The sequence below is a fragment of the Balaenoptera musculus genome, chromosome 20 (assembly GCF_009873245.2).
Source record: "Balaenoptera musculus isolate JJ_BM4_2016_0621 chromosome 20, mBalMus1.pri.v3, whole genome shotgun sequence".
In the NCBI taxonomy this organism is placed as follows: domain Eukaryota; kingdom Metazoa; phylum Chordata; class Mammalia; order Artiodactyla; family Balaenopteridae; genus Balaenoptera; species Balaenoptera musculus.
The window spans coordinates 16,928,453-17,216,810 of NC_045804.1; the positions used below are offsets into that span (position 1 = coordinate 16,928,453).

The following is a 288,358-nucleotide window of genomic DNA, read 5'->3' on the forward strand; positions in this document are numbered from 1 at the left end:
GTCTCTCCCCCGAGCCCCCACTCTCTCAAGTTTAGGTTGCCTCTTCCACGGCAACTTAGAAGTTCACACGAACACAAAGTAGGAGAGCGGGGGGTGCATCAGGGCAGAAATCACTTGAAGGAAAATGAATTCAAATGAATCACTAAACCATCCCAGAGCCTCCTCTCCCACTTAAACATCACTAACACCTTCAAACTTTCCCCTGGATCCAAAGTCCATCCCTTTGATCATCTCAGGCTCCTTTCTCAGGATTTCCCTCAGTTTCCCACATCTTTTTTAAGAACCAGTGACCCAGATTAGAAAGATCGCTCTGATTAGAAGAGACTCCGTAACATATTTGGTATAGAATACAGGAGACCTCCTCTTGTTTTTCCTTATGTCTATAGCTGCAAAAACACAATATAGCATGAAAAATCTTTAATCCCACAGGTTAAACCTGGCAAATCAAGCACATGGATTTATCATTGTTTCTTTCTGAAACTCCACTAATATGTGAGTCAAGGTATAAAAAAGGTATAAGCCCACAAGAATGAAAAGAATAAGAGAAAAAAACACTAGCAGAAGACAAAAGATGTCAACAGATTTTTGGAAGATGGAAAGCAGGTGGAGGAATTATCAGAGCTGAGAAATCTGAATACCATGTGCCTACACAGGGGGGATGCTAATGAGAATGGAGCCAGTTCAAGCTGTGGAATCTTGGCAAGACACAGGGATTGCAGGTACCGATCGGGGACCACAAAAGACAAGGATGAGCTGTAGAAATGGAAACTGGACAAGTTCAGCCCAACTGGAAACTGGGGGATCAGTAGAAAGATGCCCAAGGTCCCCACACCCATTTGGTGCCACTAGGTGATCACCTTTCCCTACCCCAGCAGGGGCTTTATTCAGTGGAGAAATTGAGAGTCTAAAGCTCAAATTGGGACTTCCCTGGTGCCACAGTTGTTAAGAATCCACCTGCCAATTCAGGGGGACACGGGTTTGATCCCTGGTCCAGGAAGATTCCCACATGCCGCGGAGCAACTAAGCCTGTGCGCCACAACTACTGAGCCTGAGTTCTAGAGCCCGTGAGCCACAACTACTGAGCCTGTCTGCCGCAACTACTGAAGCTCACATGCCTAGAGCCCATGCTCTGCAACAAGAGAAGCCACCACAGTGGGAAGCCCGCGCACCTCAATGAAGAGTAGCCCCCGCTCGCTGCAGCTAGAGAAAGCCTGCACGCAGCAACGAAGACCCAACACAGCCAAAAATAAGTTAATTAATTAATTAATTTTAAAAAATTAAATGCCTCTTTAAAAATAAAAGTATGGAAAATAAGAGAGAGAAAAAATAGAGAAAGTAGAAGATCTACCTGGGAGGCCCAACAAAAGAAAGAGAATAGAGAAAATGCAAGGGAATGTATTATCAAAGAAATAACACTAAAAAATTTCCCAGGACAGAAGGACCTGCATTTCCAGATTTTGAAAGTCCATTGAGCATCCAACACATGAATGAATGGAGGCCCAGACTTCTTTCATGGTGATGCATATGAAGATAAAAGAAGATATTAAGTTTCCAGAGGGGGGGATAATATCAGATTGTAAAAAAAAGAGATCAATACTAAGAATGGCATCAGACTTCTCATCGGCAACTTTTCATTCTAGAGGTCAGAAAACAACAGAGGAATATGTCCAAAATTGCCCCCTTCAATGGTAAAAACAACAAATAAAACTAATCTTAGAAAGTAAGTCTTGGATGAGATCAAACGTGTGTGTGTTTGTGTGTATGTGTCTGTGTGTCTATGTGTGTGTCTGTGTGTCTATTTGTGTGCATGTGTGACTGTGTCTGTGTGTGTTTGTGTGTCTGTGTGTGTTTGTGTGTGTCTGTGTGTATGAGTCTGTGTCTGTGTGTCTGTGGGGATGCGTGTTTCTATGTTCATCTCTTCTGGCTTTCTCAAAGATCCTCTCTCTCAGGGTCTCTCTCTTCTTTCACGTCATTTCTTCTGCACACTGCCCTCCTTCCTTTCCCTTTCCTGTTCTCTCTTCCTCCTTGTCTTTCTTCCTTAACTGACCATCACAAAGAATGGGAGGAATTTTTTTCCTAATTGCTTCCTGCATTTGTCATTTTCTGTTCTCTCTTCTCCATCTTAAGATCAAACATACAGAACACTTTGTTTCTGATTACAAAATTGAAATAAAACTGCTTTTTGTTTTTTCCCTCCGTGGTCTGTGGGAGGACTCTCCCTGGGTTTCTGCCTGGGAAATCTTGTCTCACTTCCACCTTTGGTGAGCGCAGTTCACGTTTTGTGCATCACCTCAGATGGGAATAAGAGCCTTAGCTAGCTCTGAGCTCAAATCCATCGAGTACATTTGGAGACAATTCCAAACGGGTCTCTCCTAGTTCATTAGGAAAAAAGAGCTTAAATTTGGTCCTCAATAGGAAAAGATCCCCTTGTTCTAGATCCTTCTATCCAGCTGGCCTTCCAAACCCCAACCCCTCACTAAAGCGGTTCTGTGGCTCTCGGCCAGGCATCAGGCAGGGATTGGATCCTGCTTAGTGCCGAGACTGTGCAGGGTGGATGGTGGCAGCAGTAACACTCCACTCCTCAGCACACATTTGTGGAGTGCCAACTATGTGCTCGGCCCTGGGATACAGAGAAACCTGAGACTTGGCCTTTATTCTCAGGAACTCACTGTGTGTGGCGGGGGAGCAAACACCTAAACAAATAACCATCACTCACCGTGACCACTGTGGATGCCAGAGCAGCGCGGAGAAGGTAGGGATTCCTTCCATCCTGGTGCAATGAAGAAGGCTTCCTGGAGGAGGTGATCCGGGAACCGAGTCTTGAAGGACACGTGAGTCACCATCTGATAGAGAAGGCCCGAGGTAGGGGAGGGCAGGCTTGGCAGAGTGAACGGCCTGTGCAAAGGCACTGAGGTGTGTAAGGACATTTCTGTGTGACCCGACTGGGGGAAGGGTATCCCAACTCTCCCCTCGGAGCTCCCCAGGCCCCCGTGGCATGTGTCACCCTGTCAGGGGAGAGACAGCCGTGTCTGGTCCTGCATGATTCCATGGTGCCCTGTGAGTGACAGCTCTGTCATTAGCAGGGCAGAGGCACGCTGTCCCTGGACGAGGAGCTCCGGATCTGACGGCCGTGCTGTCAGCCACCAGCCCCATTCATTCCCAGCCAGACGCTTCCCTCTGCTGCCCCCTCCCCCTCCGCAGAATCGCCAGCTCTCCCGGGAGGCTAAGGGCTGGGGCAGTCCTGTCTCTGTGGGGGCTGGGCTGGACCAGTCTTCAGGGCCCGGGCGACCGGCTCCATGGTAGCAATGGTAAAAACAGCAGCAGGGCGGACAGATCACAGCTTTGGAGAGTCCTGTCCAGGGCTCACTGTATATTCCACCTCTGTGGCCCCAAACCCTCCCCTCCCCAGTGCCTGGCATGTGGCAGGCCCTTCATACGTGTTTGTTGAATGAAAACTGTGCTAGGGAAGGGAAGAGGAAAGTAAGAGAGAGAGAGAGACAGAAAGACTGATTTTCAAATGGGAGAGAATGAGATGAGGTGTTGGAGCACCGAGGACCCCGGGCACACAGTGGTTCCGGATCACACGTACGGGGCACGTGTTAAACTCCAGGCCCCATTGCAACACCTTACATGAATTAACTCCATAGACCCTCACAACAGTTCCATTTTGCAGTTGAGGAAATTGAGGCCAAAAGGGGCTAAGTAACTTGCTCAAGGTCAACTTGCTAAGGCACGGGGGAGCCGGCAGTGAACCCGGGCTGCCTGGCCTCGGAACCCGCTCTTCTAACCGTGCAGTGTGAGAAGTGCTGCAGCCGGGGAAGGGAAGGATCTTCGTGGGACACAGAGGAGATGGCGCCCCTGGGGGACGGGGTCACTGACCAGGAGGGTGAGACAGTGCCCTCATGATTTGCTCAGCGCAGGCTCTGGCCCTCAGGCCTCTGCACAGGCTTCCTGCAGACCCGATCCTGCGCCCACTGGCGCCTGCAGTTTGCTGGCCTGAGAGTTCCTGATCAGGAGTGTGGTGGTCTCCAGGGGGCCTTGGCCTCCACTGCCAGTTGTGGGTCAAAGGAGCTCAGCTCTCAAAGCCTCTGACACCATCTCTTCACAAAAACAGCTGGCCAGACGGTCAGCTCACTTAGCCCGGTGTCCAGATCCCAGCCAGCCGGGCTGTCCCCAGGGGGTCAGCTGAGTGAGGGCGGGTTCCCACAGTGGCTTTCAAAGGCCACCAAGAAACCCTCCTCTCCAGAACCCACTATCACTTCCCTCCCTCACTCCCTGGTCTGATGTCCCAAGCCATCACCTCTACTCCTCATTGAATAGTAATCACCCTCATTTGAATATCACCTTGTGCCTGGCACTCTGTCAAGCCCACTGCGTGACTCACCTCGTTGAGTCTTTGTTACTGCATCCTAGAGGGCAGGGATCATTCTCTTCTCCGTGCAGGAGGGAAGGGAGGTGTAGGGCATCCCCTGGTGGGCTGGGATTCCACCCTAACCTGCCTGTTGGAGCCCAGCCATGCCCTTTAGCCTTTGTCTTCTTAGTGACACCAGGGGTCCGGGGGCCCCTCTCCTTTAGCGCTGGCTTAGGTACTCTCTCAGACTACATGGCTTCATCTCAGATGAGAAATGAAGTCCGAACAAGGGTGTTTCCAAGAGCAGAGATGGCAGCCTCTGTCACAGGGGAAGGAAGCCCACGGGAGTCATCTAAGAGCTAAGATGCCCCAAAGGGATCGAAGGAGCTGCAGACACATCACCTGCTGCAGGGGTTCACAGGGGTCAAAGGGCATGGCCAGGTAGGAGAGGCCTGGGCAGAGGAGGCCGGGGACACCCACTGCTCCATCCACTGGAGAGGGCAGAAAATGAGAAATAGAGGACTGCTGATTTTAGCAGATAACTGGCCCTACAAGAAACCAAAGGTGGCAGTGGGAGACATTTTGTGCGGGCACAGATTCAGGGCGTACAGGAAGTGGAAACCCAGGCTGGACTCACGGATTGCCAAACTCCCGGGTGTGATCCCACCTGCCCTGGTTTATCGCTAGCACCACTCTCCGGGCCACAGCGCCATCTACAGGGAACCCTGCACCAACACGGAGGCTACTGGGGCTGATCTTAAGGGCTGCTGATCATCAGTCAGTGTCTGGTAATGACTGTGGGCTACAAACCAGCACCCAGGCAGCTCTCTAAAGCTTAGGGCAGTCACATAGTCACCACCCCTTTCCAGCAACCTTCTGAGTGATTCGGGAGGATATTATTGTACCCATTTTATGGATGGAGAAACTGAGCCTCAGAAAGCTAGAACCTAACTAGTTGGCAGTGGAGCCAGGCAGGGATTCCAGCTCAGACCCTTTGACAAAAAACTCTGTGCACTACACCTGTCTCTCTTGTCACAGAAGAAAGAGAAGAAGTGTGGTGGATGAGATGGGATGAATGAAGTGAAAATCTGCTGGTTGGAGGGGTCAGAGAGCAAGAATTGGTGGCTTGGTTCTGTCACAGGCAGAGAGGACCCTGAACCTGCCAAACCATACCCACCCCAGCCAGGGAGACCAGACATCCCCAGACAGCCCATTCTCCTGGGTCTGTCAGCAGATTATAACACATGAAATTGAGCTGTTTAAGTGGGATTGTTGAGGGGGGTGAGGTGGATATTTTAAATATGTCAATAAACAATAAACAAGCCAATAAACAAGATAATTGAGAGCACTCTTTTTTACTCACTTTGGTGACTGTCTTCACAGCAAGTCCTCGTCAGCCAGAACTTGGAGGCTGAGGCTGTCTGCCCTAATGAGGAGAAAATACTCAAGTTGTCTAAACTCATTGATTTTTCTGAAATTTGAAACTTCTAATTTCCTGAGCCATGTTCTGTTAATTGGCCATCCAGAGTCTCGAGCTTGTGTTTAAGTGTCACTGATACAAAACAAAGCAACGCAGTCAAGTTTACAATGATGGTTGAGCATCCATTAGCCACATGGGGAGGGTTGACTCAGAAGTGGTTCACAATGAATTTATTTATTCCTGGGACAACCTGCTTTTACCACCCAGCTTAAATCCCCCAGGAGTTTGTCCCAAGACTAGAAGGTAGCTGCTATAATATCCCAGGCTAATTGCAATATTATCCTAATGGAAACCAATTACAAGGAAGATCGGCCTTGCCAGCCAACGCTTCCTCTCCTACACCCAGAGCTCACAGAGGTAGATTCTACTGTTCTGGATAACTTTGTTATTTGATTATCTATAATGCAGCTCTTTTTCTTTCTAATTTCCACTGTTGCATATTTATACTCCCTAATTAGTCACCAAGTATTTATTGGTTGCCTTCTGCCTGCTCATCCCTATGATCTTTGCTTTGGAACGGGAAGCCCTAAAAGAGAAATATTTGCTCCTTTAGGGTGTTAGCCTCTTCTGGGGTCTTTAGTTAGACGAACAAGTAACACATATTGAGCAGTCTCTGTGTGCAAATCACTTGCCTGGAAATCCTCACATCTGAGAATGGATGCGTTGTGGAGAATTTCTAAGGTCGTTAAAGGAGAAAGACTAGAAATGATATTGCCCTGGGACTTTTCTCTACACGACCCAGCCAGAAGAGCATAAGCAGAGCACTTTGATTTCATTCACTAAAACTCACCAAATATTTGTTAAACACCTACCCAGTGCCAGGTCCTAGGAGGCAATTTCGCAAACACGAAGGGATTGCAAAAAACAAGCCCTTATCTCCAAGAGTTGACAGCACAGCGAGGAGGCTATATCTTTAGTTTTTTTTTTTAATGCAAATCACAGCATGGAACAGAGTCAAGATTCAGGAGTGGTGAGGAAAGTCGGCTCTCGGGAAGTCATAAGAAAGACTCATTCTGCTAAAAGTACAGTGTCCTGTAAGGTTCTACCTGTTTATGGCCGGCCTCAGTCCTCAGCAAGTTGAGAAAATAGTAGAGAGAGCCACTCCTCTGGACTCATTTCTGACCCTCATTGTTGAAAAGAAGAAATGACGGCGCAGTGGGGTTCTCCAAAGAAATAGAACCAGTAGGATATAGAGTGATATATGAGAGGAAATTTATTATGGGAATTGGCTTACACAATTATGGAGGCTGAGATGTGCTGTGATCTGCTGTCTGCAAGCTGGAGGACCAAGAAAGCTGGTGGCATAAAGAAGGCCAAAGGAGGGTCAGCCTGGTGTAAGTCCTGGAGTCCAAGGCCAAGAACCAGGACCTCCAATTCCGATGTCCGAGGGCAGGAGAGATGGATGTCTCAGCTCAAGAAGAGAAAGAATTCGCCTTTCCTCCACTTTTTTGTTCTGTTCTAGCCCTCAATGGAATGGATGATGCCAGCCCACACCGGTGAGGATGAATCTTTTTCACTCAGTCTACTGAGTCAAATGCTAATCCCTTCTGGAAGTACCCTCAACAGACATACCCAGAAATACCGTTTTACCAGCCAGCTGGGCATCCCCTAGCCCAGTCAAGCTGACTAGTAAAATGAACTTTCACAGATGGGCTCACAGCGGTACAGCCCCCATCTGGAATGATGTCCCTCCACTTCCTGACCATGCCCAGCTTCCCAAACTTTAACCTTTGGACTCCTTTTCCCTGCATCCTAGGGCCTAGGTCCCGGTGCTCAACCTACCTCTCCATCTTCTGCATCCTTCCTTGGTTAATTTTTAGCTTCTCCCTTCCCTTACAAAGCCAACATTTAGCCTGAGTCATGACCTTGCATCATCCCTTCAGCCCCAGGGAACCACCCCTCCTGCAGGTCTTGGAAGGCAGGACTCCTCCCAAACCCGGATCATCCTGGCTTCAGAGGCAGGACCCACCCATCCATGAGAGAGTAATGAGACGCAGCATTTTTAAGAAATGCAAGTGGGGAATTCCTTGGTGGTCTAGTGGTTAGGACTCCGCACTCTCACTGCCAAGGGCCTGGGTTCGATCCCTGGTTGAGGCACTAAAATCCCACAACCTGTGCAGTGTGGCCAAAATAAATAAGTGAAAAAAAAAAAAAGAAAAAGAAAAGAAACACAAGTGGTTGCACCAGGAGCTCACGGCTAAACTCAGATTTTAAGAGGCTGCGAATGAGAAAAACTAAAGGACAAATTATAAGAATGGATAGTTTCAGAAATGTTTACTAATGAGATGAATATGCGTAAGTCATTTAGCACAGTGCCTAGAATGCAGTAAGTATTCAATAAATATTAAGTGGTATTCATATTAGTAGTAGTAGTAGTGAATCTCAGAATGATGAGAGCTTATAATAAAATGTAAATGTAACAAAAGCAGCCTTTAAAAGCTAAATTTTTTTTCAGAGCAAGAATAATAGTCCAAGGAAGATGATGTGATGTTAATAAAACACTGAAATAAGTTAAAGCCTTATTTCTCCTAATTTTCTTCCATTTCCTTTGTTAAAGAAAATAATATTCAACCTGGAAAGGTTAACAAACATGATTATGGAATAATGGGGACCCAAGATAGACGATGCAGCACTCAAGGAGAGCCCTGCTGCTTTGCACGAGCTCTTGATTCCAACTAAATACATCTGAAAATTTTCCAGTATGATGTAGAACCCCTACTGGTAAATCTTGAGAAATCAGGAGGCTGAGAGAGGTGGGGAAAAACTGGAGATGCCCAGATTTGACAGAGAAAATGGATTCCAGAAATTACAGATTGGTATGTCTGCTGTTGATCTGTAGTCAGCTAGGTTTTGAGCCCTTATCAAAGATGGCAGGTGTTACTGGTGGCCAATGTGGCTTATTAAGAGTAATTGGTCAAACTGACCTTATTTCCGTTATTAATAGATTGGTACATGGAGGCATCGCTATACAAATTGTATACTTAATTTTAGCAAAGCACCTGACAGAATTTTTCAGGATTTCTCATGGGCAAGATGAAGAATAAGGGCTAGGTTTAAAGTATGACTACCAAATTGTAGGTGGCTGAATATCCACATCTAAAGAATTAAACAGGGACTTCCCTGGTGACGCAGTGGTTAAGAATCCGCCTGCCAATGCAGGGGACACAGGTTCGAGCCCTGGTTCGGAAAGATCCCACATGCCACAGAGTAACTAAGCCTGTGTGCCACAACTACTGATCCTGCACTCTAGAGAACATGTGCTGCAACTACTGAGCCCACGCGCCACAACTACTGAAGCCCTCGCACCTAGAGCCCGTGCTCCGCAACGAGAAGCCACCGCAATGAGAAGCCTGCACACTGCAACGAAGAGTAGCTCCAGCTCGCCACAACTAGAGAAAGCCCACGCGCAGCAGTGAAGACCCAACACAGCCAAAAAATAAATTAAAAAAAAAAAAAATAATCACACAGTGCCCACTCCAGAGCACATTCTAGGTGCTCAGTAAATATTTGTTTATTTATTTATTTATACAAATACACGAATGAATCAAGCTGGAGGGAGGTTTCTGATGGCATGCCCTAGTCTCGTTCAATATGTCTTATCAGTGATTGAGATGATGACTTATGAGTCATGATATCAAATTTGCAGAAAGCCAAACTTGGAGGGAGAACTGATACACTCAATGACAAAATCCAAGATTCAAAATGAAGCCAACATACTCCCTCTCGTGAGAGCACCGGAATCACAACTAGCTGCTGAACAATCATCGAAAGGAAGACACTGGAACTCACCAAGAAAGATACCCCACATCCAAAGACAAAGGAGAAGCCACATGAGACGGTAGGAGGGACGCAATCACAATAAAATCAAATTCCATAACCGCTGGGTGGGTGACTCACAAACTGGAGAACACTTATGCCACAGAAGTCCACCCACTGGAGTGAAGGTTCTGAGCCACACATCAGGCTTCCCAACCTGGGGGTCCAGCAACGGGAGGAGGAATTCCTAGAGAATCAGACTTTGAAGGCTAGTGGGATTTAATTGCAGGACTTCGACAGGACTGGGGGAAACATAGACTCCACTCTTGGAGGACACACACAAAGTAGTGTGCACATCAGGACCCAGGGGAAGGAGCAGTGACCCCATAGGAGACAGAACCAGACCTACCTGCTAGTGTTGGAGGGTCTCCTGCAGAGGCAGGGGTGGCTGTGGCTCACCGTGAGGACAAGGACACTGGCAGCAGAAGTTCTGGGAAGTACTCCTTGACGTGAGCCCTCCCAGAGTCCACCATTAGCCCCACCAAAGAGTCAGGTAGGCTCCAGTGTTGGGTTGCCTCAGCCAAACAACCAAAAGGGAGGGAACCCAGCCCCATCCATCAGCAGACAAGCGGATTAAAGTTTTACTGAGCTCTGCCCACCAGAGCAACACCCAGCTCTGCCCACCACCAGTCCCTCCCATCAGGAAACTTCCACAAGCCTCTTAGATAGCCTCATCCACCAGAGGGCAGACAGCAGAAGCAAGAACTACAATCCTGAAGGCTGTGGAACAAAAACCACATTCACAGAAAGACAGACAAGATGAAAAGGCAGAGGGCTATGTACCTGATGAAGGAACAAGATAAAACCCCAGACAAACAACTAAATGAAGTGGAGATAGGCAACCTTCCAGAAAAAGAATTCAGAATAATGATAGTGAAGATGATCCAGGACTTTGGAAAAAGAATGGAGGCAAAGATAGAGAAGATGCAAGAAATGTTTAACAAAGACCTAGAAGAAGTAAAGAACAAACAAACAGAGATGAACAATACAATAACTGAAATGAAAACTACGCTAGAAGGAATCAATAGCAGAATAACTGAGGCAGAAGAACGGATAAGTGACCTGGAAGACAGAATGGTGGAATTCACTGCTGCGGAACAGAATAAAGAAAAAAGAATGAAAAGAAATAAAGACAGCCTAAGAGACCTCTGGGACAACATTAAACGCAACAACATTCGCATTATAGGGGTCCCAGAAGGAGAAGAGAGAGAGAAAGGACCAGAGAAAATATTTGAAGAGATTATAGTCGAAAACTTCCCTAACATGGGAAAGGAAATAGCCACCCAAGTCCAGGAAGCACAGAGAGTCCCAGGCAGGATAAACCCAAGGAGAAACACGCTGAGACACATAGTAATCAAATTGACAAAAATTAAAGGCAAAGAAAAATTATTGAAAGCAACAAGGGAAAAACGACAAATAACATACAAGGGACTCCCCATAAGGTTAACAGCAGATTTCCCAGCAGAAACTCTACAAGCCAGAAGGGAATGGCATGAAAAACTGAAAGCATTTCCTCTAAGATCAGGAACAAGACAAGGATGCCCACTCTCGCCACTATTATTCAACATAGTTTTGGAAGTCTTAGCCACAGCAATCAGAGAAGAAAAAGAAATAAAAGGAATACAAATTGGAAAAGAAGAAGTGAAACTGTCACTGTGTGCAGATGACATGATACTATACATAGAGAATCCTAAAGATGCCACCAGAAAACTACTAGAGCTAATCAATGGATTTGGTAAAGTTGCAGGATACAAAATTAATGCACAGAAATCTCTTGCATTCCTATACACTAATTATGAAAAATCTGAAAGAGAAATTAAGGAAACCCTCCCATTTACCACTGCAGCAAAAAAAATAAAATACCTAGGGAGACAAAAGACCTGTATGCAGAAAACTATAAGACACTGATGAAAGAAATTAAAGATGATACCAACAGATGGAGAGATATACCATGTTCTTGGATTGGAAGAATCAATATTGTGAAAATGACTATACTACCCAAAGCAATCTACAGATTCAATGCAATCCCTATCAAATTACCAGTGGCATCTTTTACAGAACTAGAACAAAAAATCTTAAAATTTGTATGGGGACACAAAAGACCCCGAATAGCCAAAGCAGTCTTGAGGGGAAAAAACGGAGCTGGAGGAATCAGACTCCCTGACTTCAGACTATACTACAAAGCTACAGTAATCAAGACAATATGGTACTGGCACAAAAACAGAAATGCAGATCAATGGAACAGGATAGAAAGCCCAGAGATAAACCCATGCACGTATGGTCAACTAATCTATGACAAAGGAGGCAAGGATATACAATGGAGAAAAGACAGTCTCTTCAATAAGTGGTGCTGGGAAAACTGGACAGCTACATATAAAAGAATGAAATTAGAACACTCCCTAACACCATACACAAAAATAAACTCAAAATGGATTAGACACCAAAATGTAAGACTGGACAGTATAAAACTCTTAGAGGAAAACATAGGAAGAACACTCTTTGACATAAATCACAGCAAGATCTTTTTTGATCCACCTCCTAGAGTAATGGAAATAAAAACAAAAATAAACAAATGGGACCTAATGAAACTTAAAATCTTTTGCACAGCAAAGGAAACCATAAACAAGACGAAAAGACAACGCTCAGAATGGGAGAAAATATTTTCAAACGAATCAACAGACAAAGGATTAATCTCCAAAATATATAAACAGCTCATGCAGCTCAATGTTAAAAAAACGAACAACCCAATCCAAAAATGAGAAGACCTAAATAGACATTTCTCCAAAGAAGACATACAGACGGCCAAGAAGCACATGAAAAGCTGCTCAACATCACTAATTATTAGAGAAATGCAAATCAAAACTACAATGAGGTATCACCTCACACCAGTTAGAATGGGCATCATCAGAAAATCTACAAACAACAAATGCTGGAGAGGGTGTGGAGAAAAGGGAACCCTCTTGCACTGTTGGTGGGAATGTCAATTGATACAGCCACTATGGAGAACAGTATGGAGGTTCCTTAAAAAACTAAAAATAGAATTACCATATGACCCAGCAATCCCACTACTGGGCATATACCCAGAGAAAACCATAATTCAAAAAGACACATGCACCCCAATGTTCATTGCAGCACTATTTACAATAGCCAGGTCATGGAAGCAACCTAAATGCCCATCGACAGATGAATGGATAAAGAAGAAGTGGTACATATATACAACGGAATATTACTCAGCCATAAAAAGGAATGAAATTGGGTCATGTGTAGAGATGTGGATGGATCTAGAGACTGTCCTACAGAGTGAAGTAAGTCAGAAAGAGAAAAACAAATATCGTATATTAACGCATATATGTGGAACCTAGAAAAATGGTACAGATGAACTGGTTTGCAGGGCAGAAATAGAGACGCAGATGTAGAGAACAAACGTAGGGACACCAAGGGGGAAAAGTGGCGGGGTGGTGGTGGTGTGATGAATTGGGAGATTGGGATTGATATATACTATACTAATATGTATAAAATGGATAACTAATAAGAACCTGCTGTATAAAAAAATAAATAAAATAATATTCAAAAATTCCAAAAAAAAAAAAAATGAAGCCGACAGATTGGGATGATGGGCCAGGGCCTAGAAGAAATGAAAAGAGACAAATGTCGTTAATGAGGTTCCCAAAAGCAGCTGAACAAACGTAGAAGAGGGATGTGGCTTCACTGCAGTTCATGGAAGAGATCTGACAAAGAGATTGGAAATGATCAGAAGCTAATGTGTTAACTTTAGCATGAAGTAGCTGCCAAAGCACAATGGCAACCTTCGGCTATACAGGAGATTAGAGGAAGAACGGTCCCAGTGCACACTGCTCCAGCAACAACAGCTCATATTTATTGAGTGCTTACTGTATGCCAGTACTGTGTTGTGCTTACATGAGTGATTTCTTGATACTTCTTGTGCCGTTTTGATCAAAAAGGATGGCTATCATACTGGCAGAGGGAAAAGTCTGTTTGTATGTAAGACTGAGCAGAAATATAACGTGTGGAGTCAGTGAATTGAGGGCAACATCACAAGAGACAAACAGTGTTGGTGGGAGAATCTGCAGGGTGTTTACATTCCTGGGACCCTCAGTGGGAAGTGAGCAGTGAATTGAGTTAGATTTCAACCAAACGGAGCCATTGACCTGACTAAGGCTGAATTATGCAGACCCAGCCTAGGGGGGTCTCAGTGTGGTGTCCTCTTCCTCAAGTGAATGCACTGCAAAGAGAAAGGGCTGGAATAACAATAAATTGTGGAGCAACACATTGTCCAGTGAGCCCCACCCTGGGGGTTGTTTGGGAGAGGGGTTTGTGCAGTGGATAAAGGGTGAGATTAAGAAGACACTCTCTTGAAAAAAATGCCACGGGGACTTCCCTGGCGGTCCAGTGGTTAGAACTCCATGCTTCCACTGCAGGGGGCATAGGTTCGATCCCTAGTTGGGGAACTAAGATCCTGCAGGTCGCACGGCATAGCCAAAAAAAAAAGCCAACAACAACAACAAAAAAAGGTGGACAGACTGCTCCAGCTTAAAAGAGATTAAAGAAACATAAACAGGGACTTCCCTAGTGGCTCAGTGGTTAAGAATCCGCCTGCCAATGCAGGGGACACGGGTTCGAGCCCTGGTCCGGGAAGATCCCACTTGCCGCGAAGCAACTAAGCCCATGCGCCACAACTACTGAAGCTCATGTGCCTATAGCCTGTGCTCTGCAACGAGAAGCCACCGCAGTGAGAAGCCCACGCACCACAACGAAGAATAGCCCCCGCTCACGACAACTAGAGAAAGCCCGCATGCAGCAACGAAGACCCAGTGCAGCCAAAAATAAATAAATAAATAAAAATTAAAAAAAAACATAAACAAATGTAATGGATAAAACTTGACTGGATTCTAGTTTGAAAAAAAAAACCTGCTATAAATGACAACTGGTAGACAAGTGAGGAAAATTAAATATGAACTGGAAATGAGATATTAGGAAATGAGTACAGCTTTTCTCAGGTGTGATAATTGTCTTGTGTTTATGTTCAGAATATCTTCACACTTAGGAGATCTGGGCTGAAATTTTTAGGGGTAAAGAGTCGTGGTGTTTGCATGTTATTTTCAAATGAATCAGCAAAAGAAGTGTATATAAACAGAGATCTAAAGAACCAATGGAACAAAGTGAATTGTTGCATCTAGGTGAAGATTTTCTAAATCCTGCTTTCCACTGTATGTTTGAAAATTTTCAAATAAAAATGTTGAGGAAAGAAAAAGAAGGGAGTTACAAATATGTAAGGAAGTAACTCCTTGAGCATCTGAGTCAGGCCCATCGGCTGATGTTGGCTGCCACTTCCTCCCCATCGCCACACCCCCTCTACCAGGGACCAAAGCTCCTTGGGAGGAAAGCCCTGTAGGCAGAGATGGCAGATCCCCTTCCCCTATTGGTTTGTGTGTATCCACTGGGCTGATTCGCAGCTGTGACAGCTTGCTATTTTGGATTGCTGTCCTTTACTCTAGCCATCACCAAGCCAGGCCAAGCCCACCTAAAGGGGTTGGACTGCAGAACCCCTCAGAAAATGAGAGTCAGCACCACCCTAACAATAACTCAGACGGAGGCACTGAGGCTCAGAGAAGTCTGTACTTTTAACCATGGTCATACAGCTGGCCTGTAGTGGAGAGAGGATCTGAATCCAGAGAGCCTTAACTCTAGGATCCAATCTGTTAACCATAGTACCGGGCTGGCATCTGCAGAATATCGGGCCCACCACTGGCCCCGCATTTTAGGAAGGAAGCTGACAGATCAAAGCAACTATGGCAGACAGAGCCACCAGGAGAACAGGAGAAGCTGGAAATCTCGTCCTGTGAAAAACCTTGCGGAATTCTATACAGGATAAAAACGACTGTGGGGGGAATGCAACGACTGTCCTCAAGCGCTGAAAGAGATGGTATATGGCAAAGCAAAGAGGTTTATTCTGCACAACAGGCTAAGAGATAGATTTCAACTTTCTAAGGATTAGAGAGAGTTATCTCAAACTAGAATGGGCTGCTTTATGAGGTACTGAGCTCCCTGACACTGAAAGCGTTCAAGCAGATGCTGGACAGCCATTGGGCAGGCTTTCTACTCCGAGATGCTACTCTCCCTCTCTTCTCAAAGTGCCTACAGCACTGCTGAGACCTACCGAGTTGGCACCCTCATCGTTATTGGTTTCATGATTATAAACTTCATACAGCTTTATTGAATATTCATGTATCATACAATTCACCCACGGTAAGCAAACAATTTGATGGTTCTTAGTAAATTTATAGTTATACAACCATCGCCACAATCCAGTTTTAGAACACTGTGATTATCACTTTTGCTTCCCAAGAACATTATCAGCAGCCAGGGTAGGTCCAGGTCTCCACTGGCCTCAGCGCATCTCTGTGCCCTGGCTCTTCCCCTTCATCCACTGCTCATTCCCCTGGCTTGTCAGCGGACACAGTTCTGCATGTGCTGCTCTGTGTCCCTCCCCAGACGTCTCCACTGGGCACTTTTGCTGCCTTCCCTCCACCTCTGGCAACCTCTGGAGGCCAGAGCCCATGGCAGTAGTATGTACTGGAAGGACATGGGCCCTGGTGCCCCAGACCTGCATTTGAATCATGATCACGTGGCCACCAGCAAATCACTTTGTATCCTTGAACCTTGGTTTTCCCCTTTGCAAAGCAGATATAATAGAAGTGCCTTGCTGGGTGTGACGATTAGACATGATGTGTGCAAAGTGCCTAGAAGAGTACCCAGTATGCTCAGTGAATAGCAGAGATTACTGCTTCACGATTACAATTGTCGGGGCCACCTTTGTAATTATTGGCAGTCAATTCCTGGGTGCTCTGGGTGCCTACTTTGTCTTTCTCTTCCAGGCATATCCCTGGCTGTAGTTTTCTGGGTCACTCTTGGTGTCCAGGCAAGAGGATGGATTCTCCCACACTTGGGAACGCCGGTGACCCACCCCAGCAAGGGCTGCGTGTCAGTGGGGTGGGGCAGCAGCACCACCTAGTGGCAGTGAGCAGCAGCAAGCTATTTACTGACCAAATTAGTAGCTGGTCGAAGGATTTGGACACACCTTGGAAGTCACCTAGTTCAGTGGTCCCTCCAAGGCTTGCGTGTTGGTCACAGCACCCTCCTAGAAGCCTTCCCATGCTGTGCATTAGAGTAAAGGAATGAAAATCAAAATAGGAGAAAAGTTTTTAGCGTGGTACTCCTCAAAGCCCACCTGGTGGTAAAAACCTAAGTTTAAAAAGTGTCCCCACCAAATCTAGATAGAACGGAGACCAGTGGTTAGTAATGGCCTAGGGCCGGGAGGTATGAAAGAAATGGGGAGTGACTGCTACAGGCTGCAGGGTTTCGTTTCAGGGTGATGAAAATGTTCTAAAATTGATTGCAGTTGTGGTTGTACAAATCTGGGAGGATACTATCGAATAAAACCAGCGAAGTGTAATGGGGGAACTTTATGGAAATGTATCTCAGTAAGGTTGCTGCCAGAAAGGGTGAAAAGAATATCAAAAATTGCGAAAGAAAAAAGGGTCTTCAGAGCATATTGTCAGATTTTCTGTGTACTGTTTGACAACCTCCAGATACCCGTGGACAAAGGACTCAGGTCACTTCAAGGTGTCATGCTTCCTTTCACTTGAAATCTAATAGATTAAATTACATGACCCACAATATATAGAATTGACTCATGGACCTCCCCGCCATTACCCCCATATTCTTGGCATTCACACAGAGCTGTACCCCAGGTAAGCCTGGGAACTTCCTTTCCAGACAAGGAAATTGGGAGTCAGAGGTTGAGTCCAGTTGAATCCAGCTAGTGAATGAGCAGAGCTCGAATTTCAGCCTTGGCCTTTGATTCCAGATTCAGAGCTCTGGCCATTCTGATTGATAGGGCAACCATACATCCCCTTTTATGCCCCATGTCCCTGCATAATTATTAGAAGCACCTCTTTCCCTCTCAAGGTAATAAATTCCAGTCACCTAACTCTGGGGCAGTCTTCCCTGGGGCTCTGCCTCCTCTGTCATCAGGCTGATGCCTCCGGACTGAAGCTGTGTTCAGGCCAACAGCACCTCAGCACTTCCCAAGCACCCACCAGCTCCCCAGGCCCCTCACCTTAACAGAATAGGTGAATCCATACAAATAGGAAGTAAATTAGTGGTGGCCAGGGGGGCCATGGGGAAGGGAGGAATAGGGATTGGATGCTCATGGACCCGGGGTTTCTTTTGGGGGTGATGAACATAGTCTAAAATTAGTAGGGTGGTCGCACAACTCTGTGAATATGCTAAAAATCACACTTTAAAAAAAAAAAAAGAAAAGAAAAACAGTGAGTGTGGGACACAGCAATCTGTTTTTTTAAACAAGCATCCCAAATGGTCTTATTAGCACTTCCCATGGTTAGAAAAGGACAGAGGATTCAGCAGGATTAGGTGAATAGAGTGGGAAAGATTAAACATAGCCCCCCATCCCATCCCACCTCACTGCTCCTGTAAATAATACGGATCAGTTTGTGGCCAGCACTGCAATTCACACCTTGGACATCAAGATATCCCCAGGGAAAACACCAGGCAAGGCATACAAAGGTCTCACAACCCTATGAGGTAGGTATTATCCTCATTTAACAGTTAAGCAAACTGAGGCTCAGAGATATGGAGTCAAAGAGTAACAGGCCTGAGGCCAAGCAGCTAGTGAGGACACAGCTGGGATGTGAAATCGGCTTTCAGGGACCCAAGTCTTTGCTCAAAGCCACTACACTGAAGTGCCCCCCCCCATAAACCCCAAATGACCAGCTCCAAATTCACAGAAAGAGAAAGACAGCAGTTGAAAGTGTCATGTAAGGTAAGAATGAGGAGCACTGCTGAAAGCAGAGGGGCCGGGACAGCACCTCCGCAGGTTCTGCCTTTTGTGCAAGTGCCCTGGGAGTTTTCAACAGCAAGTCTGCTAAGACGGAGAGGGAAAGGGATTTTAAAGTAGTAGCTCGAGACATCCAGAAGCACATGGCTGTCCTCTCCTCCTCCAGAGCAAGTTCTTTACCGTCCAACCAATCAACAAGTGTTTAATGGGACACAGCACTGTACCACGTACACGGCACTAAGCATAAACACAAAAGCCTAAGACACAGTCCCTGCCAATCTGAGGCGTACAATCTAAATCTTTCTCAGGACTTAACTCCATGGTTAAAAATCAAATCTGGACTTCACTGCCAGTATTGCAAGGAACATTCTTCAAAGTCAATGTTTTAAAGAAAAAAACTCCACATTTATCATGGCATGAAATTTCTTCCTAGTAACAGCAACTTCATTGTTATCAGCAAACAAGGTTTACTTTTGTTAAAATTCATCTTACATTCTCCTCCTCTGTAATCTGAAATGAAGATTTTTTTTGAAAAAGGAATTTTGAAAGGTAGTAGTGGAACAGCTTAGGTACAAATGTGGCCAACAGCTGTCTGGGCAAAAGAGCTCTAGACTATTGAGTGAATCCAGCTCATTTCCAGGCCACTGTTACTACTATTTTGAGGACAACATAAAGCACGTTTCCACGGAAGACAGTATTGCCAACCAGAAGAGGGAGTCAGTGTCACGGAGAGTGGTCTGGACGAGACATTCTTCACAGCAAAATTTAGCACCAACCAACTCGGCTGCTGGGAGTCTCGTTCCCCGAATGAACCTCTTGATTCTCTCACAAACGCTCAGAACTCACAGGTGTGTGGTTCTGGGAACACAGCTAAGCTAAACTGCAAGTTGGGCTAAGACACTGTACACGGTGACGATTCCATCCTGGGAGCGAAGCTCCTGCTTCGAACGGAGAACATTCAGCGCCGAGGGGTCGGAGTGGCAGCCTCAGGAGACAGTGACGTAGGGACACAAACACGGCGGCGCCTCTCCTCCTTAACCCGGCCCTGTGAGCGGCGGCGTGGCTTCAGTAAAGAGCCTCGGCCATGCGCTGGGTTCCTACCCCAGAGGGTCTCCATGTGGCAAATACGAGGCAAGGAAGCGAAGGACTAGATGATTTCTACTGTTACGGGGTCTAGCGTTACGGGGTTTTTTTCTAATGAAAAAGGATCACTGATTCCTCCCAATGAAGTCCATTCAACCAGGATGTCTGGGCTAGAAAATAACTTAAGCTCAGATCTTAACATCTTAACAACTTAACATCTGCAGTAAGCAAGGGCCTTTTTGTCTTTGAGGATCATTTGCTTTAAAGCACTGAAAAGTGAGCTGCTAGCTCTGGCAGTGATGGGAAAGAATGACAGTTCCTTCCTTTTTACGAAAGGATGCCAAGTCTAACAGAATCCCCAGGTGTGCAGAGACCCCCCCCCACCCCAGACCTGGGCTAGAACCACACAAAGGAAGTCAGTCCACGGCCCACCCTCCCCCTTCCTCCCACCACGAAGACCACTCTGGCTATCGGGCACCAGGGAACCCTCGGGACTCCTCCGTCGACTGCAAAACTGGTCACCAAAGCTATTGAAACGGAAGGTAGCATATAAAATGTAACACTGGTTGTTTGTAACATGTAAGACTGGTTCCCTTAGAGGGCGTATAAGGCACCATGTGAGAAAGCTGCTCCCACGTCCGGCCACGCACCCACACTCGGCTCCTCACACGCACACACGCACACTGAAGAGGCCAGCTGGCTTTGCCACGACGCACAGGGAACGCAGCGCTTCCCATCACTTCTGGTTTTTGAGCTGGTTGGAGAGCCAGTCCAGGCCTTCGTAAAGCCCATCTCCACTGGTGGCACAAGTAGCCTGAATGTACCAGTTTCTCTGGCGGAGGGAATGTAAGCCAAGCTTGTCTGTTATCTCTGCTGCGTTCATAGCATTGGGAAGATCCTTGAGAGAGAATATTCAAGAGTCAGTCCATAAATGTTATATCCTCATAACGGAATATTATATTCTTCCCCCAACATCTGCCCTTAACCCACAGTCTTCTCTCTAGCCTCCCAGTGGCTCAGGCTCCAAACCTTGAAATCATCCTTAATTTTTTTTCTCTCTCTCTCTCTCTCCTCTCACAAACTCCACACGAGGAAATCCCACCAGCTCTACCCTCAAAATATATCCAGAATCTGACCACTTCTCACCACCTGCACAGCTATACCCTGATCCCACCACCATCACTTCTCACTCAGGTGCTGAAATTACTTCCAAACTGGTCTCCAAGCTTCTGCTCTTGCTCCCAAAGAGTCTAAACACAACCCGGCAGTCAGTGAAAGTCAGATCAAGGCATTCTTCTATCAAAGCCCTGTGACCTCTCCGCCTCTCTCAGGGTAACAGCCCAAGTCCTCAGGATGCTCTGCAAGGCCTTCGTGACCTGAGCCCCCGTGACCCCTCCTAACTGTCCTGCTCTGCCTACAGCCCTCACCACAAGTTACTATATTATAACATTGACTTACTTAGTGTGTTTATTATCTGCCTCTCGTAACTAGAATGCAAACTTTACCAGGGCAGGAATCTCTATCTTGTTCTCTGATGTATTCCAAGTGCCTAGCACTAGTAAGCTCAAACCAAATTTGAATAAATTAGCATTAAAGAACAAGGTAGATCTAGACGCAATGATTTGGAAGGACGTCAAAGATATGCTAAGTGAAGAAGCAGGTTCCAAAACAGAATGCTGAATATGATCTCCAGAATTTAGATATGAATACAATCATATAACTGCTCATATAGGCACAGAAAGTTTTATCTCTGGAAAGAAATATAAGACATTTAACAATGCTTTACCCTGAAGAGTGGGGCTAGAATGTTTCACTTGATATTGTGAACTGTCTGCATATTTATACCACGAGCATATTCTGTTTTTACAATTAAAAAGAACAAATGTCATTTTCTTTTATGAAAGTCCATTGTGCTCACTAGTGAACTTCAAACTGACATCGAATCTAATGGCAGGGTAACGGCTGAGTGAATGATGACCCACCCACCATTTAAAATCATGTTTACAAAGGGCTAGATGACAAGAGAAAATGCCTTCAATAAAGTGACAAAACAGGATGCAACACTGTCAAAACAGTACGATCTCGATTACATAACGAATGTACTCATGGAGGAGAAAGTGTGGGGACACACGTCAAAACGTGACCCTGGTTTATCTCAGGCTGGTACATTCCAGAGGATTCTGCCTTCTTTTCCACGCTTAGTTCAGCTTCCTGAGGCTGGATGGTTCTACACCCTCCTCCTACTCCTCTTTTATTGCTCTTGGTTATATTTACACAGAAGCCGAGTTTCCCCAAGGATAGGCCCCATATGATCCAATCTCATCTCCTCCTTTGCTTCCCCCGACCCCCAATCCCGTCCCAGCCACACTGGCTGCCTTCCTGCTGGCCTTCAGGTGTCATCTTATCAGGTGTCATCTTATCAGAGAGGCATTCTAGTCCTTCCCCACATCTGCCCCCTCCTCCACGACACTCCCCCCAGACATATTACATGTGGTTTATTGACGGACTCTCCTCCCACTGGAACATAAACTCCATGAACACAGGGATTTTTGTCTGTCTGGTTTACGGCTATATCTATATCACCAATACCTAAAACAATGCCTAGATCTTAGTAAATGCTCAGTTGATATTTGTTGAGCGAGTGAATGAATATAAGACATATGCTAACAAAGCGGTGGAGAGAAAGGCTAGGGACAGGAGAGAGGAAGGCAGGCAGCTAATTAGATATCGCTATTTTTAAGCGAGCAGCGGGCAGTACTTTTCAGTCCCAGGATCCAGAAAGCCAGCGACATACCTGTTTATTTACAAACACCAATAAAACTGCATCTCTGAGCTCATCTTCGGCTAACATTCTGGTTAGTTCTTCTCGGGCTTCATTGACCCGCTCTCTGTCATTACTGTCGACCACAAAAATCAGACCTAGAAAGAAAGCACAAGTGTGTTAGTAATCTGAACCTGGGAAGGCAGCTGTTTATACGTGCTTACAGCTTCTCCCTGCTTACACGTGTGGTTTCACTGAAAGCAATCAATACGGAAGGATATATAGTCTTCAGAGTTGGGAAGCCTCCTGTACACCCAGCTAGCCTTTTTCAGAGGCATCTAGCCCTTCACCAGATTAACAATAACAAGAATAGAGAGAGAAAAGGTTAGGCTTATTTTTCATCACTTCATTTCTACATCATGCCTACATGATGAAGACCCAATAAAAATCTGTGGACATCCAAGTTCAGATAAGCTTCCCTGGTTGGCAATGCTCTGCGTACGTCACACAGCGATGTGCCAGAAGGGTAATGCATTCTGACCCCGTGGGAAGAGGACGAGGCAAGCTTTGTGTGTGGTACCTCCCAGATCTTGCCCTACGCATCTCTTCCTTTGGCTGGTTCATTTGTATACTTTTGCTATAACAGAACTGTAAGTATAGCGTTCCCCTGAGTCCTGTGAGTTGTTTTAATGAATATTGAACCTGAGGGGATATTTGGAACTGCCAAATTTGCAGACAGCTGGAAAAAAGTGAGGGTGGTCTGGGGAGCCCCGAATTTGCACCTGGTGTCTGAAGTGAGGGAGTCTTGTGCCCTTAACCTGTGACGTGCGGCCCAACCCCAGGTAGTTGGTGTCAGAAGTCTTTGCAGCATTCCACACTATACAGCGGCAGAGAAATCCCAGGAAGCAAAAGACAGGTCAGAGAAAGGGACCACCACACTGTATGTGAGCAAAGGTGGCTGAAACCTGCACAGATCTGGTCACTGCCACATTGGCTGGAGGCAGAGGCGGGGCCGACAGGATCTCAGAGGAGGTGCCCAGGAGGGATCCGGCACACATTCCAGACACAGGATGCAAAAGACTCTCTTAGCAGTAGTCCACGTGACATTAATGGTAATAACAACTGGATGGTTAGCTGACAATAAGCCTTCTGTGAGACAAAAATGGGAAGTGGCTGCCAAAAGAACTAACTTGATCCTAGGCTGTATCAACAGTAGTGACAGCAGCTCAGTTTCTAAAACACGGGCAACAAAAAGCCGATGCTACAGTGCGTCAGTCAGAACATCCTGGGAATGTTACGTGGTTGGTGCTGGACCCCACACTCTAAGACACAGGCGAACTGGAGGGACAAAGAATGACTGGGACGGCAAAGGAATTAGATACCATGTCATATGAAAAACAAATTTATATAACTGGAAATATTTCGCCTAGAGAAAAGATTCACTGAGGGGACTGACAGCTGTCTTCAAATATCTAGAAGCTGTGACATAAAGAGAGGTTCGACTTGTTCTAAGTAGATGGAAGATCAGTGGGTAAAACTACAGGAGGTCAAGGTGATAAAAAGAGTCAAGAGAAATGCAGGGGCAATGGGCTGCCTCAGGAGGCGTGCCTGTCACTGAAGATGCTTGTGCCCAGCTTCAGCGGCAACTTCTGGGGACACTGCAGAAGGGATTCTGCTGACGGGAAGGGCAGTGGAATGAGATGACCTCTGGGTTCCTTCTGACACTGAGATCGCACCACCATGTCTAGGAGGGAAAATCTGTGCTGGCCCTCGGCCCTTTCCCTCTGTGCTTCCCAGGCCCACCCAACAGCTGCCTGACCAGCTGTCTGGAGCAGCCCACTCTGGCAGACGGGAGTGTCCACAGCTTCTGAATGCCTGGGGCTTACATGAGACTCAAAGTCATGTCTGTTACATCACATCAGACCAGAAAAATGAAGAACATTCAAACGCCCCCACCAAAGATTTGATAGGCTGCCAGTAAGTTCTGGACTCTTATCATAACTAAGCAAACGAGGTTATCCTGAAATGTGAGGAGATCCTTAGTCTCCAATGCGAAACTGACAGGGTGGAAGCTGACGTATTATCCCTTTGCCGTTCCTAATAGAAAGAAAGGTTTATAAATATTAGGTCCCATTTTATACTGTTTTTCTTTAGATCCTTAGGTGAGAAACAAAAGAACCTAGCCATCAGACTGACTACACTTCAGAACTAAGAAAACCTAGAAAAGGTAAATTTACAAATGAATAGTACGCTGTAATTTGTTTTTAGAAGTGGGGAGAAGAAAATTTAAATTAAAAAAGACAGCCTGACTGTTGGGAAGCTGGCAGGAAAAATAGGGGCAACATCCAAGATTACTAATGGCTGAAATGTTTGGACCCACCAGACAGCAAATCCATTCTTCAAAAGTCCCCATTTGCTAATTTCATGAAGAGTCTAAACCACCCACCACAAGGTCCTAGAATATAGCCAGTTAGTTCCCCACCATCACAGCAGTAGTTACTGAAACTCAATGAAATTAGGCTTGTTATAAATAGAAGACTGAAAACAAACAGGCATTTCTACTTGGTGACTGAGTGTGACAACTCTTAATAAGGTGGGTAAAGGGAACCCTGCCTGAGAATGAGGACAAAAAACCTCTAGTAATTTGGACTCCGTGACAGTTAATTTTATGTGTCAACTTGACTGGGCCACAGGGTGCCCAGACATTTGGTCAAACAGTATTCTGGGTGTGTCTGTGAGGGTGTTTCCGGATGAGATTAACATTTGAATCAGGACACTGAGTATGGCAGATTGAGCTCCTCAGTGTGCTCTAGTCCAATCCAATGAAGGCCCGATTAGAACAAAAGAGAGGACGAGAAAGAATTCACTCCTCTTGGAGCTGGGATATGTGTCTTCTGCCTTTGGACTGGAACTTAATCATCAGCTCTCCCGGGTCTCCAGCCTGCCAACTGCAGGTCCCGGGACTCCTCAGCCTCCACAACCATGTAAGCCAATTCCTTATAATAAATCACATATACACACACATATATACACACAAAAACATATGTGCATACATGTATGGAGAGCCAGCCATCATACTGGTTCTGTTTTTCTGGAGAACCCAGACTAATACAGGCTCCAGACTGCCCACTACCTTCCAACCACAGAACTAAGCATTTTATAAAATTAATCTCATTCAAGCCAAATGATCCGGCACAGTAGGTATTCACCTCCATTTTATAGATGAGGAAATCGAGACAGGAAAGATTACCTAACTTTCCCAAGGTTTCAGAGCAGAGCTGTGGTTCAAACCCACATTTTCTACTTTTATCATTGGTGAGGAATTACAACAGTTTGACCAATATGGCAAGTGCCAATCCAGGTTAAATGGACACTCTGAGTATCAAAAAGCGTATTGTCTGCAACGGATTGAAACACAAAGACATAAAAATCTAAGAGTCAGGGCTTCCCTGGTGGCACAGTGGTTAAGAATCTGCCTGCCAATGCAGGGGACACGGGTTCGAGCCCTGGTCTGGGAAGATCCCACATGCCGCGGAGCAATTAAGCCCGTGAGGCACAACTACTGAGCCTGCGCGTCTAGAGCCTGTGCTCCGCAACAAGAGAGGCCGCGATAATGAGAGGCCCGCGCACCGCGATGAAGAGTGGCCCCCGCTTGCCACAACTAGAGGAAGCCCTTGCACAGAAACGAAAACCCAACACAGCCAAAAATAAATAAATAAATAAATAAATTTATTTTAAAAAATCTACGAGTCATCATGGAAGGTTGCTAGGGTATCGAGTTGTTTCTCTAAAAATCAATAAAGGGAAAGAATTAAATATTTTTCCTGCCTTTCTTATATAAACTATATTTCAGAGAAACCAAATATTTGATGAAGGGATTCTTTGTTTAGAAGGATTTCAGCTTAATAGACTCAGATGGAATGACAGAAAAAAAATGGAGGGATAAACTGTTGGAGTAGAAGACGACTAAAGAGACATAACAATGAAAGGCAACGTGTAAACTTTGATTCCTTTGCAAACAAATCAAATGTGAAAAGGACGTATTTGATATAACTGGAAAAATCTGAATAAGGACTGGGTACCAGATATTAAAGAAAGAATGTTAATTTTGGAAGTGTGATAATGCATGGAGATTATGTTTTAAGAAAGTCTTTATCAGTTTGAAATAAACACTGAAGGATGTATGAGTAAAAGGCATCATTTCTGGCATTTGCTGTAACACACTCTGGGCAAAACGCTGATAACTGCTGAAGCTGGGTGATGAGTTCGTGGGGATTTGTTATGTATCCTTTTCCTCTTTTGCTTTAAATTTTCCACTAACAAAACTGAAAAAAGAAAAGATAAATGCACTATTTTGAGGAAACACATTCTAAATCTATAGGCTAAGGAAATAACTACAAATAGAGTTAAGTGTTAAAGGTAATAGCTAAAATAATGATACAAAATATAAAGGGACAGTCGACTCGGGTATTTGGTCTGAAAAGATCAACAAATATGGGTCTTTACTATGAAACACATGCAATGAAAACACCATAGGTAGTAGAATCTTCAAAATTAAAAAAGTCCAAATAAATTCTAAAATGAGTATGTAGATGCCTGGTGGTTATGATTCTACATGAGAATCAGGGCATAAAAACTATACGAACAGCTTACGGATATCTTGACAGGTGATACTCCGTAAGGTATCATTTATCCAAAATATAATCAATGAAAAAAACTCAAATAGATTGATGGGGGACTGGGACACGTTAAAACCCCAAATTTTAAGAAACCAGTGATAAGGAAATAAGGTAATGATCTGGGATATTCATGCTTATTCAAGCACTTGCAGAATAACAGCGCAGTAGGGAGGCACTGTGGCCACATAGGATGCTGGGATTTGGGATTCCAGCCATCCCTGTTCATTTCTTTCTCTCCATGGGCATGATTTTCAAATATTCTCCACAGGTTTAAAAGAGTGTACTGAATTCAAGTTCTTCAAAAATTGGTACTTCATCTAAGGCACATACAACTTTCAATTAACCAAAAGATGAAATTCATTAGAACAACCATTTTCTAACTGTTCTGGGTTAAGAGGATATTCCTATATAAGGCATTAAAGCCCAAGTACTTTTTCAAGGAAGGTTTCTCAAAAAGAAACCTCCCCAGTAAGTGTAAGTGGGTCAGCAGAAAAGAAAGAATGACTGACAGTCCAAATAAAGCAGCGCACCACAAGGTTTTGCTTCAAGCATCGACCTTTAGGTGCGTTTAACAGAAATGGTTGCAAGGCTAGAACTGGATAATCTTTACCTTGTGTGTTCTGGAAATAATGTCGCCACAAAGGTCTGATTTTGTCCTGGCCACCAACATCCCAGACTGTGAAGCTGATGTTTTTATATTCTACCGTCTCCACGTTGAAACCTAAATTGGGAAGATGGAGAAAGTGTTTAATGAAGACTTTTGCTGGTTCAACAATTCAAAATAATTTCAGCTAACATTTGGACAGTACTTTTCATTTACGAAGCAGCTTGCCAGTCAAAGATCCATAGCTTACAAAACAGAATGTGTTAGTCAGCTTTCTCCCCCGTGCATTGTGACAGGTGTCTCCAACCTTCTCCGCTCCCTCCGGTCTCCCTCCTCACGCCTCCCCTCCCTCTCCCAGCAGCTCTTCCTGCATACTTCAGAGCAAACAGAAGCCACCAATGGGACTGCTTCCGCTTCCCACCACCACACACTGTAGAAACTCATCTACATCTTCACCCACACTTTTCTCCCTCCCTCTTGGAGCAATGGAAGGGGGCAACTAGCTAATGCCAATCCCATCCCCCCATGTGCTGGATCCAATTCACCCACGCTGTCTGGAACCTTCAAAATCTCCAACCTGTTTAAGTCTTTTGCATCTTTCAAAAAAGATGACTCCGGGCTTCCCTGGTGGCGCAGTGGTTGAGAATCTGCCTGCTAATGCAGGGGACATGGGTTCGCGCCCTGGTCTGGAAAGATCCCACATGCCGCGGAGCAACTAGGCCCGTGAGCCACAACTACTGAGCCTGCGCGTCTGGAGCCTGTGCTCCGCGACAAGAGAGGCCGCGATAGTGAGAGGCCCCGTGCACCGCGATGAAGAGTGGCCCCCGCTTGCCACAACTAGAGAAAGCCCTAGCACAGAAACGAAGACCCAACATAGCAATCAATCAATCAATCAATCAATCAATCTAAAAAAAAAAAATTAAAAAAAAAAAAAAAGATGACTCCACACCTTCACGCGCTACCACCCTCTATTTTCCCTTTTAAAGTCAAACTTCTCTAAGATGTTTAGCTACCTTCACTGTGCCAACTTTGTCACCTCTCACCCAATACACCTTAGTTCTACTTTACCATGTTTTGCTGGTTTCGCCAAGGTCAGCAAGGTCACCACGTCAATAAATCTGACGAATGCTTTCCAGTTCTGATGTGATTTGATTTTATATCTGACACTACTGCTCACCCCCTCCTTGAAACTCCTCCCTGGCTTCCCATTTTCCTTCTGTCTCTATGGCTGTACCTTCTCAGTCTCTTTAGTGAGCTCAGCCACATCTGATTGATCTTTAAATGATGCTGAGTTCAAAATCATTTACACAGAACTGTTGCACATAACCTAACCATCCATCACTGGAAATTTGTTAAACATATAGCCACATAACGGAATACTATCTAGTTACTAAAATTTGATGTTGATCTGTACTGATTATTATTTAAGCTCCCAAACATAGTGGCTTAGAACAATGATTTTCCCCCCTACCCAATTCTGTGGGTTGCCTGGGCTTCTTCCTCTTGTAGATGCATTCAACTATTGAGTCCTTTGGGGGCTAGGCTGGACTTCCCTCTCTCCAGGTGGCCTTTTTATTCCCAAGGAGCACTGAGCAACGTCACGTGCTCGTGGTAGTGTTCCGAAAGAACAAACCCCAAGACACAGCACTTATCAAATCTTTGTGTGAATCACATTTGCTGATGTGCCCTTGGCCAAAGCAAGTCACATGGCCAAGCTCAGCACCACTGTGGAAGGGGACTGCACAGGGGTATGGCTACTGAGGGGCATGATTCATTGGGGCCATTAGTTTAACAATCTACCACAAAATCAGTATTCAATTCATTCACCAAATATTTCCTGGACATCTATTATGTGCCACGCATTTTGCTAGGCGCCTGGGGACAGTGGTGAACAAGGCAGACATGATTCTTGCTCTTATTCACACTTTTGGAAGAGAGACAGTGAGCAAGCAATGACAAATGTGCTCAGAGTTACTAAGAAGTTCAGGTTGCTGGGGAAACTTACAACAGGGGAAAACCCATCCAAGGGATCAGGAAAGGCGACCCTGAGAAATGATGCTTAAACTGAGACGGAAAGAATGAGCTGGCATTAGCTACATAAAGCGGGGAGGGGGGTAAAAAAGAAGGCAGGAAACACATTGTTTAACGCAGAGTAAGTTGGAAGACAGCATGCATATGACTTCACAAAGATACTCACCAAAGTCACAGTGTTTTTTAACACTTGTTTAGATTTTTTTTGTATGTATGACATTATGGAAGCATGAATTATTTTTATAATTGGAGAAAACCAAGTAATTATGCTATTTTCATTTTGGACTAATAACATTTTTAAAATTATGGGTATGAACACTTTCTCCATCTGGTTTCCTCTTCCTTTAAGTGCTGCAATCTCTGAAGCTACTGCCCAAGTTGGAAGTTGATCGGTTGGTTCCTGTGCCTAATCCAACATTCAGAACACTACTGACATTCACATGCCATCCTGGGGAGGCTATTCTCGCTCAGGAGTTTGGACCTGGAGGCAGCTGATGAGGCACAGACTAAGTTCTGTCAAAACTGCCTTTGAGGGGCTTCCCTGGTGGCGCAGCAGTTAAGAGTCCGCCTGCCAATTCAGGGGACACGGGTTCGAGCCCTGGTCCGGGAAGATCCCACATGCCACAGAGCAAGTAAGCCCATGCGCCACAACTACTGAGCCTGCGCTCTAGAGCCCGCGAGCCACAATTACTGAAGCCTGAGTGCCTAGTGCTCTACAACAAAAGAAGCCACCGCAATGATAAGGCTGTGCCCCACAATGAAGAGTAGCCCCCGCTCACTGTAACTAGAGAAAGCCCACGCACAGCAACGAAGACCCAATGCAGCCAAAAATAAATAAATAAAATAAATAAATTTGTAAAAAACAAAAAACACAAAAAAACCCTGCCTTTGCAAAAGTCTTAAATAGCTGACAAAACACAGTGCGGGTTCGCAGGAATAACTACACCGCCAGATAGTCCTCCAGCATCTGAACAAATCAGATTCCTCACTTGACCACCAGCTCAAAAAAAAAATCATACTACATCTTTAAACACTAGGAACATACTTGGTATGGAGAGATGCTTCCACTTAGAAAGGCCAGCTGGAAGAAAGATGGATTTATTATCTTTTTCTTTTTTTGCCAAGCAGATACGGTTAAACTTGTTCCACCTAAATGTGTTCGTATGACTCCCCTGTAAACATAGCGATGTGCCACAGATGACAGGGAGCAATTAGGAAATTGTATATTACCTGGTTTTGGCCTCAAAACTGCTCTCGGGGCGGACAAGGTTTTCCAAAAAAAATTCAATAATGCAAGAAGTATGTAAAAGTATAACATACTAAAGTGTAAACTGGTCTTGTCATAGGTCGTTAACATACCTATCGTAGGGATGGTAGTCACAATCTCTCCCAGCTTCAATTTATACAAGATGGTGGTTTTTCCAGCGGCATCCAAACCCACCATAAGAATCCGCATCTCTTTTTTCCCAAATAGACTTTTAAACAGTTTTTCAAAAACGTTCCCCATTGTAACTGAATTCTGTGACCTGAAGGAAAAGAAAGGCAAGTCAAGTAATTGTTCTTTGCAGAGATATAGAAACATAAATATAAGAGATATACATGAAATACAAGTCTCCATTAGAGGTGGCTCCTAGTAAATACTGAACAATTTTAAGTATAGTTTGGCCAGTAAGGAGTAGAGTATCTTGTTTTCAAAGGGAAACTCAACTAAGCCTTTTGATGCCTTGCCAAAAAATTCTCTTTTCCACTGCAGCATCCAAGTGGGATATGTGAAGCACAGTCTCAATGGTGGCAGGCTTTAGTCATCTTAAGTATGAAAGCAATGTCACAACAGACACAACTCACACTTCTGAAATGAGAACTCAGGAAGCGGAGAACCAGTTTATTTTACACAGATGTGAAGCAAAGTCTTTAAGGCAGGTTAAATATCAGCACCTTTTAGAAATTCAGTAGTTGCCTTTGGCTAGCAGACAGTATCAAGACCCAGAAAAGAATCTAAAAAACTTCAGAGGTGAGGAAATACAGCACTGGGAAACTGCACTGCTAACAGAGAAATTAACTAGGCAAAGAGTAGAGGAGACACCATAGCATCCAGTGTCGACCATCACCTTACTCTTAATTATTTTTAGCTTTTTTGGAAACAATTCACACACATAAAAACATAAATGATAATGTACAGTTCAGTGAAATGTCATGAACCAAATCAAAAAAAGATGATTACCAGCGACCCAGATCTCCTTGTGCCCCTTCCCAATCATTACTCTTCAAAAGGTAATCACTATATTGACGTCTAACTGCATAAATATTCAATATTTTTCAGTAGAGTGCATGATAGATTCTATAAAGGAAGGCAATAGTAAAGACAGATTAGGGACTTCCCTGGTGGCACACTGGTTAAGAATGCACTTGCCAATGCAGGGGACACGGGTTCGAGCCCTGGTGTGGGAAGATCCCACATGCCGACGAGCAACTAAGCCCATGTGCCACAACTACTGAGCTTGCGCTCTAGAGCCCACGAGCCACAACCACTGAGCCCGCGTGCCACAACTACTGAAACCCGCACACCTAGAGCCCATGCTCTGCAACAAGAGAAACCACCACAGTGAGAAGCCCGAGCACCACAACGAAGAGTAGCCCCCGCTCGCTGCAACTAGCGAAAAGCCTGCACACAGCAATGAAGACCCAACACAGCCAAAAATAAATAAAAAATTTAAAAAAAAGACAGATTAGCTCTGCAGAAATTTATTCTACATCTTTAATTTTAACAGATCAGCCTATTTGAAGTGTGAGCTTGACATTCTAATTAAAGACTTAAAAGTAGTACTGTCTACAACCCTAACCTTGTTCCTGGAAGTCTACAAAGATTCTTCAAAGAGAAATAAAAAATCCTTGTTTCCCTTTAAACTGCTAACCATAGGAAAACTTTATTCCTGGGCAGAGCAGGGTTAAGACAGAACAAGGACAGCCCATCTCCCATTCATCGGGACCCTAGGGACCTCAGAGGGGAGGTCACCAAGTTCCAGAGGCCCACCTCTGAAACTCAACTGTGTCCTACAGTAGCTTAACTTCATGGATGAGGTCCAAGCACACACCATTTTATTCTACGACCCGAGAAAAGGAGCAGAGCATTTATCCTGTACATAAATTAGGTACAGGGGAACTGCTACAACCAAAGAATAATGATGAATGTTTTAATCATTCATAGAAGGGCCATATAGAAAGTATATAGAAGTCAAATGCACTATGGCACTCAAAATCTTGTTGGGCGACAAAACTAAAGATTCCTTATCTTCGTTTCCGAAAAAAAGATACATCTCACAGATGAGAAAAAAAAGTGAGAAACATTCTGGGGGAGGGAAGGTACTTCCCACTTAGATGTCCTATGAAGCAAATACTCGATTCCTCCTCCCAACTACAGTACACCTCCAAGGTTCTCCCTCCTGCTTCTCTTTTCCTCTTTTTCCTACTCATCTGCCAGAGGCGCCCAGAGCCCGCTGCGCTGCTAGAGACCCTCTGGAAGACGCCGGCGACCCTGGCGCCTCTTTGACACGCTCACCCTCCCCTACCACAAGCACCAACTGTCCATCAGGGAGAACTGCGTGGAGATCTCCAGGACACGAACCAGAACGGGTGGCCAAGTGGGCGTGCGCAGCGGGCAGGCACGCGCGCTGGGTCCCCGGGGAAGGCGTCCGAGTGTCCTTTCTGCCCAGCCGCCAGGCCGCTTCCTCTCGACCTCCGGGCCCCCGGGAGAGCGGAGGGCCCAGCGACGGACGAGCCAAGCCTCTCTCGATCCCCGCAGCCCCTGGCCTACACGAGGGCGGAGAAGGGACAAGACCCCTTTCTGCAAGCCACCCGCTGCTCTCTAGCTTCCCGACCTCTGAAGGTGCGGAAATCCAGCTAGGCCTTGAGTGCCGCAACCCTCTCTCCCCAGTCCGCGACTCACCGGTCCCCAAACTGACCACGGGTACGAATACCACTGCCTTTAGGATTTCTGATCTTCTCTGCGAAATGGCGACAGGCTTGGGGCGGGAACAGTAACCAACCAATCACCCGTCGCCTCTTGGAGCTTTTGTACCAGTGAGTGCGAGGTTCCGTGAGTGACAACAAATCTGGCCAATGTAAAGGACAATAGTAGCCGGGGAGTGAGGAGACCCGCCCCTCGCGACCTAGGCGACGGCACGAAGCTCTGGAAATGCCGGCTTCATCTTCCAATGACAGCTCACCGGGTCCTGGCGAGACACGCCCATATGCCCCGCCCCTAGGCTGTGCGCGACCAATCAAAAAAGTAAAAAGATTTCCGGTTTGCTCCGCCAATCAACTCGGAAAAATTCAAAGGATTGAACTAACCCCATTCGGACCAACTGGGTAGGGGCATGTGGGCGGGGCCAAGTTCATAGTGATATTTAAGGAAATTTGCTGCGGTTGAGCTAAAAGTAGAAATTAGTTTGGGGCGTTGTTTTGTGTGGGAAACATCCAGATACCTACACCGAAATTAGGCATAAGGAAGGTTTCCTGTTCAGTCTGAAGCTAGACAGCCTCCCTGCTTTTGAAGAGATTTTCAACAGTTGGGGAAAATACTAGCCACCTGCACCTGCGATCAGGCGCACAGAACCACAGTCCTCACTTTCTGAGAAATACTCTCAATAACTCAGCCCCCTAATGCCAACTTGGTTCACTAAAAAGTTTACAAACGTCCGTAAATGGTACATAACTGTTCCTAATGGTACATAAACAGAGAAACTAACATCCATTGAACGTGGTATGTGCCAGGAAATATGTTAAGGACTTAACCTGCATGACCATAAAACCCCGTTAGTTGGAATCTACTATTATTCCCATTTTACAAAGGGGAAAATAAAGTAGCCGGGCAGAGTTTTAAGCCTAGGTCTGTCTGACAGCTTAATCTTTTCAATCAAATGCTTTCCTGATCACAATGACTGTATATATGAGGGTAAATACAAGTACATATGAGAGGTTTTTCTACATGACTCCTTTAAAATTATAATATTTTTCCCTAACTATAAAAAAAGTCATTTTTTAAAGTATAATGGAAAAAAAAAAAAGACACTTCCCACCAGAGAGAGAGAGGAAAAAGAGGAGGAGGAGAAAAAAAAAATCACCCATCATCCTATCATCCAGAGGCAATCACTGCTACCATTTTGGTTTATTCCTTTTCAATCATTTTTCCTTGAAATTTTTACATAGTTCAGATTATGAATATGTAAAATTTTGTCTTTTTCACTTAATATTTTAATTTGAGCATTTTCCAGATTGTTTAACATTTTTCTTACAAACATTTTTGATAGCTGTGTGATATCCCATCATATGGATATACCGAGTTATTTAATCATTTTCATGTAGTTGTCGACGAAAAAAATTAATCAGTTGATCTAAGAAAGACATGGACAGTTTTATTCAAGCCAAACTGAGGATCACAACCCAGGAACAGCCCCTCAGAAAGCTCCAAGAACTGTTCTGCCCGTTAAAGGTCAAAGCACAGTTATATAAATTTTTTGAGACAGAGGGGGCTGTACATTAAATGACGTATTATTTTTTATAGGTTTTTAAAATAAATTTATTTATTTAATTTATTTATTTTTGGCTGCGTTAGGTCTTTGTTGCTGCGTGCAGCCTTTCTCTAGTTGCAGGGATTGGGGGCTACTCTTCGTTGCGGTGCCGGGGCTTCTCATTGCGGTGGCTTCTCTTGCTGCTGAATGCAGGCTCTAGGCACGCGGGCTTCAGTAGTTGCAGCACGAGGGCTCAATAGTTGTGGCTTGCGGCCTCTAGAGCGCAAGCTCAGTAGCTGTGGCGCCAGGACTCAGTTGCTCCGAGGCATGTGGGATCTTCCCGGACCAGGGATGGAACCCGTGTCCCCTGAATTGGCAGGTGGATTCTTAACCACTGCGCCACCAGGGAAGTCCCTAAATGACATATTATTGACAGTTTACGCAATCCAGATCTACATGGACAAAGCGAGTAGTGGGTCATGGGTCACGGTGGCCCCTTGTGAAATTAAGCAGAGAGGGGAGTTGTCTTGGTGATGCTAGGAGAATGTTGCTATTTATGGTTGAGCAGGTATTTCTGCTGATAAGGAGGTTTGGTGAATGTGTAACACAGATACACAATCCCTAGTAGAGGGGAGAGAGGAGGCCCAAGGGCAGAGAAAAAGAAATTTTTTTTTGGCCGCGCCACGCGGGTTGTGGGATCGCAGTCCCCCAACCAGGGATCAAACCTGGGACCTCGGCAGTGAAAGCTCGGAGTCCTAACCGCTGGACCGCTAGGGAACTCCTGAGAAAATACTTTGTTTAAATTTTCCTTGACTTGCCTTAGAGTACGAATTTGTATTTCATCATAGTTCAATATTTAGATTTAAAATTTTTTTTTCTCTTATGAATTATACTGCAGCTAACATTTTTTTCCCTTCCTGCATTCCTTGCTAATTAGACAAAAAGAATTCCAAAAGTTCAATCACTGAGTCAAAACATTAAAATTGTTAGGGCTCTTGATACATATTACGTGCCAAACTATTTTCTGAGTATATTATAAAAATCTCCATTCCCATCAACCAAGTGAAAGCCAAACTTACTTACTTCATCATTAGGTAAGCTCTTTTTAAAAAGAGGGTTTTTAGTGTTTTTGTTTTACTAACTTGATAACCAAAAAAAAAAAAAAAGTATCTTATGTTGGTTTAATTTTCAATTCTTTGATTACTTGGTTTATTTTTCCCCAAATGTTTACTAGTATTTTTATTTCCTGTACTATGAATGATCTATTTGTGTCCTGATGACTTGCAAGAAAAGATGTAGTTTTGCCAGCAACTATGAAGTTTGTTTGTTCGAATGGAGTCATCATAACCTGAAAAAAAGGTGAAACAGCAAAGATAAGATTTTTTTTTTACCTACCATTGTTTGTGCCTACAGAAGCAACGTTTAGGCTGATAACAATAGAGCTTTTTGCCTCCAACCCTCACAACCTGAGAATATGCATTATTTGCACATGAGCTGCATCAAGCCTGTGAATAAAACAGTCCCAGTCCATATGGCACTCAATGGCTAAAGGATTACAACTATATAGGTACATACATACACACATATATGTTTCATACATACATATATGTTTCATATATATAAACAGATGGTCCCCAACTTACAATTTTTTAAAAAATATATAGGGTTTATTTATTTATTTTTGGCTGCGTCGGGTCTTTGTTGCTGCGCGCGGGCTTTCTCCAGTTGCTGCGAGTAGGGGCTACTCTTCGTTGGGGTGCGCGAGCTTCTTATTGCGGTGGCTTCTCTTGTTCCGGAGCACGAGCTCTAGGCGCGCGGGCTTCAGTAGCTGTGGCTCGCGGGCTCTAGAGTGCAGGCTCAGAAGTTGTGGCGCCAGGGCTTAGTTGCTCCACGGCATGTGGGATCTTCCCGGACCAGGGATCAAACCCGTGTCCCCTGCATTGGCAGGTGAATTCTTAACCACTGCGCCACCAGGGAAGTCCCCCAACTTACAGTTTTGACTTACGATTTTTCGACTTTACAATGGTGGGGAAGCAGTACACATTCAGCAGAAACCATAGTTCAAATTTTGGATTTTGATCTTTTTCTGGGCCAGTGATATGCCATACATTTGGGCAAAATCATCTAACATGAAGCCACACAGCTTCCACAAGGTCTGTGGGTCAGGCACACGTTCACAAGGGTAAACAACTGATATACTTAAAACCATTCTGTACCCTTACAACCATTCTGTTTTTCACTTCCAGAACAGTATCCAATAAATTACATGAGATGTTTAACACCTTATTTCAAAATAGGCTTCGTGTCAGGTGATTTTGCCCAAATGTAGGCTAATGTAAGTGTTCTGAGCATGTTTAAAATGGGCTAGGCTCAGCTATGATGTTTGGTAGGTAAGGTGTGTTAAATGCATTTTCGACATAACGATATTTTCAACTTATGATGGTTTTTAGGGACATAACCACATTGTTAGCCGAGGAAGAGCTGTCTTTTTTTATAATATGCATGGGGGGAGTTCCATGGTGGTCTAGTGGTTAGGATTCAGCACTTTCATTGCCAGGGGCCCGGGTTCAATCCCTGGTTAGGGAACTGAGATCTCGCAAGCTGCTGGTTTGGCCAAAAAAAAAAAAAAAGAATATCCATGGGGAATGCATGGGAGGAGGCTAGAAGAAAAAGAGACCTAACTTACTAGTGATTGTATTCAGGAGTTGAGGTTGTGATTTTTTTTTTTTTAAGTGATTGTGAGAAAACGTTGTACTAACTTTATAAGGCAAAACAACTTATTTTTTTAAAAATAAAAGATGTTGATAATTAGGAAGGAAGTGTAATAGAATAATAGAAATCATGATTGGTGCTCAGGGGAAATTTAACAAGCTCAAACTCTGGCAACTCTATAAATACAAATTGCTTATGGTGATGTTGATTGAGTGGGGGTTTTTTTTCTTAATAGAAAACACTTCTCATCAATATAATGTTATTTGTACAGCACGGAAAGTACAAAGTGCTCTTGGGAGAAGCAGAGAGATAATTTCATCCTGAGAAGCATCTTATTTGGAGATAGCTCCCCGCCTCTGAGTTCGACTTTAAAATTGGTTAATAGTGTTATTAGTATTAGTTTTAGCACTCTTGGTAGTGGTAGTTAGTATCTGCCTTATAATTGCTGGGTCAGGTGCTTAATGTATTAGGTACTGTATGATAATTACTTCATCCAATTCTCACATGAATACATTTAAGTTTAGAGAGTTTAAATGTAACACAGTATACTGGGTCCACCTCCCCTCAAGTATCACTAAACTTATCCTTCTATTCTGGTCATGCTCCTGCTGGAGAGATGTATTTTCCCTCCCTTGGAAAGTCCTGCTGTACATATTCCTTGCCCTAGAAACAAACCTCTCCAGTAAATTTGCCCTTGGGAGAAACCTTAAGACACCCTTCACTTTTTCTCAGGAGTCCTCTGGAGAAAATACAGTCACCCCCAATGTGGTTTGTGGGCCTCTGGTGTCTTGAAGTTCTAGGCAACTCAGCCCCTCCCAGGAGACTGTGACTTCCTTCTCTCGAGATGCATAAAAGCTCATCAGACCAGTATCTGAATGATTCTTTTTCAAAGAGATGCAGGCAGCTCTCTGGACCCACGATGTTTATTATGCAGGGTTATGCAGCCTGGCAAGTGCATTGGGGCTTGCACTAAAGGATCAGCTGGTTTCCATAGCAACATGCATTCCTTTCCATGGAGGATTCTATCATCTCTCCTGCCCACTCAGACTTTCCAGAATGAATTGATTTTTGTGACTATAGGTGTTTGTCCTTGATCCTCCAAAGAGAAAAGGCATACTCATCAAAAAATAAATAAATAAATAACCCAACAATAAAATACCTGACTGCAGCTAAAAGGCTGCATTGCATCAGCTGGTCTTCCTTCTTTTAAAAAAAACTCTATATTCTTTCTCCATTTTGCTCTGTTCTCTAGCCTTATCCATCCTTCTGGGAAATAGTTTTCTCTGACAGAAAGCAAACAGATGGCAGCTTCATCTTCCTAAAACTGGCTATGATGGGACCATAATATCAAGTTTTCAACAGGGCTCTCTGAAAGCCTGGGCTGAGGACACGGGTGGCCGACCTGTGGGTTATGATTGGAAGGGCAAGAATAGGGATCGCTGTCCACATAGAGACGTCCCCGTCGCTGCAATTTTACCCTTAGAGATTTGTTTTTTTATTGCTCCCCAGCAATATTCTCTTAAATTGCATACACTCCTGGAAAGAGTAATATATTAGGTTATTAATGCTGAAAGAACTTGGGAAAGAGGAGGAGGTGCAGAGGGAAGGGTATCAAAGGATTTATTAAGACCACCTTTGTCTGCTTCACAAGGATATCTTCTGTGAGGGGTCAGTGCAGGTCCTTGTCACACACGCACTTGCACACGCGCACACACACACCCCCTGGAGGGTACCCTCTGACAGTCACAATGCAGTGGTGAATTCAATGCACAGCGCTGTTCCCCGAAACTCCTGCATGCAGTCCTGTTGGAAGATCTTTGAAACCTACACCTTGAAGTGATTAAAACTCCTTTCTGTCCCCAGTGCCACTTGTTTAACCCTAGGCTTCCACAGACTAAAGTTAGTTTTCCTTTGACTACTGTGGAAATCAGCAAAACATCACATTGCTTTGTTAAATAAACTGGATAACAGTGAATCAGTTCAGTTTTATGTAGCTTACTATTGCTCTAACTCCTCAAAACACAGAAGAAATCTATTTCCCCCTAGTTAAGCATCACTGTTACAACCAGAATGTCCCAAAGTTACTCAGCTCCATTCTAATGGAGCACTTGTCAAGTGATGTTTAACTGGAGGTAATTTGAACATATCAATAGAATTATATCCATGGGGTTTCCAAGACTTTGAATTGGGCCTCCACCTATAGATGCTCGTTACCTAACAGGGAGCAACAGGTGATACCAAGTTTCACCACATAAAAGCCTGGAATCACTTCCTTGTCACTGACAGGAAACATGGTGTATTAGTCAGGGTTCTCCAGAGAAACAGAACCGACAGGATGTGTATATATAGAGAGATTTATTTTAAGAAATTGACTCATGTGATCGTGGAGGCTTGGCAAGTCCAAAAATCTGATGGGGGACACTGGCAAGCTGGAGATTCAGGAAAGAGCTGCAGTTCAAGACCAAAGGCAGTCTGCTGGAGAATTCTCTCTTGCTCTGGGGAGATGAGCCTTTTGTTCAATTCAGGCCTTCAGTGGATTAGATGAGGCCCACCCACATTATGGAGAGCAATCTGCTTTACTCAAAGTCCACTGATTTAAATGTAAATCTCATCCCAAAATACCCTCATGGAAACATGCAGAATAACATTTGACCAAGTATCTGGGCACCGTGGCCCAGCCAAGTTAAAACATAAAATTAACCATCACAATGGGTCACAGAGTAGCTGTAATCAGCAAGAGCTGACCTTGGTCAAACCCTTACCCCTCTCCCCACGTGCCTCACTGTTCTTTATCCTGGGCACTGTTACCTCCATTTCATCATGTCGCCATCTTCTCTCCTCACCTTTCAGGTACCTAGTTCCCTTTTCCTCTTTTAGCCTATCCCTAGTCCCACCTCACCAACCTCCTCTACCCTGAAAAATCCCTCCAGACCTTAGAAAATGACCTTAGACATCTGCACTTTAGGTTAAATTTAAATCATTGTAAGCTGTCTTACCTATTTTCTCACCGTGAGAGGAAAGTATATTAAGGATTTCAGGGATCAATGACAAACTGAGGGAGTTTTGTTTAGTTTTGCTTTTTGTTTTTTGAGGAAAGGAAAGACTGATTAAGTCACAGAAATCAAGACAAAGAGAGACAACCAGATTTTGCCAAAGACAGAAATCAGGTAAATTCCAGGTCTAGATAATTAGTGGATGGTCTTTTCAGAATATCACCATTGGGGTAAATCAGCTCTTGCTATTTTCTGTCTTTCTTCCTCAGGATGGTCCAGATTGTAGTTGCTTGGGAGAGACAGCATCTGATTGACTGAGCCTGGGTTCTGTGCTCCCTCCTAGGCCAGGGGAGGGCAGGGGGCATTGTCTGACAATGCTTTCAAGGCTGCATGAACCAGGGTAGCTGTGACCAGAAAAAAAGGGGAATGAATTTGGGGCAGCAAAAATATTTGTTGTCTATCAACCATAACTACAAGGATTGCTCAGAAGGTGATGCAGAATCAGTTCCACTCTCTTTCTAAGACAACCTTGAATATTAGAGCAAGGCACAGACGGGATGCACAGACATGTGACAACCTGGAGTAATGTCTCCCCTCCAGCTGGATGCTAAGCACCTCAAGGGCAGGAGCTCATGTCTGCTTATGATTTCTTTGGTAGACCCTGCAGAGGGCTGTGCACATGATTCTAATGAACTTATACCACTTGTGAGAGGATACAGAGTCCCTTATCCTGCAGAGATATGCTTGTAAGCTGACACAGTGGAACCTCTCCAGCATCCAGCAAACCTGTCTTTCCTAGATGATAAACACTCCTCCTTGGTGGAGAGATTGAAGACATTTTCACCTGCAATCTAGTTTACCTAGCAAAGCAAGACAACACAGCAGTGGTATAGATAAATACATTTGCTTATTTTCTGGCCTTGGAAATAATGTCAGATCATTGTACCGAGAGCCAATGTCATCTTCTGGATCTGGTAATTATTTGGGCAAAATCGCTTTGATTTATAGATTCAAAGTATCAAAAAATGTAAGACAACCTGTTAAGCTCATCGAATTACACCTCTCACTTTCCAAGTAAGAAAACTGGGGCTCAGAGAGGTGAAGGGAGGTGGGGAGTGAGTGGCAGAGCAAGGAAAAGGACGAGAATCTAAGCCTTCCAACTCCCCAGTCTATTTTAATTATTTTTATAGCTTTTCCAAGTTAATAGATCAGAGTTCAACTAGTTCCCTGTCCTTCCTGATAAACTCTGATCCGTCGATGATTTAGTTAACATCTGATTTGTCCAACAGCACACTCTGGTTCTCAGGTACAGTGTGAGAGTTTACAAAACTTACCTGACTTTTTTTCTTCTGTCCCCTGCCCATCTTCAGGTCACTTATTGTTATTAGTTTTCCATTTTAAATCGCTAAAGCCTGCCCAGCTCTTCTAAGTCTTTCTTTCCTTTCCTCATATTGGAAAGAACTATTTTTTTCTAATTAACTGTTGAAAAGGTAACACGTCTTATCATTTTTTATTGTCTTGTGTAAATATAAAGAGAAATATAAGATAGTAGAGGCAATAAGATCATCAGAGACCCTGTTTGGGAGAACCTCTCTTCTTGTAGAGAGCTGTTATTATTATCTATTCTGAGGAAATGGTATGGTAGAAAGGAAACATCAAGGTCAAAAAAAAAAAAAAAAAGGCCGAATTTAGGGCATAGTTTATTCAAATTCCACCGTGTATATATTGTCTAAAATGAACACTGGGAATTGACAAAAGTTGTTAGAGATACAAATTACCTTTATTAATAAATATATTTAATAATAAACTAATATATAAAGATATACAAACAGTCACAATTCACTTACACATTTGAAGAAAATCTTAACCTGAGTTTTCCAGGCTACACATAAGCTAAATGTAAATGCCAAGGCTGATTACTTCCAGGAGCTAGGAAACACGTCCGCCTACAAACAAAAGCCTGAATTCACGCAGAATTTGAATTCAGAACCAACTACACATTACTGATCTTCCCAGGGGGGAAGGCCAGTAACCGCGCTGGGTGCTTTTACGTACATTTTCACACTTAAGTGGGTCTGGAAGCATAAAGTTAAAAGGCCATTAAAGGGCAGAGATAAGCAAGGGCTCAGTGATTAAAAGCATCAACGTCCTTCCTATACTTCCTATAAAGTCCGGCGCAAACGGCCAGTTGTGATGAGATTCGCAAAAGGAGCCCTGAAGAAAGTCGCCAGCAGACACTTACATGAAAGACCCACAAGCCCCACCGCCTCCGGCAGCTCGCGTTCAAAATGGCGCCACCGCCCCGCCCACCCCGGGCTGCCGTCGAGCCCGCGCGTGCACTGCAGGGCGGGGGTATCGGAGACGCGGCGAAGCGCGTGCGCGGCGTGTAGACGGCTGCGCGCCTGCGCGAGGGCGGGCAGCGGGCGCGCGCGCGGCGGGGGCGGGCTCTTCCGAGCGCAGAGCGCCGAGCTGCAGCGGCGGAGCCGGACGTGTCCGCGAAGATGGCGGGCCGGGTGAGTGCAGTTCGCGGAGCCGCGGGGGTGCCGAGGCGGGGGTGCCGGGCTCACGGACAACTGGAGGTCCAGACGGCCCCAGGGAAGGGGAATGAGCCTGAGCAAACGGGGCGGTGGAGGGGGTGGCAGGCCAGAGAAGCTGGGAAGAGGGAGCGGTGGCAGGGGATTAGCCCTCCTCAGAAACTCCATCCCCCTTAGAAGCTCGAGGGAGGAGACCCCCTCGCTACCCGGGTCTCCTAGGTCTCCCTTAATCCTCCCTTTCCATCCCTTGGGGCTTGTCCCGCTCTCTTCTCAAGCTAGCGGCAGGCTCGTGGCCGTCCCAGGCCGGTCTGAGGGCTCTAGGGGTTTCTCCGCACCCTCTTGCGAGGGCTTATTAGGTGCCGCCTCTGGAATAACTGCGGGGGATCCGTCCGCTGCTTTGGGGCGAGGGCTGTGACAGGGACCAGAAGGAACCCAATTCTGGTTCTTCACAATAAAAGGTCTTGAGAAAGGAGGAGGGGGTGCAAATGACTTTTAATGTAGAACCCCGGCCATCTGGGGGACGTGTCACTGCCGGCTCAGGCAGAAATGCCTTGAGCTTGGAGTGGGGATGGATTTGGAGTGTCGCGTTTTCCTTTTATGAATGACAGCCGTTTCGAATGCAGCAGGATATGTTGTAGTTTCAGGGTTTTAAATTTTACTTCCTCCTTTAGCCTCTGAGATCGCGGGGTAGTATGGGTTTGGCGAGGGGAGATAAGGCTGGTTCTGGGGTGTACTGCAGTGTGCGTTGAGCAAAAACCTGAGGGATGGATCCTGCCCAGAGATTACACTGGTCATAAACCTGGGGACGTTAACTGCGTCATTAGGGGATAAGGATGTGCTTGACTGATTTATTTCTACTGGAATATTTGAATAAATTTGCATAGATTATGCATACACGCAAATGTTCTCCCTAAAGGAAATTGTTAAGTCAGGAGATTCTAGAGTGAGAAGAGACCTTAAAGGTCATATAATTAGGCTCTTTCTCATCTTTTCCCCGCAGTGTCTCCTTTTATCTACAGCTACTCCATCCAGCTGTGCTTCAGATTCTCTCCCCCGCTTCTAAGGAGCCCCATTCCTCCATATTCACCTGCTCCCTCTTAACAAACTCAGGCTTCTCCCATCGTAAACCCTCCCTCCACTCCCACAGCTGTCACCTTTTCTCTTCCCACTTTACAGCCAGAAATCTTGTCTCCATTTATTTGTCTCCCATTTGCTTGCCACCTACTCACGCCTCAACCCACTGCAGCCTGATTTCTGGCCCTATCATCCCACTGAAACGCGCCCCTAAACTTAACTGACATTTTTCATTCCTTGTCTTATTGATGTCTCAGCAGCGTTTGACATTGTTGCCCGTTGCCTCCTTCATGGAAAATGCTCTTCCCTTGGCATCAGCCTCCCTCCTGTTTTTAGTCAGGCTGCTCTTTTGCAGACTCACCCTCCTCTACTCTGTTATTCAATGCAGATATTCCTCAAGGCTGTCTCCTCACTCTCTGTTTTCTCCCCAGGCAATCTCTTCTAAGCCCAGCTTCAACTACTATCTAGATGCCAACGATTCTCAGTATCTTACTCCCAGTGCAGACCTGTCATTTAAGTTTCAGATCAGTATGTCAAACTGACTATTTAAAACCAAGGCACCTCAAACTCAACTTGTTCAAATTCAAACCCATGGTCTTAGCCCACCTAATTAGTATTTTTACAGGGTTTCTTATTTCAGTGAATGGCATCACAATGCATTCCACTTATATAAGCTGGAAACCTGAGGGGGGGGAGTGGGTCATTCTTTATACTTCTGTCTCTTACCATATCCTCTGCCCTCAAGGAAAATTCATCACTGAGTTCTGTTTCCCCCCTCAGAAAAGGGTATTATTAATTATTAGGGCCAAAGAATCTGGGTTGGGCATTACTGCTTTAAACTATATCCAAAACACCCACTGGACTAGTCACATGGGTTCTGTCATTTTAACATCCTAAAAATCTCTCCAGTCTGTCAACCTCTCTACATCTTCATTTCCACCCCCTTTTCCCAAACTACTATCATTTCTGGCCTGGACTACTGCGGGAAGCTCCCGAGTGGCCTCCTTATGCCATTCACCACGTTGATGATTCCCTCCCATGCCCATTGCTACTTAAACCCCTCCCTCAGTAACAGCTCATTACTTTTGGGAGAAGACTGAATCCTTAACTGGGCCTTTAAGGCCCTTTGTGGTTCTGCTCCTGCATCTCTACTCACCGCCTTACTCTCTGTGCTCAGGTTATATAAGCCTTTCAATTCCTTGAACCTCTTACCACAGGGTCTTTGCATGTGCATTTCCTTTCTTTGTGATGTTCTGCTCACAGCCATTTACCTCCTACTCATAGATCACTCAGCTACTCAAGGGAGGCCTGTTCTGATCCCCCACTAAGTCAGGATCCTTTGTTAATATGCTCTTGAAGAACTGTATTCCTTTCCTTAGATATTTATCTGTCTGTCTTTTAAAATTTATTAGTGTGATTGCCTCTACCACTAGACTTTGCTTTCCATGAAAGCAGAGACCATGTTAGTTTTTTACTTACTATCATCAGTGCTTTGCACCTGCCTGGGGCCTAGGTGCTCAATACATTTTTGTTGAAAATGAATCTAATCTCTGTTTTAATACTCTAGTGATAGAGGGTGCATCGCTGTAAGGCTAACCCATTTTAGTGTCATTTTAGAAAGGTCTTTTTTATATGGGGTTCCATGTAATTTTTATACATATTATTTCCGCTGTTTAGAACTGCGTAGAACTAAACAAAATTCCTTTTCCATATGATAGCTCCTTAGCTGTCTGAAAACAGGTTACATATTCCCTCGGATTTTCTCTTTTGCAAGTTAAACATCCCCAATTCCTCAAATATCCTATATCCCAAACCATTCATCATTTAGGTTATCTTCCTTTGGAGATGTTCTGTTTTGTCAGCGTTTCTTCTAAAATGTGCTCAAGAGACTAACACAGTGATCAGTGAAGAATATCCTTGAACTATTATCTTAACTATTGTCTTAAGCTGGACACTACCATTATTAATAGAGGCTAAAATTGTATTTGCTTTTTTCTGCAGTAAATCACACTCTTGGCCCATACTGAGCTTACAGTCAGTTACAACTCTCATGTTCTTTTAAAATCAGCCCCCCTCCTCTGCATGCTAGGTATTGTGCAGTTGTTTTATTGAACCTAAGTGTAAGACCTTATATTTATCCCCTTTACAATTCACCTTTTTTCGGTCCATTTCTGCTACCTGTTGAAGGTTTCCTTGATTCTTTCATGTTACACAACATAGTAGTGCTCTCGTCCAGTTTTGTTTCATCTGTAGGTTTAATAATCATGACTTCTGTGTCTCCACTCTAGTCATTGAGAAAAGGTAGGATAAGACAGGGTCAGAAATAGCCCTTGAGCATGCTGCTAGAGACTCTCCTTTACGCTGGCACACATCAGTATGCTTTGGGTACCATTGCTTAACTACAAATGTATCTCATTTAATCCTGACAAAACCACCCTGCAAGGTAGGTAGTATTAACTTTGTTTTACTCAGAGAGAGGGACTTAGTAACTTGCCAGGTTCACAGCCAGCAAGAAGCAGGGTTAGCATTTGAATTCAGGTCAGTTCATCAACTTAGTTGCAAGGGTATAAAGAAGAGTAGATTTACCTTACCTAGAACTTATTAGAGCCTGCTGTCAGAGTTTAATTTTCAAAACCTACCTTCTATCTTTCGGAAAATTTAAGCACCTTTGGCCCATCTCGAGTGGTCTTATCTTTTCTTCCTATAGCCATAATTGTCTAACAACTACCTATCCAGGTTTAACAAATACAGTCAGCCTTGTCGTAATTCTCTTTTTATGGGAGAAAAGCTATTTTGAGTTTTTACTGCTTTTGATTGGTTTAGTTAATTTTGGCATTCTGACATCATCTTGTAAACGGTATTTATGTTCACTCTGTAATTGAAGATTTGTATCAGTGTTGCTGATGATAGCATTAGTAACCTGTGTATCTTGGCCTTTGCTTTTCCTGACCGTAAAAGAAAGCATCATATTTAGTCCATCTGGGAAACTGAAGAATAAACTGTGTGATGTTATTCAATATAGCATCTAGGTCATCAGAACTTGGTTAATCCCTAAAATACTTTGAAGCCCCTAATCTTAAAACTAAAGAACCTAAAAGGAAATAATTTTTGTCATTATTGTTTTAGTGTATTTATTATATGAGAAAAATATGGAATGACAAGTTGGATACATTTTATAACACGATCAATTAATTTAAACATATCTGGTTCCTTTTGGCCTTTCAAAAGATTCAATTAGGTAATAGGTTTTTCTCAGCTGTTTTAAATTTTTGCTAGTAATAAATCAGATTCTAAAGTTGTAATTCTTATTACTTACATTGAATATAGACTCTTATTTATAAATGACCTCCACGTACAGATGGCTGCCCCTGCCCCAGGCCTCCTCACCGTCTTTCAGAACTCTCTTCGTGCTGCAGCTGCTCTGGAATCAGGGAATCAGAAGCAGAGGAAAGAATCTGAAATGTAGCCTTAATAGCTGAGGAGAGCTGACTCTAGGCAGGGAGAAGCTCCTTAGTAAAGCTTCTCTGTTTGGTGTTGCTTTCCAGACCCCTTAGACTACCACTGTCACCCCACTCCTGAAGAAAAAGGAAAGAGAAGAAGATAGGCTTTCCACAATGCCTGAACTTTTTTGTACTCTCTCTTTTAAAATTGCCAGAAATCTCTCTTACTGGAGATTTAGCAGTCCCTTTCTGAAAATACACATACATTAATGAAAATAAAACCAAGGGATTGTTTTCTTCATAAATTCTTACATCTAGTGGAGGTAATTTGTTTTAAGAAATAGGAGTAAGATGATCTTAAATAGGAATCTAAGAGAGAGAACTCTCTTAGGTGTTGAAAGGGGTTTAGAAGGATGTTAGAGGTAAGTTTTACCTAATCTGGCTGTTTGTCTAGGTCAGGCTAGTATATTTAGTATCAGTATATTGAAAAAGCTTTTGTAACCTAGTCCAGAAACCTAACCGTTTATAACATTTTTACGGGTGAATGACATCTTTACCAAATAACCAACCTTCAGATTGGAACACAAGTCCTAGATTGGGGACAGCTCATGGGCAGTACCACAAGACAAAACAAATAATATAAAATGTTTTATAGTCCCATTTCCTAAATCAGAGTTTTACTGTCCGGAACATATCAGCTGTCTGCAATCTTGTATGCAGTAGTTATTGCTTTTGTGTATCACTCTAGTGGAGATTTTATAAAGTATGTTCAAATGCAATACATTTTAGAAAATAAAATTGAACTCTTTAAGCACTATCAACTAGCTGCTTCTTTCTGAAACCCAGAGGAATTTATGCTTAAGATGGATATATTCTTTTTTCAGGTATTTAAGTCAGGGTGCAAAGGTGTAAGGTGAAAGTATATTATTTTACTATGGAAAATTCTTGAATTGTTAGAGCGGTGAATCCTTGGAAACAGCTGCATTAGCAATACACTAGTCACTTGCTATAAGGCTGTTCTTAAGGGTCCCTACTCTGGGTATAGTGTATTAGGTAAAAATCTCTTAATGAGGTCCTTTATCCTACTTCAGTATTAATGCCCTTGAATGGGCTCTGAGACCTACCTTACACTGCCTTCAATTTCCTAGTGATTTAAACTCATAATTTTCGGGCTTCCCTGGTGGCGCAGTGGTTGGGAGTCCGCCTGCCAATGCAGGGGACACTGGTTCGAGCCCTGGTCTGGGAGGATCCCACATGCCGCGGAGCAACTGGGCCCGTGAGCCACAATTACTGAGCCTGTGCGTCTGGAGCCTGTGCTCCGCAACAGGAGAGGCCGCGATAGTGAGAGGTCCGCGCACCGCGATGAAGAGTGGCACCCGCTTGCCGCAACTGGAGAAAGCCCTCGCACAGAAACGAAGACCCAACACACCCAAAAAGAAATGAAGAAATAAGTTTAAACTCATAATTTTCAACTTATTTTTTTATGATGCAAACTAAATATTCATTGTGTGACTATAACTATTTCTAGCTCTATGCACTTTAAACAAGAATAATTCATATGCTCCTTAAGAGATTTCAAGCATGCTGAAAAGTACAGAAAATAGTATAACATATACATATATCCATGTGCCCATGATCCAGATTGTGTTTACATATTGTGATATTTTCTTTGTATCTTTTAACTTTTAGAAATAAAACCTTATAGATCCAGTTGAATCCCCTTTGTATCCCTTCTTTTAATAAAAAATTTATTTATTTAATTTATTTATTTTTGGCTACGTTGGGTCTTCGTTGCTGTGCGCGGGCTTTCTCTAGTTGCGGCCAGCAGGGGCTACTCTTCGTTGCGGTGCACGTGCTTCTCATTGCGGTGGCTTCTCTTGTTGCACAGCACAGACTTTAGGCGCATGGGCTTCCGTAGTTGTGGCACGAGGGCTCAGTAGTTGTGGCTTGCGGGCTCTAGAGCACAGGCTCAGTAGTTGTGGCGCCTGGGCTTAGTTGCTCCATGGCATGTGGGATCTTCCCGGACCAGGGATTGAACCCATGTTCGCTGCATTGGCAGGCGGATTCTTAACCACTGCACCACCAGGGAAGTTTACATACTGTGATATATGCTCTATATCTTTTAACTTTTAGAAATAAAACCTTATAGATCCAATTGAATCCCCTTTGTATCCCTTCTTGATTCCACTGACCTTTTCCAGAAATAACCACTACCTTAAAGTTGGTATAAATCCTTTCTGTTCACATCTACGTATGTTTGTGCCCATAACTAATATATTGTTTTGTGTGTTTTAAAAATGTATATAGTGGTGTCATACTGTATATTTCCTTCTACAGCGTGCATTTTTTCATTTAAAATTGTGATTGAGATTTAGTCATGTTGAAATTACATAGAGCTAGTTAATTCTGTTTATTGTGTAGTATTCTATTTTGTAAATATACCACAATTATCTGTTTTCTTATCAGAGGACAATTTAGGTGGTTTTCAATTTTATTTCTCCCAGTGCACACATTCTTGTATATGTCTCCTTACATATGTGTGTAACAGTTTCTTTAAGATATATGTCTAGAGACATGGACATATACCCTACGTAGAATAGCTACATAGAATTGCTGGGTGATCAGTGACCTTTATCTTTACCTAGTTATAACAGTTTGCAGTCTTACCAGCAGTATATGAATACCTGATACTCATGTCCTCTCCAGCACTTAATATTGCAGACATTTTAATTTTTACAATATGATAGGGGTAAAATAATATTATTGTTTAAATTTGCATTTTTTTCCTGATTACTAGTGAGATTGAGCATTCTTCATATTGGTCTTCGGAGTTTCCTCTTCTGTGAATTACGTTTGCATATCCTTTGCCCATTTTTTTTCTTTTGGGCTGTTCAGTGGTGATCTTTTCATGTTTGCAGAGTTTTAGATTTAAATTTTATTGTAGTTATAACTACCCATTTTTTTTAAACCTCTATAATTAGTGTACTTGTATGTTTTAAAAGAGATCGTTTCCCACTTTGAAGTTAGAAAGATTTTCTTTTAAAAGGTTTTGGTGTTTGATTCATCTGGAATTTATTTTTGCGTTTGGTGTGAATTAGGAAGCTAATTTTATCTTTTCCATATGTATAACCAGTTGTCCCAATATCATGTATTGATTCCATCCTTTTTCCCACTGATTTGTAATGCTACCTCTGTTTTATATCCACTGTAAGTCTGGACTCTATTCTGTTTCATTATTCTGTTTGTCTATATGTGCACCAATACCACTGTTTTAATTACCATAGCTTTAAAATTATTCTTGCTATCTGGTAGTGTTAGCCCCCCTCATTTTTCTTCATTTGGCATTTCTTGGCCCTTTTCCATATGAAGTTTACGAGCAACTTAATCCCTCCTTTAAAAAATTTTTTTATATTTAAATCTATCTTTTGCCGTTGATTTACATTTTTTCCTTATAGTATTTTATAAGGGCAGATACAAAGATCATTTCAATAAAATTTGTCTGAATTACTCTAGGAAGCTGATAAGCTGATTTTCTTCCCTCCCTCCCTCCCCATCCTTCCCTCCCTCCTTTCTTTCCTGTTTTTTTTGCCATTAAGCCAAAAAGTGCTAATAATTTATCGCAACTTTGTGCCCTATAGATTTGCAATCAAATGAATTAGCATTAGCTGTTTATGAGTAATGCAGGGTGTTTTGGTCCTTTGCTAAATTCGGAATGAAGTGCTAAAATTCTGATGTATTTTGCACTAGCTATGTAGATCTTTGGTAATGGAGAAAATAGGAAAATTATTAAAGTAAGAAATAAGTTGTCATTTTTGAAATCCAGCATTCACTTCTTTATAAAATCACTAAATATTAAAGAGAATTTTAGGATTTCACTGATGGATTTTTTTTTTTAATTTGTTATTAATTTATTTATTTTTGGCCGAGTGGCTTATGGGATCTTAGTTCCCCCATCAGGGATTGAACCCGGGTCCTCGGCAGTGAAAGCGCAGTCCTAACCACTGGAGCGCCAGGGAATTCCCATCGCTGGTGGATTTTTTAAAAGTGTAAAGTGTTTTTAGTGTTATGTGCATATGAACAAACATTTTCTTACTTGGTTTGACGAGCAATGAAAATAAAACTAATCACTAATTCTGAGTCTTCCAAAAAAACATCTGAGTGGGGAGATTAAAACAATTTAGTTATCCTAGTTACTTTTCTCCTAGAGAATAATATTGACAAAATTTTTTGAGATGATAGCAGACTTAGATCCCACTGTTTAGAACAAAGCCTGGCATGAAAGTGTTATTTAGTAAATGATTGTTGAATGGGTGAATGACTGTTTATTTCTGTATACCTTAGTAAATTATCATTTTGGACAGTGTCTGTAGTTGGATTTTAATGTTATGTTCTCTGCCAACTATTGAATACTCTACTGTTGTTTATTCTGTTATCCAAGTCATTAATATAGCATAGATCTAACTTTAAATAGCTGCTGGCCTCCGAGACAGTCCTTTTCTCGATCTGCAGATATTGAGTCTGATAACTTTTTTGTTTATATAGACTTCCAATCAATTTACTACTTATAAAGCATCAAAATAAACTTAACTATAAAGTTTTACCAAGGTAAAGGATGAAATGGACCAAGAGCATTTTTGAAGTCTCTTTTCCATATTTTCTTCTCTTCTATTGTAGAAGGAAATGAACCTGCCATTATTTCTGTTTTTATGAAGTTTATTTCTCTCAGTGCAATGATTCTCAAAGTGGAATCTGCAGACCAGCTAATCAGCACCACCTGAGAACTTGTTAGAAGTGCAGATTCTCTCACCCCACAGAGGTTGATTAAATTAGAAATTCTGGAGGTGGGGCCCCTGCAATCCCTTAACAGTTCTGAGGGTGATTCTGGTGTATGCTAAAGTTGAGGACCATTGACTTAGGATTTTGAGCTCTCCAATTTACTTTAACAAATTGTTCAAGATTTTTTTCTCCAGATTTCCTTCCAAATGTATACTCAACCTTGTTATTTCTAGATTTCAGCGTTATTGTCTTACCTTTCCTTTAATACCTTCACCTATATCCAATTTTCAGACATTTAAGAAAGCATAAGTTATTTCCTGCAGTATGGAGAATTAGGTACCTTGACTGACCTTTCCATGGAAAATACTTGCAATGCTAGATAGCATGGTAATTATAGTTAATTAAAAAATGTTGTATTCTTGAAATTTGCTAAGACAGCAGATCTTTCTTTTTCTTTCTTTTTTTTTTTGGCCGCGCTGGGTGGCTTGTGGGGTCTTAGTTCCTGACAAGGGATCGAACCTGCGCCGCCTGCGTTGGAAGCGCGGAGTCTTAACCACTGGACCGCCAAAGAAGTGTGCTAAGACAGTAGATCTTAAGTGTTCTTACCACACACACACACACACATATACACACACACACACACACACACAGAAGTAACTTTGTGAGGTGATGGATATGTTTATTAGCTTGTTGTGGTAATCATTATACAAGGTATACTTATATCAAAACATCACTTTGTATACCTTAGACAAAATTCCCTAAGGCTGAACGTGTGCATGTATGCTTGCGATCCAGCAGCTCTTCTGGAGGGGGTGTATGTAGGGGTGGGGGGGTGGGAGTATAGCTATCCAATTGAAATGCATACATTATTATTCAAAAGGCATGTAATGTTATTAGCAACAGTATTCATAATTAAAAACTGGAAACAACTCATGGATAAATAATGGTGGTATATTCATATAATTTTATACTATAAAAAGCAAGGAAAGTGAACTACTGCTACATGCAACAACATGCATGAGTGTTAACAATCATAACATTGATGGGTAGAAGTCACACACAAAATAATACAAGCTATATGTTTCCATTTATATAAAGTTTTCAAGAGGCTAAACTCTGATTTCTATCTCTGGTGGTAGAAACAAGATAGCAGTTATCTGTGGTTGGGGGTGAAGGGCTAGTGATTAGGAGGGGGCAGTATGGGATGTTGGTAATGTTCTCTTTCTTTAACTGGGTGTTGGTTACCCTGGGTGTGTTCACTTTGCAGAAATTCTTTGAGCCAAACACAATGTGTGTACTTTTCTGTATGTATGTTTTCTTTAATAAAAAGTTGATTTAAAGAAGTGGTAATGTTCTTTTTCTTAAACTAGGTGGTAGGAACATGGTGATTGTTTCTCGGTATTTTATATCTTACGTTTTTAATAAGTATTTTATTTTTATTCAGTATTCAAAAAATATAAAAAGTAGTCACTACTTCATTGTTAATTGAGCATCTCCTGCACAGAGCACAGTGCCTGGAACATTGTAGGTATTCATTAAGTATTTGTTCCATTGAACAAAAGTAAGGTAGTAATTCCTTTTTGCCTTCCGACAGCCAATCTTTTACTCAATTATTTATAAATAATTATTTCTAAATAACCAAAAAATATAAATAATACCATTATATTATTCTTATACTATCAAGCTGAGTTTATTAAACAGAGAAACCTCTCAATATTACAGGCACTTGCATCATGAATTATTAGCATGTTTAATTATAGTGACTCAGATTAACATCAGCAATTTAGATTAATATGGATGTAAATCAATAGATTTTGCAGCTTTGAAGATGTGAAATTTATTAGACTTTCTAATATTTTCAGGTGTCTCACTTTTTTTTCTTTTTTTCTTTTTTTTTCTGAACAACTGAAATCACAGCTAACTTTTTGTACTGAAACTCGTGTTCCACCTTCTGTACCATGCTGCCTCTTGCTTCTTGCCTGTCTTGCATCTCTAACTTTCTGCTTTCCTGAATGCCCTCTGTCTCGCTAAGGGAAGAGCCCAGAGCTATGGGACTTAGGGGTTGGGACTGGGGAGAGGCTCTAAGGCCTGGGATCCTTGTTCTGATTCCTTCTCCAAAAATTCTTCTCTCCTTCTTCACTCTTCAAAAGAACGTAGGTGCCAAACTTTCATCAGGATGTTGGAATTAAAAAAAAAAAAAAGCTTCACAAACATTGTTTTGATTTCTTTAAGAACATTTGGAGTAAACTTTTCAGAGTAAGAACACTCAGTTACTAAATAAGAATATCTTAAATTGAATGAATGGTATTTTACAGTTTTGAAAACACCTTCACAGATCTTTTCTTGTTAGACTCTCAGAGCAACCTTATGAGGTGGCACTCTGAAAATTCAGTTCAACAAATATATTTCAACTAACACAAAAACCCTCTGCTAACATCATACTTACTGGTGAACACTGAAAGCTTTCCCCTTTAAGATCGGGAACAAGATAAGGATGTCTGCTGTCTTACCACTTCTATTCAACACTATTTTGGAGGTTCTAGGTAGGGCAGTTAAGCAAGTAAAAGAGTAAAAAAGGCATTCAAATTAGAAAGAAAGAAAATTATATCTATGTACAGATGAAAGAATTTACAAGAAAAAAACATAGAGCTAAAAAATGAATCCCATAAAGTTGCAGGATACAAGATCAATATACAAAAATCATTTGCACTTCTATACACTAGCAATGAACAATTTGAAAATAAAATTAAGAAAACAGTTCCATTTACCATAGCATCAAAAAGAACAAAATACCTATGACTAAGTTTAACCAAAGAATTGTAAGATTTGTACACTGAAAACTATAAAACACATTGAAAGAAATTAAAGATCTAAATACATGGAAAGACATCTTCTTAGAAGGAAACGTAGATGAAAATCTGTTCATGGATCGGAAGACTTAATATTGTTAATATGGCAGTACTCCCCAGATTGATCTATAAATTCAGTGCAGCCCCTTTCAAAATTCCAACTGCTTTGTTCCCAGAAGTGGACAAGCTGATCCTAAAATTCATATGGAGTTGCAAAGCCATTTTAGCCACAACAATTTGAAAAAGAAAAAGAAGAGTAAAGTTGGAGGACACACTTCCTGATTTCAAAACTTATTATAAAGTACAGTGATCAAGATGATATGGCAGTGGCCTAAGGATAGTCACATAGTCATGTAAACCAGTGGAATAGAATTGAGAGTCCAGAAGAAAACCATCCATTTATGGTTAATTGATTTTCAACAGAGGGCCAAGACCATTCAGTGGGGAAAGAATAGTCTTTTTAACAAATGATGCTGAGACAACCGGATATCTACATGCAAAAGAATGAACCTGGACCCTTACCTCACACCAAATACAAACATGAACTCAGAATGGGTCAAAGATCTAAATCTATAAAATTCTTAGAAGGAAACAAAGGTGAAAATCTGCATGACCTTGGATTAAACAATCTTTTTAAAGATATGACACAAAAAGCACAAGCACCAAAGGGAAAAATAGATAAATTAGACTTCATCAAAATTAAAAATTTTCATGCATCAAGAAAGTGAAGAGACAACCCACAGAATGGGAGAAAATATTTATAAATCATATGTCTGATAATGGTCTAGTATCCAGAATGTATGAAGAACCCTTACAACTCAACAATAAAAAGAAACTCTATTTTAAAATGGGCAGAGGATTTGAATAGATACTTCTCCAAAAAAGATGTGAAAATGACCAATAAGCACATGAAAAGATGTTCAGCATCATAATCATTAGAGAAATATAAATCAAATCCCACAATGGGATACTACTTCATACCCACTGGGATGGCTATAGTTTAAACAAAAAAAGTTTGTTGATGACAGTGTAGAGAATTTGGGACCCTCATACACTGCTGGTAGGAATGTAAAATGGAGCAGCCATTGTGGGAAACAGTTTGGCAGTTCTTCAAAAAGTTAAGCATAGAATGATCCAGCAATTCTCCTAGCTATATAACCAAGTGAGTTGAAAGTATATGTTCGTACATAAACTTGTACGTGAATGTTCATAGCAGCATTATTCATAATAGCCAAAACGTGGAAACAACCCAATGTCCATCAGCTAATGAACAGATAAAACAAATGTGGATTATCCATACAGTGGAATATGATCACAAAAAAGGAATGGCGTGCTGTCACTTGCTACAACATAGATGATCTTGAAAATATTATGCTAATTGAAAGAAGCAGTCATAAAGATGACAGATTGTATGATTCTGTTTATATGAAATGTTCAGAATAGGCAAATCCATAGAGAGAGAATGTAGATTAGTGGTTGCCAAGGGATGAGGGAGGGGAGAATTGGGATTAAATAGCTAATAGGTACAGGATTTCTTTCTGGAGTGCTAGAAATGTTCTGGAATTAGATAGTGGTGATAATTGCACAATGTAGTGAATATACTAAAAACCACTGAAGTGTACACTTTAAAGTGATGAATTTTATGTTATATGAACTTGTCTTAGTCTATTTGGGCTGCTGTAACAAAATACCAGAGACTGGGTAGCTTATAAACAACAGAAATTTATTTCTCACAGTTTTAGAGACTGGAAGTCCAAGATCAGGGTGCCAGCATGGTTGAGTGAGGGCCCTCTTCTGGGTCACAGACTTCTCATGGTATCCTCACCTGCTGGATGGGACAAGCTAGCTCTCTGGGCCCTCTTTTATAAAGGTACTAGTTCCATTCATGAGGGTTCTGCCCTCTTGACCTACTCACCTCCCAAAGGCCTCACCTTCTAATACCATAGCCTTGGGCATTAGGTTTTCAACATATGGATTTTGGGAAGACAAACATCAAACCATACCAGAAGTGTATCTCAAAAAACGCTAATAAACACTTCACCTAACGTTGCATATACTGGGTGGCACAGGCCTGCCGGAACTTAGAATAGTGGTACTCAACTAAGTAGTTTAAGGCAGCTGGTGATAAGTAGTGATAAGACTGTTGGAGAAGCACAAAAAATAGAGATATGGGAGATACCCAGTCTTACTAGGAACCAAACAAAGAGTTTTATAAACTTGGCTTTGTAAGATGGGTAAGATTTCCATAGGTGGAAGGGGTTTGGAATAGGGAATTCAGGCAAAAGGGGTAGTGTAAAACAAAGGTATGGCGTTAGGAATATGAAGTATCAATACATGGGCTTTATTATTTAGGAATCACATTTTTAGTTTTAGGTCATGTCTGGTGGCAGACAGAAGATTGAATTGGAGAAGAGAAATTAGAGTCAGGGAAACCAATTAGGTTATCGCAGTTTTTTTAGGAGAGAGGTGATGTTGGCTGAATTAGATCAAAAGTTGTGAGGATGGAAGGGAGGAATCAAATGCAAGTTACAGTGCAGAAGTAGAATTAATAGGTCTTGGCCCCAATTTGTGTGTGTGTGTGCACGTGCGTGTGTGTATTGGATGGTGAAGGGAAGGATGACCTTGAAATTGTGAATTTGAGTGAACTGAAAAGATAATGATGATGTTAGGACAGCCAGAGAAACAAATTAAAATGAATACTGAAGAGAGGGAGATACCACTGAATTTCGCAGTTAGAAAGGCATTGGTGACTTGGAAGAGCCATTGCAGGAAAGTAGTTGCTGTAGAGGATTTCAAAGAAGATTGCCAGAGGATGAGAAGATGGGAGGCAAGGAAGGGAGACTTGAGAAATTTGGTTGTAAAGTGAAGAGAGAAAGGTTGATAATTTGAGGTAAGAGAATTAAGGGACTTTTGCTTTTTAAGTCACTATGAGGGGTGTGGACCTGCCTCTGGAACGAGAGAGGTTTACTGACAGTGACCCAAGAGGCGAAAGACCAAAGGCTGGATAGGCAGGTTGCCATCAAACCTACAGATGAGGGATTCTACCTCCTTATACATTTGAGGTATGTGCCTTAAGATGCTTCTGTAAGGTTAAGAATAGAATGCTGTGATCCTTGAATGTGACCAAATGGAGCTACAGTACGTGCTTGAATCAAATTAGAGGTAGCTATAGGATTAAAACACACAATCTTTAGTTAATTCACTTTAAAATTAGATTTTTTTATCTTCTAAGTATATAAAATTCAGAATGAGTCATATTTTAAAAATCATTTAGAGGGCTTCCCTGGTGGCGCAGTGGTTGAGACTCTGCCTGCCAATGCAGGGGACACGGGTTCGAGCCCTGGTCTGGGAAGATCCCACATGCCGCGGAGCGACTAGGCCCGTGAGCCACAATTGCTGAGCCTGCGTGTCTGGAGCCTGTGCTCTGCAACAAGAGAGGCCTCGGTAGTGAGAGGCCCGCGCACCGCGATGAAGAGTGACCCCCACTTGCCGCAACTAGAGAAAGCCCTCGCACAGAAACGAAGACCCAACACAGCCATAAATAAATAAATAAATAAATAATTAAAAATAAAATCATTTAGAGAGAAGTAATTTTCTTATGAGAAAACAAAAATGTTAGCTGGAGTGAGGGCTGGGGTGTTTGCAGGCGTGTAAAGCTTTTAAAATAGCGCCTGGCGTGTAATAAGCTCTCAAACACATTAGCTATTATTATTGACACTCCTCCAGTCTAGCCACCAAGTGGATAATCATTCGTCTCAGTGCCATTTATTGAATAGTTAAGCTTTCCTCTACTGATTCTAAATCTCACATATCAAGTTCTCACCTGGTTCTGTTTCTGGATTGTTTGTTCTACTCCATTGAACTGTCTGTTTCTGTACTAATACTACAATACATTGGTTTATTTTATTTATTTTTATTTTATTTTTAGTTTTTTTTGGCCATGGGAGCTTAGTTCCCCAACCAGGGATTGAACCCCGGCCCTCGGCAGTGAAAGCGTGGAGTCCTAACCACTGGACTACCAGGGAATTCCACTAAATTGTTTTAATTACTGTGTACGGCATGTTTTGATGTCTAGTAGGGCCAGTCTCATTCTTTCTGAAATTTTTCTTGGCTACTTTCACAAATTAAAAAAAATTTTGTTCCCTTCTCATTTTGCCTACTACATTTATAATACTTTGCCAATTACAGTTTAGATTGAATTTGCTTAAGTCCCATTGGGATTTTCTTATAATTACATTAAGTTTATAGGTTAATTTGGAGTTGATGATATCCTTACAGTATTGAGTCATTGCATAGAATGACATCATATATCTCTACATTTACTTGGATATTCTTTTATGTGCTTCTGTTAGTTTTCTTCATACGGGTCTTATCACTCTCTAGATATATTTCTTCCCCAATTTTTTAATTCCACAAATATTTATTGAGTGCCTATTATGTGCTAAATATTGTACCAGGTACTTCTCCAAATTTTAAAGTAATGTATTTTGAGGCATTAATGAACTTTCCCAAATTAATGCAGTCTTGGAGAGGAAATTATTTATTCACAGAGCCAAGGATTTAGTTAACTGGCTTATGATTTGGTGTTCATTTTGATGCTCAGTCATTGGTTAATCTGCCCAGTATAAATAAAATTTTAACTCTTTGTATATCTATCAAAAGATTTCTGTGTTTCAGACCATATTTTGTAATTTCTTACAGTTCATTAAAAAGTATGTTTTCTTAATTTATATACAACAATCTTTGCCACACTGTAGTCAAAGAGAATTAGATTTAACCTACATGGTTTAATTATGAAGAAAAAACACACATAAGCAAATTATTAGACCATGTCTTATATTTCATGAATAATGACAGTGTCCTTTTATTAAGCATGTCCTTCCAGTTATTTTCCTAATGTGTGAGGTCATCACTGTCTATGCAGAAACAGAGGTCCGAAATGAAATATACCATCAATTAACTTTAATACAAAAATTTTAATTTGGGTAGTAAAATAGCAGCTATCTATATTTTTTAACTTGGAAAGTGCAGAAAGGAAGAAAATAAATCACTCATAGTCCCATTGTCCAATCACAATTGTTTTTTACATTTTGGTGTGTTTTTATTTAATTGCTTTGCTATACTTAAAAAAATAAAACTATAAAGTAAAATTTATATTTATATATGTATATATATACATGTATACATATACTATCCTGTGATTTGAATATTATGAGGATATGATATTCAATTAAGTGGATATGTTTTAGTTTTCGTAACCATCACTTTGAAATAGGACTTTTAGTTTGCTTGTAATTCATCACCGGTAAAGTAATCCTGTAGAGGACAACTTTGTACATAAAAGTTCTCTATATTTAAAATTATTTTCCTAAGATAAGGGTTATTTATTGTAAAAAACAGTTCCAACCATTCAGAATTGTGAAAAGCGAAGGTGTTTCACGTATACCTTCTTTTTTCACCTCAGTGGTAACTACTATTAATTTAGTGTGTATCTTTTTTATTAAAAACTTACTCTACATGCTATTTTATTTCTTTTTTAAAACTTAGTTCTATGTTGTGGACATTTCCCTTGTCAGTACAAACAGAGGTACCTTGACCTTTCAAATGGCTGCATAGTTGTGATACTTTTAACCATGCTCCTATTCACGGCATTTATTTAGCTTTAGATTGTGATTTTTTTTTCTATTACAAATAATTCTTTACTGAATATCTCTATGATGGTCTTAATAATAGCTGACATTTATTATTTACTCTATATCAAGTAAATGAGAATACTTCATTTAATTCTCTTGTGTATGTTTGGGTGGTTGTGCATTTATTCCTATGTCCTCCTGTTTCCATTCCTGCCCATAGGGAGAGTAGAACTTTAGATCAAATTCCCTTGCGTCTTAGTGGAAAAATTATTACAGGGAAAACAAACAATCTTACTTTTCTCAGGAGGAAGAATTGCCAATCTGATGGTTAGTATGGGACATTCATGCCAGGAGTTGTAGGTTTTATACTTCCTCTTTTCACATCCTGTGCCCAGGACTAGCAGGCCAATATGGTCAGCAACCTTAGACTGGCCTTTAGAGGTAGACCTGGCCATTCTCCTAGTTCTGTTTATTCCTATAGCTGGGATGAGGACTGGTTGGGGAGAGAACCGAATCTATTCTGCAGACCTAGTTAGCTCTCTTTTCCAGTAGGCCTACCTGAGTACAGATGTACTAAGGTCTAGGTCCTTGTTGCATGAGTGTATGTACCCTGTACCTAAACTATGTTTTCTAGTTTGAACATTTATACTGTCTTTACATGGGAATTGTTGGTGATTGCCCAGCCATTAAAAAATCAGACCATCACTTCTCCACTTATTGAGGTATAACCTATATACAATAAAATACAATCCAGATATAGAACATTTCTGTTATCTCAAAAAATTACTTCATGTTTTTCTGCTGTTCATTTCACCACAGCCCCAGGCAATCACTGATTTTGTGTGTGTGTGTGGTGGTTACTCTAGATTAATTTTGCCTTTTCTAGGATTTCATCTAATTACAAGGTGATGCAAAAAAGAGTTCATCCTATATTATATAAGCATCTGGCTTTACTTGGCATTATGTTTTTGAGGTTTACTCATGTTGTTGCATATATCAGTAGGTAGTTTCTTTTTAATTGATGGGTAGTGTTCCATTGTATGGCTCTACCACAATTTGTTTATCCATTCAACTGTTGGTAGATCTTCGTGTTATTTCAGTTTTTGACTATTATGAATAAAGTTGCTATGACCGTTTGTGTACCAGTCGTCATGTGGCTGTATGTTTTCATTTCTCTTTACTTAAAACCTAGGGGTAGATCTGCTGGGTCACGTTAACCTTATAAGAAACTGCATCACTTTTTTGCCACCATTTAGTGCTGTCAGCCTTTTATATTTTCCTTTGTGTTTTTTTTTTCCCCTCAAAAAACCAAAATGGGAGCTCAGTTTTTTTTTCTTTTTCAATATGTTTGTAAGGGAATTTTAAGGCCCTAAGGGATGTATGTCACCTATGTGAATAGTTACTGATTTGAGATGGATAATGTGAAGGGTATCCCTACATGCTCTTTGCAAGATTACTATAGGACATACAAATTTAGCTTATTTCTATCCATCACTTCTAGTCCCACAGGACTTCACAATTTTAATAGAAATTATTATTTCAGGAGTTTATAGCAGAGTGGTTCCATAGGCCTGAAGACATGGATTACTGATGGCCTTTCTCACACTGCTCTAGACGAGCACCATCTAATGAAACTTTCTTCAGTGACAGCTGATAGCCACATGTGGCACTCAAAATGTGACTAGTGCACCTGAAGAACTGAATTTTAAAATTTTAATTAGTTTTAATTTTAATAACCATATGTGTCTAGTGGTTACTTTATTGAATAGTGCAGTTCTAAAATGTTATTTTTCAGGAAGCACAAAATTGAGTGAGACTTGTTAGCTGAGCTGGCTCTGGGGCAAGTTTGTATATTCTGTCCTACTTCCCTTTCCTGTGGGGGAATTTGTGTCTCTAGAGAGATGTAACCTAGGCCTGAAGCACCACAGAGAAGACCAATGGATTCATGAGTGTTGCAGTTATCTGTAATGAGGTCTTATAATCAGGTACTACACACTTTGGTTTTTTCTATTTATTTTGCCCTACTGAGTTCTTTGGTAAACAATAAAGCATATATTTTAAAAATCCAATTTTTAAAGTGGACCTTTGGATGAAAGTATGTTATTTAAATTTGAAAACTATGCAGTGATGCCCAGAGGAGTCATGGTTACCTGCCCCCCCCACCGCCCAATTTTTTTTTTTTTTTGATGGGAAGAAGCCAGTTCTCTTTCTGCACTTTAAAGGCTCTCACATAAGTAATGATATAACTTTTTATTTTCCTTTGGCATAAGGATTATATATTTAAAAAAATTTTTAATATTTGTTGATTGAATCATTTAAAAACAACATTAAAGCCCATTACAGGTTATCATAAAGAACGTATCTTTAAGCAGAGGCTGACACACCATTGTAAAGCAATTATACTCCAATAAAGATGTAAAAAAAAAAAAGAACCTATCTTTATGAAAAGATAACTATAGTTTCCAAGGCAAAAAAAAAAAAATAGTGAGTGGCACTGTTTTACATTTTTGCAAATCTCTGACTTAGAAGACAGCTGTATTCTCACACATCTGCATCTTCATTCAATCTGTTGTCTCATGCAGATATGTAGTTGGAAAAGAAAGGAGTATTTTTAAAATTTTCACTGGAGTATAGTTGCTTTACAATGTTTTAGTTTCTGCTGTACAGCAAAGTGAATCAGCTATACGTACACATATATCCCCTCTTTTTTGGATTTCCTTCCCATTTAGGTCACCAAAGAGCATTGAGTAGAGTTCCCTGTGCTAAACAGTAGTTTCTCATTAGTTATCTATTTTATATATAGTATTAATAGTGTATATATGTCAATCCTAATCTCCCAATTCATCCCACCCAACCCCCCTACCCCCTTGGTATCCATATGTTTGTTCTCTATGTCTGTGTCTCTGTTTCTACTTTGCAAATAAGATCGTCTATATCGGGCTTCCCTGGTGGTGCAGTGGTTAAGAGTCCGCCTGCCAGTACAGGGGACATGGGTTCAAGCCCTGGTCTGGGAAGATCCCGTATGCCGTGGAGTAAGTAAGCCCGTGCGCCACAACTACTGAACCTGCACTCTAGAGCCCGTGAGCCACAACTACGGAGCCCACGTGCCACAACTACTGAAGCCTGTGCACCTAAAGCCTGTGCTCCGCAACAAGAGAAGCCACTGCAATGAGCAGCCTGCGCACCGCAATGGAGAGTAACCCCTGCTCCCTGCAGCTAGAGACAGCCGCACACAGCAACGAAGAACCAAAGCAGCCAAAAATAAATAAATAAATTTACTTAAAAAAAAAAAAAAAAAGATCATCTATACCATTTTTCTAGATTCCACATATATGTGTTAATACGATATTTGTTTTTCTCTTTGTGACTTACTTCACTCTGTATGACACTCTTTAGGTCCATCCATGTCTCTACAGATGATCCAATTTCGTTCCTTTTTATGGTTGAGTAATATTCCATTGTATATATGTACCACATCTTCTTTATCCATTCCTCTGTTGATGGACATTTAGGTTGCTTCCATGTCCTGGCTATCGTAAATAGTGCTGTAATGAACATTGGGGTGCATGTGTCTTTTGAATTATGGTTTTCTCTGGGTATATGCCCAGTAGTGGGATTGCTGGGTCATATGGTAGTTCTATTTTTAGTGTTTTAAGGAACCTGCATAGTGGCTGTATCAATTTACATTCCCACCAACAGTGCAAGAGGGTTCATAGTAATGGTATAATTACTTCTGCTGAAGTTTCCATTAAAGATTTGTTGAGATTTTCATTCTTTTGCGTAGCAATGAGTTAATAATTTTTTACATTTCAAGTTGTTAATGAAAATATTTTATAGCCTTCAGACAGTTAAATATTCTAGTACCTCAGATAACTAAACTTATATAAATTTGCCTGTCATTTTGTATTTTCATTTCATAATAGCTATGTGGCTGTTGTGGCTGGGCTTTTATCATTGTTTCCTAGAGGCAAGGTCAGTGTTAGAAAAACTGTGGAATTTTCCCTTGGCATTATTGTGATAAGTAAACAGCTACTATTTATAGGGTCTTATATTTTGATGAGAAAATGAGATACCCTGCTTGGCTTACCATAAAAACACAGATGCTTCTAGATTCCAGTAGGGAGGCCTTTTGCTCACAGCATCTGTTTTAGTTGGCCCGCCAGATGACTTTTACAGATTTTTTTCACTCTTTTTTTAAAGGACACCAACTCTTTGACAAGTAAACAAGTTTACAAATGAAAAGGTTAACTTAGCATTTTGTAAATTTTTAAATAACTTTGGCTATATCAATTCTGTGTAATTTTGAACTATTAGATAATTTTATTTAAATTATATCACTTCCTAAATAACCTTGAAATGTCCTTTGTGTCCATGTTCTTTGAATTGTTTATTCTGCAGTTGGGATAGATTGTATTGACCTGTAAGTTCATTTATTCAACAAATGTTTAATGAGCACTGGCTGTGTGCCATGCCCTGTCTTAGCCCTGGGAACCATAGGTCCGAGCAAGATGTAGTCTCAGTCCTTGAGAACCTTATGTCTTTTACGCAGTGTAAACAGACAATAAAAATACAGTTAAGTTCTTCCATTTGACCTTTATCTTACAGGAGGAGAAGATATCTAGGAAGGTCTTCTAGAAAATGTAATGTCTGAGCTGAGAAATTGTAGAATAAGTAGGAGTTGGCTGGACAAGGGGCTCAGAGTTAGGGAAGAGAGGAATATAAGAGAAAGAAGTGGGACTTCCCTGGTGGTGCAGTGGTTAAGAATCCGCCTGCCAATGCAGGGCACACGGGTTCGAGCCCTGGTCCAGGAAGATCCCACATGCCGTGGAGCAACTAAGCCCGTGTGCCACAACTACTGAGCCTGTGCTCTAGAGCCTGCGAGCCGCAACTACTGAAGCCCACACACCTAGAGGCTGTGCTCTGCAACAAGAGAAGCCACAGCAATGAGAAGCCCGCGCACCACAACGAAGAGTAGCCCCCGCTCGCCACAATTAGAGAAAACCCGAGCACAGCAACGAAGACCCAATGCAGCCCAAAATAAATAAATTTATAGGATTAAAAAAAAAAGAACTTGAATGTCGTAGAAAGCAGTTCTGGATTTTGCAGGGCCTCAGGGTTAAAATATTGAAAAAAAAAAAAAAAAAAGAGAGAAAGAAGCTTGTAGGTGAGAGAGACCCCAGGGTAAGAGGGAAACAAAGTTCTGCACATTTTGGTCAGGTGGCTGGTCAAACAGTGACCATGGGCAAAAATACTGTCCCATTCGGAAAGCAAACTTATGACCTAGACCTTATTTGTGTCATGTTCTAAATTAGTGATTTCATAGATCTCATACACAAAAAATGGTTTGATCCTATATCCCCAGTATATATACCTATTTATTTTTAAGTGATACACTAATAGTTTATATACATAGTAAAACATACACAAAAAAGAAAAAGGATGAGCTAAAGATGAACTGTAGAAAATTCTCTTAATTTTATTTATTAATAATGCAGAAAGCAAAGTGATGCTTTACTGTTCTTTAAAATCTTGGTTTAATATTTTGTGATATAACTGTTCAGAGGTCTATTTCTAAATTCAGGTTTTTGTTTTTGTTTTTATAAGCAGATATTCATTTTTAATTATTATTTATTTATTTTATTTATTTTTTGGCTGTGTTGGGTTTTCGTTTCTGTGCGAGGGCTTTCTCCAGTTGCGGCAAGCGGGGGCCACTCTTCATCGCGGTGCGTGGGCCTCTCACTATCGTGGCCTCTCTTGTTGCGGAGCACAGACTCCAGACGCGCAGGCTCAGTAGTTGTGGCTCACGGGCCTAGTTGCTCCGTGGCATGTGGGATTTTCCCAGACCAGGACTCGAACCCGTGTCCCCTGCATCGGCAGGCAGATTCTCAACCACTGCGCCACCAGGGAAGCCCTAAATTCAGGGTTTTTAAAAAAAAAATTTTTATTTATTTATTTTTGGCTGTGTTGGGTGTTCGTTGCTGCGCGCAGGCTTTCTCTAGTTGCGTCGAGCGGGGATACTCTTCATCGCAGTGTGCAGGCTTCTCATTGCGGTGTCTTCTCTTGTTGCGGAGCATGGGCTCTAGGCGCATGGGCTTCAGTAGTTGTGCCACGCGGGCTCAGTAGTTGTGGCTCGTGGACTCTAGAGCACAGGCTCAGTAATGGTGGCTCATGGGCTTAGTTGCTCTGTGGCATGTGGGATCTTCTCAGAGCAGGGCTCGAACCCATGCCCCCTGCATTGGCAGACGTATTCCTAACCACTGTGCCACCAGGGAAGCCCTAAATTTAGGATTTTTTTGTTACTTGATTTTAATGGCCATCAAAGCATAGATAAGAATGGAGGGAATTTAGCTGTACTTTTGAAATTCCCCCAGATTATCTACCATTTATGGAAATGTTTTATTGAAATGTGTGAAATGTGGTTGGTAAATTTCCATCTATTAGTTTTTCTTGCAGACTAATCAGAATGTATTGTACTTTTATAGTACTAATAAACGGGTTCAAAAATCATTGAAAAATCATTTGGATGATTTTTTTAAAGATTAGAAAATTTTGTTTCGAACTTTTTAAAGCATGCAGATATGAGAGTTTTTATTTTTTGCTTGTTTTTAGGTAATATACATTGTTTTCAATAGCAGAATCGCTTAGCAATGGAAATGTTTCTAAGTAACCATTTTTGAAATGCTCTATTCATTAGCACAAGGTATTTTTTACTTTTTGTTTTTGTTCATTTTTATCTTGTAGGAGCAAAGTGAATTTTTCTTTTCTTTTTCTTTCTTCTTTTTTTTCTTTTTTTAATATCTTCTTGGTAGCACTTTACCTTTTGGTAACCAGTGAATCCCTATATGGTTTACAAAAAAAAAAAAAAAAGATTTGACACTGCTTCCTGGCTTTTTACAGAGTGTAGGAAAGATTCTATATTGTAAGGATCTTGTTTTGATAAAGTTGACCTCTGACATCCTGAAGGACATGTGCACACCTTTGGCTCTGACTTATATGCAGCAACAGTTTACCTGTGAATGAAACAGTGAACAACTTTCACTTAATGTGCTGTCTTTGTAACTTTATTCTGGAATTATTCTTTTTATTCCAGTCAAAACAGCCATTCCATCAGTGGTTACAGTTTTCCCATAAAGCATATTGTTTCATTTATAGTTTAGGCTGTATCTTTTTCAGTACATCTTTCCTTTAGTGACTCGCAAAATTGTAGTTCTTGGTGTGTTTTGCAATTACCTAGCAAATCTTCTAAGATGAAAGAAATAACTATATTTTGATTCAACTATATAGCAGACCTCCTACACTCTATAATATGTACTGATATCTTCAGCTCTTTAGAGTTTTCTAAGAGATTTTGGCTATATTTACCAATAAAAGAATACTAGTTTGTCACCATTTTATTTTCCGTGTATCATTTTAGTCATTTTTACTGTGGGTCACAGCTTCTTGTCTTTTCTCTCAGGAAACCTTAGCAGTTTCAACAGTTATTTAACTTTAATACAATGTTGTGAATTGCTAGATTCAATAGGATGTGACTTTAAACATAGGTGGAAAAATTAGAGAAGTTTATCTCTTGCTGTGAATACTGAATTTTTAAAGGCCTGGCAGATTATGAAGTCTTTATTAGTGTCATTAGGTTACATCTTAAGGCAGAATATACACTTAGCATGGGGTTCATCTTTAATAAAAATGGGTATAAATAAATATAAATAGAAGAACTGATATTTTCTTCTTATACCCCAAAGGATTATCGTGCAAACCCTTCAGGTGCACATATCCCACTTTAGAGACCACTGCTCTGAACAACTGGGGTAGCTGTATTGAAACTAACCTTTTATTAAAAACAAAAGCAAGGCAAAGAGTAATTTATTTTCCTCTATAAATTTGTATTTGGGAGACAAATTTAGGAAGAATAAGCTTTGGCTTTAGGTTCGAAGAGTGAGTATGTTAGTCATAAACAGACTATGAGTGTCATATTTCAATAACTAGGAAACCCTAGAGGATGGTGGAAGGATTATTGGTTACATACATTATATGAAGGAATGTTTTACTAGTAGCTGTTGATCAATGTTGATCAAAAGGACTGTTAATTGCTATTTTATTTTAAATATACCTGTAATTATTTTTGTTGGGAGGTATTTGGAAGATAGCTTTTCTTAGTCTGTAGGAGAAATGGTTCATAGCCACTTGAAATCTCTTATGAGGAGATACTTTTTCACGATATACTTTATCAAATGTATTGAATTTACATCATTGCATTTTTATGTCAAAATCTTTTTTTTTTTTTGAAGAAATGGAAAACTAACTCAAATAAGCTTGAGCAAAAAAGAGTTTATTGACTCAGCCAACTTTCAGAACTGGTCTCAAGGGTTTTAACTTCGTTGTCGGGTCTGAGTCTCAAGGTGTCTGTTTGTCTGTGTCTCTGTCACCTTTGCTTTCTCTGCGATAGTTTTCTTCTTTTAGAGCAGAAAGGCTTCCTTCGTGTGGTGGTGATGCGAGGGAGAGTTCCTTTCTTCTATCGCCTGTTTATATAAAGTCCCGTGGATGGGATAGTACTCTGTGTGATTGCACGTGTGCTGTGATTGGCAGGCCCACAAAAGCACATGGAATGGGGAGGGAGCAGTTTCCGAAAGGCGGGGTTTACTGTTACCACAGAGTAAGGGGTGCTGGGGGTCAAAAACAGTAAGCGTTTACTATAGGTGATGGGGAATAGAGGACAGGGAAGCATAAAATATTCTTTAAGAAAATAAAAGGTGACTTAATTTTATTTTCCTAATCATTGATTCTTACAGAGTATGCAAGCTGCAAGATGTCCTACAGATGAATTATCTTTAACTAACTGTGCAGTTGTGAATGAAAAGGATTTCCAGTCTGGCCAGTGAGTATCTGACTTTGTTTTCTTCTAACCTGCTAAATGGTATTTTAGAAACTTCTGGAGAGTCCTTATTTAATTAATTAATTAATTTTTGGAAACGTTTGAGTATAATTTTTTAATTCCTCTTGCTGAATTGGAAAATGGGAGATGAGAAAGAGTCATGTATTTACTGTATCAAATTTTGATAAATATATTGTTTTCTAAATGATACATAGTTTTTTATATATAACTTTATTTTTCCACTGGTTTTCTTAGCAGAACTAAACATACTGGATATATGAATCATATATAGCATAGTCATTAGGTTTTTGGCTTTGGGTCAGATTGTCTGAGTTTGGATCCTGGTTCTGCCAATTATAAACTGGGTGACCATGGGTAAGTTATTTACCCTGACTGTGCCTCAGTGTCCTAATCTGTAAAATGGGGATGATGGTACTATCTTCCTCAGGGTGTTTGTGAATATTGAGTTACACAAATAAAGCACTTAGAACAGAGTCTACCACATTAATAAGTCCTCAATAAATATTAGCTGTTTTGATCATTATTACTATGATAATCCAAGAGACATGAAAATTGGAAGATGCACAATTGTAGAATCTTTACAAGCATTTTTCACTGTCATTTATTTTAACTGATTCACATCACCCATTGGCAAAACTTCTAAATACCCTGCTACCAAGTTCATTGCCATCCATGTGCTTCTAAGGTTGGTGGAGATAAGGACATGAAGGGGCTGTTCCAGAAGGCAGACTAGTGAAATGAGGAAGGAAGTGGGATTTTAACTAAGCCTTTTTCTGTTTCTAAAGCTATCTGAGAAATACATGAGTTTCACAGGGTTAGAATTGCTAATCATCTGTGGTTTTCCGCTTCAGAGTAAAGGGCTATACTACATAATTGTATTAACATTGTTTCCAGTCCTAAAAATTCCGTGATTCTAAGTTGAACATAGAACTTTCTACATATAAACTGGACTACAGACAATCAGTGTGAGAATTTGCTTATGGAATTCTTTTACGTGTTAGATGTTCACTGTACACATGAGGGGGTTACTTAAAGTATAGTAGATATAAGGAACTTGTATCCTACTGACAAAATGATATGTATAGAAACATTAACCATTAATATTTTAAAAATTATAGCACTCTAAAAGATAATTTTTAAAAAGATAGTGCTATTGTAGCAGAGTTTGAAGCTTCTATCTCACACACAGTCCTTGGTAGTTTCTTGGTATAGGAGATGATCATGAGATAACTATAGTTCATCTGTTTACAGGTAACTTCTGAGCAGGGTGAATTAGCACAAAATGCTTTGAAATAGTAAATATTGATATCTATATGGAAGCTGATATATTTTGGGAAAATTTTTTCATTTTTACCACCTTTTTTTTTTTTTTTTTTTTTAATTTATTTACTTATGGCTGTGTTGGGTCTTCATTTCTGTGTGAGGGCTTTCTCTAGTTGCGGCAAGCGGGGGCCACTGGGGCCACTCTTCATCGCGATGCGCGGGCCTCTCATTATCGCGGCCTCTCTTGTTGCGGAGCACAGGCTCCAGACACATACGCTCAGTAGTTGTGGCTCACGGGCCTAGTTGCTCCGCGGCATGTGGGATCTTCCCAGACCAGGGCTCGAACCCGTGTCCCCTGCATTGGCAGGCAGATTCGCAACCACTGCGCCACCAGGGAAGCCCAACCACCTTTTTAATTTTACAGGCTGTTTCTATTTCAACCTGTTGTGGGAATCTGCAAAGAGATGTAATGAATAGTCCTAAAAACTAACTTTTTTTTTGACTGCTATATCCTGGCTTTATTCTATCTTTGGTTCTCCTTCCTTTAGTCTAGTTAGGATGTGAAATAAGTCTCAGGAGAGGAAATTCATCTAATTTTTACTTACTATCAAGTAAATCACTGTCTTCAGTTTTATGTAAACTGGAAATGTAATGACATTGATGTTTTGGATGGTATGTACTCTCTTGAAATTGGTCCTGATTCTGCTTGATGTCTGTTTGGCCTGAGGTGGTCCTTATTCCTGGAAAACATTTTGAATTGCGGACAGTTTTTGGAAATGAAATTTGTGGTCCTGTTTCTTCAAGACTCATATAATGCCATGTTTCCACCCAGTACTCATCAAGCATTGTTTGTTGAAAATGAGCACATTTGGAATTGATGTTCTTTATTTCCTTTGACGTGGAGTATTGACTGTGTTTCTGTCTTTTAGGCACGTGATGGTGAGGACCTCCCCCAACCACAGGTACACATTTACACTGAGGACCCACCCATCTGTGGTTCCAGGGAGCATTGCATTCAGCTTACCTCAGGTAACTCAGGAATTTATTCTCTTCTATTCTTGAAAGTCGTAAAAGAATCAATTCATTTAAAGCAAGCTGTGTCACGCTGTAACTGTATTGATTCATATTGAGGAAAACCATCTAGGTATTATGTAAGGAATTTAAAGATATATTCTTAATTGCCAGTTTTTACTATGTCTGCCTTTTATTGCCTTGACTTTTTCCCCCTAATTTAAAAGAATTCTGCAGTGATATCAGCTATCAAAGTGTCAAGTTATTTTAATGTTAGCTCACAGGGTAACGGAAAATGTATAAAATATATAAAAATGGCATTTACTTCTAAAATTGACATCTAATAGTGATTTTAAAATGCAATGATGTTAGACTAAAGAATATGATATGAGTAGCTGTTATCTCAAATTACAACCTAACTTGCTGGGCTTCTGTAATAAGTGAAAGGATTATGATTACATTTATAACTGTTGGTGGATTCTGTGGAGGGGAAATTGCCTAGCACTATTGCAGGCACATAATACATAATGTAGGAGCATCGCCAGTAGGAGTCTGTATCCTTTCCTCCCTTGTCACCTGACTCATGCTGCTGGTCCCCAGTCCTAAACAATGCAAATGCAACCTTTACCTCCTTGTAGTATGCTAATAAGCATTGATTTCTGCCCTCCCACATCTGGAGGTTTAAGGAAGGAGATCAAACACTTGTTAGGGAACTATTAAAGATCTCTTGAATCCCTCAAAAATTATGGGAAATGTTCACTCACTGTTCCCTTTTTCTCTGTTCAGATGCCTCTCCAATATCAGGACTACCTTTCTCATTTGCTTCTTATAGATCAAAGGTTTGGAGTATTCTAGTGTTAACCAGCTTTTACAGAGCTGCATTTGAGATTCTGCTGGCCAGAAATGGGGTTTCTAACTATTTTTCCTTGTCTCTGCTTTAAAAAAATTTTCCCAACATTTACTATAGGCCAAGTGCTATTCTAAGTGCTTTTGCCTGTGTTCACTCATTTAATTCTCTTAACAACCCCAAATGATAGATGCCGTTATTATCGTCCTTGAGGCTGTCTCTGGGTATAGAACCTAAATGTGGCTGCTTTGTGACCCAAAGTCTGGGCTTAACCAGTATGCTACTAAATTTCCAGTTGGCCAGAAGTGGGATGGGGTACTACAGAAAAGAGAGGTGAAGGGTGGAGAGGTGGTGAGAAAACTGGAAGGTAGAGCACTTGTTCCACATATTCAAAACACAGCATCTTCTTAACTACCCACCACAAAATCCACAAAGTTCAGATGAGTAGACAAACTTTTGATTTCCAGTCAAAAATTATTTTTCTCACTGTTCTTTGGAGTTTTGTCAGTAACTGCTAATTTTGAATCTATACCAAGCCAGTCTTGAATTCCTGCCTGAACACAATCTGTCCTGCCTCCGTACATTCTTGCCAGTCGGTACTGGGGAGAAGCTAAAGCCAAATGCCTGACACTCTTTTGGCTAGTACACAAAGAATAGTCATGACCATCTAATGATTTGAATCCCTGCTTGGGTTTCAGTATAGATTATCTGATAAGTTTTAATTTAGTTTTCATGAATTGAACGTCTTTCTTTTTGTGCTACTGTATCAAACACTATAACTATCCACAGTACATTTAGAACACTGGAATATCTGATACTACGAAGTCTTTCAGGAGCATTATATTATGCAAAGGAGCATCCTATTCAGTGGTGCCAGCTTTACTGTAAAAAGGCAAGCTTTATATGTTTTGAGGATAGATGTTCAGGCATAAATAAACTATAGCATATGTTTCCTAGGGCAGCTGTAACAAAGTACCAAAAACTGGGTGGCTTAAAACAGCAGAAATGTATTCTCTCACAGTTCTGAAGGCTGGAAGTCTGAAGTCAAGGTGTCAGCAGGGCCAGGCTCTCTCTGAAGGCACTAGGGAAAAATCTGTTCCGTGCTTAGCTTCTGGTGTTGTGGACAATCCTTGATGTTCATTGACTGGTAGATATATCACTTCAGTCTCTGCCTTCATTGCCACATGACTTTCTCCCTGTGTGCTGTGTGTCCTTTTCTTATAAGGAAGCCATATTGGCTTAGGGTCTACCTTAATTCGATATGACCTCATCTTACCTTGATATCATCTGCAAAGACCCTATTTCCAAATATGGTCACATTCACAGGTGTTGGGGGCTAAGACTTCAACATATCTTTTTGTGGGACACAATTCAACACTTAACTACCATGTTTTGGTCTTGGAATGTGTTAATGAAATTCAAAGAAATCCTCTTTTCCTCATTTCTCTAATTTTGATTGATTTGGTGTTAAGTGTCTTTTTTTCTCTCTTTTTTATTTTACAGCGAAAATGGGCTGGACTTTCTATTGGGCAAGAAATAGAAGGTAAGTATATTTTTTAGCTACCTGAGGTAGATTTTCTTTATGATTTTCTCATAGTTATGGAGATCTGTACAATTTTCTGTTACTTGTTGTCAGGCCATTACACTTTCATCCATATTACAGTTAGGTCTATGAGAATGGAAAGTAAATAGTTATGAAACCTACCTCTTTATCTACTTCTTATTCTATCTGGAAATTACAATCTAGTAGGGAAAGGAATATCCACATGTTCATAGCTCACAGAAGATGTACAAGGTAAATTTGTGCACAAATATTACCTTTAGGAGCTCTGTGTAGAAGTGCTAAGACGGAACAGAAGTGGATGAATTGATTGGAAAATTAGCCAGAGAAATCTTTCTAGGCACTGGAATTTTGAGCATGATTATGAAGTAGGGGAAAAGCATGACATGATAGAGACAAGGAAGAAAGACTCTTAAGATGAGACATAATATAAATAAAAGGCATTGAGTTGGAAGCAAGCAAATCATAGGCAGTGCTCATAAGTATGTTTGGCTGAAAGGATTTGCCTGAATGGATTGTATTAAGTGATGAGAGTAGAGTATGAAGTTAGTGGAGGGCCTAGAAGTACATACTGAGATCTTTGGATTTTACACAAAGACACTTAGAGCTCCTGAGAATTTCTGAACGAGCCCAACAAAATCCTACCTTTAGAAAAGAATTCTAATATCATTGTGGAGTCTAGTGAGGAGTGAGGAGAACTCAGGAGTGAAGGAAAATAGCTGGGAGGTTATTTGACTTACCTAGAATTAAGCTGGATAGGACTTTGTGAAATTATGGCTATGGAAAATTTTTTTAAAAGTCGAAGTTATGTTGAAGAGGAATAATTGGTATTACATGGTGATTCCATTTTACTGTATACTGAGATGTTTCCTAATGTCTTTGTTTGGAAAGATAAATCTGATTTAGGGTAAGGAGAAGAAAGGGTGACAGTACTTAAGAAAACAATGTACTTTTTAAAATGAAATGTGTTATAAAGTCATCATAGTTCATTAGGGAAGGGCATGGAAGGCAATTTATGACTTCAGGGGGAAAAAAGACTAAACCACTTGTGGTTTATAAACTAAGGAGTAATAAGTAAAACCTGGAATTGTTTCTTAGTCATTGTGGCAAAGTTGGGAAAATGGAGTATGAGTCTTTTTGTCAGGTAATTTCATGTCAACTTAATGGTTCAGTAGGGGGAGAAAAGAAAATGCAAGTGTAATTAAGTCAGCTTTTTTTTCTGCTAGCTTCTAAGACCTAAAAAAAAAATCATATTTATGGAAATGTTACAAAAATAATACAGAGAATTCCTATGTACTACTTTTACCCAGATTCACTAATTGTCATTTTTTAAAATCATTTTTTCTCTCTCTCCTTACTCTCTCTCTCTCTACACACACACACACACACACACACACACACACACACACATGCACCTGCAGACACCCATTTTTTTCCTGAACATTTGAGATTATGTTGCAGAAATCATTCCTCTTTACCTCTAATACTTTAGTGTATGTTTCTTAAGAACAAAGATGTACTCGTAATAGTGATCAAATTCGGGAAATTAAACATTGAAACTTTAATCTACAGTTCATATTCCAATTTTGTTAATTGTCCCAATTATCTCCTTTATAGTATTTTTCCCCTTCAGTGTGGGATCCAGTTCAGGATCGTGTATTGCATTTAGTTGTCATTTCTCTAATCTTCAGGGTTTTCTTTCCTTTCACGATGGTGACATTTTTGAAGAATACATTTATATAATGGGGAGTTGTTGGTCACAGGGTACAACGTTTCAGTTTTGCAAGATAAATTAGTTCTGGAGATCTAGTTACAGCGTGATGACAACAGTTAACAATACTGTGTTGGATACTTAAAACTTGCTAAGAGGGTAGATCTTAAGTGTTCTCATTACACACACACACACACGCACGCACGCACATGGAAAGAAGATGGTTCATGTACACTGAGAAGGAGATATATTCTCTGTTATCAGGGTGTGGTGTTTGCTGTGTATCCATAAGCTCTACTTTATTGATCATGCTGTTTAGATCTTCTATATTCTTATTTTTGGTCACTTGACCTGTCTTGCACTGAGAATGGTGTGTTAAAATCGACTGTTATTAGTGTTTTTCTACTTTTCCTTGCATCTCCTGTAGTTTCTACTTTACACAGTACTTTCTGTGTTATTTGGTATGTAGATATTCATAACTGTTACATTTTTATTGTGAATTATGCCTTTTTGCATTATAAAGTATCCTGTTTAATCTTGTTTAATGTGTTTTGAATTATATTTTGATATTAGGATCATAATCCCTGCTTTTTTATTGTTTTTAATTTGCTCAAAATATCTTTCCCCATCTCTTGACTTTTAGCCTTTTTGAGTCACTGTTTTAGATGTGTCTGTTGTATACAACGTAGAGTTGGATTTTGCTTTATGAACTAATTTGAATATCTTTTTCTTTTAATAGGTTTCTTAAGCCCGTTCACAGTTATTGATGTGACTGCTATGTTTGATCTCAATTCCTTCATTTTATGCTTTAGTTGTATTTATGTGGTGTGTCCTCTTTGCTATTTTTTTTTATGTTTATTGTTTATTTTTTCTTATTAGTCATCCATTTTATACACATCAGTGTATACATGTCAATCCCAGTCTCCCAATTCATCACACCACAACCCTCACCCCCCCGCCGCTTTCCCCCCTTGGTGTCCATATGTTTGTTCTCTACATCTGTGTCTCAATTTCTGCTCTGCAAACTGGTTCATCTGTACCATTTTCTAGGTTCCACATATATGCGTTAATATACGATATTTGTTTTGCTCTTTCTGACTTACTTCACTCTGTATGACAGTCTCCAGATGCATCCACGTCTCTACACATGACCCAATTTCGTTCCTTTTTATGGCTGAGTAATATTCCATTGTATATATGTACCACATCTTTATCCATTCATCTGTCAGTGGGCATTTAGGTTGCTTCCATGACCTGGCTATTGTAGATAGTGCTGCAATGAACATTGGGGTGCATGTGTGTTTTTGAATTATGGTTTTCTCTGGGTATATGCCCAGTAGTGGGATTGCTGGGTCATATGGTAATTCTATTTTTAGTTTTTTAAGGAACCTCCATACTGTTCTCCATAGTGGCTGTATCAATTTACATTCCCACCAATAGTGCAAGAGGGTTGCCTTTTCTCCACACCCTCTCCAGCATTTGTTGTTTGCAGATTTTCTGATGATGCCCATTCTAGCTGGTGAGAGGTGATACCTCATTGTAGTTTTGATTTGCATTTCTCTAATAATTAGTGATGTGCTTCTTGGCCATCTGTATGTCTTCTTTGGAGAAATGTCTATTTAGGTCTTCTGCCCATCTTTGGATTGGGTTGTTTGTTTTTTTAATAGTGAGCTGCATGAGGTGTTTATATATTTTGGAGATTAATCCTCTGTCCGATGATTCATTTGCAAATATTTTCTCCCATTCTGAGGGTTGTCTTTTTGTCTTGTATATGGTTTCCTTTGCTGTGCAAAAGCTTTTAAGTTTCATTAGGTCCCATTTGTTTATTTTTGTTTTTATTTCCATTACTCTAGGAGGTGGATCAAAAAAGATCTTGCTGTGATTTATGTCAAAGAGTGTTCTTCCTATGTTTTCCTCTAAGAGTTTTATACTGTCCAGTCTTACATTTAGGTCTTTAATCCATTTTGAGTTTATTTTTGTGTATGGTGTTACAGAGTGTTCTAATTTCATTCTTTTACATGTAGCTGTCCAGTTTTCCCAGCACCACTTATTGAAAAGACTGTCTTTTCTCCATTGTATATCCTTGCCTCCTTTGTCATAGATTAGTTGACCATAGGTGCGTGGGTTTATCTCTGGGCTTTCTATCCTGTTCCATTGATCTGTATTTCTGTTTTTGTGCCAGTACCATATTGTCTTGATTACTGTAGCTTTGTAGTATAGTCTGAAGTCAGGGAGTCTGATTCCTCCAGCTCCGTTTTTTTCCCTCAAGACTGCTTTGGCTATTCAGGATCTTTTGTGTCTCCATACAGATTTTAAGATTTTTTGTTCTAGTTCTGTAAAAGATGCCACTGGTAATTTGATAGGGATTGCATTGAATCTGTAGATTGCTTTGGGTAGTATAGTCATTTTCACAATATTGATTCTTCCAATCCAAGAACATGGTATATCTCTCCATCTGTTGGTATCATCTTTAATTTCTTTCATCAGTGTCGTATAGTTTTCTGCATTACAGGTCTTCTGTCTCCCTAGGTAGGTTTATTCCTAGGTATTTTATTGTTTTTGTTGCAGTGGTAAATGGGAGGGTTTCCTTAATTTCTCTTTCAGATTTTTCATCATTAGTGTATAGGAATGCAAGAGATTTCTGTGCATTAATTTTGTATCCTGCAACTTTACCAAATTCATTGATTAGCTCTAGTAGTTTTCTGGTGGCATCTTTAGGATTCTCTATGTATAGTATCATGTCATCTGCACACAGTGACAGTTTTACTTCTTCTTTTCCAATTTGTATTCCTTTTATTTCTTTTTCTTCTCTGATTGCTGTGGCTAAGACTTCCAAAACTATGTTGAATAATAGTGGCGAGAGTGGGCATCCTTGTCTTGTTCCTGATCTTAGAGGAAATGCTTTCAGTTTTTCACCATTGAGACTGATGTTTGCTGTGGGTTTGTCATATATGGCCTCTATTATGTTGAGGTAGTTTCCCTCTATGCCCACTTTCTGAAGAGTTTTTATCATAAATGGGCGTTGAATTTTGTCAGAAGCTTTTTCTGCACCAATTGGGATGATCATATGGTTTTTATTCTTGAATTTGTTAATATGGTGTATCACATTGATTGATTTGCGTATATTGAAGAATCCTTGCATCACTGGGATAAATCCCACTTGATCATGGTGTATGATCCTTTTAATGTGTTGTTGGATTCTGTTTGCTAGTATTTTGTTGAGGATTTTTGCATCTATATTCATCAGTGATATTGGTCTGTAATTTTCTTTTTTAGTAGTATCTTTACCTGGTTTTGGTAACAGGGTGATGGTGGCCTCATAGAATGAGTTTGGGAGTGTTCCTTCCTCTGCAATGTTTTGGAAGAGTTTGAGAAGGATGGGTGTTAGCTCTTCTCTAAATATTTGTTAGAATTCACCTGTGAAGCCATCTGGTCCTGGACTTCTGTTTGTTGGAAGATTTTTAATCACAGTTTCAATTTCATTACTTGTGATTGGTCTGTTCATATTTTCTATTTCTTCCTGTTCAGTCTTGGAAGGTTGTACCTTTCTAAGAATTTGTCCATTTCTTCCAGGTTGTCCATTTTATTGGCATAGAGTTGCTTGTAGTAGTCTCTTAGGATGCTTTGTATTTCTGCAGTGTCTGTTATGAGTTCTCCGTTTTCATTTCTAATTTTATTGATTTGAGTCCTCTCCCTCTTTTTCTTGGTGAGTCTGGCAAATTGTTTATCAGTTTTGTTTATCTTCTCAAAGAACCAGCTTTTAGTTTTATTGATCTTTGCTGTTGTTTTCTTTGTTTCTATTTCATTTATTTCTCTTCTGATCTTTATGATTTCTTTCCTTCTGCTAACTTTGGGTTTTGTTTGTTCTTTCTCTAGTTCCTTGTGGTGTAAGGTTAGACTGTTTATTTGAGATTTTTCTTGTTTCTTGAGGTAGGCTTGTATAGCTATAAACTTCCCTCTTAGAACTGCTTTTGCTGCATCCTATAGGTTTTGGATTGTTGTGTTTTCATTGTAATTTGTCTCTAGGTATTTTTTGATTTCTCTTTGATTTCTTCAGTGATCTCTTGGTTATTTAGTAACGTATTGTTTAGCCACCTTGTGTTTGTGTTTTTTACGTTTTTTTCCCTGTAATTGATTTCTAATCTCATAGCATTGTGGTCAGAAAGGATGCTTGATATGATTTCAGTTTTCTTAAATTTACTGAGACTTGATTTTTGACCCAAGTTGTGATCTATCTTGGAGAATGTTCCATGTGCACTTGAGAAGAAAGTGTAATCTGCTGTTTTGGATGGAATGTCCTATAAATATTAAGTAAATCTATCTGGTCTATTGTGTCATTTAAAGCTTGTGTTTCCTTATTAATTTTCTGTTTGGATGATCTGTCCATTGGTGTAAGTGAGGTGTTAAAGTCCCCCACTATTACTGTGTTACTGTCGATTTCCTCTTTTAGATCTGTTAGCAGTTGCCTTATGTATTGAGGTTCTCCTATGTTGGGTGCATATGTATTTATAATTGTTACATCTTCTTCTTGGATTGATCCCTTGATCATTAAATAGTGTCCTTGCCTCTTGTAACATTCTTTATTTTAAAGTCTATTTTATCTGATATGAGTATTGCTACTCCAGCTTTCTTTTGATTTCCATTTGCATGGAATATCTTTTTCCATCCCCTCACTTTCAGTCTGTGTATGTCCCTAGGTTTGAAGTGGGTCTCTTGTAGACAGCATATATATGGGTCTTGTTTTTGTATCCATTCAGCAAGCCTTTGTCTTTTGGTTGGAGCATTTAATCCATTCACGTTTAAGGTAATTATCGATATGTATGTTCCTATGATCATTTTCTTAATTGTTTTGGGTTTGTTTTTGTAGGTCCTTTTCTTCTCTTGTGTTTCCCACTTAGAGAAGTTCCTTTAGCATTTGTTGTAGAGCTGGTTTGGTGGTGCTGAATTCTCTTAGCTTTTGCTTGTCTGTAAAGCTTTTGATTTCTCCATCGAATCTGAATGAGATCCTTGCTGGGTAGAGTAATCTTGGTTGTAGGTTCTTCCCTTTCATCACTTTAAGTATATCATGCCACTCCCTTCTGGCTTGTAGAGTTTATGCTGAGAAATCAGCTGTTAACCTTATGGGAGTTCCCTTGTATGTTATTTGTCATTTTTCCCTTGTTGCTTTCAATAATTTTTCTTTGTCTTTAATTTTTGCCAGTTTGATTACTATGTGTCTCAGCATGTTTCTCCTTGGGTTTATCCTGTATGGGACTCTCTGCACTTCCTGGACTTGGGTGGGTATTTCCTTTCCCACGTTAGGGAAGTTTTCGACTATAATCTCTTCAAATATTTTCTTTGGTCCTTTCTCTCTCTCTTCTCCTTCTGGGACCCCTATAATGAGAATGTTTTTGCATTTAATGTTTTCCCAGAGGTCTCTTAGGCTGTCTTTATTTCTTTTCATTCTTTTTTCTTTATTCTATTCCGCAGCAGTGAATTCCACCATTCTGTCTTCCAGGTCACATATCCGTTCTTCTGCCTCAGTTATTCTGCTATTGATTCCTTCTAGTGTAGTTTTCATTTCAGTTATTGTATTGTTCATCTCTGTTTGTTTGTTCTTTAATTCTTCTATATCTTTGCTAAACATTCCTTGCATCTTCTCGATCTTTGCCTCCATTCTTTTTCTGAGGTCCTGGATCATCTTCACTATCATTATTCTGAATTCTTTTTCTGGAAGATTGCCTATCTCCATTTCATTTAGTTGTTTTTCTGGGGTTTTATCTTGTTCCTTCATCTGCTACATAGCCCTCTGCCTTTTCATCTTGTCTGTCTTTCTGTGAATGTGGTTTTTGTTCCACAGCCTGCAGGATTGTAGTTTTTCTTGCTTCTGCTGTCTGCCCTCTGGTGGATGAGGCTATCTAAGAGGCTTGTGGAAGTTTCCTGATGGGAGGGACTGGTGGTGGGTAGAGCTGGGTGTTACTCTGGTGGGCAGAGCTCAGTAAAACTTTAATCTGCTTGTCTGCTGATGGGTGGAGCTGGGTTCCCTCCCTGTTGGTTGTTTGGCCTGAGGTGACCCAAGACTGGAGCCTACCCGCGCTCTTTGGTGGGGCTAATAGCAGACTCTGGGAGGGCTCACGTTAAGGAGTACTTCCCAGAACTTCTGCTGCCAGTGTCCTTGTCCCTTGGTGAGCCACAGCTGCTCCCGCCTCTGCAGGAGACCCTCCAACACTAGCAGGTAGGTCTGGTTCAGTCTCCTATGGGGTCACTGCTCCTTCCCCTGGGTCCCGATGTGCACACTCATTTGTGTGTGCCCTCCAAGAGTGGAGTCTGTTTCCCCTAGTCCTGCCGAAGTCCTGCAATCAAATCCCACTAGCCTTCAAAGTTTGATTCTCTAGGAATTCCTCCTCCTGTTGCCAGATGCCCAGGTTGGGAAACCTGTTGTGTGGCTCAGAATCTTCAGTCCAGTGGGTGGACTTCTGTGGTGTAAGTGTTCTCCAGTTTGTGAGTCACCCACCCAGCAGTTATGGGATTTGATTTTATTGTGATAACGCCCCTCCTACCGTCTCATTGCGGCTTCTCCTTTGTCTTTACATGCAGAGTATCTTTTTTGGTGAGTTCTAGTGTCTTCCTGTCGATGATTGTTCAGCAGTTAGTTGTGATTCCGGTGTTCTCAGAAGAGGGAGTGAGAGCATATTCTTCTACTTTGCCATCTTGAACCAACCTCTTTGCTATTTTTTAAAATTTATTTTGGTATTTAGGAACGTTTACATTTTTGTTTTAGTGATTACTTCTGCATTTATACCTCTCATAGTGCCCTTAGTACTTCCTCTTTTTTTTCCTTACTTAACCTTTTCAAAAAACTGTTCTGTCTGTTCTAAATGATATCCTTTGACTCTCATCTATTACCTATACAACATTTAACCGTAATAGTCTGCCTTCCCCTTTCTCCTCCCATTTTGTTAATTGTTTTCTTTTTTTCAAGTTTTAAGTCTTTTTTTTTTTTTTAGTGGAAGAAGCAAATTTTTAAAAATTGAAATATAATTGACATATAACATTATATTAGTTCAGGTATACAACATAATGATTCGATATTTTGTATACATTGCGAAATGCTCACCACAATAAGTGTAGTTAACATCTGTTACCTTACATAGTTACAGCTTTTTTTTTCTTGTGATGAGAACTTGTAAGGTCTACTCTTTTAGCAACATTCAAATATGCAATACGGTATCACTAATTATAGTCACCATGCTAGTTGATTTCTGTCTACGTTATAAGAGCATGGTATTTACACTCTATTCTTCCACGTACAACCCCACACTTGTTTTAGCCTTAACTCTACAATTAAATCTCTCAAATGATCATGATCAGTCCTTTTGCCAGTTTCTGCTTAGTTGGATAAATTGAGTAGATTCCTCCAGGAAGTATAAATGTGTACAGTGTTTCCTAAGTTCTTGAATATTCAAACTAATTTTTTTATACCTTTGATATCTTAAGGACAGCTTGGCTGGATATAAAATTCTTGGCTTGTTTTCTTCCCTTGAATTTCTTGAAAATAGTGCATTGCATTGCTTTGCTTTGTATGAAACTCTTGAGAAGGCTGATGCCGGTCTAAGTTTCTTATCTTTTTAAGGAATTTGATTTTTCTGCCTGGGAACGCTGAGGATTTTTCTGTCTTTAAATTCTAATATCCTTATTAGGATATTTCTTGGAATTGGTCATTTTGGGTCAACAACCCAGGTATACAATGCTTTGTTTCAATATGTAGATTTAAATTTTCTCTATTTCCAGAAAGTTTTCTTAGATTATGGTTTTAAGTATTAGTTCTGGCCCAATTGTTTTGATTTTCTTCTCAGGAGCTCCAATTATAAATGTATTTTAGGCCTTATCTGCCTGTCTTCTATTTCAACTACTTTCTCTCTGTTCTTTGCAAATTCTTTCTTTGCCTTATTTTTACTACCTTGGTTGTTTTCCTGTCTTTATTCACTGCCTCTTACTAAATATTAATTTGAATCTATTCTCCCATGGGCACTTTGTAATTTATTATTCACTTCTGAGTAGTTTGTCTTTTTCCTCAATTTCTTTCCTGTGTTTGATAAACTGTGATTGCATTTCTTTTATTTGTCTATTTCTGGTCTTAGTTTTTAATCTTCTGATTTTAGGTGTTTTGTTATATGTCTGAATACTTGTTTGAGGATACTTAATTTAGTTTAAAATGTTATATATATTTTCTATTTCATAGTTGATCTTTTTAGGGAAGATGCTTCATCAGCTGAAATGCTGCAATATTTTGTTGTTATATTTTCTTTACAGTAGCTTTGTGGACTTATTTTTTTCTGTTTCACATGATTTGTAGACACAATTATTAGTGCAAGAGCATTCTTTTCTGTTAGTGTAGAGAAGGGCAGTTTCTTTAATAAGTAATAATGGTGAGGTAGAGGGGGAGGTAGAGAGATTGGTTGGCATAGCTTATTTCTGTTTGGTTTCTGCATGATCCTTAATTTTCCTCTCTTACTGCCTTCTTCCCTTCATTGCCACATCTCAAAGGGCACCATCCCTTCTCTATTTATCTGATTCTTTCCAGTGATTCTTTGATGCTGCCACTTCCAGTCCTACCTACTTTCAGGTCCTTTCCCTGTACCTGGAGTCATGGACTACCAAGTCCCAAACCTGTGTGTAGTGTTTTGGCTTTTGGTGTTGGACTTTCTCTTTCGAGGGGTGATTTTGTCTATATTTTCTCTATGTAGTGCTCTCCCTTCTCCTTTTTTTCCGCAACGCGAGCTCTGTCTAATTTTGTTACATATTTCTCTACTTTCAAGTAATTTGAGTTTCATGGTATTCTCTGTCTCCAAGTAATGCTGAAGGTGTGGACGTATGTAGCATTATTTGTTCTCCTTTTTGTTTCCACGGGGTTTTAGGAGGATGTGTGGGAATGTTCAGATTCACATTCAGAACTTCTAGATCCAATGCTTTTGAAGATATTCAAAGATATATTTACTTTAAACTGGTTGAAAGAAAACAAATACTTAAAGCAGTTGCTGGGAACACATTACGAGGTTAGTCTGTAGTCTAGATGCCTGAAAAGAGAAGTTGGTAAAGTGGAAGGAGAGAATATCCTGTTCCTCATTTAGGAACATGGCAACTTATACTTTTTTTTTTTTTCTGAGTTAGAGGGAACTTAAATATTGGGATTATCTTTATTTGGCCTTTTCTTTGTGGAAGTAGGATGAGAGAAAATTTTTTGACTTGGGGTGAAAATAAAGGAAATTACTTTAGATATAGGTAGCTGGTAGTTGCATAATTAGTGCTTTCTAAACTTACCTCAAAGAAACACCTGGGGAGTTTGTTTTTTAAAAAAGAAAAAGATTCCCAGGCCCCTCCCTTGGGAAGTCTGATTCATGAATCTGTGTTTTTAACAATCACCCTTAAGTAGCTCTTATCAGCTACATTTTTGGAAACACTGACATAAGTGATTCCCTTAACTATCACCTCCTCACCTGAAGCATAGTGTGAAGCTGAGACAGTAAAGGAGTTTGGCGCCAAAGGGAAGTAGGTCAGTGCATGAAGCCAGGGTTCCCTATTTGTGGACAGTGGCAGAAATAAACATGAACACTTGTTAAATCTAATGAGAAAATGGGTGTGTATGTAGCTTAGGTTTCTAATTTCCTTAAACTTACTTTTCTAAATATAGGGTAGAATGTGTGTAAATTTAACTTTTAATGCAGATAAATTCTGTTGTGGAGAAGTGAAAATTCAAGATGAAATGAGAAATAATGTTTTGTGGCCTGAATTGTGTTTAAAGCATTCTCCTGCTACCAGAAATGCTTATCTTGAATGTAAAGTCAGTTCTTTAAAAGGCAACTCAAACAGACCTAATGGGCAAAGTTATAAAACTAAGTGTTCAGGTGGGACTAAGGTGGAATAAGCATGAGGCAAGGAAGGGTTTCGGGCCCTGAGTGATGTCATGATGTAGCATAAAGATAGAAAGCTGCTTCCGTGTAAGTAGAGATGTAGGCAAAGAAAGGGTAAGAAGTTTGGTATGAAGGGGAGTGCTAATTCAAAGATTCTGAACAGGAGTTCTGTCTGCAAGGAGACATTTTTTCACTCAAGTCAATGATTTTAGTCCTCAGACTAAATCTTCTTAGAAGAATCATTTAGTCTTCTTTCCATCTGGAAATGCCATATTTTAAGTACTGCAGACTGATGTTCAATTAACACATGTTTCTGACCATTACCTGTCTTTGTAATGCCTATTTATTCAAAGCATTGGCTATAATTTTTTTTGTTTATAAAAATATTTTTTATTAGTCTTTGACATTAAAATGCTATTAATCATAAAATAAGAAAACATTCTCAACCTTCTGGCCCTTTGCTTCTGGTTGAAACCTTCAGGGCATCTGTCCCTTTGGGGCTGATGATGGTGCTGGCCATGGTGCTGCCTATGAAACTGTCCATGGTACTGTTCTAGCATTTGAGATTATAACAGCTTGGTCTTTTCTGTTTAGGAACATTGACCTTAAATTAAAATGCATTTGAAAACTATAGTCAGTAATGATGATATTTTAATACACTTATTCAAAGTTCTTGATATAAGGATGATGCACACATGTATATATACACATGTGTAAATGCATATGTGTATATATATGCATACATATATATGCATTATGATATTATGGAATTGTTTTGGAGTCTTTAATGCACAAAATGGTATTATATTGTGCACATCTTTCTGAAGTGTACTTTTTTCACTCGCTATTATATTTTAATGGACCATCTATCTTTATTAAATATACATCAAGTTTTAATTTTAATTGCTATACATTATTCCACATTATGAATATGCCACATTTTATTAATCATTTCCCTACTGATCAGCATTTTTTAAGTGTTTGACTATTAGAAATAATGCTGCAATGAACCTCCCTATAAATCTCTTTTTAGGCAAACGTTCAAGAGTCTTTCTGGGACAGACACCCGGAAATGGAATTGCTGAATCAACTTATTCCTTTTCACATTAATATTTCATCCCATAAATATCTTCATTATTTGGGAAACAACTAAGCTCTCTTGCGTATGAAAGTTACTCGAAATGTAACCTGTACTTTCTAGGAAATGTTAAAGAACAAAACACCCAGAAGTGGAGGTCAGAGAGTATTCTGAAACTTTCAGCTGAGATTTGAACTTATTCTTCAATCTTCAGTGAATTTCCCAACCCTCACCCTGGCTTTCTTTGTTATTTTGCTTTTGAAAATGTTTATCTTTAAAATATGTGTGTCCCCTTTATTATGGCAAACCAAAGTATAAAAATATGATGACTCAAGCAATTTCATTCAGAGGATTTACAGAAACTCCTTGGACATTCTTCAAGTGGCTAGACTATAAGAGATAAGTTTAGAACAGAAATTGAGTATGAAAGGACCATAAAGATTTATCTAGGCAGTCTTATTTTACCGACAAATCAAGGCACAGAGAGTCTTCTGGTTACTAACAGACTCTGTTGAAACACACAGACTCCAAAGTCCCTTTGTCTTGCCTCCTGTGTTATTAGCATGGAGACGATAGGTATTTTGCTGCTGTTGTTTCATTTAAACAGTTCGTGAATATATTAAGCATCCTACAGACACTGTTGGGTGCTGTTAATACAAAGAAGAGCTAAAAACCTGGCCTTTGTCCTGTTATACATGTAGAACTTACTGTAGTTCCCTGCATATCATAGGTGCTCAGTAAATATTCCTGTAGTATTAAAAAAAGAGATGTCACACTCTGTGTTGCTCTGGAGGAAATCCCTCTAGTAAACATTTTTTTTTTTTCTCAAGGTTTTTGTGTCTGTGTGTGTGTGTCCTACATTCTAATTTGTTAGGGCAAAAGAGCCCACACACCTCTCACCTTAGCTCTTTCTTGTGTCAAACAAAAATCTTGTTTGGAAACAGTATGTTATGCCAACTCCACTGGGACTTCCCATTGTCATTTTGTCCTCTGTTTAATGAGAAGGAGGAAGATGCAGAGGCTGTGTAGGGAGGGCTGTGATTTCCCTAGAAGAGTCGGGTGAGGGGTGAAAGTACAGGAGAGTGCTGTTCAGTATGTTCTAATTAAGTCAGAGGGAAGCACATCTCTAGTGGTTATTATTATTTTTAAAAATCTGTGCCTATGTGTCCCTCCAATGAAGGCCATGTAAAATCCCCTTTTGGTCAAGTTCTGTTATAATTCATTTATATGAAACTTTTAGTTACTTGAAGCACAGCAAGTATTTGGTGTCTCTGTGATTTAAAAAATGCTTCTTTTTTTCTCTAGTGTCCTTATATACATTTGACAAAGCCAAACAATGTATTGGCACAATGACCGTCGAGATTGATTTCCTGCAGAAAAAAAGTATCGACTCTAACCCTTATGATACTGACAAGATGGCCGCAGAATTCATTCAGCAGTTCAACAACCAGGCATTCTCAGTGGGACAACAGGTAGTTTTAAATTTTCTTTCATTTCTTTCATTTATAGACATTCTAATCTCTGCAGTTGTGGAAAATTAATTCTGTTTTTTAAAAACTGAGAGGCGCTTTGCATGTGAACAGCTATATCTAAGATGAGTGATAAAAAGTGAGGGAAATATGTTTGCTGAACCTCTAGCAGTCTGTTCAGAAAAATTCTAAAGTAGCTTTTAGGTTACAGCGTCATATATAATTACAGCAGCTTTTCTTTCTGTAAATTTGGAAATACTATAGACATACATGTCTCAGATTTCTTCTTTTCTTATTGTGGGACATTTGTCTCTGGATGTCTTTCTCTTTTACTGATATATTTCTGTAGAAAAGTAATTCTTAACTTTTTTGGTTATGAACTTCTTTGAGAATCTTAAGAAAATTGTGTGTGTGTGTGTGTACGTATATGTGTGTGTGTGTGTGTATATATATATATATATATATATATATATTTAGTTTTTTTCATGGAGCTTTTGAAACCCAGATTTTCTTTTCTTGAAAATGATATTTACATTGCTCCCTTTTTTTTGACTTCAGTTAATATCATATTGTTTAACCTCCTAGGAAGAAAATCTGTTCTTTTAAAATTTTAGTTAAAAAATGTATGAGTTCATAAATTGCTGTTTGTACACATAAATAATCACTGCTCTTTTGACCTCACCATTACATTTGTCTCGTTCTCTATGACTTTTCTTAATCATTCCTAATTCCTTCCTCCTGCCATAGCTCCATAGCAGCTGTTCTCAAACTGTGGTCCAGAGACCTGTGGGGGTCCCTGAGGCCCTTTCAAGGGGTTTGTGAAGTCAAAACTATTTTCATAATAATATCAAGACATTATGTGCCCTTTTCCTCTTATTGTCTCACAAGTCTACAGGGGAGTCTTGTAGACTGTGTGACGGGTATAGCATAGCACACTGACTGCTAAAGCAGACACGGGCGTCCAGCAGTCTTCCATTGAGCAAGAAATTAAAGAGGTTTGCGAAAATGTCACAGTGCCACTCTTCCCATTTATATTTTTTTATTTTGGAAAATGGAGGGATTTTTTTAACAAATTAAAAATATGTTATTAACACATAATGTACTTAATTGTTTTTTGAAAAATAAGTTTCTTGTTCTAATTTCTAATACAGTGACTATCAAGAGATATAATCCATATAAACAAAATTTGGGGGGTCCTCAAAAATGTTTAGGCTTATATATAAAGGGATCCTGAGATCAGAAAGTTTGAGAATCCCACCTTATAGAATTCTGATCTGTAATGAGTTACATAGACTGTCTTTGCGTCTCTCACATGGGAAGGTCTGTAAGATGGGGAATGGGAGAAGTGGTAGAAGGAAAGACCTGTGGGAGTGAATGGAGTGTCATTATCTGGAGAAATGAGACTCTAAGGATTTGGATAAACCATACATCATAATATCAAACTTTCACAAGTGGAAACTCAATTACTGGTAGACAGGAAAAGGATATTATTGTTTTTAAAAGTACTAGAATTGTAATGAACCTCAGAGGTTATCTTGTCTAACCTCATTTTGCAAATGAGGAATTTTATTTAGGTCCAGCGAAGGTCCATGACCTTCTCAGCCAGGGGTGTAGCTGAGACAAGAACCTATTAGTCAGTGGATCAATTAATTAATTAAATGCTTATTGAACACCTAGTATGTGTTCAATAAATACTATTTTAGTATCCCTGTGAATCTGCAGTGAACAAAATAAACAGAATTCCTACCCTCATAGAGCTTACTTTCTAGTTGGGAAAGACAGAAAATAAGAAATGCCACGTACTGTTTAGTACTTTGATGTCAGTAAAATGGGATGATGCACTAGAGAGCCACTGGACTGCTACTTTGGATTAGATGGATTGAGGAGGCTCCCCAGGATGGCAGAGATTAGCTGATAATTTGTTGACTTACCTGTGCATTGCTTTGCTTTACCATAGTCCTCCTGGATGCCTACACTTTCTGACTGATAGTTGTGCTCAGATTGCCTGACTAAACTTCATTGTTTTTACCTTCTCCATTAGCTTTTGTATTTTAATAGAAAACGCTTTGGTATTTGTAATAATTTAAAACCCAGTAACATGCAGATGTCTATAAACCCATGAAACAAAATCCTCCATAATACAGAGAAGAAATAAATATCTTACTTCAAATCATTTTTCTTAGTATTTATTCTCATTCGTAGTAATTAGTAGTGGCAGGACTGACAGTCAGTTTTGTTTATTATATTTTTGTTATACCCCAGTACCTAGAAGAGGGCCTAGCTTGTAGAAGGTACTCAATAAATATTTGGTGAATGAATGACCATTCAGAAGCTGTCTCTGCACTTGAATGACAGGCACTTTGTATTGGTTGTAGAAAAGCATTATTTTAGAGTCACACACCCAGGCTTGCATCCTGGCACTGTCGTTTACTGTGACTCTAGGTCCCATTGTTAGCCCCTCTCTGGATCTCAGCTTCCTTCCTAGTAAAACTGAGGAATACTTTCTGTTTGCAAGAGAGTTTGTGAGTATTAATTACAGAACCTCCTGTAATGTTTGTTTGGCACACAGCAGGTACTCAATAAATGTTAGTTGGTTATGGTAACCAATGGTTACCTCTCATTGGTTATGTGGGTAGTTTGCTCGTGGTGATACACAAGAGAAAGCTGCTTGCCTGCATTTGGAAAACATTGATGATGATGTGAGAATCAAGCCATTGAATCATGAAGTGATTTTTCTCCCCTTACTTCTTTTCTACATAGCTTGTGTTTAGCTTCAATGAAAAGCTTTTTGGCTTACTGGTAAAAGACATTGAAGCCATGGATCCTAGCATCCTGAAGGGAGAGCCTGCGGCGGGTAAAAGACAAAAGGTATGTTTTATTTTTAATAATCTTTATGATGTGCATTATGCAAATTAATATAATTTTCCTAGCCATTCTCTCCCTCAGTGATTTCTTTTATATTATGTGCTCTTTCTTTTTTATTTATTTATTTATTTATGTATATATGTATGTATGTATTTATTTATGGCTGTGTTGGGTCTTCGTTTCTGTGCAAGGGCTTTCTCCAGTTGCGGCGAGCAGGGGCCACTCTTCATCGCGGTGCGCGGGCCTTTCACTGTCGCGGCCTCTCCCGTTGCGGAGCACAGGCTCCAGACGCGCAGGCTCGGTAGTTGTGGCTCACGGGCCTAGCCACTCCGGAGTATGTGGGATCTTCCCAGACCGGGGCACGAACCTGTGTCCCCTGCATTGGCAGGCAGATTCTTAACCACTGCGCCACCAGGGAAGCCCCTATGTGCTCTTTTTTTTAAGATAGTAGGGGAAAAAATTGCTTTTCTAGCCAGCATATTTATTAAAATATAGTGTAAAATATACTTATTTGCAGATCTAATAGTAATTTGAAATTTGTATACGTACTTGTAATTCTGGTTGAATGCAAGTGATATTTATTGTAAATAAATAATAAGACAGGTGTTATCAAAAATATATGTGTTGAAATAAAATAGGAATAATAGAAGGTAATTATGACTGAAGTAAATGTAACTTAGCTGATAGTTTGGAAGATTTACTTTGCTCAGAGAGACCTCATTTCCCCTTTGTTTTCTGCCTTGCTTTGAGAAGTCCAGAAGTCTGCTATTAGACTAACTACTAATTACTGTCTTTCTATACAGATTGAAGTAGGACTGGTTGTTGGAAACAGTCAAGTTGCATTTGAAAAAGCAGAAAATTCATCACTCAATCTTATTGGTAAGATTTACAGTTTTTAGAAGATTCTGAGTAAAGTGGGACTATCTCTATTATAACATGTGACTCAACTTCAGTGATTTTTAAGCGGGGAAGGAGAATAGGGACACCTCCCTTGAGGAGGCTTATCGCAGAATCATGGAGTGTTTCATATCTGTCAAATGTGATGATGTAGAAAAGAATTTAAAACCTTCACTATGTCAGTGTTGTCCAATAGAAATATAATGTGAGCCATGTATGTCATTTTTAATTTCCTAGTAACTACATTAAAAATAAGGGAAAAGATACAGATAAAATTAATTTTTAAACTTTTAATATTGAGATAAGTTCAGGCTTACAGAGGTTCCATAAAAAATAGTTCAGAAAGTTCCTGTATACCCTTCACCAGCTTCCTCTGATGTTAGATCTTAAATAACCATAGTACAGCCACCAAAACTAAATTAACGTGGTTCCATTGCTACTAACTAAACTACAGACTTTATTTGGATTTCACCAGTTTTTTCATCATGTCCTTTTTCTGTTCCAGGATCTAACTCGGGATTCCACATTGCATTTAGTGGGTTAGTTTCCATAGTCTTCTCCAGTCTCTGACAGTTCCTCAGATTTTCATTGTCTTTCACGACCTTGAGAGCTGGTCACTTATTTTGTAGGATGTCCCTCAGCCGGTTGTGTGTTAAATGTGATACTAGCATCACATCCATTACTGATTGAGTTAAATGATGAATGTGCAGGTAAAGAGCGTCTTTCCAACAGATTCATAGTTCAGTCCTACTCTTGTACGTTAGCCCTACTTTTATTATATTAAAATAATGCAGATTGATCTCTACAAATAGTAACTCACCAGAATAATGATGCTGTTAATTGTATAGTAATTCTTATTTTTGGTTGACTTAACTGTGTTATGTCTAACCCAGTACAAGGTAGAGGATTTTCGATGGTTGCACACCATTATATCCAAAGTCATTTAACTTCAAATATGTGGCCTTTCTCTTGATCCATAAATTATCATTCCTCTCTTATTGTTTTTTCTTAATTATAAAATAAAATATTTAGCTCATGAAATATGGATACTCAAAAATAACACACTCTAAAATTTTTAAATTTGATTATATTTTCATACTGTTTTATAATTTGTTCTTTTTTGCTTAGCATATTTCAAGCATCTTAATAAATACACTTCTACAATATAATTTTTAATGACTATACATACTGTTTCATGGATGTAGGCTATATCATAATCTCCTATTATTGATCCAATACATTTCTGGAGTGATTTCTTTGTATATCATATTCTGTACACATTTTGTTAAGGTATATTATCCCAAGAGAGTCGCATGACTTTCGTACAATGTGGATATTTCTAAGTAATTCATGCAAAGGTGTGATAGTTTTTTTTCCGTGGGAAAGTAAAATTGTGTAGTGATTTAACATGCAGTAAATTTGACCACAAGAGGGCAGTAGAGTGTAAGAAAAATATTTTTGATAGCTTCATAAAGGAAATGTTTAAGTCCACAAAACTCTAACTATACAACTAGCATCTTTTCTTTTTCTAGGGTAAACTTTTTCTAATGTGACCTTTTATTCCCTAATTAAAAAAAAAACTATAATATTACTTTCTTTTTTTTGTTTATAGTGGAATGTACTAAGGCACTTTTATTCTTTGTGTTTGAGATAGTTAATGTGGTTCTCTTGAGTTACTTTAGGGGGCACTATGACATTTAAGTTAGATAATTTTCATTTGTGAAAGAATTTGAAAACATGAATTTTGAAATCATGAAAGACTTTAGGATGATTTTAGACTTTTGTGTGCAGATGAAGAAAAACCAAAAATAAGGCATCAAACTTAGTGCATCTTTTCAGACTCAGGGGTTATATTCCCAATTATATACTTAATCTAGATAAATATATGTATTTTTAAATCTTGCTCTAGGAACCTTGAGGGACTGCTAGATTTCAGTTGCATTTCTGGCAACTAGTGTTTTCTTCATCAGACATGCACATGGTGTTTCTTCTAATCAACCAAGTTAGTTAACTTGGTTAGGATTAAGAGGTTAATAAGACCAGACTCCACGGATTGACTGCAGCATGAGTTTAGCTAGTCATTTTGAAAGTGTTTTACTGACCCTAAATGGGGACCAGATAAAGTAGTGAATATAGCAAAACTCATCCTTCTTAGAAGTCAGCTAAGAGCATGTTGTTCATCTTTGTATAAGGGTAGCTTTTCTTTATTCACTGAGGATACCCAGGGAGTTCTGTCTTTTTACATTTAGTGATGAGGTTCTTGTCTCACGTTTGATTGTCTTTGCTTGACACAGGCAAAGCTAAAACCAAGGAAAACCGCCAGTCTATCATCAATCCTGACTGGAACTTTGAAAAAATGGGAATAGGAGGTCTGGACAAGGAATTCTCAGATATTTTTCGACGAGCGTTTGCTTCCCGGGTATTTCCTCCAGAGATTGTGGAACAGATGGGTGAGTTTAAAAAGGAAAATTTGATAAAATCTTGTATTGTTTTTTAAAGAAATGGATGTGATAAAGTCTCTTTTCAGTAATGTTTTGAAATTATTTTTCAGACCTGACAAAGTATTTTTAACTTTAAAAAAAAAGTTAAAAAAATCTTTGAAAGTATTAGGATTTTTAAAATTACATTTTAATTTTATGGGGAAATCATAGAAATATTTGTGGTTGCTTGATTTTATGTATTCAAGTATATTTTTCTATAGGACATATTTAGAAATTTCATTTTATTTATATATTTATGAATTTTTTAATAGGGCATATTTAAAGATTTCATCTGACTTTAAAGATTCACTAGAGGTCAGATTTACCCTGCTGAATAGTCATTACCGATTAGACTATGGGCGTTGTTCTAATATTAGCTGTTGTTTCTTTTTATTGTACTGTTGTATTACCCAGTTGGTGCATCTTCATACCTAGTAAATGGATACTTGACATGTTTTAAATTTGTGCAAAAGGACAGATGCAGGATAGACGTTGGAATTTCCATGTTGCGTACAAAGAAATGCACTAGTCATTTATCACTTTTTTCTTGAAGGTTTATTTAATTTATCTGTGTGTGTGAAATGGCTTTATTTGCCCCGGTGGAAATGCTGTCATGACTGTTTTCATATCCATATCATAGGTTGGATTGGAATGTGAGCAACAGAATATCTGAGAAAGGAATTTATAACATAACAGCTTCTGGCAGACTATTAGTATTAAAAACAGTATCCAAAAAAACTGAAGGAATACAAATATATTACTCCCTTCACCTCCATCATTCTTTATCTTTAAATTGCTACTGGGAGATAAAAGTATATTCATCATGGTGGGGATAAGAACTGCTTTCCAGGCACTAAGTGCTTGGTTCTATCAACCTCCTATTGTTGGTAGCTTTTCTGCCTGGTCGCTCACTCTGATAAATTACAGGCACATCACACACCTGTTCACTGGCTAAAGGTCGAGTTTGGATTTGGATTAAGAGAAAATGACAGAGACCCTCATCACCTGAGTTTTATACACCTTGAAATGGCAATAGCATACTTTTCTATCTGAAAGATACAAAGGCCAAGTCCATAAAAAACAGAATTTTAATTTGGAAAATAGTTAAAAATATGGTAGTTCACTATCTTGGTAATGTGTATTTTGAGGCATAATAAATCCATAAAACTTTTAAATAAAGACATGGAAATATTGTTTAAGTATACTTGGGGTATAAGCAGAGATTAAAGGGTGATTCCAAATGTTCTAAGTTATTCTTGTGGAATATTTTTACTAGTTTTCAAGCCTGAGCCCCATATAGAAATAGTCTAATGATTGTTTCTTTGAGCATGTATACTCTTCAGCCAACAGTAGAAAAAATACTGCTTCCATAAGTTATATCTTTTAATTATAGTATAAGTATTTTCTCACGGTTTAGAAACTTTTGAGGATTCAGTTATTCAGATACTAGTTTCCTGTTTGTGCATTATCCAAACCCTGCTCATTAGGGCCTCTGTCTGAGGTTGAGGAGATAACACATAAAGGAGTAAACTCATTTCAGTCTATTTGTGACTCTGCCAGCTGTTGAAGAGTTTGAAATTAAATCAAAACAGATTTGGAATTTCTGAGTGACTTTAATCTGTTTTTGCAATCCATATTGAAATTAGTTGAATTATATAGTATGCTTTTTGTTGTTGTTAATGTGCTTTTTGACCAGGGACCTTGAATTTCAGTTTTGTTGGTGAGTACTACTACCCAGAACCTTTTCTTTTAAATAAATCTTTTATTTAATTGCAACATTAACCATTAACTTGTTTTAGGCAAACAAAGAATTACTATATTTTATTTATTTATTTATGGCTGCATCGGGTCTTCGTTGCTGCGCTTGAGCTTTCTCTAGTTGCAGTGCGTGGGCTTCTTACTGCGTTGGCTTCTCTTATTGTGGAGCATGGGCTCCAGGTGCACGGGCTTCAGTAGTTGTGGCACGTGGGCTCCGTAGTTGTGGCTCACGGGCTCTAGAGCGTAGGCTCAGTAGTTGTGGCGCATGGGCTCAGCTGCTCTGTGGCATGTGGGATCTTCCCAGACCAGGGCTCGAACCCGTGTCCCCTGCACTGGCAGGCAGACTCCCAACCACTGCACCACCAGGGAAATCCCCAGAACCTTTTTTTATGGATTTACTTTTCTAATACTTTTATACTGATTTAGTTAGGCATAAATGAGTTCTTTTTTTTTTTTTTATGTAGTAAATTTTTTTCTCTTTATGGCTTTTTGCTCTCCAGAAGCTTGTGTTATCAATTTGATTTAAAAGACATTAAGTCTAAAGGTACCTTGGCTTTTGAGCTGAACTGAAAGACATTTTTTTCTTTATTCTGAATGAAGATTCTCAGTGTCCTTATGCTACTTTTTTTATGGTAAAATGGCTGAAAAATAATTCTCTTGCTGTGCACGTGTCATTCCTTATTTTCCAACAGAGGCTTCTTTTTTCGTTTGAATTTCGGGGGAATTACATAATAGACTATTTCATTGCCTTCTAAGTACAGTGTGATTTTAAAGTTCTCATTGGGCTTTGATAAAGGTATATAAAAGTACAGATTGCTACATTTAATTAAAAATGACATTACAGGGACTTCCCTGGTGGCGCAGCGGTTAAGAATCCGCCTGCCAATGCAGGGGACACGGGTTCGATCCCTGGTCTGGGAAGATCCCACATGCCACGGAGCAGCTAAGCCCGTGCGCCACAACTACTGAAGCACGCACACGTAGAGCCTGTGCTCCGCATCAAGAGAAGCCACCGCAATGAGAAGCCCGCGCACCACAACGAAGAGTAGCCCCCACTCGCCGCAAATAGAGAAAGCCCGTGCGCAGCAACGAAGACCCAACGCAGCCAAAAATAAATTAATTAATTAAAAATAAATAAATAAAATGACATTACATGTGTCCTTTTTTATATATATCCTGTGTTCTTTTACCCTGCCGGGTGGGAACAAAATTAGCTAATTTTTTTCCTCATTCTCTGTTAACTAAATAGTCAACCTATATGGTTGTGGGATCTCACTGGACACTGGATATGATTGGTTAAATCAATTCAAATGGAAAAAAAAATAGGGATTAGAAAAGAATAATTAACGTAGCTTATGGGACTATTTTATTTTGTTTAAGCAGAGAACATTTTTACTTTTGGCTTGAGACCAAATCATTGTTTTTACAATGGAGTCTAGAGTTATGTCTGCTTTGTAAACAGGAATCTTAACTAAATGAATCTTTTTGCCTGTATATCAAAGTTTCAAGTTCACAAAGTTTGATAAATTTAGAATTATCTTCTGTCATTGTGTTTATGAGACTGATAATTGTTAAGTAATATAGTTCTTTCCTTTCGCTTGAAAAACTTCTTGTTGCTTTTGAAAACTGCAAATATACCTTAAGTAATACAGAGTTTTGCCAGTGAGATACAGAGAGACCAAAGGACTAACCAGAGGCACACATTTATGCAGAAAAAATAGGGATCAGATGAGGTAATACACATGAAATAAGTGTCCTAGAGTTTCCAAAATGTTAGTTTCTCTCTTGAAATACATTCAGGTATTTCCTGTTTTTGTTGTAACATTTTTATAGAATTAAAGTCAAGGAAGGCCTTAAAAGGGAAAAGAAGAAGTCACATACAGCCAGCCCTATAGAGAATGGAAGAAAGGTCATATGTAGAAGTATGAAAAGGGATTACTTTGGGGGGATATCAGTTTAGACTTTTGTTGTTCTTGTTTTAATCAGTGCAACTATTTAATCAGTGTAACTAACTTTTTCTTTGTCTGGAGCAGTTGGACTCACCCAAACCCACATGGGGCAGCTCTTCCTTGAAAGCACATGAAAGCATTAGCAAGGAAAACTAGACCTAAACCTTGCACTTAGCGGATGCCCTCAGCAATTTAGTTAGAATATCCTCCAACGCCTACAATGATAGCCGTTAAGTTAGGAAAGACCTTAAATCATTTGTGGGATAATATAGAAGTACCTTTTGGGTCCCAGGATAGAAATGTGGGCATCAAAGACCAGCATCTGGAAGTATGGGTGAATAAACTCAGCAGTCCTTGAGTGCACCCAGGTGTCTATGGCATATGCATGCACTCCTGTTCAGACATTCACCACGCTTATTCCCTTGTGTACAGTTTTGTGCAGAGTGCTCTGGATAAATAATTGATTACCTCAGTTCTCATTGTAGCTCTTTTGTTGGAAAAGATAGTTTCCACAAAGAAACTTCATTTTTTGGCATCCCTGGCAGTTACCTCTAAACTGTAAATGTCAGAGCAAAAACAACAATAACAATTTTTTTTCAAAGAACAGTGAAATAATTGTTAAAGAATTAAAGAATTGTAATATAATTTTAGGACTAGGTTCACATGTATCCAAGGAAAGGGGCTTTTGCAGAAGTTATCTGTATTAGAGCTGAAAGGAAAAGAGTGTAGAGACTTAAAGGCCTCAAGCCTTGTCCTGTCTTTGGGGGGACCTGTACCTTGTAGATATGCAGGCTGCCCAGTGGGGAGGAAAGCCACTGGTTAGAGTTTTGTATGCCCTTTCTTTGAAACTGACACTGTTCTTTTTGGTCCCCCCTTTTGTGCCTCCCTCTCTAAGTCCATTTTCAATCTGTATTTTTAAGGTTTCTTTTGAAATTCTAGAGGAAAGCAACTCATTTCTGATATCACAAGTGAAACTGCAGTTACTCTGCAAAGTAGAGCTTCGGAGAAGATAAGGAGCCTTTCAGTCACATGCAGACATCTTTCACATGCTAAGAACAGTGCAAATAAAATACAGTGGAAGAAAGGGCACTAAGGTTTTGTACATGCCATATTTGGGAGAGAGGGAGTTCTTGCTAAGATTAACATAAACACTGACACTCTTAAAATGCATTTTCACACCCCCAACTCATGAGGAGAGATTGCAATTTACATGGTGGTTAAGACATCTTACCGAACTCCAGGGCTCTGTAAAAGGAACCCTAAGGCTAAAGAGCTTATCTGAAATTTGAAAAAAAAAAAAAAAAATGAAGCTTTCTGACATTCATCTTTTTTCCTTGTATTAGTCATAACTTGCTTTTCAGCTATATTTTAGGTTTTGAATGCCAACCTGACATCTGTTCAAGTCTGCCTGTAATTTATTAAGAAAGGAAAAGAAAGCAATTGCTCACTAGTTAGAGATGCAAAACTTACCCTTTCTGCTTTTCCACAGAGTACTTATAGATGATACTTGAATATGAAGAATGTAATAATTTAATAATTTACTAATTCTAACTCAGGTTGGGGAATTTATGTTTTTGTTTTTTTTTTTTAATTAGAAGAAGAAAATGGCCTTATGATCATGTGATTCCCAGAATCTCTAGAGCAGGATATAGAGATAAAGCAGACACCCTAAAAATACTATGGGTGCCTTTTAATAAACTGAAAAATTTAACCTTGAATTAATTTTTCCATTGGTTTTAATTTTTCAGGTTAAATTTACTTACATTTGAATAGAAATAATGTAGTTGTGCTTATATCTCAGAGTCAAATTATATGTAAATTCAGTTGGCATTTTTTATTTATAAACAGACTTTTAGAGTGATTTCTTTCTTTTGGGGAGGCAGAGCTGTCTATAGAATCACCAATGGATTAGATTTGCTGGCAACTACAGTTGAGTTACTTATAAATCAATAATCGGGTCACTATGAAGTTGAAGTCTAAGTTTTTACCTAAATGTCCACCAGTAAGGAAATGATTAAATAAACTATGCTGCATCCTCCCATCCTCATTGTGGAATAGAGTGAAGCGAATCTTAAAATGGTATAGCTCTAAATGTACAGATATGTTTTAGTAATTTAAAAAAACTGAAGTAAACGCATTACAGAAGTCCATATGGACTCACATTAAATTGAAAAAAATTGTTTACTTCTGTGAAAGGGAATTTAAGATGGAAATAGAGGGAGATTTTTGTTCTTTCACTCTGTGTACCTCTTCTCTGAATATTTAACTGGGATATTATATTTCTACTTGTGTAATTAAAAAACAAACAAAAAGGTACTATCACAGGCTGTTTCTGTCTTGTGGCGGCTCCCCTGACAGCACAGCAAAGGAGCAGGGGGACAGATATGACCCGTTCCTTTCATGAAGTTTCAGTGGAGGAGAAGAGGGTGAGACCTGGATCCCCAGGGCTTTAATTGCAGCCCCTTACCGAGCATAGGCAGACGTGCCTGTCCTTTTCTACTAAAAGATAAAAACAATTTCTTGATGTGTAACAAACTACCTCCTCCAATTACTTTTTGCATTATAGAATGGGTACAAGTAGTTTGTATTCCCTCCAAACCGTGAGAACATTTGCATCTGAGTGCTTAAGCAGCTGTGGAAGCATTAGAGAGGAAAGAGTGGGAGAAGGGAAGGAGGGAGAGCAGAGTTTCTGACGTGTGAGGAACTCTGCTTGAATTTGTTCAGTCTTCAAAACCTTTCCACTGAGGAACCTAACTCATGTGACTCCTAAAGTGAAATGGTTGGTGTTTTTTTCCATTTTATTCCCATATTTAGGTGGTGACGATGATGTTAGCTAATACCTATATAGGGCCAGCACCCTTCTAAATGCTTTACATATATTAACTTATTTAATCCTCACAACAACCTTATGAGGCAGATACTATATTGTCCCCATTTTATGGAGAGGAAACTGAGTGTCAGAAAGGTTGAGTAATTGGTCCAAGACATATAGCTAGTAAGTGGTGGAGTCACATTTGAACTCAGGCAGTCTGGCCTCAGAGTCCATGCCGTTAACTCTTTTTTTTTTTTCTATTTATTTATTTGGCTGAGCCGGCTCTTAGTTGCGGCATGTGGGATCTTCTTTTCGGCAGGAGGGATCTTTAGGTGCGGCATGTGGGATCTAGTTCCCTGACCAGGGGTCAAACCTGGGCCCCCTGCATTGGGAGCGCAGAGTCTTAGCCACTGGACCGCCAGGGAAGTCCCATGCTGTTAACTCTTACATTGCTCCTTTCTCATGAAAGCCCATAACATAAAACCGTTCAAATGGGCTTTCTCAGCCCCACTTCTTGGGGACCTCTGAGGTGGTCTTTGAGGGAGCTGGAGCCAAGAGCTTTGCAACTGTGACACCACTGACATCTTGAGCCGGATAATTGTCATGGGGTGCTGGCTGTCCTTTGCACTGTAGGATGTTTAGCAGCATCACTGGCCTCTACCCACTAGATGCCAAGTAACACTCCCCATCTCATCTCTAGTGGTGACAACCAGAAGTATCTCCAGACATTGTCAAACATCCCCTGGGGGCAAAATCACCCTTGGTTGAGAACCACGATCTAGTGCAGTCCCCTGGCTCCTTCTCTTTACAGATGCAGAAACTGTGGCCCAAGGTCACTAAGCAAGTCACAGGCAGAACTAGGACTAGAACTTGGTTCTCCTGGTCCAGGAACCAGGAGAAAAAGAGGAAAAGGAAATGACTCACTAAGTTTGTACAACTAGTAATTGGCAGAACTGGGTTTGGAAATCAGGATGTCTGGTTCCAGGGTCTGTATTCTGAACTGCCCCTCCGGATATTGAAGAGATCTAAGAATCAAGTAGTCAATAAAGCCTTGAATTTTGTGTCAGAGAATATCCTATGATGAGTACATATGTTCCACGTTTGCCTTTCTTCCTGAATTAATTCTCAAGGAAATTTACAAAGCTTTCCATATATGTAAAGGTTGTGAGAACTTAGACAAAATAGGTTTGGGGGTGAAAAGGAAGGGAGGAATTATTAAAACACTGAAGATCTATAGGTCTGGCCTCACCCCCTACCATTTCCTATATGCACTTATAAATGACAGCCTTCAAATTCAGAAATTATCCAGTACTTTAGTGATTTGGTAGAATTCTACATATTGAGTATATATAGAGATAGTTAATAACTACAGAAATCTGACCTTTGCATTTAGATATCAGACAACTGTTTAAACTTCTCTGGCCTCTCTTCCTCTGCTAAAGAGTTAAACTACCTCCTCCTCCTTCCTCTTTGTCATCCTCCTTTTCATCTCCTTCTCCTCCTCTTCTTTTTCCCCCTCCTGCTCCTCCCCCTTCCCCCCACCCCTCCTTCTTCCCTTTTTTCTTTTTAAGAGTAGAGGTATTTTGTAAAATCTCAGATTTCTGTCAAGGCAGTGAGGGTATTGACTGAAAGCATAAAGATCTCTTTATCTGTTTGGGTTTTAAAATTTGAGTGGACAAACTGTCTCATTTGGGATTCCTTTTTTTTTTTAAATTTTATTTATTTTTTATACAGCAGTTTCTTATTAGTTACCTATTTTATACACGTCACTGTATACATGTCAATCCCAATCTCCCGATTCATCCCACCACCACGCCCCCCCCCACCCCCCACTTTCCCCCCTTGGTGTCCATATGTTTCTTCTCAACATCTGTGTCTCTATTTCTGCTCTGCAAACCAGTTCATCTGGACCATTTTTCTAGGTTCCAAATATATGCGTTAATATACAATATTTGTTTTTCTCTTTCTGACTTACTTCACTCTGTAGGACAGTCTCTAGATCCATCCACGTCTCTACACATGACCCAATTTCGTTCCTTTTTATGGCTGAGTAATATTCCATTGTATATATGTACCACATCTTCTTTATCCATTCGTCTGTCGATGGGCATTTAGGTTGCTTCCATGACCTGGCTATTGTAAGTAGTGCTGCAATGAACATTGGGGTGCATGTGTCTTTTTGAATTATGGTTTTCTCTGGGTATATGCCCAATAGTGGGATTGCTGGGTCATATGGTAGTTCTATTTTTAGTTTTTTAAGGAACCTCCATACTGTTCTCCACAGTGGCTGTATCAATTGACATTCCCACCAACAGTGCAAGAGGGTTCCGTTTTCTCCACACCCTCTCCAGCATTTGTTTGTAGATTTTCTGTTGATGCCCATTCTAACTGGTGTGAGGTGATACCTCATTGTAGTTTTGATTTGCATTTCTCTAATAATTAGTGATGTTGAGCAGCTTTTCATGTGTTTCTTGGCCATCTGTATGTCTTCTTTGGAGAAATGTCTATTTAGGTCTTCTGCCCATTTTTGGATTGGGTTGTTTGTTTTTTTAATGTTGAGCTGCATGAGCTGTTTATATATTTTGGAGATTAATCCTTTGTCCGTTGATTCATTTGCAAATATTTTCTCCCATTCTGAGCGTTGTCTTTTCGTCTTGTTTGTAGTTTCCTTTGCTGTGCAAAAGCTTTTAAGTTTCATTAGGTCCCATTTGTTTACTTTTGTTTTTATTTCCATTACTCTAGGAGGTGGATCAAAAAAGATCTTGCTGTGATTTATGTCAAAGAGTGTTCTTCCTATGTTTTCCTCTAAGAGTTTTATAGTGTCCAGTCTTACATTTAGGTGTCTAATCCATTTTGAGTTTATTTTTGTGTATGGTGTTAGGGAGTGTTCTAATTTCATTCTTTTACATGTAGCTGTCCAGTTTTCCCAGCACCACTTATTGAAGAGACTGTCTTTTCTCCATTGTATATCCTTGCCTCCTTTGTCATAGATTAGTTGACCATAGGTGCATGAGTTTATCTCTGGGCTTTCTATCCTGTTCCATTGATCTGTATTTCTGTTTTTGTGCCAGTACCATATTGTCTTGATTACTGTAGCTTTGTAGTATAGTCTGAAGTCAGGGAGTCTGATTCCTCCAGCTCCATTTTTTTCCCTCAAGACTGCTTTGGCTATTCAGGATCTTTTGTGTCTCCATACAAATTTTAAGATTTTTTGTTCTAGTTCTGTAAAAGATGCCACTGGTAACTTGATAGCGATTGCACTGAATCTGTAGATTGCTTTGGGTAGTATAGTCATTTTCACAATATTGATTCTTCCAATCCAAGAACATGGTATATCTCTCCCTCTGTTTGTGTCATCTTTGATTTCTTTCATCAGTGTCTTGTAGTTTTCTGAGTACAGGTCTTACCTCCTTAGGTAGGTTTATTCCAGGGTATTTTATTCTTTTTGTTGCAATGGTGACTGGGATTGTTTCCTTAATTTCTCTTTCTGACCTTTTGTTGTTAGTGTATAGGAATGCAAGAGATTTCTGTGCATTAATATGTATCCTGCAATTTTACCAAATTCATTGATTAGCTCTAGTAGTTTCCTGGTGGCATCTTTAGGATTCTCTGTGTATAGTATCATGTCATCTGCAGACAGTGACAGTTTTACTTCTTCTTTTCCAATTTGTATTCCTTTTATTTCTTTTTCTTCTCTGATTGCCGTGGCTAGGACTTCCTAAACTATGTTGAATAATAGTGGCGATAGTGGACATCCTTGTCTTGTTCCTGATCTTAGAGGAAATGCCTTCAGTTTTTCACCATTGAGAACGAAGTTTGCTGTGGGTTTGTCATATATGGCCTTTATTATGTTGAGGTAGGTTCCCTCTATGCCCACTTTCTGGAGAGTTTTTATCATAAATGGGTGTTGAATTTTGTCAAAAGCTTTTTCTGTATCTATTGAGATGATCATATGGTTTTTATCCTTGAATTTCTTACTATGGTGTATCACATTGATTGGTTTGTGTATATTGAAGATTCCTTGCATCCCTGGGATAAATCCCACTTGATCATGGTGTATGATCCTTTTAATGTGTTGTTGGATTCTGTTTGCTAGTATTTTGTTGAGGATTTTTGCATCTATATTCATCAGTGATATTGGTCTGTAATTTTCTTTTTTTGTAGTATCTTTGTCTGGTTTTGGTATCAGGGTGATGGTGGCCTCGTAGAATGAGTTTGGGAGTGTTCCTTCCTCTGCAGTGTTTTGGAAGAGTTTGAGAAGGATGGGTGTTAGCTCTTCTCTAAATGTTTGCTAGAATTCACCTGTGAAGCCATGTGGTCTTGGACTTTTGTTTGTTGGAAGATTTTTAATCACAGTTTCAATTTCATTACTTGTGATTGGTCTGTTCATATTTTCTATTTCTTCCTGTTCAGTCTTGGAAGGTTGTACCTTTTAAGAATTTGTCCATTTCTTCCAGGTTGTCCATTTTATTGGCATAGAGGTGCTTGTAGTAATCTCTTAGGATGCTTTGTATTTCTGTGGTGTCTGTTGTAACTTCTCTGTTTTCATTTCTAATTTTATTGATTTGGGTCCTCTCCCTCTTTTTCTTGATGAGTCTGGCAAATTGTTTATCAGTTTTGTTTGTCTATCAAAGAACCAGCTTTTAGTTTTATTGATCTTTGCTATTGTTTTCTTTGTTTCTATTTTATTTATTTCTGCTCTGATCTTTATGATTTCTTTCCTTCTGCTAACTTTGGGTTTTGTTTGTTCTTTCTGTAATTCCTTTAGGTGTAAGGTTAGGTTGTTTATTTGAGATTTTTCTTGTTTCTTGAGTAGGCTTGTATGCTATAAACTTCCCTCTTAGAACTGCTTTTGCTGCATCCCATAGGTTTTGGATTGTTGTGTTTTCATTGTAATTTGTCTCTAGGTATTTTTTGATTTCCTCTTTGATTTCTTCAGTGATCTCTTGGTTATTTAATAACGTATTGTTTAGCCTCCATGTGTTTGTGTTTTTTTCGTTCTTTTACCCTGTAATTGATTTCTCATCTCATAGCGTTGAGATGCCTGATATGATTTCAGTTTTCTTAAATTGACCGAGGCTTGATTTGTGACCCAAGATGTGATCTGTCCTGGAGAATGTTCCATGTGCACTTGAGAAGAAAGTGTATTCCGCCACATTTGGGTGGAATGTCCTATAAATATCAATTAAATCTATCTGCTCTGTTGTGTCATTTAAAGCTTGTGTGTCCTTATTCATTTTCTGTCTGGATGATCTGTCCATTGGTATAAGTGAGATGTTAAAGTCCCCCACTGTTATTGTGTTACTGTCGATCTCCTCTTTTCTAGCTGTTAGCAGTTGCCTTATGTATTGAGGTGCTCCTATTTTGGGTGCATAAATATTTACAATTGTTATATCTTCTTCTTGGATTGATCCCTTGATCATTATGTAGTGTCCTTCCTTGTCTCTTGTAACATTCTTTATTTTAAAGTCTATTTTATCTTATATGAATATTGCTACTCCAGCTTTCTTTTGATTTCCATTTGCATGGAATATCTTTTTCTGTCCCCTCACTTTCAGTCTGCGTGTGTCCATAGGTCTGAAGTGGGTCTTTTGTAGACAGCATATATATGGGTCTTGTTTTTGTATCCATTCAGCCAGTCTCTGTCTTTCGGTTGGAGCATTTAATCCATTTACATTTAAGGTGATTATTGATATGTATGTTCTTATTACCATTTTCTTAATTGTTTTGCATTTGTTATTGTAGGTCTTTTCCTTCTCTTGTGTTTCCTGTCTAGAGAAGTTCCTTTAGCATTTGTTGTAAAGCTGGTTTGGTGGTGCTGGATTCTCTTAGCTTTTGCTTGTCTGTAAAGGTTTTAGTTTCTCCATGGAATCTGAATGAGATCGTTGCTGGGTAGAGTAATCTTGGTTGTAGGTTTTTCCCTTTCATCACTTTAAATATGTCCTGCCACTCCCTTCTGGCTTGCAGAGTTTCTGCTGAAAGATTAGCTGTTAACCTTGTGGGGATTCCCTTGTATGTTATTGTTGCTTTTCCCTTGCTGCTTTTAATATTTTCTCTTTGTATTTAATTTTTGATGGTTTGAGTAATATGTGTCTTGGCGTGTTTCTCCTTGGATTTATCCTGTATGGGACTCTCTGTGCTTCCTGGACTTGATTGACTATTTCCTTTCCCATATTAGGGAAGTTTTCAACTATAATCTCTTCAAATATTTTCTCAGTCTCTTTCTTTTTCTCTTCTTCTTGTTGGACCTCTATAATTCGAATGTTGGTGCATTTAATGTTGTCCCAGAGGTCTCTGAGACTGTCCTCAATTCTTTTCATTCTTTTATCTTTATTCTGCTCTGTGGTAGTTATTTCCACTATTTTATCTTCCTGGTCACTTACCCGTTCTTCTGCCTCAGTTATTCTGCTATTGATTCCTTCTAGAGAATTTTTAATTTCATTTATTGTGTTGTTCATCATTGTTTGTTTGCTCTTTAGTTCTTCTAGGTCCTTGTTAAACGTTTCTTGTATTTTCTCCATTCTATTTCCAAGATTTTGGATCATCTTTACTATCATTACTCTGAATTCTTTTTCAGGTAGACTGCCTATTTCCTCTTTATTTGTTTGGTCTGGTGGGTTTTTACCTGGCTCCTTCACCTGCTGTGTATTTCTCTGTCTTCTCATTTTGCTTAACTTACTGTGTTTGGGGTCTCCTTTTAGCAGGCTGCAGGTTCGTAGTTCCTGTTGTTTTTGGTGTCTGCCCCCAGCGGGTAAGGTTGGTTCAGTGGGTTGTGTAGGCTTCCTGGTGGAGGGGACTGATGCCTGCGTTCTGGTGGGTGAGGCTGGATCTTGTCTTTGGTGGGCAGGACCGCGTCCGGTGGTGTATTTTGGGGTGTCTGTGAACTTATTATGATTTTAGGCAGCCTCTCTGCTAATGGGTGGGGTTGTGTTCCTGTCCTGCTAATGGTTTGGCATGGGGTGTCCAGCACTGGAGCTTGCTGGTCGTTGAGTGGAGCTGGGTCTTAGAGTTGAAATGGAGATCTCTGGGAGAGCTCTCACTGATTGATATTATGTGGGGCCGGGAGGTCTCTAGTGGTCCAGTGTCCTGAACTTGGCTCTCCCACCTCAGAGGCTCAGGCCTGACACCCGGCCAGAGCACTAAGACCCTGTCAGCCACACGGTTTTCCCTCTTGGCACTGGTCTCTTTGGACCACCACCCCGTCCTCATCACAGAGGGATGCTTTCAAGTAGGTAGATGCGGAAGGAATGCGTGACACATTGGTGGAGAGGCGGGGGGCTGGCCAGCCCGATGGGCTCCAACAATGGGTGAAACTATGCCAGTGAAACACACTGCAAGTTCTCGGGTGTATAGCTCTGTTCTTAATGTCTTCTAATTATTCATTTTCATTACACTTGTAAAGCAGAGTTTCTCAACCTTGACATTTTTGACATTTTAGGCTGGATAATTCTTTGTTGGAGGGGGTATATCCTGTTCATTATAGGATGTTTAGCAGCATCTCTGGGCTCTATCCACTCAAAGCCAGTAGTTCCCTCCTTCCTCCTGTGTGACAATCAAAAATGTCTCCCCTGAATGGCAGAATTGCCCTGCATTGAGCACATGCATTGAAGGCAGAACTGTAATGTCTTTTTATCCATGTATTATCCACACTGGGGCTGTTTGGAATATGGTCTACAGATCACTGCTGGACCATGAACTGTTGTTACCAGTCCACGATAAGATAAATATCAAGATTGAAAACAAGAATTTAGAAACTTTTTTTTAGTAATTTAACATTACCACAATGTTTTTTATTGCATTTTACAATATTGGTCTGCAATGGATTGAAATCTTAAAAGAAAAAGAAAAAAAACAGGACCTTAGCATAGGTAGTTTGAGAAGTACTGCCCTACATAAATATTTGCTAAATGAATGAAATTTTGAACAAACAATTATAATGGGAAATCACTGGGGAATTTTCAGCAGTGGAATAAAGCAATTAAAGTTAACATTTTAAATAATTAATATGGTTATTCTATGTGAAAAGCATTGCTCTAGAGAGGAGGTGAAAGATGGAATAGTGGGAGACCAGTAGACCATAATTGTCTAGTTGTATGGTACTTAGAACCTGGATTAGGGCCGTGACAGTGGGAATGGAAAGGGAAGAAAAGATGTGAAAACAATTACAAAGATGAAATTGGCAGAGTTTGGTCATTATTTACTGTGGTGACAGAATTGGAGGTGAGACTCATGTCTCAGTGAGACAATGTTAGAAATAAGAAAATCAGGAGGACCTCATCTGGGGGGAGTGGAGAATAATCATTGCACATATTTTCATCACCACAAAAAGAAACTGGAAGCTGAATTGAGGATAGAAGGAAGAATTGCTGATATTTACTTTTACTGAACGAGAGCTTCAGTCAGTCTACACACATTTAAGAAACACACTGTGGAACACTCTTTCTTGAAATAACCTCATTGCTTGATTGTTCTCCCTCCAAGGATTTCTGATCTTCCTTTTACCTCTCTGGCTGTCCCTTCTCAGTCTCTTTTGTGTCCTTTACAGTGGAGTTCCTCAGGAGTCTGTCTTAGAGCTACTCTTTTCCTCACTCTGTAATTGTTCTCCCCCAAATTGATCACATCCATTTCTGCAGGTTAAATTAGTGTCTTTATGCCATTAACTCTCAAATATGCGTATTCCATCACAGTCTTAACTTAGAGCTCTTAGCAGCATAACCTCTTGGCTATCTCATGATCATACAGTAAATTCACAGTCAAACTCATTCAACTGCCCCCTGCATCCTCCCTAAACATACTTCTGTTTTCTAGCTCAGGCAATGCTCTAGCTGAGAATCTGGGCACCCTCTTTAACTCGTCTCTTTCCCTCACCTCCCATTTCCTGTCAGTGCTGCAGTCTTCTCAGAATCTCAAATCTGTCCAGTTCTCTCCATCTCCCCCACCACTGCCTTCCTTCAGGCCACCATTATCTCTTGCCTGAATTGCTCCTTAAGCCTTCAGCCTTGCCCCTCCCTAATCCATTCTCCACACTGTAACTGGAGCGATTTTTATAAAAAGGCAAGTCTGATCCTGTCACTCCACTGGTTAAAACTCTTTAGTAGCTCTCCTTAACTCCGTCCATGGCTTACAAGCCCTATGCGGTCTGCCCCCTGCCAGACTTTCCCACCCTTTCTTTCAGCCTCTGCCCCCTCTCCCATGCTCTGGGTTCCAGCCAACCTGTGCTATTTTCAGTTCGTCTAATTTGCCATGCTACTGTTTCTTACCTCTATATCCGAGGGTACTTTTTCACCATCTTTTTATCCAACTCCTGTTTATCCTTTAGGCCTCAGCTTTGATCTCACTTTTTTCAGAATGCTTTGACTTTAGTGTCCTCCTAGGTGTTCCAGTAATTCCATGTGTTCTTTTATGCATTATTACCTTGTAGCATAATTGCTTATTACAAATATTCCAGCCCCCTGCATGCCCTTACCCCCCACAAGCATAATATAAATTCAGTAAGGAAGAGACCTTGTTTATTTGGTTACTAGTGTATGTTCTGCTCCTGTGCTGGTGCCTGGTTCATAGTATACGTTTTCAGGAAAAGAATAAACGCCGAGAACTTGATTAATCTCAGTTGTGGAACACTTTAGATGGTTAGACCCGAGTCCTGCCCTCAAGATGCTTACAGTGTATTTGGGACTAACACTATATTTGCACATCCCAGAGCAGTATTTTTTTTTTAAGATTTATTTATTATTTGTTTATTTTTGGCTGCGGTGGGTCTTAGTTGCGGCACATGGGATCTTCGTTGAGGCATACGGGATCGTTCATTGCGGCGCGCGGGCTTCTCTCTAGTTGTGGCGTGTGGGTTTTCTCTCTCTAGTTGTGATGTGCAGGCTCCAGAGCGCATGGGCTCTGTAATTTGCCACACGCAGGCTCCCTAGTTGAGGCCCGCGAGCTCAGTAATTGTGTTGCGTGGGCTTAGTTGCCCTGCGGCACGTGGGATCTTAGTTACCCGACCAGGGATCGAACCCGCATCCCCTGCATTGTAAGGTGGATTCTTTACCACTGGACCACCAGGGAAGTCCCCAGAGCAGTGTTGTGTAAAGTATAAGGTACATTGTGAACCAAATTAGCAAAGTAGGCAATATGAGGAAGCAGCAGCTGCACTGAAGGAGTAAAGACTTGAGCCATGTCTTTAAAAAGTTACTAAATCTACATTGATCCTCTGCGATTCCTTCTTAATCTAGGAAAGACCTCTTGTATTGGCCCCAAATGGATCTAGACTACAGAAATAAGAAGGGGGAAAGTATTTTGCTTAGGCATTTATACACATATGCATTTTTGATTGTCTGTACTCATGTATAGGTTATTTTTCTGTTTAAATAGGATCATACTAGTCATTGTTCTGTGACTTTTTTCTTTACTTAATAGTGTGTCATGAGCTTTTTTCCAAGAAAAAACAGGTAGATAACTTTTTTTTTTTTAAAGATAAATAGTATTAGCAAAATTGTATCCAGATAAGCCCTGTACTGGTAAATTAGCATCTCTTCCTCAGCAGTAAGAAGGCTCTTGGGTATGCCAAAACAAGGCTCACTTTGAGTCTGCCATTACCACTTGTCACTTGTATGGTCCTGGCCCTGGCCCTCTTAATACATAAGGGCCCTGGGCCCTAAACTCTCTGAGTCTTGGTACCCTCACCTGCAAAATTATTTACTTTGTAGGTTTATTGTCAGTATAGCATTAATGTGTATAAATTTTCTAACATAGTGTTCACAGTGAGCAAGGTACTATGTAGATGATGGTTGGTATGATTATATTGCCAAAAAGTAATTTTATGAAAGACAAAAATATTTAATCTATTTCATTTAATCAAATCCTTATCTTAAACTTTTGTTGCTGTTCAAAATAGTTTACGCCTTAGATTATCCTCATATGCTATTTTGTAATTACCCATTTTGAACAGTGTTTGTTGATAAGGTAGTCAAGGGAACACCTAGAAATATGTTTTCTTTGTTTGTGAACTCATACTTCGGCTGATTTATATTTACTTTTTATCACATTCCATCAGAGGAGAGCTGATAAATGCTCTATCACTTCCTTCTATAAATCACATCAGTTTCTTCTTATATGTGGTATACTGACTTGGAAAAACAACAACCATCTTGATAGACACTGTAGAGAATAGGATGTTTTAGGAAGGGAAGTGGAAGAAAGAATTAATAATAATGTTAGCAAAAAACTGCCCAGAACATAGCTCTTCATTTAGGCAACCAACTGTAGCTGTGAAAGCTTAGAAAAAGGGAGATAGGAAGACCCACTTTACTGTGTTACAAATTCTCTGTAGTCTGATCTTTCTTTATCTGGCTACAGAAGGCTGACCATATGTCATACTAAATGATATAGAACTCAGCCATTCAAAATTCATATTTGTCTTATATGTAGTAATGGCTCCAGGTGAGATACTGTGTGTAACATAAAGATGATAGTTTATTGCCACAGTCAAAAGATTGAATCCTTTTCTCCATTTTGCCTAAAAATGAATTTTTAAAAAATCAAATGGGTTGAACCTGTAGTTGGGTAATTCTGTTCTTAGCACCTTGTCTAAGAATTTGAAGGAAAAGATCATTTAGAAGGATAGACAAACAGAATGAAAGACATTATTTGCATTTATTACCTTAATTATCCAGTCCTTTCTCAGTTTTTGTCTCTCTTGTTATTAGACCCTTTGCTTTCTGCTCTCAATCGCCACTGTCGAGGTACGAAATTTTCTCAAAAGGATTGTCACCCATTTTACATTCTTTAATACTCCTCTCTATGAGATAATCAAAAGCAAATAGTATATCTGTATATACATTAGATTTAAATTCATTAAGGTAACTATATATTTGGATCAGAATTACACCATGTTAGAGCAGCAGACCATAGAAATTATCTAGTCTGACATTTTCCAAATTTACTTAAACTTACTTAACAAACATACGGACATAAAGATATAACTATTAATGTTTCAAGGAACACCAGTTTGAGAAAAGCTTATTTAAAAGCTTATGTCATTCTTATTTCATAGATGAGGATTTTGGGGCCCCAGGAGGGTAAACAGTTTATTTAAGCTAGAGTCACAGTAGGGGCTAGGATGCAGGTTGCCTTACTCCCAGTCTGGTGCTCTTTAGGCTTCTTGGTTCAGCATTTTAAATGAGTTGATTTACTATTGGGTTTCTTATTCTAGATTTCACAACTTGGATGTGAAGCCACACTGCCCATTCTCTAGAATAAGCTTCACTATTTTCTGGAGGCTTATTTCCTTTTATCCAAGCATTTAGTGGTGATTTTTAGATCACCTTTACTGTATGTAATGTATGACTGTATCTTCAGATGCTTTCACCATCTCCCATTAGAATTCTTACTGAAGTGAATTTTTGAAATGTTCAAAACTTTGTTACGTTTATTAAACATTTTTTTCCCCATCCCACAAATAGTTCTGTCTTCCCAGTTACCTTTATTTTCTAGGTCCTTGGAGTCATGTTTTCTTCCCTTTTTCCTTTGCTTTGCATACTTTTTTTTTAACTTTTTATTATTTTTATTTTTTCTACACATTTTTACTACAATTTTAAAGGTTACTTTCTGTTTACAGTTATTACAAAATATTGGCTATATTCCCCATGTTGTATAATACATCCTTGAGCCTATCTTATACCCAGTAGTTTGTACCTCCCACTCCTCCACCTCTGTATTACCCCTCCCCTCCCTCTCCACCGGTAACCACTAGTTTGTTCTCTGTATCTGTGAGTCTGCTTCTTTTTTGTTATATTCACTGGTTGTATTTTTTAGATTCCACATATAAGTGATATCATACAGTATTTGCCTTTCTCAGTCTGACTGATTTCACTTAGCGTGATGCCCTGCAAATCCATCCATGTTGCTGCAAATGGCAAAATTTCGTTGTTTTTTATGTCTGAGTAGTATTCCATTGTGTATGTATGTGTGTGCATACACACACACACACACACACACACACAACATCTTCTTTATCCATTCATCTGTTGATGGACACTTAGGTTGCTTCCATATCTTGGCAGTTGTAAATAATGCTGCTAGGAATGTTGGGGTGCATTTATCTTTGCAAATTAGTGTTTTCGTTTTTTTTGGATATATACCCAGGAGTGGAGTTGCTGGGTCATATGGTAGTTCTATTTTTAGTTTTTTGAGAAACCACCATACTGTTTTCCACAATAGCTGCACCAATTTACATTCCCACCAACAGTGTACAAGGGTTCCCTTTTCTTCACATCCTCACCAACATGTTATTTGTGTTCTTTTTGATGATAGCCATTCTGACAGGGGTGAGGTGATATCTCTTTGCGGTTCTGATTTGCATTTCCCTGATGATTAGCTACGTTGAGCATCTTTTCATGTACCTGTTGGCCATCTGCATTTCCTCTTTGGAAAAATGTCTATTCAGTTCTTCTGCCCATTTTTCAGTCGGCTTGTCTTTTTTTTTTTTTTTTGATGTTGAGTTGTATGAGCTGTTTGTTTATGTTGGATATTAATCCCTTATCAGTCATATCATTTGTGCTTTGTATGCATTTTTTAATTGACTTTTTTTTTAGAGCAGTTTTAGGCTCACAGGAAAATAGAGGGGAAAGGACAGAGATTTCCTGCTCCCACACAGGCACAGCCTCCCCCACTATCACCATCCTCCACCGAAGTGCTACCTTTGTTACAACTGATGAACCTACTTTGACACGTCATAATCACACAGGCCCACAGTTTACCTTACAGTTTACTCTTGGTGTTGTACATTCTCTGAGTCTGAACAAATGTATAATGATGTGTATCCATCATTATGGTATCATACAGAGTATTTTCACTGCCCTAAACATACTCTGTGCCACGCCCACCCATCCCTGGCAACCACTGATCTTTTTACTGTGTCCATAGTTTTGTCTTTTCCAGAATGTCATATAGTAGCCCTTTTGGATTAGTAATATGCATTTAAGGTTTCTCCATGTCTTTTTGTTGCTTGATACCTCATTTCTTTTTAGTCCTGAATAATATTCCATTGTCTGGATGTTCCACAGTTTATTTATTCATTCACCTACTGAAGGACATTGTGGTTGCTTCCAAGTTTTGCAGTTATGAATAAAGCTCCTGTAAACATCCGTGTGCAGGTTTTAGTTTAGACATGTTTTCAATGCCTTTGGGTAAATACCAAGGAGAGCGATTGCTGGATCAAATGGAAAGAATATGTTTAGGTTCGTAAGAAGCTGCCAAACTGTCTTCCAAAGTGCCTGTACTATTTTGCATTCCCACCAACAATGAATGAGAATCCCAGTGCTCCATAGCCTTACCAGCATTTGGTGTTGTCAGTCTTCTGGGTTTTGGCCACTCAAATAGGTATATAGTGATATCTCACTGTTGTTTTAATTTGCATTTCTCTGATGACATATTATGTAGAGCATCTTTTCATACGCTTATTTTCCATCTGTTTATCTTATTTGATAAAGTGTCTGTAAGGTCTTTGGCCCATTTTTTAATTGGGTTGTTTTCTTATTGTTGAGTTTTAAGAGTTCTTTGTGTATTTTGGGTTCTTTTGTTTGTTTTTTTAAAATTAATTAATTTTATTTTTGGCTGCGTTGGGTCTTCGTTGCTGCGCACGGGCTTTCTCTAGTTGCTGCGAGTGGGGGCTACTCTTCGTTGCTGTGCATGGGCTTCTCATTGCGGTGGCTTTTCTTGTTGAGGAGCACGGGCTCTAGACACGCGGGCTTCAGTAGTTGTGACTCACAGGCTCTAGGGCGCAGGCTTAGTAGTTGTGGCGTATGGGCTTAGTTGCTTTGCAGCATGTGGGATCTTCCCAGACTAGGGATCGAACCCATGTCCCCTGCATTGGCAGCCGGATTCTTAACCACTGTGCCACCAGGGAAGTCCCGTTCTTTGTGTATTTTGGATAATAATGCTTTATCAGATGTGTCTTTTGCAAATATTTTCTCCCATTCTGTGGCTTGTGTTCTCATTCCCTTGACATTCTTAATAGAGCAGAAGTTTTTTATTTTAATGAAGTCCAGCTTATCAATTCTTTATTTCATGGATCGTGCCTTTGGTGTTGTATCTAAAAAGGAACTGCCATACCCAAGGTCATCTAGGTTTTTTCCTGCTTTATCTTCTAGAAGTTTTGTAGTTTTGCATTTTACATTTAGGTCTGTGATCGATTTTGCATTAATTTTTGTGAAGGGTGTACAGTCTGTGTCTAGATCAATTTTTTTTTTTTGCATGTTGATGTCCAGTTGTTCTAGCACCACTTTTTTGAAAAGACTATTTTTGCTCCATTGTATTGCCTTTGATTCTTTGTCAAAGATCAGTTGGCTCTATTCATGTGTGCATGCATTTTTTTCAAATCCATTACTGACTGCTCCTAATTTTGCTTCTGCTTTGTTTTTTGGATCATTCCTCTTATCTTTTTCAAAGCTTCAGTAAATTACACTTGAATTATAGCAATAGCTTCTTTATTGTCTTACTAGCCTTCGGTCTCCTTTGTTCCCATCCTGGGATATTTATTTTAAATCTTACTGTCTTTGCAAAACTAGCTGGTTCTATCAGAATATCAAAGGAATTATAGAATCTCAGCATTGAAAGGGATCTTAAAAGTCATTTAATTCACATACTTGTCTTTTGTTTACATTTTCTCTCCATTTCTGCTGAATAACTTCTGCCAAGTTCTTGAGGCTAAGCTTGAATTCCTTCAATGACAGGAAACTCATTCTTTCTGAACACTGCATTCCATTTTTTGGACAACTGTTGATTTGAGTCTTCCTTAACTTAAGATGAGATATACGTCCTTGTAGCTTCTCTGCAAACTCTAGTTCTCCCCCTAAGACTATACAGAACAAGGATAATCCTGATTCCCTGTGAAAGCCCTTTAGGTATGTGAAGAAAGCTATTCTGTCCAGAACTAAACTCTTCTCAGATTCATGTTTTCCCTAAGCTAAAACTCCCAGCTTGATTGGTTCTTCTAGTAAACCCTTTTATAACTTAATTTTTAGCCCTCTACCATTCTGTTCTCATTTCTCTGAACTTTAACATCTGTTTATGTTTGCTTTAAGTTGTGAAACTCAGAAATCAGTGGAGTACTTTGAGTACTGCAAGTGTAGTCCGTGTTATGCCGTAGACCAGAACTATCCGTCCTTTGTTCAAAACATCAGTCTTCTTTTAATGCAGGCTGAAATTGCGTTAACATTTTTGACATCCACATTCTATCTTGACTCATACCGACGTTATTGTTGAGTAAAACCCCCAAGTCATCTCTCACAAAACCATATCTCCCCCAGTTGTACTCAAGTGTAGAAATCTTACATCTGTTCTTTTAAAAAATTATTTATTTATTTATTTATTTATTTTTGGCTGCGTTGGGTCTTCATTGCTGTGCGCGGGCTTTCTCTAGTTGTGGCGAGTAGGGGCTACTCTTCGTTGCAGTGCGTTGGGCTTCTCATTGCGGTGGCTTCTCTTGTTGCAGAGCACGGGCTCTAGGTACACAGGCTTCAGTAGTTGTGGCACGTGGTCTCAGTAGTTGCAGCTCACGGGCTCTAGAGCACAGGCTCAGTAGTTGTGGTGCATGGGCTTAGTTGCTCCGCAGCATGTGGGATCTTCTCAGACCAGGGATCGAACCCATGTCCCCTGCATTGGCAGGCAGATTCTTTTTTTAATTAATAGCTACTCTATTTATTTATTTATTTATTTATTTATTTTTAGCTGTGTCGGGTCTTCGTTTCGTGCGAGGGCTTTCTCTAGTTGCGGCAAGCGGGGGCCACTCTTCATCGCGGTGCGCAGGCCTCTCACTATCGCGGCCCCTCCCATTGCGGGGCACAGGCTCCAGACACGCAGGCTCAGCAGTTGTGGCTCACGGGCCCAGTTGCTCCGCAGCATGTGGGATCTTCCCAGACCAGGGCTCGAACCCGTGTCCCCTCCATTAGCAGGCAGATTCTTAACCACTGTGCCACCAGGGAAGTCCCGCATTTATTTATTTTTTTTAATTTTTAATTTTTTGGCCACGCCTCGTGACATGTGGGATCTTAGTTCCCAGACCAGGGTTTGAACCTGCGCCCCCTGCAGTGGAAGCACAGTCTTAACCACTGGACTGCCAAGGAAGTCCCTTACATTTGTCCTTGGTAACTTTTATCTTGTTAGAATAGTTCTTTGCTCTTCAACAGCTACAACTTGTCAAGGAATAAAAAAAATATCCTTGTTAGCTTATGATTTAATTGAGGCTATAGAACATGTACACTAAATAAAATAAAAACCTAAGAACTCTTAGAAGGCAGCTTAATGTAGTGTCAGTTATAACTATGAATGATGTTTCTCAAAGTGTCCTTTGGCCTGCATTACAGTCACCTGGAGGGTGCTTGTTAAATAGCTTCCCCAGCTCCACTCCAGACTTAATGAATTCAAATTTCTAGGAGTAGTGCTTGGAAATCTGCATTTTAAGGGGCTCCATTGGGGACTGCAGGTAAAATGAGTTTAAAGCTAAGGGACAGAGGAAAAAAAAGAAGAAAGGAAAAGCTGTAAAATTCTGAAACTAATAAAGATACATGCTGCCAGATGGCAGCAAGGCAGGACCTGCTATAGTAGAAGCATGATCTTTGTCATCAAGAATTTGTGAAATACCCGGCCACACCCTCTGAGGGAGTAAAAAACGGATGGGGGTGTCAGCAAAGATTAGTTTGGAGAGTTACTACACGTACCCCATCTTTAGTTCTAGGCCATCTAATGAGAAGATCTATAGTGAATCTCAGGTGACTAATTTGGATATAGACTAGTAGGGTGGTAGGCATCCTGCATAGATGCTTGGTGCTTAGGGCACAGGCCTTTTCCAGTTTTTCATAACGGAACTCAAGGTGCTCTTGGCATTTTAAAGTTGATGGGGCAACAGCAGGTCTCTACTGGACAAAATGATACCCAGAGATTAGACGATCAAAGACCTGACTGCTCAAATGGGGTCAGAAGTTGTGTTTTTAGTCTTAAGTATTTCCTTTTCTTAAAGATTTGCTAAGTGCCCAGTTAAACAAATGTAGATAACTCGTTTTTAGAGGCTGATTGACGATCTTTGAAACAAACAAAAAGCCCTCCTATATTATGAGTTGATGGAAGCTATTCTCCAGGTCCTCATTGCATGGTTGGAAAACTGTTTCTTAGTGTAAATAATCATATTGTACTACTAAAATGATAAGTTGAATAGAACTAAGAAAATACTCATAATTCTAGGAGGAGTTAGAATTATGCAAACTTTAAAATAAAAGATTAAATATTGATGTTAATTTGTGATTGTATTTTCTGCAAGTGCATGCATGATTTAAAAATAAGCATTCAAATCTGGTTTGCACAACTGCAGAGAGAGGCTTGCAAGACTTGTGAATATGTCCTGACTTGCCGCTAGTCTGTTGATAGCCTCCCTATTTTGGCAAACTTGGCAGATCTGTCTGCATTTGAACTGGAAGCTACTTGGGATTCCCCTTTAAACATCACAAAACCCACTTCACACTTCTCTCTCTTTATAGATCATGTTTCCCACAAAATAAATTAAACACTCTTTATCCTGATGCTAATTTGACAGACATTCCTCCTAATTTATTATTATTCTGCTTACTCTTGTGTAAAATTAGTGTTTGCTGTTATTCTTTCCTCTTTTGGATACCTAAAAGTTGACTGACAATTTTTCCTCAGTGCAGCTTGCCTCTGATATAATCTCAGGAAAACAAAGAAAATTCACTGCTTTTTAAAATTGAAGAGATTAGCAAATACAAATTTGTCACTTTTATGGATAATATTTGAAAGATTATAAACAGTAAACATTACTATTTATTCATTTTACTGCAGAAATAGGCTGTGTATTTTTCACTGAGCTATTTTAAGAAAAGAGATTACAATTAGTATATTAGGTCTCATACATATTTTCATGTATTATTTTCATCAGAGGGGCTACATAAGCCTTATTATAATGGATAAGTTCTTATTATATTTAGACTTTTAGGTCAAAAATCATTTCAAGCCATTCATAGCACACACTTAAAGCCTCCTAAAGTTCTCTCCACCAAAATTTGTATGATTATAATCACTGAATATCAATACCTGGGGCTCAAACGGTGTTGCAAATTTTTACATTGTTGGAGAATTGCTAATTCAACTGGAAGAGAGTGGTAGTTAGAATTAAGGTGAGAAGTGCATATCATACTAATCTACCTCAAACTAAGAGGCAAAGGATGGGCAGTGGTAATCTAGCACTGCAAATGCCCTTTTGGGTGAAGAACCCAGAAATAGCCCCAGTTCCTCTCAATAGAACCACATCATCCCAGGTGGGTGCTAGCAGAGTGAGGTGTGTGCCCCCGTAAGAAAGAGGAGGGGCAGCTTTCTAATATCTGGTAGTTAAGGGCTATGAGAGTGCAAACTTGGGAAGATAAGGGGAACTTTGGAAAAGAAACATATTTATTATAATAGAACAGGCTGGGGAGAAAGATGATAGAAGGATGTGTATACATGGAACTGATAGTTGTGGTAGCTTGGTTTTTATGGATGGAGCTACATCTTGACCCTAAATGAGGTTGGAAGGCTTGAGAAATAGGTGTGTATTGAATTCTGCCTAAGGCATAAGAGAAGCAGGCAGGATTGACTCTGGTAGTAATCCACCTGGAAGAGAGAGACTAAAGCTACAGAGAATCCTGCCCTACTGAACACTAGTAAAATCTTTGTGAAACTACTGTGTTACAACTCATTTACTACAGTGTTAATTTGGAGTTTGAGATTCATCAATGGAATGGGCACTATAGTTTGCAATGTCCAAGTGACACTCGTGTTTTAGATAAAGTGTCTAAGGGGCCAGATGGTCACAGTAGTCTCAGAAGGAATTTCACAAGCAAGATTGTCACTTATTTTCAAGCTTTACAGTCACCTAACAATGATCTAATTCTCACATTAGCAGTTAGGAGTCTGGTTCCATTTCATCACTCCTCTATAGCAAGGTGATAAAAAATAAGCTAATATTTATTAAGCCAATATTTATGAGATCTTCCTATAATACTGCCAGGAAGTATTCTAAGTGCCTTATGTGCATTATACTTAACCTTCATAATAATCTTCTGAGGTAGTTGCTATTATTTCCAGTTAGTAAGTGGAAGAACCAGGACTTAAATCCAGGCAAGCTGACTCCAGAGCCCCCACTTTTGAATTTATTTAATACAAAAAACTGTCCTTTATTCTGAGATTATGTCCATCCTACCTTTTGATATTACAATATATTTTATTATATGAAGTGGTGCTGATAGAAGATGCCAGATTTGATATTTTTGTTTGTTTGTTTAAGAAATCTTCACCTTGCAAAATAAAAACTAAGCAACCCAATGACAACACTAATCTCCAGGTATTTTTAAAAAAAGAAGTTGTTTAGCTAGTTTTGGAAATCTAAGTCTGAGTATCACTGGTCAGAAAAATGGGACTCTTAGTTAGTAATTTTTAATGTTCTCTAGAGATTTTTTCACTTGATTTATTTACTAATGCACTTAATCCAATCAGTCCTCACCTATCTGGCACCTGACCACAAGTCGTACTTTCATCCATTTGACAAATATCTGTTGTGAAATATAATTGAAATGCAGCTTTGCGGTTCATATTTTAGGAAATCATTAAAAATACTTTATGACAGGGGCTCTAGAATGAGATACAAACAAGCCTTATACTAAATTATTTACAGAATATAGTCTTATAGTGAGGTTCCAGTGTCATGTTCACTTAAATCCTTAGTAAACAATGGCATTACCATTTGCTATGTTTATTTCTTTGGTGTTTTACATTATTTGTACTGTTATTAATAGCTATTACATAATGATATATTAATAGATATTAATACTTTTCATTGTCCCTAACATATGGAGAACAAAATGGAAGAGAACAAGAGTAGCCCTGCTAGAGAAGAATGAACAGGGAGCCAAACAAAGAAGTTGTCTGGCTTACTTGTTGCTCTAACTGTAATCTTCCTTGTTTGCTTTATTTGTCTGTGTGTCATTTGTGACTTCAGTATCCTTGTTGGTGATTTGTTCAGCAGTCTGTCTTCACAGTTCTTTGGAGTCCTCATCTCCATTTAACTTTTCTTTCACTCCATCTCAGCCGCCCACTCTTTGGTCATACCCAAGACTGCACCATCACTAATAACCACTACTTCGGGGATCTCAGTTTTAAGCATCTTGCTCTCTAGCCACCTCCCATTTTTTCCTTGCTTTCTTCTAGCATAGCCCTTACCCCAACTCCAGAAAGTTTGACATGGGGACCTTCCAGTTAATCTACTCTGTCACTTCCCAGACTTTTTGTCATCTTTACCCAGCTTAGATTCCATGGTCTGTCACCTTCACCCTCCTCACGTACACCCTTAACAGCCTTGCTCCTCATCTTGTATATGTCAGGTGTTTCTCAGCTACCTGCTTACTCTGTATCAGTACCCAGCCTTAAATATGGCTTAAGAAAAACACAAAACCATGGTGTTTGATCTCACTTTAAATTTAAGAACCAAATCTCAAGCGAGCCCTCAGTATTTCTTGGAATCAGTATTTCCTTGCATTCCTTCTGTATTTCCTTAGTCTACACTTGATCTTAGCCAAAAGGCCGAGAGGGATGTATTTCCTTAGTCTCGTCAGTTCCCTCACCTGCTCTCTGAGATGACTAGTTCCTCTCCATTCTTCTCAAACATCCAACACCACCTCTTCTGTCCTTCCATCCTCACCAGCAGCTGATGATCTGGAATCTTTGTTTCACTGAGAAAATAGAAATAATCAGAAGAGAACTGCTTCATCTTCCTACCTCCAAATGTAGCATTTGTTGAATGAATCAAAGAACATGATATCCCAGAACTTCATTTACTCCTATATTCAAATATAATTAGCAACTTAAAATTCCAAAACCAAATATATAAAGCCATTTTTGGCCATTTTGAATTATGCTTTTCACTGCCACCTTCCTTTATGTTACTGTAACCAAGAGTTGTTATGTTTTGCCTCATCCAGATAAATATTAGGTATTTTTAGGAAGATGATTAACAGGAGCAGTTAATAAAATAAGCAGTTAAATAACTGAACTCAGGAAATGAAGAGAAGAAATGCTTTGGCACTGCTTTGATTATACTATTAGCCCACATTAGTTATTACTTATATAAGTTATGGAGGAAGGAGAAAAGATGTGAATGACTTAGAAATGAAGACTAAAGCCTCAAACTTGGTGGAGAATGGATGGAGAATGTTGAAAACAGGCCATGTGATAGTTTTGGATTTTTTTGGATGGAAAATTAGATAATAGACTTGAGCAAAAATTAGGTAATAGACTCTAGCTAAAATTAGATAATAGACTTCAAATTAAATTAATACTTTACCTTGTGTTGCTAAACTTTAAGATTCAGTTTTGAAAAAAAGAGATGGTTAAAACCAAAAAAGTCAAGATCCTTATGCCAGCTTTGATAAAATTTATATTTATGTAATTGAGTAAGAACCTACCTTACCTAACACTATAAGTTGCTTATATAATTACAACAAAGAAGAGAGTCCCTCAGTAACCTGAATTTCGTATGCTGAGCTCACTTATGCAGTGGCATCTGTCTGCTCAAGCACATTTCCCCACACGTTTTCCCAATTCCCCACGTTCTTTCCAAACCTTTACCATGTTTCCCAATATCATCTCCTCATCCTGCATCTTGTAGATGACCTAAGCCCCCTACTTCACATAGTAAACAGAACCCAACATGCGTAACCTCAGCTTACTTCCTCTTCTCTTTACTTAACTAGTCTCAGAAGAAGAGGTTTCCTTGCAACTGTCTCCTTAAATCCCTACTCTTCGTTGCCAGAGTTCCTGCAAGTGTGATCTCTGTCTGTTCTTGCTTATGCTACTTAGCTTCCTTCTCCTACCGCAACCCAGAATGATGTGACCCAGATCAGCATGAACTTTCTGATTTTTAAATCTAATGTTCTCTTTCCAGGCCTCATCCTTTGTCTCTGGAGCATTTGTCCCTATTGTCACATTCCTCTGCTTAAAGCTTTTTGAGGCTTTTCATGTGCCCAGAGCGGGCATTCAAAAATATTGAACCAATAGTTTTGATATCTTCTCTGAGCTTTCAACAAGTCTCTTTTAATGGACATTACTGCCTGAATCTCAAATGCCTTATAGCCAAAAACAAAGTTATGATTTCCTCTTGCTAACTTCTTGGTTGTTTTCTGAGATTACTATCATTTTTCCCATGTGCCCCAAGGCTAGATGCCTTAAGGTCATCCTTGACTCTTCCCCTTTTTCTTATTTTCATTTGGTCTCTAAGCTCTGATGAGTATCTCCCCTCTCTTCCATTCTTTTCCTACTACTATTTCTTAAGATTATTACCTCTTTCCATTCCTGGTCTCTTGTCTGGATTATTTCAGTAGTACATTCAGGGATTTTAATTTGAATTCCATGATTGGACCTCAGAGGATCTAAAAATCTTCTCAAAATTGCATGCAAATTTTTGTACATGGGCATTTTTCTGGGCAGGTCCATTAGACTATTCCATGGGAAAGAAAGTGAGAGATAGAATGAGAGAATATGACATTTTAAACAAGTCAGTTCCACTGATTTCTCATTCTTCTATGCCTGCCCTTTGCTATGTAGTTCCCTAACCCAGGGAACTGATCTCTGAGTAGTGAGGGGGCATGTAAGACATAAAGGAAAAAAAAAAGGAACAGTACAGCTCGCAGTCACAGTCCAGCAGCCAGAGGTCAGAGGCTCCCCAGCATCAGAGCTAGGCCTTAATGTCCTGGAGAAGCTCAGGGGAAAGCTGGGGTATCAGTAGGGAGGCAGCCTTCTGAGGCCTCTGGACCCAGTTGTTCATGTGCTTCCAAAGGACTTGGAGGGATAGGAAAGCTTAATTGGCAAAAATCCAGAGCCAGCCAGTGAGGCAGTGTCCCCAGAAAAAGGTTAAGAACATTCCTCCAACTAGACTCCCACCCTCTGATCTTTGTTCTCTAGTCCTTTGTCTACTCCACCGCCAGTTAGTTTTTAAATACACATCTCCGTTATGTATCCTCCCTGATTAAAAACCCCTGGGTTTTTACAAAACAAATTAAAAACTCCCGGGCATGGTGTCAAGGCCTTCCTTAGTTGGGAACCTGTCATCCCCTTACTCAGGCACTCACCTCCAAGGCTCCCAGCCACAGAAGGTGATAACTGGCTGTTTTGAGAGGACAGCTTCTAGGTCCATACTGCCATGCCTAATCTCATGCTAATCTCTCTCTTTAGGGTGCCTTTTCCCTTCGCTTGCCCAACCATGAACCTCAAACTGGCCTTCAAGACCCAGACTGTATGTTACCTCTTCCCCTGTGTCCATCCCTAATTTTCTGCCATCACTCTAGCAGAATCAGTCTCTCTTGGCTAGGTTCCAAAAAACATTTCATGCACATCTCTGATAATGTCATATTATATTGTAGATAACCTATTTTTTTTTTTTTTAAATTGTCTTTGGGCCATTCTTTTTTTTTTGTAATATAGTCTCTAAAGGCATTTATTTATTTATTTATTTATTTATATATATATATAGCTGTGTTGGTTCTTCGTTTCTGTGCGAGGGCTTTCTCCAGTTGCGGCAAGCGGGGGCCACTCTTCATCGCGGTGCGCGGGCCTCTCACTATCGCGGCCTCTCTCCTTGCGGAGCACAGGCTCCAGATGCGCAGGCTCAGCAATTGTGGCTCACGGGCCCAGTCGCTCCGCGGCATGTGGGATATTCCCAGACCAGGGCTCGAACCCGTGTCCCCTGCATTGGCAGGCAGACTCTCAACCACTGCGCCACCAGGGAAGCCCTAGATAACCTATTTTTATTTGTCTTTCCTACTAAATCAGAAATGCCCTGTAGGTAGGGACTGCCTTTTTCATGTTTGTATCCCAAACACCTAGTTTCATGCCTAGTCCAAACAAGAGCTTAATACACTTTTGTAGAATGGAATTACTTATGAAGAGTTTTTATGACTCATTTAAATTAGAGACCAGTGCTTATTTAATAAGTCAGAAAGGCTATGATAATAATAGTAATAACAAAGTCCCATTTCCACTGCTTATTTAAGTAACTGCTTCCTTTGTGGAAGTGGATTTTGAAAATCTTCACATGTCATTGTATATTTTTGATGTGCTTTCTTGACATCCTAAAAGAATTATGGTTCTCATGCAGACTAGAGTTTCTATGACATTCTTATTGATGTTATATTGAATAGATTCTGTAATTTCACAGATCTGTATTATATATAAGTTCCACGGATGTGCATTTTGTCTTTCTCTCAAACTTCATGGTAATATTTTGTGGGTTATTTATTTTATGACATCTGAGTCAATTTAATTCAAAACACATTAAATTGAGCATTTCCCACGTACAAAAACAGAGTTACAGAGTTAAAAATCTACTATTTATGTATTATGTAGTTTGTCTTGCTAAATTTGTAAGTCCCAGTCATTGCAAAGGTGTTTTTTAGGTATTTAAATTAGTTCAGCCATGAAAGTACATACTGTTCATAATTTAAGAGCTTCAAATAATTTTTAAAAACCATTTTCTATACCCCTATTTTCTCTGAGTTATGTAGGAAAAGAATCAATAATTTACTTATTCAGCCATTTATTGAGTACATATTATGTGCTAGGCATTAGGCTGGGTGTCTGCAATTCAGGATTGATGAGACAGTACCTCCCCTTGAATAGTTTACAGTCTAATAGAAAAGAAAGTATATAAACAAATAATTGCAATTTAAACTTTGGAGAAGAGGAAGGAAGCTCCTTCTTTGAGAACTGATGCTGAGGTTGAGAAAAGAGATGTCTGCAGATAAATTTGTAGATAAAGAAGCAGGGATGTGAAGGGGGTTTGGAGATGTAATTAAGGTTACTAATAACCTCATCAGAAGATAGGGAGATTAACCTGAAATATCTGGGTGGGCCCAACATAATCACATAAGGTAGTTTAAGGCAGAAGAGACAGAGAGATGTGTCAGAAAGAGAAGCTGAAGAGAACTGAAGCATAAAAGAAACTCAGTCACTTGCTGGAGGGGGACCACATGGAAAGCGTCAAAAGGAAAGTAGGCAGCCTCTAGGAGAAAAGATCAACCTGACCCCTAGCTGACAGCCAGCAAAGAAACAGGAATCTCAGTCTTACAGTCACAGTCACAAGGAAATAGATTCTATCAACAACCCACATAAACTTGTAAGTGGATTCTTCCCAGAGCCCCATTGGCCCACACCTTGATTTCAGTCTTATGTAAAATGGAGCAGAGCTACCCAAACCCACCCAAACTTCTGACTTAAAGAACTGTGAAATAATAAATTTGCAGTGTTTAAAAAAAAGAAGGTGGCCAAAAAAAGAAAAAAAGAAGCAGGGAGCTGAAGGGAGTCCATACCTGATAGTCTTTTTTTTTTTTTTTTTTTAATATGAAAAGTAGGAAACTAGATCAACTCTAAGAATTAATGGCATGGGTAGTGCTTGAGAAGAGAACAGTGAAGTCTGGATAATAACTAAGGAAAATAGGAGATGAACAGAAACAGGTAAGGGGTGGCATGCAATATTGAGAAAGCAGTGAGAGTAGAACTGAAATCAGATAGCATGAGACTGTTAGGATATCAGTCAGCACAGTGGTGTAATTTTCTCTGGTCATGCTCTGTGGCCAATGTTTAGGTGCAATAAAGCCATATTGTGTTCAGGGCTCATAGGGTAGGTATAACAGAAGTATAAGAATGCTGAGGAGGTGAGAGTCCTTGAAAGAAAGCATGGCTTAATATGGAAGGAAGTGTGGTTAGAAGGAAGTTGATAAACTTGGAGAAGGTTGAGACTGGAGAGATGGGCCTAAGGGCTGGTACTTTGTAGGTACTTAGCAAGTCTTCATTTTATCCTTTCTGGCTCTCCCCTCCTTGTGCCTGTGTCACTCCCTCCACCACCACCTGCCTCTGCAATGGTTTATACAAATAGTCTCAAATCATGATAGTAGCAGTTGGTTTGGAGAGGAAGGTTAGGAGGCAGGTTCCAAAGTCCTCGTCAGATGTGTCCCAGTGGCTTGGATGCTGACAGTGCCTGGTGGTGTTGGCCTCTAGGAGAAGCTCAAGGCTTATCCCCTTATCTCCTTACCCCTCATGCCCCAAGGGTGGGACAAGGGCAAAGACATTTTATGGGCCACAGTTTTTTTTTTTGTTTTGTTTTGTTTTTTTAATTTATTTTTGGCTGTATTGGGTCTTTGTTGCTGCGCGCGGGCTTTCTCTAGTTGCGGTGAGCGGGTGCTACTCTTCATTGTGGTGCACGGGCTTCTCATTGCGGTGGCTTCTCTTGTTGCGGAGCACGGGCTCTAGGCACGCGGACTTCAATAGCTGTGGCACACAGGCTCAGTAGTTGTGGCTCGCGGGCTCTAGAGCTCAAGCTCAGTAGTTGTGGCACACGGGTGTAGTTGCTCCACAGCATGTGGGATCTTCCTGGCCCAGGGATCGAACCCGTGTCCCCTGCATTGGCAGGCGGATTCTTAACCACTGAGCCACCAAGGAAGTCCCTGGGCCACAGTTCTTAGGACAGGAATTTACTCTGTGATGAGAAGGGTTAAGAATCTAAGCCTTTAAGTGTTTCCACTAAGTTCCCCTTGTCTCTACAAGTCTAACCAGAAGCACAGATCTCATTACTTTCAAGGATTTAAAAAGGAGTCTTTTTTTGAAACGAAGATAGAAGCAATGGCCGTACTGGCAACCCAAAGTATCTTCCTCCTCAGAATCTAAAATTTCTAGTAAAGTTGGTTGAATCTTGTGTTTTCCTTTATTGAGTCATTCGATGTATTGTCATAATTTTTCTTAAAGATATAATTTTTTAAGGCTTTCGTTCCAAATGAGGACATTTTCCATAAAAATACACTGTATCCCATTTCCAGAAATTTTCTTGTTCACCTGTAGTTTTGAGTGTAACGCTTGAAATCTAAGAATTCATTATTTCACAGAGTGCTTTTTTGGTGTAGTATAAAGAAAAAACGCATAAGTAGAGTCATGCATCTTAAGTGTGAAACTTAAATAGGTGAGAATTCCTAGAGTGAGTAAACAGAAACCAAATTTCATCTTAATCTTAAGAAATGGAGTAAATGCTTGTGTAGAGTGGGCTAAAGAAATCCCAGGGAGTCTAAATCATTAGTCTTGCTATTTCGCTATTGTTAATGATACCTTTAAGGCATTTAGCAATGGTTGCCTAGAAAAGAATTGAACACTATTCTTGTGAAGCTTCAGTTTCATTTTCATCCTGGTGGCTCTGAGAAAACACGTCTCTCACTTGGCATAGTCACGTGAAATAGGGCATTCAACTTCATCCACAAAGTCTGTAACATCCATCTGGACCCTATGGATTGCTCTATACCCACCCAACTCAGACATGTCTGCCCTTTCTTCAAGTGCTTGTATTGACAGGTAGACCTGTAATTTCTTTGACTAAGATATAGTTTCCACAGCCTGTCGTATCATAATAGATCTGTGTTGGGTTAAACTTGCCTAAAAACAGGTCTTTTTCCCCCTGGCTTTAAAGTAAAGGATAATGAAAAAGAAGTAATATTTCCTAATTAGGTATTTAGGTCAAAGAGACATTTTCAGAGTTGAAAGTATTTGTTCTCAATGATAGTTCAAATATACTGTTCCAAAGACCTTTAATTGGCAGCTTTCCCCCTCAACTATTGGTACTGGTGTAGGAATTGTTTGTGGATTTTCTGTTTTAAAAAGATCTTCAGTTCATTCTTGTTCTGTTCATGGCACCTAGATATTAATATATGTTAATGCTATTGCTGTATTTTTCCTAACATGCGAAGAAGAAAGAAAACTTTGATGTCTTACTTGGATTTTAGTTAGTTGATGTAAGACTGTTTTCTTTTCCTTTTTAGGTTGCAAACATGTTAAAGGCATCCTGTTATATGGGCCTCCAGGTTGTGGTAAGACTCTCTTGGCTCGACAGATTGGCAAGATGTTGAATGCAAGAGAGCCTAAAGTGGTCAATGGGCCGGAAATCCTCAACAAGTATGTGGGAGAATCAGAGGCTAACATTCGTAAACTCTTTGCTGATGCTGAAGAGGAGCAAAGGAGGGTAATGTTAACATAAGTACAATTTAGTAAAAGTTTGTTATCACTTATATGATGATTGAAACCCAGAGTTATGGTGGAAGACTTGTTGCTGTGATTTATAGTTTGAAGAAATTGCAGATAAAATTTACTTAGAACCGAGTTATGTCACTGAACTGGGATTGTGGGAGATTTACATGTTGTGAGCAGATGTCAGTATCCACATGTTCATAATACAAAGATAGATTATATGAGCCAAAGGTTTTGCAAAAACAGATCATGAATATGTTTTTAAGTGACACTTTTATTCCACATTACTTCCAGAGACTTGAACTCATTTATCCTAAAAGAGAGAAATTAAATCCATAAAGGGACTTGTAGAATTAAGTATGTGTAAGGTTCATGTGCAGAAAGCTAGTTTACTTACCACTGACTTAACTCAGCTGTAGTGACAGGTATAAGTTGTTAGGTCTCAAAGGAAAACTTGATTGGGGTCTTAGAAAAAAATAAAATTAACTAAAAATCAAGCCAGAGTTTACTAATTGTGATGGTTAATTTTGTGCTAATTTGCCTGGGCCTCAGGGTGCCCAGACATCGGTTAAACATTATTCTGGGTGGGTTGTGTTTACCATTTGAATCTGTGGACTGAGTAAAGCAGTTGTCCTCCCTAATATGCCATCCAATCAGTTGAAGGCCTGAATAGAACAAAAAGGCTTACCCTCCCTTGAGTAAGAGGGAATTTCCTACTGCCTGAGCTGGGATATCAGTTTTTTGCTGCCTTCAGACTCAAATTGAAACACCTCTTCCTGGCTCTCAAGCTTGCAGGCCTTTGGACTGGAACTACACCATCAGCTCTCTCGTGTCTCCAGTTTGCCAGCTGCAGAGCTTGGGACTTGTCAGCCTCCATAATTATGTTAGCCAACTCCTTACATTTAATCTCTAGATAGATAGATGGATAGATAGATTTTATATATATATATATATATATATATATATATATATTCTTTTTTTTTTTTTTTCAGGTACCAATAGAATAGATAGACTAGATCTATAGATCTATTGATTCTGTTTCTCTGGAAAACTTTGACTAATATACTAGTATTAACATATTTGTTTCATTAAAGGAAAGTTTAAAAACAGTGTCATGGGATTTCTGGTTCTGGCAATACAGTAGACTAGGTAACCTGAAAACCTTCCTTCTACAAAAATCTTCAAATGCTGGGTAAAATATAACTAAAATAATTTCAAATGCACAATTGAGCTCTCAGGAAAGAAAAGGAAGTCTTCAGAAATCAAAAGAAAACTGAAATCTAGAGTAGTAAAGATGAGCTGCAGCTTTTGGTTCTGGTAATGTGTGCATTTGGGTTTTAGCATCCACTAGGGGGCATAAAATGAGTCCTTGAACTTACTTAAGGTGTGGCCTAGGAACTGGAACCTTCAAAGCAGCTCTATCATCAATGAAAAGCATGACTAGAAAATATTTCCCTACCAGCACAGAGAAATAACAAAACCTTTTAACTATTTGCTTGGGTTCTAGAGTGGGAGATGAGGAATCTGCCATGGGAATTCTAAACCATGGATCTTTAACTCATGCTTAGGATTTGAAAAAAACACACACACACATAAACACCCCACTATGTAGTCTGGGGCCCCCAAATTGAGAAATTAATTTTAAAATGAATCCTGGGCCAATGTTACCACATAGGGTTGTTAGATATAAGCACACCCCAAGGGATACTCCAACAAAGCCAGGCCACAAGAGATTCTCACAGGGGAAGCTAAAATAGCTCCAGTAAATGGAAAATGTCATCATCAAAAATTTTTTTTTTTTTTTAATTATTGATTCCTACTGAATCAGCAACTCTGGGGGTAGGTAGAGCCTAGCAACATGTGTTTTTTTTACTTGTTTGTTTGTTTGTTTGTTTGTTTATTTATGGCTGTGTTGGGTCTTCGTTTCTGTGTGAGGGCTTTCTCTAGTTGTGGCAAGCGGGGGCCACTCTTCATCGCGGTGCGCGGGCCTCTCATTATCGCGGCCTCTCTTGTTGCGGAGCACAGGCTCCAGACGTGCAGGCTCAGTAATTGTGACTCACGGGCCTAGCCGCTCCGTGGCATGTGGGATCTTCCCAGACCAGGGCTCGAACCCGCGTCCCCTGCCTTGGCAGGCAGATTCTCAACCACTGTGCCACCAGGGAAGCCCCCATCAAAATTTTAAGCTCAGCAACTAGGTTAAACATAAGTAGTAGTTTCAGCTGAGGAGAGATATGATAAACAGTAGAATAGATCTAAAGAAATCACCCAGAATGTAGCACAGAGAGATACAGAGATGGAAAATATGAAAGAGAAATTGAGATAACAGAGTTAAAATGAGAAGTCCAAATAAAAAGAATAGTGTAGAGGCAATATTCAAAGATAGAATGGCTGAGAATGTTTTAGAATTGATAAACATAAATACTTAGATTCATGTAGCACCATGAGCCCAAATGGGATAAGTAGAAATTTATATCTAGATGCATTGTAGTGAAACTGGAGAATACCAAAGGAAAAAAGAGAAATGTCTTAGTATCAACAAAAAAGAAATGATGATGACATCCAAAGGGATATCCATTATGTTGACAGTAAACTTTTTAACAACAGCAAGAGAGACCAGAAAACAGTGGAAGAATATCTTCACAGAGCTAAGTAAAAATAACTGTCAACTTAAAATTTTATACCCAGCTTAATTCTCATTCAGGAATAAGATGAAATGAAGGTATTTTTTCAGGCAAAGTCTAATAGAGTTAACTAGTCACAGAAGCTTGTTGGAAGAATGTGAAGCAGGATATATTTGAGACTGAAGAAAATTGAACCCAGAAGGAAACAGTGGATGCAAGAAACAATGGTGAGCAATGAAATTGGTAAAAATGTAGATAAAATCTGGAGCTTCTACTTCTGGTAGTGGCAGATTAGGTAATTTGAATCATGCCTGCCACTGAAGACTACCGGAAAAGCTCAATAAAATGTTTAATTTTTTTTTTTTAATGTGTTTGGAGGTATCAGAGAGCTTACAAGATCTAGGGGGAGAATGGCGGCCCAGAAAAAAAGGTCCCAGTGTATGGGGGTCACTGTTCCTCTGGAGAAATTAGCCATTTCTGGAGGGAGCTGCTAAACAGTTATGCAGCCCTCTTGACTGGCTAGTGGGTATAAGGGGGACAGAGATTAGAGCCTATGGCCCACAAAGAGGGGACATCTGATGAACATGCCTCATTTTTTTTTTTTTAATTTTTTTTTTTACATTTTATTTATTTATTTATGGCTGTGTTGGGTCTTCGTTTCTGTGCGAGGACTTTCTCCAGTTGCGGCAAGCGGGGGCCACTCTTCATCGCGGTGCGCGGGCCTCTCACTATCGTGGCCTCTCTTGTTGCAGAGCACAGGCTCCAGACGTGCAGGCTCAGTAATTGTGGCTCACGGGCCTAGTTGCTCCGCGGCATGTGGGATCTTCCCAGACCAGGGCTCGAACCCGTGTCCCCTGCACTGGTAGGCAGACTCTCAACCACTGTGCCACCAGGGAAACCCCATGCCTCATTTTGAGCTGGGACTCTGAAGGGCTACACCATAGGAGCAAGTGTTAACCAGAAGCAGACATGCTGTTACAGAGGCTACAGATCAGCTTTGAGTCGTGTCATTCTCTAAAATTAGGCTGAGGGTTCCTAAACCACTAGTGCCCCCAGACATTTGGCAGAATTGTAGATCCTTCCTGGTGGAAGGTAGTATCATGCAAGGCCATAAACTATTTCTATAGTTTGTAAATGCAATGCCTGGCTTATAATCAAAAGCAATCAGATACACAAAGACATAAACAACATGAAGAAAGAGAAACAAAAGATGATAGAAACTGGGCCTCAAGATACTGGAATTCTCAGATACAGACTTTAAAAATAAGTATACTTATTACATTCAAAGAGAAACAAGATTGAAAATTTTGGCAGAGCACTGGAAACTGTTAAAAAAAAAATCAAATGGAAATTCTGGGAATGAGAAATTCAGTAAATTAACTCAAGTTTAAACAACAGATTAGACACATCTAAAGAGAGAATTAGTGAACTGAAAGATGTTAGACAAAAATAACTACAGACAAAGGATGAAAGGAATGAAGAGAGATAAATACCACAAGAAAGTCTAGTGCACAATTTAAATTTCCAGAAAGTCAGGAGAAAGAGGATGGGGCAAAAGCTGTATTTGAAGAGAAAAGGGTTTAGAACTTTCTAAAATGGGTGAAGAACATCAGTCCATGGATTCCAGCAGTGATATAAACCTCAAGCAAAAGAAATACTGAAGAATTCTACACTTATAATCATTGTTAAATGGCTGAAAATAAAAAAAGGAGAGAGAGAGAGAGAGAGAGAGAAATCTTAAAAGCAGCTAGAGAAAAAAAGGATTACCTTCCAATAAACAACAATTAGCTGGCAGCTGTCTTCTCAACAGAAATGACGAAATCAGTTGAATGTCATTTTTTAAGAGAATAGCTGTCAACTTAAAATTTGCATTGTCATATAAATATACAATAAAGTACTGTATTGTAATAAAAATAGACTGTACACAGTTGTGAATCTAACAAATAAATGTTGAGCAAAAGAAAACACGAGAAAGGATCATATATACTGTATGATTCCATTTATATACAGCTCAACTAAAGTATAGTGTTTAATGATGCTTTCTTCTAAGTTGGTAAAACTGTAAAGGAAAGTGAGGAATAATTACCTTAAAAATCAGATTGTGGTTGCCTTTGGGGCACGGAGGGGAGGGGTGTTGGGGAAGGGTGGTGAGGAGGCACTGCCAGGATGCTGGCACTCTTCTGTGTCTTGTTATGGTTACATGGATGTTCATTTTGTGACAGTTCCTTCAGACATACATTCACATTTGTGGAACTTGCCCTCTATGTATGTCATATTCCACAATAAAAACGTTTAAAAGAGGTTAAATTTAAGAAGCATTCACTGTACCAAATAATAGTGATGATCAATATCTCTTTTTAAGGATAGAACTAAAATACGGAACAAAACATGTGGGAAGTGGGTTGAATCCATGTAAGATCCTTGTATTATTTGGGAAGAAGTTAGACATGTTAATTAACATAAAACTTAAGTAAACGTTTATGTGAAAATTGTTTATAGTTCTCAAGCTTTTCCAAGGCATGAGGGAGGAGTGGGGGAAGGAATAAAGAAAACTCAAACACTTTAGAAGGCAAGAAAGGAATAACAAGACTCAAAGAAAATGTGAAGATACTGAAAATGTAACTTTTAAAAAGATTTCACGGGCTTCCCTGGTGGCGCAGTGGTTGAGAGTCTGCCTGCCAATGCAGGGCACACGGGTTCGAGCCCCGGTCCGGGAAGATCCCACATGCCGCGGAGCAACTAGGCCCGTGAGCCACAACTACTGAGCCTGCGCGTCTGGAGCCTGTGCTCCGCAACAAGAGAGGCTGCCATAGTGAGAGGCCCGCGCGCTGTGATGAAGAGTGGCCCCCACTTGCCGCAACTGGAGAAGGCCCTCGCGCAGAAACGAAGACCCAACACAGCCATAAATAAATTAAATAAATAAATAATTAATTAATTAAAAAAAAAAAAAAAAAAGATTTCACTTACAAAAGCAGTCAGAATGATAAGGTAACTAGGATTAAATCTAACAGGAACGTTAAAGGAGAAAATTATAAACATTTTTGAAAATCTTTTTTCAGGAGCTAATAAATGGTAAGATAGAACATGTTCACATGGGAATCCTGACATTATCTTTAAAATGACAGTTCTGCCCATATTAATCTGTAAGTTCAATGCTTTTCCAGTCAAGTCTAACAGGACTTTTTTGGAATTTGACGTTTTTTTTTTGGATGCTTGAAGAGTCATGAAAATTTTGGAGAATAATGAAAAGTTACTTTTTCAGATATCAAGACTTACTGGAAAGCTATAGTAATTGAAACAATTTTATATATTCATGCAAAAACAGACCATGGAAATAGAGGAACACAGGAAGAACTTGTTACGTGAAAAGTGGCAATACAAATCAGAGGGGAAATGATATACTGTTCCATGATGGGACTGAGATCATTGGCTCTCTGTTTGGAAAAAGATAAAATGCAGTCCCTATCTCACTTCATACAGAATTACAAAATGGATTTGCAAAAAACGAAACTAAAACTTACAAGAGAAAATTTTTAGAAGAAAACTAGGGAAAGACATTAAGAATTGAGGCTAGGGAAGAATTTCTTAATAAGATATAGAAATTAAATCCATAAAAGAAAAAAATGTTTATTTGGCTACATTAATATAAAGAAAATTCTCTCTGACAAATTACACTGAATACAAATGTCTCAAACTAGAGAAGATGTTTGCAACCCATATAATCCACAAAAAATTGGTATCTTCTATAATAAATTCTCTGTAATAACTCCTGTATAATAAGTAAGAAAAAGACAAACACCACAATTTTTTTAAAAAACTGGCAAAGGATATGAATAGGCAGTTTCTCAGAGGAGGAACCCAACTGACGATAAGCAGATGAAACAATGCTCAGGAAAATGCATAATAAAAGAGAAATCACCTTATAAACAACCTGATAAAATTTACAAAGGCTAATAATGCCAGAAGTTGATGAGGTTATGGAGAAACAGGACTTCATATACATTACTAGTCATAGTATAAATTAGAAAAATAGTGAGTAATATCGTGCAGATTAATTTGACACCTTACAAAAATGAAGATGCACAAACCTCATGACCCATGAGTTCTACTTCAAGACAGCTACCCTAGAGAAACACTCTTGCACTTGTGCACCAAATGACATGTACCAGAATGTTGATTGCCGCACTATATGCAATGGGGGGAAAACTAGAAATATCTTGATTCTTCTCAGTAGGAAATGGAATATTATCTTAGACATTAAAATAAATAACAGATTTACATGGATCAATATGCATAACACCCAGAAACATAGTATCTATTTTTTTAATCTAGTAAGCTTTATTAAATCTAATTTATCCTGTCATTTCCTACTTTTTCTTATTTTTGTTGATGGTAAAAATAAATTTTAAACATTGCCTTTATAACAACACTTCTGCTGCTTCAAATCTACTTGTTGGGTGCTTAATCATTTCAGTTTTACACAAGGTGGTTTTCTCCCCTGCTTCCCTATATCCCATTATGTTCTTGTTCATATTCAGATCTCTAGCCGTCTCAGCTCCATTGCATCCTGGTATATTATTGCAAGTCTAATAACTGATCTCAACTCTTCAGACAGTCCCAGAACCAATTCGGTTTTACAATTCATTCCTAATACTACAATATTTTTTGTTTCAGGTATCTTTTTACCTCTCAGAATACCAAGAAAAATAGTCATTACCATTTACTATCTGGGTTGAAAGAACTTCTTTTTAAAAATTGTTTTTAAGTTGATTACAGATCACTTGCAAACAAAAATAAAGGGAAGTAGAGACTATTAAAATATTTAATAGAGCTTAAATATAGCAAACCAAATTTTTATTCCATATTTTCCTGGGTTTGAAGATATCTACTGATTGATCGATAGATAGATATATACCCAAAATGCGCAGGAGCCTCTGTATGTAACTAACTGTTTATCAGTTGTTATGCGTGAACTTGTACACTGATTCTAAATTTCAAATACATCTCTAATAGATTATAGCTTATCATTACTTCTTTTTTTTTTAAATTTTTATTTATTTATTTATTTTTGGCTGGGTCGGGTCTTCGTTTCTGTGCGAGGACTTTCTCCAGTTGCGGCAAGTGGGGGCCACTCTTCATCGCGGTGCGCAGGCCTCTCACTGTTGCGGCCTCTCTTGTTGCGTAGCACAGGCTCCAGACGCGCAGGCTCAGTAGTTGTGGCTCACGGGCCTAGTTGCTCCGCGGCATGTGGGATCTTCCCAGACCAGGACTCGAACCCGTGTCCCCTGCATCGGCAGGCAGATTCTCAACCACTGCGCCACCAAGGAAGCCCCATCATTACTTCTTGTTCTTCTACTTGCCATCATCAAGACAATACTTGAAGAGTTTTTGTTAAAATCTTTGGCTTATAATTTTGTTGAAGAGGGGAAGGACACCAGGCACTCCATAATTGCAAAATATTTTTATTTTTAGATTTGTATACACCTTTTAGAATGGCCAATCTAATTTTTTTTAAGTATCATTTTAACTTTATTTATTTATGGCTGCATTGGGTCTTCATTGCTGCACGTGGGCTTTCTCTAGTTGTGGCGAGCATGGGCTACTTTTCCTTGCAGTGCGCGGGCTTCTCATTGCACTGGCTTCTCTTGTTGCGAAGCCCGGGCTATAGGCTCGTGGGCTTCAGTGGTTGTGGCTCGCGGGCTCTAGAGTGCAGGCCGAGTAGTTGTGGCGCATGGGCTTAGTTGCTCCGCAGCATGTGGGATCTTCCTGGACCAGGGCTCGAACCCATGTCCCCTGCGTTGTCAGGCAGATTCTTAACCACTGTGCCACCAAGAAAGTTCCCCAATCCAATTTTTAAATGTCTGCATCATCTCTTTCTTCTTGTTATCTCTCTAATACCTGCCTACAATATATGTCTACTAGAAACCATGTCAAGAAAATTCTGATACACAGATGAAAGAAGAGATGAAAGAATACTGTCACGTGTCCCTTTAGAAAAAAATGAGATGGCCTAGCTGATCAAAAAAATATTGCACAATGAAAACTTTTTGTTGAATAAGTAACTGGACGAAAATGCTGTATTTTCTTTTTGTCCTTAGAAATATATTATTCAGGGCTTCCCTGGTGGCGCAGTGGTTAAGAATCCGCCTGCCAATGCAGGGGACACAGGTTCGAGCCGTGGTCCGGGAAGATCCCACATGCCACGGAGCAACTAAGCCCATGCACCCCAACTACTGAGCCTACACTCTGGAACCCACGAGCCACAGCTACTGAAGCCTGTGTGCCACAACTACTGAGCCTACACTCTAGAGCCCGCGAGCCACAAGTACTGAAGCCCGCGCGCCCAGAGCCCATGCTCCGCAACAAGAGAAGCCACCGTAATGAGAAGCCTGCGCACCACAACGAAGAGTAGCCCCCGCTCGCCACAACTAGAGACAGTGAAGACCCAAAGCAGCCAAAAATAAATAAATAAATCTATTTTAAAAAAAAGAAATATTCAGTCATCCTTGAGTTTGAGAAAATCTATGTAGGATACCATTATCTGAAGGCACAGAGTCTGAGATTTTACTTATAATGATCCATTTCACCATCTTCGTTTGTCTCTCAGGTGCTGCTATTTCACTCTTTGTGTTCATCTTTGGATTCATCTAATAATTATGAAATATTTTCCTCTGTTGATTTTCTTTTCTTTGCCAAGGAAGGCCAAGGAACAAAAACAAACAAACAAAAATCTGAATTCTCAACTGTGTTCAGTTAAAGCTAAAATCAGGCAACAAAGATGGTGGATGGTGTCTAGACTTCTTTTATACCTTCTTGAGAGAAGATGCAATACTTTGGGCAACACAATGAAAAAGCTGAAAGTTGATGTCATCGTGATATTTATTTCACTATTGCATCATTCTTCAGAGCAATTCCATCTGTTTATTTTCTTATTATTTTAATCTTTTTCAGTACAGTTAGGAATAATTGATGAGTAATGATGACATAATTTCTAGAATTTTGAAATAACATAATATATCTTAGATTTACAAATAGATCCAGTGGACCCATGCAGTAATTGCAAGATGGAATGAGGTTTTTTTCTGTTTTTAAAAAAATATATTTTCCGTTTTGTTCCTGTGGAATACTTGTAGAAAAAACGTAGTCATGAGATATCAATCTTTATAAATAGTTAAAACTGCTAAACAATGAAAATTAAAAACTGAAATTGTTTTTCAAGTGGACCCTAATGGTATACTGAGGATTAAACATTAGTTGCAGGTGAGAAGCATTTTATAAAATCTGTTGTGATAGTTTCCACATGGCTGCATAGGTATCTTTGGTGCTGTTTTTAAACTTGCAGACAGTTTAAGTATGACACTATTAATAATAAAACTGAGTTGGCAAAGAATTTCTAGGTAGATATTAATCATAGCCAGCTTTTTCTGATATACTTTTCTCAATCCTTACATCCAGAAAGGCTTGGTATATTCGGTTAATGACCCCATGGAGAGTATATATGTGTTACATAATAAAGAAAAGCATCACCTCTGTGATTCTGGACAGTCCAGGCTGACAAAGATGAACACTTGCATATAGGTCAAAGTAGCTAAATATAGAACAGCCATTTTCCAAGGCTGTTGCCAGGGGCTCCACAGCATCAGCTCTGTTTCTATGGGGGAAGACTTTGCAAATGGTAAGAACAGAGCTAGAAGTCAGGGAGTTGAAGAGAATTGCATTGTGGAACTTTAAACTCTTTGGTAAAGGGTTTATTGATAATTCAGCTATATTAATCTGTGAACATTAATCTTGACATCTTCCTTACCTGATTCCTAATTTATTGCAGTAAGAACTTGCCTTTATTTAAGTAACACACCTGTAGAAATTGATGTTATCATACTCAGTAGGTTGGCGGAAGGGACCTGATGACAAGTCATAAGATTAGCAAGGTTCTGAAAAGGTCAGAATTGTACTGAATTATGTTTAGGGAAGATTGCTCCTGTGATCATTAAATCAAGCACAGTGTCCTTATTGTCTCTGGCTTCCCTTCCACATAGATGATTTTTGAGGTTGGACTGAGAAGGAAGTCATGATTCCAGTGGTAACATAAGGCACATTGATAGCAAAATTCATACATTATAACAGCTTTTTGTTTTATGCTGTATTGACAGACAACTTTGAATAAAAATGTTTTCTAAAAATAATGTAGAATCTCACAGCTTTTTAGTCACAAACAGGAGTGTCCTAGTTTTTCTTTGAAGACAGCAAGCATTAATGCTCTACTATATAGAAGTGTTTGGCAAAGCTAAGGTTGTAGTTCCAATTCTTCATTCTCTGTCTTCTCTACAGATGGAAAGGTGAATAGTTTTTGGTGTTGAAATTTTTTTAAGCAACAAGCTATCACTTATCATCAGACATCTGTTCAATAAATATGACAATAATTGAGAAATAAAGTTAATTTTTTCAGATTTTAATTTAGTTTTAAAACAGTTGTGGAAAGAGAACAATTTGTAAGTTATGTTCAGAAAAAAATATAATGAAACTTAGTTAAATTTTGGAAACCTTGATGAACACACGAGTATCATCTTGCATAAGAATATATTAAAGAATGAACAATACTCCAAATAATGAATAATAGAATGTTAGTGTTATAAGATACTGTATCTATTTTTTGTTTATTATTATGAAGTAGAACTAACTTTTCTGGTGTACCGTTTTATAGATTTTAACATGTGTATAGTTTCATGTAACCACCACCAAAATCTACATGTGGAACATTTACATCACCCCCCAAAATTCCCTCATGCTGTTCCTTTGCTAATAACTCCTGGTAACTACTGATCTGTTTTCCATTCCTATACTTTTGTCTTTTAGAGTGTCATATAAATGGGATCATAGTATGTAACTATGACTGGCTTCTTCTTTTTTTTTTTTTTTTTTTTAAATTTTATTTATTTATTTATTTATTTATTTATTTTTGGCTGTGTTAGGTCTTCGTTTCTGTGCGAGGGCTTTCTCTAGCTGCGGCAAGCGGGGGCCACTCTTCATCGCGGTGCGCGGGCCTCTCACTATCGCAGCCTCTCTTGTTGCGGAGCACAGGCTCCAGACGCGCAGGCTCAGTAGCTGTGGCTCAGGGGCCCAGCTGCCCCGCGGCATGTGGGATCTTCCCAGACCAGGGCTCAAACCCGTGTCCCCTGCATTAGCAGGCAGACTCTCAACCACTGCGCCACCAGGGAAGCCCTGGCTTCTTCTTTTTGAGACTGGCTTCTTTCACTCATCATATTGCCTTTGAGATTCATCCGAGTTGTCGCATGTATCAAACATCCCTTTTTACTGTTGAGTAGTATTCCATCTTATGGATGTACCATAGTTTGTTTATTCACTCATCGACTAGAGTGCATTTGGGTTGGTTCTAGTTTGGGGCAGTTATGAGTAGAGCTGCTATAAACCAAGGAGTGGAATTGCCTGATCATACAGTGTTTTATCTGTTTTTATTTTTTTAATATATATTCAGATGTGTTTTAGATCCAATCCAATTTCCTTCAGGTCATTTTTAGAACTGTTTTTCTTCCTACTTCTGATGTAACATTTCATCTTTTATCTTTGTCATGTTTGCTTGATCCTTTTTCCTTTGGGTTGCCTTTATTGGAGTCATCTTCTGGTATTGTAGCCCAGAATCTGTCTTGCTTTTATATGCCTCCAGCTTAATTATATGATTCATCTTCTTACAGAATCTAGTTCGCTGCTATACTCTTCTTTACCATTTGTAGATGACTTTCAGATCTGTCTTTCTCACCTGTTTTCTTCAGTTTATATCTTATTCTCTGGAGGACATTTCTAATTAGATGTCCTGTTAACTCTTTAATCTTCTTATGGTAGAAACTTAAAAAAAATTTTTTTCCCTTCCATCTTTTCCCTTCTACAGCTTTCTTATCATAACTACAAGATAATTTCTTACCTTTGCTGTTACTTCCCCTTCTACTTGCAGGCAGTAACCAAACCTAGGACTTTGCTTTTTAGTCATCACTACTCCCATCACCATAACTCTCTTACAGTTTCTGTTTACCTCATTTACATACCACTGTTTCTCACTGACCTTCCAACTACATATTTCTCAGTTTCCATCCTAAAGTCAGGATTAAAATCATCTTACATAAAGAGGATTCTGCTTTTGCAAGTGTGTGTGTGTGTGTGTGTGTGTGTGTGTGTGTGTGTGAGAGAGGGGGGGGGGGAGAGAGAGAGAGAGAGAGAGAGAGAGAGAGAGAGAGAGAGAGAGAGAGAGAGGGAGAGTTTCAATAGAAAGGCCTGCTCCCTGTTGTGATAGTACTATAACTTTTGTTTCTCACGTTAGGTAAATTTTATTATCCCTTTTATAGGGCCTGGATTGCCTCTTAGCCATTTGCTCAAGTGGCCCTGCATGCTTCTAAATTCTTATCTGTTAGGCCCTCTCTTTCTCCTTCTACATGTCTTTGTTCAGGAGTAATTTCTCATACCACAAAACAAGTATACCTGTGATTTAGGAGGACACAAAGTTGTGTTTGTAGGTAATATGATTGTCTACTTAGAAAATTCAAAAGAATCAACTAAAAAAACTTAGATGTTAGAAGTAGCCAGATATAAAATAAATATACAAAAATTAATATTTTTTCATATATACTGTTTTTGAAATATAATGTAAAAATCCCATGCACAACTGCAACCAAAAAAACATAAATAGTTAGGAATGTTATGAATGAATTAATATGGCAAAAAGTATAAAACTTTATTGGGAGATGTAAAAGACTTGAATAATTGGAGAGACATATTCTTAAGAACTGAATATGCTATAAAGATATTAGTACTTCCTAAACTAATTTAGAGATTGAATCTTAATTCCAATCAAAGCTTGGCTTTTTTGTTTATTTTTTACTTTTTTTGTTTGTTTTTCATTGGAGAAAGTTGTTTTTACTCTAGTAGAATGATTCTAATAATCATCAGGAAGTAAACATGGTTGAAAGTAGCTAAGACAGTTATAAAAAAGAAGAAGAATGTGTGGAGGGTAAGAGCTTGCCCAAACTACTGCTATAGTCCATAGTATAGGCTGGAAATAATCTAGCATATATAAAAATATAAAGCCTGATAGAAATGGCATCTCAATCAATGAAGAAAAGGTTATTTAGTCAACAATATTGGATCAGTTAGTTAACTCTTTGAAGAATTACTTGGATTCTTACTTCACTTGTACCATATACAAAAATAAAATTCCAGATAGACTAAAGAATTATATGTAAAGTAAAAATTTACAAGAGAAGAAAATGTAGGTGACTACCAGTGTCTGTAATGGGAGAGGATTTTAAGGATAAAAGTAATGGAAAACATCATAAAAACAAAAATTGATAATGTTGGCTGTTTAAATAGTGAAAATACATTTTTTTTTTTTTGAAAATACATTTTTTAAAACCCTTCCATTTATCAAAAATATACCATGAGTAAAATTAAAAGACAAATAGCAAACTGGGATAAAACATTTATAATAAATATAATAATACCCTTAATATATAAATAATTTTTATAAATCAATAAAAATTATTAAATCCCAACAGAAAAATGTACAGAGACATGAACAAATAATAAGAGAAAAATTATCAATGGTAAAAAAAATGATTTTAAAAAGTGCTAGCCTCGTCAATAATTAGACTAATGCCAATTAAAAATGATTGAAAAATACCATTATTCATCCATCAAGTTGGTAACTACTTTTAAAAATTTCTAGTATTCATTACTTTCGAGGATATACCAAGATAGGCACTGTCATATATGGTGGTAGGATTGTTACAAAATGATAAAACCTTTCTAGAAAAATATTTGAAAGCCTATTTCAAGAGCATTAAAATACTCAAAACACCTTTTAACATAACAATTTGCCTTCATGAAGTAATCATACGTATTGTCAAAGATTTAAATATAAAAATGTTCATTGCAACAACTTCTTGATACTGAAAACTTAGAAATTATTAAATATGTGACAGTAAAGAATTAATGTGGAGTAGGGGAATTAAATTGTGAAACCAGTCATATGATCAAATATTATGGAGCCATTAAAAATCATAATGTATAGCTGTATTTATAGACATGGGAAAGGGCTTAAGATAATATCTGGGCTGAAAAAAAGAGATACAAACTTTTTATGTAGTACCAAATTAATAATATCAGTTATTTCTAGCTAGTTTAATTTTGGATGATTGAGATTTCTTTACATCTTTTGGTATTTTTTCCAAGTTTTCTGTAGTGATCATGTATTTTGCAATTAGAACCCAAAATAACAATTTTAAATTGTTTTTAAAAAACAGTTAATGTTCAAGAGAATGCAAGATGCAGTGAGTTTCCAATTTTTAATTAAAATAAAATTAAAACAGAAATAAATCTGCATTAACAGCATTTATCTTTAAGCAATATAATATAGTTTATTTTTAACTTATTTCTATTTGTTTTATAACTTTTGCTCAGTTAACATCTAATACTTTCATAATAAAAATTTTAAGTCTATTTAAAAAAAAATGATATCCTTGCCAGAGTTTTAGTGAATACCAACCATATGTAATCTTGAATCTCATTATGCCCATCATTTATACCATCTGTATGTTGTCATATTTAGGTTATGTTCATTTTCACCTGTTTTGTTTTGCTAATCCCTAATGGTTTTTGTTTAAAAAAAAAAATCTCTGCAATGCACTTCCCCCTTTGGTTCCTAACAAGAGACTTAATTACTTAAATATAAATTGCTAGAAGGTCCATGTTAACTTAACCTAGTGAATTATGGGCATTTAAAAGTATTTGCATCTATTAAAAGTTCAAAATATATAAACTGATTTCTTTTAATGATAACTCTATATCTGACAAAGTAAAACAGAAATCACTGTGTAGAAGAAACAGCATCTGCTTGACCATGTTCTTTTTATAAACTTTGTTCTCACTTCACTGTTCAGAAGAAGCAATCTGTTTTCATATGATATAACTGAATATGAATCAAGTTCAGTATCTTCTCCCATTTGCCCAATTCCCAGTCCACCTCTGTGTGGAGTTACTCTTCAGCTATATAGTATTAAAAATATTAAACTTACTGCTTTGGGGGCTATCCTCTCACCAAAACTCAGGGAAAATGGGAGGGAGATGCCATTCATTGACTTAAGAAATGCTTGACAGTTCTTCTTTCAAAGAGTGAGATAAGAAATGTGTGTGAATGAATAGTTAGTTATGATGGACTATTCACTTTCATCAGTATATAATGTGTGTTTTCGTTTTACGTCTATTAAATATGAGGTTCTGGGGAATGCCTTTTCACTTTGCAGAATTCTGAGACTGCAGTTCCAACACCTTTGAGAGGGCAGCAATCATGATTATACTGGCTACATTTATTAGTCAAAAGGCGAGAAAGCTTTGTTTTGCTTTTTTGATTAGTTTGTTTAATAATATATTCAAATTATGACCTTTAATGTAATTTCTTTTACTAGCTTGGTGCTAACAGTGGTTTGCACATCATCATCTTTGATGAAATTGATGCCATCTGCAAACAGAGAGGGAGCATGGCTGGTAGCACAGGAGTTCATGACACTGTCGTCAACCAGTTGCTGTCCAAAATTGATGGGGTAGAGCAACTAAACAACATCTTAGTCATTGGTATGTTCGCTTGGTTTAAAAAAAAAAGGACTATGATTTCAAAAACATTAGATACATAGGTTCTGAATTCAGATTTGTGTAGCTTGTAATTATACTATTTTGCCAATGTTTCCAAATTAGAATCAAGTGATATTGAAGAATTTTACTATTTTAATGTCTAGGACAAATGAAAAATGGGTTTTAGTGACTCATGGCTTTTTTTTTTTTAATAAAAATCCTCACTTTTTTTTTTTAAATTTATTTTGTATTATTTTTGGCTACGTCAGGTCTTAGTTGTGGCATGTGGGATCTTTCGTTGCGGCACGCGGGCTCTTCATTGCGGCACATGGGCTTCTCTCTAGTTGTGGCACGTGGGCTCTTAGTTCCCCGACCAGAGATCGAACCCACGTCCCCTGCATTGGAAGGCAGATTCGTAACCACTGGACCACCAGAGAAGTCCCAACTCATGGCTTTAAACTTATAGTTAACAAGTGAAAAAGGCTGTACAATGTAATGCAGTGGTTTTTAAACTGGGTCCTGTAGGCCTCCAGGAGTCCTCAGAGGTACTTCAGGGTCTGTGTGGCCAGGGTTTGAGCTTCAGATCATGCATCCCTATTATAACTTATCTTTTTAACTGCTTTATGTACTGAAGTTCTTCTTAAGATGACTTTGAAAACAAAACAAAACAAAAAAATTCTGCCGTTTATGAAGGTTGAAAACCATTGGCCTACAAAAAAGAGAAGGGATGTTGGGGTCAGACAGATCATGTTCACATTGCCCCTCTCTCATTTTGACAGTTTACTTACCCTCTCTGAACCTAAAATTTTCTTTTTAAATATTTGAAGCTTTCATTACATTTATATTCCACTGGCCTGTACAGTAGTGAAATACTAAAGCAAAGTCCCCAGGTATTTTCATTAGGTCGAGAACAAATGATATTTTTGAAAATGACTGCTTTTCTATTTGACTTCTATAAAATGTCCTCTTAGCTTGTCAGGGAAATTGCTATTCTTACACATACTGAAGGGACATTTTATCTTATTTTTGAATTCTGGTAATTTGTGTGTTGTTTTGTTTTAACAACTGTGCTCAGGAATGACCAACAGACCAGATCTCATAGACGAGGCTCTCCTTCGACCTGGAAGACTGGAAGTTAAAATGGAGATAGGTAAATAGATCTGTCACTGATTCGGGGAGGGGAGTGTAATTAGAGTTCATTAGCAGGAGCAAAGTCATATAACTTAATATTTGTTAGAAAAGTTGTGTATCAGAAGCAGGTATTTACACGCTTGAGTACCTATAAGAAAAACATTAAGATTATAATAATCTCTATTTTATTTTCGATTTTATCAGGCTTACCAGATGAGAAAGGCCGACTCCAGATCCTTCACATCCACACAGCAAGGATGAGAGAGCATCAGTTGCTCTCTGCTGATGTAGACATAAAAGAACTGGCCGTAGAGACCAAGAACTTCAGCGGTGCTGAGCTCGAGGGTCTGGTGCGAGCAGCGCAGTCCACTGCTATGAACAGGCACATAAAGGTCAGTAAAATCAACTGCCATATTAGGAGTCTGCAGCCCTGTAAATACCATGCCAGTATTCTCTCTCTTTCCTTTCAAGCATACTAAGGACTAGGGTAATACTGACTTCTGATGGAGAATAGACATGGTAAAAGGTATAGGAATTAATTGTCAACTGCTAAATCTTCTGAGTAGTTGGAAAAAAGATAATGGTAGCATCTGCCCCATGGTAACCACTGACCCATTTACCTTAGGTTGCCACCATTTGATACAGACACGTGAAGATGAAGATTTTGAAGAATTTTTTAAAAATTTGTGCTGTGTTGACTTGTAACATGACATAGGAAGTTGGATTTTCTACATGCTAGAATTACGGGGGCTGCTTCATTAAGTAAATACATTGAATACCTGCTATTTTCAAGGTACTAAGCGGGAGACACAAAGATAATAAAGCATGACCTTTTCCCACAAGGAGTAGAGAGTCAGGGAAATGGATATGTTTGCAAATTAATACAATAATGTTATTGATACTTTGGTAGAACTACATACAAAGGATACTTTCATTTTGGTAAATAAAATTTGATAAAGTGCATTTGATCCTTTACCATCGCTTCTCTTCAGGTTTTACTTATCACCTGTAGTTAGATGACTCCCAGATTTATGTCTCATCTCTTGAAAGTGTCTTTCTCCCACTTTCAGATTTATACCAAATACCTCTACCTGGATGTGTTATCAGGTCTCAAATTTAATATTCCAAAACCAAATTCACTTTTTTGGGTTTTTTTTTTTTTTTACTGCTTTCCTTCCTGCTCCTACTTCCCTGTTTATCCCAATTTCCCAAGCTTAAAACTCCAAGATTATCTTTGATTTCTACCACTCTACTGTGTCCTACATCAAGTTATTTGCCAAATTTTGTCAGTTCTATCTTGGCAGTATCTTTCAGTTCTCATTGCCACCACCTGTCTTCTGTTTGATTAACCTTCCTGTTTCACACCATTCTATTCTTCAGAAACTTTCAGTGACTCACCATGGTCTACAGAACAAAGTACAGAAGTCTTCGTCTGGTCTTTAAGGTCCTCTTAGATCTGACCCTAAATTGGCCTTTCCTGATGTGTTCCCAGTTATCCTCCATACACTTTAGCCAAACTAAAATATTGAATATTTACCAGTCATCAGATATTAATGTATTTTTCTACTTCTCTGCTGTTGCCTCTTTTTTTTTTTTTTTTTTTTTAATTCACTGAGAACCTTTACCCTCTATGTTTACTTGTCTTTTCAATACCTGGCTCATGTACCACCACTTTCTTCAAACTTTTTCTGATTCTCCCTTTCAAGAATGGTGTGTTCTATTCCTTCTTGGACTAGTAATGTATCGGAAATTCCCTGGCGGTCCAGTAGTTAGGACTTGGCGGTTTCACTGCGGTGGCCCAGGTTCAATCCCTGGTGGGGAAACTAAGATCCCACAAGCCACACAGTGCGGCCAAAAAAAAAAAAATAGTAATGCATCATTTACAATACCTTCTGTTGACTTTCGATCAGTGGGTTTATCTAGCCTAGTGTGTGCTGGGCACTGTACTAGGGGTTAATGCTCCAGTTGCCTACCCTTGAGCAGCACACGGTCTAATCCTTCACATGCAGTAATAGAAAGTACATACGGGGTAAGGAAGTGAAAAGGTGTCAGGTGTGGTCAGCTTGTCAGGTGAGAGGAGCCTTCACAGAGGAATTTCTGGGTGGATATGTTTCCTGATGGAGTCAGGCATTTTAGGTAGAAAGAACAAATATGCAAAGGAACAGAGACATACAAACAGCATGTTGTGTTAGAGTAATTCAGTATTGCTGCAGCATAAAAGGTAGGGAAGGGGAGGTAGAGAGAGACGTGGGGGATACGTCAGGAGGCTAAAGCAGGGGATGGAGCACAAAGAGCCTTTTATATGGTGCTAAGAAGTATGGACTTCTTTTCTGTGAGTAGTGCTAAGCCATTGAAGAGTTTTAAGAATAGCAGTGACGTAGTGTTAAAACATAAGCTCACTCTGGCAGCTGTGTCAAGTGGAGTATTTAGGGGAGTGAAGTTGGTGATGTAAGACAAGAGAGGGGAACTTGTATAACAATTCACGCAGGAAATAGTAAAAGCCTGAACAGTCAGGTCGAGTATGTTTTATTCGGGTATACCCTGGCAATGGTTTTAAACCAAGGGTCGGTAAATTGTGGCCCATGGGCCGTATCCAGCCAACCACCAGTTTTTATAAATAAAGTTTTTTTGGAACACAGCCACCCCTGTTCATTTATGTATTGTCTGTGGCTGCTTTCATGCTACAATGGCAGAGTTGAATATTTGCAAAAGAGACTGCATGGCCCACAAAGCCTAAAATATTTACTATCTGGCCCTTTATGGAAAAAGTTTGTCAACCCCTGTTGTAGACTTTAAGTCCATATCTTATTCATTTCTGAATCTCCCACAGTATTTCATATAGGTCTTAATACTGAGAATATGGTAGCTGTTTAGTAAATATTTTTTAAATTAGTAAATATGTATTCTGAATCAAACTCTATCTATAAGCCATAATTCCCCTACATAATGGAACTGACTTTGTTCTAGCTCAAGAATGCCATAATGGAAGGGGCCACTTTAGACAAGATGGTAAACCTCTTTTAAATACTGGAGACCCAGTGGGGAGGAGGATACTAGTACTACTGCATTAAAACAAAACAAAAAAAAATTGAGAATGCCAAAGGACTGGATAGTGTGGGAAATATAGTATTGGGTCCTTTATAGAATGGATCCATTCATTTCATTCATCCATTCTTTCTCCTTGCCATAAGAAATGTTTTAGAAAAAGTGATGGTGACTTCAAGAAAAATTGTATAAATGATGTGAAAATTGCTCCCCACCATACCGATCTTTCACTTCAGACCACACCAGTGCTTCTTGATACTATAATCCACAATACCTAGTTTATTAGGTATCAGATTTTTCATATGCATTAGCCACTGAATTTTTATCTTATTTAGTCATTTGTTATTTTTATCACAATAATCTTATCCCAAGTGTCTTCTAAGCCATTGTCAAGAAATATGCTTTCTTTAAGCATGTATTGGATTTATTTACGCACGGGGCAATGAGAAACAGTGGAAAAATCACAAGTTTTGTAGTCAGAAGGTGTGGTTATGTGTTACAGTTCTTCCCACTTTTTTTGTTTCTGATTTGTCAAGGGGAAATAACTACCTATTTCGTCAAGTTTTTGTGAAAATGAAATCAAATACTGTTTGTGGAAGTGCCTTACAAACTATATAAATGTTTACTTCCATTTTTGTTATTATTGGCTGATTTGAGAGGATACTGTATACATCCTTTTCAATAGCTGAGTTTCTGATTTTTGTTGACTATTTGCAGTTATAATATTTCTGATTTAAAGCTAAAATGTTCACCACCACTGTACAGAATATGTTATCATTTCAGATTTGCAAGTAAGAAGTAGTGCAAATAGTGGACATTATTTCCCTCACTTTTTCCATGTGGTTGAATTATCTTTAATTTAAACTTCAGATGATGCATATAGGCTTGTGATCAACACCTTTTGTACCAAACAGCTTTTGGTTTTTTTGGGTATCTGTGGAATATCTAATGCAAGGGACTTCACAGGTACTTCAGGGAAGGGAGAGATATCTAAGACACTAACCTCACTACCAAAAAAGAAATAGTACTAACATTTACTTTCTTTTCTGCATTTAAAAAAATCTGCACTGTCCAGGTCTTCAAACATTGTTTTCCCAACAAGACTCTTCCTCAGTTGAACAAAAGGCACACAGTTTTAGTATTCTCATTTCTGTACATATTTATAGCTTTATTAGTAGTGATTGATGAGTAAGTATTTAATTTGAAACTTATGACTTACAGTTGGTGTAGGACTTATACACAACATTCGTCTGTTTATTATGATGTTCTTTCTTTGTATTATAAAAAGCCATTATTGGGAATTCCCTGGCAGTCCAGTGGTTAGGACTCGGTGCTCTCACTGCCAGGACCTGGGTTCAATCCCTGGTTGGGGAACTAAGATCCCGCAAGCTGACTGGCGTGGCCAAAAAAAAAAGCCATTATTAGTGTTATTTTGCTTCCTTTTCAAAAGAATTAGGTTTAAACAAAGTCAGGTGGAATAAACTAAACAAGTCTTCCCTGTTAAACTGTTCTTTCAGGTTTTTTTGAAGCAAGTGGAAAATCCAGTCATGAACACCTGATGTGCATGTCATTTGTGCTTGAACCCATGTTTGTGGTCAACTAAAATTCATGTGACATTTGGTTGTTTTTAGCTTGCAAGGAATTTCTGCTTCAGGTAGAGAAGATAACACAAATTTCTTCTGCTCTAATCTGTTGTAAGGAAATGAATTGAGGACACACACACAAACACACACACACACACACACTTTACAACTGAATCAAAGCTGATTTATGTTTGCAGAATTTCAATAAAATTCTTTTTTATTTTCTGTAGAATTTTGAATGATTAAGGTCATTCTACCCTTAATTTAAGAGGAATGATAAGAACTTTGAAAGGTCAGATTTAAAAGGTTATGAAATTTAAGTGTGACCACTGGATATTTGCTAGTGTTGAAATACAAGTTTATTAGTTTCTGCAGGTATAAGCTGAAAGATGTTGCCTCTTCCATATTGATTAGCTGTTACAAATAAAATGCAGAAAAAAATCACACTAATTCAGACGAATAAGAAAAGGTTTTCTGAATGAGTAAAAATTCAGAATTGTAGATTTTTTTAAATAACATTTTGCGATTTTGACAAAATAGTAAAAGTTAGCCAAGAGAAGTCCTTAGAAAACTTATTTTAATGAATAGGTATGAAAGGTTTATCATTGTAATATTGATTACTTACAATTAGGTGACTTCTGAAATTCCTGGAGTGTCTAAAAACAACTTGTTCTAAAATAGCTGTCCCCCAGCCATCTTAATTCACTTTAATTCATTGGGTGAGTCCTTTCTTAGTAGTAAAAATACAAGGTTCACACCAGCTCCAGTCCTGAAATCTGTCATATTTTTCAGTAAATGCTGAAAGATAGACAAGATTTTCCCTTCATATTGCTATATGTTTCTGTCATTTGAATTCAGTTTCACTCTAAAAGGAAATCATAATAGTATTTCATAACACTGTTATGAAAATGCTTGCCTGTGCCTCCCTATGTACATACGAGAATCATTTTCTAGGATAGATAGATAGCCAGATGGATTTTTGAAGACATGGTTACATTGTCTTCTAGTTTCTAGTGTTTATTCTGGTTCCTTTTACAGGTGACCTGTTTTTGTCTCTCAAAAAGGTTCTAGAAATTTCTCTTCACCTTTGGTGTTCTGATAGTTTACAACACTGTGTCTAGACAGAGGTGGGTTTCTTTTCATTTACCCTGATCACTCATTGAAACCTTTAAACTGCAAAGATACACCTTTCTTCAGCCGGAGAAATTTTTTTTCTTCTGTCTTTTATTGTTTTTTCTCTATCATTCTTTCTCTTCTGTCCTTCTGAGACTCCTCTTAGATCAGTGTTAAAACTTCCAGATACATGTTCCATGCTTTTTAACCTTTCTCTCTCACTTTCTGTCATTTCATGGGATTTGGGGCAGGAAGGGAGACAAATAAAAGTGTTCTGTTTGCCATCTTGATCTAGTTTTCTGACAGAGTTCTTTTTGTCCCATAAGGCTGAGTTTTACAAAATGTTTGTCATTTTATTTGTCTCAGCAGTCCATTCCTAAAGGAACATGACTCATATTTTATAGTAACCTTTGGAAGGTTGATACTGCTTAACATACTTTGGTTTTATAGTCAGAATTTTTTGAAGATATGTTTTTTTAAAGCCCGTAGTACCATTTTAAAAATTAGACTCACTTGCCTTGTGCTATTGAGAGTGAGCCCAGTCACATTAAAAAGTGTGTTGGTATCTCAGTCACTCATCAGGTCCAGGCAGCTCCAAGTGCTGATAAAGGCATTGATGCTTCTCCAGATGTCTGTTCTAAGTGGTAGCTCCAGGTGCAGTAAGCAGAATATTTGGAGCTGGCACATAGATTCTCAAGTACAGAGTATGAGTAAAAATCAAAGTTGTAGGTCCTTGGTCTCCTTGAATAAGGGTTCACAAACCTGGTTGAGCATCAGAACCACCTGTGCACTTTATAAAAATGTAAATGCCTGGACCCTCTGCTGGACCTGTTAAATCAAAATCCTGCAGGGTGGGGCTGGGCATCTATATAAGTATATAGGGGTGTGTGTGTGTGTATATCTTTAAAGACTCTAGGCGTTATTCTGATAGGCAGCCGAGGATGAAAACCACTGTTCCTAGAGACCCTCTCTATATAGTTTCTCCTCCTCGTGCCTCATTTTGAAAACAAAAACAAAAACAAAAAACCGCTATCCAGTGTTCTTTGGTAAAGATATGTGATAATTTACTTGACTGGTACCCTCTTCATGGACATTCAATTTGCTTCCAGTCTTCGGCTATTACAAATTACTCTAGTAGATATCCTGGTACATATAACTTTGTGCACATTTGTGAGTATATTTATGGGATAAACTCCACCTAGAAGTGGAGTTGTTCAGGCAAAAGGCATAATATATGTATATGTAGGTATGTATGTGTATGTGTGTGTGTGTGTGTGTTTGTGAATTTGAGAGAGATTTTTTTTGTCTGTGGAAATATGCCTTTTATATCCTCAGGTGTTGTATTCTTAGGCTGAAAATATTCTTAAATCTTGGAAGTCCTTAACGTTTTGTTTTCATTTCTAATTAGGCCAGTACTAAAGTGGAAGTGGACATGGAGAAAGCAGAGAGCCTGCAGGTGACAAGAGGAGACTTCCTTGCTTCTTTGGAGAATGATATCAAACCAGTGAGTATGAATACTGAGTGATGTATAAGCCAAAAATAATAATAATAATTCAGGGGAAAAATAAGTGCCATTTTACCTAGTATTTTGGAAGGTTATATCACATGTAGTTTAAAAAAAATCAAAATCTCAGTACTGGAACTGTCCAATATAAGAAACATCTGTTCAGTAACTCTGATGGCTGGGTAATTAACCAAGACTTACTGAAATATTTCTCATGATAGGGAGCTCACGATCTTGTAAGGCAGACCATTCAATTTTGAGACTTTCTAATTATTAGTTCTTAAATTGTTTTGAACTAGAAATAGTTTTCTCATTGGTTCTTATATAATCTGAAGCTACGGAAACCTAAATTCATCCTAATTCATCCATCCTTCATATGTTAGTTATTATGTTTAAAATGAATTCTCATCTCCTTTCTCTCTCCCTTTCCCCACCCTCCTCCAAGGCATCCCTTTTTCTTGCTCAATACCTCCAGTTCCTCTAACTGCTATAGTTTCTAAAACTTTTAACAATTTTCAGTGCCCTTTTTTAAAAAGATGTCAATTTTCTTAAAATATACTCAAAACTCAATAGTCATAGTTGGAATTTTAGAATATATTATAAGGTCATTAACCCATTTTCCTATAAAACAACCACTCATGTTTTAGTAACCATTATTTGGAGTCCTATATTAATATAAAAACAAATTGTAGAACCTTAAAAAGGTGTGTATGTTGTTTTTCTTTCTTCAATGGACGTTGGGTGCACAGAATTGGATTAACCTTAATCTTTAATTCATGACATACTGTCATTAGTCTACAGTGTGTAAAATAAAATATGGTATGTATTAATTTTTTGAGACGTGCTATTTTATTACATATTTTATTATCAAGTCATCTATATGATTGTGCTATGCCTCATTTATTTTCATTGCTGAATAGCATTCCATTGTGTGACTAACACAATTTGTCTGTTTTCCTATCAATGGACAGTTGGAATGTTACCAGTTTTTTGTTATTACAAACAACTGCTGCTAAAGCATTCTTGAATGAGTTTCTCCTAGATACATGTTTAGGAATAAAATTGCTGGGTTGTTGGGTATATGCATGTACAACTTCAAACTAAGACTTTCAAGCTGTTTTTTTCAGTGGTTGAACCAATAAACACTTCCCCCAATAATGTAAAAGAGATCCTGTTCTTTACATCCTCTACAACACTTGGTATTGTCAGACTTATTTTTTGCCATTCAGTTGGATGTAAAATGGGATCGTGTTTTGGTCTTGATTTTCATTTCACTGATTACCTGTGAAGTATTTCTCCATATGTTTATTGGCCATATGAGTATCTTCTGTGAGATACCATTCATGTCTTTTGCCTATTTTTCTGTTGTATTGTTTATTTTTATTTGATCTGTATAAGTTCTTTATATATCCTTGACAATAATTATTTGTTGCAAGTATCTTCTTTAAAGACAAAAATCAACTTGTTTTAGCCCTATCTGCTTTTTTAAAAAAATTAATTAATTAATTAATTTATTTTTGGCCGCGTTGGGTCTTTGTTGCTGCGCGTGGGCTTTCTCTAGTTGTGGCGAGCGGGGGCTTCTCTTCGTTGTGGTGTGTGGGCTTCTCATTGTGGTGACTTCTCTTGTTGCGGAGCATGGGCTCTAGGCACGCGGGCTTCAGTAGTTGTGGCTCGCGGGCTCAGTAGTTGTGGCTCGCTGGCTTCAGTAGTTGCGGTGCACAGGCTCTAGAGCGCAGGCTCAGTAGTTGTGGCGCACGGGCTTAGTTGCTCTGCGGCATGTGGGATCTTCCCAGACCAGGACTCAAACCCGTGTCCCCTGCATTGGGAGGCGGATTCTTAACCACTGTGCCACCAGGGAAGCCCCCTGTCTGCTTTTTTATGACTATTCTGACTTTTAAATATAAAATAATTACTTTCAAAAGTTACTCAGAAAAAAAAAAAAAAAAAAAAGTTACTCAGCAGTGGAAATGGTTTAATCTTTTGCTGTTATTATTCGTAATAGTTACCAAAAATATTAGAGCCCAGCCTAACTGATCTATCTTAAAATTTTTTCAAGACAGATAATTTGGCTACAAGGAAAGGGCCACTAAGATAACTTAGTTAAGTAAGCAGTAACTTTATTTATTCCAAGAGTCTGGGGGATAAAACAAAAACTGAAATGACAGGATAAGTAAGGATGACTCCTACATATTATATAGCTTGGGAGGGTCACTGTTTTCTGGTTCACGTATCTCAACGCTGTTAGACAAAAGCCAGCCAATCTACATATTTCCTACAACAGCCTTCCAACCAGTATTTATTAGGCTCTTCCTTTATAACTTTTTACACAGCCACTGCATTTACCATATTCAGACCAGGGAATGAGAACTTTACTTTGTACTCAGGAATCAAAGCACTAGTGTATGCAAGGACCAAAGAGTGATCTGAAAATGATTTGGTGGCAAAGTAATAGAGTGATGAGACCACTGTATACTGTTTATAGACAGTATTACAAAGGATGACTTTCTGTGGGGTGCAAGTTCTAAAGAACTGTTAAAGTTATTCCATACATTGGGGAATGAAAACTTGACTTGAGGGTTGTGATAATTTTTTTAAATTAGAAATTGTCAAGCTGTATGAGCTTTATATTACATTGGGTTATATTTTCCTACTCATTTCTTCTCCTGTTAACCTTGTGGAAATGCTATTCAATTAAGTAAATAAGTACTAAAGTTTTTAACTACTTTTGGTAGCTGGTTTGATGGGAGTTACAATTTGAGATTAGAAGTTGAAAATGAAAAGGGATGTGATTTATGCTCCAATATATAGTACAAATGAAATGATTATATATAGCAATTGCTTTTCTTTCCTTTCCCTAACCCTTCAATCTTCATTACCTCTGCTCATTTCTAGCTCGTTCTAAATCTTACATTTACACACACACACTTACCTTTTGGTGCGATTTGACTTATATGCCCTACCACCAAACGTATGTGGACAAGACCTCCTCATTACCATTTCATATTTCCATTTTAATATCTGACACCTACAGTCAGTGTTCGGATAGTATCTTTGTGTGCTGAGCCAACTGTTTCTAATTTCTAAATCCATATTCTCTCTTTCTCTTTGCTCTTGACAGAAGGCCACAACCCATGTACTCCTTATAGAAACAAGCACGTTGGAACATACCCTTTCTCAGGGATTGCGAGGGTTTGAGCCCTCACAGAATCTGAGCCTAGAATATATTTTTTATTCCATTAAGTCACGTGAAACAGTTTTTGCCCCAATTGGGTAAAAAGTTAAATGAAAAATTATAAGTTTTTTTTTCTTTTTGCTTTTCAGGCTTTTTATATTAATATGGGATATTGCTATAGCCCTAGCATGTAGGAATTATTACTCATCCTTTATACCTTTAAATATTTAATTTTTAATACTGACGCTGAAAATGCTTTAAACTGTCCTTTTCCTTCATAGGCATTTGGCACAAACCAAGAGGATTATGCAAGTTACATTATGAATGGTATCATCAAATGGGGCGATCCAGTCACTCGAGTTCTAGAAGATGGGGAGCTGCTGGTCCAACAGACTAAAAACAGTGACCGCACACCATTGGTTAGCGTCCTTCTGGAAGGTGAGGAAAAATTAGGCGATGGCATCAAAAGCTGAAAAAAGAAAAAGAAGCACTTTTACAAAACCATTTAGCACATTCCAGAAAAATGAATTATTTTCAGTTCTAAACCTGTTCATGATCTGAAAATAGCAATCCATTCTGTGTTCCAATATTGTGCACGAATTTAAATCTTCTTGGGATAGAATGTTACTAATGAATGATAGCAACTAGTTTTCTTATAAGATTGTATCTAAATTTCTATGTTACTTAATAGACTCTATGATACCACATAGTATTCAATTCAATTAAAAAAATATTCACTGAGTATTTACTATGTCTTAGGCATTGAACTGGTTGCTGGAGACACAAAGATATTCACAGAGTTGAGTCTGGTCATGAAAAAAGTCATGTAAACAAATACCTAACTACCATGTATGTGTGTAAGGGTATGTGAATGCAAGTCATTTTGCCCAGGGGTGGTCAAAGAAAGTGTTCGATTTAGCCTTTGAAGGATCAGTTAGGATTTTACCAAGTAGACAAAAAAGGAAGGACGGTCTACAGATTATTTTTTGTAGTTATAATTAGTAGAACAACAGAAAAGTTCAGTGAGTCCACATGACAGGGGAATCCAGCCCCTGCCAAAGGGCTAGGGGTGGGGGCTTCCCGAGAGAAACACATTAAGCCAAGACCTAAAGGATGAGGAGAAGCTGGGCGAGCAGAGTAACCGCGGAAGATGTTCTAAACAGAGGGACCAGTGTGTGAAAAAGCCCTGGGATGGAAGGAGACTGAAACAGAAAGGGAGATTGGCTAAGACATGAGACTGAAGAAGTAAGACAGGAGCCAGTTCATGCAAAGCCTTTTAGACCATGTTAACGATTTAGACTCTATCCAGGGGGCAGTGGGGAGCTGTTTGTAGGATTTTAAGCAGTGAAGTGACATGATCAGATTTATATTTTCAAAACATCATGACTGCTTTGTGATAGAGAACGGATTAGAGTGGCAAAAATACACAGGAAAGACCAATGGTGAGAAGCGGTTGCATTAGTTTTAATGAGAGCTGACTATGGTTTGAAGTACTGTAGTGGTAGGAGAGATGGAGTTATGTAGACCATTTTGAGAAATATTTAGGAGGGAGAATAAAAGAGACTTTATGATAATTATAATAATTATTAATTATTAAGCATAATTAAGCTAACATTCTTTGAACTCTTAACTATTTGCCAGTCAGTCTACTAGCACTTTACACATACCTTCTCATTTAAACTCCACTTCAATCCTGTGAGGGCAGATGCTGCTGTTATCCCTATTTTGTAGATGAGGAAGCTGAAGCTTAGAAATAGTAACTAGATTGAAAATGGGGAGAGATCAAACATGATCCCCAGGTTTCTGGTATTCACGGCTGGTAAATGCTATTGTTTACTAAGACTGGGAACGCTAGTGGAGAAGTACATTTCAGAAAGAAAGATCACGAGTTCAGTTTTGGACACATTAAGTTCATGGTTCCTATAGGATAATTGAATGGGAAATGTTGAGTAGCCCACTGGATATGTGGGTCTAGTGCTTAGAAGAGAGGTCTTGCTGGCAGTATACATTCATGAGTTGTCAGTATGTAGACTGTTGTTGAATCCATGGGAGTGGATGAAGTCACTTACAGAAAGGGTAGGTTGAGAAGAAATGGGGGGCCTAGGACTGATCTCTGAGGTGTGTCAACATTTAAGGACTAAGTAGAGCAGGAAGAGTTGACAAAGGAGATTGAGCAAGAATAACCAGAGAGGTAAGAGGGGGGGAAAAGAGAATGTGCTGTCACAGAAGCCAAGAAAAGTATTTAAGGAAAGAAGAGAGGTATAGCTGATTCACTTTGCTGTACAGTAGAAACTAACACAACATTGTAAAGCAGCTATACTCCAATAAAAATTAATTATAAAAAAAAGAAAAATAAATAAAGAGGAGAGTTATCAGTTGTATCAAATATTCCTGAGAGGCCAACAGATAAAGTGTTGGATTTGGTGATGTGGAGGTCATTGGTGACCCTGATGGGAGCCTGTGCCATGTAATGGGAATGGAAGCCATAGCGTTTGTTTGAGGATGGATGGAAGGTGAAGAGTGAAGGCAGCTGGCGTAGATGATTATTTAGGGAGGTTTCATTTCGAAGGGAGAAGGCAGAGTAAGTGTGTGGCGTAGATGATTATTTAGGGAGGTTTCATTTCGAAGGGAGAAGGCAGAGTAAGTGTTGAAAGTAGTGAAGTCAAGAAAGAGGTTTCTTTTGTTTATTAAACTGTCAGTAGACTAGAGCATGTTTAAATGCGGTTGGTAAGGCTCCAGGGAAGAGGGAGGGGTGGAACATATGGGGGAGAGGATACAATCAATAATGTCAGGTTCCTCACAGATGTAGAGAACAAATGTATGGACACCAAGGGGGCAAAGTGGGGGGTGTGTGTGTGATAAATTGGGAGATTGGGATTGACATGTATACACTAATATGTATAAAATGGATAACTAATAAGAACCTGCTGTATAAAAAAATAAAATTAAAAAAAAAATAATGTCAGGTTCCTGAGAAGATGGGAAAGAATAATTGGTCAGTTTATGGTTGGAAGAGGGGCACATCTTTTATTACACAGAAGGGAAGGAGGAGATGTCTAAATATAAGTAAGTTTGTAGCTTTGGTTGCCTTCATGAGAAGACCTGAGTCTTTAGTTTCCTAGCTCTTTAAGTCACATTTGCTTCTAATAAGGCAGTTTTCCCTGCCCCTAATATCACCTCTGAAGAAGATTGTATTTTTTTGTGAGACAAATGATTTGATAGAACTAATAACATAGGTACTGATATGCATTTGAATGCATTCTCTTTTTTTTTTTAAAGAAGCAAAACCCTTGCATTTTGTATATTTAGCCAGAAGTTTGAAAGATTAAGGTTATGTGAGAAAGAAAGAAGGAATATATTTCAACATACTTTTGAGAAGTGCTAATCAGTTCATTAAATTTAGTTGCTAATAAATAAGAGAAAACATGTCTGCCATGAAATTGTGTCAGGAAATGTTAATGAGCAACTAGTTGAGGCCTTGGTACATTGTGGATAAAAGTTTAAACTTGTTTTATTCCTCTTTGCTTAGGTTGGCTTTTTTCCCCTGACTTGCTTGTATTGTTATGCAGGTCCTCCTCACAGTGGGAAGACTGCTTTGGCTGCAAAGATTGCAGAGGAATCCAACTTCCCCTTCATCAAGATCTGTTCTCCTGATAAGATGATTGGCTTTTCTGAGACAGCCAAGTGTCAGGCCATGAAGAAGGTATCAAGATTTTTACTTTCATTTTAATTTCCTGTCTCTTAGATGTGTGTGCACACGCGTGTGCGTGTGTACGTACACATGTACATATAAATCTATCTTTGTGTGTGTATATATATATGCCATGGCAGTTATGTTCTTCTCAAGTGGAATTAAATTATCAGCAGAATTTGGTGGGAAACAGCAACTGTTTTAGACATAGTATTTAACTTTGTAATGCATTTTTTTTTTTTAATTTATTTATTTATGGCTGTGTTGGGTCTTCGTTTCTGTGCGAGGGCTTTCTCCAGTTGCGGCAAGCGGGGGCCACTCTTCATCGCGGTGCGCGGGCCTCTCACTATCGCGGCCTCTCTTGTTGCGGAGCACAGGCTCCAGACGCGCAGGCTCAGTAATTGTGGCTCACGGGCCCAGTCACTCCGCGGCATGTGGGATCTTCCCAGACCAGGTCGCGAACCCGTGTCCCCTGCATTGGCAGGCAGATTCTCAACCACTGCGCCACCAGGGAAGCCCTGTAATGCATTTTTATTAGAGTATCCTTATCTTCCAAATTATGCTTTGTTTAGTGTGTATTATGATTAATTTTCATTTCTTAAGTTTGTATTGACTTGATTGAAAGATCACAGTTCAGAGTTTTTGAGTAGAGTAGAGCAAATTCATTTAGGATTTTTTAAGCTCTTTCATCAGTGTATAATGTCAGACTAGGGTCAGTTAAATTGACTGTATAGTTTGGGAAAGAACAGAGGTGTATCATTGGAAAGAAATTCTCAAAACCCCTACAGAAAGATGGTGGTATATTAGATAGTAATCAGTCTGCTTAGCAGACTTAGTGCGGTCCTTGTCTTTTTGCCTTTCTCCAAGTGCCGTTTGTCACCTTCTTAATACGGCTGCTTTGACCCACTGGTGAAAGTTAGAACAACATAGAATATAATCCTAGCACTGAAAGAACTCTAAGATCGTCTGGTTCATCGCTCTTACATTCAAGCAAGTACCATAAGGCATTTAGGATAGTAGGTGGTTGCTCATTAAAAACAGAAAACAAAAACAACAAAAATCAATGCTGAGCACTCTTAATGGCTGTTTCACCTCACTTGATTTTCATTGATATTCTGATTTTGCATACTCCCAGACAGTGAAGAAAGATTATTATTATTATTTTTAAAAAATTTTATTTATTTATTTATTTATTTATTTATTTATGGCTGTGTTGGGTCTTCGTTTCTGTGCGAGGGCTTTCTCCAGTTGCGGCGAGCGGGGGCCACTCTTCATCGCTGTGTGCGGGCCTCTCACTGTCGCGGCCTCTCTTGTTGCGGAGCACAGGCTCCAGACGCGCAGGCTCAGTAGTTGTGGCTCATGGGCCCAGTTGCCCCGTGGCATGTGGGATCTTCCCAGACCAGGGCTCGAACCCGTGTCCCCTGCATTGGCAGGCAGATTCTCAACCACCGCGCCACCAGGGAAACCCAAGATTATTTTTTATATATTTAGTTGAAGTATTTATTTTACTTAAATCCTTTTTTTCATGCTTGATCTTTTATAGATAAGAACTTACTGTAAGTTAAAGAGATGTGAGAAAACCAGAATGAGGGGAAAGAATCTTGAGAATGGGATTGCTGCCTAGTAAAGACAGCTCAGATGTTCTTTTACCTTGTTCTTAGGCCCTCACTTTATAAAGATGTAGGATAGAATTACCTTAGTTTTTCTTTAGGGAAGAGATTGAAGAGGAAGATACATTCTTTCAAAGGCAGACTCCAAAAAAATATAAGTTTGAGAAGTTAGTCTCATGTTTGTGCAGGTAGCAAAAAATCATTTGTGTAGGTTGCTTGAAATAGATAGAGGAGGCGGAGCTTAGAACAGGATTCCAGGCCTGCACACCAAAACGTCAAGGTAAATATTCTGCGTAAGGTCTTTGAAGTTGAGTGTGAAAGTGAGGGAAATGTTGCCAGACACAAGAACTTAAATATCATAGTCTGTTTATTCTGTGTCTGAGGTGAGAACCGTAATATCTATCCTTCCCAGGAAAATCTGGACAGAATCACTAGGACCAGTAACCTCCCTAATGTAGGTAGGGGTTGTTTTTCTTTATTTTTTGGTCTTTTTCCCTTTAAAGGGAACCCTTAAACCACTTTTGTTGAAAATTTAAATCGCCCTTGGAATTGGTGGCCATTGAACTTAGCATTTAATTGAACAGCTGATTCTATTTGTATTTTCCTAACTCCATCTATTCCTTATACTTGTTCAAAAGTAGTCGTCTTCTGTGTGTATGGTAAATTACTCCACTGCTTTCCACCAGCTGCCAGCTTCTACCTCCCATGTACTCTGAGATGTGGGTGGATGGTCCTGGTTTTTTCTATAAAGTTTTTTTTGAAGTATTTTAGGCTTCTGCACATCAAAGCTGCTTTGCAAGTGTGAGATATTATCATTTTTATTATTTCAATCTCTTGCAAATTGACTTGAGGGGGGCAGGTAATATGTGCTGATTTTAGAGGCTTATATGGTTACATTAATGGCTTAATAACTTATGATTTAATCTTTAAATTGTTGAAGCCTTTCAAGGTAGGGTTTCAGATGAGTAGAAGGCTAAGGTGTATAAAAATAAGTGTCTATACAAGCTTACTTGAAGTTGTTTGGATTCATGATTCACTGTCTGGATCATCCGTGTACCCTTAAAGTTACAAAAATTATTTCTGCTTCAGCAGTATAATAAATTCATATTAAGACTTTTTTTGGGTTTTCCTTGGGGAAAAATATTATTCCTTGTGACTAAAGAACAGAACAGAGAAAAGAATGAAGCATAGGTGTCTTAGAAATATATTAGAAATACTGCAAAATCTTTCCCTGCAAATAGTTTTCACATTGTTGCCTAATGATAGATTGACAAAAGCCTGAGGGCTCAAACCCATCTAACGGTGCTAAGTCTTCCAGTTTGCTTTTGAAAATGAAATATTAATGCCATTCTTTAGTAGTTCTAGTCTCCCTCCCACCATTGTTTTCTTCCCTTCTTTTTTTTTAGTGTGAAGATGGAAAGAAGATTTTTTTTTTCAAAGCACAAATAATTTATAATCCTTTATCATTAGGGAGAAGACATTTCTTTCCTTTTAAGTGCTTCCCTCCCACCCCCAAAATGTAGCTTTTCCCAACTTCAAAAATAATTTAGAAAATGCAGAAAAGGACACAGAAGAAAATAAAGTCCATATTTGTCCTTCTATTTTCTTCTCTACTCAGATACACATACACACACACATATATTGGGGATCACATTGGACATACTGTTTTAAACCTGGTTCTTTCACTTAATATGAAATTTTTTCATTGTCGTTAAAATGTATCTCAATATTATGTTAAATTAATAGCTGTATAATATCCATTTAAACATTGCTTTTTTGTTGAACATTTATGTTGTTTCCAGGTTTTTTCACTTTTATAAACAATATTCTGTAGAACTCCCAATCACTGCCCCCATTTTCTTACTACATTTTTCTGAGAGTAGCATCCTGATTTATTGGCTGAGAATTTGGACTTAGGTTTCAAATAGACCTGAATTTGAATCCCAGCTCCACTGTTCTTACCAGCTCTTATAGTCACTTAACATATAAGCCTCTGTTTTCTCATCTACCAAATGAAGATAATATTAATAGCTGCCTCATTGGGTTGTTATGAGAATTAAATGAGATGGTGATTTATGTACGGTATCACATAGTGCCTTGGGATATAATATGTGCTCAATAAAGTATAGTGGTTGTTTTTACTTATCATTATTATTGCACATACATTTCTGGTTATTTCTTTAGGATAAATTCTCAGAATTGAGATTGCTAAGGTAAAAATATTAATGGTTTTCAAATTTTTATAAGTATTGCTATTAAAACTTATGTAAAAATACTAATGTTTATAAAGCCCACCTCTTAAGAAAGCTGTGCTAATTTACACTTGCAGCCCCATCATATAAGAATGTCAGTTTCCTTGGGCTCTTGCCCGAACTTGATGTTGTTAAAATATTTTTTGCAGAAACTAACATAACATTGTAAAGCAATTATACTCCAATAAAGATGTTAAATATATATATATATTTTTTGCAAATTTGATAGGTAAAAGATTGGCATTAAAATCATTTATTCACCTACATTTTAATGACTAGATGCTCAGTTTTAAAGATTTTTCAAAATGTTTTGCAATGACAATAGTTTGTGAAACTCAGAAATATTATAACACATTAATTTTTCTTAAAGAGAGGTGGTCTGAATACTTAATTCATAGAATATCTTTATATACCATTTTATTACTTAAACCAAGAGATGATGAGTTTTTGTTAGTAGAGAGGGCCATTAGGCTTGCTTTAATGAGTATCTAAGATTTAATTGCAACTAAGCTATTCTTATTCACATACAGATGGTGCTAAAATATATGAAAGTAGTTTATTCCCAATTAATTTAAAATTCACCTTGTACTTCTCTTAATCTGCTTAATAAATCCTTTCTCCATAGATAAACTCCTCAATACTAGCAAAGTCTGTATGAAGTATTATCCTTATATTCTGGGGGGGATACTATGTGTTCCATTAAGATATTTGAAGTGTTCACAGATCTTTCTCTTCTCCCCCATTTTATTTTTGTTTCCCCAACTTTATTCTGTTTAAAAATTTTAATTCCTTTATCCATTTTTGCATCTATACTTAAAAAAAAACACCTATTTTACTAGTTCTATTAATGACATTAAATGAACAAAAGAACAAAGCAGTAGAATTTGATTTTAACTAATTACCTAATGTTGGTGCTTTCCGAGTATACAATCAGTACAGAGGTGAAATAGAACAATCCGATGTGACTACATTGTTTGAACAAAATTAAGTAGAAAATTAGTGATTTATAAAACTATACCCATTAATAGCATAATATAGTCTTGTTTTTAAAAGGACTGAAAATTAATGGAAGAAATTTTCCTTTCCACTAGCTTTGCAAGAAAGGAATAATCTTCTTTGAATATCCTCCTGTAAATCCCACTGCAAATTGTAGTCTGCACAGGACAGAATCATGGTGCCTAATCCTCCTCTTTTCATGGTTTAGTCCATACAAAGAGCAGAGCTGGAAATTGGATCTTTTGACAGCAGTTACTAAGCAACAGAATTTGTATGTTTTTGGTTAACATCCTAATATATCATGTAGCTGATTTGTTGAAGATTGTGCATGCATTAACTGAGAGAAGTGGACACCCCGGAAGTGACTACAGGTCCCTGTACTGCTGGGGGACGAGCACTTGTTGTTTTTGTTGAATACACTCTGTCTTTTTTTTTTTTTTTTTTTTAATGAATTTTTTTTTAAAAATAAATTTATTTATTTATTTATTTATTTATTTATTTATGGCTGTGTTGGGTCTTCGTTTCTGTGCGAGGGCTTTCTCCAGTTGCGGCGAGCGGGGGCCACTCTTCATCGCGGTGCGCGGGCCTCTCACTGTCGCGGCCTCTCTTGTCGCGGAGCACAGGCTCCAGACGCGCAGGCTCAGTAATTGTGGCTCACGGGCCCAGTTGCTCCGCGGCATGTGGGATCTTCCCAGACCAGGGCTCGAACCCGTGTCCCCTGCATTGGCAGGCAGATTCTCAACCACTGCGCCACCAGGGAAGCCCTACACTCTGTCTTTTGACGTTTGTATCTGTTCGGCACACAAAGGAAGATGGTGCAGCTCTCTAGTGGAATTTAACTTTCAGGTCTTGTGACTTTTTATATTATTAAAAATACCCCACTCTGTCACTCATGTCATGTGAAAATTTAAGAATTTTTCCTGAAAATCAGGGAGAACAAATAAGGGATTTTAAGGTCATTCCAGGAAGCTTGAGTGCTTTGCCAAAAGTTTAGGTCCACTTCCTGAGGCAGTTTCATTAGAAGACAGCTAATGTTTGCTTGGTCTACTCCCAAGTTATTTTTAGAAACTAGAGATTATTACAGATAGCACCAATTTGAATTTGCTCATTTACGTTTTTATATGCTACCAAATATGATTTGAGTATTCTTTCAACTAATTGCTGACAGATTTACTACATTAGGGATTTTCTAAGTCATCAAATTCCTACTGTCATCAGATTTCTACTAACTAGGTACTTCATGCCAGCCACTTCAGAACTGAGATGAGCTCTTTCAGCCCCCAAAGAACCTGAAAATTTGGCTTCACTTACCTCAGAGCGCTAAAGAGGTTATAGAAAATGGAGGACAGAATCTACTTAGAACACGCTTTGCTGTGGTTTGTGATTCTGAAAGGCTGGGATTAACATGGAGCTAATGCTGGCGTGTTCCCATTTGTATTCTTGTAGACTCCAGCATCTGCAGCTGCTGCCCCTCCCCTGCACACAGGTGGCTCCCAGCTTGTCTGAAGATTCCAGGAGCGGGTTCTGTGCCTTGAGAGCTTGCAGTGTCCTTGAGGACCATAATAGAGCTGCCCCTAAGCCCTTGGCAGCAGGAGCCCCACACCTCCTCTCACAGGGCCTCCAGGATGCCCTTGCTACAGTCCCAGGCCCCACACATTCTACGTTGTCTCTCATGACCCACTACACATGCCTTTGCATGCAAGAGTGGAGGCACCAGAGAGTTTAATGATGACAACCTCATTATGTCCACAGCTAGAGATAGACTGTGGAACTCTGTTTTCTAGAGACGTTCTTCATCTTCTAGAATAGACCTCTCATTTTTTCCCTGTTGACTGTTGCCACTCTTTTCCACATTTTTTCTTTCTTCCGTTCTTCCCATTCTGTTTCTTTAGCCTTCTCTTTCAGACGTCTCACCTGACTCTAAGAATATGTCTATTCTGCTAATCAGGAAACTCCCTGATAGAACTAGGATGACCATACAATCCAATTTGCTGTGTGCAGTCATGGTTTTTACCTGTTGTTCCAGCATGATTATTAATAACTCCCACCTTTCAAGTGTCCTGCTTTGCATGATAACTTCTATGATCCCCTTCTGATAACCTCTTCAGCAAGAAAAGACTTGAGCATCATACTTTCATCTTACTAAATGAAAGGATCAGAATTTAAGTTAATTTTTTAAAGAGTCTGTAAGATACCACTATTAGCCCCAGCTTCAGCCCCCCTGGCTCAATGTTGTTTGGGTGTTTGGTCTGGAGCAGGCACTGTGTATTTGCTGTGTGCTGTTACTGGCGGCAAGTTTGGCACTTTAGTTGTTGAATTCGAGCTGCAGCAGTTTGTGCAATTTTACTTTTCTTTCATCTTTCCTTCTTGTACCTCTCCTCCTTTTTGTGTTTATCTACCTAAAATTATGGTAGAACTTCCCAGCTCAGTATGTAAATATCTCACTTAGATTTTAGTCTGGCAGCTAATCGCATATACTTGCCAGTGGAATCTGAGTATCTCCTTATTTAGCATTGGGCCAGGAAGCCAAGAATGGAAGAGGCTGAGGAGACTAGGCAGAAACATGGATTCAGGGGAAGAGTGATGACCTTATATTATACTCGTGACTACATAAGGAAAAGAATGTGTGTGTAAGAAGTGAAAGGGGTGTGTGTGTATTTAAATTAAAGCAGAGTTAACTGAAACTGGTCAAATTACAACTGGAATTGCATAGCATTTGTCATGGTTAGTATGTTGTTAAGAGAGTTTGCTGTGAGTACTTCTGTCCCCATGATAGTAATTAGTACATTAAGAGCTGTCTGTAAAAAAAACTACATTAAAGACTGCTGTAGGTATTTTTCTTCTAAAATGTTATAGGTAACCCATGTGGTCAGCTGTGAAGTGATTTGTAATGCTTTGTGAATCACAGTATCTGAGATAAGTTAGTGAGACTGCATACAAATTTATCATCAGTTTAGACCCCAGCAGCGTCCTGAATAAGGTTCCTGTAGCCCTGTAAGCTCTGTAAGCTTTCAGAAGGGAGAAGGGCTGATTCAGGGAAAGTGTAAAACTAATGCACGTAGCCAGTCCATGATGTCTTGGGCCCCTGTGGCTTTAATCCACGATATTACAGCCTGTCAGACAGAATGATATGCTTGCATCAGAGCCCTTAGTAGAATTCTGAACAAATGTTTTAAAGAGCCAAGCATTTTTTTCAGTGACTTCTTAAAATCACCTGAGTTTGCAGGATACTACGTTGGCTGCTGTATGGTCCAGTTTTCAAAAAAGAGCAAAGAACCACAGTGGAACTGCTTCTGAACTTTTCCATTGTCTCTTCCATTTCTCTTCTGCTTCATGTCTCACCCACCACTCCCCATACACGCAGCACCAATGCTGACACCTCTTCATTTTAATTCTTATTGACTGTATGTTAGTTCCTGCAGTGCTCCTAAATTTTCTCATCTCTGTGCCTCCTAACAATCAGTACACTCTGCTTAGAACACTTTCTTTCCTGTTTTTTACTGAACTGTTCATCCTTCAGGTCTCAGCTTAAATGTCACTTCCTAAATTTAGGAGACCATCGTTGACTCCATAAGCTCTTATCAGTCACAATAGGCTAAGTTATGCTGCGATAATGAACAACCCTGAAAATCTCAGGGGCTTAACACAACAAAGTTTATTTCTTGCCCACATTACATGTCCGTCATGACTCAGAGGCGAAGCTCTGCCATAGTTTCTCAGAGACTCAAGCTAATAGGTAATAGAGACTCCATCTCACATGTGATTCCATGATAGCCAAGGCAGGATAAAGGAAGTATGATGAATCAAGCAGTGGCTCTTAAAGCTCCTTTCAGAAAGTGATATATTCTGTATTCACATTTTATTACCCAAGGCAAACCCCATAATCATCCCTAACTTAAGAGGGGGTAAGGAAGTGCAGTCCTACCATGTGCCAGAAAGAGAACCAGGATGTGTAGGGTATCCCCAAGGACTACCACAGCTCCCGTGCTGTATACCAGCACATCATCTTGTATTTCCTCTAACATCGTGATGCCATGCTTTACCATAGTTACATGTGACCTTACTCATTACTCTTTCCATTGCCTTCATTAGTGCTTGACACATAATAGGAATTCAAAAATATTTGTTGAATGAATGAATAGAACAACGCTCCAAGATTCAGCCCTTAGCTCTTTATTCTTCTACTTCTACCATTTCTCCTTGAAGATGACATGCCTCTCTCATGGTTTCAGCAGTCACTGCCCTGAGGGTGATGTCCATACCCTGACTTCAATCATACAACTCCAACTACTTACTTGATATTTCTACTTGAATTTAATGCATAAATTTAAATTTATTACTTCAGTAAATATTTATCGATTACTTTCTGATAAGGCATTATATGAAGTGATGTGGATACAGAGATAAATGCAATAGTACTTGCCTTCACAGGGCTTAAAATCTAGTGTAATATAGGGAAGAATACAATGAATCCGTTAATATATACACAATATACAAAATGCTATACCAAAGGAGAAGAGAAACAAGTGACTTATGGCAAGATGGAATTAGAACTTGTGTTGTTTCAACCATTGAATCCATTGAGCAAATATTATTACTAAATACTCTTCTATGCTGGGTACTGAGGATAACATGAATAAAGTTTTTTTTCCACCTCACAGTCCAGTGAGGAGACAGGTAGCTAAGGACGAAAGGGTAGGTGAGATTTTGACACAATGTGGGAGGGTGACTGAGGGGTATGGGGGATGGTGCAAAGGAAAGCAACAGAGGCATTCTTTCATGCATGCATACAGCAAACATTTATTAGGCACCAGTGAGGCATCAGACCCTGCAAACATAATACTGAGGAAGACAATTCCTACCTTAAAGAATATACAAAAAAAAATATATATATATATATATACAGTATGTTAGGGAGGAACTTACCATCTAGATTGTCAACATGAGTTATTATTTTGCTTTTGTTTTTGTTGTTTTTACATCTCTGAGGGTGACTTTTGAGCATAGAAAAGACCATGTGTAGCTAATTTGAGGTCTAAAAAATTAAAATTCAACATATTAAAATTATATAATTTAAAATCTAGTTTTTCAACACAAAAGAAAACTTAAACTTTAAAAAGGTCCACCTCTGGGGCTTCCCTGGTGGTGCAGTGGTTAAGAATCCGCCTGTCAATGTAGGGGACAGGGGTTCGATCCCTGGCCCAGGAAGATCCCACATGCCAGGGAGCAACTAAGCCCATGCGCCACAACTACTGAGCCTGTGCTCTAGAGCCTGCGTGCCACAACTACTGAAGCCCATGAGCCTAGAGCCTGTGCTCTGCAACAAGAGAAGCCACGACAATGAGAAACCCACGCACCGCAATGAAGAGTAGCCCCCGCTCGCTGCAACTAGAGAAAGCCCGTGCTCAGCAACAAAGACCCAATGCAACCAAAAATAAAAACAAATAAATAAAATAAATAAATACATAAATAAATAAAAATAAATTAAGTCCACTTCTTTTATTCTATTTGTAAGTCTAGTAAAAGGTAGTTCAAAAAGAGACTTTTATAACTTAAATTTCTTTAAATATTTTAAAAAATATTTACACATTTAAAATATTTTATTTTCTCTTTGATGTACTTCAATTGTTTAACAAACAAAACATTCTAAATTTCAAAGCAAATCTATATATTTACTTAGTAATAAATTAAAACTAATAATATAATTATGGTGAATCTCAGATTACCATTACCATTTGGAGGGCTATTAAAGTTATATTTTACCTTCCAACATAAAAGTTTATCAAAATTAATTATTCAACTGCATATTTTAAATTCAACTAGCAAGGCTAATCTATTAATCTAACATGGTAAGTTAATTGTTACAAATAGTTTAAAGACCAACTATTCACAGATTGTCTTTAAACTTAATATGAAAAAGATTAATATTGTAGGTTTAATTTACTTTATTTCTATACCTAATCCTTAATCTTCTATAGTTAAAAGATACCCAGTAAGGAATATTGTGCTACTACAAACAAACTCGGGAGAGGCGTGGTTACCATCTTGGTGCACTGAGGTTACTTATCAATCAGATTGGGCTGGGATACAGGAATTAATTCTTACAGATGACCCCAGTGGGATTCACTGAGCCCCAGTTATGGTCACTGGAATAGGAATGCCCAACATTTACAAAAAGGCTGGTCTCAAGGCCTTGAGCACTTACATTCAATTTATACATAAATTAATTCTTCTGTCTGGCTTGAAATTGCTACATCCTTGCCAGCATATAACAGCTTCCTTCACTGTTTGCTTAATTTGCATTTCTTTGGTTATCTTAAGATAATGTTCTGTTATCTTTTGTCTAGTTCTAATGATGCATCTATCTGATCCTTTATACCAGCTTTAATTTTTTTGTAAACACTTTGGCTGCTGTGGTCTGATTTGAGTTGACAAAATTCTCTGCTTTCTGTGTTATTCCTGTTTGACAGACCACAGTTCTTACAGATAATAAAATGATATTCAGTTCTACCCTGCACATCCCTGTGGCTCCATCTAGCTCTTGAGTCATAACACTGAAGTCATGCTTCTGACATAGATAGGAGAGACCATTATGATAAACTTGATGGATTTGCCAGTTGATTAATTCCAGCTGTTCCTCAGCACGCCCCCGTGTGACACATCCAGCTCTTGGAGCTGAAAGCAGCATTACCCTGCCCTTGCTCAGCCATGATCCAGCTGTGACGTCTTGGGCAAGTCATTTAACTGCTTTGGGCCTCAGTTTCCTCACTTTTAAATTGTAAGAACTCTTGGGCTTCCCTGGTGGGGCAGTGGTTGAGAATCCGCCTGCCAGTGCAGGGTACACGGGTTCTATCCCTGATCCAGGAAGATCCCACATGCCGTGGAGCAACTAAGCCCGTGCGCCACAACTACTGAGCCTGCACTCTAGAGCCCGCGAGCCACAACTACTGAAGCCCGCGCACCTAGAGCCCGTGCTCCACAGCAACAAAAGTCATCGCAGTGAGAAGCCCACGCACCGCAACGAAGAGTAGCCCCTGCTCACCACAACTAGAGAAAGCCCACACACAGCAACGAAGACCCAACACAGCCAAAAATAAATAAATTAATAATTAATTTTTAAAAATTGAAAGAACTCTTCAAGTTCTGAAGTTCTATTAAATTCTAGTTTTGTGTAGTCAGAAATATTGGATGTTTTACTGTGTTTTGTTTGAGCATTGGTCAAGAATTAGCTAAATTTTATCTTCTTGGAAATTGTCATAGTTATGGAGGGCAGTGAGATAATAAACGGCTTTGCTTTCTTCTAGATCTTTGATGATGCATATAAATCCCAGCTCAGTTGTGTGGTTGTGGATGACATTGAGAGACTGCTTGGTGAGTCATAACTTTTGCCATCGTACTATCCTTGCCACATTACAGCTAATGTCTCACAAATTACAAGAGAAAAATACGGGTGTTTATAATCTATAGGGCAATAGAAATACCTTTCTTTGTCTAATAAGGAAATATAACACTATCTCTTATATCTGAAGTCAACAATGGTATTCATGTTAAATATGCCTTATGACCGTAGCTACATTATAAACTGCTTTCCTATAAGGGCCCATGTCTCATATCATTTTGTATCTTCCACAGAGTTCCCTGCCCATAATAAATGATTAGTAATTTTAGTTGATGGATATATTTGCTGTATACTATTTCTGAGCTGTCTGTAGCTCAGGGATTCCATTTGTGAACTTTGACAGAACTAAGGAAAAAAGGGTTTAGGATTGGAGTGAAATCTACAGGTTAGCTATAACACTTGGGGCAGAAGTTGTAAGCTCTTTGTACATCAGTTTCGGCTCACATAAAAAAGAGACTGTATTCTCTTCCTTACTTATCCCACAGAGTAATTGTAAAGACAAAAATGAGATAATATTGTGAAAGTTAAAAACATTCTGAAAGTTAAAAGTGCTCTACAGTAATTTTTAAAAATACCTATTAAACATCTCCTATGTTTAAGTGCACTCCTACAGAATACAAAGATGAATAAAACAGTCCCTGTACTCAGCTCATAAGATGTATTCCACAAACAAATGCCAGAACAGTGTTATTACTCTTAAATTTTATTTCATTGCAAAAAATAGATAAATCTGGAATAAATTCATTGTAACAATGGCTCAGGATGCTATAATAAACTTGATTGAAATTGAACCTACCTGGTAACTTAATAAATATCTGAAAATACTGCCAACCTCTGGTTAACTAACCCCTTCTTCATTAAGGGGTCCATAATGGTGTAGTAATGATTTCACGTTAACTGTTCTTACTACATTTTTCCCATGATTTTCAGACTTGCTTTACGTCCTCTATTACTTCTTTATTTTCCTGTTTCCTAAGGCAATGTTTATTACAAAGCAAAGCAGGTATATCTATGAGGTCTTCTTAAATCAATAGTTTTATCTAGTGACCTGGGTTTTGGGTCTGCTATTTTTGATACACTTCAGCTCAGTTTCTGGGATTATTTCTTTAAAAGCTTTTAGGCACATACTCATAGCTCTGCGTAAAGTCCTTTATCTAAACACAATTGAGATGTGTGGTCATAGCAACAGTACTATGTCAGGAATGTGTGCCCTCTGAGTATATTTTCACTTGTATGAATAGTTATTATCCGTACTTGTTTGTTCACTTATTCAGTAAGCATTTGCTGAGCCCTTACCACTGTGCTAGAATTATTAGGGTTTCAGAAAAATAAGTAGTAAGATGCTGTCATTATGACATACATTGGCAAAAATTAATACAAAGTAGAATGTGCCATGTGTTCTGGATATTCAGAAAAGGGAGGATCACTTTTGACTTCAGAGGGCTGATGCCTGAAGGCAGCTCTAAGCACAGGGCAGGGGTGCATGTGCAACATGCAGAGAAAGCAAAGGGGGTGGCATTTGTGTCGAATCTTGAAGGATGGGTAGAAGTTTTAACAGGTAGAAAGTTATTTGAGAAGTTCACTGTTCTTCACCATCTGTGGACCAATCTTAGTGGCTTTACTATCATTTCAGTTGTATTGAAGTACCTTACTTACATTATTATTACTTGCCATTTCCCCCTCTACCCATTTTCTAGTATCATGTTTTGTTGCCTGTGTGCTCACTGTATTACCATGGTTTGCAGTAACTTCTTGGAAATGTTTAGTAAATACTCCTGGGGATTTTTTTTTTCTTTTTTTAAAAAAAAAAAACTGGCTCTGAATATCAGACAGAGATGTCTAGATGAACTCAAAATGGTTATTTAGACACTTTTTAAAAAATTTACAAATAAGAGTTCTTATGTACTATTTTAAGCATTTAAGTTATTGTAGATATTTTGTCTTGTTATTGTTAGTTGCATGACTGTTATTTAGGACTGTGTTTACTCTTTTTTTTTTGAATTTTATTTTATCTTATTTTTATACAGCAGGTTCTTATATCAATTTTATACATATTGGTGTATATATGTCAATCCCAATCTCCCAGTTCATCCCACCACCACCACCCCCCAGGACTGTGTTTACTCTTTATGCAGAAAAATCAGAATGTTTGGAATATGTGCATATATATATCGAATCCCTAAACATAGCAATGTTTCTCTTCCAGATTATGTCCCTATTGGCCCTCGATTTTCTAATCTGGTATTACAGGCTCTTCTTGTGTTGCTGAAAAAGGCGCCTCCTCAGGTAAAAATAATATAAGGAACATTTTCACAGAGTTTCTCCAGTAAATTATACAACGGTGCACTCTCTAAATAAGCAGATTATCATAAACATATAAAATTTTCTTGTTGAAGAGATTTTGAAAGGTCGTCTGGTCTGGCCTTCTGCCTTAAGGTAAATGATTTTCTTTTTTTTTTTTTTTTTTTTTTAAATTTTATTTATTTATTTATGGCTGTGTTGGGTCTTCGTTTCTGTGCGAGGGCTTTCTCTAGTTGTGGCAAGCGGGGGCCACTCTTCATCGCGGTGCGCGGGCCTCTCACCATCGCGGCCTCTCTTGTTGCGGAGCACAGGCTCCAGACGCGCAGGCTCAGTAATTGTGGCTCACGGGCCCAGCCGCTCCACGGCATGTGGGATCTTCCCAGACCAGGGCTCGAACCCGTGTCCCCTGCATTGGCAGGCGGATTCTCAACCACTGCGCCACCAGGGAAGCCCAAGGTAAATGATTTTCTTAATCACTTTTCTTAATCAGAAATTTTCTGTTCTTTTTCTGAAGATCTCAAAATCCCAGTTTCAGTTAGTATTCTGTGTTGCTTTATAAGTTCACCACCATATTACACATCCCTACTTCCCTCCGTTTCCCATGAGAGATATTAATACATGATATTAATGTAGAAGGGATTAAACACATGTTCCCATTTGTTTTGTTTTTCATTTCATAAGTTTTCCTAAGAATTTGTATTTAGGGTAATTTACATCCTGTAGGGAGTTTTGTTTTGTTTTGTTTTTAGTTTTTACAGATGAGCTTGAGTTATTTTTCTTGTGTCATGTGGCACTTTTGAAGAGTGAGTCTATAGCCAGAACCTTGGTTCATGTGGTTGTAGTTTTTACTCATGTGGCTGTTGGAGACTGGTGATTTTGATAGGTTAACACATTTAAACTAACCTATGAGGGTTGGTTAAATATGTTAATTATGTAGAGGCTGCCAGAGCATGTTTGGCTATGACATAAGACGTGAATTCTCTTGGTTGATTCTGCATGTTGTAACCTTGAAGAAATGCCAATCAAGGGCAGATACAAAGGGGTGAAGCACTAACTTAAAAAACATCTTAATGTCTGTATGGGAATCTCATATTTGAAGTTAGAGATATAAACTAAGCTGTATGGAAAATATTTAATGTTAAGCTGGTGAATCTAATATTTAATTTAACAGTTAAAATTATATGTGTTGTATGTGTTAGACCTAAAGGTAAAGGACTTGTCTTGACTTTCTAGGGTTTTTTTTTCCCCTAAACTAGTGAAAAGAAACATACAACAACCTTGAAAATTTACTACATATTTGCACGGTGAAAGGATTTTTTAAAATCATTTTTCTGTAAACTGTTATTCCCAGGAGTTGGAGTTTTAGCTTATATTGAAGCTGAAATTAGAGAAGTGAGAATTTTTTTCTTATTCCTTCAAAAAATATGTATATAGTTATAAAGCAGAAACTAACACACCATTGTAAAGCAATTATATTCCAATAAAGATGTTAAAAAAATTTTAAAAATGTATATAGATATATCTAAAGTTTCTAGAATAAAAATAACCCCAATAAATAGATTTTAAAAATATATATATCACACACACAAAAAATCCTTTTTATGAAATCAGTATTTAAAAAATTATAAGATTAGAAGACTTTTCCCAGGCATTAAAATTTACTTCTTATAATATTCAGCTTTTTAGCTAAAAATAATTTATGCTACAAGCCATTTGAGAGAAGAAAGAATAATTTTTCAATGGTACTTTTTAAACTGCTTATCCCTTTACATAATACTATACACATGGATTTAAACAGAGACATCCCCTGAGAATTATTTGTAATCCAAAATAGATACTAATAGAAATAAATAGAACATATTGACAAATGACTTGCAAAATCTTGAATGAAGACTTAGGAATAACTTTTTGTTTTATAAAAATAATTGTTAAGACCCTTGAGGAAAGGAACATTATCTTATGCTTTTAAATCTTACAGCATCTGGCACTGAGGTTTATACAGATATGCTTCATGAATAACTTATTCAACTATATATATATATATATATATATACACACACACACACACACACACACACACACACATATATATAAACTTTTAAATATTTTTTGAGTGTCCCCTCATTTTGGTGGGATTGAGTATTTAGTATTGCTGTAGTTTATATTTGGCAAGATATGACTAAAGTGAAAACATTCAAAAATAAGTAAAGTTCAAATGGCCAATAAGCGCACAAAAAGATACTCAACATCATTAGCCATCAGGGAAATGCAAATCAAAGCCACAGTGAGATATCACTTTATATCAACTAGGATTACCATAATCGAAAAGTCAGATAATAACAAGTATTGATATGCATATGGAGAAATTGGAATCCTTATACACTGCTGGTGGGAATAGGTAAATTGTGCAGCTTTTGAAAAACAGTCTAGCACTCAAAAAGTTAGAGTTACCATATGACCCAGCAATTCTATTTCTAGGTATATACCCCAAAGAAATGAAAATATACATCCACACAAAAGCTTGTACATGAATATTCATAGCAGCATTATTCATAATAGCCAAAAAGTGGAAACAACCCAAATGTTCATCAAATAAAATAAACTATGGTATATACATACAGTGGAGTATTATTCGGCATTTAAAAGAAATGAAGTACTAATACATGCTGTAACATGGATGAACCTTGAAAACATGCTAAACAAAAGAAGCCAGTCACAAATGACTACATATTGTATGATTCCATTTACATGAAATGTCCAGAACTGGCAAATCTATAGAGACAGAATACAGATCAGTGGTTGCCTAGGACTGGAGGGGTGGATAGGGAGAATGAGAGGTGACTGATAATGGGTACGGGGTTTCTTTGGGGCATGATGAATACGTTCTAAAATTGATTCCAGTGATGGTTGCACATATCTGTGCAGTCTACTAAAAACCATTGAATTGTACACTTTAAGTCAGTGAACCGTGTGTTACATGAGTTACATCTTAATAAAATGGTTACAATAGATAGATAGATACATAGATAGATAGTGTCAGAAGCTTAAATGACGAAAGGAGGATTCCATGCAGAGCTAGAGGTAAGGAGTGAGCATACAACATACATGGCCCAGCTTGGAAGAAATCTTGGAAACAGGAGTTGAATCCTTAAAAAAGGGCTGTGGAATGAATTTCTCTAAGGATTGGAAAGGAAGGATATAGGAGCATGTAAGAAGTAGAAGATAGATCTGGTTGCCTTACTGATTGGAAATGGTGGGGATTCTCTTTTAAGAGGCTACCAGCCTGTCCTTAATCAGAATTTGGTGACTCTGACCTGGACTGCTAGATGACCTGCTGTATAAGTGAATCAGTGGCAGAAGAAGGTAACGTTTAAAATATTTCTAGTTGGCATATATTTAACAAAATAAAAATATGCTTTCTCTGTACCACCTTGCTTTTTTAAATTAGTTTGTATTCTCTCAGGACAATAAGGGAAAATTTTTCAGGCCGATCCAGTGTCAAGACTATTTGTCATTCTAAAGTAGAAGCTTGCACTTTACCAAACCATTATCATGTAGGTTTTTCAGATGTTTTCAATTAAATATTAAAAGTATATGAATCTGAATGTTGTAGAGATGCATAGACTGGTAGAAAGCTATTATTTTATCACTGTCAAGAAAACAGAAAAGTTGTAGGCATTTTTCTTTCAAAAGAGGAACTGTACATGCATACAATACAGTAATCATATCAGTCACAGAATCCTTAATTTTGCATTTGTTGTAATTCAGCTTTCACATAGAAAAATTGTATGTGCATGTGTGCACATGCTCAAATAAAAGAATCCCTTCAGGGGTACTATGTTGTTATGTATCAAGATATTCTTTTTTTCTACTTCTCCCCCTCCCCCATCTCCCCTCCCTCATTGTAAATTGGCTTATTAAAACTGGTTCACAAGCCTTCCTTTTTTCCCTTTGTGATTGCTTTGGTCTTGGATTTTCAGTGTAGGACTAAAAATTCAAGTCAGATTTCAGTTACTAGGATAATTTTCTTTGAATTTTAAATTTTTCCAAGTAAATGCATAGATTTTTAATGAACCCAGTATTCAGTGGATTTGCTTTAAATTTAGCTGGAGAGTTAATTTCATGATTGATTTATTAGCCCTTTGAAAGTATAAAAAGTGGTATCTGTAGTTCATGAAGACTGAAAAACATCATCACATTTTGTTTAGCATCTTTTTAAAACCAATTAAAAGCTTTTCTAAAATGGATTGAACAGGAGAAAATAAAACATGTTCCCTAAGTCTTTATTTCAATCAAGTTTCCCTGTGTTCTGCAGGAGAAGAGATCGAGGGGGGATAGAAAAATTGAAAAGGGCTGTCCCAGCAGGGAGCCACGCCGCAGAAAAGGGCTGCTCTGAGAACTCAGCAGCAGTAGCTAAGAAAGCTCCCAGCCTGCTTCATCTACATGCAGAGTCACACAAGGCATGGGGGCGCTCACCATCACCACAGAGGTTTCACATGTGCTTCCCTGCTGATTCTTGTGAAAAGCTAACAATTGGCTTGGAGGGTAAAAGACCACTGCAGTTCACCCTCCCTGAGCTGGACGTACAATTTGTCCAGTGTTAGGAAATGTCCGGCTTAGCAGTGAGAGGCTTGAAGACACCCCTCCTTACAGTGAGATTCCTAAAGCCGTCTCTTTTGCTTGATGACACTGGGGCTCTTTTCAAGCTTTGCAGATTTATGGAAGTCGAAGGGAATGTGCCTTTCAGGATCAGGAGGATGAAAGCCTTAGTCTTCGTGTCAAGGAAGAGGCAGTAGTAACGCAGTGAGGCCAGGTAAATCTTCCTGCAAACTGCAGCACCAGCGGCTTTATGATTTTCCTCATAGATCTCTTCTGGCACCTTCTTTTTTTTTCTTTTTGGGAGACAGAGTGCCTGAAAAGGAACTCCTCAGCTGTAAAATGACATGACTTCCAGTTTCCTCAACAAGTGTGAGAGTAGTTAAGCCCATTAACCTGACTGCTTTAATGTTTACCTGACACTTTTGCAAATCAGTTTGGAAGACCTCATCCATATGTACCAGAATAACCTTGTAACTAATGGAGAACCACTCCTTTTTCATTTCAGTGCTTCCCAGCCTTTTTCATATCATGGCATGTAGGAAATGATAACATCTGATGATGTACTTGGGTAAGTGGATGAGGCCATTCACAGCTGGCCAGAGATGCAGCCACGCCAAGTGCCACCCAGCCTTCCCAAGGGCTGACGAGAATTGGTATCTTAGAACACTTATAATTCATTCACAGCATGCCAGCTGGAAAACTCTTTGGAAACTGTAAACTTTTACAAAAGAAGATCACTCCAAATTAATAGCAATATTGACGGGAATAAAGACACAGACCTAATAGAGAATGGACGTGAGGATATGGGGGGGGCTGAGATGTGACAGGGTAAGAGAGTGTCATGGACATATATACACTACCAAATGTAAAATAGATAGCTAGTGGGAAGCAGCCGCATAGCACAGGGAGATCAGCTCGGTGCTTTGTGACCACCTAGAGGGGTGGGATGGGGAGGGTGGGAGGGAGGGAGATGCAAGAAGGAAGAGATATGGGAACATATTGTATGTGTATAACTGATTCACTTTGTTATAAAGCAGAAGCTAACACACCATTGAAAGGCAATTATACTTCAATAAAGATGTTTAAAAAAATAAAAAAAATAATAAAAAAAAATCAAAAAAAAAAAAAAGCAATATTACTGAAGTAGAACTTGGACCTGACAGTTGTTAGAATTTTAGCTGAAAAATAAAGTTGTTGAAAAAAATTACTTCCTTACTGCTCTGGCACTTAGGAATATTACCTGATAAGAAAGAAGTAGGGCTTAGAGCTGAGAAGGGTATAACTAACAATAAGACTGTTAGTAAACTCCTGATGGGAACGCAGGCAGACATATTTGTTTCTCCAGGGGTTTAATTTAAGATCACCAGTCTCTCTACAAGATTGCTTTTTCTGTAATCCTTATATGACATCTCAGTGCAATCTTAACTTCAGATATGTTATTAGGAAGTCTTGGTGATATTAAGCAACTCTTCAGTCTTCGGGTTGCTTTAGCAAAATAAGCAAATAATGGAAGAGACTCCAAATCACGCAGGCCTAAACATGATTATCTCTCTGTCTATCTGTTCAAAATTAACTCTGGCTAATGATTACAATATGAGTCAAGAAGATATATAACCACTTTAAGAGAGAGGTTTAGTAATTTTGCCAGACACATTAATTGTAATCACTGATGTGGTGACTTTTGCATTGGGCTTCTTTATAAAAAATCTGTGTGATGCTTGACTGTTTAGTAGCCCAGTTTTCTCATTTATTAAATCAGTGACGTTAGATGGCTACTATAGTTTAAAAAATTCTCTAAAAGTATATTTTGCTTACTAGGTTATCTCAGAAAGTTCTGTGTAAATTGAATATATATATATATAGAGAGAGAGAGAGAGAGAACAATTTCAAGTTAATCAAAAAACAGTGAAAGAAATTTGGTGAGTCCTTTCATAAACCATTGCTGCAGATATCTGCTAAATAAAACCATGTTTTCAAAATAGGGTTTTTTGTTTTGTTTTTCAGTAGAGCACATCTAAAATACGTATTAATTAATGCAAAAAATTATAAGATAGATATATACATACACATACCATTTTCAGGTAACTCAAAATTAAATATCTAAATTTTAATCAGAAAAATGCTAATGGTGCTGAGACAAAATATTCTCTCACTGCCTTAAATATATTACTGTGACTAGACATCAGCATTAGAAAAGTGTTGATTATACCATCATAATGTTCCATGGGGCCATGAATCTAGTTATGAGTATCCTCTCTGCACAACTTACTCATCGTATTGGACTTGGAGTCAGAAAACGTGAGTTTGAGTCTTAGCACAGCCATCTGGCGTTTTAGTCTTGAACTAGTCCCTTAATACCTTTGTGTCTATTTCTTCATCTGTAAAATGAAGATTATTCCTCCTTACCTACCACAGTGACGGCCAACTCACATAATGTAAGTTCTATGTAGACCTGCGGGCTGCACAGATATAAGGTATTAATGCCTTATTGTGAAAAGCATAGAGTTACTGAGAAGTAGGAGTATGCTGTTGGCCACAGAGAATGTCATTTGTAAAGAATCAGTTTATAAAGTCCTATCCTTAAAAAAGGGTGAATGTTTCTCTTGCGTGATTTGAATGTTCTCATTGCTTGGAGCCTAAGGGTTGACATCTAAAATTCTGTTTCTTCCTGTTTTCTTAATGTTTCAAAGTTCTTAGGGGTTTAGTATTTTATTAAGGCTGTTGTATAGAACTAGAAATGTATTTCCCAGCTGTTGTTGTTTTAAGAAAAGAGGTGCCTTTAGATAGTCCACAGAACCTCTTTAGCATGTAAGATAGGAAAACTAAAGAATGTAACTGTATATAGCAAATTCCCATGGAAAGTGAGTTCAGAGTTTCAAGTTGGAATGCCCAGGTTCAACTTCTCTCATTTGCAATACTGGAAAAAGAAGTAGAGGCACCCTGCTTCCCCATCGCCCATTCACTGAAATTTAGAAGCTTCCTGAGTCCTAAGACAAATACTCTGGTCTGGAGATTGGAGATCCCTATTATAAAAGGGAGAATGAAGTAGAAACAGGAATTTCAGAGTTCAACAGCGTGAGGAGTAGAGAGAGGGCCAGGGCTTCTGGCCATTGTGGGATCCCAAGGACACTACCTATTACACTCGTCCTTAGCCTCCAGGGACTGGCCCCCCTACGTCCTTTTTCCCTGTAGCTACCTGTTGCTTGTGACTAAAGTTCACCTCTTTTTCTAATCCAAGGTGGAACAGAACAGCATTTCACAGCTTCTCTTCTACCTTCCTGTCCCCAAAACAAATACACAGATCTTTGAAGATCCGTAAGGGTTTATACTATATGGCATAACAACTGTTGGGTGAGAAGAACCAATAAGGGGAACCTTACAAAGGGTCCAAAACAATCTGTCAATATTCCTGATAGTTATTGGAATGTAGATGGAACAAGGCCTTGATCTTTTCACGTCACAGCTTGGTCTGTAACCATGCTTTCATTTTGACAATCCTGCTTACCACTCACATTGGGGAATGGCAAATGTCAAGAGTGCTTTTCACAAGGAAAGCTCCAGACAATCTGCCTAGACCCTCCCTTCCTTTCTTTCTTTCTCTTTCTCTCTTCCTCCCCTTCCTTCCTTCCTCCCTTCCTTCCTTTCCTTTCTTCCTTCCTCCTCTTCCTTCCTTCCCTCCCTCCCCTTCCTTCCTTCCTCCCTCCCTGCCCCCTCCCTCCCCCCTCCCTTCCCTTCCCTTCCTTCCTCCCTTCCTTCCTTCCTCTCCTCCTCTCTTCTTCTCTTCCCCTCTCTCTCTCTTTGCAGACCTATTTAGGCTACATAGATGATGATATTTGTTGAATGGATATCTTGAAGATGGTGAGTCTACATGTAGAACTGGCATTGGCAGTGTAAATAAGAGCTCAGAAGTTAGAATTTGAAGACTTGAACTTGAATTCAGTCACTTAATTTCTGAGCCTCAATTTTCTCATTGTAAAACGGGAACAGTAGTAATATTTAATATTTAGATCGTGAGAATTAAATAAGATAAATGTTGATTATAGTTCTTTGTAAACTGCAAATCACAACTCAATTGTTAGTTTATTATTCACTTTAAAGAAAACCCTGACTCTGTCTTTCCTCACACAAAAAATCCGTAAAACCAACAAAGTAACCAACCCATATGAAAGGAGCTAGGCTCCAGGTGGCTGCTGCGGAAGAAGCCAGCCCGAGAAATGTCAGCAGGAATGACAGCTTCCTTTCCCTCTAGCTGCCAGCCATCGGGCTCCTGCAGACCCTGCTGGGGCAGCCCTGGAGCAGGTGGAAGAAGGGTGCCAGTTCCCCAAGTAAGGAGTAATAATGGGAAGGGAGAACAGGGTGAAATACCAGCCAGAGCAGGGAGATGAACAGCTTGGTGGCCGCCCCACTAGTGATCCATTATCTATGTAAAGTGGGCCCGTGTCAGAAACTGCCTGCCTAAGGATCAAATCACCTTCCACTTAATCCTCAGTTATTCTCTAAGTGTGATTTCAGTTATGAAGAAAAAAAGACTGGAGGAAATATGCCAAAATTGTTTTCTGTGATTGCCTCCAAATTTTGAAAAAAAAAGTTTGAGCTCATCCTCCCAATATTTTAATGCATTTATTATTCTATTAGTTGGTGTCCATTTTAAAATGTACAAAAAAGGAATTTTTAAAAAGAATGAAGAGAAAAACAAAAGTTAAAGGAAGTTCTATTATTTCTCCATCTTAAAGACAACTGATCTTAGATAGTAGGTCGTAGGTGGGTTTTTCTGCTTTATTATTTCTTACATTTTATACATTTTCTACAATAAGCATTTGTTACTTTATAATCAGGAAAAATAAAAACTTAATGTGTATACAGTTGTTTTTATTTTTAACTCAGCAGTATAACTGTCAAAATTCCAGTCCTTTGCAACTAACTTGCTGCTTGACTAACAATAACAGTTAAATGAATCTACCTTTGTATCTAAGCTTGTCTGTGTGCAATATATTTTGTTAGCCTTGTTCTTTCTTTAAGGCTGATTTAATTTAAGGTCTGGTCTGTAAGATACTCTGTGGTCCTGCGAGTAAAAGTGTGTATGTAAGTGCCTCCTGACTCTCACGGTTGTCCTTGGACACCCTCCTGGCACTCAGCTCAGTGCTGTGCTTCCAGGCTGAACTTAACGATGGTTGAATGCCAGTGTGACCAAGGTTGACCAGGATAGATGGTGACAGTTCTACTAAGCTTCATGGAAAGGAGATGAGAAGTTTCTTTCTATCCAAAAATATTTCTTTTGGAATGCAAGTTTGAAATATTTCTTGAGGGAATATATGCTTTTATTAGGATGTACATGTAATAAACTTTTGTTCTGTACTATAGAAATAACAAAGATGAATCAGACATGCTACCTGCCCTCAAAGAGCTCATAATCCAGGACCACCTATTCAGTTGTGCAGTTTGGGCACAAGCTGTGCACAAGGTCAACTGGCAAGTGGGGGTTAACATCCGGCCCACACTCCAGTTGCCCTGTGAGCCGTGTACCCTGACGTGGGCTGTAACTGCCCAGCTGAGTAGGGTTGCCACATTTAGTACATGAGGATATAGGATGCCAAGTTAAATTTGAATTTCAGAAAGACACCAAATAATCTTTTAGTGTAAGTATATCTCATGCATTGTTTGGGACATACTTATACTCAGGGCTTTATCTGGCAACCCTAGCCCTGAGGAAGAGGAAAAGGGGTGCCTTTTTACTCATACAAGGTGCTGGGGCTTTAGGAGATGGGGACAAGGGTGGCTACATATACCTAGATGACTGCTTTTTTCTAATTCATCCACCTAGGAGGGGTATTTTTTTTCTTATTTGTATGCAGGCCAACTGGTGTCCCTGACACAATCCAGTGAGGGTGAAAGATGTGTAAACGTGATGATGTAAATAGTTAAGTTTTATAACTTACGTGGGTTCCAGTGGACTATGGAGGAAAGTATGGTCCATTTTACCTGAGAAAATCTGCAAATATTTCACAAATAGTAGTTCTTGATCCTGGTCTTGAAAGATGAGTGACAGGGAAGATTGATGAGGACCATTGTGCTGCGCTGAGGAATTCCAGCTCTGCAGCGCTGGGCAGAGATGGTGGAGGGTGTGCCTGCGCCAGAACCAGCACATTTTTATTATTTACATACTAACTGGTACTTGGGAATTTACGGATGCGTTTTGTGTACAGTTACTTATCTTAGGCTTCATATGGCATATTCAGTTTCACTGGAGGGAAGAATAGGAATTAGTAGGAAATCAAAGGCTTCATTTTTCCGAAATGACTGAAGCTTAACCTCTTTAAATATCAATTGCTGTTATACTTTAGCCTTTTTTAAAAGGAAAGAAATGCTACATACATCTTTGGTGTCTGAAGCAAAGTATTATAAACACTACGTTAATGAATAAGGATCTTCATTACAAACCATAATCACATGGCGATTATGCAAGAACTATTGGAATGTACAGGACTTGGCCCTGGGAGTCATTAAGTAGGCCCAGTGTGCCCTGTTTTTTTGAGTTTGTTGTACTTTTTCTTGTTTTTAATGGTTTTGCTATCAGCTTTTACTTGAGGAATTCAAGTGAGTTGTGTCAGTCTGCCTGCCTCTGACAATTCCCCCTCGTCTAATTTGCTGCTTCTTGTCAGCTGTGAGCTAAGAAAGGCAACCTCCAGGACCCTTGAGTTGTCTGTAAAGTGAGAGCAACTAGGCTCTGATGAGAGCCGGAGGAGCTTCCTGCCAGCAGGGCCATGTCGTGAAGTCCCTGGGTCCCTTTCTTCATAAAAAAAATGTTAAACTTTTATTTTCCAACTGTTGGTATTTAAAACATTTTCCTCAACCTGAAAGTTCTTTTATTTTTCTTCTGATTTTAGAAGAAATTAGAATATTTTTGTGGGCCCTTGCCCCTGTGCCCGCTGTGCCTGCTGTGCCCAGTGGATAAGTTGGTACTACCTGTGAGTAGTCACTTGAACCTCATTTATTGTGTTTTTTCAGTTCTAGAGTTAGAGAATTTTGCATATATCTTGGTTCTTGGCTATGTTCTAGATAGTTGAAATTGTTCAGTAAATTGGCCTCCAGATAAATGAGGTGTTTTTACTGGGCACATTGAATCCATGCTCGGAGAGGGTGGAGCCTGAAGGAGCAAACTGGGTTGTGTAGGGTTAAAGGAGGGCAGAATGTGGAGAGAAGGCAAGTTCTGAAATATCTTGAACATAAGGGATAATTGCAAACTGGTAGAAAACTCTGGAAAGCATTTTAATAAAGAGGAATGCTATGGATAAAAATCACAGAGGTAGGGACTTCCCTGGTGGCGCAGTGGTTAAGAGTCCGCCTGCCAGTGCAGGGGACACGGGTTCGAGCCCTGGTCTGGGAAGATCCCACATGCTGTGGAGCAACTAAGCCCGTGCGCCACAACTACTGAGCCTGCGCTCTAGAGCTGGTGAGCCACAACTACTGAGCCCATGTGCTACAACTACTGAAGCCTACGCACCTAGAGCCTGTGCTCCACAACAAGAGAAGCCACCGCAATGAGAAGCACGCACACCGCAACAAAGAATAGCCCCTGCTCAAAGCAACTAGAGAAAGCCTGCGCGCAGCAACGAAGACCCAACACAGCCAAAAATAAATAAATTAAAAAAAAAATCACAGAGGTAGAAGTTAAATGAGAAAGAAGAAGAAAATTGAACTGATTAGAGCACAGGGGTCATTTTAGGGCATCTCAAGCTAAAAGTGGAGGGAGGGAGGGAAAGTCTACTGTGGGTGCCAGGTGGAAGAGTTTGGATTTGCTGATGAATCAGTGATCATCTTAATTAAGTTTCTAATGAGAGAGCACCTACAAAACTGGGCACTAAGAATACTGTACATCAGTACGTCTTCATTTTCTTAATTTATTTAACCTTTTCTCCTAAGAGCTCAGAGGTTGTAATTTCTAGGTGATATATCTATCTAACTCATAATTAAGAGATCAGCCATTGCTGATATAAGTTAAAAATTACACAAATAAGAATGGACAGCAAAGCATAGTGGGAATATCGGTGAGGCCTGAACTCTGGTTTCAGCTCCCTCCTTGGATGTAAAATCTTACCCCCGTTTCTCACCTACAAAATAGCCAGGAGAGGAGAGGGAGGAGGAGAGAACTAGGCAAGCTTTCAGAGCTGCTCTGAGTATAAAATCTGATGATTCCATGTCTTTTTCACAAACTGGTACTAAAATATTCTTTAATATCTCAAAGTGGTCTGCTCTTGCCTATAGTAATTTTTAAAAATTATTTGGGGTGAAGTTTCTCATTTCATATTCCATGTGCATTATGAATTCCCCCTCTTTATCGTCCTCTGTCCTGCCTGCAGCACCAGGAGGATGGTTACAAAGACAGTAGGCTAAGAATTTGCTTCAGGGTAAAATCTAATGGAGAGTTTAAATGTAGTTGTCTGCCTAGTTGTAACATGATTTATTTGAAACATCCTTCCTTTGGTATTCAACTTAAACATTTAACTAGCAAAAAAAGAAGTTACAGACATTGGAGCGTGAGAAATCAAATGCATGCAGGATATGCAGAGTGGCCCCAATTCCTCTCCTTTCACTGTCCAGACTCTTGGTTGTTTTTAATAGTAGTCAACTTTTTCCCTTGATTAGGGGAAACCAAGAGTTGTAGGAGATGCTTAATAATACTTATCTCGCTAGCTTAAATTAATGGCTTCTAATGAGTCTTATCTTTTCTCTGTTAGAGAAGTCTGTGTTATGAATAGTTATGAATAGCTTAACTATTGACGATCAATTGATCAGCTAAGAGAAAGCGGTATGACATCCTTTGCATCTAGTTATATTGTAAATGAAGCATACATGCTGATCATTCTGGATTGTTTTCTTTAAAACTTGTTGACTTGTTATCATAGTATTCAACACTTGGGGCTCAGATGTATAGACTCTGAAATGGTAGTTATTTTCCTGTTGAACATTTGGTATAGTGTGCATTATTCCAGGGCCAGAAGAGAAGTGTAACAAGGAAGGAGTGATCTGCGGCCCTTGAAACCTACACTGAGATCACCATTCATTCATTCAACACAAATGTATCAACTTGTCACTATGTTCAAGGCACTATGCTAGCCCTGGATCCATCAGTGAAACCAAACAGACACAAGTCCTGTCCTTACGAGGGAAGGCCAGCAATAAATAGAATAAATAAGTAAAGACAGTAAATGAGTAAAGTATATAGTATGTTAAGAGGTGATCCCTACTGTGGGGGAAAAGAGCAGGATAAAGGGAGATGAAGTGGGGGTGGGGGGGTAGGCCTTGTGGGAAAGGTGACACTGGAGCAGAGCCCTGACTTTGAGGCAGAGAACCATGTGGATGTATAAGGGAAGAGCATTCTAGGTAGAGGGAACATCAGAGTATCTTCTGCGTGCCAGGCATGCTGTGCTAAAGACCTGCAAGGACAGAGATGAATAAAACATGGCCCCGCCCCCAGGGAGCTGACAGGCTAGAGACAAGATTCAGACTTGCAAATAAATGCAGTGGTAAAGTTGTATAAGCTCTATGGTGGATAGAATTTTTTATTTAACCTGCACTGAATAATAACAAACTAAGTTAAAGTATCAGACATTACTCCCATTTCAAGAATGAAACTAGTGTAAGTGACAAACTGAAGCACCTCTTACCAGAAAAGCTTCACATCCTCTGCCCTGAGCTGATTTCTTCCTCAGAGTCCCTGCCTCTCACCGAGGCCCCTCACTCTCAACCTGCTGTCACGGCTGCTTCTGAGGGCTGTTTGATCTTTAGCTTCAGGCCTCGTCTGGGCCTTGACGTAACCGTCGTTAAGCTGAAGATCGGCGTGCTCATTTCCCCTTAATGCAGAGTGAATCTTGGCCCTCTGGGAGAATGCACTCTCTTGGCGTCGTTTGCGGCCAGTGCCTGCATTGTTGGGAAGAGAGGAATTCTCAGGTGCCCCACTGCTCGCCCACCCGACCCGATGTCATAGATTCCTGACATCCCAGGCAGAGGACAATTTTTCAGGTTCCTCTCAAGACCATCGTTCAAGCTCTCACTTCCTTTCATTCCTGCCTCCTCTGACAGTGATGGCAAAGGCCTCCCTCCCCCACGCATTCTCACCTCATGCTCTACTCTGACAAGTAGGTAGGATTTTTAATCCCGTTTTTATGGTTGAGGAAGAAACAGGTGCTGAGAAGTTCAGTGATCTAGCCCAAATCACCCAGCTATGAATGGTGGAGCCTGTACTTTTTGTGTGGCACCAAGCCACCTGTCCAGCAGGGGACTTGCCTCTCCTCCCTTGCTTTCTGCCCACCTTGGGCTTGCGTTCAAATGGAAGGCGTGTGTGTGCATCACTGATGGCGAGGCGCCGACCCTTCCTGGGCGCGCTCACTCTGAGACCCTTTCTCAGAGCTGTCTCTCCTGCAGCAGCCCCCTCACAGGCTGCCGGGCTGCCCAGCATGAAGCTGCTGGGATCATCTTTCTCATCATCACAATTCTTCCTCCTCCAGCACCTTCTTTAGTTTCCTGTTGCTTTTTATACTAAATCTCCTTTCTTAGTTTGGCATTCTGAGTCTTCCTTTGATTGGCTGCCTACTCCCCATCTCTCTAAAAAGACCGTTTTCAGCCCTGAGGGCTCTGGCTCAGCTGCCTCCACCACCCACATGGGAATTAGGAGCATGGAAGACCTGTCCCTTCTCCTCCAGGGCCTCCTTCCTCTTCAGCAGTGTCTCTACGATACTATAGGAATCTTCCCAGATGACCCCATGCCAGTGAAGCTGTGCCCATAAGCTGTGTCCCCTCAGCATCATTCATTTATGTTTGCTGGTGTGTTACTTGGTAGTGGTCCCTGAATATTTACTTGGTCTCCCCAGCCAGATTGTACTCACTTTAGAGGCACAAACTGAATCTCATAATTCCATAAATACCCGAACAGAGTCAATTCATGTTAATGGTCTGATCAACTAATCTATTTTATCTTTAACTTACTGGGCTTATAAATTGTGAATTCTGAAAATTTTCACTTTTGTTTACAAAAGGCTCAAATTCTAACAACCAGAAAATAAAGTTTAAGGCCCCCGGCACACTCACTTCTTAATCCATTTCAGGGTTTCCAGTTGTTCACAATTCATTATTCTTACCAAGGGTGTATTGCCCTTGCTCAGCATTGAATGATATGGAAATAATTGGCCTTTCTTTACTGCATAACTGACTTTACTTTTGTTAGCAGGTTAAAATCAGCCCTTCCATTTCACTGCAGTTATTATATTGGTGGCATTTTTATTTAAGGGAGGGAAAAAAAGCTTTCTTCCACATGAACTTTTGTTGCAAATCAGTTTATTGGGGCCAATCAATGGGCAGGACCTATGAAAGGGTGTGGATTATCTGGTTAGTCCTTTGTGTGGCAAAAGGCTTAGATACTGCTTAGTACTTGGCTCATTCTTCATCATGTAAAGAAGTGGTTTTTCTGAAGGATCAACACCTGACAGAGCCCTGCCTTTTTCATGGTAATGTTTTCACCTGAGTTGCTTCTTATGGTACTAAGCATTAGTTAACTAATACTTATTTAACCTTGGAACAATGTTTATCATAATCCGATTGGCAGATAGTCGTTTTATTTAGGCCTTTTCTTTATTGCATCAGGACTAGAAAATCTCAGTGAAGAGTATGCTGGGAACAATTTTTTCCAAGTAAGTTGTCACTCAGCTTTTTTTCTTTCCATCAAGGGGCATGTTTTGGCGTTATAGACTCAGACTAGTAGCCACTAGTAGTTGGATTTCTCTTTCTGGGTTGAGCTCTACTTTCATTTTTAAAGCTGGCCTTCTCATTTCATGCTGCTGGCAACTTTTTCTCCAAAATGTTCTCCAGTGTGATTTACGATATTAATATATTCAGAGCTGGTTTTTCATGGTAAAGCTTCCTCATGAGTATCACCACTAATTAATATACACAATGACCCAGCACAATTTAATTATTTGGTAATGTTTTTCGGTGTTTTCTTAAAGATGATGCTTACAAGTCAAGGCCTGAACTTCCCTGGGTCATGACCTCTCTGCAGTGTTTGCAGTCTTGTTAAACAAGAGGAAAAGCAGAACATAAATTAACATCTCCATTATGAGTTGCTCTACATTTCCCAGTCTTAACACTCTGAAGAGCACAGTCACTGGTAACGTAAGACAGAGTTTCACTAGGAAAATGGCAATTCCAGCCTTCTGGAATGGGTAAGAAGCCATTCTTCTAGGGCCAATGTTGTCCTCTGTAAGAGAGGGGCAAGATGAGGGGGTTGGAATTATGGACTATGGAACATTAAAAACCTAAGGAAAAAAGCAAAGTAACAGTTATCTTTAATTGTAATGAAGATATACCAGCCTGTGTGGCTTTTGGCATCTATGAGCCTTCAAGGATATGTTCCTAAGTTTACAAACAGAATTTTAAAATAGTTGAGAAATAGTTCGAGTGTAAAAGCACCACTTTTCTGTTACACAGTAGAAGTTTATACATCTTTATGTGTTCGTAATTACCCCAACACCCCAGTTTTTGTTTTTGTTATTTTGCCTTCGGATTTATCTATTTCTGCTCCTTCTGGCTTGGATGTCCTTCCCCTTCGTCTCCTAATCACCCCACTCACTCCTTAAGACTCGGTTCAGATATTGTCTCTTCCAGAGAAAAAGATGTTTCTCTGCCACACGTTTCTTCCCTCTACCATGACATCCTATGTGCAATACCTCTACCTTTCCATATTGTATTGTAATGATCTGTTTTGTATCTGTCTCTCTGTATATACAAGGTCTATTCCGTATTCATCCAGGGGCTTGGTAAAGGTCTGTTGACAATGTGTTTGATTTTTAGCTAGTTGGTTTCTTGAATAATAACAATGATTACCCTTTAATGTGTATACTTCAGCGGTATACTTCTCTCTCACAGTCTTTGCACAGGCATTTGATATGCCAGTTACTAATTGTACCAGAAAGCCTCACCCTTGTTTCTTTGGTTAGGCCTTTGTTTACGTTGGTGCACCATCCATTCTTGGCACAACAGATGGACAAAATAAAATCAGTAAGACTGAGAAAGGCTAGCACGCCTTGTTAGCAATAGTGGTTTAATATTTACGAAACCCCAATGGAAATTGTTTTGGCATCTGATCTTCAATTTCTTAAACTCTTTTCCTACATTTAATTTAACTTTCACATAATTTTTAAATTTTCTCATTTATTTTAATGCCCTGAGTTTCTAAGATCTGTGAAAGGTTTAATGATTTTATTAAAGGCTTATCTGTGGAATGAGTGTGTATCATAAATCTAGTGACATAGTTTAAAATCCATTCCTCTTCCATTTTCCAAGTAAACATTTTTAAAACGTGTTTTTGTTCGTGAAAAAAGGCAGTATACAATTTTGGATTCTGGATCTGGTTTCCATTCCTGGCTCCATCATTTATTAGTTATTAGACCTTGAACAAATTAGTTAAATCTATAAGACTCAGTAGCTTCATCAGTAAAATAGAGATAATACTGATACTTAATTCTTAGGATTATAATGGACACTGAATGAGAGATTGATCTAAAGAGGTGCCATACTGCAAATAGGAGTAAATGGAAGTCTCCATATTGAGTGGTGAGGTACCCAGACTCCTTCCCCCATTGACTCCCATGTAGTATGTTGGGAACTAGTCTCTATAACCCTCAGGAAGGAGACTGGAAGATTCTCCGGGGAAAATGTACACATCCTGACCTTTGAGGGACCCCCAGTAATCAGCCAAGTCTTATCATCCTATCATGAAGCTCTCAGACTCAGAGCTTCCAGTCATTAGTTTACCTCTTAAGTATGAATAGTAATCCAACAATCACCAGACACTTGAAGAAAACCACCAATGAACAAATAAGAAAAAAAAAAAAGAAAAGAAAAAGGAACTCAGAGGAAACAAAGACAAAGCAGAGAAAAGAAGAAAACATTTTTAAAAATGTGTAGTATTCACAGAGATCTAAAATAAGGTAGTATCCATGAAATATAATAGGATGTAATTTTTTTAAAAAAGAAACATTCAGTAAATAAGAAAGAGTGACTTATCTCAAGGTTCACAATTTATAGAACATACGGATAAAGAAAAGATTCTTTTAAAATTATATTTATTTTTAAAAGTTAGAAACAATGAGTCAGAAAATCAGAATGGTATCAGTCTTCTAGTCAGCAACACTGAAAATTAAAAGACAATAGAACAATGCCTTGAAAATTCTGCGGAGAAACTTGTTTCTAACCTTGTTCTCTATACCTAGGCAAACTATCAGGTGTAAAGTGTACAATATTAAGGGTGGAATAAACACATTCCCAGGTCTTAAAATTTTTACCTCCCATACACCCTTTCTCAGGAAGCTTTTGAAGTATATGTACCGTGGAAAAGAGAATAAATGAAAAAACAAAGGAAGGTGAGGAGACAGGGGATCTAACAGAGGAGAGAGGAAAGTTCTAGGGCTACAGCTGTGCAGCAGGCCTAGAGAACAGTCAGTTCAGATTGAACTTTGAGAACAGAGGACTCCAGGAGGGGAATGTCTTTGAGAAAAAACACCCAAAACTTTAAAATTCCCTAACATGTTTGAACATATTGGTATGATATCCGTGGCTGTATTTGTTTGGGATGAACTTGTGGTAAGTACTTGATAAACTAAGCAAAGGGGTGGGGGGGGGGGAAATGGCAATTATTAACTCTAATAAAAACAAAATGTTGCCCAAGAAAGGAAATTTAATAGTACACTACATGGCTTAGCTGTAAATCATATTTATATAATCATAATAAATACTGAATATAGATTTAACCAAAGACTGTGAAATAATTGGAAGGATGAGAAAAAGGACATATTGGTGTGGGGGACTGTGCAAAATTAATATTAACTCTCCCTTTTCCATAATAGGAATTCAGGAAATAATATTTAAAGCTGAAAAGAAAAATCTAAAAATAATAGTGTACCACTGTTATTTAAAGATAAGGAAATAAATACAAGAAGAAAAACTAAGAGAGTAGAAAATGGTTGCTTCTGGAGAGAGGGAATCAGGAATGGTGGCCTAAGCCTGCTATAGTTTTTAAGCATTCCTTGTATATTTTGGGGTTAAAAATTAAAAAGAAATTAAAGATATTAAATGAGACAATTATGTAAAGTATTTAGCACCATGCCTTTCACAGTTAACTGCTGCATAAATGTAAGCTATTATTATTATCCTACCTCTCCTAAAAACCGTAATAAAGCCTTGCTAAGTGGGTTGCATGGGGTTTCCATTCATTCATTTTATTTTTTTCCCAACCATACATATATTGATACTATGTTGGCTGTGAAAAATTAATTACAAACATATACTAAGGTATCTTTCTATTTGGTTTGTGTATCTTCCTGATTTACTGGTCCATGATGTCATTGATATGGATAAGGAGAAAGAGCTGCTGCCTCTTTCTGAACCACGTGCTGAAGAAAGTGTTGCTCTTTCTGAATCATGTTGTTGATACATTTTTTTAAGATTTTCGAGGGACTTCCTTGGCGGTCTAGTGGTTAAGACTCTGCTCTTCCACTGCAGGCAGGAACTAAGATCCCACATGCCGTGCAGCACGGCCCAAAAAAAAAGGATTTTCAAGAGGACAGTGCTGAGTTTTTTTCCTTCCCTTTTGCCTAATCATTTGCATTTCTGCGATTAAATAAATGGATATCGTTCAGGCTTACTCTGGTTTCCTAATCAGTCCTTTCCTATGTGTTTTAACACATTTTCTCCCTACGATCAGGGCCGCAAGCTTCTTATCATTGGGACCACGAGCCGCAAAGATGTCCTTCAGGAGATGGAAATGCTTAACGCCTTCAGCACCACCATCCACGTGCCCAGCATTGCCACAGGAGAGCAGCTGCTGGAGGCTTTGGAGGTGAGAATGAGCCAGTGGAGTGTACACCGTTCAAAGAAAGGAGTTGAGGCTGGGATTAATGCTAAGGGTGCCCCAGACATCGCACCTGGTGTTTAGTTTCTATGTTAACCTAGAACGCGGAACCTGGGATACACCGGCAGTCATTTTCAGGAATTAGAGGAAGAAGAGATAAATACAAGTGAGAGTGAAGTAATTCCTCATTCCTTGGTGGAAGCAGCATACAAACTGCCAGGAATGAATTACTTTGTGCCCAGCATGACTAATGCATATAGATTACATGGACCAGAAACTTGGAATGGGGGGAGGGAGTAGAGTAATCAATAAATAGAAAATTCAGTTATTCATAGTAGCTTTCAGCCCATTTACTTGCATTTAATAAATTGGAGCAATGGTTAAAGCCTTAGAAACTTGAAAAAAGCTATAGAAGTAAAAGCAACCCCTTTATTAACAAGTTCATAATGTGGAAATGTTTTCTCACATTTTTTTGAGGATGACATAGTCTTTAATTTTAAAAAATATATATCCTTTATTAAACTTTTGATTAATATTAATGTGCACAAATGACTTGATGAGGTGTTAGAAAATATTATCTAGTGACTTGCTCAGCAGTGAGAGTCAGGAAGGCTTCTTAAAATCCTCAAGACCCATATAATTGGGGCATACTCCCAACAAAATAGAAACTATCTATATGATAAATGTTTCCAGCTTACCTGTTTGAGCGGTTTTTGTGCTGGGGTTGAGTAAGAGAATTAAATTTAGTCTGCTTTGACACATACAGATTATTCCTAGAAAGGAATGTTAAAAATTTTAACTGATATTTATTATGGATTGGAGCTATTTTTCCCCCAGCAAATATATCTCTAAATTATAATCAAGGTCCGTAAGAAAACAGAGTTTAGGATACCAGTTTTCATTTTCATAATTGCACCTAATGGATTTCAGGAAAGTCAGGTTGGATTTTAAAATATGAGAGAATTCTGTCAGCTTGAACCAGTTAGGTAGTTCTTATCACTGTTCTTTTAAGGGTAAATGTGGGAATTAACTAATGTTGTTGATGCACTTATAGAAGTGCTTTCGTTTTTTTTATTGTTTTTGTAGCTGTTGGGCAACTTCAGGGATAAAGAACGCACCACAATTGCACAGCAAGTCAAAGGGAAGAAGGTCTGGATAGGAATCAAGAAGTTACTAATGTTGATCGAGATGTCCCTACAGGTAAGATGCTTCCTTCTCCGTATGGTTCAGACGTAGAAGCTTCACGATATATCCCAAGAGTTTTTATCATTCCCTCTCGCTGAGGTTTTAAGTTATAATTCTTTTATATTATTTCCAGAATCAGGTTGGTGTTAGTAGCCTGCTTCTGAGATCAAACAATAACTTATTGGTACTTTTCTTTCCCACTTCTTAAAATTCAAAAATAGAAGAAAAGAATATAGAGTTACTTTAAGTTTTAATTTAGGGAGTCACTAGGTCTTAGAACTAGAAAGGACTTAAAAGAACAATTGTTCTGCTGCCCCCTCATTTTAGAGGTGAGGGTCCTGAGTGTCCCACCGGTTGTCAATGAGTTATGTAGGGTCACAGCCAGTTATCTACAGGGGTCGGGGGGGTGGGATGGCGTTGTCCATCAGAGGTCAGGAAGCGACGCACAGACACCAAAAGGGGCCTGGGAGACAGTTTCAAGGGACAAGGTAATTGAGTGTACAGATTAGACTTCGGCTGTGTATGTTCTCCCCTGGCAGGGCTCCTAGAAATTTTATGCAAACTACTGTAGGGTTGAAACGTCCAGGATCACATAGAAAACTAAGCCCCAGGCTACTCCCAGGGCAAAAACAGATGAAACCTCTTTGGGACTTTCTCACGTCTACGGGCAACTTACCTTTCTTCTTTTTGTAACTCCACCCCTCCGTGTGCACATCCTGTGTCTTTTTGTCCTTATCTGACATACTAGTTAGATAATAAATGTATCACTTCCAAGCTTTGTTGAGTTCAGGGACCTTGGCTCTCACTCACTATTAAATCCACAGCCCCTGGAACAGAACTGGACACATAGTCGGGCACCCAGTAAACTTCTGTTGAACGACTCTCTCCTGGGTCTTAGGTGGACAGACTGGCTGCGTTCTTGAGAGTCGTGTGTTGTGCTCAGTCCTGCTCCTCCAGCAGTGTGAGCTGTGGGTGGATGAGGTGACATTTAAGTTTCACTTACTTCTGAAATAGGCTCTTGGACCAATGACAAATTGGAATCACGAAGCAAATGCTTTTTAATCTTTGCTGGTAAATTTTTTTATATATATATAAATTTATTTATTTTATTTTTATTTATTTTTGGCTGCATTGGGTCTTCATTGCTGTGCACAGGCTTTCTCTAGTTGTGGCGAGCAGGGCCTACTCTTTGTTGTAGCGCGTGGGCTTCCCATTGCGGTGCCTTCTCTTGTTGTGGAGCACGGGCTGTAGGCACGTGGGCTTCAGTAGCTGTGGCACGCGGGCTCAGTAGTTGTGGCTTGCGGGCTCTAGAGCGCAGGCTCAGTATTTGTGGCACATGGGCTTAGTTGCTCCACGGCATGTGGGATCTTCCTGGACCAGGGCTCGGACCCATGTCCCCTGCATTGGCAGGCGGATTCTTAACCACTGTGCCACCAGGGAAGTCCAGTAAATTTATTTTAAAATAAAATTGTAGCTTTCAGAAACCTAAAGTTTAATTTACTGAACTTTCAGCTGGACTATTTTAAAGCCAATTTATTTATTTTTCATTTTGAGCAGTAAATTAAAGTTACAGACAAATCACTTTGCTTAGGATTATTCTTGGTAAAGGTGCATATACATTCGCTCTCTCCTTGGAAAAGGTAAATTTGTCAGATAGTCAGCTCTAGTCTTCATTTTTTAAGTTTCAGCACAATTTTTTTTCAATAATTGCATAGAAGAAACTATGTGGGTTTTTCTCCCCAATCCCTACCCCTTCCTCTTCCTTTGATGCCCACCGGTCAGTGATCAAGTTAATGCCTCCTCTGTATGTGGGGTGGAAAGTGAGAGTGGGGCACTCAGGCCTAATCTTCAGCGACTGACACTTCATAGGCCTCTGAGTTTGAACCCCTTCACATCAAATGGATTTGGTGCAGGTGAGTGAATTCTCTTTAGATCTGCCTTAGAGAGACTGAGCCTAAGTGAAGAGGCACGTAGTTTAGCAGAATATAAGTCATGTTACCTCTCTGTTCACTATACACAATTCTGTTAAAACTTGCACGGTGCTGAGGATCTGCTCTGACTGGATGTCACCTGAGGGAATAAAGTCATTTATCTAGATTACTTTTTTCCTCCCTTTCTCTTGACTTTTAATTCCATAGCTACAGGCAAGTCAGTAAGTCCTTGCTCACACATATTAAATATATTTAATGGGCAAAGACCTGCAAGTACTGACTACAGCGGAACTCCAGCCAGTTCCTTTTTTTTTTAGAGAACTTGACAATTGACTCATATGTAATTCTATTCCCAAAGAGGAAAAATGTTTCTTTTGTTAAATATTCACACTTTTTCTTAGTCCTTTGTAGTCTGACCTCTTAACTTTTATACATTTGAAACTTCTGTTCAGATGTTTTTCTGGGATAGAGGAGAAGAAATCTTAAAAAAAAAAAAAAAAATGATTGGAGGGGGGAATCCAATTGCACATTTACCCACAGCTGCACTGAGCATTTGAAAGCTATTCCTGGAGGGCAGGGAGTTCCCTCTTGGGAAACAGACTCCTTGCCCTGGAACATTTTTTAAAAGTTAGGTGTGTTTCTTACAATAAAAATTTATTGTGTTTCTTACAATAAAAATTCTTCTTAAGGAATTAAATTTTTATAAATTTGTTTGTTTAATTTAATTTATTTTTGGCTGCATTGAGTCTTCGTTGCTGCGCGCGGGCTTTCTCTAGTTGTGGCGAGCGGGGGCTACTCTTCGTTGCGGTGCACCGGCTTCTCATTGCGGTGGCTTCTCTTGTTGCAGAGCATGGGCTCTAGGCGCACGGGCTTCAGTAGTTGTGGCACGCGGGCTCGGTAGTTGTGGCTCGCAGGCTCTAGAGCACAGGCTCAGTATTTGTGGCGCACGGGCTTCGTTGCTCCGCAGCATGTGGGATCTTCCCGGACTAGGGCTTGAACCCGTGTCCCCATGCATTGGCAGGCAGATTCTTAACCACTGCACCACCAGGGAAGCCCCATTAAAGATGTTTTTAATGATCATTTTTTAGATTACTTCACATCTCTGGTGGACCAATGAGAATAAAATATAATTAAACAAATTAGTAGAAATATGAATATGAAATGAAAATGAGTAGGGATAATTAATAATAACAACCTGAACCTACAACCTGAGCCAGAACTAACTCCCCCATCTTTTTTTTAGACTCACAATGCGGTTCTCAGTCACAAGAGACCTGGATTATCCAGAGAGCATGTCAGAGGAATCCGTCCCACTGTTCTTTTTTTTTTAGTTTCAGCACAATTTTTTTCATTAATTGCAAAGAAGAAACTATGCAAGAGAGACCAAGGCTAAGAAAAGCTCATGTCCATTATATAGAGTTAATAAGCTATTTTTTAGTTGCTTAATCAACACCAATTGGTTTCTTCAGTTTTGGTCTCACTTTTTTTTTTTTTTAAGAATTATTTATTTATTTATTATTTTTGGCTCTGTTGGGTCTTCGTTTCTGTGCGAGGGCCCTCTCCAGTCGCGGCAAGCGGGAGCCACTCCTCACCGCGGTGCGCGGGCCTCTCACCATCGCAGCCTCTCCCGTTGCGGAGCACAGGCTCCAGACGCGCAGGCCCAGCAGCTGTGGCCCATGGGCCCAGTCGCTCCGCGGCATGCGGGATCCTCCCAGACCAGGGCCCGAACCTGTGTCCCCCCGCACCGGCAGGCAGATTCTCAACCACTGCACCACCAGGGAAGCCCTTGGTCTCACTTTGATGCCTTCGATGAACCCTATGAATTGGATGCCATGTGCACCCCCATGAATGGGCAGCCCCGGTCTCACACTTGGTGGCTCTCAGTGCTGCCTCCTCACCCGGTGCTAGCTAAAGGAGCGCTCAGCTGAGGTGCCTGTGGATGACCAGCTGGGTCATTCGCAACCTCGTGCATGGCGATTCTCTATGCTGGGAAATCCCATTCACTTCCCCTGAGTGACACAGTCTGCTTTGCTGTGTATCAGAATACTGGTCAAGGAGCAGGTAGCACATTTCTGTGACTCAGCAAAGCACTAAGGAAGTATAAACCCGATCATTTTCTTGGCATGAAGTAAGTGCATCATTATTAGAAGGCACCACTAACCCGTCGTCTTTATTTCTTCTGATGTGTTTAGATGGATCCTGAATACCGTGTGAGAAAATTCTTGGCCCTCTTAAGAGAAGAAGGAGCGTAAGTACATGCAACACTTAAGACCGCCAGCCAGACTTCCCACTCTTTTAAACCCATGTGCCTATTCGAAGAGTTGCTGTACAGTGCATGTGAATTTGAATTCTCAACCTCTCTTGGACAACTTTGTTTCCATTTATTAGAATTCTTCGCTGTGTTGTAGGTCTAGGAGACCAAGCAAAGAAATGGGTTGTACCGTTGGTTTGCTCTCCCTGTCCTGCTTTGCAAAACTTCCCTGTCACAAGGCAGGAAAAAGCTCGATGGTACATATTTATTGGAACCTGCTTTTAAATTGCATGGAGCGCAACCATTTTCTTTTGTGAAATGCTCATCTAATAGCAAATACGTAGTGAAAAATGTAGAAAAACCACTAAGAAGCTTTTAGTGTGGTTTTGTGATGAACGGCTTTTTGCAGACCATCATCTGTTTTTTGTGTTTTGGATATTTCTTTTTTAGTAGCCTCCTCGACTTTGAAAATGAACTATTTTCAGACACAAAGTGACCAAGGAAAGTGACCAGGGTGAAGGTGGCCTGGGATCTTCACTCGACTTACTCAAGATACTGGACAAATTGAAATGTTCCCTGCCTTCAACACGTGCTCCTTCTGCATGATTAGTGCAATGAAACTCCCTTCCTTGTGCTTATTGAGATACTCAGTTTTGTGGAAGGTATAAATTTGCTTTAGAATGCTGTGCTCACCTTTCCGTGCAAGCTGATTCCTTCTTGCTCAGTCTTTAAACGTGGGAAACATACTGTACTTGTGAACACTACACATTCTAAGCTCCCTACCACCACCTGTCACCTAAAAACTCTCAATAAACGCAACGATGTGGCAAAATAACAGTTCCCGGAGTAGAAGGAAGACTTTCTACATGTAAACCAGGAGCAGTGAATAGAGGTATGGGTTCAAAGGGATTATTTTGTAACTTCCTTGTGCTAACACTAAAGGTAATTGGATACATGGTTAAAGGTTCTCCCAGAAGCCTGGTTATCTTTGCCTAAAGAAACAGGGCTTTGAATTTCTAAGATGCTGTTCTCAGTCATTTTCAGAGATGTTTCCAAGTTGCAGTCAGGAGATCTTTCTTAACAGAAAGTCAGATTATTACCATGTTGGCTGTGACACCCCCTTAATATAAGTAATTTGCTCTGTGGCAAGAGATATGCTAATCATTACCACTTGGTAGATGTTGTTAACAGCTTGTGAGAGATGTGTATGGAAAAAGCACACACCCCTAAACAGAAAGGCGTCATTAAAGTAACTTAAAACCCTCTCAGCACTCATTAGTGTCCAACTCTAAATGGGTCAATCCCTTAGTTTAATATTAAAGGCTTATTTAGTATCACCACTTTTCTTTTTTCCTTAGCTTAATGACTTACTTAGAATATATCCTTCCTTTAAATTATCTGTACTACCTAGCATCTAAATAAAACACTATTTTCCAGAAAAAAATAAACCACTTTCTAGTCCTCTCCCCTCAGTCCTTTAACATCCATTCCAATACACTGAAGACATTTCCTTTCCCCACTATGCACTTCTTCCAAAGAGAAGGAGAACGGTGGTGTAAGCCGAGTTTGAAGAAATTTAATCAGGTCGTCATGTTTGGTGAGGAGACTTGTGGAACATGCCACTCTCTCCCCGTTGCTGCTTAAACTTCTAGGACAAGCGATCAGGAGCCACCTGAAGGTACCTAACACCACCTGTAAGGCTTGTCACGCATAAGGTACTTGGGTGTAGCTCTGTCATCTGTCCCCGTGGTAGAAGGTAAATTATCTCCAGATCTTGCTCTCTGTATATTTTTGGTAGACTTGTATGTCACATCTACTTTCTTTTGGGTTTTCATCTCTAGCTTATTTTGTGGCTTTTTTTTTTTTTTTTTTTTTTTTAGGTGGATTGTATTGTGAAATTCTGTGATTGCTGGTGGCCAGTATCCTGGATTCCCTTATCTGTTTTAGATCTTGCCTCTTTTTTCTCTTCCCATGAAAGCAGCACACATTGTATTAACTTATGTCTTGTTAAATAAGGTTAATGTCTTTGTGTTTTTCCAAAACTATATTGAAAAAATATAAATATTATATTGTTTAATGCAAATGAAGGAATGCAATAAAGAGTACATATACTTGAAAACATTCTGTAGACCAATATTTTGTACAAAACAACATACATAACTGATATGAGTGTATGAAGAAGAAGGGGATCAGAAAAGCCCCTCCTTGTTTTAACTAGTGTAAGGAGATGGATGATTTTTATTTTAAAATCTCTGATTTTAATCATTCAGAAAATATAGTTAATTTAAAGGAAATACAGATCGATAGCATATTTTATAAAGTCAGTACACAACAAGAATCTTTATACCTCTTTTACTTATTTCCCTTTACTAAAAAACTGAAGTGTACCAAAGCCATAAGCAGGTTAGTAATAAACCGGAAGGGAAAATTGTTTCTCAAGTAGAATTACTCCTTCCTATGACACGTACAAGCCAAGGGACTCAAACACTCTCAGTGAGATTTCTTCACATGGTTCGTTTTGGTATCCTTCATCCATTTTGCATGTTTCTGAGCTATCAGATCTTTTAGCCTAAACCCTGATCCTTAGAGGTGGCTCGGGTTAGGACTAAAAGCCACCCAGAAAATCAGCAAGGCTTGTGGGGAGAGGTCAACCTCAGGGCTTCTCCAGCAGCAGGGTCAGCTCCCCAGGAGCTGTCCACGCCCTCCTGGGAGGAGGGCCCTGAGGTCACCTGGCCCCTGCGTAGCCTTGAGAAGGTAGTCTTAAAGCCATCCCGGAACTCTTCAAAGCTGATGCTGGGCAGAGAGCGCTCGAGATTACAGCACGGCCTGGTGATAAAGCAAAGGAGACTCCACTATCCGCTGCCCTAGATTTCTTCTTCTACGGATGAACTGTTAACAGGCTACTTTTTATCAGACGATGTAATTAAAACCTCAGAAAAGGAGGTTCTTTTATCCTTTCTAAAGTTGTACAACTTCCCTGAAACGCCTTTTTTTTTTTTAATGTAACACAGAAAACCTGGATAATGGTGGTTAAACCTGAAATTTGTTTTACTTTAAGGCTTTTTCATATCCTAAAAACTACAGTGAACAGCCTCCCTAAGTTTCAGCAACAAGTCTTGAAGAAGATTTAAGTGTGTATAATAATCAAATCCTGGTAAACAGACTTGCTGAAGCACTGAGTCAGCTATAAACAACCGACCCAGCCCAAACACAGAAGGTAAAAGCAAGATTTCATTTTCCTTGCCTGGCAACTTGATCCATAAGCCTCTTCAAAGAAGTGACTGGGAAAGGTGTGTACGAGAGTTCAAAAAAGCATGTAGATTTCAGAAGTTATTGCAAAATGATCCAAAGTTTCTCTTCAGCTGGCAAGCAGTGCCGAGACTGGGTCCTGGAGCTGGGCCCACAGAGGGCGTGTGCTGTGCGGACACCGTGACATTAAGATGCAGGAGATGGCGCCTGCGATCGGCAAGAATCCCAAGGAGCAGAGACAGTTTGCAAGGGGGACTCACTCAGGTTTGAAATTTTCCCAGCGTACAGTCTCCACACAGCTGACTCTGTCACTCCATTTTGGGAGTATAAGATTAATGGTAAGATCCATTTTTTGCCTCCTAGAAAGTCCTCTGTTGAGCCAGGAGAAATGATGAACCCATAGCAGCCATAATTTTGCTGAAATAACTTCACTTGTGTGTGCGTGTAGGTGAGCCACGCACATGAGCCCACGTCCACATCCCCAGGGCCGGTGTGGATACACCGTTGGCTCGTTGGGCACCACCATCTGACGCACCTAGAAGAATCTCACCATCATCGTCCCCCTAGCCTTGCTTCTCCCTTCTGCCTCTATTTGTACCTCATCCCTTCATCCTTGAACTCTCTCACACACTTCCCTTCCCTTCTTTCTTCATAAAATAATACTGCTTTGAAAGATAATAATGATTCTCATTATATTATCTCTTTTCTTTCTTTTGGATTTTTTTTGGGGGGGGATCTTCCTCTTGTTTTTAGATGTTTAATAGTATTCACGCTTATGGAGAAACTAAATGTTCAAGCACTGCTATAAACTGTATTCTCTTAAACCATAAATATAATTAATCATAGAAAGGATTACCAATGGCCTTGGTGAGTGTGACCAGGGGCCATTTAAATATTTGGCAATTTTATAGGTTAAAAAAAAGTGCCCAAAATACTGGGGTAGATGAGTATTAGCTTCATGTAAAAGTGAAATACAAAGGTGAGCGGCTCCATGAGACGGGGAGATCTGTATCCCTTCCACGTCTGATTCATTGCACAGCCGAAACCACCATTTTTGTGATTTAAGCTTTTCAGGTACTAAATAAAGACATGTCACGGGCAAAAGAAAGTTCATGAACTTCTAGTACCCATCCCTAATCTAAGGTTAGGGCACAGGCAGCCCATCTCCACCGCACAAGGCAGACCCCTCTATTTTTCTGTTGTTTTTTCTGTGAAGTGAGTTGAATTTACTTACTCCTACTAAAGGTAAATCAGGAGAAAGAAAAAGGAAGAGAAGACATTTTTGCTGTGCCAAGTAAACCGAACGTGACGTTTTATGGGTAGGTCTGGAGACCAAAGGATTGTCTGTGGTCATAAAACTGAGTTACAGGGCTTCCCTGGTGGCGCAGTGGTTGAGAGTCTGCCTGCCAATGCAGGGGACACGGGTTCGAGCTCTGGTCTGGGAAGATCCCACATGCCGCGGAGCAACTAGGCCCGTGAGCCACAACTACTGAGCCTGCGCTCCGCAACAAGAGAGGCCGCGATAGTGAGAGGTCCGCGCACCGCGATGAAGAGTGGCCCCCGCTCGCCACAACTAGAGAAAGCCCTCGCACAGAAACGAACAAACACCCAACACAGCCAAAAATAAATTAATTAATTTAAAAAATAAAAAAAAAAAGGGAAAACTGAGTTACAGCATCTCATTGATGAAAAGGCGTTACCTATTAGCTTCAGGTGAGTCCTTTAGGAGCCTCAGTCCAAGGAGAGAATGCCCTTCCCAAGAGCATGCCCGCTAGTGGGTCTGTTCTGCCCAAACAGATCTAAACCTTCAAATGACACCTGTTCCAGAGCCCAGGGCACACCATTTCTTCTTTCCCGCCAACCTACCCTTCCCGAAGCTTAGCTCTCAAGTGGAACTAGCGGGGGAGAGCCATTTCCACTCAAGTTTCATTTTCAGTAAAGCAAATCCTATTTTCCCCAATAAATGGAGTTGAAAACATGGGTTAGAAAGGGATTAAGTCGGTGGCCAACCCCATGGTCTGTGGGCCTCGAGCCGTATCTCAGTGCTAGTGACATTAATTTGTGCATTGGAAGTGCTGGGGTCTATGAGATGAATTACTGCCCAAATTGCTGACTTCTGAAACTGGAAATTCTTTGTTAGAAGCTGATTTAGAACAAAGTAAGCCTGTAAGAAAGTCCTTTAGTAGATCAGACCTACTGTCCATGACGTCTCAGATGATCTTGCTTAGAAAACAAAGGAAATGACCTTAATTTGGGCCACTAATTTCCGAGTGAAAGTGGAGGCGACCACATTCAGAATCTCATATTCTTGACCTCCTAAGCATTAATCTGGAAACTCCACACATTGTACAATGTATCCGTTTTAAGTTTGCTTACCTTCTCTTTAATGACTTAACAGAAAAAAACTGCATGATGAAATATATTTTCTCCAAATATATATATATTTATATAATATATAATCTTAGTTAACTCAAAGGTATATACATTGTATAATAAATAATATTTATAAAAAGAGACTTTTTGTGAATATAAAATCAAAAAGATCAACAACTTCTACAACTTTTTACAAAACTTTGGATACAGCAGGTTGGTAGGAAATTTCTGTTGGATACTATTACCTGACTATGGTGAGAATAATTACAATGCACTCAATGTACTATTATTAAATAATTACTTGTCAGCTACTTGAATACGCCCCAGAAACATGACTTTATCACTTTTAATATAGAATACATAGATATGAAAAGACTGTTTTGAAAATTTGTATCCATTCTGCTGAAAGAATTCTCACATAAAGCAAGCATTATCTGGTTGACATGATTTAAAACTTCAGTCTGAGATGGGGAGGGGCATTTCAAACTCTCTAGAGGGATGGGATGTGTATCTTTTTAGCAGGGCTCACTGCCAGCAGATTCAAGAGTGCAGGCACGGCTTCCAGATAATCGTCTTGGCGAACCTGCCTGAGCACATAGGAAGATGGCTTGAGCCGGTACCTTAGGTCAGCGTTAGGCAAAGAGAGAAGGGGGAAGAGGAAGAAATCACTGTGTTCTGTACTGTGCCCCTGCTGTGTCTCTTCTTTCTGACTCTAAGGCAGAGCTGTTGCACTGACTCATACCATCAGACACGTTTGCCTCCACTGTGCTCGCTTCCTCTAGGACACTCCAGAGGACCCGTGTGGATCAAGGAGGACTCAGCTGTGAGACGCTTTCCCCAAGGGAGCAAGTGACGGCTTGCCCCCCTTTGAACACCTAATGCTGATCCTTGGTGTCTGCACGGATTGATGCTGTCAGCATACCGGTGAGGCCGGAAGACCTGTGTGAAGGAACTCTGCATTTCCGTTTCCTCACGCAGGCCAACGAAAGACAAGGATGCAGGACGACGTGTCCTCATCTACTAGCCACAACATTGGAACTTCAGGAATATATTGCTACTCTCCCTCTGACCCTTTGTCTAATTTATACTAAGGTGACCTACAGTCCAACTGCTCGACCTGGAGTTTGTTTTTATGGAGAATCTGCAGGTGAGCAGGGCTGGGAGGGACAGAATGGCCCCGTTAAAGATACCACTTTCTTCAGGAAGCCATTGGAGCTAGAGGAGGCTTGCCCCACACACATAACCTATTTACAACGTTCACTACAGAAAAAAAAAAAAAAAAAAGTACTGCGTTAATGGTGGAAACTGCAGAATGGTAGAAAAAGATTTTTGAGATCTGACTGCAGTTCCCAAGAGCCTCTCGTGCAGAACAGGGTTACAGAGAAAATGGGACTGAGAAGAACATAGCGCTGCTCTTCAAACAGCTTTACCAGGCCACCTGGAACTCCCGGTTCTTCAAACTCAAAACCTGACTCTAACGATTGCCTTGGGCCTCCCTACCACTTGATCCCAGCTAAACCTATGGCTTTTATCAGAATGTGAAAGTCTATCAGATTTGAATGGGAGTAGACAGAGAAAAGGAGACTGCAGGGCTTTGTCCTACTTCCTAACTCTCACCTCGCAGGCATCTTGGAATGTCACCAGGAGAAGCAGCTGGGAAACAGAATCTTGCCCACGTTGATGTCTTTACCACCAGGCAGAGCGCTCACATGAGCCCAGCCTGTTCTGTTGGAGTAGAAGTGGTTTTCTGTGGGGTTTTTTTTCCATTTTTATTTTCTTTAACATGTGCAAAGATAAGCCTCGGGTCTGTTCCTATCAGACCCTAGAGAACTAAAAAGAAAGCCCCTTCTTTAAAAACCACACACCATCCAGAGTAGGGTGAGAAACTTAAGATGAGAGAGAAGGGAGGGAGGCCTCCCAGGCAGCGGGCGGGTTGGATCCAGGTAATTTACCACACGTGCATCTGGCAACAGTCCGGATTCCTTGCTGTCTGATGCTGAGGCCTGAGCCCGGCTCTGGGTCCCGCTTCCCATAGGACTTCGGTGAATCTGCCCAGCCACACACTTCACCCGTTCCCAGTGCCCTTTGGAAAGTAAAGAGGAAGAATTAGGAACATGATTATTTTCCCAGAGAGACCACCCACAGGGTGCAAAGCTCAGAGGCTGCTGACCGGGTGTCTCAGCATTTCTCTTGAACTTGGAGGTAACAGGAGACTCCAGTGGCCGTTCCACGCTCCCTCCGCTACCTGGGGTCTCCTGCCGAGGAAGGGCGTGTGAGCTACCGGACAGTAGAGCTTCAGCGTCTACACGCTGGGATCCACATCCTACCTCTCCACCCTCCAGCTGGGGCTTGGGCAACAGGAAGCCCAGTAGCAGGTAACTAGCCTGATATAGGAACCTGTCTTGCACAGACACTGGGAGAAACCTTGCAGATCTAGGGCCCAACTCCCAACTTCGTAGACTCCTGTACACTGTGTTTCTGTATCAAGCTGTCCAAACAGAAGAAAGTCTATTGCATTATGAATAATTCCTGCTCATAGGAGCACCGATGTGTACATTTTCTTCATTTGTATTTACATGTCACAAAGGATTTAAGCCCAAAGGGCTCTGACGGGTGTTCCCAATCGACCCCCAACTCCTCGGCCAGTAGACTTTTACAAGGAGAGAAACAGACTTGGCAAGATTAAAAGGACACGTCCAAAGTCTCGCAGCAAGTTAGTGACAGACCCGGGACTTGGGGTCAGCCAGGCCACCTGACTCTCATGCAGAGCCCTTTCCAGCTTACTGTGCTCACAGAATCTGAATAACAAGGAATAAACCTGGAACTCGTAAGGGAGGAAATCAGTGGTTAGCCTGAGACGCTGGACAAAATGTACAAGCAATGGAAAGAGGTTTCCCCACAAGGAAGGCCCAGGACTCTGACCTTCCTGTGGCATAAAGCATCTTGACTGGGGCTCCTCCCCGAGCGTGTGGAGGGCACACGTCCTGCTCTGGGGCGCCCTTCTCTCTCCCACCTGCACTGGAGACAGTGCAGCCAACAGAAAGGCTGCAGGCTCTGTTCCCTGAAGTCCCTGCCAGCCTGTCTCGAACATTCTCATCTCGCCTGCAGAGTGTCGGTGTGGATGAAAGGACAGGAAAGGTAACTGGTCTCAGCCTGGGGCTCCAGACCAGCAGCAGGCCTGGGGGAAAGTCGCCCTTGGAGGTCAGCTCCCCTCGGCCTTGGAATCTTTTGCTGCTTCCTTGGCAGGGCTGTCCCTGTGCCAGGGCTGTTTGTGTGGATGACCTCTAATCCACAGGTGAGGGAACTGGGGCTCAGAGAGGCAAAACAACTTGCCCCAAATCACTCACCAAACTGAGTGTGTGTCAGAAAGGCACCACGTTGGGGGACAATTCTCCACTTGTCCCAGAGCAAGGACTCCAGAGTGTCCATATATGAGGGCCCGGGGGGCCACCATCTACCTGCGTGTGGCATGTCGAAACCACATCCACGTAGTACTTTCCATGAGACTGGGGGCAGTGCCATTCTGTTGCAGAAACGCGGAACAGAAGGCTGATGGAGAGTGTTGATTCTTCTCACGATCAGTGTCAGATCGCAGGCGGGGGAGTTTTATGGACACTGAGGGCAAACCCAGCACCTCCTTCCCACTTGGCAGACGGCTTCTCTAGGCTGCTCACGGAGGGGAGGGGAGGGGAGGTGCTGGAACAGAGCTGTGACACCCTGGAGCCCCGTAGAGCCACTGCCGGGGCCTGGGCTGCTGCCGCTGTGGCCTCTGCAGGACCCACATATGGGGCCTTTCTGGAGGCAGAGCCCTGGGCTCAGTGTCCTTATCTGTGCAATGGGCAGGCTAGACAAACGGCCCTCTGTGCCCCCTCCAGGGCTAGTGTTCTGAAACTCCGATTTCCCCCCAGCCTCCTCTCAGAATGGCCAGAGCCGTGTCCTGCTTGACAGTGGGGACTCTGTTGCCCCTGGCCAGAGTGGACATCAGAGGAAGGAAGCACTGCAGGTTTCAAACATTCCTTCCAGCTGACAAGCCACAGGGGCCTGGGCGTTCTCTCTTAGTCACCGACTTCTCTTCCATCGTTTTGAAAAGCAGTAAATGAAACTGCCCAGGTGATGACACCGTTTCCTTGCACGATGACTGCCCTCACGTCCTGGCTCTCACGGCATTCATCACTTTCTATTAGCACCCTATTCAGACGAGCATTCACATCTGCTGGCTGGCTTGAACCGCAGGAAAATTCTGCTAGGCCCACATCATCACCACTGTCGTACAGATGAGGAAACTGGGCTTCCAGCTGGGAAGTGGTGGAGGTAGAACCACCTCTGTCCTCTTTCCACTCCCCACACTGCTTTTATTCAGACACCAAGAAAAGTGGTGCCTCCTGCTGTCTTCCCAGACTCTGTCCCTGCCAGGACGGAACTTGAGCTACACAGAGGGGCTTCCCAGACTGGCTGAGCCACCCCTCCAGCAGAGCTCTCCCCAGCACGTGAGGTCCCTCCATGCCCCACAGAAGTCCGACCCCTCCCCCAGTCCCGCCCTGTGTGGAACCACATCGCCCAGTGGGGTGCCCTCGCTGACACAGCCCCAGGCAGCGATGACCCAGACAGGGGAGTCCTTCACAACGAATCAAGCACTGTCTCCAGGGTCCTTCACTTTGTTCCTCATAGCACCCCTGGGGAGGATGACAGATGAGGAGATGGTCTTGTTTGGGTCACAAGGTGGGCAAGTGGTGGAAGCTGGACCAGGGCTCGGACCCCTGTAGATTAGGCCCCTTCTCAGGGCAGAGAAAAGGGAGAAACCCTCCCTTGGGCCTTAGAAACCCTCCAAGACCAGGACCACCACACGCCAATCTTGACCTGTCCTGGGGACCTATGGACCCGAGGGCCGGGCAACAGTGTCTCCCACGCAGGCCACCTCTGGGAAGCTTGGGAGCCTAATCCACCGGCCTTTGATCCCTTGATTACTCACCGCCATCACTCTGAGCTTGACTCCTTCCTCCTCCCCATCACCGTCCATAAACGCGGTGAGAGTGTGCCCCGCTCCACCCAAGCTTCAGATCTGCCGGGATATGGGCTTATACACCGCTTCCTCCCACCCACCTCCTTGAGGGTGGTAGGAGTTACGCTTGCACAAAAACCTGCCCTCTAAGTTCAAGGTGGATGCAGAACGACTCTGCCTCAGGGGTACAAGAGACTTTTTGGCCTGCTATTTCAAGTATTTTAACCCCCTCACTTTACAGTAAGAAACCTGAGGCCCAAAGAAGTGAAAGAACAGGAAGTTAGGAGCACGGTCAAGACCAGAAGTCAGGCGTCCCAGCCTCCAACCCCACAGTCCCTCCTCTGGCTCCACAGATGTTCAATAATGATAGCTAGTGGCTGTGCGAAAAATTGACCTGGCTCCTAATTTACTAACTTGTACACGAATCTAATCAATTGCAGCCTCGTGTGCACACACTTGGTTATTATCTGTGCTTTGTGTAATCCACCAAGACACTGCCCAAGGACCATTCCCACTGAAGCTTGGGAAATCCTGGCTTCCTACCTTGGCTTTGGAAACATGTGTCCTGGACCGCTCAGAAACAGAACAGGGTTGCCAAGAAGAGGAGACAGGCAAACCCAGTGCCCTGCACCAAGGCACCCCAGCCTCCCCACCGGGCCACCCTACCTGGCTCCCTACTTGCAGGTGTGCACATCGTAGATGCGGATACACTCCTGGCAGCTCACGTAGCAGCACCAGTGGAAGATGCAGTGGCATTTCTCCTTCCGCTTCTCCGTCCTTGTGTTGTGGCCGCGGCCGCAGCAGAGCAGGTCGCAGCCATCGATGCCGTGGGAGGTGACGTTGCAAGTCCGGTCCCTGGTGCCGAAGGAGCCCGTCTCGGGGTTGGGCTCGCAAAAGTTGGGGGAGTTCTCGTAGTAGACCAGGTCCCTCTCAGTGGGCGGCTTGAAGAGCGCGTACTTGGCGCGGAGGGTCTCCACCCAGCCACGGGACTCCCGGTGCTTCTCCACCACCATCTCCGAGGCGCTGTCGTACTTGTCCTTGAGGAAGTCCCCGATGGCGCGGAAGTCGGGCTGGGCCCACCAGCAGGTCTTGACCTCGCAGCTGCCCGACAGCCCGTGGCACTTGCACTTGAGGTGCATGTGGTCCAGGATGGTCTGGGAAGAGGAGTAGCAGCTGGTCCCCAGACTGACCCCACCTGGGAGCACGACAGGCCCTCCCACTCTGCCCCACCCACCCCCATCGCTGAAGCCTTCTCTATTCCGACACTAGGCCAGGATGAGAACTGACTAGGGACTGAGGCTCAGACCTAAAGAATAATGACCGTTGTTTCCCTCCCCTTCACACCCCAAGCACTGGCAGAAATCACATCCACTTCTCAAAGCCCTAGGAAGTAAGGATTGTTATTCCCGTGTAACAGATAGGGAAAGAGGCTGGGAGCTTAAGTGACTAGCCCTAGGTCAAGCACCATAGGAAAGGATGGAGGCTGAATTCAAAGCCAGGTCCACGGGTCTCACAGCCCTACACAGGCAGCTGAAGTGCACCGGATGGGCTGGCTGGTACCTGCGCTCGCGGGCTGCGCATCCCCAGGGTGGGGTGGGGGTGGGGGTGGGGGTGGGGGTGGGGACCGGGAGCAGTCCGAGGAGAAAGGAGGGGGAAAGAGGAGAGCAGGGAGCCGGGAATGCACAGGGGCCACAGGGAGGGGCAGGGACAGGTCCGGGAAGGGGTCTTGGGCAGGGCTGGGGTGAGGGCGGCCAGGGCTCACCGTGCGGCCAGCTTCGTTGTTGTGCTTGTTCATGGCCGAGCGCGCATCCGGCCTGTTCTCACGTGCGTCCGCGAACTCCCGGGACACAAGCACCCCGAAGTCGGCGTCCTCGCTGCAGCCGCCCCACTTCCAGCCCTCGCCGGGCGGCCCTTTATGATGCGAGTCGCAGCCACAGATGGTGGAGGTGCCCTCGGCACAGGAGCGTGTGACGGCGAAGGCCACGCCGGCTGAGGCGATGGCGTGCACGAAGGCCGATTCGCGGGTGGCTGTGGGGAAGGCATTGGGAGGCACTGCTCAGGCCGGGTCCTGGGACGTGGCTGCCCTGCCTTGACTTCCCCAGCTGCGAAAAGGGGCTCGGCAGCCCCAAGGGAGAAGAAGTGCCTTTTCCTCCTTGGTTGGCCTAGCCCCTAGTGGGTATCCCCAGTTTACAGATGAACAAACTGAGGCCCAGAGCTGCTAACTGATTAACCCAGGGCTTTAACAGCTGGCAGAGTGGAGCCTGTTAGAAACAGGGGTGGAAAGACAACTCTGGCAGGTTGCTGAAGACATAAGGTGGCCTTGATCTGTCCTGGCCCCAGGCCCCCCTGCCCTCCACCTTCCCAAATTGGAAATCCCAGCACAGACCCGGGCCCTCCCACTCCTGAGAGAGCCTGAGGTCTGTGGGGAGGGAGGCCTGGGAAACTACAGCCTAAACCTACCCAAGTCCACCCATTGCCCACCTGGATGCACGTGGGCAGACCCTTTCCTTTTCTGAGCCTCACTTACCCTTTTTGTAAAATGGGTACAACTTCCCTCTGCCACCAGAGATCCTGACCAGGAGTGCAGTGGTCAGCATGTCAGCTTCCCCCTTCCATTCTCCTGTCCTCCACCCAGACAAAGCCAAGGTTTTGGACTGAGAAGGCCAAGCTCCTCCCGGGAGGATGGAGGGACACAGGGCACTTCCCTGCTTCTGCCCCAGGGTCCAGCAAAGAGAAAGAAGAGATTCTCAGGGTGCCCCCCACCACCCCGCCGACATCATTATAATGATAACTACCTTTGAGTGTTGGGTATGCACCAGACTCTGCCCTTCATGTGCTTTATCCCATTTAATCCTCTCACCTCTATGAGGCAGAAAGTCTTATTATGGGCCCATTTAGCAGATACAGACATTGACAACTACGGAGGCAAAGGCCTGAAAGACCTGCAGTCCAACCATCTCTCTCCTTACTGGTGAGGAACCCAGAGCAGGGAGGTGACTTGCCCAAGGCCAGGCAGGTTGCAAAACGCCGGGCTGCTGGCCTGGATGCCTCCTTTCCTGGGCTGTGGCTCTGGTCCTGAGCGCTGAGGGCAGCTCGGCGGACGAGGGAGCCTCGTAACCCCTCGTGGCCACTGCCGTCTCTTTAGAGGCCCCGGGGCCCTCGTGGGCCACCTGCAGAGGAGGGTGCGTCCCCCTTCCCGAGCAGGCCAGCGGGGAGTGGGAGCGGGCCCCGCCTGGGCAGTGGACCCGCGCAGCCAGCGCCGACTGCGACACGGGGCGGCCGAGGCCTGAGGCGCTGCGCCCCGGCTCCGACCCCGGCCCCGGCTGCCCACCCCTCAGCGACCCGGGGGCGCCGAGGGCGAGCGCCGCGCTTCCGGCCGGCCCGCGGCCTCTCGCGGCGGCGGCGGCGCCCGGGCCCAGGGCCGCGCTCGGTTCCCAGCCCCGGGGACGCGGGGGCGGCGGGGGCGGGGCGGGGATTAGCCTGGGAGCGGCGCTGACAGCCCTGCTGTGCTGGTCCCCGTCCGGCGGGGCCCGCTGGGCCGCTCAATCCGCCTTTGTTCGCGCGGTGTCACACCGCATTACCCGCATAATGCGGCCGCCGGGCCCGGGCCGCCGGGCCGGCCGCCACCGCGTAGCAACGGGCGGCTCCCGCGGCCGGGCCGCGCCCCCGGCCCCGGCGCCGGCCCGCGAAATCCCCATTGAAGCGGCGCCCCCCGCCCCCGCGCCGCGCCGAATGGCCAGAGGGCGTGTGAATGGCTCGGCGGCCGCAGCGGGCGCGGGGCCGGGCTGCGCGGTGGGGGACGGCCCTCGGGCCCCTTTTCAAGCCGCCTAAGCCCCTCCGGGTCGCCCGCCCCGCCCGGGGACCGCGATCCCCCGCCGCCCGCACCCCGCCGTCGCAGCCTCGCGCCTTCCGGCCGCTGACCCCTGCGCCCCCCGCGCCCGGGTGCAACCCCGCCCCGGCCTCCGCTCCGGGCGGGCCAGCCCCGGGGAGTCGGTCCCCGGCGTCCGCGGAAGATGCGCGCCCCGGAGCAGACCGCCTCCCTGCCACCCTGGGTCTCAAAGCCGTGGGCAGAGGTCTACCCTGGCGGCCCACACGGCAGGGGTGGGGGACTCGCCAGAGGCGGGGCCCGAGCGTGAAGCCTAGAGCTGCGTTCGAACCCGTTCCCCCCGGGCTCTGGGCGCTGGGGCGCGCGTGCATGCGGGGGCCCTCCTCCCGGAGACCGCAGAGCTTCCCTCAGATTCCCAGTGTATCTGACATCTTCCCTCCCTCCCCCCACACAAAGCTGCCCTCTTGCAATTTCGAGATGTAGGCAAGTCGTAGAACCTACAACGGTGATTTAAAACGTTAAACACAGACATGAAGGGATAATAAGCTCAGAGACCCGGTTTTCACAGGCTAACGTCCCGCGCGGGGAAGAGCAATCAGAAGGTGAGTCCTGCTTTGGGGAGCGCGTCTAGACGCCAGGCTGTTTGATTAAGCGCTACCTGGCCCGAGGTGGGGCACCGGAAGGCGAGGAGACTGACACACCGGCAAGATCAGGTTTGAAATGCAAACCACCGCCACTTGGCCCCAATTAGAGGCCAAACCTTTCATGTAAACAAGGAGTAATTAGCTTTGGTAATAGAAGCGTAAGCAGAATCATCATCCATTGATTCGCTAATTGCCCTTCTGTCCCATGACAATAGCCTGTAGGTCGGACTTACAAGGTGCATCTGAGGCACAGGTAAAGGGGGACTCCACTCTAAAATGAGGGGTCGGCTTCGCCCCACTCATTCCCAGCCACTCCCCCCCCAACCCTTCCCCAGGTCCAGCTGCTTCTCAGATCCCTTTTCTTTCTAGCTGTAAATGCAACTCTTCTAAAAGGAGGGAGGGCCAGGTTCACCCGTTTGGGTGCCAAAGCCCTGGTGGTGGCCGGAAAAGGGTTCAAGCTGCTGAGGAAAAGGAATGGTAGCTCCCGGGAGGCCAGCTGGGTCATTACATTACTAGACGCTGCAATTGCTCAAAGAGTAGCCCAACTTCAGCCCAGAACTCACCAGCCCCAAAATCCCCTTCTTGGGAGCAGTTGTGCCTCTCATCCCTCTCTCCCAGTGCCTTCATGTTCAGAGTCAAGTAATGTGAATCCCATTCATTTGAGACCCAGCCAATGAGACTCCCAGGTTGCAAGATGCAAGTTACCCAGAGGCCAGCACACCCTCTAGCCCCGCCACAATCCATGGGCATATCCAGCTAGCAGGGGCATAGGGACCAGCAGAAGCTTCTCACGGAAGCACCTGGGGGCAATGCAGTGCCACCAGCGCGAGGCAGCTTCCTCAACTCCAGAATTTTCTACATGGGAGGGACCTAAGGGTGACAATGCTCTCACCCCACCCCAAAGCTAGATTTACATAGCACTTAACACAGCATTGGGAAAATGTCACAGAAGTCCACATCAAAGCCTGGGGCCACCCACTGTGCCAGCCAGGAGGAAAGGAAGGCTGCAGCCTCCTAGCCTGCCCTAGGATCTCGGGATGGGATCTCAAGGCTGCCCAGCCCCCAGCAGCACCTGGGAAGGTGTGGCAACCACGATGACAGCCTGGGTCAGGCCAGAGAGGGACCTGGCCCACTTCTGTGGAGGCCGCGGGTCGTGACCAGCTTTCTCGCCCTCCCCTGGGGACCCTGGGCTCAGAGCTGAGACGCCCTGATGTGGAAGAGTAACTGTGTCCTGATGCCCTCCCCCCACCTCCTCGCGCACCTCCTACCCACCCAGAGACGGTACCTTTGTCGAGGACGGGCCCGAAGATGGCCAGGCTGTCGTCGATGGTGGTGCAGTTCCAGCGGCGGCCCCGGAACTGGTGCTGGCACTCCTGGATGCCCAGCTTCACGCCCTCGGCCACGCTGGGCATGATTTCGATGTAATTGCGGCAGAAGCGCAGTTGCTTGGGGACCAGGCCTGGGATGGAGCCGCAGAGCAGGGGCTGTGAGCCCAGGGATGTGTACTGCTGGCCCAGGGCCAGGGACCTGCGGGCAGACAGAGGGCAGTGGCACTGCAGGCACAAAGCACGCGGCCCACTGTGGGCATCGTTTCTTCTCCGTGAGTACTCAGGGTAGGTGGAGCCATGGAGGGCCTGTGAGCCTGAAGCCATGGCCCTGAGAAACCTGGCATCTGAACGCACTGCCTTTGACCTTGCGTGTATACTGTCCCTTGAAGGGCAGAGCTCTGATCCAGGGAGTCGGCCCTCTGCCATGGGCATTTCCAGTTTGCAGGGGCACCTGGGGGCAATGCAATACTATGAAAAGAACCCTGGATGGAAAGATGGTATTAGAGGCCCAGGTCAAGTCCCTCCCAAGCTCTGGGCCAGTTTCCCTGATGGGGAGAGGTCAGGTTGGGAGTTTCAGTTTCTAGGGCCACATGGAGACTTCCAATGATCCGTCGGAAGGAAACAAAATCTACGGAGAGGAAGATGGCAGGAGCTGGCTTGACCCCCATCACATCTCAGAGAAAGCAGAAAGTAGAGAAGCCTCAGTCCTAGCAGGGAGCTTGCACATGTGTGCAAGCTTGCACTCATACATACACATACACACACGTACCACCTGTGGCAATGCTCCTCAGCCTCTTCCCTAGGACGATGCCTGCCCAGCCCAGAGCCTCCCAGTGTCTCTCCCCAGGTCCTCTGTCCTTTGTCCACCAGGGCCTCTGTGACCATCTTTGCAGTTCCCTAGAAGTTTCTGGAGCGCCATCTCTTTTCTGACCAGAGATTGGAGCTTGGCTTTGTTTCATGGAAGTCTAGCTCAGGGTCAGGAGGGAGAAGACCTCAGATCGTACTCCCCCCATCCAATGCAAGTGACCTTGATCAAATCACGTCACTCTAATGTCCCTCATTTTTCAGTCAGTAGTCCGGCAATCTAGGTGGGGCTAACCACGTACCACCCTGCCTTCTGGGCAGTGCCTGCCTGGGTCCTGAGGGGTGGGAGTGACTGCAGGCCTGGCCCGTGGGCACCTTGGGCCTTAAGACTGAACCTGAGTGATAGAGCAGGTCAGCCCAGAGCCCCCTGATGGGCACCAAGACACAACAGCATCTGACTGGGCTTTGCAGGTTGCCCTCTCCTGCCCCTGCCCTGTTTACAGTTATAAACTGGTTATTGTGATAATAATGATAATCAAACACCTATCATTTATTATGTACTGGACCAGTTCTGAGTGCTCATGTTTCTTACCTTATGGAAACCTCACAGCAAGTCTGTGAGGTAGGAACTTCATTATCATCGTCAACATCCCATTTCACAGACAAGGAAACTGAGGCCAGGGAGCTAAGTAAACTGCCCAAGTCTGCAGGACTGTGCAGCGGCAGAGTTGAGCCTCCCGCCCCAGCTCAGGCTGCCTCTCCACGTGCTCTTAACCAGCACATCCAGCCCTGCCCTGCAGCTGCCCCAGCGGCTCTGCAACCACCGGATAGAGAAACCGAGCCGGGGTTCAGTGCGGATGACTCAGCATTGGGCCATCATGGGAGGAAGGGAAGAAGGCCAGGCCTCTCCCACTCCCTCCTCTGACGTTTAGGCCCCAAAGCCCTATATGCAGACAGCTGGAGAGGGGAGCTGAGGCCAGATGGAGGACGCTGCTACCCCCATGGCCTCACCTGGGTTTGGTTCTGAGTGTGGGCCATGAGGGCCCCTCTAAAGGAATATGGCGATTCTTTGCCACCTCCTCATACCCGGCCTGGTCCCTGACTGTCCCAGAGCATCATGGGGAGACCTGGCACCCACTGCCCAGCCTCCGTGTCCCTCCCCTTCGGCCAGAGCCCTCCCCGGTCTCCCCCACCACAGGCACCTCCATCCATCCCTGTCCCTAGAGGGATGGACTGGCCTTGCGGCGCCCACGCACTCCTTCAGCCTGGCCTCCTGGACCCACTGCAAACTCTAACCTGGTCAGGCCTGTGTCACGATCACCTCTGGCACCAGGGGGCTCTGTCCCATGTCGTCCCCCATTTACTGGTCTGCTCACCAACCACACCAGGGCCCCAGGGCCCCTTCCTTTCCCCCATCCTCTGTCCCTCTCCTCCTTCCTTGCCCTCTCCCGGCCTTTGCCCTACACCCGTTGGCACTTCTGCAGGCCTGGGCACCCTCAAGCTAAGCTGGATCAGAATAAGAACCTAGAAGAGATGCCTTTAGAGAGCACAAAGCCCATTATACAGATGAGAAAGCAGAGGCCCACAGAGAGAAGCAGCTCGCCCAAGGCCACACAGCCAGATCCACGGAGCCAGGTGAGGCTGGTGCCACTGCAGGGAAGGGGGGCTGGGGTGTGGGGAAGCCCCGGCTGGCTCTTCATTTCCACTCAGTGAGGCTGCTCCTCATCCCAGCCCTCCGAGCGGCTCCCTGCTCCCTCATTTCACCAGTATCCCCACCCCAGTGGGTCCCAGGTGGGCCTACCCAGCCCAGCAGAATGCCCAAGTCCTACGCACTGGCTGGCAGGGCTTGGTTGGCTGCAAAGGCCAGAGCTGTCCCCCAGACATCTCCCAGTAGGGAGATGCCACGGTCCCCTGTGCTCCCCTCCAGGGCACCAAGCCCTTGACTGTGAATCCTTCCTCCTGGACAGCTGCAATCTCTCCTCTGACCAAGCAGATTTCCTTTCCTCTGCAGTCGCATTCAACACTAGCGATCATCACGACAACCATTTATTTAGCACTTATATGCCAGGCACTTCACAGATATCATGTCACCTAATCCTCAACAAGAGCTCTGTGACGTGGGTACTGTCATCTCGGTTTTACAGATGAGGAAACTGAGGCAGAGAAGCAGAGCAACCATAGGTTTGTCTGACTCCAGGGATGATATCCTCCAAGAATACCTCCCAGCCTCAGAGATGATGAGTTCTTTTCCCTCCTCCCACCAAACCCCGTCTCCTGCTGTCCAGGTCCATCGTGCACCTGGAGCCAGGCTGCCTGCATTCAAATCCAGCTCTGCTGTTTCCGAGCTGCTGATCTCAAGCAGTTTACTTAACCCCTCGTGCCTCAGTTTCTTCATCTATTAAATAGACATAATGGGAGGGATAAAGGATAGAAAGCTCCTGGCACATAGGAAGCCCTCAAGTCGCGGTGGTCATGGTGGTTACCATGTGTTTAGGGGCTGTCCACAGCACTTTGTCCCCTGCTATGTCATCAACCTCATTTCTCAGCCCTCCCATCCCTGACTTGACAGAACACATCGGAATTTTCAGAGCCCCTTCCCATCCATCACTGGGAAGGATGCAAAGCTGGCCCCTTTCCCGGAAGCTCAGTCCTAACCAGAGTGGCTGAAAAGACATCTGTGATCTGGCCGAGTGTTAAAGGTAACCCAAAGGGCAAGGGCATAGGGACCTTTCCAGGATGCTCCGTTCAAGGATTTCAGCTCAGATCTGGACATCCTGCCGGTGATGAGCAAGGGCCTCTAGGGATGGGAGTGTAGCTCTGAGGGCTGGTGCTGGGGCTAATGGGGCTGTGGCCGTGGGATTGATTTCTGCAGGATAGCTGCCCTCCCCCAAACACACCCTGCCACCCGACCCCTGAGCCTCCTACCCACACATGCTCATGTCTGAGATTCCACCACCACAGACGCGTTAACTTGACCCACAGCTCCTTGTCCCCATCAGTGAGGTGCGTGTTCCCCTGGAGGAGGTCACACAGTGAGCTCATCCTCCTCAGTTCTTCGTTCCAAAGTGTGAGTGGCCTGCTGGATGACTAGCGGCCCGCCGTCCGGAGCACCTCTCCGCGGCCCAAGCCCCCGGCAAACATCTTACCCATCCTTCAACCTCCAGCTCCTGGGTCGCCTCCATTCTGAAGAATTTCGTGGGCCCCCAGACAGAAGTAACCTCTCCTCCCTCTGTGTCTTTCCTCTGCTTCACTCAGACCTTATCTCAAAGGGCTGAAATGACTTGTTTCCAGTTCCATCTGGCTGTGCTAGTGTGGGTTCCCTGAGGATAGAGGTTGTGTTGCGTCTCCTCCCATCCCCCCCAACACCTCTCACCATGCCAGACACACACACACACACACACACACACACACAAGCACACCTGGCCGACCAAAGGGCCAGGCCCATGCCAGGTACTCGGTGATTCTCCAGGGGAGGAATGAAAGAACGACTCCTTCCCAAAAGGCCAGTCTGATCCACCCCCCAGTCTTGCAGCCCCTCAGCCAAACTCCCCAGGCCTCCAGGCATCCGGAGGTTCCACCTACACCCAGGACAAGATTCCTCAGTTCCGCTGAGGAAGTTCCTACGTTTAGGACCTGAGACAGTGGCTGGGCTCCCAAGGGAGGTGGGGACCTGCCTTGCACCGGCAGCTGGTGAGGGGGAGGGTGGAGGGCGCCGCCAGGCCTATTTATACCCAGCTCCCGGCCCTGCCCGGCCCAAGGGCCCTGCCACCACAGCTCACTCTCCACCCAACCACCCACCGCCCAGCTGGGCTGAGGACAGACACAGGCAGCCGGGGGGACGGGCGGCAGGTGCCAGCCAGCGACGGGCTGCCCCAGAGGCCTCGATGTTGACCTCTGAGGCTGAAACCCCCTCCCCAAACAGGCCAGGCTTAAACGCCACACACGGTCTCATCAGCCTCCCAGCCCCAGCAAGCCCTTCACCGCCAGCCGTGGCGCCTTGGGCCCCCAGAAGCTGGAGGTGGGCCTGCAAGGCGAGCACAGGGCCGCCTCAGTGCTGAACCAGCCGAGGCACACAGCATACAGGGAGAGGCCTACAAGGGTCCCACGCAGCGCGGCCTGTTCAGTGACGGTGGCGCCGCGGACCCACAGGCTCCGCCGTCCACCCAGCAGTGACCTGCCGGCGGGGACGACGTGCTGCAGGGAGCGGGCGCACCGTGCCGTCCCCGCCCTGCTCCCCTTAACGAGCCACGCGGGACGGAGCCCTACACCCCACCAGGTGCCCTCCCCTGCACTCAAACTTTCCTACATTTTTGACCTTAGACTCTTCCAACATTATAGTATTTGAGAGATTGGAGGGGCCTCAGGAGTCGTCTAGTTTAAGGTGTCTCTTATTTGTTAGTCATTTTTTCCTAATATACATCCTCCCCCCACCCTCCCCGGTACATAAAACAGATAAAAAGAGGGACTCTTCCTCAAAAAGCTAAAGATAGAATCATCATATGACCCAGCAATTCCACTCCTAGGTATAGATCCTGGAGAACTGAAAGCAGGGATTCAAGCGATACTTGTACACCAGTGTTCGTGGCAGCACTATTCACAACAGCCAAAAGGTGGAAACAACCTGAGTGTCCATCCGCAGATAAATGGATAACAAAACGTGGTAAATCCATACCGTGGAATATTATTCAGCCACGAAAAAGAATGACGCTCTGATACATGCTACAACATGGATGAACCCTGACAACATTCTACCAAGTGAAATAAGCCAGACACAGAAGCACAGATATAGTATGATTCCACTTACATGAGGTACCAAGAATAGGCAAATTCATAGTGACCAAGAGTAGATGAGAGGTAGCTGGGGGCTGGGAGGGGAAGTTACAGCTTAATGAGTATGAGTTTCTGTTTGGGACGATGAAAAGTTCTGGAAACAGATAGTGGTGATGGTTGGACAACACTGCAAACCTACTTGATGCCACTGATTTGTACACTTGAAAATGGTTAAATTGAAGGAAAAAATAAATAAAAAGGGCAGGGGCCCAGAGACCTATCCCTTGACTTTGCCCCTGCTCTCACCTATGGCCCCTCTGCAGGATGAAGCCTGAGAGAACCACTGGTCTTAGCTAATCCCTTCCTCCTCTGGATGGCAAGACTGAGACCCAGAGAGAGTTTGTTATTTTCCCAGGTCACACAGTCACATATGGGTGGGGCTGTGGAAGGTGGATCCAAGGGTGCAGCCCAGGGGAAGGCTCCAGGGTCCCCGCCTCTGCTCTCCAGTCTCAGGGTGAGCTCCGTGGCCAAGCCTCCCCGAGTCATGCCTTTCTTGGAGTCATGGTCCCCTTGGCCTCACCTTTTCCAATGGCGAGGACTAACCATCTCTGCTAGCCCCAGACAGGCCACCTTAAGATGCTGACCCAAAGAACCGGTGCCTCTTAAGCTGACTGCGATGAGCTCAGGAGGAAGGGAAGGAGATGGAAAAAGGGAGGAATCAGAACCACCTCCTTTGTGGTCCTTTGTCTCTTTCCTCCAGAGTGACCATCGTGTTTCTGGAAACAATAGCCCAGCGCTTGGTGCTCTACCAGCTGCCTCCTGGACAGTACTGGACAGGTGGCCTTCCTGTTCCTGGGTCCAGAGGGGCCCAACCCTGGCCTGGGGCAAGATGGAAACTTCCAGAAGGGGAAAGAAAATCTTGAAAATGGGCATAAAGTAAAGATCCAGCATTGGCCTTGGAACTCAAGGCTACTACTTTTCTACTTAGCTCAAGAGGCCACTCAGGGCTGGTGGACATCATGAGGGGAGCCTGACAAGTTCAGGGGCACATGTACCCAGTGGGGTGGGGGAGGGCAGGGGCAGGGCCTAGTGGGCCCTGATGCACCCAACTCCTGGAACTTCCAAAGAGCTTAAACACAAGTGGCAAGGGCCACTCACCCTGGTGCTTTGGCAGGGAGCTTGTGACAAAGCAAGAGGAGGGACTTAGGTCAAGAGTCACAAGCTACCACTTTTTTCCACCCATCCGCTTGTCCTCCCTGGAGCACACGTGGGCCCCATGGGTGCTAAGCACAGCTCTACACCCTTCCAACCCAACCCTGAACCCATCTCAGTGCGAGCCAAGGGGAGGGAGTTGCTTCTGAGTCCAAAGGGCTCACATGGTCCCGTAGTCCTCAGAGCAGGCCTAGATACCCCAGCAGATGCCTTTCATCAACATCTCCCTGGACCTTTCCCGTCAGCAGCTGGTTCATTCACTCAGTAGGCATGGATGGGTCCTCTGGTTCTCATGTGTCCCAAGAAGAGCTACAGGGCCACCCTTGTTTACACACAGGAAGGGAAGGGTGAGGGTAGAAAGGATCCACACACTGAGCTGGGACCCAAGGTCCAGAGAGGAGTCTGAAGAAGCAACTGCAAGAGACTGTGAGCCTGGGAGGCCCAGGCCTCCTGCTGGGTTTCCCATCTTGATTGAGCCCCAGCCATCCAGCCTGGGACCCCAAGAGCAATAAACATATGGAGTGCATAGAGATGCCTGCCCTTAGGAGAGTAGGTTAAAGTCTTCCCTTGGTAAACAAATTCATTCCCCACCTATTCACTCAACACACATTTACGTGATGACTAAATCAGGTAGAGCGCCAAGCACTGGAAACACGGAGATGAACCGAGCCACACCCATGGGGCACCCAGACCAGGAGGCATCCGTCAATCACAGACCAACAAGCGTTTCTCCAGCACCTACTAGGTCTGGGTGCCATGTGTGCCATGAGTGACAAAGGGTCCCCAGGCACCTGTAGCTTAGCACCCAAGTAACCCTCACTCCAGAAAGCACATGGTAAGAGCAGGGGCATCCTGGAAGAGGGGCGAGTGAGTCCCAGGCAGCGATGGTCATGAAGGCACGCTGGAAGGGCAGGCGCTGAGCTGGCGAAGGATGGCTGGGGCTCTCTCAGGGGTAACCGGGGTGCCAGGGAAGAGCCCTAGGCAAGAGGTGGGAGAGAACAGCGGCGGGTCCACCCCAGCTGGAGTCCAGGGACCTTACAAAGGAGCAGAGGAGGGGAAGGGGGCCCTGAGTGCCAAGCTTTACTCTGGCGACGTGTGCAGCCATTGAAGGTTCCTGAGCTGGGCTTTGGGATACTAATCTATTAGACAACGTCTAACTGCAGAATGGGGCCAGGAGATGGGCACTAAGAGACCCAAGGCTGGGAAAGGAGTGGGGGTGAGGTGGCTGGGGTGACACTTTATGCTAAGGAGAGTCTCAGGCCTGTCTGCATACTACAGTCCCCCAGGGGGACAGGTTTCAGGGGTCTGGGGTGAGCCTCTTTGGGCTGGGGCCCAAGTGCCTCCCATTTAGTTTAGCAGGGCTCTGGGTCTCAGGACAGTGGCCTTAGAAGCAGAGAGGAAGGGACTTCCCTGGCGGTCCAGCGGTTGAGAATCTGCCTTCCAATGCAAGGGACGTGGGTTCGATCCCGACCTAAGATCCCACATGCTGCGGGGCAACTAAGACCGCATACCACACCTACTGAGCTCGCGCGCGCCTCAACTAGAGAGCCCGCAGGCCACAAACTACAGAGCCCATGTGCCCTGGAGCCCGTGCACCCCAACTAAGACCCGACACAGCCAAAAAAATTAATTAAATAAATTTTTAAAAAACAAAGAACAGAAGCAGTGAGTAAGGATGGGTCCATGGAACCAACAGGAAGGAGGAAAGGAGACCAGATTTTGAAGCCAGGATGACCAGAAAGATGGAGATGCTGTCCAACCAAGAAAGGGAACGTAAGAGGCAAAGCAGTCTTGGGAAAAAAGAGGAAGTTTGTGGGCTGGTGAGACCTGCAGGTACCCAGGTCCAGACAGCACTGGAGGGTGCAGAGCTGGAGCCCAAGAGAAAGACCAAGGCTAGAAGTTCAGATCTGGAAAATCTGTCCTGGAGCTAATAGTTGAATAATACTCGAGGCCTTGTCTCCCCTAGGGGGCACCTGGAAAAAGGGTGAGACCAATCAGGGAGCCTCATGGTGGTGGCGGTGGATGCCATGTGCCAAGGGAGGAGGGAGGGAGGGCACGAGGGTGGAGACAGGGCCCTCACACCCAGGGGGGCTAGAATTTCAGGACAAGAGGTGGGGAGGGCTTTTCCAAAACCCCGCAGGAGGCAGGCTGGTCGGCTGGGCTCAGCCAACATGGGCACCAAGCACCCGTGTCTGTTTTCTTGCCGGTATTCCCTATCAGGAGACATTGCAGCCAATAGACTTGGACAGAGCGATTCACCACGCCCTTCCTTCCCTTCCTTTCCTCTTGCTCTTCACTCTTCCAGTTTTGTCCCCCCTTCCTCCTCCCTGGGTGAGCGCGTTGGGATGCATCCTAAGCCTTCAGTTCACAGCCGTGTCCTCCTGCGGGGTGGGGATGGAGGGACCTCTCTGTGCTCACAGTGGGAGCTCGTCCCCCTCGCCCTGGACCCAGGATCTGGGTCGCTCCCTCAGGGTGTCTTGGCTGAAATCTGGCCCTTTGGACTTCAGTCAGCACTTCCTGGATCTGTCGCTCTGTAGGTGTGAATGTGAGGGAAAGGGTATTCCAGGCCAGCGTCCGCATCGCCATGGGTGACAAAAACCCACACATCCCCCCACAAATGGAACCAAAGGAAAAGCTGTTTCCCTCCCATTGGCAGCAGCCCCTGAGGACTGGCCACAGTGCCCTAAACTCTCCAGCACAACTCAGGGCCCTATTGGCCAAGTGGCCACGTGTGCACTCTGTGAGTGGCTATGACACTCCCTCTGCTGCACAACTTCTAAAAGCCACCTTTCAGGACCGAGTGGGCACCTTCAGACCAACTGAGAGCTCAGAGGGGCACAGGCCGTTGGAGGGAGAGAAGCGAGTGGGGGACACTCAAGCCAAGGTCTTGCGGAGTTCCCAGTAAGAGGGAGGGGCGGGGCCCTGCGGGACGTTTCTTTGGGGAGAAGAAGGTGGGGAGGGGGGTAGGGAAGAGAGGGTGGCAGAGGGTGGGAGTGGCAGGGCCTCGGCTGTAATGTTACAGCTTCGGTTCTCCAAAGCGGCTCCAGAGTGCCTGGCCTGAGGCTCCTGGCTGATCTGATAAGATGTGACAAGGCGGCCTGAAAATGTTGAAACCTGTAAAAATGTTTAACCCTGTTTTTGTTGTGTTGTGAGCGTTAGGGTTTTTTTTTTCCTTCTCAATTTCATAGGAAAGTGGAGTTGATCAGAGTGGAGAAGGGGAGGAGGTAAGAGAGAGGGATCGTCCCCTTCAGCCAAATTGCAGGGGGGGGGGGGTGGCACAGAGAGGGATGGTCAGACCTGGGGAGGAGGAAAAGGGGGTGAGAACTGGGAGGAAGCAGGGGGACAGAGGCCTTGGAGAAGGGGGAGGGGCTCCTGCCTCTCTGGCCGGTCAGCGGCTCCAGCTTGGGTCCTCAGGGCTGTGTCCTCCCTCGGCACCGAGAGGACACACGAGCTCTCGGCGTCTTCCTTCAGGCAGGTATTAGGCTGGGAAGACTGGGCCTGAGCCCAGGTGGGTGTCCAGAGAGAAGTGAAAGGGGGCCCAGGGCCTCACTCCTCAGACCCCCAAAGGGTCTCCTGAGGGGCACCAAGACCCCTGGCGGACAATGTTTCCAGGTGACCACAGAGGGATGCGCTCCCAGGTGCACCGGCTTCGCCGAGCACTTCGGAACTCACAGGCGAGCCCTTTAAACCACATCACGGGCTTCCCTGTGGCGCAGTGGTTAAGAATCCGCCTGCAAATGCAGGGGACACAGGGTTCAAGCCCTGGTCCGGGAAGATCTCACATGCCGCGGAGCAACTAAGCCCGTGTGCCACAACTACTGAGCCTGTGCTCTAGAGCCCGCGAGCCACAACTACTGAGCCCGCGCACCGCAACTACTGAAGCCTGCGTGCCTAGAGCCCGTGCTCCGCAACAAGAGAAACCACCGCAATGAGAAGCCAGCGCACCGCAACAGAGAGTAGCCCCCGCTCCCCACAACTAGAGAAAGCCCATGCGCAGCAACGAAGACCCAACACAGCCAAAAATAAATAAATAAAATAATTTAAAAAAAACAAAAAAAAACCAAAACAAAACCACGTCACACTTGTTCAGTCGAGTCCTGACCCTTCAGAGCTGGAAGCTGCGGCCCAGCCTCTGCCCCCAGACCCGCACAGCTGGTTATGCTGTTTCACAGTGGAGGCAACTGGGGCCTGAAGACGTTAAATGACTGGCATGGGGTTCAGGATACTTCTGCCAAATGGCTTCTCTCCAAACAAGTCCAGTCTCAGCAACTTGAGAGACGCTGAGCATTCTAGAAACCATGGTGGGACCAGGTCTCTGGGGTGCTCACTGGGTACAAAGGTAAATGCTTGATAAAAGCCTGGGGAACTGCCGTCTCTTGCTAGCTGGAGGAGGCGGGGTGGGGGAGGTACATGAGATGCCCTAGAGGGGCTTTAAAGCCTTCTGTGAGCGGCCACGGGCCTTAGTTACTCTATCACAGTACCAGGCCGCACAATGTCCAGGTTGGTGGGACCTTGGCCGCTATCTGGTCCAGTTCTGGCTGAAGCCCAGACTTGCCCAGGGTACCTCCAGGCTGGAGACAGTGCAGGGAGCACAGCCCAGGCCTGAGACGCCCCCAGCCACAACTCCGCTTCCCTTCCACCACGCAGTTCCTTCGTCTTTCTTTTTGTTTTTGATAAATTTATTTATTTTTATTTATTTATTATTTTTGGCTGCGTTGGGTCCTCGTTGTTGCGCGCGGGCTTTCTCTAGTTGCGGCGAGCGGGGGCTACTCTTTGTTGCGGTGCGCGGGCTTTTCTTGTTGCTGAGCACAGGCTCTAGAGCACGTGGGCTTCAGGAGATGCGGCGCGTGGGCTCAGTAGTTGTGGCGCATGGGCTTAGTTTCTCCACGGTATGTGGGATCCTCCCGGACCAGGGCTCGAACCCGTGTCCCCTGCATTGGCAGGCGGATTCTTAACCACTGCGCCACCAGGGAAGCCCCACAGTTCCTTCTTGAAGGCTCCGGTCCGAGGGCTGGGGCTCCGTTCAGTACACGTGCATCACGTGCCTCGTGTGCATAAACACAGCCTCCACCCTCCTCAGAGGCCCCTGCCCTAATGCCAGAGAGACATTCCCGCAGATGAGCATGGTCAGCAGCAGAGTGTGAAAAATCCCGTCTCACTCCGTGGGGTGGACACCATGAGGAAGGGGAGTGCTGAGGGGAGGGAGACCGAAGAAAGCGGGGGATACGTCTTTGAAGGGGCGACCTTTGAGCTGGGCCTTGAAGGTGAGTTTGGCTTGGACATCCTTTACGCCTGGACTGCTGCCATTTTTCTTCGCCTCACACTCCAATGAGAATTCTAATTTAAACTTTTCCTAAACCATGTTTGCATTTTTAGCTCATTTTAGTTGTATAATACTTCTCCACTGCCCAACTCCTCCAGCTCCTAAGTTATATAAGGCAGAGATTAGCTTTCCATTTTACAGATGGAAAAATGAAGGTCTTACCGGGTTAGGTTGCTTGTCCTAAGAAGGCAAGCCTGCTGGTTCCCAGGCTGGGATTTTGCTGGGTTCCGAGACTGCTTTACCCTTCAAGCCCAGTTCTGGCAAAAGATAAGACATAGCCTGCCCAGCCCTCTTATTTACTTTGGGCTCCTATTCATCCATCAAGATCCAATTTTAAAAGCCCCTCTTGGGCTTCCCTGGTGGTGCAGTGGTTGAGAATCTGCCTGCCAATGCAGGGGACACGGGTTCGAGCCCTGGTCTGGGAAGATCCCACATGCCGCGGAGCAACTGGGCCTGTGAGCCACAACTACTGAGCCTGCGCATCTGGAGCCTGTGCTCCGCAACAAGAGAGGCCACGATAGTGAGAGGTCCGCGCACCGCGATGAAGAGTGGCCCCCGCTTGCCGCAACTAGAGAAAGCCCTCGCGCAGAAACGAAGACCCAACACAGCCATAAATAAATAAATAAATTAAAAAAAAAAAAAAGCCCCTCTGAATGTGTCCAGTTTAAACTGTTCCCTCTGGGTATTTCCCATTTCTTATATATACCTCAGGGGGAAACTTAGACACTTTCCATTGAATTGTCCATTGACGCTCTGTTTTTCCACTAAAACAGTTTTTTGAGAGGAGGAACCATTTCTTTCATATTTGTAGGCTGGGCAGCCAGAGTGCTTGGTTCACCAACAGGCCCAGCACACCTCCTCCTTCTGCCACACTGAGCGGCTCCACCTGATTACCCCGACCTCCTCACCTCCCCCAAATCCCACAGGCTGCCACCAGGACAAGCTGAGGGCAGGTGATGGCTGCACTGGTTCTCTGGGCCTTATCACACAACTGCTGCTTCCACCGTCTGGAAATCCTTTATCTGAATCTTAGGAAGAAGCCCAGGAGGGAACATGGAAATCAGAGCTGCTTGGATGGGAGTTCACTCTCACAGTGGCTCCCTAGGGCTCCTCTGAAAGCCCTGTGTCTTCAACTCAACAAATATTCATGGTAGGTCAGGCCCTGTCCTGGGCACCGGGTGCAACAAAGTGGTGCCTGGGCACCCTGGTGTTGCATGAACTCCCAGCTTGAGCCTGGGCGCTGCCCCAGGTAGCCCACGCTCCTCCCTGACTGGGGCCGGCGTGCCCCACCCACCTGCCTCACACCCAGACAGCAAGGACCACCTGCCCTGGTGAGGGCTGGGGCCCTGAGGACTTCACCTGCCTCGACCATCCCACCCACTTCCCTTACACCACAGCCTTCTGGAGGACCAAGAACATGATTTACCAGCTGGCTGCTATTCGGGGGTGTGCAGGCCATGGCACTACGGCACTCAGATCACTTGCAGTGGTTTTGAAAAATACAGACAGCTGGGCTCCAAAGCCAGCCCCGCTGAATCAGACTCTCTGGGGAGGAGTCCAGGAAACTGGATCGTTAAAAATCTCCTCCAGAGTGTGACAATAGCACAGTATAAGATGATGCAATGCGAAGTATCCAGCATACCCTAGAAAGTTCTCTGGCCAAAGACGTTTAACCTGAATCTCCGCAAGCCTTTAGAAGTAACTTTCGGCTATCAGGAAACACGAGGGATAGACGAACAAACCAAATGACACTATGGGGAAGCAACCAGACAAATTCACAAGGCTACAGGCCTGAACTCTCCAAAGTCCAAGTCACTTTTAAAAAGTGTGTGTGTGTGTGTGTGTGTGTGTGTGTGTTGGGGGAAGGAGGGGAGGGATGTTCTAGATTAAAATAAACTTATGAGACAGAACAATCAAATAACTGGAAACTGGTATGAAAATCCTAGCCATGAAGGCATTTTGAGGATAATTGGGGAAATGTGAATCATTAGGAATTATTAATAATTGGGTTAAGTGTGATAATGGTATGTGGTCATAGGGGTCATCCTTACATTTTAAAATACAGAGGTGAAGAGTCATGATGACGATAACTTACTTTGAAATGGTTCGGCAAACCAAACACTGTGTAGGGGGATGGGGGCGGGGCGAGAGGAGAGAAAGGGGAGGGGGGAGCAATTACGGCAAAATGAAAAACACTTGAACTAGGAGGTGTGTACGTGGGTCCTCCTGGAATTATTTTTTCTGCTTTCCTGATTAACAATTTTCATTATAAAACTTAGAAGGAACATAAACTCCAACTAACTCGTGGGGACTTCTGGACACGACGCGCACGGGGCTCGCACCTGGCCTCGCCCGCCCTGAGCACGGAGGGTGGCCGAGTCTCCGGACCCGCCGTGGCCCCTTTGGCAGCAGGTGCACCCGGCGGGGCGGGTGGGCGGGCGGCGCTGCGCCATCGCTGGGCGCTCAGGGCGCCGTCCGCTCCCCGCCTTTCAGGGCGGGTATCTCCACCGCGTTCCCAGGGGCGCCTCCTTGAGCCCGGTCCCCCCACGGCGCTGAGCACGCGCAGGTGGGAAACGGCCCTGCCCGGCACCTGGACTCCTCCCCCCCCCCCCCGCTCTGTTTAGGGAGGCTCCACGCGAGTTCACAGCGGTGGCTGCCCCTCCCCCCGGCCCCATCCCCATCCGCGGGCGAGGCAGCCCGAGCGAGCCTCAACATCTTCCTCCGCGCCCCTCCAAATTCATCAGTCCCGGAGTCCCGCCGCCAATTCCTCTGCAGGGTCGTTGCACTCACTCCCCCTGTCCTTTCTTCTCAAGGGCCCCCTCGCCACAGGCGCCTGAGTTTTGCAAGTATCTACTCAGCACCTATTAGGAGTCGTATTCGGGTCCACCGCAGACCCATGCAGGACCTTTAAATGTTCCAGCACTCAGAGGGGTGGGTCACTGGCTCTCAACCCTGGCTGCACGTCACATGGCCCCGGGGGAGTTTAAAACTACTGATGCTGGGGCCCCATCCCCAGAGAAAAAGATTTAATTGGTCTGGGTGCCCCCTCCTCTCTGTGGTAGCCTCCTTTCCTCCATTATAAGAGGAGGAGGCAAGGGACCTCCCCGGTGGTCCAGTGGTTAAGACTCCACGCTTCCGCTGCAGGGGGCACTGGTTGGATCCCCGGCCGGGGACCAAAAAAAAAAAAAAAAAAGAGGAAGAGGCAAGACGGAGGAGAAACACTGTCCTTGGTCACAGACAAGGCTCAGAACCTGCCAGTGGTCACGGGGGTCGGGCGGGGGCACAGCTGGACCTCCTCATCCCTCTGCCATCCATCCCCAGGGGTCCTACCTCCTCCGGCTCCAGCACTAACCCATCCTTTACCACCACGGTTTTGTCCACGTCCTCTCATGAAGCAGCTCTCCCTCATCAGCTCTCTCCTGGCCTCCCAACAAATCTCCAACTTTATGGGAACGGAAGCAAAACTTTTTTGAGCCGGCAACACATCAGTAAAAAGTGTTTGGGCATGCCCCTCCATTTACATACATTAGGTCTAAATCACACGCCAGCCTGCCACCATGCTCACCTTTTAGGTGCATTGCAAAACACATGCTAACATGCACTGGAAAAAGACAAGATAGAAAGTATATTTCAAAAGAATCATTTCCTCCTACAGCCTAATCTAGTGACCTCCCACCCAAGCCTTCAATCCTGTGTCCTTTTCTTAGCCTTGCAGTGGCGGGGTATATGTTTGTTAAGTGGAAATTCTCTCTGCAGAAATGCAGGACGCCACCAAACACTCTTGGGGTTCAAGGTGCCAAGGCCTTTCTCCTCCTTTCTTCCCCATCTTTCTTGGTTCTTGCCCACAGCTACTTTGTTTTTGTCTAGGATTGCAAGTTCCCCACTCATCTCTCACCGGCAGCGCTTTCTCTGCACACATCCGTGGTGGAGGCCTCCTACCCACCCGCCTCCTCTCGGTCTGTCCTCACTTTCCCCTCCCTCACCTCTGCTCACTGCATATGCCCTTGTCCCACCAGACCAGCTGCATCCCTGCACGAGTGCCGGTGCCACAGGCAATTTCCATGTTTTCAGTCCTGTGTTCCTAGTCACATTTGTTAAAAAAGTATTTCTTCCAGGGGAAATACACTTTGGACAGAAAGGATAAAATCAGTCTCTCTCTCTCTCTTTCACAAACACACACACACACACACACACAGAGCAGACACTTAAAGTAAAAAAAAATTAATTACCAATTTCTCTACTAATAGGATGTGTGTTCAACATGAGGGGCAAAATATCACAGCATATTAGCTCCAGTTAAGGGTCCTTCATGAATCACCTGGGCTAAGAGAAGGCTTGAGTAACACAGACAGGAGAAGGTGCCCACAAAACACAGAGAGATGTAATGGGGACATGCAGAGCTGTAAACGAAATAAAGCGGAAGGCTTTTACAGGTGCATACCCAGTGGTGCATAAGATAATGTGAGTGTATTTATTTGGGTAGAGAGTGGTTAATAAGGTCATGAGGAAATAATTTACTGAACTGTGTAAGGTAGTGAGGGGACCAATTTCCTGGGGCACTCAGAATGGTTATTATTATTACTAATAATAGCTAACATTTATTGAGCCCTGACTAGTGCCAGGAGCCATGTAAAGCACTTAACATAGAACATATATTTTAATTTGCCAAAGAACCCTATGAGGTTATTATTATCCCCATCTGACATGGGTTCAGAGAGGCTAAGCAACTTGTCTGTGGTCACACAGCTAGGATATGGTGGTGCTGAGATGGCCACTAGAGCAATGAGGTGAGACATTAGGACAAGGTCTGTATGGAGCGTGTTGGTGGAAGGCTGAGGGGGAGGGGACTACTCAGGTCTGTCCTGCTACTCAGGCTGCTCTCTGGATTTACAGCCCTATAAACTCAAATGTTGGGGCCCCTGCCTATTGATCTTTCTTCCTTTGAATGTTGTCATGGATCTTCCACACTTGAGGTTTACTTCTCTGTATCTCAGACAAGGCCAGACCCACACTCAAGGCTTCCCCGGGGGGAGGAGACCTCCATCTGAGGGCTGAAGAGGTTTGTGTGTGAGACAGGACACATGAATTCAGGACCTCTTCCAAGAGAGGTCAGGGTAGATGACACACGTTCTAGCACCTTCCAGTTTGCAAAGCATCAACGGCATCTCAGTGAATCCTCACAACAGCCCTGGGAGGTAAATACTGTCTCTTTACAAATGAGGAAACTGAGGCTCAGACAGGGCACCATAAGCCAGTAAGTGGCGGTGGGGTTTGACCCTTGTCTGTCTGACCGCAAATCCTGTACTGTTGCTATTTTGCTCCACTGTGGAGATTCCACCCACTGGTGATAACCAGTTCATTCAAGCAGAACGCATTTATTCAGCACCCACTGTGTGCTCTGTACGGAACTGGGCACAGGGAAGTGTCACATCCTTAACCTGGAGGAGGGTAAAACGGAACGGGCAGGCCACGTGCACAGGAACAGAGGACCAGCCAGCTCACAGACCGTCCTAGTGGAGACGGAAGGAACACACAGAGCGGATGGGTGCGGATAATCCACAAGACCTCAAAGGGCTGTGCTCTGGGGTAGATCTTTATGAGAGAAAAGGAAGAGGAAGGGCACTTCTGAGACAGTGATGTGACTCAAAACACTGAAACCCGAGGAGCAAAGAGGGAGGAGGCCAGGGCTTGAGGTCCCAGCTGATGAGTTTAGATCCCATAGTCAGTGAAGTGGGGACCACCTACGGACCTGAAAGAGGCCCGGGCCCTACACAGGGCCGGCCCCCCTGGAAAGGGGTCCCTCAGAGCTGGAAGGAACGCTGAGGGAAGCTGGCACAAAACAAAGGCCCCCACGAGGCTCCATGGCCCCGATGGGGGAGTTCACTTGGGGTCCCAGGAGCTGAGGGGCTGGGCAACTCGGCCAACTGGGGGAAGGGGTGCTTCCAAGCCTTCACGGAATTCAGATTCTCCTTTGTTCACAGAACAAACACACTGCACCATGTGGAGAGGATAAAAATCGAAAAGCTGACACCTTACCAGACTTAAGCTTTTGCTAACCCAATCAGTAGAGGGAGTCCTGGGAATTCCCTCTTCTTTCCAGGCCAGGAAGATCTCAGCACCCCTTTCTCTCACTCCCTCTGCCAGATCCACTGGCTGCTTCCATTCGGGGGTGCCTTTGCCTCACGACAGCTGGTGGGAGAGCTTCCCCGCTCACCGCACCGCCAGCCCTCAGCCGCCATTTGGGCCCCGTGACCTGTGCTCAGGTGTTGAGGCAGCAGCCGCTCACCTGCCTGGAATGAAGTCCCCCAACCCTCTCTGCTCCAAGAGAAACAGCCTCTGGCATGTGCATCTTAAACCTCCTGGTTCACATCACCAGCTTCAGCCCCTCTCCCAAGGCCCCCACTTCTGACTTCTGTTGTGCGGCCAGACCGGGGAAGGTGCTAGAATAAAGCCCTGGCCAGTACGGAAGGAGGAGGACGGTCAACCCCGTGACCGCTGGGGAAGAATGGAGTCCGCCTCCGGGGTCTGAGAAGGCCGGCTGCCACGTGCGGAAGGAGACTCCAGGTTGCTCATTTCCGAAGTCGGGGAGACGCGCCCCCTCCCCCGCAAATCCGGGTGCCCCTTTATAACCCTCAGGAACCTTTCCATCTTTCACCAGGATAACCAAACTGGGTAAACGCCACCACAGGCGTCCTGCCTGCGAACATTTCCCAGGCTCACACGGGGCCCCCGGCGAGGTGCTGGGGGCGGTGATACCGAGCAATTCCAGGATCTCTCTGCCTTTTCGGCAGCACTGCTGACTCACGGGTGATTTTCTGCTGTGTATTCTCAAAGTCCTGCCTCAGTATCTTGGTCTTTCTGGGTCAGCCACGAAGGTGCTGGCAACAACCCCCAGCCTCTCTCGTTCTCACCGAACGTGCTCTCTGTTATGCGCATGCGCTCTCTGTTATGCGCATGCGTACACGTTAAAACCCAACCCTGCGATGGATTTCCATCTTATTGGGAAGGCTAGAGGATAAATCAGGTTCTCATTAGGGTTAATTATAGGTGAAAAGAGGTAGAGGAGATGCCCAATCCCTGAGTGGTGAGCAGCACCGCCTACTACGGGCCGATCTGGCTGACCTGAGTCCTGGTCCCTTTGCTACCAGCAGTTCATGAGGTGGAAAAATGTAAACATCACCTACTTCAAAGAGACTGGAGGGAGGAGTCATTGAAAGGATGTAGGTAAAGCCCTTATCACAATCCCTGGCACAATAGATGGTAGTTGCTATTGTTATAAGTGCTAACACAGACCAATGCCATCTCCATGCCAGGTACTGTTTCATGTGCTTTACACGTATTAACTCATTTAATCCTCCCAACGACCCTGTGAGGAAGGTACTGTTATCATCACCCTCACTGAGGGAGGGAAATTGAACTGCAGAGATTACGTAGTTTGCTGGAGGTTACCCAGGTAGTTTGGAGCACATCCAGCTGACTCCAGAGCCTTCAGCCTTAACCACAGTGCTCTACCCGCTCTCTGGAAGAAGTTGGTGGAGAGCTTCATTACTCAGCAGGTGGGGACCGAGCACCCACTCATGGGAATACAGAGAAGTGAGTGTGACATGGCCCTTGCCCTGCAGAGGCTCCCAGATTCATAGGGAGACAGATGCCTAAAACGAAAACGATAGGAGACCTAATGCAAGAGATGCATTCTACCGGGGTGATGGGGTTAGGCTTTGTAGAAATACTGTGGGAAGGGTCTGACACTGGCCAGAGAGACCCATGTCCCCAGGGTACAAAGATCAGCTGGGCCTGGTTTCTGCCAGCCTCACAGGAAAGGGGATTCAGCTAAATTGACCAGTTGATTAGCTGATTGCTTCATTCATCCATTCATGCATTCATTCAACTCAAGACCCTCTGGGATGGGTGCTCCGGACTGAACTAGTTCACATAGAATGATTTTTAAAAGTCAGAGGAATCATAGCCCAATTGCTGAGATGAATAAGACCACAAGGACAAACTGACACGTAAAAGGGACAGGAGAATCTCCTAGGTCACATTTTCCAAACAGGTAATAAGTTGTTACTTGAGAGAGTAAATATTTTTGGAAAACAGACTAAACAAATGAACAAGGATCATGCCTGCAGGCCTCTCTGTGTTGCTAATATAAGATGCTAATATGCTAATGAGCACCATAAACACCAAGAGGCTGGAAGTAGCAGGTGGCACCTCCCAAACTTATTTGACCCCAAAAGCCCTCCTCAGCAGGATTATGTGGGACTGGTGCAAGAAACACAGTTTGCAACTTCCTGCTCTGACCCAAAAGGTGTGCAGAAGACCTGGGAGAGAGGGTGGAAGTTAGACTGGGAAGATTCCCAGGAAGGTGACAGCTCTGAATGGGATTTTGAAAAATTCCAGGAAGGTCATGGCCAGATGGAGGAGTGATGGAAAAGAATTTTTTGGTCAGGAAAGGTCCTAAGACCTTTATAATGGAGGCCCAAGGAAGTAGCACTTTGCTCCAGGGCAGGAAGGGAGGATGAGTAAGGACCAAGCAGTGAGGACAGAGATGCCAGTAGGTGATGGCAGCTGCATCTGGTTTCTGATGTGCACTGAGGAGCTCATGGCTTTTCTTTCAGAAGGAGGGAGTCCCAGCGCTTGGATGAAGGCTTGGGGGAAGAAGTCACCTTCTGGTATTCCCTGAAGAGGCACCTGAGGGAATTCCCTGGCAGTCCAGTAGTTAGGACTCCACACTTGGAACTAAGATCCCGCAAGCTGCACAGCACAGCCAAAAAAAAAAAAAGGCATAAAGCGGCACCTGAGAGATATTATTGCTGTAACTTAGGCAGCGTGGCCCATTGGGACAGAAGGGCAGAGAGGGGGCCAGAAGGGAAATGTGCCCTGGCTCTCGTGGGGCTGATGGGATGGGGATTCCTGGGAGGAGTGGCCTTATCTCTGAATATTGGGCAGGGCATTCATACCCAGTGAGGGTACGAAGGGGAATATGGTGGGGTGAAGAGGTGAGCCAGGGAAGTGAAGGCTGGAGCTCCGTTAGCTACTTTTGCCCCTGCCACCAAATGCCCAGTGGTGCCCTCTGGCCCTTGGGCAGAAAGCGTGAGGAGCTGGAGGTCGGGGGATGCCCACCAGACACACCAGACACGGCCATATGTTCTTCCAAATGCACATTTTTTTTTTTTGGCTGCACCGTGCGGCTTGTGGGATCTTAGTTCCCTGATCAGGGATTGAACCCGGGCCCTGGCAGTGAAAGCATTAGAGTCCTAACCACTGGACCACCAGGGAATTCCCCCAAATGCACATTTTTATGTGTTGACATGAACCCCAGGGTCCCAGCCCTGCCTCTGCTTCTCCCAACTCTGGGACCTTAAAGCAGTCCCACCTCTGCCCATGAAGACCACAGACCACATTCTACAGCTGCCAGACTGACAAGAGTGAACTCACTCGAGTTCAAGTGTCAGTGAAAATGCAGAGCAAAGATGAGAGTGCAGATGGGCACAACTTCTTTGGAAAACAGTTTAGCATCAACTTGCAAAGTAGAACTTTCACACGTCCTGCAGCCCCAAAGTTCCACTCCTGGGTAGGTACCCCTCCCCGAGAGCTACTCTCCCTCATGTGCACCTCAAGACACTCGCCCACTGACAGGAGATGGAACAGACAAACATCTTACGATAAAAACCCTAACGAACTTTTTGGCCAACCCAATATATATACATATATATATAAAACTGAATCACTTTGCTGTACACCTGAAACTAACACAACATTGTAAATCAACTATACTTCAATAAAAAATTTTTTAATAAAATAAAATAAACAAAAAATATATATTGTCTAGGCATTCCTAGCTGGGAAAACTATTATTTTAAAATGATGGAATAGTGACTTCCCTGGTGGCGCAGTGGTTAAGAATCTGCCTGCCAATGCAGGGGACACGGGTTCCAGCCCTGGTCCGGGAAGATCCCATGTGGTGCGGAGCCGCTAAGCCTGTGAGCCACAACTACAGAGCCTGTGCTCTGGAGCCCGCAAACCACAACTACTGAGCCCGCGTGCCAAAACTACTGAAGCCCGCGCTCCACAACTACTGAATCCCGTGCGCCTAGAGCCCATGCTTCGCAACAAGAGAAGCCACCGCAGTGAGAAGCCCGTGCACCACAACAAAGAGTAGCCCCTGCTCGCCACAACTAAAGAAAGCCCACATGCAGCAATGAAGACCCAACGCAGCCATAAATAAATAAATAAATAAATAATTTTAAAATAATAAGGTGATGGAATAAATATACAAAATTCAGAATGTGATCATGCCTGGAGGGAGATACGGGGATAGGACGGGGAGGAGCCCACAGATAGATGCAATGACCTTGATCATATTCTGGTTCTTCAGGGGTGTGGTAAGGCCCAGGTTGTTTTTATCTTGTTATTATATCCTGTATTTATGGTATGTTTACTTTCTCATGTGCATCAAGCATCACATTATAAAAAACATTTTGTATCAGTCTGCAATCAAAAATGGTTTTAAGAACAAAAAGCATTACGTGGCCTCTCTGTGCCTCGGCTTCCTCACCTTCCTTCCTATGGCCCAGCAGGCTCTTCTCCCCTAAAGGTTGGAAGTGTACAGTGACTGCCGTCCCTGGGTCAGCCTGTATCCCACCCAGGCCGCCCGGTACCCCAATCAAACTTCCTCACTGTGCTTAGCGGGGCTGAAACGGCCAGTGTCTAGCCATTAACTAGGGCCATATTAAACCTACACAGACCAGTCCTAGGAACCCCCCCCCCAAAAAAATCTCCAACAGCCACAAAGTGTACAGCTTTCCCTGAGTATGGTCTTTCCTGTTTTGGAAGGAATTCAGATCTTCCTATTCCAAAGAAGCCTGGTCTGGGATAGAATATCTTATGACTCTTGATACATTGGAATGACTTCAGAACATCCTTAATTCATTTAATATTTCTTCATCTTTAACTCAGTTCCTGAGTACTATTTCATTTCTTCCTCACAACTGCCCTGAGATTGGAATCTTTGCTCCCATTTTACAGATGAACAAACTGAGGTTCACGTTTTTTTTTTTTTTAACAACCCAAAGTTCCAGAGCTATTAAGTAGCACTTCTGAGATTCACATCAAGGCCGGTTTGACTCCTCTTCCTGGAACACCATGCTGCCTTCCAGCACAGAGGCTAGAAGCTCAGAGCTGGCCTCTCTGGGAAATCACAGAGTGAGGGGAAAACTGTCCCAGAGAATGGGAACCAGCTGAGCCTGGACTCAAGCTTGCCTGGGAAGGAGCCCGGAGCATTAGCCCACCAACCAATACTATTACCAGCTGTGCTCCTGCAATATTCAGGATGACGTGTGGGGCTCACTTGGGATATGAAGAAATACAAAGCAGAATCATGCCCTCAAGGGGCTGACCCTGTAGTTGGGAAGACAAGCCAGATGCACATGAAGAGGTAACTAGTGACGGGGCCCCAGGTCTTCCTAGAAGGGCCTCACAGAGGCAATGGGAATCTAGCTGGGGCTGCAGACCGAGCCTGCGACTGGCAGGTGACTCTCAGTGGTGTCCCTTCATCCTACGACCCATCTTAGAGGATGCAATGTGTGCCCTGCGCTATCCTTGTGATGTGGGCGCAAAGGTGATGGAGACCCGGTCCTGCCTGCGGGGCGCTCACAGTCTAATCAATGAAACGGATACACCCGGAAGGGGCTGAACTGGGGCCGGGTGTGAAAGAAGGCAGCACAGAGAAGGTGGTGCCTGAATTGTGCTTTGAAGAACAAAGGGGAGTTCACAGAAGTCATTCCAAAGAAGGTGGGGCAAACGCAAAGGCCTGGAGATGTGAGGTAGGGTAAGAACAACCCAAATGATAGAGCAACATTGATGGCAAAGAGTGGACACCAGACACTACACTGTCTCTCATGTGTTACCTCATCCTCTACTCCTCATTTTACAGAGAGAAAGCTGAGGCTCAGACAGGTTCAGGTCACCAAGATATTAAAGGCAGAACCATCTAGAGCCCAGGACTGCTGTTGCCCAACGTCCAGGCTCTCACCTGTGCAGGTAAAAGTAGGTCATAGGGTGAGGATGTGCTGGTGGGAGGTGAGTTAGGGTGGAGAGTCAGAAAGGGGCGAGATCATTCCGGGTTTCACAGGCCATGCTAAAGAGGGTGGAACACCACCTGAAACTAACACAACATTGTCAATCAACTATATTTCAATAAAAATTTTGTAAAAAAGAAGTAAAGAAAAAATTTTAATGTAAAAAAGAAAAAAAAAGAGGGTGGAACATCACAGTCAGACCTGCTGGTTGAATGCTCTTCTGTTGGGCCATTTAAAAATGACAAAACTGGGGGCTTCCCTGGTGGCACAGTGGTTAAGAATCTGCCTGACAATGCAGGGGACACGGGTTCAAGCCCTGGTCTGGGAAAATCCCACATGCCGTGGAGCAACAAAGCCCATGCGCCACAACTACTGAGCCCATGTGCCACAACTACTGAAGCCCACACGCCTAGAGCCCATGCTCCGCAACAAGGGAAGCCACTGCAGTGAGAAGCCCATGTATCTCAACGAAGAGTAGCCCCTGCTCGCCACAACTAGAGAAAAGCCTGTGCGCAGCAACGAAGACCCAATGCAGCCAAAATAAATTAAAAAAAAAAAAAAAAAAAAAGACAAAACTGGGACTTCCCTGGTGGTCCAGTGGTAAAGAATCCACCTTCCAATGCAGGGGACGCAGGTTCAATCCCTGGCCGGGGAACTAAGATCCTACATGCCACGGGGCAACTAAGCCTGTGCGCGCCACAACTACTGAACCCGCATGCCTCAAGTAGAGAGCCCACGTGCCGCAAACTACAGAGCCCACACGCTCTGGAGCACGCGTGCCACAACTAGAGAGGAGCCCACTCCGCAGTGAAAGATCCCGCATGCCTCAACGAAGATCCCACATGCCGCAAATAAGACCTGACACGGCCAAAAAAAAAAAAAAAAAACGAAAGAAAGAAAATAAATAAAGTAAATAAGTAAATATTTTTTTAAAAATCAGAAAGGAAAAAAAATGAATATAATCCAGCCTGGATTATATGTCTTTATTAAAGAAAGAAAGAAAGAAGACAAAACTGACCAACTATGAAGGAAAATCCTTTGAGGCCAAGACTGTGTAAGACAAAGTCCCAGTTTACCAAAAGGGACTTGAAGCTAAGAGGTGACCACAGACTGCAAGGGAGCTAGAAATGTTGTTGATGTAGAAGGAAGTCAGCCTACTAAGGTAGGAAGTTGATGCAGAGATGGAGAAAGATGATAAGATGATGCAGAGATGGAGAAAGCAGGGCTTTCTTCCAGCTTCTGTGCTAGTCAGGCCCCGGGGAACCCCGTTTCCTGTCCAAGTCCCCAGGTCTGGCTGGAACACTTACAGGGCCTGGGGTGAGAGTACTAAATGAAGCCTCATCCACCAGGCGCCCAATATTTAAAAATTTCATGTCAGGTTAACAAACTGTTAAATAAAATATCTTTTCTATATATAAAATAGGTAAACAACAGGGACCTACTGTATAGCACAGGGAATTATACTCAATATCTTTTCATAACCTATAATGGAAAAGAATCTGAAAAGAATATATACATATATGTATAACTGAATCACTTTGCTGTATACTTGAAAAGAACACAACACTGTAAATTAATTATACTTCAATAAAAATATATATATATATTCTATCCAACTTGATGAGCTGTACACTTATAATTCATGTACTTTTATTTAGGTATTCTTCAATAATAAGCTAAAAAAAATTCTATCGTCTTATTCACCACCTGGAAGGCTAGGTTCTCCACGGCGTTCTGAGCTAGAAGGTGACATGGAGAGAGCCAGCCCCCAGCTCACAGCCAGCAGCCCCCTCATCCCTGCTTCATCCACACTGGTCACCCCGACTGAACCTCCAGGCTCCATTCACAGGCCCTGCAAACGGCCTCTCCTTTACCACTCTCGTCCCTAGGGGCACACACACCAGCAGCATGGCCTGACCTGATAGGATGAACCCCAGGCAGAGGTCCGCCCAGCCCAGAAGTAGACTCACAGCCACTGAAGCTAGGCTCTTCAGGGTGCCTTGCAGATACTTCTGAGTACCCAGAGCATGGCTGGGGGTGAGGTGTTGTGGGTATGACCCCTTGCGCCCCAGATTCCTTGCCCTGTGGGGAGGGGTGCAGCCTTAGGACACCAGAGTGGAGCCCTCTAAATTGAAGGGCCTGGCAGGACCCCTTTGCCCTGTTCTAACAGCTGTGCTATGAGTCACAGCACTTGCAAAAGGACGTAGAGAAGCTGGAGAGAGATCAGAAGGAGAACAAGATGGTTAAAGGTGTGCAGGAGACTGGGTCATCTGGGAGGGATTGTTCTGGAAAAAAGGAAGACTCAGTGAGCAATGCATCCTGGTCCTTGAGTCAAGCTGAAAATCTACTATGAAGCTCATGACCCCAGGAGACCAAATGAGAGAATCTGGGCTTGGACTAAGTCAGGAAAGACTGCAGTCAGACCTAAGGAGGAACTTCCTGACTGTCGAGATGTGGTGTCATAGGCTGTGAAGCCTGGCGAGCTCAGCTTCAGGCAGTTGGTGTCGTGGTTGGAGCTCTGGGGTTTGCCAGCTGTGGAGCCTTGGACAATGGAGTGGATTCCTCAGGACCTCAGTTTCCTCATCTGTAGAATGGGGATAACAAGAGTATCTGCCTCCCAAGGCTGTTGGGAGGATGAGTTCAAGTGTGTGCTGTGTTCCCTCAGCACACACCATACACAATGAATTATCAGCTGGACGTTAAATCCTGCCTCCCCACTTGCTTCCCAGCTCCTTGCTTGGGCTCTGAGAGTCTCCATTTTCTCACAGATTAAATGGGGATGAAGATGCCAATCTCATGGGGCTCTTTTAGCTTCAAGGACAGTGCCAAGGTCATAGACTCCATCCTTACTGATAGCTGAGGAAGGCTCCAGAGTCTCTCCTGCAGAAGCTTCAGTTAGGATGGAGGACCACCCGGCCTGTGGTTCGGCATTCTCCTTCCTGAAGTCTAGGGGCTGCGGACAGTGGTCTCAGAGGTGCAGAAGCAGAGAGGAGGTGAGAGGCTAAGAGGACACCTTGCTGGCAGATGGGTGAGGCCAGCCTGGCCCCCCTTCGCCAGCCATTCTCTGTCCCTCCTTGAGGCTCCACCCACTGATGGGGGCTTAGCACCTCCCAGGTCAAGCCAGTGCCCCGCTAGGGTTTTGCTAATGGGAAGGACCTGGCTGGCAGCGAGGGATCCTGGTGCTCGTGGTGTGTGATGTTCGTCCGGGCCTCCCTCTTCCTTCCCACCTGTGCCCACAGTGACAGCAGTTCTCACGATGGCTGGGGGGCGGGAGGTGGGAGCAGCCCAGCTGGAGAGACAGGGTAAATGCTACCAGGGCATCCTGTCACCTGCAGAATGGCCTCAATAGCACTGGCTGCCTTCCAGGGCAAAGGAAGGTGGGAGGAACCAGGGGTGAAGGGAGACAGGGAAAGAGGAAAGCACAATCATTGGCCAGAAACAAGAAAGCTTCCCAAGAGGAAAATTATGTATCAGCTTCAAGTTTAGAATGAAGAAGATCATGGAGAAAAGAAAAGATGGTGACTTCCCCAAAGACAAAGCTTCTGTAGACTTGGGGGACACGCTGATGATAAAGAAACAGAAAGAAACTGATCAGAATTCCTGCAGCCCAAAACAATCCAGTCAGGGCCAGCTCTCCGATATAGCAAGATTTTTTTTAAATTTATGTATGCCTTGCCTCTTTCCAGAAGGATTTGAAGTGCCTGAGGCAACAAATTCCAAAGGCAACAAATATTTATTGAGCAACTACTATGTACTTGCCAGGCACAGAGAAGACAGCGGTGTGGAGACAGTGCCTGACCTCAAGGAATTTATAACACAAAACACATGAGATTGAATAACAAACTGAAAATAGAAAATCAGAATTAAGGTGAAGAAGATGACAAATACACCAAGTCAAGGTCAATACAGGTGCAAGGACTGAGCTCACGTTTGACTTAGTTTTCTCACAGTCAGGACATAAAGGGAAACATACTTTAACTGCAAGGAGGAATCATCCTAGCTCCTCAGGGAGAAATCAAGGTGAATATTGAAGTATAAAGGTCAAGTAAAAAATCATCTATATCAGAGATACTAACACAAGAATTGGTTTGGGCAAGAAAGAGGATTCTGTCCTATTGTTTTCTGGTATGTGTGATGGGGGCTGGATGCAAAGGAGCTTAAGGGATTAAGTAGAATGAGGAATCTTACAGCTGGAAGTAATGTGAGGGGTGAGGTCATGACTCTACCTTCTTCCTATTTCACAGGTGAGAAAACGAAGGCCCAGGAAGTAGTGACTTGCCCAAGGCCACCCTCCCTCCACTCCCACCCAGGCAACAAAACAGTCACAGGGCCACTACTGCCAGTTTTGTAGATGTGGAAAGCTTGCCAGTGACTTGCACATGTCCCCAAATAAGAGACCTCCCAGAGGTTCAGAAATAGTATCAACAAACACAAAGCAGCAGCTTTCAACTTGAAGGTCAAATGTAATCTTGACTCAAAGCCATCCTTTGAGGACCAACATAGAATATGAATAAGTAAATTCCTGCCGCATGTAAGAAGTCCACTTTTTTTTTTTTTTTTTTTTTTTTTTTTTTTTGGCCATGCCGGCTTGCAGGATCTTAATTCCCCAACCAGGGCTCGAATCCGGGCCCCCTGCAGTGAAAGTGTGGAGTCCTAACCACTGGACAGCCAGGCAATTCCCAAGAAGTCCACTTTTGAGTCTGAATGGTGGTAGAAGGAAAAAGCTTTGGGCCCAACAGAGCCTGGGTTCAGAGCACAGGCTTCGTGACCTGAGTCCTCGTCTGTAAAATGGGCAGGGTTTTGTTCTAAATCATGATGTGTGTATAGGGACCGGCACATACACACCATTAACAAACATACTGACCCACGCCTGGATAGGGAAACACAAGTCCCACCGAATGGGATTTTTAAGCTAAAGACTCAGACACCTAAGCGTCGTGTGAGCTGTGGGGGAGAAATACGACACTGATAGGACACATTTGCAAATGGAGCTGGGATGGAAAAAATAATCCCAGGGGAACTGAGCCCATGGAGACAAGGTGCACCTCCGCTTCTGGGACGGCAGCCTACTCAGATCAGGGATGCCATCCTCTTGGGTACCCTCTGAACCTAGGGGCTGTTAGCCACGTGGGGCCTGAGCTAAGCAATGGGAATCAGTTTCAGCTGCCTTTCAAAGTCAGTGGAAGCACTGTGCTCCGAGCCCTGAACCCCGGGTCACACCCAGGGACGAGGTTTTAATTCATTCTGCTCCTTCAGTCTGCTCACGACACTGTTGAGATTCACGTGTGCAACTGGCACTCTTCAGAACCTCTTTTGCCCGCTTGCCTTTACAGAGTGTATTACACGCAGCACAGAGCTGTGTTTTTTTTTTTTTGTGTGTGTGTGTGTGTGTTTTTGTTTACTGACCCCCACCATATGCTCGGCACTGGGGGAGGCGGCTGAAAGGTATCTGTAGTCTGGTAGAGGAGCAGAAGATGCCCACAGCCCGTGGGAGAAGGTGGCGGGAATACACGGCATGGCTGGGGGGAGGCGGGGAGGGAAGGGAGTGATGACATATTCCCTGCTTGCAGGGCAGTGGTTTGGGAATCTAGGAGGGCTTCCCAAAGGAAGAGGACTGATCTGGGTCTGGAAAGCAAAATGGAATTTCAGCAGTTGAGCGTGGGGAGGTGAGAGAGGAGGTGGCGTAGTATTTCCATGAACAGGCACAGAGGGATGTTGGGAGGCTCGTGGGGGATTATGAAAGGTACAGCTGATATGGGCAGAGGACAAGCCTAGGGAGCCTCGGTGCCAGACAAGAAGTGGGGAACCATGGGAGGTTTTAGAGCAGGGGAGAGACAGCCTCAGAAAGCCAGGTTAGGAAGATACGTGGTGAGGAGCTGGACGGCATGTAGGAGGCTGGCTCACTCCCGCTGCCACAGCCCCTATTTGCATTCCTAATGGGTCCTGCGAGGAGAGATTGGTTTTCCTCGGTTTTCCTCACTGGCCCAGCTGGCTCTGGCAGATAAGTGGGACTCTGTGCCCAGGGGCAGGGCGCTTGGTCCTGTTGCTCCCATCCCCCTCGCCACCCCCCCCACCCAGAGACACACACACACACACACACACACACACACACACACACACACACACACACACACACACACACACACAAGGTCCTTCCTGTTTTTCCAGCCTAGCTTGAGTGAATGGTTTCCCGGTTTTCTGGTCCCCATCCAGGTGATTAGGATTTCCTGATGGCCACAGACCTCAGAGGAGCCCCTTCCAGCTCCTGGCCCTTTACCCTTACTCCTCCTCACCTCTACTCACATCTCCCATCACTGTGTCCCTGCTTAGAAATCCTACACCTGGCTAAGCCCAGGTCAGGCCTGTGATCTCTGCACTAGTTCGGGTGAACCTGGGCATGCCCTGTGGCCACTTGACCTCCGGCCTCTGCTCCCTCCCCTCGGTGTTCCCCACTGAACCTCAAGACCCCCTCAGGAAGGAGCTGAGAACTCCCCTGTCCAGCTCCCATTCCTTCCTCCTCTGCTAGAAATACCAAATCTCAAGCTCAAAGACTCAGAGAGTCCTGCCAGGTCCATCCTTAGCACCTTTTGACTAGGGGCTGGCTCTTACTCCTCTTTTCTGGTAGGACCAGCAATGATAGAGAGCCTCTCTGGAAAGAACTTGATGTTTCTCAAGGGCTTTCATAAAGATTATTCCTTCTGAAGCGCTTAACAGCCTTATCATGGCCCATTTTGCAGATGAGAAAACCGAGGCCTGGGGAGGTTAGAGACTCATTCATGATCTCACAGCTGTTTGAGTATAAAGTTTTGGGCTCAGTACTCCCCACCCTGCCCTGAGATCACCTCTCAGTGACTGCCTCCCACCCACGCACCAGACACAGATAATCCAAATAGCTGGAAGTCCAAGGCCAGCAGCTTGTTCAACTCCCCTATTTACTGAGTCAAGAACAGTGAAGGGACTTGCCTAATGTCACACTGCAACCAGTGGCAGAGCCGGGTCTCAGGTCTCCTAACTCCCTGCCCAGAAACCTCCCACCACCCCACACTGCCCCCTCTTGTCTCCCAACATACTTCCCCTAGATGTATGGGTGTGCCTGACATTTCTGGAATTCACTCCACACACATAATGAGGCCATTTTGAGAAGGCTCGCCTCAGGGGGAACCAGAGAGCTGTCTAGTGTCCCCATCCTGACCCCTGCCAACTCCTCCCGGCTGTGCACGCTAAATAGACTCCATCGGCCTGGGCTTCCCTACCCCCTGCCCCCGACACACCTTGCTGGCCTCAAGAACTAGAGGCGGAGTTTGGGGGTTTCAAAGCTGTGATGGAGGCTGCATGGGAACTAAGAAACAGTGGAGAGATGTCAGGCTGGTCGCCGCATGGGTCAGTGTTCATGGAGGGAACCCAGACATCACCACGGCCAGTAACCGACAGAACGGGGACTGCTTCTTAGCAGCACAGAAGTGATTTTAGCTTTAGCTGTTGAATTGCGGCGACTCCCTGAGACATTAGTTTAATGTGAGGATAGGAAAGTTTCTCTCCCTCCGATGCGAGGCTGACCCTGCCTGGAGAACCTTCTGGATCTAAGGCGGCCACTGTGCCACGTACCACAGGCTGCCTAACGCCAAAGAACTGGGTTTCAATCTCTGAGCACAGAGCCAGATGCCCAGCCCCCAGCCCACTGAGAACCAAGCAACAGAAAAGGAGTCAACTTGAAGGAAGAACCCTGAAGCAGCTGTAGGATAGGCCACTGGGGGGAAAGTATGGGGTTGCACCCTCAGGAAGATTCTAGAAACCCTCTGCCCGGGTGGGTTAGCTATTCACCTGCCCAGGAGCAGGGAGGAGACCAAGTGATCTTCCTGAGGCAGTCCTGTTTTCCAGCCCCCTCTGCATCCCAGGCTCCCCTGCAGGAGTCCCAGGAGGTGGGACTCCGGCCTCTTCCCTTTTTCTCCACCCCCTTGACCCCCCAGAAGCACTTCCTGCTCCCCGGCCTAGTCTCTCATTGAGGACAGGGAATTCCCTCTCTAGCAACATGAGATCAAGGGACCCTGCTTGGAGTTGGGGCAGCTACAGGGACAAGATCTGGAGGGGGAGGGGGTAGAAGGCGCTCCCCTGCTGCTGCCCCACTCATACCTCCGCCCCCCGAAGAATGTAATTAAGCAGCAGGCCTCTGCCAGGAGCCAAGCTTTCTGCCTTCCGTCTATAAATCACCTTCTGAATCATCTCTCAGCTCCTGGAGGAGTAACTTCTGCTCGGGCTGCTCCAGGCGGCCCCGGTGCCACTCCCCCCCTCCCAACCCCCCTGCCGTGAACCTGCCTCCCCTACCCCTCCCTGGCCTAGCCCAAGGTGGCTCAGCTGGAAATGGCAGTGGCTGCAAGAGTCCAGCAAACTGTAGGATGGGAGGAGGGTTAGGGGAGACTACAGTGCCCTCTCTACCTTCCCCCCTTTCCTGGGCAGGCAAACAGCTGTGCTTAGGTTAGCCTAGCCTAACTTCCTCAGGTTAAGTATAAAGCCACAGGCTCATGGTCACCAGTACCAAGTATAACGGGGCAAGCTGGCTCTGAGGATAAGGAGAAAACAGAGCCAGGTGGGGCCAACCTGGGAGGACTTCTTGGAAGAGGCAAGTTTAGATCCAGGACTTAAAGGAGTCAAAATAGCTTGCACACAGGGGGTCAAAATAATATGTATATAGTACTTCCGGTATGCCAGGCATTATTTAGGGAGCTATACGTGTACTCACTCATTTAATCTTCACAACAACCCTGTGAGGTAGAAACAGTCGCTGTTCTCATTTTACAGATGGGGAAACTGAGGCTCGGAGAGGTGAACTTGCCCTAGGTTTCCCAGCGTGTGAACGTGAATGTAGGCAGCCTGGCTCCAGAGGAACGTGAGTGTTTGGGGAAAATGAGGTTTGGGTGTGCACGCAGGCGGGCTTGGCAGTAGCGGAGCAGCCAGCTTTGGGATGTAGGTCAGATGGGGCTGCAGAGCGAAAGGGCTGGGCTGCCTAAGGCCGACTCTGACTGTCTGAACGGCGAGGGAGGGTTGGGGGAGATAGGCTCCCGGGGTAGCGGCACTGGGGCCACCTGGAGCTCCCTGCTTCACAGCCGTGAATCAGCTCCCTGTCATAGCCCTGTAGACTCCAAGGGGCAGAAGGCATCCCTCAGGCTGCTCAAGAAAAATGAAGCCCAGAGGGAGGACGGGGCTTAAAGCACAGAAAAGGAAAGAGACTCATCCTGGGTCACACAGCCAGTCACTGGTAAACTCCACACCCAGACACAGGTCTCTCCACTCAAGCTCTACCCACTTCCTGGCACACACGTAACATGAATGTGTAGATGTAGCATCAGGATGGCACTAACCTTTCAGGAAGGGGTTAGGCTAACCTCCTCCCCCAACTAGGGATGGGGGTAGAGAATGTCCTTTCCCTCCTTGGTGGCTTTAGAAGGATTCTGTGGCTCACGGCAGGGTGGGCAGAAAAGGCTAGAAGACCAGGTCTTCCTCAACCCCTGGGCTGACCACATTCTGAAGCCAGAAAGGTCTTCGTTTTTCCCACGCTCCCTGGAAGGGTCCGATAGCTACATCCTCCTCTGAGAAGAGTCACCTCTCCTGCCCCAACCCCAAGCTCCTTGTCTCCTGCCCAGACCCAGGAGAGACCTATTCAAAGTCTAGAGAAAACCCCAAGCTCATAGCTCTCTTCCCCCACTTCGTGTCCGTAACACCTTCTCCATCCTACATCTGCCTGAGTACCATTCAGGTTTATTAGCATTAAGTTCTGTAGTGGGAAGGATGGGAGATACCTGCTTGGCTGAGTCTATTCTTTGGGGATTTCCACCTAGGGCCCTCTCTGTCCGCCTCAGTTTCTCCACCTGCACCAGTGATTGAGCAAGCACCCAGATGCCAGAGGGTGTGGGTGCTGGCAGGGCCTGGCCGGGTTTGCCACTGGGAAAGCTGCAGGAGGGGAGGGGAGCGTGCCCACTAAAGGACTTGGCACTGCAGTCCAGCTCCTGCCTCTTTTGACCTCCCCCCAGAGTTCTTCCCACCAGGCAGCTGTCCCAGGCCCTTCCCAGACCAGAGGCCCTCAGGACACCTGGGGTGAGGGAGATGCTCAGGGCCCAGATACTAGCCATCCCTCACCTCATGGCCACAGAGCTGTTGATAAAATGCTCTGAGATTCTGGGAGAATTTTCCCCGACTGCTACCCCTTCCCCCCCCCCATACCTTCCCCCCACATACTAAAGCAGGTTCTTCCAAGAACATAACTCAACTCCAGGCTCCCGGTATTATAATAACATTTGACCTGCGTTTTGTCGTTGTTGCTGTTTGTTTGTTTGTTTTTTGTTTTTGTTTTTTAAGCAAAATGTGGTCCCATCAGAAGAAGACAAACAGATCAGCAACCAATTTTGCTCCCTTTGGACAGCAAGCCCCGCCCACAATGGGAGGGGTGGGGTGGGCAGGAGGGCTGTTAACTCACTTCCAAGAGACCTGGATTAATTTCCCCACCACATCCCCCCAGGGTAAGGCCTGCCCTGGAAGGGAGAGACCACCCGGTTAAAGCCTGGCCATCCGATCTGGTATCTGCCCATCTGTCTGTCTGTCTGTCTGTGGGATCAACAGCCTCCAGCCAGCTCAGCTCCTCGCCAGCCCCAGCCCCAGCCAGCTGTAATTCCTGCCTGTTACAAGTGTTAACACCTGGCCTGGGGCCTTCCTCCCCCGCAGTCTCCAGGTGCCTCCCTGGGCCCAGCCCACTGACCCCCACGGGGTTTGACTGAACATGTTCACAAGCCTCTGAAAGGCGGGTGGAGGTGGGAGTGGGTGGGGGAGGCAGCGGGACATCGGACAGATGGGGAAACCGAGGCAGGGCTTAGGGCAAGTGCTTGAGTGGGGAAATGGCTCCCAGGATGGTGGAGAGAGAACTCAGCTGTTATTGCCCAGCTCACTGCCCTTGACTTCTGCGGAGCACTTTCACCCAAGCTGTGAAGCAGGGGCCGGCTGGTGATTCCTGAGTAAGGAAACAGAGGCCCAGAGGGATGTGTCCCACGGAGGTGGGCTCCCGACCCCCAGCACAGGCCCCTTCCATCAGGGCCTCTGCCTCTGGAATGCAGCAGGCACTAGGCTGGGCCCTAATAAGATCGTTCATTTTTCCCCCAGGAAGGAGAAGAAAGACAAGTTCCTCTACCAGGCGCTAACTGGGACTGACAAGAAGAATTAGAGAAATCAGTGCTGCTGCCACGGCTCCCAGCTCCGCCACTACCTGGCTGCGAGGCCCTGGAACACATCTCTTCCTTCCATGAGCCTCTGTCTGAGGCCCCTTGTAGCTCAGGCTTCTGGTCTACCTTCTCTCAGGGCTGGGGCCTGAGCAGCGCAGAACGTTTGGGATGGGGGTGCCTTCCCTGAGGGGTGACACGGGCAGAAATCCCAGCTGAACTATTTCCCCCTAAAGTCTCTCCTAGGGAATGTGTGAGCTGGGAGGGCCAAAGAGGGCAGGCCATGATGGGCTAAAGAACTGGAATCTGGCTGCCCTGGGGGCAGAGTAGGAATAGGAATCTGAGGCCCGTCTACTCTACTGTCCCTGTCCCAGCCCTGGCCCCCTGCCCCGGGCCCTGAGAACATGACACCCACCACCCTAGCTCCAAGACCAAAGACAGACGGTGTAAGAGGGGAGGGCTGGTGACCATAGTCCTCAGACAGACAGGATGAGCTTGTGCCAAAGAAGGCTCTGCGCTGCCCCCCTTCCCCATGCTGCCCAGCCCCGGATCCCAGGTCACTGTGGCCCTTGCAGCTTCCTCATTAGACCCTTGTATGTGTCTGCCGGACTGTCCCTCCGGGACCATGGATGCCCACCAAGCACCCAAGTTTGGGATGTCATTCACACTTACAGGTCATATGTCTGCAAACATATCCATAGCCATGGGCCCAGCCATGGTCACTAGCACTTGAGGACAGGGTCACAGGCAAACTCAGACATAGCCCTCGCCACACTCATACTCACAATCAGGTCATGGCCATGAGCACTGATATCCATGCACAAAGACATCTGTGGAGCTTTCCCCTTATACAATCATGAAGACACGTGCACGCATGCACACTCGCGCGTGCGTGCAGACGCGCACACACACACACCACTCACTTGCCTGGTCATGAACATAGTCATGCGGTGTCATAAGCAGACACAGGTGCTGACCTTTACATGGGCATAGATACTTCTAGACTTTCTGTGTCTCACACACATACACACACACTCACATAGAATCAGCCACTTGCTGACACTTGTGTGCAGATACACAGCACACCCTGTCACGGGCCATGGAACCCTCAGGCACATCTCATACAAGTTCACGTCCACAGTCATCCAGTTGCAGGCACAGACACTGCTTCACACAGAGGCACACTAGTGTACAGATGACACTCCTTAGGGTCATAGACATAAACACACACACACACACACACACACACACACACACACACTGCTCAGACAAAGCAGCAATCCTGTCCCCGCCAACCCCAAACAAGCCATGTGTCCAGCGTTATGTTAGGGCCAATGTCCTGGCTTTCCAGGTTTTCCCAACATCTTCCTATTGGGTGGTCCCTATCGGGATGCTCCCCAATACACCATTACACAGCAGACCCCCCAGCCACCAGCATTGACCCAGGAAGTGCCCTTGTCCAGTTCATAGGATAGGGGAAGCTGGTCTTCCCCCCTTGGTTCCTGCAGCCTATGGGGCTCCAAGCCCTCTGTTCCCACCCTCCCGGCCCACCCCCAAGGTCCCTGTGAAAGAAGAGAACAGCATGGCCTTGGGCAGGGGATGGGAAGAGGGTCGGGAAGGGCCAGTGGGGCAGGACTGGTTTCTGCAGCAGCCTTCCTCACAACTGCCAAAGCCCCCAACCTGGCATCCCAGGCTGCCCCGGCCACCCTGGGGACTTCTTTATGTACAGGAGGGCTCAGGCCAGCCCATCGCCACGGGAAGGAAGGGCTGGGCAGAAGAAAGACTTCCCCTTGGATGTCTGTCCTGGGAGCAACTCTCAGTACCCTCTAAATGGAGACCCTTGGCCATGCCCTGCTCTTACTCCCATCCTGACCCCCCAAACACCCAGATACAAATGCTGCCACCCCCCAAACAGCTGCAGGCAGACTCGGGGTGTGGCCCCAAATCTCCTTGCTCTGCTCCCCCTATCCCAAGCTGGGCAAAGGGTGGTTAAGGGAAGGGGGGACACGCAGGGGGCACTCCTCTCTGACTTTCATTCTGGGGCCACAGTCCCTCTGCTAACTCACAGATCCCCAATTCTTCCTCCTCACCTTCCACCCCACCACCCCCTGGCCGAGGCTCTCCTACATCCAGGAGGGGAAGATTCTTTAATTAAAGTTTTCCGGAATGCAGGGGGCTGGAGACTGAGGAGAGGCGGGGTGTAATTTAGAGAACTGGTTTCAGTGTGTCTTTCCCCTCTGGCCTCTGGGACCTGCTGGGTGTCGATGAGGCCGCTTGGAAAACAAGGGGACTCCCTGGAACTGGGGCTCCCAAAGGGCTGTTTATTCCACGGCCAGTTCCCCCATACACGCACAACCCCCCACCCGCCCCCCGCCAAAACACCGCGCCTGGTTTCCCAGCCTTATTTACTAAAAATGTCTTTTGTATCCGCATTTCTCGGGGACGGGATCCTCCTCTCCCTCTCTCCCTTTCTCCTCGGTCCTCGGGTTTTTCCAAAAGGAACGAATTTGACATGGAGAATTGGGTTTTTGGTCAAAGAACAAACCCACCCCCTCCCAAACAACTACATTTTCAAGAAGCCCCGCTTTTGCCAGGATGGACAAGCAAGAAATGAATTAAATCTGAATTCAATGGCATCTCGGATCAGCAAATACCATATTCACTTCTGAGGCTCCAGATTAATCTAGAGCAGAGTGGGGAGAATCTGATGAATCCACCCCCCACTACCCTGCCCCGGGGGATCCCTGAAGCGATGGGGTCTAAAATATGAAGGCACAGGGGGGTTATTGTGGGGAAATCTCCTGATGGAGGCACCGAAGGAGGTGAGGGTGGCAATGAAGGAACAGGATGATTTTGCCCATGAAGACCCCAAAATGGAGAAGAGGAGTGGCTGGGCCCCAGGGACATCGCTGGATTTCCAGAAAGCCAACTGCAAGCAAATGGAGGGTCTTCGGGGCCCCCAGAGTGGGACGGGTGGAGGGTTAGGATCTAAGAATAAGAGACCTTCTGAGACGGGGAACGTCCTCCAGCCTCTGCAGCGAGTAGCAGGGAAAATGGTGATTATCAGAGAAGCCAGGAGTTGGATTCTGAAGGCGACACCAGCAGAAAATCCAGGGAGGTGGGCGAGTCGGGGTGCTGGAGGGAGGTAAGAAGAAAGGAGCCCCAGCCCTGCCGCAGCCCACCCCCAGCTAGCGCCCCCCACCTCCCTGGGGCTCCGCGGAGAAATCTGGCCGCGGGCAGATAAGAGGCGAGTCTTACCACCAAATTGGGTAGCCGGCGAGGACCCTGGTGCCACAGAGCAGGAGGCCGAGGAGCAGCCCGAGCAGGTGGGGCTCCATTAGAAGCGGCGCCGAGGAGGAAGTTTGCCCGCGACCATGAAGAGGGGGAGCGACGCCCCCAATAGTTGGAACAAAGTCCACTTGAGATTGGAAATGACTTTCGGGCTTGTCAGAAGCGCACCTCCACCCGCAGCTGCCCCCCCTCCCGAGCCCAGCGCGAGCAGCCGGGTTTGAGGATGTAGCGAGCAGCCAATCAGCGCCCGCGGCCTAAGGTAAGAGATGAGTCTCTAGTTCAGCCTGTCAATCACGCGCCCCTCCCGCCCGGCCCACGAGTCGGGCTCCGGGAAGGGCATCGCCCAGAAACTGGGGCAAAGCCCGCGCCCCGGACCACAGTGGGAACTTGGGGGGACACGGCAAGTCGGACCCTCTGCTGGCGCGGGACCGCCTCGGCCCACCGCCAAGCCAGGTTTAGGGAGCCGGGCCGTGACTGGGGCGTTCACGTGGTGCCAGGTTGGCGTGGGTATTGATGGGTGGCTCCTTTTCTCTCGGGAGACCGTGACCTCTTGGGACTTGGGCTATGAGGAATCGAGAGTGAAAGCACAGGGATGTTTCCAGAAGCTTCGCTCGGGCAGGACAGGATCCGAGGGTCTCGGAGGGGGTTGGAAAATGCAACCCCCTCCCAGCCTCCCGAGCCCGCGAGCGGGCCGGCACTCGACCCAGCCGCGGGAGGTCGCTTCCCGGGTATCCGAGAGGCGCGCGGAAGGGTCCGCAGGAGGCTCGAAGGTCTGGCTGCGGGCGGCGCCGGGGGACAGAGCCGAGTGTCATTTGAGTCTTTTGTCAGGGATCAGATCGGTATCGGGACCTCCTGCTGCCTTTGCATTTCCTGCAACTGACACCAGCGGCCAGTTGCATTTCCTGCGCGGGGAGCCGGGTCACTTTCTCCTCCTAGAGGGGTTCAGGCCCGGCCTCAAGCTCAGGTCAGAAGGACGACCCGCGGTCCCATTTGGATCTTGTGGATGAACAGTTTGGGGCGCGTGAAACGCAGTAGCCCCAATAGGGAGCAGCTGGGGTCCTCGGAGGACCTCCTTGCCATCGAGACCCCCTTCCCTGCCCAACTCTCCTGCCTGAGGCCCTGGGCTCCAACCTGGGGTTTGGTGATAACGTCCCCCTTTCCTGTGTGGACACCAAATGTATCCAAATACCCCACCCCTCGCCATAGGAAAAAAGTCCTTCCAGGGCCTCCGTGGATTCTTTCTCTCTTCTCCCTCTCCAGGGTCAAGGAATTAGGTCTGCCTTAAGTGGTGCTGAGACTGAAGCCAGATTTGGGGGGCCTTGACCCCTGTCACCTGGGCACCTGCCCCCCCAACCCTGCTCCCAGGCCACTCAAGGCCCCAGAGGCACCCCAGGCGAGGATGGGTGCTGGAGCATCATCCCTGGGCCTGGGGCAAAGAAAGCAAGGGCAGTAAGAGGGATTGAGGGCAGTGACTCCCAGCACTGTGGCAGAAGGGGCAGCAAATGAGCTGACCCCCAGCGCTGCGAGGGCTGGAGTGGCAGGCCTCTTGCCAGATGGGGGCATGGCTGGAGGAAGTCCACGCCAGGGCCAGACATTCCTAGCCTTTGACCTGGGCCACCCATGCCCATAGCTTGAACCCACTGCCCCTGCCCATCCCGAGAGCCCTCTCCGCACAAGGCTGTGATGGGCGCGGGGAGCTTGGAAAACTGGCCCGGGGGCATCAAGGGTCGGGAGAGCCGCCTGGGCTTGTCACAGCTTCTGCCGCGTTCCTAGCCCGGTGTTCGACTGGAGGGGGGGTGGGGGGGAGATGAAAGAGAGGGGGGGAGGGAAGGGGAGAAAAGGGAGAGACAGAGTAGTGAAAAAAGAGAGAGAGCACCAGCGAGGGCCTGAGAGAGAAAGAGAGAGAGAGAGGAGAGGGAGGGGAGACTAGCAGAGGGAGCCCAAGGAGAAAGAAGGGGAAGGAAAGGGGAGGGAGAGGCAAGAATGGGGAAGATGAACAAGGCGAGAGAAAACCCAACCTGCCCTGGACAGTGGACTGGTGGAGGCTGCAGAGATGGGGACTTCAGAGATGGCCCGTGGCGGGCTGATTCTGGTGTGCCGTATTTCTGATTCACCTGGAAAGGGGGTTGCGGAGGATTTGCCATTTTCCCTGACTGCGGAGCCTCAGGGCCCCGACTCTAGGGGTAGAGAGCCCTCCACACACACCCTAAGTCCTACCCGGAGCTCTGTCCTCCCCAACGGGGGCTCTCAGCTGGTTTCTGATCAGACGTGCCCCTGGAACTCCAATCCTGCCTGTCAGTTGGGGGACTCTGGAGCCCCACAATCATCTTTCTGAGAGCTGAGGAGGGGCTACCCTTCCCTGGCCACCAAAACACCACTGTAGATTCAGGTTGGTCAGGAGGCAGGTGGGGGATGGACTAGATGACCTTTTCGGGGTCATTTCTGGGACCCCAAATTCCATAGGTGCCAGCCTGGGAGGTGGGGGCAGGAGATGCCCGAGGCTGCAGGTGGGGTGGGGGGTTGGCTTGCCCAGCCAGTGGCCCTGGGCTGTGTAGGCAAGGCTGGCCATTCCCTGAAGGGATGCGTGTATCCTGATGCCTTCTCCAGGCAGCCTGGGAGCACCCGGAGACCCCGGTCCTGAGCATGGGGCAGAGAATGGAAGAGAGACAGGGACACAAGTGGGTGGTAGGGTGGCGTCCCGGACTTTTGCTAGCCTCACACTGAGGAAGTGAAGAAGGAGAAGACTGGAGGGGCGATGTGGGAACCTGCTAGCGGCCGGGCAAGGCGCCCTGGAGAATGGAAACTGTGTGGGGATTTCCCCCCATTTGAAAGCTCCCCAGAGGAGGGGATTCCTGAGCCCTTTCCCTCCCCTGCCAGGTGTCCTTCCTTCAACACAGGCTTAATTTCCTTCCTCCTGCCGGCCCAACGCTGCCGGTGGGAACGCAGGAATGGTCCCTGCCCGGGAGGGGGAGGGCACCCCAGAGCCACGTGTCACGAACGGAAACGCCCTCTCTCATGGGCACCCGAACCGCACGAAGGGTTGCACGCGGTGGGGAAAGGGTTAAATTCACTCCAAGGCCAGCCAGGGCGGGTGAGGTGGAGGCTCCCAGGCGTTGGACCCCGAGGCCTCCGCCTGAGTGGGAGGGTGGCCTCTTGAAAGGGACCTGGGGGCTGAGGGGTGGCACGTGGGAAGCACTCTGTATTGTGTGTGTGAGTGTCCGGGACCTCAGACCGGCCGAGTGACTGCCCATCTCCATCCCACCTCCACCTCTCTAGCTGCCCCGAGGTTCCCTTCGACGTGCGCTCCCCCGGGGCAAGCAGTCGGCCGCTGTGTATTCAGCGCCGCTCAACCGGGCCCCCTGCGGAGGCACCGCCGAGACAAAGGACGGGGCGGCCTTGTCCCCGCCCGCAGCGGGCTACCCGTCTATGGCGGGGAGGGAGGAGGAGGACTTCTTCGATCCAGCGCTGTGCGCTTCACTTCTGCTCGAAACTTGCCCAAAGGCTGCTGGGGCCCAGGAGCCAGGAGCCCAGACCAGCCTGGGGAGGGTGAAGGGAGAGGGCAAAGCTGCTGCGGGCGGAGGAAGCAGCAAGTGCGGAAGGTCTGCAACCTCGCGACTCCCGCGGGGAAACAGCATGAAGGGGGCGCGTGGGAGCTCCTTCCACGGACCCCGACCGAGAGAGGGTCTTTTAACTTTACCCCAAGAGCTACAGGAGCCGCAGAACGGTTTCAAGCGAGGTTCTCCTTGGAGGCCACTAGAAAGAAAGCTAGACAACCGGAGAGGGCAACCAGGAGGCAGGTGGTCCATAGCGTGGGTGGTGGCGCAGGAATTAATCAAACAAGATTTCTTTAAACCGCCCAGTGTAGAGGCAGCGTCCTGGAAATGCCGGAAGCGTGCACTGGGTAAGCACACAGGTGAGCAACAAACGCCAGCCGAACGCACAAAGGCGCCCCGGAGCGCGCCAGCCTCTCGGTCTCCCGGCCCCGGCGCGCCCCCTGGCGGCGGTGCTGATAATAAGGCAGGAAGTCTGCAGGCGAGGAAGGTGGCCCCGCCCCGCGCCCGCACCCGCGGGCTGGGAGCCGGAACCTTTGTCGGTGAGCAGCCCGGATCTTTGGGGATCCCGGTTAAGTAGGCATCCTCGTGAGTGAATGCCTTTAATCTACTTCGCAATCCCCGAGCTTAGCTGGGGATAAGGTGTGCGTGGCTTCAGGCTCCCCTCTCCTCCCCATCCTCGTGGCTCCCCTGGGAGAGCGGGCCGCGCCACAGATGCAGGACGCCCGAGATGCAGGACGCGGGCGCGGGCGGGGTGATGTGAGGCCCCGGGCTCCCACTCCTGGGCACCATCAGGCGGGGACCGTGCGGCTGCCTCAACCTTGTGTCGAGACGCGGAAGGCTGCAAACGGCAGGGTGATGTCACTGAGTCCTTCCTGGCCTGGCCCACCAGCACCCCAAGATCACAGGTGCCACCTGTGGGGCGGTCAGGGGTTTTCCGTGTCCCAGTAGTTCCTCCTGTCTTAGTCATCTCTAGTTCCCCAAGGGCATTTTGGAAAGGGATTTGGGGTCAAAGTCCTTTAGAAGGGAGGGAACAACAGAAAAATGGGGTGGGGGCACCCCTGGCCAGCTGCCTGTTATCTCTGAGCCTCCTCTGTGCCATCCCAGGTGGAGACAATACTTTATATCTCATAGGGAGTTGTCAGCGTTAAATGAGAACCGTGCTGACAGAACGCCAGCCCGAGGATGGTGAATAATAAATATTGGGTTTCTTTCTTCTCCTCTTAGGGGCTGAGGAATAAGTGGCTGTCTTGGGTTGCTCCTTCTACTTCTGTCAGCCTCAGCTAAGCAGCTCCTCAGGCGCCTAGGGGCCTCTTCCAGAAGGATTTGTTCAGGAAAATCTTGTTTGACATCCCAACTTGAGACCCACCTCACAATCTCCTTTTCGGCGAGACCCTCAGCCGCATCCTCCTAGCTGCTCCCCGACCTTGTCCCTCTGGGCCTCTTATTCCACTTTATTTTTCTGCATAGCCCTAAACACTGACCTGATATTTCATATATTCCATATTGCATGTGTCTGTTAAGTTGCCCATTTAATGTTGTCTCTTTCCTACTCTAAAATCTAAGTTCTGCTGAAGGCCCAGCACCCAGAGCAGGATCTGGCACAGAGCAGGCCCCTTGTAAACATTGCCGATGACTGGCTGAGGGAGTAAGGGGGGAGGCAGAGGCTGAGGCCTCAGATGGAGGACCATTGTCTGAGGTCCTTATGGCCCTTTGGGGTCCCCATCTTGAGATCTTGGCACCTAGAATTCGTCACTCCCCCCTAGCTGCCCTACTCTGGTTTTGGCACCTGCTTCCCTCTCAGATGACACCTGCACTGCCCCTAGCGGGCTGAGATCAGGGGTTGGCAGCCTGTCGGGAAGTTACCACAACACAGGACACCTGGGGCTTGGTGGGCCTCGTGCTGCCAGCCCCCATCTCTGCCCCTCTTTCCCTCCCCCACTTTCCGTTTCTTCCAACTCTTCGGTCTTTTTCCATCCTTCTTTATTCTGCCATTGCCTCCGAGCCCTGAGCCCACACCCAGACATGACAGGCCTGCCTGAGGCCTTGGGGCTCTAACCCAAGGTCAGTTCCTGCCCAGGGAAGTGCTCCTTCCTTGGGGAAGTCGAGCCAGACCTCTACGTGGCTGTCTATGCATGGCTGACGTAGTTTCTCTTGGTCAGGACTATTGCTCCCAGTTTTCTTTCCATTCCCCAGTGGGTGGGACATAACCAGGAAGGGGAGCCCCAGATGCAACCTGGGAACCATCTCTGCTTTCTTCTGTCTCCAACCTCAGCCAAGCTGTGGCCCCCTTTCACCTGGGCTTCAGGGCAGGAAAGTGTTTCTGTTTTTCCCATCACCCACAAACACATACTTTGCGCCTGCTGTGGGCAAAGCCTGAGGCCAAGCTCTGGGGGAGGAATGGTCCATCCTCAAGGGGACCCCAGGAGCACAGTAGGTGCTCTATGTGCACAGGGTGGGGGGATGGCTCATTCATTCAACACATTTTCGTAGAGCACAGGGTAAGCGCTGATGACCAAAAACTGTCCAGGCCTTGCCATCTGTGGGAGAGACAGTCTTCCAACAGAAGATCAAATAACTGTTTCCTTTAAACCAAGGTAAGAGCTGTGAAGATTCTTTTCATCTCAGGCGTCTTCATGGGGAGACTTTTGTGGGGGCCCATTAGGGAGATGGGATAGAGCAAGCCTAATATTATCCTTGGAGATGACCGAAATTACTGGTCAAATCCTGGTTTGTACCCTCCAGAGTTCTGCCAGCTAATTATCTTCCCCACAAAACAATGCAGCCAGCAGCAGCCATTGCTGGAAACTCACACGGACCCAACCATTGGCTGTGGGTCCAGGGAGCCTGGACATATGGATGCGGATCCAGTGGGCTGGCAATGGGGTCAGAGCTGCCTCACTAGCAGGTACCCAGGAACAGGTAGCTGTGGCTGGCACAGGTGTAGGCGAGTCCTTGGGCAGACCATGGGCACCTGTCTGGCATTGTTCCACACCTGGCATAGCCCACCTCCTCTGCTCATTTGCCTTGGCTTCCAGGTAAGGCCTGAATGGAGTTTCATATATCTGTCTGGAGAGACCCTCTGTCTGAGTGGTGGTCTTAGAGCCCAGATCTCATGGCACCACCACAACCCCAATGAATCCCAGTGCTGCCTCTCAACTGTGTGACACTGGGCACATTACCTACCCTCTCTGAGCCTGTTTCGTCACCTGCAAAATGGGTATAATAACACCTGCTTCAAAGGGCTGTTGCTTGTTCAGTGGAGTGATTTCTGCAGTGTCAGAAATGGCACCTGGGACATGTTAAGTGATGGGTAAGTGCCCCTTCCATTCCTTTATGACAGTCAGCTGCTCTTTCTTGAGCCTCTCAAAGGCAAAGACTTCTATTTAGGCTGTAGTGTAGCTCACACTGCTGGTGGCCTCTTGCTCCAGGCTGGCAAGGGTCCCCAGTTTGTTCTGGCTCCCCAACCTGGCTCAATGGTAAATTCTGATTCACCTAAGCCAATCATGGACACCCATTCCCCTTGGCAGGGATTTGTTTAAGGGCAGGCATGGGGCCCAGTTTAGGCTAATGAGACATGAGGGGAGGTCTGCTGGAGGGTACAAAAACTTTTCTGCCCTAAGTTTTCTGGGGCTCTTAAAATGATACTAAGACGTGTCCCTTTTTCCTGTTTTTGGACATTATTGTGTCTGGGTATGATGCCTGGAGCTGCAGCAGCCATTCTGTGCCATGAGGGAAGCTGCCTGAGGATGAGGCTGACTAGCAGAGAGAGAAGAAAGAAGAAAAAGAGAGAAAGAAACTGGGTCTCTGACACCATTGCAGACATATTAGCTGACCCCAGGGGAGTCCTGCCTCGGAAATTCTTGTTATGTGAAATAACATATTTTCCTTGTTGCTTAGGCTACTTCAGGCTGTTACTTGCACCCAAAGTCCTTCTAACTGAATTCTGTATCCTCCTGCTCATAGTGTCTGGCATAAGGCAGTTAGGTAAAGTGTTGTTAATTGACTTACAAATTGAGTTGCTTTAATTTAAGGGCTGGTTGGTTTTCTTTTTCTTGGTTTGGGGGTTTAGTCTGGTTGGGAATGAGGTTGCAATTGGAGCCTGGAGCTGGGAGACTCACTCTGAGATGGCTTGGGGGAAGAAGGCAACAACAAAAGGGAGGGTGTGTAGGGTTGAGGTGGGGCTTAAAACTAATCCAGAATAGCGTTCCATCTGGTGTTGCCTTTTCCTTTTCCTTAAGAAACTGCAGCTTGACTGCTAATGGGTATAGAGTATCTTTTAGAGGTGATGAAATGTTTTGGAATCAGATAATGGTGATGGTTGCACAACTTACTGAATATACCAAAAGCCACTGAATGGTACACTGTAAAATGGTGGATTTCATGGTGTGCGAATTATATCTTCATTTTTTAAAAAAAGAAAAACAAGCTGCAGCAACTCCCCTGCCTTCCTTCCACACTCTCTCCTCCACCTGTGATCTCAGCCCTACAGTCACTGGCCTCCTCAGTCTCCCCCCTCCCACACATCCATACACCGCTTCCTGAGGCTGCTCGCAGGGGCTGGCGGAAGACTCAGCTGTGAACAGAGAGCTGAGTTCTACTTTCTACGCAACGTTTCAGGCCTCTGCGTGTCAGCCTCACCCTTTTATCTGAGGGGCCAGGATCTCCTCGGGTCTGTCCGCACCGGCCAGATGGCCTAGGGTTGCGGGAGGGTGTCAGAATAATACTGTGGGGATGCATGGGCTCTGTGATCAGACAAGGGCAATTTCCAACCCTGACTGCACTGCTTAGCTGTGACTTTGGGCAAGTTATTTAGACTTCTGTGTGCCTGTTTCCTTATCTGGCAAATGGGTACATGTACTAATACCACAGCTCACAGGGTCAAATGGCATAATTTACCCCAAGAGCTTGGGGCATATAGTTGACAACAAATGCTGGCTCCCCAAAACTTATTATTAACTTGTGACCAAACAAATGGCAAAATCTTGACCCGACTGTCTCATGATTCAAGGCTGATGGTGCCCATGATGATGTTCCCAGCTTTCCTGCTTTGCGTGGCCCAAAAGGTTTCCTTCCCCTCATCCTCCTTACCTACCCCGAGCTTGACCGTCTCCAGGCCCCCTCTGCCTTTTGTTCTACGTGTTTAAGAGGGTAGTGCTAAGAGGAGAAATCATTTTCTGAAACCCAAATCAGAGAACGTGGCATAACCAAAATATTTTTCTTTTACTTTCTTTTCTCTTATCTTTTTTTTTTTTTTTCCTGCTCCAGAATTTAAGAAAGTCTGAAATATAGTTTGGCCAAAGACTGGAATTTCAAGAGCATTTTTATGGCTAATGGTAATGTTTCTCAGAGGCCGGAGAGGACCATGGATGCCCCACGAGATGAAGTGTGGTGTTAAACCACGTGGAGTCACACGTGAGAAAGCTCATTTATTCATGTTTCCTATCCCTGTTCCCTTCACTCCACCTGATTATTGTCGAGGGAGGAGAAAGTCTGTTTGGTGCTAAAGCAACACTTACTAAGGTCCCTTTGTAATAAAGAGAGAAGGTCACACATTCAGTCTTTGGAGGGACGTAGCATCTGGTTACAAAGAAATTGTTGAAAATCATAATGATCTAAAGTCTCCTCTGTAATTGAAGTTATTAAAAGGAAAGCAAATCAATTTAAAGAAAAGTGTTCATAGCAGAACACCTATGAAGTGAAGGTGGCATGGAAATGCCTGGAGTCTGGGAAACACTGGATCGTGGGGACAACAGAGCTGAGCGCTTGCAGTCAGGGTGCCCTGCAAGTCCCACTGTGTGGTCAGGGCACCTTGGGGGCCGGCACCTGCTGATTGGCCAGGGCCCCGGGGGTGACCTAGCTCCAGAAGCTGGCAGAATGGGAGGGCACTGGGGTTGTGACTGGCAGCTGCCCCCGCTGTGAGCTGAGAGTCACCCCAGCATCGTCCCTGCCTTGAGGTATCAGATAGGAGCCTCGGGGCCAGCCATCCAGCCTTACGAATGTGTTGGATGACAGGGTGGCCCAGCCCCAGGCCTTGGTGACCCAGATGCTCCTGTCAGGGGAGAGGTGGAGGGGGAAGCTGAGTCCCCAGCCCAGGCCTGTCTGGGGGAGCCAGAAGGACTTGAGGAGGCAGATCAAGGCCCAGTAGGTGCATCGGCCTCAGAGAGCCACCTGTTTCCCTCCTGTAAGGGGTGTGAAGAGCCACAGAAGAGGGAGACCAGAAACCAGGGCTGCAGCCTCAGCTTCCTCCCAGCTGGCTCTGTGTCCTTGGCAAGGCACTTACCCTCTCTGGGTCCCAGCGTCTCTCTAGATTACAGTGGCCAAGTGAGGAGTCCTTCTGGTCCTGACATCATGGATTGGATGATCCACTTCCCCATGATCCCCGTGACCTCCACCCTTTGTGTTCCTGCCCCTTTCAGGGCAGACTAGGACACTGGCCAGAGCTGGCTGCAGGCCTGCGGCTGGGACTGTCCTTCTAGGTAAGGGGTTGTTGGTGTCCAGCCCGGTGAGGCTCTAGCAGGGCTGGGCAGTGCCCAGGGGCCCTATTGGCAGGCTTAAGGCACTAACAGAAGAGACGGAGCCCTGGGAGGCAGGGAGGGAGGAAGGAGGGAGGAGAGGAGAGAAGGGAGAGGTGCCTGGATGGAGGCAGTTCTAGTGGCTGCTCTCGTGAACATGCCGAAGGTTGCCAAACTGAGTTTAAGCCTTGGTTCCAGGACACAAAGGCTCTTCTCTGGGGGCTTGACCCCTCAGGTCCCCCACCCCCAGGGCCCGGCTGGCTGAGCTGCCCCAAGGGAACTGGCCCCAGAAGGGCCTGGTTGTTGGCTGCGAAGTGACTGGGAGGGAAGTTTTAATGATACACAACACAAGACACAGGGGGGAAAGAAAGGGGGGGGGTGGAGGAGAGAAGGGAGGTGGGGGGGTGGAGAAAGAAAGACCTCCTGCCAGGCCTGTTGCCAGGAGACGGCTAGGCAGCCAGAATCAGCCCTGCTCTTTTCACAGTTGCCTTTAAGCAAGGAGAGAAAGCCCTGTCCATAAAGGGGGACATGTGTTGCTGGGTGTGTAAGGCTAGCCTCTGCAGTTAGGGGAGCCCCCGGCCCCGCCCCCGCCGCTGCCTGGAGAGAGCCCCTGTCGCCCCCAGCCCTGCCACCCGCTCCTGGGGGTTATGGATGAACGAGATTGGGCTACAGAGCAACGGAAAAGGACTCGGGAAGGCGGTGGCCCTGGCCACCAAAATGCCACAGCCACCTCTGGGGTGAAACTCACCAGCCAGGGGCCCCAGGAAGCTGGCAGGGCCGGTGGCATTGGGGTGGGGTTACTGGGGGAATCCGACAAGACAGGTCATCGCATTCTGTGGGCTCAGGGTGGGCCATTAGCGCCTGGGGGTGTCCAGGTGTCTGGGAATCCTCAACGGGGGACTTAGAAGGGCGGGCTGGGGAGCTGACAAGTCCCCCTGCCTGCACTCTGGCCCTTTGGTCCTTGTCACAGGTCCCATGGTGGGAACAGGCTGCCCTAGGGTGTGCCTTGGCACCTGGGGACAGTGTCTTTGCAGCCTGGTCAGTTGGTGACTGCGTCTGTTTCCATGAGGACTCTGCCACACGGCCACGGGGGTAGATGGAGGGCGAGGGCTGCTGGCAACACGAGGACTCCGGTGTCCCAGGCCCTGGCTGTCAATCGATGGATGTCAACCGTGAGGGTTGTGCATGGTGCCCTCAGCCCAGGGGCTGTCAGTAAACGAGACCAGAGCATCCTCTGCTAGGTGCGCCTGGCAGCTCATCTGGAGGCCCGACCGGTCGTAATGGACTTGAGTGTGAGCTCCGTGGTATAAGGGTTCCTTCAACATTGTGTTCTTCTGCCCCCCTGAAAACAGGCTGCCATATCTGTTGCTTCGTGTAGCAGTCAAATTAGAGGAGGAGGGGTTTCTTCTGCTCCCCTGGAAGCCGTTAAGGTCTGAGTTCTAATCCTGCGAGCCTTCCCAACCCCCTTCGAAGCATCAAAGTGTTAGTGCTGGAAAGACACAGCTGGCCAGGCCACCCCAACTTCCCAGCTGGTCGTCTGGGAAGTTCTGTTTGAACTGCAGGGGCACTGCCGGAGGCTTGCCTGGGCTCCAACACCTGTTCCCTGCCCCGGGCAGTGGGCAGCCCTGCATCCCCTGCTGCCCCTCAGAGTTGGCCCCCGGGGAGTGAATGAGGGAGTGAAATAGCTCAGCAGAGGCCAGTTCTGCACAAAATGGAGAAGTCGCTGCATCTTCGAAGAAATCTCTGACTCTGCATGTATGCGTGCATTGAGATGTTTTCCATGCGAGGCAGTGTCCAGGAAAACAGGACTCCTGGAGAAAGCAGGCGGGTGAGACTGCCCACTAGGAGCTGTCTGTCTGCGGCGCCTGGTGCGAAGGCTTGCTTTTCCTCCAGCTTCTTTTGCATCTTGTTCCTGCTGAAGCGTGTGTTTTTCCTAGTTCTCTTCTTTCCTGTCCCCAACCACCCAGGGCCAGGCCCCACCCCAGGTGTCAAGACTAGCTTCCAGAAGGGCCAAATCTCCATGAGGTGATAACCAAAAGGGCAAACTTGCCAACTCTCAGAGGGGAGAATGGGGTGTGGATGTAGGGGTTGGTGGTGTCCTGCTCAGTGGCTGGAGGGGCGGGTGGTGACTAGTACTGATTGCCTGAGGGCCTCTGGGGGAGGGCAGGCTGGCTGGGCAGGAGGGTTAGGGTTAGGGGTGGAGAGATGGGCCATTAGGGGACTGGGAAGTTCTGCTGGGCCCTCTGAGGTCTGGTTGGGTTTTTTTTTTTAATACATTTTAATTTATTTATTTGTTTGCTTGTTTATTTATTGTTGGCTGTGTTGGGTCTTCGTTGCTGCGTGTGGGCTTTCTCTACTTGCGGCGAGCGGGGGCTACTCTTCGTTACCGTGCGTGGACTTCTCATTGCCGTGGCTTCTCTTGTTGCGGAGCACAGGCTCTAGGCACGTGGGCTTCAGTAGTTGTGGCGCACGGGCTCAGTAGTTGTGGCTCGCGGGCTCAGTAGTTGTGGCTCGCAGGCTCTAGAGTGCAGGCTCAGTAGCTGTGGCACACGGGCTTAGTTGCTCCACGGCATGTGGGATCTTCCTGGACCAGGGCTCGAACCCATGTCCCCTGCATTGGCAGACGGATTCTTAACCACTACACCACCAGGGAAGTCCTCTGGTTGGGTTTTACAATGGGAGGTGTTGAGAGTCTTTCGTGGAAAAGCCCATCTCCCTGGCTTGTCACTGACTTTCTATTCCAAGAAAGGCCAAGGGCTCAAGGAAGCAAACACACCTGGTGGCTCACGCTGTTGTGAAGGCTGGGCACGGGGTTTAGTCCTTCCTCTCTGCCCCTTCCCACTCCCTGGGCTGTCACACCCCTCCCCCATTCAGAGGACCCAATTTTAGCTTGGAAGGAAGGTCTCCCTCTCCCCTTTCACAGCTCAGCATCCTGTTTTCCCCTTATAACTCCTGCCCAGCTCCTCCCATCCCCTCACACTCTCTTATTCTGTGGCTCCTGCTTCTCTGACTTGCTGGGGGAGAGAAGCCCACCCTGACCCCAGAAACATCTCCCCAAATGGCCACTGATGAACTCACCCATCGGCATTCCTCCCCCAAGACAGTACTGAATCCCCCAGATTGGCCCCTCATCTCCCTTGTTCTCAATGTGGGGCAGAGCCATGAATTAATCTCTTGGGTCCACACTCACCTCCTCCAGGAAGCCTCCCTGACTTATAGCCCTCTTTGTGCCCTCTGGCTCCTCATCAATGTAGTGATTCCTGACCCTGAGGGGCCCTCAGCTGTCACCAATATTTGTCCCCAAAGCTCGAGGCTGGTGGTTAGGGGGGGTTGAAGGGGGGAGGGGGCTGGGTGGGGGGGACACTCTTCTAATGCAATGGAAGAAGAGGTCCCGCTGGGTTGGAGGGAGGGGAGGAGGGTCTAGATCCCCTCTGCGCCCTTGACTCTCCACCCTCTGCACCCTCAGCCCCTTGACCATGAGGCTGAACCTTCACTGAACCACAGCCCTTCCCTAAAATGGTCCTGGAAAAGAGTGATGCAGTGACAGGGCCCTTCTCTCCGGGACAAGACCTTCCCTGTGGGACTCCTTAGTGATGAGGTCCCACCTCTGAGAGTCCCCCAGGCCACAAACGTGTTCCGTGCACCGACCCAGAACCGGGGCCTGTGAGGATGGCCAGGGTCACAGTGACACCTGCTGGGGCTTCTAGGAACAGCAGCTGGGGAGGCACAGACAATGAGTGCTGCTGGGTGTGGGGCGGTGGTTAGGGGCAGTTGGTGTAACATCTCACCACAGATCCTGAAATTCGCCTCAGCTATTAAACCCTCATCCCCTTTCCAGGAGGGAAGCACAAGAAGATGCACAGGAAACAGGGCCTGGGGAATTCCACCTGGGGCTCCCAGGGACGTGAGCTGCATTCCTTGGAGCCGGTGGTAGTTTTTGAACTTCATTCAGAGTCTGGTTTCTAGGGATGTACCCAGAGGAAGTCTGAGGCTGTTCTTTGCATTTCTATGGAGTTTTAAGGGCAAAGAACAAGGACACATTTTGTATATCTTTGTGTTTCATCTCCTTCATGAGAGGAAGAAAAGTATGTAATACTGCAAATGTCAGTGATTAAAAACAGTTCAGGTGATCACTGTAAAGTCAATTTCTGAAGAAATTGGGAGGAATAAATAAGATAGTGAAATGAATTAGCACAGTGCCTGACACCTGATAAATACTCAGTATGTTAGGGCAATGCCTCCACGGTGGAGGGTGGTCAGCTTCCCTGGTGAGCCAGGTTGGAGGGCAGCAGAGGTGCCCAGGGCCACAGGTTGATGTCTCGGTTGGAAGCCACCCGCTGATCTGTGCCCTTCTAACGTGGAGGTGTGCCGCTCAGTAACTCCCTCGGATAAATAAAGAGTCAGATGTGTGAATACAGAAATTCAGGGGTAAGGATTTCAGTTTGCCAAATAACCCTTCACTTCGGGAAGAACCCAGTCTAGGATTCTTGCAAGTATTTCACATATCATCTGTTTTGCCCTTACACCCCTTAACTTGGATAATCGAACTCCACCAGCAACAACCGGGCTACAGAGATAACCTACCCATTTAGCCAGATACTGATGTTCCTTCCTTGGGCAGAGTTTGCAGTATAAATGGGAAAATTTGGGGAGTGGGACTAATGTTGGGGACTCAGCAGGCGCCAGGCCCTGGTCTTGGTGGGTTTCATTTGCTTTCCCATCTAATCCTCAATGAACCCCCACATGAGACCTGGTACCACTCTCACTTCACAAATAAGGGACTTGTGGGAATTCCCTGGTGGTCCAGGGATTAGAACTCTGTGCTTTCACTGCTGGGCCCAGGTTTGATCACAGGTCGGGGAACTAAGATCCCACAAGCCACACAGCATGGCCAAAACAACAACAACAACAAATAAGGGACTTGTGGCCCAGGGAGGCTGTGTGACCTAGCCAAGGTCACAGTACTAGTAAGTGCTGGAACGGGGACGTGCATCCAGGCCCACCTCACTCTGAAGCAAGGGAGTGAGGGGTGACGCCAAAGGGCTGGGGCTGGGTACACAGAAATGTGGTGGTGACCCCGCTGGGAATGGGTATGGAGGAATGTTTGGGGGGGATAGATAGCTAATGGTCAGCAAGGCCCAGTTTCCCACTCATGGGGCAGAGGACGATCGGGTATACGCCGTTAGGACTGCCATGTACAGCTGCTCAGGTTGTGCGCTGCAAAAGGGTACCCCACATAGGAGGGCACCATCTGCATCACAGGCATATCTGCAGTGACTCTTTCTGACAGTTGGAAATAAAATGCCTGGAGGAGGAAATAGCTGTTTCTAAATCATTCGGTGGGGGGGGGGCTTCATGGTGGCTGGGCAGTGTCCTGCCAGCCCTTCCCACATGTACATCACATCTTCCTTGAGACCTCCGCCCAAGGGAGTGAGCAGCTGTTGGAAGTGGAGGAACATTTTCTGCCCCATCTCATTGCTCCCAGCAGTCATCAGAGGGGCAACAGGGAGTGAAAGCCTTCACTGTCCCCCTGTCCTGCTGTCTCCTCTCAGAGATTCCTGGCTGAAGGTTCAGGCTTTTGCTCTCCGTGCTGGGGCAGGACCTCATAACTGGGGAGGAGGGAGGGAAGGGAAAGAGGGAGAGGAAAGGAAGAGTCTGGAGCTCCTTGGGTGAGCCAAAGGGAAGATGTAGAGCAGGGGCTGCCTTTTTCTTTTTTCACATCACAAATTCATTTTTTAAATAACATCAAAGATCATTTGGGGAAAGGGGAAAGTCCTCTCAATAGCCTCAGTCAAGTTTGGGGACCCTGGGACTGTTTCCTGGAGCAGTATTTGTTGTAACAAACATATGAGTATATCAAGCTTCAAGGAGATGCAGTCCATAAAATCTGGGTGTACAAAACAGATAATATGGCACGAGGTCTGTGCAGGTAGAGGGAATTATTCACCCCATAGAACAGCTCACAAGAGGTTGTTTCCTTTACTAATGAATTTCAAATGAATTTCCATGAGTTTCTATTATTGTTGTTGTTATTATTATTAATAACAGTGTCTATTGAATATTTATTCTATTAGACATGCAACTATGTTGGTGGCCATGCTTGCAGCAGATACCCTGGCCCCACGACCACAGCCAACTGGACCAGGTGTGGCTGCCTGACCCTTGGGCAGCCAGTTCACAACTGGCCACAGCCTTTGACAGGTCCCGGAAGTGCCAGTGTGGGGTCCCCCTTTTCCCCTCAGACATGTGTTAGGATACATGGCAGATGCCACTGGGCCCCAGAGCTGAATGGCTGTGGCACCATGGGGGTGTCACAGCAGTCATGATGAGCCACGTGCAGGCTGTAAGTTCTGAGAGAAGCAGGAACGAGGAGTTCACAGAAGCAGAAGCAGAAAGACCTGTTTAGAAAGAGTGCAGGGGGAGGAAGCCAGCACAAAGAGGGGAGCGAGAGAGGCAGACCCAGGTACCTGCGAGCCTTGTTAGTAGAAGCATCAGCCTGGCAGTGTGACTTGACTACCCCCCATTGTGTAGCCTTTTCTGTCTTCCAACAGCATCCTCCTTTCCTATGATCCTTATGTAGCCACTGTGTGTCCCCTTCCCTGAGGCTGCTTACAACAGCGGACAGGATGTGGGGAGCTTAGGGTTGGAAGGTTCACATCTACGAAAGAGGATTCCAGCTACAAGAAGGATGAGGCCAGAGAGACCAACCTAAGGCTCCTTGGAAGCCTGACTAATCAACCTTGCCGATTATTGAGCACCTACAATGTTCCAGGCACACTGTACACGCTACCTCATTTAATCCTCACAACCAGCCAAAAGAATAGCTTTATCCCTGCCTGATTTTACAGTCGGGGAAACCAGGGCTCTGAGAGATTTCAAGTGACTTGCCCAAGGTCACCGGCTCAGAAGGAGAGCCCCAATGCCAGCACAGGCATCCTGGCTGTCCAGGGCTACAGATACTGCTGGGCTGCTTTGCAGTGGGAAGAAGAAAGAGACGTTCATCAACATTCATCACCCAGCGAGTTCAGCCCTATACCAGGCACTTCTGCGTGGGGAGAGGCTGGGGGGGAGGTGAGTAGAGAATTCCAAAGAAAGAGGCCTCATTTATGGTTCCCAAGACCGTGCCAACTGCCTGACAAAGCCATGTCTCCGAATTGAAAGTCATCGCGGCCCCTGGAGGCAATAGGGCTTCGGAGAAGGGAGAGCTCTGGGGCTGCAGTGCCGGAGGGTTCCTGGAGGAGATGGGCTTGTGGGGCGGGTAGGGACTGGAGAGGAGGAATGGGGTGGGGTGGGGGGCTGGCCAGGCGCAGTGCATGGAGGGACGCGCCCTCTGGGCTCAGGAACTCGGAGTAGGAGGGGAGGGGAGATGGAGGGCTCTGCGGTGTCAGGCGGGACATCTGAGAGACCCGCCTCCTGCTGGCTCGCTGAGAGCCCTTGAGCAAGTCACTTCCTCCTCCGAGCTTCGCGTTTGCCACGTGCGAAGTGAAGAGGTTGGGGCGACTCCTCTGGGTCCTCCCTGCCCTCTACTCTGGGGGCGTCTCGGCTCGCCCAGAGAACAGCGCTTCCAGCGCTGAGCGTCCCCCTCCAACCGCAGCCTCCGCAACGGGCGGCACCGGTGAGCAGCAGGGGGCGCTCCTGCAGAAGGCTGGCCGCCGCGGCCGCCCTCGGCTCCGTCTGCCTGGCCAGGGGGTCAGAACAGGAAGGTCCTCCCTTCTCCGTCCCTCCCAGCCCTCTCGGGTCACTCGTCTTCCCGCACTGCTCCTTCCCACCCCACTTTCTGGGATTAGCTGGCAGGGAGGTTCCTGGAATCCAGGTTTGGGGGCCGGTCACTTCCCTTTTCTGTGCCTCTGTTTTCTGGGTTATGGGAAGAAGAGACGAGTTATTGGGTGGGAAAGACTTCCAACCACAGTAGGAGTCCAGGACAAGTAGATGTCCTGCCATTTCACACTCCATGATCTTTCCCAGGACCGGGGATGCTGCTTTTACTGCCCATCAGGGAGAGCCAGAGCCCCCCCCCACCCCCCCTCACCGTCAGGATTACAGTTTGCTTTAAACTTTTACTCGAAGTCCTTTTATGCAAAGGTAGAAATGACTTCTGGATTCTGTATGGCGCTGGCGCAATGAGTAATGCTCAACAGATAGTTGCGGAATGACTGGGTTTTTGAAATCATCTAGACCGGAGCTGTGAGAAAGTCAGGCAGGAGCTGCCTCTTCTGAATGACACTGGAAGGTGTCCACGTTCATCCTCACATTTCTCACCACTGTTGTGTGAGGGAGACAGACAGGGAGTGTTATATCCATTTTATGGATGAGGAAACCGAGGTCACAGGACAAGGTTAAGTTAGGACCCAGGGTTCTCTCCACTCAACTGCAGCTGTCCATCCCGTTGTAGTCAGCGACCCCTATTGGAGACATGTGGTATTACATCCAGGTCATAGTGGACACAATGCCTGGTCATGAGGAGACATGTAGGCACAAGCTGGGTGCAAAATCCAGAGAAGGAGAGACCGGAGTAGACTTTGACATTGGAGCTGGGGGCTAAAAATGAGATTCCAGAGTCAATAACACAGAGTGACAAGGTTCAGCAAGTCTCAAAGGCATTTCCTATTTCCTATTCTAAAGTCCCCAACACCCTTTCAATCTACTTCTCACTCCAAAGGTGAACTCAGAATAGCAAAGGGATGCCCCACAGGATCATCTCTTAGAATTATAATGACAACCAGTGGTAAAACTTGCTTCCTTCTCAAACATTTATGTGGCAAATTAGGATGGATTGTACCATTTGGCAAAGTGAAGAAAGATGGACTGAAAAAAAGTCACTCTGCAAGATCCTGCTCAAATATCACTACATCTCAATATTGTCCCAGACATACCTTCCCTGGAACAATGAATGGCTTGTCCTCTTTTTTTTTTTTTTTATTCAAACAGAAAGTCACAAAAATTATAATCATCCTCAGAATGGCTTGTCTTCTTGCCTGGGTTCTCATCTCATTTGGCACTTACTTCTCTTTGCTGCAGTTCAGTGGTGAAACACATACTGGCTCCGTGGGTTCTAATCCCAAGCTTACCAGCTGGGCAGTTACTTAACCTCTCTGTGCCTCAGTTTCTTCATCTGTAAAATGTTCTGAGGATAAAATGAGTTAATATTCCCATAGGACTTATAACAATGCTTGGCACGTAGTAAGTACTCAATAACGGCTTATACTGATATAGAAATGTCAAAATGCTATATGTACTTATGGACATGTCTTTCCCAACAAACTCTGTGCTCCTCAAGGACAGGACCTGGTTCATCATCTCTTACTCCCAGGGCTTAACATCAGATGGTCAAAGTTTGTTAATTGAATAGTATATAATCATACTTTCTATGAAAAGGAAATTTTGTAGTAAAATGGAATTAGTCACTCTGTGTGTGTGGGTGTGTGTGTGCACTTGTGTGTGAGGATTTAAGCCTGAGCTTACTGTTTCCCAGAGATAAATTAAGATTTGAGCCTCTCCCCAGTTTCAAGAAAGACCTCTGGCTGGGCCATTGAACACACACATTGAGCTTATGAATACATGCTGTGGTCCAACTGTCTGTCTACTAGTAAGACTTTGTTAATGAGCACTTCCTGCAAACTAATGTGTACCTGTGGTTGTGCAAATGTGACCTGGAGAAGGTGGTCTGTGATGGACACCTTCTAGAACTAATGCAAGGGGTTGCATTCCTCCAGGCACCAGCTGAACATTCTGAACAGGATGGGAAAGCTTTCCTCTCACCCTTCCCTTTCAGAAGCAAGAAGTTACTCAGATGAAAACATACTACATAAAAAGAATATGTGAACTGTGCCTCTGTTCAGAGTCGAATCTTCAGAATGTTATTGATAGTAAATTCTGGATGATTTCTCATTTCTATTTCCTAAGAAAGTTGTTTTTCTTGCCCTCCTCCTACCCTTCCTTCCTTCCTTGTTTTCTTTCTTTTGAGCCGTGTTAGTAGCCGTGGCTTGTCCGGAACACCTTTCTGTTATAAAACACCCGAAAGTAGAATCTTTCATTAGTGCTTTGCCAGTGGGATGGCTCTGGAGTGGATTCTCAGTAGTCGAAGGCAGAAAGCATGCTGCTCGGTGCTGCTTGCCCGGTCATCTCACTGTGTTCTAATGTTTCTGGAAGTGGGAACCCAGGGGGTGGGTATGTATATTCATGGTGAGCCCAGTGCCCAGGCAGAGCACAGGCATACATGTCACCTGACAGTTCTCAGTTCACTTATGGGGACAATGGAGCAGGCTGTTTGAAATTGGGATTGTCCATCCAAATTGCCATTTCTCTACCTACCTCTGCATTCAGTCTTCCTTGGTCAAGCTCAAAGATGCTGTTGTGGGACTTCCCTGGTGGTCCAGTGGTTAAGACTCCATGCTCCCAAGGCAGGGGACACGGGTTCTATCCTTGGTCGAGGAACTAAAATCCTGCATGCTGTACGGTGTGGCCAAAAAAAAGGATGCTGTTGAATCAAGGCTGGAGAAGGGCCTGAGGCAGGGGCAGAGGCGCAAGGAAGTGTCATACCACCTTCCATACAACACAACCTCCACTCAGAGCATAGTTCAGGAGCAAAGAAGGCTAGGAAGGGCGGAAGGAACAGAGGTAAGAAGGCCTTGAATTGGAATTGCCATGGGTGGGGTGTGCCCTGCCAGCTATAGCACAAGTTCCCCAAGAGAGGACAGGAGCCCTTCCTATAGAAGAATAGGTGGATGGATGCCATAGAAGAACGTCCAGGAATACTTTCCCGGTTCCCCTCCCAAATATTTTTCCTGCCAATGCTTAAAGTTCTACCATTAGAGATTTATTCTTGTGTCTTTGTCCCCTCCCCCTTTTAAGAAAAAAAATTTTCATTATAAATGTTAAATAGGCTTGCGATAGAAAATTTGGAAAATACAAAGAGGATAAAAACATTTTTAACACACACAACCTTCAAGGCACCCACTAAAAAAATATTATCTTCGTATCCTTCTCTCCCATCTTTTTGGCTGTTTTCAAGCATAGTTGTGTCTCCCACGTGTGGAATTCTGTGGCCCACTTTCCCCACTTAGTTTCAGTCCTATTTCAGTCTGATGTTCTGGAAAGATCAAGTACCCAGCCCCCAAGTGCCGATCAGTTCCATAATGCTGAGGAAGTTACTTACCTTTCTGAACTTCAGTGTCTTATCTGTAAAGGGGGGACAGTGGTGCCCCATGTGATACCTCATGGCCCCCTGGAGCCAAATCAGAGAGAGAGTGAGAGTTAAGGCCAGTTCAAACGTGCTGGGGTAGGATGGATGGGAGTGGGCAAAACAGAACTGGTTACAATGAGGCCATAGCACAGAAAGCTAGGTCACAGGGAGTGGGGGAGCCCAGGCAGGGGGACAAGTGAGCGCACCCACACCAGCCCGGTTGGGTCCTCCCCAGGACCAGCTCCCCTGAGCAGCCATGCCTCGGGCTTGGCTTGGGCACTGGTGCCTTCCCTCCGAGCCACTGGGTATCACTTGCCCCACTTCCTGTTGGGTCGAGTCCATTTCCGGTGCAGCCCTGAGGGTGATTAGAGGGAGAGAGCCAGCCTGGAATTCCTCATTTCCACTTGCTCACAGCCTGGTGGTGAGCACAGAGGATTGTGTGAGTGCCGGGCTCTGCCTGGGGCCTGGGCTTGACTTTGGAGCCCTGGGGGACCTGAGGCCAGACAAGGATGAATGGCTCCTGGGGGTTTGCTTCAGGCAGGGTGGCCTGGTCTGGGGGAAGGTTTGGGGGGGGGGAGGATGAAGGGGCCTGGAGCTGGATTTGATACAGCCTACACAAGCCTTTCGGATCACTCATTTGTGACCTCCGTGGTGTGTGTGTGTGTGCGCTTGCGCGCGCAGGGGGCCAGGAGAACTCCATCCCCAAGCCGTGGCTGCCTTGGGCTGGTTCTTGGAGACAGGTAGCTGCATGTGGATGTCTAAGAATGCTTCTCTTGCATACCTGTGTGAACGTGCAGGTCCGGGAGCAGCTGTGGGTCTGCCTAGGAATTTAGACAGCCACGGGGGAGGTATGGGGGAGTCTGTGTGTCATTGAATGCCTGGACTTGTGTTGTAGAGTGTCAAGGTGTGTGTGTGTGTGTGTGTGTGTGTGTGTGATGGAGCATGTGTCTGGGCATGGGAGGGGGTGTTTCTGTGAGCATGCATTGTGTCAGAATAACACTTTCCATCTCTGCAGCCCCATAAAAAGGCCATAGACCTAAGTTACGACAACACACATTACCTGAGTACATACTAAGGGCTAGGCCCTGTGTCAGGCCCTGGAGATACAGAAAGAAGTAAAACTCGCCCTCCCCCCACACCCCCCATTGAGGAGCTCACAGGGCAGAGGGGCAGGTGTGAGGAACAAATCATTATGGCCCAGGCTGTAAGTCCTGAGGGCTGATCCTTGTGTCCATCCTCAGGGGTCCCACAATATCACAACTGTGGAGATAATCTGTTTTCACCATCATCTCCTCCTCCAGACTAGAGCCCCTTAATGATGACTGGCACTTAGGAGGTACATGATGCTCTGTAAGGATGAATTATGCAAAGGCCACTGTGAGTCAGGCTATGCCTGGGTGGCCCTCAGCCAGCCGTGGCCAATCATGAGTGACAAGCAGTGTGATAGACCCACTGGGGCTGGGCTTAACTCCTGCTTCCACTACTTACAGCTGGATCACAAGCACCAGATACTTAATCTTCCTGAGCTTCAGTTAACTCATCTGTGCAATGGGAATAATGATTGCCCTAACCTCTCAGGAGGCTGGAGGCTTCAGTGAGACGTGCTGGACCCAAGGGTGGGGTTCACACCATTGGCTGGTGGAGGCTCAAGAACTTGCTTCTGAGTTTGGGATGAGCAGATGCAAACTATTACATAGAGGATGGATAAACAACAAGGTCCTATTGTATAGCATGGGGAACTATTTCAATATCCTATGATAAACCATAATGGAAAAGAATATGCAAAAGAATGTATATATACATATAACTGAATCACTTTGCTGTACAGTAGAAATTAACACAACATTGTAAATCAACTATACTTAAAATAAAATTTTTTAAAAAAGAACTTCCTTCTGGATATTTCCATGTGTATCTCACCATCCAACCACTAATGTCCCCAGTGAATCTTTGGTGTTTTCTCCAATTTCCCTGCATCACAGCTTTAACTGTCAGATGTCAACATGTAACTTTTATGAAACATTGAAAATGTGTCACTTTGGGAGAAGGTGCCTCCCCCCCGCCAGGCATGTGCATGCTTGTGTGTACTTGAGTGTATGGTGGGTGCCCATGGGCATGAGGACAGGAGGGGCAGCTGGGGCAGCTCCCTCCTCACCTGCCCGAGCTCAGGTGCCCATTGGGGTGGCTGGCTCCTGGTGCGGGCTCTTTCTCCTCTCTGACTCACACTGGTCCAGCTTGGCCTCCCCTCCTGTGAGCCTCGTTGAGCCTGGTTCAAGGTCTTACTAGTGGTGTGCTGGTTTGGACTGGCTTGTGGAGCCACCTGTGCAAATCTCTTCCTAACTCCTTAGATCAAGGATGATGCCACATTGGTAGCTTGAAATCAGCCACGGTGGCAATATTTGCAGCACGGGAATCTGCAAATGATATAAATCAGACTCCCACCCACCCTGCAATGCAACACACCACTGGTCATACCTGCAGTTATAACAACCCCTGATATTGAGTGCCAGCAACTGCTAGGCATTTGGCATCACTCTTTTTTTTTTTTTTTGGCCGCACCGCGCTGCTTGCAGGATCTTAGTTCCCCGACCAGGGATTGAACCTGCGCCCTTGGCAGTGAAAGCATGGAGTCCTAACCACTGGACCTCCAGGGAATTCCCATGGCATCACTCTTATTTGCACAAAAATCCTGTGAGATATTTATCATCATCCCCATTTCATATCTGAGGTTCATAATTTACATGATTTGAATTCAGGTCTCTGCCCACCACACTGAACCGTGTGCCTCAATAAACAGAACCATGAGATGTGATATCGCTGGCAGAGTTGTTAAAGATCATTGATTAGCTAATCACTCCCCTCATTGGACAGGGGAACTGAGCCCAGAGAGGCTCACTATGGCTGGGGGCTTCCTCTGTTAATATTGCAGCTCCCGTCTTCCCACCAGTCTCCCAGCGCCTTTGTGTCCACAAAGCCAAGGTCACTGTCACCTGATGTTCTGCATGCATGGTTGATTTTTTGGAAACTTTACATGCAGATCTTGACATTCAGTGCAAGTTCTATTTTGTTTTGCTTGATTTGACCCAGTGTTCAAGACTCTCAAAAACATATTAAATCTTGCTTGGGCCATTTGTTGTATGTCTCCCTCCTAGATGGGTGCCACACACTGCCTTGATCACTGCACCTTCGCTGCAGGAATTGGGGTTAAACTTTAAAAAAGAATAAGCAAGACAGAGCTTTGTGGCCCAACACTGGACATCTCCACCCTGTCTGAAAGAAGTTCTGGCGTCTACACTCTTTGGAAAGCAGGTTCCTCTCCCACCCCCACCCTGGCTCTGCCTGCCCCACTGACCAGAGGATCTGGATTTTTGTTCCATGAACATCAGCAAATGCTCACTGAGACGTCCTCCCTGACAGACAGTCTCCTGTTTAGAAACTGGGCTCCCTTCTCCCCCCTCCGCTCTGACCAAGGGACCCCCCCCGCCCCCCCACCAGGACTCCCTTTGCCGTTAGACGTGCATTTCTCCTGCTCTGGAAGAGCGTCTCTGCATCCACAGCCGGCCCTGCCTTCAGAGTCGTGGAGCCCGGGCAAAGGGACCCGCACCGGCCCGGCTAGAGAGCGGACGAGAAACTACTTCTCAGACTCCAGGCGCCTCCCTCCTTCTACGCCCCCTTGTTCTTTGGGGAAAGGTATCCTGTGTGTGCCTCCACCCCGCCCGGAGGGGCAAAAACTCCCTGGTCCCCGACTCGTACCCCCATCCTCGCCTCTCCAGGTGCGGGGCCTTCACGTTCAGCCGCCGCGTCCCCAGGCCCGCACCGCGTCAGGTGAGCTCTCACCTGGGGAGGGTGGGCGCGGGAGCTGGGGGCGGGGCGGGGGCGGACCCGGGGCGGTGGCCCCACCCGCGATGGGGCGGGGCAAGCCGGCGGGGCCAATGAGGCGGGGGGCTCGCCGCCTGCGGGGGTGCGCCGCCAGCGCCGCTCCCGTCCCCCCGCCCGCTCCGCCCCTCCCGGGTTTAAAGCCCCGCGGGCGGCTGGTGGCGGCGCTGCTAGCGCTGAGCGGCGCGAGGAGATGCGACAGGGCGCCGCGCCGCCGGCATCATGCGCCCCCCGCCCGCGCTGGCCCTGGCCGCGCTCTGCCTGCTGGCGCTGCCCGCCGCCGCCGCCGCCGCCTACTTCGGGTCAGTGCCCGCCGCGCCCCGGCCCGCCTGCCTTCCCCTCCTCCCGCTGCAGCAAGGCCAACTTTTCCCTTCCGCTGGCCCTGGCCCCGGCGGGATCTCGAACTCAGACCTTAGCCCCGGTGGTACCCAGCCCCATCTCGGGGTCGGAGTTCGCGCCCAGAGCTCCTTCTCTGGCTTCCCCGACTCGGACGCGGATCGCACCTTCTAGCGTCCGAGATCTGGTCCCCTTCACTGCCGCTCTTCTCACCCTGTCCTGTCCGAGACCTCATCCCGCCCACTCGGCCGGGTCTCAGACCCCCACCCAAGCTCCCGGACTCTGCAGGCGTTTCGGACCTTGTCCCGGTCCTCCCCGGGGCTCCCTGTCCCTGCCTGTCCGAGGCGTCCCTCCCGCGCTCGGATGCCCTCTCGGATCCTCACTCGGTGCTCTGTCCGCCCCCATCCTGGGCTCTGTCCAGCCACCCGTCCTTGCCTGGGGCTCCCTCCCGACCCTCTGCCTTCGCCCCGCAGAGCGGAGACCCGGAGGGCTGGCTGGATGGGTGGGGTGGGTTGTTACCGAGGCCGGGGGAGGGGATCGCGCTGATCCAAGAGGGATGGGGGAACCCGCGGACCGTGGGGAGTGTCAGCTGGAGAGCGGGAGGGAACCGTCCGTGGGGGAAACCCAACCAAATCTCAGACCTGGCGTCGGGTGACTTCTCAGGAGAATGACGAAGAGAGTAAGAGGGGAGGCGGTATACATGATTGGAAAAGGAGGGTCAGAGTTGGGGGTGACAACTGGGGAGAGAATGGGTGGGAGTGGGCAGTGTTTGGAGAGCAAGTTACAGGGCAATTGTCCCTCCTTCTCTGACCCTGAATTGCAGGGACTTGGGGTGGGAGATGGGGTCGTGGGTGTGAAGGGACTTTCCTGACCTCCACCCAAAGCCTGTTCTAAATATATACAGTCTCTTACTTTAAATCATGGCACTTTTTGTGATCCTCACCCCCAATCCAGGCAAGGTTTACAGTCTGACCCCAGCAAAGGCAAAAACAAACAAACAAAAACCGAAAAACATAAACCACCAAGCAAGTGACCTGCCAGAGGCTGCTCTTAAGGACCTGGCAGGGAGGGGGTGAATAAGGGTCTGAGAGGGTCTGAGAGGTCCTGCACAGGCTGGAATAAGGGCTGTGGGCTAATTTCCAGGTCATGACCCCTGGTTAAAACATGCCTTGGCTGTGGGCAGTGGCCGCTCCTGAAATATATAGCGGGTGGCGTCAGCCCTGACCCTAGCTCAGGGCTCAGCTTGCTGGTGACCTGGGAAGATCACTTAGTCTCTGGCCTCAGTGTCCCCTTTTGTACAGAGAAGGGGCTAAACTTGATATGACTGAGCCTCTCTATCCACTTCAAGAGCACTGTGCATTCATGTTCGTTTCCCAATGATTTCAGGCTTGAAAAGCCACTGCTCCTCAGCAGACGGGATAAAATGGTTAGGGTACAGACTCTGGGCTCAATCCCCAATCCATCTGCTTGCTAGCTGTGTGCTCTTGGCCAAGTCACTTAACCTCTCTGTACCTCAGTTTCTTATCCGTAAAATGAGGATAATAGTGCTTATTTCATAGGAGGATCATGTGAGTTAGTACATGTAAAGCACTTAGAACAGGGTCTGGCACATAGTAAATGCTCAACTAATGTTACTAATTATTAAGGAGATACAGTGTCTTGATAGTCCAGCCCCAGCAGGGGTTTCTGAGCTGGAATGGAGAGTGGGGGCAGGAGAGGGGTGTGGACAAATGGTGCCTGCATCCTCTTGGATATCAGCTCATTTTCACAATCCTTGTGTTTGCTTGGGTTTGGAGGTTGAGGATGGGGCAAGGGCCAGATGAGATGGGAGGAGAGGGGCTCCAGGAAGCTGGAATCACCCAGGCTGGTGCGGTTGGAAGGGAAAGGAGTTTGTGGCAGTGCACAGGGTTAGAATTTGAGGGCCGCGAGCAAGGGGGCGGTCTTGGAAATGAAAAGGGAGATGGTGGATCAGGCATGGGTTGGGGCTGAGAGGGAACATGTGAGTATGAGCCACCTCTTCCAAGTCATGAGCCCCCCTGGACAGAGCTGGCAAAATACACTCCAGCCACCACCACCCCAGTCTGGGGAGGAGGAAAAATGTTCAGAGAATAAGCTAAAAATGGGGCTTTGTGCTGTTCTGTGTTTGGTCTCAGAGAACAGACAGGATGCAGCCTGAATTCTCGCTGAGGAAGCCCTGTCATGACTCAGTTAGGCCAGGTTTTCCATCGTCCTATCCGAATTCGCTCTCTGGAAGGAATCTATAACACTGTAGTGAGAATGTGAGGCAATGTGCTTCTCCCTCCTCTAGGTCATTTGCATTTGAAGTCTCATTTCTGATTATAAGATCAAGTGTCTTGGCATCCTGATAAAAGAAAATTCAGACATCAGGAGAGCAGGTGAGGCCAATCTTCTTGGGGCTTTTAAAATCATAGAATCGGACTTTAGAGTTGGAAGTGACCCCCAAAGTTTCTCTGGTCTAACTCCCTGCTTCAAGCAGGTCATGTATTATTATTCCTATTTTTCAGATGAAGGAACCATCATCCCCAAATCAGTGAGCCAGCAGCTGCTTCTGGTGCTTTTACTTGAGTCTAGCACCTAATTCTGGTGATACTGATAATAACATAACTAGTATTGCAGTTTACAAATAATTTTCTTGTTCAGCCCCTCTGCCATCTGATCCTCAGACCCATTCTTGAGGTATATACAGGATGGGTGTAAATAGTTCCCAAAAGGAAACTGAGGGTCAGAAAGTTTCAGTGACTCACGCTATGTCGCACAGCAAGCTAGTGGGAGAGGCAGGATAGAAACCAGGTCCTGCCGCCAATCTAGACTCTTTGTTCTACAGAGAGTATTAGCCACTAGAGCTAATACTGTGTGGTCACCCAGGAGAGCTGCAGCTGCAAAGGAGCTGCAGAGGGTGAGGAGGTAGAGGGTTGCCCCCTCCCCTACTTGGTTAAATCTGTCAGATTCTTGGCTGTAGTGGAATGGGTGAGGTCACAGCATTCTCCTCTGTCCTCAGCAGTGAGATAGGATGCACTGAGCCCTGCTCGGGTATCAGGTGGGCTCCCAGAGGATGGCACGATGACAGTGGGATGGAAGGTGGACCAGGTTTGTCCTGGCTCTGGACCACTCTCAGTGTTGTCCACGATCAAGTCACTTGCCTTCAAGGTCTTTAGCATCTGGAGGTCCTAATGTTCCCTAACCAGATGGTCCTGGCTTGGAAGTCTAGGATTACTCAAGAGCTCATGTTTTGGCTCAAAATGGCTTAGGAATTCTGCAAATATTAAGTTCTGTGGTGTTTTATAAATGAACACTCACTGTATTATGTGATGAGCTGGGTATATGTTAGGCCTTGTCATTCAGTCCAGTCTTTAAGTCATCCCAATGAATTTTGTATCTAGAAATAGTTCCTGTGGATGCAGCTTTTAAAATCGTAGTTGACTTTGGTGGTGCTTTTTAAATGTGTGACCTCTGCCCTGTTTGGGTTTCTTTCCTATCTAGGGATGGTACAGATCCGTTTATGAAAGCACAGGCTTTTGAGTCATCTAGAACTTAGTTTGAATCCTGGTTTTGCCTCTTGCTAGCTGTGTGACTCCAGGCACATGTCTTAACCTGTCTGAGCTTTGGGTGATGATAATACCCATCCTAAAGGCTGGTGTGAGGCTTAATTCAGACAATGAATGAAAGGGCCTGGTAGGGTGCCTGGCACATACTACGTGCTCAGTACAGGCTCACTCTTGGTGGTTGCTAGGGTTCTAACCATCTTCTTGGGTTGGGGGAGTGTCATCATTGTGAAGAAGCAAAACATAACCTTAATTTTTTTTTCCAAATCAACATTACATACAATAAAATGCATGTATTCTAAGTGCACGGTTTGGGTTTTAACAAATGTATACCCTGTGTAACCACCACGACAATTGCTATATGGAACAGTGCCATCATCCCAAAGGATCCCTTGTGCTCCTTTGCAGTCAACACTCTCCCACCCACTTCCCTGCTTTCTGTCACATTAGTTTTGCCCATTGTAGAATTTCATATAAATGGAATCATATGGTATATAGCCTTTTGCGTATGAATTCTTTTGCTCAAAATAACGTTTTTGAGATTCATCCATGTTGTTGCATGTATCAGTAGCACATTCCTTTTTTCCGGCTGAGTAGTATTCCATTGTATGGATGTACCGCAATTTGTTTATTCATTCACCAGTTGATGGACATTTGGATCGTTTCCAGTTTGGGGCTATTCCAAATAAAGCTGCTATGAACATTCATGTACATCCCTCTTTGTGGACATATGTTTTTATTTCTCTTGAATACATATCTAGGACTGGATATTTGGATCATATGGTCATTTGAATGTCTTTTTCATTGGGTTATTTGTCTTATCGAGTTGTAAGAGTTCTTTACATGTTTTGGATATAAGTCCTTGGTCAGAAAGTATTGGCAATATTTTCTTCCTGTCTGTAGCTTGCCTTTTCATTTTCTTATTGTTATCTTATGAAGAACAGAAGATTTTAATTGTGATGAAGTACAACTTTTGAACTTTTTCTTGTATGGTTTGTGCTTTTTGTGTGTCTCATCCAAGAAATCTCTGCCTATTAGAGGTTGCAAAGATTTCCTCCTATGTTTTCTTCTAGAAACTTCATAGTTTTAGCTTTTACACTTGGGTCTGTGATTCTTTTTGGGTTAATTTGTGTGGATGGTATGGGTAAGGGTTGAAGTTTATTGTTTTCCATGTAGATATCTACTTGTTCCAGCACCATTTGTCAAAAAGATGATCCTTTTTTCATCGTCATCTTTGTTGCAAATTAATTGACCCAATATATGAGGACTTATTTCTGGACTCTGTATTCTATTCCATAAGTGTATCTTTAGGCCAATACCACAGTCTTGATTACTGTAGCTGTATGGTAAGTCTTGAAATCAAGTACTACACGTTCTGTCCTTCTTTTTCAAAATTGTTTTGGCTACTCTAGATCCTTTGTATTTCCACATAAATTTTAGTATCAACTTGTCAATATCTGCAGGAAGGACTGCTGGGATTTTGATTGGGATTGCATTGCATCTATAAATCAATTTATAGATGATTAGCATTCTAACAATATTGAGTCT

At 43.3% G+C, this 288,358-nt stretch overlaps 4 protein-coding genes across 8 annotated transcripts in view; 2 read left to right on the plus strand and 2 right to left on the minus strand.

The window, feature by feature from the left end:
• Window positions 1-18,707: 18,707 nt before the first annotated feature.
• LOC118886998 (ADP-ribosylation factor 2) lies at window positions 18,708-33,710 on the minus strand. Of its 3 annotated transcripts, none has more exons than XM_036837473.1 (5): window positions 33,627-33,710; window positions 31,043-31,209; window positions 27,659-27,769; window positions 22,403-22,527; window positions 18,708-20,506 (listed from the first exon to the last, which is right to left on the minus strand). In XM_036837473.1, the coding sequence occupies exons 2-5, from the start codon at window positions 31,188-31,190 to the stop codon at window positions 20,345-20,347; spliced, it is 546 nt and encodes a 181-aa protein (XP_036693368.1). In that variant the 5' UTR covers window positions 31,191-31,209; window positions 33,627-33,710; the 3' UTR covers window positions 18,708-20,344. The 3 variants fall into 3 exon arrangements, with proteins under 3 accessions (XP_036693368.1, XP_036693369.1, XP_036693370.1); XM_036837474.1 differs by having other exon boundaries at window positions 33,643-33,664; XM_036837475.1 differs by having other exon boundaries at window positions 33,306-33,639.
• Window positions 33,711-43,266: 9,556 nt separating this feature from the next.
• On the plus strand, window positions 43,267-204,808 carry NSF (N-ethylmaleimide sensitive factor, vesicle fusing ATPase). 3 transcript variants are annotated; one of them, XM_036836863.1, is made up of 21 exons: window positions 43,267-43,408; window positions 69,988-70,073; window positions 72,284-72,383; window positions 74,716-74,755; window positions 88,758-88,924; window positions 91,682-91,789; window positions 92,590-92,665; window positions 94,978-95,133; window positions 130,566-130,765; window positions 146,861-147,026; window positions 148,099-148,173; window positions 148,359-148,546; window positions 155,304-155,399; window positions 158,853-159,009; window positions 162,141-162,274; window positions 174,425-174,491; window positions 176,726-176,805; window positions 197,174-197,308; window positions 198,407-198,520; window positions 202,629-202,684; window positions 203,138-204,808. In XM_036836863.1, exons 1-21 carry the CDS (start codon window positions 43,397-43,399, stop codon window positions 203,181-203,183), a joined length of 2,259 nt encoding a protein of 752 aa, XP_036692758.1. In that variant the 5' UTR covers window positions 43,267-43,396; the 3' UTR covers window positions 203,184-204,808. The 3 variants fall into 3 exon arrangements, with proteins under 3 accessions (XP_036692758.1, XP_036692759.1, XP_036692761.1); XM_036836864.1 differs by having other exon boundaries at window positions 43,343-43,408; window positions 202,629-202,688; window positions 203,138-204,806; XM_036836866.1 differs by lacking the exons at window positions 197,174-197,308; window positions 198,407-198,520; window positions 202,629-202,684; window positions 203,138-204,808 and adding an exon at window positions 181,925-182,163 and having other exon boundaries at window positions 43,343-43,408.
• Window positions 204,809-210,312: 5,504 nt separating this feature from the next.
• Window positions 210,313-257,834, minus strand: WNT3 (Wnt family member 3). Its single transcript, XM_036837133.1, has 5 exons — window positions 257,755-257,834; window positions 219,064-219,305; window positions 215,071-215,336; window positions 213,975-214,462; window positions 210,313-210,392 (listed from the first exon to the last, which is right to left on the minus strand). The coding sequence occupies exons 1-4, from the start codon at window positions 257,832-257,834 to the stop codon at window positions 213,983-213,985; spliced, it is 1,068 nt and encodes a 355-aa protein (XP_036693028.1). The 3' UTR covers window positions 210,313-210,392; window positions 213,975-213,982.
• A 25,299-nt stretch (window positions 257,835-283,133) lies between these two features.
• WNT9B (Wnt family member 9B) overlaps window positions 283,134-288,358 on the plus strand; it is a 23,284-nt gene continuing 18,059 nt past the window's right edge. Inside the window, exon 1 of the mRNA XM_036836710.1 lies at window positions 283,134-283,213. Coding sequence (XP_036692605.1) covers window positions 283,134-283,213 — 80 coding nt within the window. The remainder of the gene's footprint in view (window positions 283,214-288,358) is intronic.

Excerpts from the sequence above, each read along its gene's own strand:
- LOC118886998 (XM_036837473.1), bottom strand. The coding sequence starts at position 31,190 with ATGGGGAACGTTTTTGAAAAACTGTTTAAAAGTCTATTTGGGAAAAAA. Across the intron at positions 27,770-31,042 it reads GACTACCATCCCTACGATAG|GTTTCAACGTGGAGACGGTA; the intron begins GTATGTTAACGA and ends TTCCCAATTTAG. Across the intron at positions 22,528-27,658 it reads TTATTTCCAGAACACACAAG|GTCTGATTTTTGTGGTCGAC; the intron begins GTAAAGATTATC and ends CTTTCTTTCTAG.
- NSF (XM_036836863.1), top strand. Across the intron at positions 72,384-74,715 it reads TTGCATTCAGCTTACCTCAG|CGAAAATGGGCTGGACTTTC; the intron begins GTAACTCAGGAA and ends TTTATTTTACAG. Across the intron at positions 148,174-148,358 it reads GGAAGTTAAAATGGAGATAG|GCTTACCAGATGAGAAAGGC; the intron begins GTAAATAGATCT and ends CGATTTTATCAG.
- WNT3 (XM_036837133.1), bottom strand. The coding sequence starts at position 257,834 with ATGGAGCCCCACCTGCTCGGGCTGCTCCTCGGCCTCCTGCTCTGTGGC. Across the intron at positions 219,306-257,754 it reads GCCGGCTACCCAATTTGGTG|GTCCCTGGCCCTGGGCCAGC; the intron begins GTAAGACTCGCC and ends GTCTGCCCGCAG. Across the intron at positions 215,337-219,063 it reads CGGGCCCGTCCTCGACAAAG|CCACCCGCGAATCGGCCTTC; the intron begins GTACCGTCTCTG and ends CCTTCCCCACAG.